General features: G+C 38.3%; 1 protein-coding gene and 2 long non-coding RNA genes across 4 annotated transcripts in view; 1 reads left to right on the top strand and 2 right to left on the bottom strand.

Moving 5' to 3' along the window:
• LOC122986455 overlaps positions 1 to 3,847 on the bottom strand; it is a 6,465-nt gene extending 2,618 nt beyond the window's left edge. The window contains exon 1 of the long non-coding RNA XR_006404301.1: positions 3,646 to 3,847. This is a non-coding gene — a long non-coding RNA (uncharacterized LOC122986455). The remainder of the gene's footprint in view (positions 1 to 3,645) is intronic.
• Positions 3,848 to 52,711: 48,864 nt separating this feature from the next.
• Positions 52,712 to 279,798, top strand: LOC122986452 (NT-3 growth factor receptor-like). Of its 2 annotated transcripts, none has more exons than XM_044357745.1 (17): positions 52,712 to 52,755; positions 58,431 to 58,502; positions 97,848 to 97,919; positions 127,969 to 128,123; positions 128,600 to 128,742; positions 130,357 to 130,501; positions 138,784 to 138,896; positions 139,479 to 139,662; positions 142,158 to 142,175; positions 143,638 to 143,684; positions 146,727 to 146,829; positions 199,479 to 199,667; positions 214,580 to 214,710; positions 231,847 to 232,019; positions 248,995 to 249,238; positions 271,241 to 271,399; positions 277,739 to 279,798. In XM_044357745.1, exons 1-17 carry the CDS (start codon positions 52,727 to 52,729, stop codon positions 277,922 to 277,924), a joined length of 2,163 nt encoding a protein of 720 aa, XP_044213680.1. In that variant the 5' UTR covers positions 52,712 to 52,726; the 3' UTR covers positions 277,925 to 279,798. The 2 variants fall into 2 exon arrangements, with proteins under 2 accessions (XP_044213680.1, XP_044213681.1); XM_044357746.1 differs by lacking the exon at positions 142,158 to 142,175 and adding an exon at positions 141,216 to 141,227.
• LOC122986456 lies at positions 275,427 to 276,222 on the bottom strand. Its single transcript, XR_006404302.1, has 3 exons — positions 276,151 to 276,222; positions 275,937 to 275,991; positions 275,427 to 275,706 (listed from the first exon to the last, which is right to left on the bottom strand). It is a non-coding gene; the product is annotated as an uncharacterized LOC122986456 (long non-coding RNA).
• Positions 279,799 to 288,358: the final 8,560 nt, after the last annotated feature.

Here is a 288,358-nt window from a genome sequence, read left to right as displayed (position 1 = left end):
TGCAGCTTAATTCAAGATACAGTAGGTCTCATTTATAATTTTTTCTGTTTCTGGCATCAGATACCGGAGGTAATGTGAATTTGATGAAGGTTCATAAATACAAAATACTAACCAGCGGCGATTATCAAAATGCCGTGCCGCAGATAGTCATTATTTTATGATCACATCATCTGACAAAACAAATAAAAATCCAGTTTGCCATGATTGTCATATTCAAGTAAAGCCACAAGCATCTAAAGGAGCTGCAAAACATTTAGGAAATATGCTGTAAAACAAGACAAATGTCGGCAAAACAACTCTGAACTATATTATACATGTGGCTGCTGAAGAACAGATGTTCTACTTCTCAAATGTTTCCAGTGGACATTGAAACAGTGACGGAGGTGCGAGTGAGCCATGTTGCAGCCGGAACACCAGACAGGCAGATCCAGTGGACATAAGGAGTTAGAGTTATTGTAATTACAAAAACACTCTGGCCTGCCATCAAGCTACTCAGAGTTAATGTTAATTAACAACAGCTGGTATGATCTGCAGCTGCTGTTGTTTCTCATTTTAACCAGTCAAAGCAACTGCCAGTGACAGCCAAAAACAGAGAAGCTGCTACCTGAATGATTGTACACTGCTCTTTGTGAGTAAAGAAAGGATCCACATTTATTGTGTATATATTAACTAATACAGTCATTTAAAAATGCTCTTTAATAATAGAGCATCTGCATTTTTGTTGACTTATGGTGTCCGAGTGAAGTGATGTATAGAAAAGAAATGAAATCATGAAAAAACTTGTGTGGTTCTTAAAATGGTTTGGTTGAGAGTGTGTATTGAACTCCTTGTGGGGCTTTGCAAACATCAGGTAGCACATTTCATACAAGGATTATAGTTCAATGTGCTTTACATGCAAATGACAAAGTCAGCACCAGGACAAAGTCAAATCAAGGATCAATAAAAGCAAATAAGAAGAGAAAGAAGTAAAAACATTTGAAGACTTGCATCTTGCTGTGTAAAGTTCATTGCAGTGGCAGTTTTTGGTCTTGTGTTTTGGATGGTACAACTACATTTCTTCTTCTTACTGCAAGAATTTCTTGCTTGTTCTGTCTTCCTCACTGTCTCTCCCTCAGATACTGTGTGAAGCCTTTCAGCTGGCAGCAGTCAAGACATCACAGCACATTAGGATCACACAGTACAGCAACGATTGGAAAATAAAATGGAGAAAAACTAAAAAACAGGAGCTGTATCTGTAAAATCACTCCTTGAAGAAGGGGATTAAATGAGACTATCAATAGCTCTTTACAAGGTTGCGGAGAAAAGGCAGAAAGAGAGAACTTAAAAGAGGTTATTGGTGTGATAGACGCTGATTATTTTGTGAGAACAAAACCTCAATTCATTATTGATCCGTTTTGCTTGCGAGAATATTTGGAGAAAAAAAAAGAAGCTGCAGCAGCAGTGATTGAGTCCTGAGTCCTGCATTCCACCCACCACTGTGTGTAGGAGAGTACAACACAGGCCCGCTTTCACGCTGAGCGATTGTTTTTCCCACTAGTCACAGAGAATTTAGTGAAATGAGTGGAAAACCCAGAAAATGAGAGGCACTCTGTGATAAGGAAGCGTTGTGTTTATTTAATGTGTGGAGAAGGAAAAGTGGGAGAGGGGTGTAAAACAGAAAGAGCGACAGAGACTATTCAAGGACAGAAGGAGAGAGAGTGTGTGTGTGTGTGTGCGTGTGTGTGTGTGTGAACAAGTGGGTTGGGTGAAAAAGAGCGAGGAGGTGGCACATCTAAGAGACAAAGAAAGAAAAAGGATCAAATATAACAGCAAAACACACGGCAAGGAAGAAAGTACTGTACCATTTGAAATCAGCACTACATACATGGACAGCTCCCATACACACACACACACACACACACACACACACACACACACACATCCTCCATCACTTCCTGCCTGCTTTTCACAGACTGAAAACAAAAAGCTGGGTTTTATTTTGTGCATCCATTAAGATTTGACATTTGGCAGTCAGATTGTTCAGTGGGGTGCTGCGGTCCCAGGGTTAACACACTTCCATTTGTCAGTGTAACTTCTTTGTAACCATTGCTGCTTAATATAAATAACAAGGTCAGGCTGTTTGTTTACACTGCTGTGGGGACACACAATTGGTAGGCTTCCCAGAATTCTTTGATACAGTTCTCCAGTCATCGAAAAGTCCCTGAACATTGATCCGAATGCTTTTGAGAGATTTTTCTAACTTAAAGGTAGAGTCAGTGATTCTGGAGAACGATTTGTTCAATATACTTTTTGTTAAATTCAGCAAATATCTCTTCATGGTCCACTAGTTGTCCGTTCCCTGCCTGGTGAAGGCAGTTTGTCCAGCCACTGTCCTCTCAGCTCTTGAGGACCGTTGTGCTCACAAGACGAAATGTTTTCTTCGCTCCTGATAAAGTGTGAGAGGAACAGAAGTGACTGTACAGCTGACACATCGCTCTGGATTCTGTCATATTTCTCTTTTGGTCGTTCCCATGGCAATGTGCGTCCATGAATTTGTGGGGCAGAGGTTCTGAGGGAACACGAAGGGAGGGGTGTATTTGTTTGGGTGTTAAGTTCAAATATCAACCATATTTCTCCAGAATGACTGACTCTACCTGTAATGATTCAGTCCATTGTAACACCTACTTTCAGTCATGCCAATCCCCAATTTCCGTGTTGAGTTTGGAGATACAATATATTTCTTGGAACCCAGCTGATACAGTAAATCTGCATGGCTGATATCATTATTACATGACATCACATTCATTTAGCAGACACTGTTATCTACAGTGACTCATGATAAGTGCTTTTGACCTCCATAGAAATAAGCTATTTGTGGTTAAAATTTTCAAATGTATCCCTTACTAATGAAGTTAGACGCTACATGTTAGTGAGTGCCTGCTAGTGAGCATGGCCTCTCTAGGTGTAGTTAGAAAAGGTGAATGTATAAGGGCCGCTATAATATTATATCAGATTTTTGAACTCTCAAATATCAATATTGGTATTCAAAATCCAGTAGCCTCTTCTTTCCAGTTAAAGCAGGAAGTTGAGATTTTTGAAATAAAATTCTCACTTACCTTTAGGCAAGGCGGGACGGGCAAAGTGAGGCAAACTGTCCTGGGGCTCCTGAATCCCGGGGTCTACAACATCTCCAGGTTCAATGTGTGGCAGTTGGTTTTTGATTAATTGTTTGATTATTATTGATATTATTATTATTGATTATGATGGCGGAAAGCTTTGTTTGGGAATATGTATGCACCAATAAAACACAATATCAGCTAACATCACAGGGGCTCTGTCTTGAAGAGGGTTCCTTCATTATGGAACCCTTCATTATGTCATCTGACATTGTGCTTACATGCTGCATATTCCTCAATTCATTTGTGTTTAATCAGATTACTACACTGTAAAACTGGACCATGTTATATTACAGCATAAAAACACTAAACACATTGCACAAGGAGAGTAATTGATCTGGCCAAGACCCCTGGTGGTATCAAGCCATGCAGATAGGTTTGGTTATTTTCCCATGTGTTCAGATTATTGAAATGAGCGTTCAATTTTGACCTTCAAAATCAAAAGAAGGATCGCTGATTCTCCCACTATTGCATCCAAAGAAGAAAAAACCGGTGCAGCTGCATTACTTTTCAAGACACTGTGGCCACTGCTGGAGTGGAAAATCCTCTTGGTTTGCTGAAGTCACCAGTGTGGCAACATTTTGCCTTCCCTGTGAGTTGTGTAAACAACAAATGAGTCGTTGACACAGTAGATAGACTTATTTGAACTTCCAGGATCAATAATTCATAAGCAAAACGTTAAAAAAGAAACATCGCCTCTTTCTGAAGGCAGCAAGTTAGACAACAAGCCACAACCTAATTTTCACCACAATGAGCCGTCCTTCAAGCTGGTCTCAAAACTGGTCTCTATGTACAGCCGACTGTGAGACAAGTGCGCAGGGACCATCCTAAACTGCAACCCTTAAACTTAAGTGTCCTGCAGGTGAGGAACTCAAGCTGTTGTTGTAAAGTATCCTTTAACAGTTTGTTCCCAATTGACTTGTCAAATAAATTATTATTACATTTTAAATAAATTATTTTAATTGGACCGTATGGTGGTTATGTCACACTTGATACCATTTAGCCTTAATACATGTATAGCACCTTTATAGTCTTCTGACCACTCAAAATGTTTTTTACACTACAAGTCACATTCACACATTCATACACTGAATGGGTACAGGTGCTACCATACAAGGTCCCAACCTGCCCATCAGAGGAATCTAATCACTCACTCACATTCAAACACTGCTGGCACAGCCATCAGGAGCAATTTGGGGTTAAGTATCTTGTCCAAGGACACTTTGACATGCAGACTGGAGGAGCCAGGAATCGAACCCCTGATCTTCCGATTAGTGGATGAGCTGCTACCTCCTAAGCCACAGCTGCTCAAGAAGAATTTGAAAATGTAAATGACAGTTGTCAGGGCATAAAATAATGATCAACACAATGGAGCTGAATGGAGTTTGGTTTGTAATGCTTAAAGCATTGCAAAATACATTTTACCTTGTTGAAAACAGTTTTACTGGAACTATTTTCTACTGAGCCACATGCTACATAAACGCATTACTGTTGAGTTGTACAAATGATATTCCTCTAACCTCCTTTGTCTTGGAGTGGAGGCAAAAATCTCAGTCACACAAATCTCAACGTGCTCAAAAGATAAAATATTTACATTCAGCTTTTTTCAGTGTGATGTTTTTGCACTTTTGCGTAATATGCGTTTAAGTTCAAGAGTTTGACATACTTTGTGATGGTGTAAGTCAGTTCAAAAGGATGTTTTAATACACTTTTCACTTGTTCTGCCACATTGTTATGCTATTGTTATTGTGAGAGATTATCAAAATCTATTACAGGTACAAAAGGAAGGCTGTCTTAAAACCACAGCACCCTAGCATTCAGTGCTTGTCACACTATGATAATATTAGCCTCGCAAATTATGGAAGCTTCATAAACTGTTATATCATTCAAGTGGAGTGTGTTCATAACTCATGTTTTTTAATGATTATCAGCAGAATGGTTTGGAATGTCATTAACTTTATGATATTAAACAAGGTGAGCGTTCAGTGTTGTGACCTAGCCAGTCACCTTTTTTTCTTTGCCCTGAGGCCTAAGCAGAATGAATGAGCCACTGCACTTACACTATGTTAAAATATCCAATAACATCAGCAGCCATTATATACCACATCAATGTGACAACCCACATCATGTCAGTGACGGTGCGTGAGTGTGTGTGCGTGTGTGTATGTGTGAGGATGTGAGAAGGATTAGACAGTCTGGGGTTGAGATGCTGTTAAAGCGATAATGTGACACTGAGTTTTAGTTGGCTGTTTTCTTCCTCTGGGCTCATCAGCACTTAGTGGGGAGCAGACTGAAATAATTAAAAAGACATTTTTAGAATTGTGTGAGCCATGTGCGCCACTGTTATTTAACTCTTTATTTAAATAGGGAATAAAGATCAATAAAAAAATCCAAGGAAGCCGCAAACATAACATTCAAGACCAAATGTCACATGATACGTACATCAACAGTCTGGACCTATAGTCTAATATACAAATACACAGGTTAAAATATGTATGTGTTTGTCTATAAGTGTTAGCTATGTGATCTTTCTCACCAAATGCATGCTGTGATAAGCTCCAGCCCCGCTGTGACCCTGAACAGGATAAACAGGGATAGAAAATGGATGGGTAGATGGATGCTCAATTTCCCAAATTCCCCCTATCAGATAGCAAATGATGCCAGGTGCTGCTGCTGCTGTGTCACCGGGTCAATGCATTAATGCTGATTAGCGACATGCAGCTATTGGAGGAGGAGGAGGAGGGAACATTGAGCGTGTGGAAAGGGCCACCAGTGGCTGGATTAAAAGCAGGTGTAGGGTTGGTTTCAGAAACGAAGGGGACACAATACAGACAGGCTTCTTCTTAAAAAAAAAAAAAAAAAAAAAAAAAAAAAAAAAAAAAATTGCTATTGAAAGTGGACACTTCAACTGAAATCAAACTTTAAATCCTTAAGCACAAACCACAATAAAAATAAATAAATAAATAATTACACCATTCAAATACATCTTTAATGCTACATTCTAGTCACAGAGCTAAGTATCTATTTCTGTGAAAGATACTCTGCCAGAAACCCAGAATGTCATATAATATTTAATGCTGTTCTGGAAGTATTTCCAGAATCCTTAAAGATCCCATCCAGACATGTATTAAGACATATAAAAATATTCTACTTGGAACAATAATGTGTGTCTAATATGGGTTTTCCACAAAAAAAAGTACAATTAACTCTTAAAAATCCTTAAAATGACATGTTGAACTGCTGGACACAAGATGTCTTTTACTTCACTGTGAAGTCCATTCTTAGTGTATATGCACTGGAGGCATCAGTTGAATATTAGACCAAAATTGCTTCCAAACAAATTGTGATTTCACAAATCCTGCTCGTAGGCCTGGCCCTTAAAATCAGATTGTCAGTGAACTCAGAGAAACTTTCTACCTTCAGCAGATTAAAACATCCTTCTAGTGTCTCTACATTATCACATACATTATCCTGCACAGTGAAGCTCAAACATCCACCTGAAGGAGCAAGAAGAACATTTTTGAGTGGAGGAGAACTTTGAAGACTCTTCTAAAAATATTTTGTCCGCTGCACAATAAATAAATATTTTTAACTCTTTTCCCAGGATGCAGTTCTGTTTCCTATCTAGGTAGCTACCATTGTTTGGATTAGAAAACTGTTTCAACTTGGAAAAATGGTTAAAAATCTTTTTTGTTTTTACTGTGCAGCAGATGGAATATTTTTTTTATACAGATGGTTAGAAGAGTGTCTGAGGATTCTCAGAACAGCAGTAAATGTGATATGACTTGAGTTTTTCAAACTTCACACAGTATTTAGGTTTTAGAGAAGCAGATGCTTAGCTCTGTGACTTGAATGTAACACTAACACACAAGAGGCACAACCTGGAGCTAGCAAAGACTGAGATATATTAGTCACTAAAAATCAAGGTACTTTACTTCCTTAGCTAGAAAGATTATTTTGCTAAACTACTATTTCCACATTTATAGTGTAATGTTAACAAGTAGTTTTTTCGAGTGCTGAGTCATATCTGCAGAGCTTGTGTTTGCTGTGTTTGGCTCCAACAAGCTCCACAAATCAGAGGATTAGTATAGCCTGTTTGTACCCTGAGATCAGTACGATTTCAGAACAGCAGAAACAAAAAGGTAGACAATAATATTTTGGTCTTTTATTTTGAAAAATGTAAACCTCCAACTATGGCTCATTGTTCAGAACTATTACTGGAACAGTTTATTTGTGCTGCAGTGGAAAAATAACAAGTTTTCTGTTTCTTGCAAGGAGCCAGGACACCTGCTGACAGCTGTTTTATGCTGATTTAAGGTCTAACTGTATATAAAGTAGTGTAAACTAGCTCCACCTCCAGCAGCTACAACAGTAACATGCTGTTTAAACACTGATGCTTCAGTATTAATAATATAATGATGCCATATATAATAATACACATAATGTATGGAAAAATTTAAAGCCATGTTAAAAGTCTATGTAACTGAGAATTGCAACTGTCTTATTTGAGCTGGATTTAGTCTGTTCCTTGTGTGTTTGATGTTTGTATTCCCTATCTGTTGTGTTTTATGTCTATTTAAACTGTAACTGGTTCGTTGTCTTGGCCAGGTCTCCCTCGGAAAAGAGATTTCAATCTCAAGGTACTTCTTGGTTAAATGAAGGGTAAATAAAAAAATATGGACCAAAACCACTACTTTTACTTTAATACTTTTTAATTACATTTTTCTCTCACAGAACTGGTTCTTATGACGTGCTGTCTGACCACGTCAGAAATCAAATGTGTTTATAGTTGTTCTGAATGGCTTCACTCAAAGGCGACCGTTACAGAGAGGGGAGGGGGATGGGAAGATGCGGTATCGTTTCTCTACAGGGATAACGGAGCATATTTTAATAATAGTGTTGCACTCGCTCAGTGTTATGGGTCTCTTGTTTGTCATTCTGATGGCAGTGACACTACAGGGTAACCTGGCTAACTTGCCTAAGCTGACTAGCATACACCCATTAGCATGCTATAGCTAATTGTGTGGTGTCAAAACGTAATGGGTGGAACTCGCACTCTAAAATTATTGTTCCACACATCAGACTAAGTGGATTATTAAACTATTTTGACAGTAATTGTTTGGATCATGAAGCGTATTCTTCGCATGCACCGAACTGTATTGTCCATACCATGACGGTTCAGGATGAAAAACACGTACTGTCACGCCCCTGCATTAAGATGCTTGTGAAGATAGAATGCACAGAAGTCTTAAAGGTTTCTCCTCATTGACGGCTGAGATGCTGTTAGTGGTGTTAGCACTCTGAGTCTTTGAGTGGCCTAACAGTATAATGATGCTTAAAAGCTTAGCTTTAAAGTGTTTAAATCCTTACGAACAATACCAAAAAAGTTTTCTCCCAGTTATTACCTTAAATTGTTGCTTATTGTTACCTGAATGTTTCATTTCATAGATAAATAAGAGCTGAAACCAAGTTTTCAGTTTAAAGTTATGAGAGATCAGGAGGGATCAGACATGATCTTTTTATGTGTCACCTGTTATTCATCTTCCACATTTATTAGACTTCATTTCAGCACCAGTGTGACACAAAATGAGTTTGGCATTCGATGGAAAATACATGTGGATTTCATTTTTGGTTGAAATTCGGCTTTATATTTATATTGTTACATGCCAGATATAATAGATCTCTGAATATACAAATTAATATGAATTATACAAATGAAAGAAGATTCCAAAATTGTGTTTAGTAATGTGTGTAATTTTTTGTGCGTAAACATGTCAGCATTTAAAAAAACCTACAATAACATGTCACACTGTGTGCCGCTATTAAATAACCAAAATAATATTTAGCGTTAATATTCTGCAGTGAAATAAACTCTCTGTCGCTCTGACCTCATTGACTTTCATTGAAAATGTTTCCATCCTGCACCTTTTGAACAAGGCCGTACAATCCTGACAGTGTCATTGCTGAAAACATGAGTGTCCTCCTTTTCATCTTTATGTATCTAACAGAGCTGTTTATGAAACTCATTATGACAGAACATCAATGTCTGAGGATCAATGCTCTGCTGATGTCAATATTAAAATGCTGTCAATTATACTTGCTGCACTTTCTATCATTAAAATGAGAAATGCGTCAATATTTTCTTCAGTAATGCACTAACACTGACTGGGATTGTCAATAATTTCCGGAATTATGGATCACAACCAGGTCAGAGGGATGTCTAATGTTACAGTATTTACAAGGCCAACAGCACAGGCTGCAAAGCAAGGTGGGCTTTTACAGTAATTAGCTGTTTTTATTAGATGATACGTGGTTTAAAGCGGCCTTCTGATAAAGAAAACACAATCACAGTGCTGAGCTGTCTGTAGGGATGTCATGTGTTCTCCACGGAAGCTCTGAGAGGCAAAAAAAAAAAAATTCTGGTGATCCAAGTCTTATCTAAATTGTTTTCAGGTGGAAAAAAAAGTTTTGCCAGGATAATCTTTCTAAGTTACTTTTTTTTCATCTGTGAAATCAGGTGAAAGCCTTGGCAGGTGAATTTTTGTTGTTGTTGTTGTCAGGATCATTTTTCTAAGTATAATCTTATCAATATAATCTTATCAAATGGGGGTCCATGGTCCTTGACACGAAAAGGTTGGAGAACCAATTGTCTAAGTACCAATGGTTTAACTGTCAACTGAAGGACCGTCGAAGAAAAAGCATCACACTATAATTGCAATATTCAATAAACAGCATCCGATTTTATATCATAACTATGAATAATAACAATATTAATTTAAATTGTCAAAATCAAAATGTATCCAAAGTGCTTATTCTGTTGTGTATCGCTATCATTAAATGTACAAAATGATCCTATTCCCTTAGAAAGTGTTCAAGTGTCCCACTCATAAGGTTGTTTTTTTAAAAATCTTTGTTGGTAAAACATCCCATTAATAATGGGTGAAGTGTCCCCGTTACCTAATTAACTAATGTTACAGTAAACTAACGTTAGTTATGCAGTCAACTTAACCTAGGTTGTAGCTGTTGGTTAGCCATGAACAATATGGTCTATACTCACTAGCTAGTGGGCTAGGGGCTAATGTCAGTATATCTAAAGCTAAGGGCAGATTAGCGCCAATTAAAATACATATCTATCCAAAAGAAAGACATGGCAGTAATGTTACAGAACTTGCTAACACACAATATATGTCCATGTGTTTAGAGTGCATGGAAAAATTAAAACTCACCTTGAAGAAAACATGAATGCTTTTAGTTTTATTTAGAACATGGGGTAGTGAGGCACCTCACCCTCTTGTGGCCGAACTGAGTATTACAGTAACAAACACTCAAAAAAATGATCCTGACCAAAAAAATATAATAATCTGCCAAAAAAGTAAAATGATCCTGTCAAAACTTTTTTTCCACCTGTTTCACATATGAAAAAAACAAAAACTCTGGGGGGTGGGGGGGTTATATCTCAGTGATTGCCAGTTACATACTCTGAGTGTGTGTGCAGAGGGTGATGATGTGTGATTTATAGTGTTTCAGTATGCCGCATGAGTCTTAATATTATGTGTGCGTGTGTATGTGTGTGTGTGTGTGTTTGTGCTTGGGAGAGAGAGAGAGAGAGAGAGAGAGAGACAGTGTGTAGGTTACACTGATGTATGAATTCTTGTGGTTCATGGCAATGAATCACTTCCCTCTGCAGCCCACACATAATAAGGTCACACACACACACACACACACACTCACACACACACTGTACTTCTTTGTCGGCGCAGAGGCATTGATTATAGTGTTCCAGTCTGTGCTATCAGTTCGGTGTTAATAATGGAGGATAGTGACAAGGATGTAATGTAAAGTGTACCATAAAGCTTCTATTATCAGCCTGGCCTGTGTGATATGTGTTGTTCCTCAGGATAAATATAGATTATCTTCCTGGATTTGTGAAGGGAAAGTGGCAAACAGAACCCCCTGTTGGTTGTGCATATTCCTGATGTTTGATAGGCTTTCTGACAGACTCATTCTCTAGGTTAAGAGAATGGATTAGTTAAGTAAAGCCAATGCCATCATCATTCTGTAGGATTGGAGTGCGTATTGCTGCTGCTGCTGCTCTTCTACTAATACAACTGTAACTACTGCTGCTGCCGTAAAAGAAGGGAAACTGGAACGCCAGTACAGCTGTAAACTCGAGTCTACTGCTCCTCTTCTCACTGCGACATACATCCAACACATCCTTTTACCACGGTAGTGTACTTAATCCATCAGTGTTCTGCTCACTCTGTGCATGCCTGCTGCTACACCTCTCACTTGAAAGCTATGCTGCTGCTGCTGCTGCTGTTCCTAATGCATTTCAAACATCACCTTCCACCCAGCGTCCACCTGCAGGCTCTGAGTCCATCAACCCCATAGCAAGGAAATTAGTATCATCACTCACACAAGGAAACACCAAGTTCAGCACAGCAGGATGTGGGGAGTGACGCAGTAAGTGGGCTCTTTTCATTTCTCCCGTCTTAGCTTGACCCTACTGGGATGCAAGTGAGGGACGTGATAAAGAGACATGTGAATGGATGAATTGTAGTTACTAAACGTGACATCTTCATGCCAGCCTCATTTTAAGGATACAACAATTATTTTTGACACACAGCATCTTAACTGTCCTATAATGTATAAAATCATGTAATTAAAAAAAACCCTATTGCCTGATGCCTGCTGCTCTAATATCTTTCATAGATCTATTGCAGTATCAGGGTGGCACTGATAGAAATAACTCCAAGAGACTATTCAATAAGTTGTTTGTGAAAGGCCAAAGGTACAGTAAGTCTGTCCCTTCTATGCTCAGGCTGACATTACAGGACTGATAACAATTGTGACTGTGCGGCTACATAGGACACATATTTGAATATGCTGCCTCATTTTTCCTGAAGGAGGTGAGATGAACTTGAAATGACAAATAAAAAAATTAAAAAAGCTGCAAAGAGCATCTTTATGATATATTCATCAACATTCATCTGAATATACACATCTAATAATTCTTTTGTTATGAAAAAGCAATGAAGAACATCAGAGCTGCCATTTCTGTGTTATTCCAGTTTCCACTAGATTGCCTAATATATTGCAATCATGCATGCATTCTGTGATATTGCAGTAATGCAGCTGTTCCCACAGCAGTCTCTCCCAGAAGATCAGCTGAACAATCACAGACAGTCTGATTGTAGAGAGAATCATTGACAGTCTGGTAAAAAACTTCTGCATAGGACACACCTGTGGTTCCTTTGCTCCAAGCTCTTCTGAAGCCTAGTTTCTCCTCATCTCCTCTGAGACACATTTAAGGGACTGGCCGGTCCCCAAGAGACTGGCTGGCAAAGGCTGACAGAGAGTAACAGACATTCATACCTTTTGATCACTGTTAAGCTATTGTCAGTGAAACTCAACTCCTCCCTCAGATGTTTGCCTTCGGAGCCACTTCAAGGCTTTTAATGTGAAACGTGCGCAGGAAGTGCTGCGTTTTATTGATGGTATAACACCAAAATGAAAAAAATGACAAAGCAGAACCAATTGCAATGAATTAAAAAAAAATGAGACTAGAAAGTGGTGAGTTTGATATAACTCTGTTATTGTGATGGTATTAGTGCTGTGGAAATGCATTATATCGTATTTAGAAAGACAACAGGTATTTACAAAGTTGAATTTGCTTCAACAGCATATTACAACAGGAAAAGATCAGAAAACAGGGTGGCGTCTTTCAAACAATGTCTTAAAACATGCTGACAGAAAGGGGAACATTTTGATACATATGTTTCAAATGAAACACGGTTCTGTTGCAGATTCCAGCTTTAGTTTCTGTCAGAGCTGTAACTTATTTCCCACAAAATTCAACAAGGAGTGTGTATTTGCTTTTCTGATAACAGTTGTGTTTGTGTGAGTATTGCAACAGACTTAAATAAGTAGTCAAAGTTCACAGTTCACTGTAATCTGAATGTTTTGGCTATTTGCTACACTAAGCTAGGCCCTCTGTGCATGAACCCCCACCCGTAATAATCAGCAGTACCGACCTGTGTAAACTCTGCTCACACACCCTGGAGGGATTAGTGTCAACCTAACTTCACATTTTCAGAGGTGGGTGTGTTTACTGTACACTACAGCCCCACCCAGGACACTTCACTCTGCTATTACTGTCCAAGCTTAATTGTCACATCTCCACTGGGCTGACTTACAAATTGAAGTGTCTTCACAGGGTACCTACTATCCATGGTGGGTTTAATTCATTTTATTAATACCAGATACTGAGACCCCAGTATTTGTATAGTACTTCATTGATATATGTTCCCTTTTAACAGGAAAAATACCTGAAGGAACCTTGGATTTTTATCATGTGTGTACTTGATTTCAAGCATGAGCCTGTGTTTGCATTCTTAAGATTAACATAAGCACAGACAGAGATACTCAGACGATCTAATAGAACCTCAAAACTGATATAGAATAACATCAAACATGAGAATAATGCCGTTTTGTGTTGCCAGCAAACCTCATTTACAGTGTGACAAGACTGTTATCCTGCGAAAAGAGTGGTACATTTTTATGAAGTCATAATTATAAAATCACAGCAAAACCTTCAACTATATTCATGTATGGCTCATTAGTAAATGACCGTCATTAACCCCAGCTCTGTAGTAGCTACCGCCTTGACAGATAGATGAGAAGCTGTCATGCCTTGTGTTTGGCTGTAAAAACCTCAGAGAAATGGACACAGCAGCACTTCCAGTCTGAAGTCAAAATTGACATTTTCAGCTCAATTCAGAATTGGATATGAGAGCTGATTTGACTGTACTCATAGTCCACATCGTGTTTCTTACAGCCCTATGATGTCACGCATCACCATCTGCCTCCAACTCTCAGAGAAATGGATTGTCTTACTCGTGTCGGAATTCTTTTATTCAAAGTCACACCTGGCTGTCAACTGCAGAAGCACAGAGAAAATGGAGCCCTGACTCATGCATGAATGAGTCAACATGATTTCTGCTGCGACTGTACAGGTTTGTCTGAGGAAAGCTTTTTTCCTCTTAAATTCAAACCTCATCTGATTTGTCATCTTCAGCTGTGCTTCTTATTTTTTTTTATCATTTGTCATAAAATTTTCTTTAAAATAAGAGAAAGGTTAAACTGAGTTAGTTTGGTTGGATTGTTGATGATTCAACAATCAACCAACTATTGCTCTCCTCAGCTCTACAGAGCTTCTTAGACAGTTGTAGCTCATTGTTTTAGTTTTACTGCTCACAAATTACTGGGTTGGTTCAGTCTCAGCACAGTCATGCGCATCATTTTGAGCAACAGGCTCTAAAAACCCACTCTTTCAGCTGTTTCACTCTCCGGATGTCTCTCGTTTTTCATGGTATGAATGTTTTGTCAGTGATTGTTATTTAGAGTGCTTTAACTCCCTCATGCGCCTCTTTTTTTCCTGCCTCTTTCCCAGTTAAGGAAGCTGCAGTTGAAATTATGAATGAAAGTTCTGACAACATTTTAGGTGCAAATTCAGGAGGCTCATCTCCGCCTGGTTACCGCAGTTATAGTCAAATCAAGCACACCTGCAGAGCAGCTGCCCAACACTAACCTGATATAACAGCTACATGTTTAACCTGCAAGACAGCTACATGTTTAACCTGCACGACACGTGTTTTAATGCTGTTCTTCATTGTTTGTGATGTGAAAACATCAGAGAAATAAAAAGTTTGCATCCTGGTATTAGTTCAGTTATAAAATCAAGTGTCTCTCCTGCTGGCTGTCAACAGCGCTGTCAGCCGTAGAGTCGATCATGTTGGACAGTAGAGGATGAGACAGTAGAGATGCTGGTACGTATCTGTTTAAACAGGAGTTTAGCCGACTTCACTGCATTTAACACCAGAGCTGAGAGTGTCAGAGCCCGGAGCAGAAACACTCTGAGTCACACTGCTGTCCTCTGCTTCCATCATCTTGCGCTGATTCATTTTGAAAGAGCAACAGCCAATGAGGAAACTCCAACACCCTGCTGGCCGACTAATGGTGTAACTTCATCACTCACTCAGTCACTCACAGACAAGTGTGGTTATAGGGCTGGCTCCTCTATTGTGATCCAACCAAAAATCAACTAGTGCACCTTTAAGGAAGCATTTAAGTTTAATTTGGGAAACTAAGGGGATAAATTTGGGTAATCTTAGGTTCTCTTATCAGATCTATAGACCCAGAAAACATGACATTTACTTGTGACATATCGATTGGGAATTTGTCACTTAAAAGCTAAGCTATTTTAATTATTAATTGGATCCATTTGGATTGAAACAATCAATTCAATTTAGTTCATTTTGAGTCAGTTTCAGAATTTACAGATACACTGTGTAAGTCAGATTATTTATCAAACTGGCAGGGTTTTATTTCATAATCAGAATATGTTTGTTAGATTAAATGTTATTGAATTACTGGAAATTTTACCAAAATTCTTTCCTGAAAATTGTCAAATGAGATAATGAATATCAGCACCCAATAAAATGAGCACCTTTAAACCCAGATGGCTTCATCAGACTCACATTGTCCCTGCTAATCTTATGTCATCAGGATGCTTTGAAAGAGCACTTGAGGGTTAACTTATCAACTTGTTTACAGCAAGACCCTGAGTAAGACATTGTGTATGCGCACACACACATACACACACACAATGTCCTTGAAGGACCCTTTTCAAGAGAAGAAATGAGGCTGGAAATCTTGTTGCAATTGCTAGTCTCTGATTGCCAACACATCATCTTAAGAGTGACTGTGTGATTGTGTGTGATTGTGTGTGTGGGTGTGTTTGTGTGTGTGTGTTGGTGGCAGTCTAATCACAGTGAACAGAGAAGGCAATTTGTTCAGTCAGAGCCCCTGTTGTGTTGATAAGCTGGTCACACAAACCGCTGTCTGCCACCAGCTCTCCCTCTCTCTCTCTCTCTCTCTCTCTCTCTCTCTCTCTCTCTCTCTCTGTCTGTCTGGCTCTCAGCCCACCTTAGCTTCCAGTGTGTTTAGATCCAGGCTGAACCTGGCTGAAAAACAGCTGAGCTAGCCTCAGTTCACAACCAGCCAGAATCTGGCCCCAAGCTTCCAAATAAATCCAACATTAATGCTCAGTGGTTCTGGAGACAATCCATTTTCTGTATCTCTGCACAGCATTAGTTTTTATTTCATTTTGTTTATATATATATATATTTATATATTAAAAAAAATACAGTAGTTTATATTAACTTATACTGTCTGTCATGATTTTCAAAAAATATTTGCTGCTCCTTACTTGTGCTGTTGTCATGGCAACATAGCCATGGGGTGAAATGTCCTTGGTATTAATGTTCTTCCAACTTAGTTTTAGATGATTAATCCACATAAAGTCACTTTAAGGTCATTTGTTCTCAGCTATTGTCTGTTGAGGATTCCATCCTTTCATTTCTATACCCACTTTATGCTGTGCAGGGTCATGGGCTCATTGAGGATTTATTGTAACTTTACTTTTTGACTCAATTTGTTGTTATTGTTCTGTTGTACTTAACTGACAATAAGCCCTTTCACTTCAACTGATAAAAAGTGCTTGTACTTCAACATTTCTTCAACTCCTTTTAATATTTACTAGACACTTCAACTTCTTTAAGTAGTTAAATTTTGTATGGCACTTAACAAGGTGAAGTAGCTGAGCTACTTCAAGTCCTTTTAGCTTCTTTACTTCAACGGACACTTCAATGTCTTTCATTGGTCACATCTAATCTGCCACTTAATTCTCTGTAAGTGCTTCTGTTTCAGCTGCCACTTCAACTTCTTCCGGTGTTTCAGCTACAGCATCAGCTCCTTGAAGTCCTTCAATGCTGCTTTTTTCTGTCAGTGTAGACAATTGAACTGACTTTTGAACTGACACTGAACTTCTTTCCGCAGACACTTCAACTCATTTCAGTGCTTCCAGTTAAACTATCTCTTGAAGTCCTTTAAGTGCTTTCACTTTAACTGCCACTTCAAACACAACCTGGGTGCTTTTACTTTTAACATTTTATCACACATTTAGAAGTTTTACATGAAAACCAGGCGAGCATGTGGGAGCAATGTTCTCTCTAAGCTGTTGGTTTGGTTAATTTATGGCATTTAATGCTGATATATGATAGTTGCCATATAGTAATAATGCTGTCATTCATTAATGAGACATTTAATATTTGTATAGTGTATATGAAGGTTTGGACATAGTATCAAGTGAAAGATACAGGTCACATGTTTTAGTTTTGAAATGAGTGAATGTCTTTTGCAGTTTGTATACTGTGTGTTCATTGAATGACATATTGAGAATCAAACATTATTACTGGTGATGTTTTTGCTGTCTGTGTTTAATTAACTGTGTTAACCTATTTTAAGCAGGTGAAATTCAGTGGTGGTTTCCTCACATGAAGATATTTCACCAGACTGCTCTGACAGGAATGTTAAAATTTTCTCCTACAGGCACGGACTAAGCATTTTCAGCATCAAACTTTTTCTGTGCCCCTCACAGCTACAAGCGACGGGTTGTAAAATGGTCTTGCAATTTTTTTTCATCTTTATTCAAATTTGTTTTTTAATTTGGTCTCATTAAGGGGTGTCTTCACTTTGCTCCAAGCATTACTGTGATCCAATTAGACTCATTTTGTTCTGTTTTGGCTCTAAGCAGTCTGAGTTGTCCGTGGTTCATCCTAGAGTTTCTCATCTGGGCCAACGCTTAGTGTTTGAGCAGATGAAATTATTCATCATGCACAAATTCCTAGACACACGCACACACGCACACACACACACAGTAAACTGTACAAAACATCTGAAGCAAAATAAAAGATCCAGTACAATATTTTTTTTTAAATGTAGAGGACCACACTGAAAGTCAGAAAGGAAAACATGACACACAGTCATAGTCATGAGCCCCTTTCACACATGCAGTCAATCCCTGGAATATTCAGGAACATTTCCCACATGGGGTCATGTGTGAACCGGGGCAGGGATGAATATTCAGGAAATCTGTAATGCCAATTTCCCACCTCAAGATGTAGTAACATTTCAGGGAAAATGCCGGTACGGCTGTGTTGTGAATGAATGCAGTAACTCTCTGATGAAAGACGAAAGAATTCATGCATTAATTATGACAACATCTCACATAAATGTCTAATTGGATAAAATGATGAAAGGTATCCAAAAGGTCAAAGGTCAACTTCACTGTGACATCATGATGTTCTGCAAAAATACTTTTCTGGCCATTATTCAAAGCTATAACTCAGGAACAGAAGGGGAGATTGTTACCATATTTTACATTTGGTCGGATACTGAATTGGTGACACTAATCTTGGTTCCCACCTTGAAACTGTGGTGATTGTAGATCTTCTGTGCTGCCGGGTTGAAGATGTGTGTGAGGCATCCATGTTTTAGAATTTGTAGCTTCTTTGCAGCAACATCCATATCTGAAGCTTTGTGTTCTGTCAGAATCAGCTTTATTGGCCAAGCATGTGAACACATATAAGGAAAATACACATAATATCTTTCATTAAATTCCTTCAAAGTCTTCACTACAAATATTTTATGAGTCTGGACAGACATGGATGTAAACTGCAACTTGACTGGTTGGTGGAGACATACAACCATGAGACTTATTTCTAGGTAATCTTGTAGCCATGTCATAAAAAGGTTTTAAAAACATATTGTACTACAATACACTATGCACTATATCTCATGGATTTTGGGGGATTCAATTCCACTGTTCTTTGGGTGAACTGAGAGTTAATGCCTAGTTTTACGAGCATGAATTTGAAATTTGAACACTGGTCTATTTGTTTATTCGTATGGTCCAGTGAGACTGTACAGATATACCTAGCCAGCAACAAATGCCTGAGTATGGTTTCTGGATGCAAAACTTTACAAGAAGTCCAGTTATTTATTTTTCCCCTCCATTTTCTTTTCATTTTCTTTTTCCTCTTCCTCTTTATCTCTGCACAATGCTGAGTCACACAGCCTCTGTTACAAGCTTTCTGCTGACACACCCTTGCCTTATTTTATGCCGCCCACCGGAAATTTGCATTTTTTTTCACATCCACTTGCTTCACATTCACTGAGAACACACCTTTACAGCTTTACCAGGAGGGAAGATAAAACTTTAAAAACTTAGGTGGTGGTCAAGGAAGTTTGGCCTGGTGATGAGCTGCAGTTAAAAATCCCTTTGTAACAACTAAAAATACAACTATTGATAATAGACATATCTATAGTTGATAATCAAACCAAAAACCAAATACAAAAGAAAAAAAAATTGTATCACAACCAAAACATATCACTCCTTTACTGTTCAGAAACACAAATCTAAAACTCCATCTCCCAAAGCCTTTTTGCAGAGAAATAACTTCATATTGTCAACTCTTTGATATGAGGCATGTTCAACTCTAAGAGAGTTGCCATCATTCCCTGCAGGACCACTGGCTCCATTGAACCAGCATCCTGAACTATATTCTTGCTGGTTGTCCAGATGGCCAGCTTAGCCCACCCATATAAGCAACTTACTAGCATAAACTTACATGCACATCCTTCTGACAGTACATCTTAGGCAGAAAATAAATAAACTGAATGAAAATCATTTTCCCAAACCCACAAAACATAGCTCCAAAAGTGCATTGATGATGTACTAAAGGAGAGGGCCAGACGTCAACAAAACTTTTCAAAATCATCCAACCATAGATATCCATAGCAATGTTAATTAAGAAACAAGACAAGTTAAATACATTGTATCAGTGTTCACATTTCATAAAGTGAGTCAATGAACTGAGTAAAAAGCTTGCTCTAATTGATTTTCCCATTGCTCTTGATGCATTAATGATGATTCACAGCACGGATGGTAATTTCTCTATGAGTGAGAAACTGTAACATGAGGTTTTCAACAAAGAATGCGTGTACAGTAAATCTTATATGTGGCTGTAAGTAGGTTAGGAAATGGTTGTAGCTACAGAGACATGTTCATATGTGAGTGGATTAATGTCTCAGGACAAGATGAACAGTCTTGGAGCTTCAACTGCTGTGGGTCTCTGCTGAGAGAAATTACACACAGAGCCACATTAAGAATTAAACAGCATGTCCTCCATCATTAACTGAACATCATGTCTGGTGTCTTTTATGGACTCCTTTGAACATTTGTCAACCAGTGAGGATGACTGATGATATGAACTGTAGTGCAGTGCTGGCCCTGCTCTGTGGAAACATCATACACTCACTCAGTACTTTCAACCTGAAACTTGGTCTGACTGTTCTTATTCTCTGTGTCAGGGCCCAAGCAAATCAGGCACAAGAGACACAGTGGAAATGTTTACCTACATTTCAATGTCCATGACAAAAAAATCACTTCAACTCAAATGTGAACAGGGCAAAAGTCATGTGGCTCTTTCTAGTCTCCCATGAACTGAGATCCAAATCAGAAATTGAGCTACAAGCATGAACGATAAACAGACTGAGTAGACTGATAAAGACACAAAAGGGGAAGACGGAAATACTATACATTACAGAAAATTGTGAGAATAATATGGAATTAACTGTGAATAGTTTCTCAGTTTAATTTGTAATATTGCTGTATAATTAAAGAACTTAACCCTTTGAACTCTGTAATAGAAATGGTCTGCCAGTGCCTACATGGGTATTTTTGCTTATTGTGATGTCATTTTTTTGAGTATCTTGAAATGCTTCATATCCCTAGAATCTGTACAACCTAAGCTGAAAGGTTATGTAAGTCAATAAGCCATAATAATTGATAAAGGTATTGCAATTGTGTAATTTACATTGAATAACACATGAAATTATGATTTCCCATGAATCCTGATGAGTTAGTTCAGACTAATTAGAGTTACACACCTACAGTATGTAGATAAGTCAACGCTCTAGTTGTTACCACTGCAGATGGAAAGTAGGTAGTAGCTAGCTAAATCTGGTACTAAATAGAGTTTGACCAATACTGATGTAGATATTTGAGAGTTAACAAACCCAACATCAAGATATCTCCTGATATTTGTTTTATTTTGACGAGGAGATGTACTGAGCGGGATATTTTTCAGTGTACGAATAAACTTGTCAGTGCTCTCTGGTGGACAAACATTGTAATGGAGACACTGTTTCCTAATGAATCCTAATCCAATCCTAATTCTAACCAGCTGACATTCATGCTGATACCTATATATCTGCATATAGCGATTAAAGAGGCGACTAACATTGGCCCACAGATAAATTCATCTGCAGTGAAATCACTGTGTGTAGATAAATAAATAAATGCTTTTTTTTAGTGCAGTTGGGAATATTATAGCAAACACAAGGGAATACACGAGGTTGAAGCATTGAGTGTTTTGGGCACAACAAATCCAAGCAAAACCATTCAGCCTTTTTCAGGGAGAGCATGCTTCTCACAATGTTTCATATAATAGATTTGTTCTGTTAAAATATTACCCCTGTTCACATGGTGACTCTTAACAATTCTATTGTTAGTAATTGTCTCACTTGTCTCAGTTACACACTGCAGTAATCACTATTCAAGATATCAAAATGAAGAACAAGAATCTCGGTGATTATCACCTTATTAATGAATTATTCTATTAACATTTATTCACAGAGCTCATACTCAGACCCTTTACAGAGATAAATACATTTAAAAAGCTAAAAAAATGTTGCTTGCAGTAGAAGTGTGTCCACTCTTATACATAGGAAGAAATTGATAGATGTGTCATAGAAAGGGCAAGAAAGGCCTTTAAAAGAAGGTCAAATTGTACCCACCTCCTATCATGTACTCACGGAACATTACACATTTGTAAATATGCCTCTTGCTCCGTCCTCTGTGTTTGCCTTGCACTCTCAAATACTAATTATGGCAACCTGACAATGCAGTCATATTAAAGGTCCCACATGTACAATTGTGAAGCAATTTACATGTATTAATGGTTTTTTATTGCCAATGAGTGAACGGGTAGTAATGTAACATAAAAAATGCATGACTGACTGACTGACTGACTGACTGGGAGTGAGAGATGCTTTGCTGAAACGTGGCAAAACACAATGTTAGAGATCTTGCAATAGCGTGATCATTAAGGTGTTGACTGCACCTCATTTAACAGCCACAGATGTCACTAATGAGAAGGAATTTCTTATTCCTACATACAAGGTCAGTGGATTTTGAGAGCCAAATAACAACCAAATGAATGGGACTAAATACTATGCCAATACATCCAATAATAGAATTAATATTTTATTGGGTGACAAAGAATGTGAGACAAAACATTTTCTTATCAGTCCTTTAAGCGAGCTTGAACTTGTCTTCTTTTTTTCTTGACTTGTTTTTTCAGAGCTGAATCCGTGAAGGTACTGTAATTTTTATTTAAGTTTTATCCCTCTGCTCCCTCCACCAGCTTCTTCAAGATAAATTAGTTGCACTTAAAAGTCATTTTCTTTGAGATTAAGGTTGTGGGAGCCTACAGTTTTGTAGCTAAAGTCAAATTCATCAGGTTGACTTGGATAGCAGTGCTGTAAGTAGTTAATTTGTAATTATACTAAAGGAAAAACCACAAAACCAAACTTCCTTTAAAGAGTAAGGGACACCAAGTTTTTGTCTGTTGGTGATGAGAAGAAAGAAACCTGGGTCCTTAGTATGATTCTTTCTGGTTCTCCATGTAACCGCAAACATTATAACTATAAATATAATGTGTCACTAGTACTATCCAAGTTTGTAGACAGGCCTTCATTAATGGTATTAACATCTTAAACCCAGATATTCTTCAAGTTATATCAGAAAAAAAAAGATGTCACATACTCTATTTACTCTATTTACTTTACAGCTTTTTAAAAAAAATCTTCAGGAGCTATATTCACTATGTGCCAGTTGGTTTGTGACAACTTGATTAATTGCACATTTGTTTGGTAGTTTTCACCTTGAAAGCACATTATCAAAGGAAATGATTAGGGCTGTAATGTGGGTCTTGGATTATTACTTTTCTCGTCTGCCTGTCATGTATGGAGCCCCAAAACTGACAAAAATTAATGACAGGTTGTCCTGACAGGTTATCCAATGAGTCCAAAATATGACTCAACACGTCAATCAATAATACTGTTAGTTAAATAACCACATTTTGTTATTTGGCAGACTTGGCTTTTATCCAAATCGACGTACGAGGCAAGACAATCAAGTGTGAGAGGACAGAGAATCCGAAAGTCATGATTCAAACTCTCAAGTAGCTGACCAGGTACAAGTACAATGAGAAAGAGTGCTAGACAGAAGTTTGTTTTTTTAATATACTGTATAAAGTAAGAAACAACAGGAAGTACACAAGTGTATAAGAAATACCATAAGCAACAAGAAAGAAGTGCAACAATCAACAAAGTGCTACAAAGGTTAAGGTACTCAAGAGGTGTTCATGGGAGAGCTGAGTTTTCTTAAATGCACCAAAGGAGTCAGCAGACTGTATGGAGCATTGATGTATGTATGATATCATGCTAAAGCAAAGCTTTAAAGAAAGTGTGCAAGCATTACCGGGTTTTTCAAGTCCCACCACTAAATTATCTTTTTGTTTCACTCCTAGTTCATTCTGTTTATGAGAAGCAGGTATGTGTTAGGAATTATTAGACTCATAATAAATTAACAGGTTTCTCACAAAGACTAAACTCCAGATGGCCAATGAGAGTAATTAAAATCACAAGAGTATCACAAAGTCTGCCAGCCAATAAATATGGATGTGTTACTGTTTGAAAGTGCAGTGATATTTATATGACTATATCTCAGTCTCAGTTAGCTTCTCAGTTTGTGTGTTTTGTCCAGCAATAATGTTTCTCCTTATTCTCTGTTTAATACTTGAATGTTAAACATATATTATTACTGTTTTTCATGATGAACTCCTTAAAAAGACAAGTGACCAAACTGAGCCGTATTTGGCCCACAAAAGCCATATCAGATGATCAAATAATGATTTTAATGTTCAGAACTGCCTACAGTACACAATGGGCCAAATCCACAGAAGGATTGCGTGACTTTTCTGGCTGCTAAACCTGTGCAAATGAGACAAAAAGATAGCGTGTAATTCACAAAGCACCCGCAGAGGGTGAAATGCACTGCAACTGGCCCCTTTCTATGCAAATAAGTATTGTTGCAAAAACAGTCTAATTCACAAAGACCAGCGCTAATAATCATACGCAGTTGGGGTGGAGTTATGAGTGTCTTCAGAGATTTGGTGTGAACTGCACGCACACTCACTCCTCCCTCGCTCTCTCTCTCTGTCTCTCTCTCTCTCTTTTCACATCTTCAAGTCTGTGAGGCTTGAATGATACTGACTTGATATTCAATGATGTCAGAGGCAAAAACTTCAGTCAGACATTGGGGGGGATCAAGTTAGTATCGGGTAGCAGGCTGATCTCGGACTTTCAGCTACTAAAAAATAAAAATGTCCTGACAGCTCTGATGGAGCTCAGGATTCATCCAAAAGTAGGGATGCACGATATTGGATTTTTTGCCGATATCCGATATGCCGATATTTCCAACTCACTGTGGCCAATTGCCGATGCCGATACCGATATATGCGCTGATACCGATATATGCACATATTTTTTTCCAGATGGCTGAGGAGACTATTATGCATGCAAGCATAGATTGTACTAAGTATGATCAAGAAAGACAATATATGAAGGAAGAATTTAGGAAGCCTTAAAACTTTAATGAACCTGCCAAGTGGGAGGAGCAGTAGAGTTTTCATTTAGTTTATTAGACAGACAGGATTAATGTGTAGGATCTAATTTCTGGTCCTCACTCCGGACCAGAGGGTGGCAGTAATGCACCAAATACACTGGTTATCACTGCAGTTATCAACCAAAAAGATTTTTTTTCCCCAAACAGAGTGGTACATCCTGTCAGCCGAGGTGTTTCCTATCTGTACATGGAGAGCCGGGGCTAACGGGCTAACGTTAGCTGAGAGGCTAGCAGAGTGTTAGCCGCAGCATGGCCGGAGGGAAGCACAGCCCGCTAGCCTCTGCTAGCCTCCCAGCTAACGTTAGCCCCGGTTCTGCATGTGGATCCAACCAGAGCACCGAGCCCCGGTGGAAGAAGGGAGGGTCTGACGGGCAGCTTGAGTGAAGTGGAGCCTGTGGAGGAAGCACTGGGACCGTCAGGGTGAAGCAGTCCATGAAGGGAAGCACAGCCAGGTGGCGGAGGAGATGGCAACAAATCGGCCTCTCATAATCTCGCAGAAAAGGCCAATGCTGATATTTCATTTTAGCGCCTTTGTTGGCCGATACCGATGACGTGCCGATAATATCGTGCATCCCTATCCAAAAGTTATGCTTTATTACAAACAATTTGACTGTATAAACCTGGAATCTGTGTGTAACAGCTGACCTGTGTAGATGTGTAGCAGAACACAGAACACTAATTATCGTCAGATCGGGACGGATCTGATGTTAATGAAGTTACCACTGCTGTGTGTGCACATAAATGCGCACAGCCTCTTTTTCAGTTTGGAGACACACTTTTCAGCTGCTGTGTGATGCTGCAGCCAGCTGTGACACACAGCCAGCTGTGGGCAACAAAAAGAACATCACTACTGATGTTTCTGCGAAATCCTGGATACATTCAGTGACACCTGAATATTATTGTAAGATTCAGACATTACTCTAACACATTTCAGACCTGACTCACATTAATAGCTGTATTTTGACATTTGACATTTCAGTAGATCATGTTATAGATGCAAAATACTTGAGAACTAAAATAAGCAAAATTCATGAAAGTTGGTTTGTGATGTTGCAGAGCTCTGTGTGTGTCCAACTCTGCTAATTAAAGGTACACAATTTGAGGCTTTTGTGCTCTCTGTAGTTTTCAATAAGGAACAATCTGTGTGCTGAAATGTGAAGAAAAGCCTGAAATACTGGAAACAGCTCCGCTCACTCAATCAGATGCAAAACAAGGGCAAATTGCACTCTGCTTCTAAACATTATAGGCATGTTTTCGCCAGCATATCATTAGCGCAAAATCTTTTGTGAACAGGACCTTAAAATGGGGCAGATTGTGGTGCAAATACGGAGAAATTCATGGTGCTATTAGGGGGCGCAATCCATTCTTTGAGGATTTGGCCCTATGTGTATTAGCAGTGACTGTGAAACCTATGATTAAAACAGACATTTCTAATAGGGAAGATGTTTATTAAATCAATGTTCATTATGCAGTATTGCATGAACATTCGATCTGAATGATTTTGTAAGAATCTTACCATCAGATCCTCTTGAGTTTTAAGGATAACATAATGCTTGTATAGTTTCCACTCATCGTTGTACAAAGGATTCGATGGAAATGTGCTTTTCACACTGATATAAGCAATGATGGCTGTTGTTCCAAACTACTGTAATAAGGTTGAAAGTTTGGCTTTAATCTGTTGTACTGAGGTTTGCAAATAGATTTTACTACATGGGAACTAAACATGATATTGTTTACCTTGCCAACAATGGTCCTGATTAAATGGTGAAATACACAGAAAAAATATATATGTCAGAAAATAAAGTAAAATTGTTATCTTAAGAAAAGACTAGGCCTGGTCTATATTTTTCTTATTGTGAGCAAATCCAATGAAAAGATCCAAACCAAATGGAGCATAGTGTTAGTTGAGGCAGAGCACTGAAGTTGTGCTTTTATTGGATGTTAGTCACACTCATGCTGACTCTGTTTGCTGCTGCAGCTGGCCTGACACATCCCTTCATTACCATGAACACATTTTGACTCAATCACAGGCACACCGTCCTGCTACCAAAAATACTCACTAGAGCACCAAATGTGGATTCGTGTGCTGCCAAAAATAGTACCCAACAAATGCACTGTTTCCTTTTATTTGAGTAACAGTTGTTAAAGCCTACAGTGACCAGCTGTTTTAGGACATTACTGAGCATTTAAAAAAATGAATCTTTATATTTGTGAGCCAAACTATATATTTCTGAGAAAGTAGAGCCAATGGGAAAGACACAGATAGTGTAGGGAGGTCAGAAAGTGTTGAGAGATGGAATAACACATTGCTGGTTTGGGTCTTTCCATGGGATTTGTTGACATTAAGAATTCTTCCTCTCTACTGAAAGCTTTACACAACTTAATCTAATTTGTAGTAAAACCATAAACAGCACTGGCTACAAAGCAGTTTATCAGAAAGCAAATCAACTTAAACAAATAAGTTTCTCCATAAATTAGCTGTGGGGATGACAGACAGCAAGAAAGAGCCAACACTTTAGAACTAAGCCAGTAATTTACTGAAAAATCATTTTCATTATGGCATTGTAGCAGTGTCATTATAACTCCACCCAATGGTTGGCTTGCTGGTCATTCTACAGCCATCATTTCACTCTTATACTGGTAAAGAAAGCCTGAGTGATGGTAATGATGCACAATTTACACTTACCTTTTATGTGGTAATTGATCACATCATAAGGATAATCAAGTAAAATGAAACCTGTCAACCAGCCTTTATGTAGCTACATCTAGAGTTAGTAGACCTCAGTCTATAACTATCATGTGGCTGATCACTGCAGAGTGTATATTTCCTGTTGCTATGCAGTGATTTGGTTACTGCCTCTTTTTAAATCATATATTCAGGAATTCCCTAATTTTCTCTCTAGCAGCAATCGGTAGAGGCTTGTTAATGCAAACCCACAGAGCTTCAGCACTGGACAGCTCCCCTGAGTGTGTTTCCTGCTGCTGAATACAAAATAACTGTGGTGGACAGCTGATGGAATGCTTACGTGGGTGCATAGTGGTTGCCATAGTTACCTTGGCTTTAGCTCTCGCATTTGTGCAGCTCTACTTTACACTAAATAATTCCTGATTGTTATCCTGCTTTTTTGTAAACAGGAGGAGACTTAAGCTGGGCTTTTACCTGGATGTCCTGTACCAGAATAGTTCATAGGTGGCTGTTTGTCCTTTACTCTCATTGCACTGTGAGAAGTAAAGACCCCCCCGAAAATCATTCCCATACAAAGTGAATTTATTTATTTATTAATACAAAGCTGTAATTTGTCCACAAATGGCCAATATACATTTGAAGCTTAAGGATTTGCAACAAGTTGTCAATATCCAACACCTTGTACTCTGCTGGAGTAGAGATTCATGTTCATTTCAGTGTGGTCAGTGCCATCCAAGAAATTCCTCTGAATAGTTTCAGAGTTTCCTCTCCCTACTCCGAGTAGTGTTATCATAACTGACAGAAAAGATTGCCATTATATTCAAATTGCCATTACATTCAATTACATTCAAATCGTAATGAACCAGAATTTCCTTTTGGGTAAAGTCAGAGCAAGCCAGTGTGAAAAAAATCTTCAAATTCATACAAGGTGAGTCCTGGGGACCTGGTGGTTGAGACACATACTATATAACCATAGCTTCCCTGGTTTGATTGCGGCCAGGAACTGTTTCTTGTCTAATTCTTAGTGGATTGTAGTAGATGGATTTAGTCCATAAATCTGTTTCTTCCAGGGCTACATTCACATTACATGCTGAACTGGCCCAAATATGATTTTTTTTGCCTCCAAGTGACGCAGATCTGTTTTTTTCACAGAAGTGTGAACAAACCAAATCAGATTTTTTGATATTAGATCTGGGCCACTTGCATGTGTGGTCCTAGATCTGATTCATATCCAATCTCTGGCTTTGCGACCGCTTTTAGAAAGGTCAGAATGGAATGTGTGTGTTTTTTTTACGTCTCCCCTCTCTCTGCATATTGCTGTCGTCATCATTCAGGGTTAGTGCTAGCACTGAATGCTAGCACCGCCATGTCATCCATGTTTATAATTTCACTTTTGCACAAATTACATTATTATTGTTATTCGTGTACACATTTGCTCACATTTCAGTTAAATCTGTGCATTTGTGGTAGTTTAGAACCTCAACAGTGTTCACACCAGAGCAAGATACATGTCACTTACAAACATGAATGTGAACCATCAACATAAAAAGATTAGATCTGACTAAAAAATGCGAGGTAAGCATCATTGCCTGTAATGTGAAAGTAGCCCAAGAAGCATTACTGACAGAGACAGAACATTACTGAATGTAAGATGCTTGTTATTAACAGTAGTGCAACAGTTCAAACTAAATCAACTGTCGGAAGATACTGCTTTACCAGTTAAGAGCTACAGTGTGTGATTCCACAGATGCATCCAGCCCTGTCAATCAGACTTTGCATTAAAATAGTAATTAGTAATTAATTTGTCCATTCGTCCATCTTTCACTGTTTAGTTTTTAATCATTGATGAAAAATGTAATACATTTCATCATAGTTCTTGTTTTCAAAGGTTGTTAACGTCACAGTATGGAAACATCTGTATTTAGTATGTTTCTACACAATTTATTCAGGTTTTCCTCTCATTTGTTGTCTGTAGAGTGTTCTGAGAGTAAGAAGGGTGTTAATGACTTTACAGTAGGATTTGATCAGTACAGCCAGCACTGATAACTATAATTGGTTTCAAAGTGTCAGTAGTCAATAATTTGTGCCAATATTTAATGTCTTAGTTTGGACAGAAACAAATAAAGAGACAGAGACAGGTACTGTGGAGTTAGTGTATATCCGGTGAGAAAAGAGACAGACTCACACAGCTGCACTGCAGAGATGCTACTGTCCTCATTCTTTCTCTCTCTCTTACATACACACACACACATTTCCCCAAGCTTTCGCCTGTGTTAGGATGCCCTGCAGAAACATCTAACCTCCATGTTGTTACACTCTGTTAAAGGCACAGATCCTGTGTGTGTGTGTGTGTGTGTGTGTGTGTATGTGTGCGTGTGTGTGTATGACTGGGTGCATTAGAGGAATTCATTTGTTCTTTGACAGAATATAAAAGACACAAGGTTTGCCTCTAACCCAATGTCTTCCTCCCACGTCACACACTTTTCATAATTTAAATCTTTTCATTATGAATTAAGATGATTGCTTCAAGCAGTCGATCTAAAGCACTGTTCTATCACACATTATCCCCTCTTCCCTTCCAAATTTTAGATTAATAAATATGTTTTTGAAAAACCAAACTTACTGCAAAAGTCCTCAAAGTACTTATGGAAGGCTAGAAAATCATCAGTCACTGTTCTCCAGTCTGTAAAGGCTTTGAAAAATGAAAGCATGGCTGGATGACTCACTGCCACCAAAATGCTACAAGGTAGTAACTGCATAATGTCAAGGAAAGGTGGAGGGTTGAGAAAGAGGGGATGAGTCAGAAACAAGGCAAGACAAAGTAATTAACTGTCAAAATGTCAGGCAAGTCTTTCACATGTGAACTTGTTTTAATCTGTTTTTCCAGAAACCTTTGTCCTTCAGGTAAGTTCATTAGCTTATCTGCCTTAAAGGTGGTACAGTATAAAATTCAAGAATTCAAGAAAAAATACTTTTTTGTGTAAATGCTTTTTACACATTTTCTGTTATAAATGCAGAAACTTGATTCTACTTGATTGTCAGATGGTAATGATTCTCCTAACTGTTACAAATTAGACCAATGACCCTTAATCATTAGCACTTCTCTAACCTCATTTAACTCATAAAGTGTGTGTGTGTGTGTGTGTGTGCTGTGCTTTGAAATATTTCAGTCTTAAAGTACAAAGACACTGTTGTGTTCCCATTGTGAAGACCCAAACCTTGTTAGACACTATACACCATCCTTGTGTAAAAAGCACACGTTCATACAATCCCTTCTTTTCCAAGCTTATTTACAATTAGGCTAACCAAAACTGTCTCACTCCATTGGTGATATTATGAATGGGGTTACATATATAGTGAAAACTGTTTGCAAATGATGTATTTCTAGTCTGGTCAAAAGAATACAATATTTTAATGAAGCTGTTTACATGCTGGCATTGATCGAATACTTTTTCAGTCTTATTTCTTCTCTCTCTCATGTTGTAAATTGTTACATCATATTGCAAAATGTGATGCAACAGTGTTAGCATTGTAAGGCATTTCAAGAATAAAATATGAACCGCTGAAGTGAATAGAGGCTGCAGATTACTTAACATGTGTCCTGCTGCCTTCAGATGCTGCAGGGATTTAATGACATGAAGGAGAAGCTTTTCATACAGTGTAAAGCAGCTGTGGACAATAGGGGTGTGCCCAAATACAAATACATTATTCGGCAAAGCATAAATAGTGAGTTTTTTTTATGAATATTTGTTTCATACAGATATTTTAAAAATTATTTGTATTCGGGAAGAAGAAAAAAAAAAAAACGTCAAATATCAGTGTGCTGGTCGGTCACATCGCTATCTCAATCTCTCTCCTCTGCTTCGCTGTTACGTCTGTCAGTTGGTTTCAACAAGGGGAGTCACATCCACGTGCTACATGACGCACATTTCTTAATTTGGACATCACTCCTGGAGTTAGGGGTGTTCCCCAGAGACAAAGCTGAGCTACTGACACATGTGAAGTGTTCCCAAGGGACTCTCCATAACCTGTTGTTTCCCTTCTCCTTTCCACAAAGTTAGGTTGTAAAAATAGGCAATAAATGAAAAGTGCAAAGCAAGAATCACCTTTGAAGTTCTTTCCTACTCGTTACATGGCGTGCTGTCTCTGTGTTATAGGTGTATAAATAAGTAGAGGTCTGTCTGTAATTAGGCGATGAGTAAAGTTTTAGCTCAGTAGTCAGTGCTGTCGTCTATGATCTGGGAGATTCCAGTTGGAGACCTGTTGTGGGGACCTCCTTCGTAAGGTAGTTTATCCTTGAACACTTATTGTAACACTTTAATTTTCTGAAATTAAAAGCATAATAAAAACAAAAACAGGATTTTTAAGCTTCTTTCCAGTTTTATTCGAACAAAAATACAAATACAAATAATTTTACTGCATCAAGAAATACAGACACAAATACAAATACTGGGCTCTCTGTATATCCCTATTGGACAACAGATACTGTCAGAATCAATCATACTAATTTATGAATCAAGGTAGACTACTTTACTACTTTAACCACATTAAAGGACCAGTGTGGCATGTAGCGGTGAGGTTGCAGATTGCAACCAACTTAATACCCCTCCCCTCACCCTACCCTTCCAAGCATATAGGAGAACGTATGGTGGCCACGAAACTTGCAAAATTTGTGAAACTCATGAAAAATGTGAAAAACATGAAAGGCCCTCTCTAGAGGCAGTGTTTGGTTTGTCCCTTCTAGGCTACTGTAGAAACATGGTGGTGAAACATGGTAGCCTCCGTGGAAGGGGACCTGCTCCCTATGTAGCTATAAAGAGCTCATTCTAGGGTAACAGAAACACAACAGTTCTAATTTTCAGGTGATTATACACTGATTAAAACACACTTATGAATATTTTATTCCATCTCTGCCAAGTCCATTTCACTAGATGCCACTAAATTCTACAGACTGTGCCTCTAAACTTCATATTATTTTAGGCCGATTTAAACACATCTATTGGCTGGCTAATTGGCTATTAGACTGTTTGATTAAATATACTTTATTTATATTTTATACATTATTCCATTATTTCTGTGCATTTGCTGAAAGAATTTAGTTTGGTCTTGTTGATAAAATCACTGAAGTGCCAAGGGAGTGACATTGCTGAAACAGACGTGGTTCTGAGGCATCTATTCTCAGCACAGCTTTATCTGAATAAATCACTCCACCTGTTTGTTCCTCTCCTCCCACCTGTGTGGAGCGCTGCTTGCGTTGGTCATTATAATCAGTAATGAGAGGCTTCTCTCGCTCCCACTTGGTCTCTCAGCAGCCTCTGTCACTTGCTCGCTCTCTCTCACCAAAATAACCTGTTAGCTGTTGCATCCAAATAGCAATCAGCAAGCCAAGTAATTCACACAAAGCTTCAGCATAATATTTCCATGATCATTTTTTATTAGCATTGCCTATGCTTATAATGAACAATATTTAAAGGATAATTTCATGTTTATTACAACTTGGGACTTATTTTCATAGTTTTGTTCATCGTTTCTATCGGTTATGATAACATTGTACTCAACAAGTTATTTGCTGAGGTCTGAAATACTGTCACATCACTAAAAAGATGATATGTCAAGAGACACATGCTGTTAGACAATGAAAATAAGACTGAGGACTACAGACTGTAATAAACAAGACTAATCCTTTAAATTGCATTGTCATTGATAACATAATGACAGAGAAGGTTCTTTGTTGAATGACCGCATTTGGCTTTTCTGTTTTTAGCCTCTCTTTATTTGTTTCTCCCTTCTCACTTCCTCCATTTATTTATCTACCATTCTCTTGTTGTCTTATCTTAATTTCTGGTCTTTCCGTCCTCTGTTTTTCCTTCTCAGTCCTTTTCACTGCTGTCACACCAATGTATCATCCTGTTTACTTCTCTCTAGGTTCAGTTATTATGGGTTTTATAGGCTGATACAAATACTGATGTTTTGTTAACTTTTCTTTTCTACCCACATACTGTATTCTTATGATAAAACCTCAGAGATAATATATTAAAATAAAAAAATCAAATGCCCATCTAAATCACTCTCATCCTCTATCTATTTACCTCCTCCTCCCATTGTCTCTGTCTCTCTCTATCATGGCAAATTAAATCAGAGTCTAGTTTCACACTGACTTCTGTAACAAGACTTCACTCACTCCTCTTGGCTGGTTTTCTCTCCTACTTATGTGTCTTGGTATTTTTCCTCTCCTCAGCTCTCCACATGACACTTTTTTTCTCTCTCCATGTTCCTCCACTGGCTCAGTCCTGCAGCTAATTGAAAGATCTGTGTCTGGAACTTGAGAGAGCCTTGTACACTTTTTGCACCTACTGTAGGCCTACTGTAAACACTTATGGCATATTCTATATAGGGGGTTGACTGGTCCACTAAATTACAGACCATGGATTTAATGTCTGTGATATCACATGCAAAGGAGACATTTTGTAGCTTGGATTTGGGTTACTGCTGCTATTCTTGGCAGGTATAGTATTAAAGCAACAAAACACAAATGTAGGCAAAGAGTAATAGAGTAGTAGTAGTTTCATGACTGTGTGTGATTAGGACAAGGCCTTACTATCATAAAAATCCCAACAGCAGTGAGTGAGTGAGTGTTTGTACCCTTCTGCACAAAGTGATCAAAGACTTTGCACTTTTGAGGACGTGTGTTTGCTGTATTGATTTTAAAAAGTGATGTATTAAGTGATGCTGAATACTGGTGGTAGCCTGAAATCTGTTTATATATTTAAGGTCTCCCTCCACTTAAAATATGTTTTTCTTCTTGTCCCTGCAGTTGGATGTTTGAACTTTGACACTAGAAGAATGTTTTCACATCAGTCTGCTAAAAGTGGAAAGTTTCTCTGTGTTCACTGAAAATCTAACTTTAAAGGGCAGGACTAAAAGCATGATTTGTGACATCACAATTAGTTTGGGAGCCAATCTTGGACCAATATTTAACTTATATGTGGAAACTTGAAGCCTCTAGTGCACATACAGTACACTGAGAATGGATCATGCAGTTAAGTAGGAGACATCTTATGTCCAGCAGGAAAACTTCCGAAATGAAAAATATTTGGGAATTATCATTTTTAATGAGGGAGAATGAGTAGATGCCATATAAAGAATTTTAACATGGTAATTAACCTTTTTTTGTGGAAAACCCATTCAAGACAAACATTATTGTTCTAAGTAAAGAATATCTAATGTTTGTATATGTCTATGTCTTAATACATATCAGAGGGGGATCTTTAATGTGTAGTGCCACAACTTCATCAATATGACCAAATGCACAGAAAATAAAGTTACCTGCTTCCCATCTCTGATTTGTTAAGTGATTGAAATAGGTCTGGTGTCATCCTTAGGTTTATTAATTTCTTTGCTCTGATGAGACCATCAATGTTGAGTGAGCTAACATTACACCAGTAGTAAGCTCTGTGTAGGCTTAAGCCACTAACAAAGTTATGTATGATCATATAAGAGTACTTCAAAGGAATGATGCTCCAATATTTAAAAGATGTTACCTTTTCTAACAAGATCGGTCACCAGAAAACTTTTTTCCATGTATTTACTGGTAAGAAACCGTGAACCTTTGCATCTGCTCTTGCTACCATATTGCTGCTCCTCAGGTGTGTTGACTGTATTAGAAAAAACAACTAACCAATCCGATACAATTACTAATTACCTGTTAAAAAATGTAATCAGTAACCTAATCCAAGTATCACAATATTAAAGTATTGTAACTTGATTACTTTCCATTACTTTTGGATTACTTCAATACCAAATATGTAAATGAAGTCAAGAGAAAAGACATATCAATAAGATAACTTTTACTTAATCCAGTAAGACAACAGAACAATCAATGGCAGTTTAAATGCAGGTCCAGAGCAAGTGTGTGTTTCGGTGTTCAGCCACCAGATGACAGTTAGAGATTTATTTATTTTAAATTATTGTTTAGCAAATGACAAACTGAACCGAGGGCTGAATACAACTGAGCATGTCTTCTCATGCTGTTACTATAATGTTAGTTACCATCAGCGGGGGGCAGCAGTGTGTGTGCAGTGCTCTGCCTCCACTCCCTGCAGGCATAGTGGGCGTACCAACCGGTGACAGATCAAGAGACATAGCTACAAGCAAGCACAAATGCTCTTGCCAAATTGTAATCCTGCTAATAATCCCCCTTTTGACTAAATGTATCTGTAATCTGATTACATCTTTTTTTTGACTGTAACAGAATACTGTTAATTACGTAATGCTAATACATTCGTTTCATTTCTTTTCTCCCCGAGCCTGCTGGCTGCACACATGAAATAGAATAGTGACAGAGAAATGTCCGCAAAAATGGCGACAAGCAGGACAGATGTTGAGCGGGACTCGCTACTGTTTGTTCAAAACAAAAGAACCCCCTCGTAACGTTACATTTTAAACTAAACACTAGAGGTGAGACTCCAAAAATAGCGTTGTTGTTGTGAGGTGTAATGCAGATTGAAGCCTCAGGGGGGCACTAACAAGACTGCAGACGTATATGTTTTTTTTTTCTTTTCACTACATATTGTATGGAATCTCATATTCAGAGCTCAGAGACAAATACTATGTTATTTTTAAAATTATCATAAGTATTATTTTTTAAGTCAATTGTCATTTCAAAATTGTCAACTCTTAACCAGGCCCCACTGTCACATCACAGCAAGAGGGTCCTGGGTTTGAATCCCGGCTGGGGCAGGGCCTTTCTATGTGGAGTTTGCATGTTCTCCCCGTGTTTTTATGGGTTTCGCCTGGGAGCTCCAGTTTCCCCCACAATCAAAAACGTATATATTAGGTTAATTCTCCGGTCAGTGCCCTGACCAAGGCACTGGCTAGAGATGGAGTGTTTCCCCGGGTGCCGTACAATGGCTGCTCACTGCTTCTCAGGGATGGGTTAAATGCAGAGATCAAATTTCACTACACTTTACTGTCTTACGACGGTATGTGACAATACAAACCTAATTTTTACAATGCTATCAATGTAGAACTAATGGTTGTCAGATTTTGTTTTTGTATGGGTGGGGTGGAAGTAGAGGACATCTTCTCAGGTGTACAGGTGAAACTGTTTCTGTTAATTGGTGATAATATGATGTGTCCTTTATAAAGAGAACAAATCAGCCCCAAACTGTATATTTGCAGTTTTAAGATTACACATTCAGCCCTAGGCTAGCTGCTCTGTGTATCTATGTTAGGGCCATGTAGCAAAAGAGTAAAAGCAGGCTTTATGATGTCTCCAGCTGTATATGTTGTGGGAAATCACTTATTACTTTCAATGATTAGCACTGGTGTCACATACACACACACACACACACACCCCCACACACACATCAAAGATGATTTAGTACTTAAACACACTGTCTGTTTCCATGTCAGCATGTCCTCCGCAATGTTCATCTTAAGCAGTTCTGTGTATCACCCCCACTCTCCCTCCCACACACACACACACACACACACACGCACACACACACATTTGCTGGTCTCTTTAGTAAATGGAGCTTCATGAATGTTTAATGTGTTTGAAACCAAATACGGCAATCAATTCAACGCTCTCACACCTTGCACACACCAGGAAAACAAAGGAGTAATCACAACCTATTCTTTCTAAGCTATCTCACTTTACCCCTTTCTGTTCTTTCTACCCCACTTCTTTGTTCTTCCATCTTTTCTATCTCTTTTTTTACCCTCTACCTCTTTCATCTGACTGAATGTAAATGGTGTGTGATAGCTGGAGATGGTGGAGGCAGCTAGTTGGCCCCAGGAGGCCTTTCTTTCTCTTAATGACAGGTTGGCTTTCAGAAAGCGTGAATATATTTGTGGATAGAGAGAGAGAGAGAGAGAGAGAGAGAGAGAGAGAGAGAGAGAGAGAGAATTGGTAAAGGATTTCTGAAGGACATGTGTGGAACATACACCTATATCTGGAAAAATCAGAACCTGCAGTGGCTGCATAGAACACAAATCTGACCATGACATTTCCATACAATTACAGTGACCAAGGAGAAATGTAGCTTTTCCTGGTATTGTGCTTAGAATTATATGGAAACTCATAAATTTGATGCATGGAGTGTGGCTGTAAGGCAGAATTTAGCTGCACATACACAGTGATGAGTATTGAACCTCAATTATTTCTGAGTATGGACTGAAATGTGTCTGTAGCATCCAAGAATTGAAAATTGCCTAGTGGTTGACATAGAGTGTTTGGTTAGATTCTTCTTTCTGTCTTGTTTTCACATTTTTTAGCCACATTTTGGGTTAGGGTTAGGGTAGGAGTCTGGAAATCAGGAAACGTCTCAATTTTAGACATATTTCTATTTGGAAAAAGTTCTTGTACACCAGACAGTCTTACTGATAGGTGTGTGGAATCAAAAACTTGTGAGGAAACCAAAGAGCCAAAGACAGTGTGTGGGATTCTTTGGTTTCTTCATGATGATGAAATGATCATGAAATGTGGTAAAAAAGCACTGTTTATATTCCTTAAACTAAGGAATGGAGAAATGTATCCTTTTGGCATCACTATTGTATTGGCACCTGTATTAAGAAAATCTAAATAACACCCAGCCCTAGATACATATTGATCAGACAACAGCCTATTGTAGCTCTAACATGTGCCTTAATTGGACTTACGGTACAATGGAGCCCCAGCACTTAGGCACATGTAGTGTAAAAGCAAGGTGAGCTAATAACGAGAAATTACACAGGTCTATCCCAAAGGACTCTCTAAGGCTGTAGTGGAGCGATATTGTTGGTCTCAAATAGTCTTAAAATAGTCTGTTGCAAAGTGGAAGGGGCCACTGGTTCCTGAAGTGTTTTGCCCATTCTGTATTCTCATTTCTAAGTTTTCTGTAAACAATCTCCTTGATGTTACTGAACATAGAAACTCAGGACCGGATAATATAACAATACTGTAGATTTATATTTTATGACCACTAGTTTCAATTATTTCAACGTCATGTCTGAGAAATCACATTTTGTCTGTGATTTTGGCAGATGACTAAGAATACTACAATACCCATGAGCCTTGGCCACTGTTGCTATGGAGAGGAAGCCACAGGTACAAATCAGAGCGTAATGAATTAAAAAGGCTTTGTCACTGAAGTTGTAAACAAGTTACTGAATTCACTCAAAAGTGAATGAAAAGCAGACTGATTCACTCTGCAGATTGTAAAATTAGTTTTCTCAACATTATAATATTCAGCATCTGCCTGCCATTAGCAGCACATGTGACCAAATTTGGATGTTTCTTGCTGAAATGCACAATGGAAGTCGTAGTGAACTCCTGCCCCAAAACTTTGATGTCCAAGGTACTTTTGGCTTTTTACTAAAGAACAAGATATTTTCTAACATAGTTCTTCATCTTTTGTATTGATGATTTAACCGAGAGAGTTTCATGCCAATCCAAGCTGCAGAGGTGCTCAAACTGTGAGTAACATAACATTATCGATGGGGAAAATTAATTGGATTTTTACTTCTGGAACCAGGAGTGCCAGAAATAGTTCTTCCCACTTTGCAACTCTATAATGTTATCTTTAAATAGAAAAGCATAACTTTGATTTAAGACTGGCTGTATTTAGGGAAACCCAAGAGTCAGACAAATAGTGTAGCTGTTGGTCATTACAGTAAACAGATGTGCCCGGAATACTTCCACAGGGAGATGTCTTAATCATATGTTTAAACCAGCCTCAGACTTGATAACAGTTCTCATTTAGTAGTTGTTTGTTAAGTCTTCTAAGATTCTAGTAACCTTACAATGACTGAGCTGAGTTATGTGCAGCATTTCTATGACTATACTGACAAGACAGCAAATAGTAATATCATTTAAGTCTTAGCACATTTAAATGAATCAAGTGTAACAGAAATGCTTCAGTTAGGCGTTACAGACTCTGTGTAATAATGCAGGCATGCCATTTAAAACCACTTGTAAGCTTCTCTCTTGATTCTTTGTTCTGTTTTTCTCTTAGCAGCATCCTCTCTTCACCTCCATCTCTCTGCTGTAATGTTGCAGTTCCTGCTCTGTCCTGGCAGGCAAACATTGTTGGTTTGTATGTGTGAGAGGTCACTGCCAAAATCAGGGGGGAAAGGGAGGAGAGGGGGAGGGTGAGACAGGGAGAGAGAATGGAAAGGGAGGACAACGGCAGAGACAGTAGCAAGGTTAGGTATTGAGAACCAGTCCTGAATTGGAACTGCTTCCTAATTCATAAGAACTGGGCTGACTGGGAAACCTGCTTTTTGATTTTGTTTTGGATTTCTTAATGACTGAATAAAAACAGTGTAGTAGGTACTAGGGATGTGCAGAGGTCCTAGTATTTGTATTTGTATCTGTATTTGTTGAGGCAGCAAAATTATTTGTATTTGTATTTGTATTCGAATTAAAGTGGAAAGAGGCTTAAAAATCCTGTTTTTGTTTTTATTGCACTTTTAATTTTAGAAAATTAAAGTGTTACAATAAGTGATCATGAATAAACTACCTTATGAAGGAGGTCCCCACACCGGGTCTCAAACTGGAGTCTCCTAGATCATAGATGACTGCACTGACAATAGAGCTAAAACTTTACTCATCACCTCATTGCAGACAGACCTCTACCTATTTATACACCCATAACACAGAGACAGAACACCCCGTAATGTGTGGGGAAGAACTTCAAAGGTGATTATTGCTTTACACTTTTCATTTATTGCCTATTTTTTACAACCTAACTTTGTGGAAAGGAGAAGGGGAACAATGGGTTATAGAGAGTCCCTTGGGAACACTTCGCATGTGTCAGTAGTTCAACTTTATCTCTGGGGAACACCCCCAACTCTGGGCGTGTTGTCCAAATTAGGAAAGGTGCATCATGTAGCAGGTGGGTGTGACTCCCCTTGTTGTCAGTGGAGCAGAGGAGAGAGACTGATATAGTGACGTATGAAACAAATATTCGTAAAAACCCACTATTTGTGCTTTGCTGAATAACGTATTTGTATTCGGGCACAGCCCTAGTAGGTATGGACCTATCACACTTGGGTCTATAGCTGAGATTCTGCTGAAATGAAAACTAAGCTTTCCAGTAATCACTAGTGACAGTTTAGATGTTTCTAGTCACAGTCAGGCACCAGCATCAGCTAAAGCTTGTACTTGCAGTCAAACAAGTGTTAAACTGCCAACATTTCATTTAGCAAGATAACATTTATATTTTAGTTTCATGGTTGTCATGTATGACAAATATTATGTCAATTTTTTCCTTTTTCTTTTTTAAGATATTTTAGTCCCTCTTCTTGGTGAAATGAAAAATGCAAACATGATTTTATGAAAAATGAGAATCAATAATTAGAACCAGAATGACAGAGAAATTCTGCTTAGCAACCCTGTCTCCCAAAGATGACGTTAATTTGAATCAGCAGATATGTTTGTAGAAAACATAAAGCCAGTTTATGTTATTTAACAACAGAATGAGGACACGTTAACATTGAACATCTCTGCAAACGGTTCACTGCCAATGTGTTTGGTTTTTCCCCTAAAATAGCTGCTCTAACGTTTTATGGTCATGTTTACACAGCTCAAAGTGATTGTGGTCTTGGTTAAAAATGGAATGAGTGTCTGACACTGACTTGAAGCACAAGACAGTACAGCTTGATGTTTTCTGTTCTAAAACCACAATCTTTTCATATGCTTAAAGCTTCAGTAACTGATTTTTTTGGCCAAATATCAAGTTACAAAATTGTCATAGCTAAGGTGTTAGCAAACAGCAGCTAATTTCCACATCCAGCAGACACAGAGCTACATTAGCATTCATTTCATTTCATATTTGTGCCCACCTGAAGAATGTAAGACCAATATTCACTCTCCTTTGAGCTCTGTTTTGGTCTCCACCAACTCCTGAGAAAAATACCTGGCTCTTTATCTGCAAAATGCTCCTACTATGTTCACCTGCTAGTCTCTGTATCTGTCTGCTGTGTGTTTATCAGAGCTTTTTCACTGAAAATAACTGCCTAACTCTGTCATAAAACCAAAAAGATGAGCTGAAAGACAGTGAAGTGTGAGGAAACTGCAGAATTGGTAATAATTCTATGTAGGTTCATCACTTTAAGAAACAACCCTCACATTGCAATAAATCATTTGATCCATTGTTAATGTAAAAATATCAATTACTGCAGCTTAAACTAGGTGTTTTAGTAGCCTAGCAACAACATGTGGGACTAAGGATATGAACTCCAGTCTTCTGTGTTTGAATCCTTAGGTTAGTACACCATGAACCAACGGTGTAGCCAGAAATATTATGATGGGTGGGCCTTGTACATGTCCTTAAGTCAAATCATCTTGTGTAGTGTCATCAGTGCACAACAACAAGGCTTTATCCTTAATGAGGCAATGAATTTCGTCAAAGTGTCACTATGTTCTCTGTCAAAGGAGCACCAAACAGTTGACACTACTTGTCAAGATGGGTGCCCGGTTTGTATTTTTATCCATTTATGACGGAAAACACTTAATTCTTCTGTGCACCATGTCATGGATTGAATAGAGACCGTCCCCCCAAGAAAAACAGAATTAGTTGTTTCAGCAAGAACCCCAAATATGCTTATGTTCAAGTGACAGAAGCCCTCTAGTGGCCGTAGTAATTATAAGAGGAGCAAAGAAGGAACATTATTATAGAGCAACAAAGTCCGTGTAGAAAGGAGGTCGGGGTGGATGGATCGGGCATCAAAACATCAAGCTTTAACACAAGAGATCGCTGTTCACTTCCTGTTTCCAGCCATGAGTCAACACTGTTTTTTAAACACCATGACTACCATCGTCCCCCAACCTTAACCACGTGGTCGGTATTGTTATCATGATGACAAAGGTCTCCTAAACTTAAGGAAGTAGTCGTTTCAACCGAAATGATTTTTATCTAAACAAAGTGACAAAGTCATCATTTTAATTCAAGCCATGATTTTTCCCTAAACCTAACCAAGTGGTTTTTGTGCCTGAACATAACCTAAACCACATCATTGTCATATTGTAAAACATATTGATTTTTCAACAGTGATTTGTAACGGTATAGAAAGTACAGACAAATGATGTCATCCTGCAGTCAACAGATCAGAAAATGCTTATATATGTTGTTCTAGAGTGCATGGACAAACAAACATATTATGTTGTTTAATTTGGAGAACTTGCTGATTGAAAGCACACACATTTAAAATGACAGATTAGAGGACATGAGGTTTGACTGACTTAATTTGATTATGTATTTCTTATATCATTGATTGCAGTATTAGAAATACTAATGGTTATTCATCAGTTTTTAGAGACCACCCTTCAACCTCACAGTTTTGTTGCTTTCAAGGGGTTGTATTCATCCAGCTTCTCAGAGTAGGAAATCACTCCTAACTGGCCAAAAATTCTCAGTGACGCATATTTGGTCCTACTTTTAGGACTGGCAGTGAAAGCATCTTATCAACTTTATTAATTTATTAAATCACTCCTATCTAGGTTGATTTTTAGGAGTGCTCCAGATGTGTCCTGACCTCTTAGGAGTTTTCAGGGGACGGCATTCAGGCAGAGATATTCAATGAGGTGTGATATTTTAGGAAAACTTGATGAGAATAAGCATATTAAAAGATAATTTTTACCAGAAAAAAAGAAAAAAAATGCTAGAGATAGGCTCTCACAGTGCATTTCCCAACACTGTGTGACATTCACAGAAATGATCATTTTTCCCCTCATATTGGGACCACAAGTTAACAGGAAGTGTGGTTAAATTGGAAATGGACAATGGAAGGGAAGATGCCCCACAGCGGTGCTGCACAGTGCAGTTTGCAACTGCCTGTGCAATGGGTATATGCAAGATGCTGCACTATAATGGGGAATTGTAAAATGCTGTGGTTGAATAGGGCTGATTTCACACAGCTGAGTCACATTAGGACTACCTAGTATTTTTATTTACTTAATAAGCTATATTTATTTTTTATTTATATGAAGGTTGTGTATATATCTATATAAGAGAACTACAACATGTCATCATAGTCTCTACTCTCTAAGAGTATACTTCATAAAGATCTCAAGTCCTAATCTGAGGTAGGACTAATTTTAGTCCTAAATGAACTTTCAGTGTTATTCCTTGAGGTGATTTTGAGAAGCTTGATAAATATGGGCCCAGGTATCTTTTGGGGAAATAAGCACCGCCTGACTCCCCCATAATTCAAACACTGGTTTTATTCATGTCAGAATAAAAATGGAGTTTTATGGCCCAGAGGTAGAAGCTCAGTATTTTAGACCGTGGCTATGATGACAATTCTTGTCAGAATAAATTCATTGTAAATAAAAAGATAAAGTAATGAAAGACTATTTGCATCATTTTCCCACCTTCTCACCTTGTGCACCAAAACCTTTGCACTGTCAATTAACAGTCTAAGACTGTAGGTTATTATTCTTCTCTGTTGCATTTCATCTTCTTTTCCTTTACTTCTCAATCACTCTTCCTCCTTCCTTTACCAGTGACTCTCTCTGCATATCTCTCTGCTCTTTATGCAGCAGCAAATCTAATCTGGAATATCTCCATATTTAGATGCGCAGGTTGCCCGATAGCACAGAGGAGCTGCTTTCCAAGCAGCTTCTTTATTCAAGGTTTGTTTAATGGAGGGGTTTTAATATTTTTCTGCTCTGGGACATTTTCTAGCATAACATTATACAGTTTTGCACTTGAGTTTTTTTCTGGGATGTTTTCAAGAAAAATGGGTTCATTTAAAATACAAGGTTTATACTGTCAGATTTTTGTTTTGCTTGGGATGCTTTTAAACATGAGTGAGGGAGCTAGAAGGCTGAAGCATGGAGGTGTGAGGAAGCTGGTAGGCAGAAGCACAGTGGCGTGTTTCCTGAAGGAGGGGATAATCACGGTACAGGCACGTGTCCTCTAGCGAGGTTTGACCTCGGATGACTAGACACGTCAGCCCTTAGCCAGAAGGTTGACCCTCTGGTTGAGTGGTTAGTATGGTTTCTTTGGTCTGGGAGACTGGGGCTTAAGACCCTCCTTTGCTACATTTACAATATATATTTTTTTATTTTTTACTTTTATTCAAACACTTATTCAGTGCTAGAGAGGTTTTTGCCATAGTGTACGTCATTCTATTTAATTTCAAAAACACTGGGTGGGATTGCAGCTCATTGTTTTATATGTTTTTAAAGGGAAAGGATTTATATTGTGTAGTTTATCACTTTTTTTCTTTTAATGTGAAGACAAAAAGAATAGAGGTGGGATACTAATTAGCCTGAGACATTTGGATGCTTGGTCTTGAAGTCCAGCTTTCTTAGGGGGGTACAGAGTGGCATGTAGCCTATGAATGATTTAAGAGAATTTGTGGTACTTTTTGCACAGCTTGAATTTTCTCTGAGGTATGATCAGAATTCTCAAGCAGTCCAGACCTGTCATATGAGTCAAGAACAGACAGTCTGATTTTCTCCACATAGGTAAAAACCACTCCTTTGATCTGAAATAATAATGCCTTCATCCAAATGAATTTAGAGTCTAATAATTATACTGAAATATCTATATAATAGATATTTCGCTTTAGAAAGACATTATTTAGCATCTAATGTCATGTCAAAGCATTCCCTCTTTATTTCTGTCACAGTACAGTGCTGCTCTAATGGAATCATAATGTCTAATTGTTTCAGCTCCTCTGACTACCGACACTGATAAATGTGTCTGCTGATTTCTGACAGCAGTAACCTCAGATTCTTCTTTTTAATCTTTGGGAACATTTTTGTGAATGAAATTTGCCCACAAACTGATAATGCTAATGATCAAATCTCACAAATGCACACCTCCTCATAAACAGGTGACATTCATCAGGCTGAAATGAGAGATTTACGACAATTTTTTCCAGTTAAGAAAGTTTGTTGGATCCAACTTGGAACAAACCTCAAGCAAACATCATAGAAAAAGTCAGAGATGTTAAGAAGAAGAATACATACTGTAGTAAAGTGCACTATAAAGATATAAAGAGCAGGCAGAACAGCATGTTAAACATGTTAAACCACTATCTGTAATGATGCATGCAATCATCACTCAGACTCATTGTTGTGCAGGTGTCGGCAAAAGCAATGTAATAACATTGTATTTGTCCTCTGCTTTGTCAAAGCATGCTGATGTGTGTGTGTAGCAGTCTCAATCGTTTATCATGCTGTTGGTTCAGGTGGCATTTGGTTTTATTGCCACACAAGGTGTCAGTTCATATCAGTACAAGATACTTTGTATGCCATGCTTGTATGCCATATGTAAATGATGTGAAAACCTCAGCCACTGAGCACAAACCTGCACTATGCTGACCAGAAAGGGAAAAAAAAGAAGTGTCACTGCTTTCAGTACCATTCTATAGAATGTGACAATGATGCCAATGTATTGTAGCTCTGGTCATATACAGACCTATGCATACTTCACTTAGTCATTCTTTGACTTATATTACATAACATCCTGTGATGTCAGATTTTTCAGAACACAGACAATATCCAAATATGCATTTACCTTGTTTTCAACATGAAGTCTCAGAAAAATATTGCAGTATATAGAGTTGGAAGGAGTCTCAACTGCCATTCTGTCCACAGTCTGAGAGGCTGTAGCTGCATTTTCTCTCATAACGGGTGCTATTCAGCTGAAAATAGATGTTGTCCTGTCCATGCTCTTAAAGCACTTTGGAAACCCATAGCAACCCCTTATAAACAATTGCATTTGAATTTGAAGACTTGCTTTCAGTGTAATTACTGGAGCACACACCATGTCTGCTGGTTGAAAATCAGGCCTGTCTTGATTTGATCAGTTACTTTGCTCACTTTAATTGGCACCTTGGGCCTTTTGAATGCTACTTTTTTGAACATGACTCATAGTTTGTTAGATGGAACAAACTATATTGTGGCAGTTAAGCTATTCCCAGAGCTTTATTAGTAGTGGAGTAGAACTACTACTACAGTAGTAGTTCCAACCTGGGGACTGGGGCCCCTAGAGGGGACAAAAAGTAAATCGTAAGGTTCAACAGATGATGAACTACTGGAGAACCTTGGACTGGATCATAACTTACAGAAGATTACTGGTTCCAAACCAAGAAGTTAAATCAGAAGGGTCATGAGTAAATGGAGTTGGAGAAAAGGAAAAATGTTTCTGCTCCACAAAATTGTGTTTATCCTACTAATAACTGCTTTTCACTCGTGAATTGATGAATAATCTGACACCTCAAGGGCTTTAAAATGTGGTTAGACAGACAGTGGGGTTGCAAGTAGACAGATTTGTTTTAAGGGGTCATGAGTCAAAAACTTTTTGGGACCACTCTACTCGAAGAAAGGGCATGGGGGTCATGATAATTCAACATAACAGTCCTCATTATGAAGTTAAGCCTTTTTTCATTCAGCCCACTCACTCTAAACATTTCATTTCCTATGTTGTTGCTACTTTTACTTCTATTGTAAATACTCATGTTAGAGATGATTGGGTGTGCTGAGGTAATAGATAAAATCTGGAATGAGGAACTATTTTGATCACACAGGTGGATTACAAACTGCAGATACATTGTAAACCATAGACTGTATATAAAGCTGGACATAGTGATGTGTGACATCACCTATTGCTTTGCATTGGAGCCAGTTTGAAGCCCAGAGTTGCGGCTTCTGGTCAGTACCATCTTTTCTGTTTGGAGCCAGGACCTTCCAAATAAGGAGTGCGGGGTGTTGCCTTTCATGCTCTGGAAATGTCCCGCTACCTCGGACCCAAGCTAACACTAGCTTACTGTGAACACGGAGCAGTGCACACTTGGGCTAACATTAGCTATTTTAGCTAAATTGTGCTAAAACGGCAGGTATCATAATCAAGTAACATTAAAAGGTATTTTAAACGTATTTGGCATAAACGTATTATGCTTCTCCTTATTTTCAGACAATGATATAATGTCACAATGTCGGATATTCATTTTAAAAGTGGCCGACGTGTCAAATAACGAGGTTAACGTATGTAGTAGTAATCCCTGTGAGCAAAAAGCAGCAGCTTCAGACTGCTCTGAACACTCGGTTTCCAGCGGTTTTTTCTACTTTCTGCCTGAGCTGACATCAGTTTGTGACAGATTTCTTTATTTCTTTATATGGACATCTGCTACATGCACAGCGTGCAAGTTCGCTGCTCCGCTCTAGGAGTAGTTACGCCAAGCCACGACGCCATTACACAGCATAGCAAAGTAAAATAAGTAGTTTACTTGTTGGAGGTGTGCTAGTTGTCTGCAGCTTTTCATAAAACATCTCACTGTGGCTGTTTCTGCTTGTACTACTCCTCCCTGCATCATTTCTAACTGATCCACTGATCAAATAGCTCCAAATAGCTCTATATGTTGTTGTTTTGTCTGGTTTTCAGCGCTGCTAACGAAGCTCTGCTAAGTCAGTGAGGTACATGTTTTTACTTCCTATATATTCTTCACAATAAAAGTCTCCCATTAGTTAGTCATTTAAAAGCTTTTAATTTGAAGCAGTAAAGCAGGAAATGTTTGGTTCGCAATGACAGTAAAGTTACACAACTCTGATACGTAAAGCTGGCCAATCAGAACAGAGTGGGCTCATCGGGAGGGGGGCCTTAAAGAGACAGGAGCTAAAATGGAGTGTAAGAGAAACTGTGTATATTGAGGGGCTGCATAAAGGGCCAGTATAAGATAAATAAGGAGTTTGAACTTTGATGAACTTTCATGAAGACCTACTGTAGTGGAGTCCAAAAATAAAAATTTAGAGCTGAGATGAGCATAACAGGTCCCCTTTAAACTTAGTAAAATATTATGACAAAAGTCTGACTCAGTGCGAGTCCTGGAGCCAGGGAGAGCAGCAGGTGAGCCAACTGTCAATCACAGCTGTCAATCAGCGCCCACATGGCGGATATCCAAGCTTCTATAAGTCTTCAAATCTTATTAACGGAGCAATAATTTGAAAAATGACCACCTTCTTCCCACCAGAAGCGCCACAGTGCGTCTTTGTTTTATTGTTACACTATTGTGTCTTTCCTCTTGACTTGTAAAATGCCTCTTAGATTATGAAATATTTTGTATTTATTACTCACAATTTGGCCTAAGTGTGGTGCCAGAGCAAAGCTTGATGGATGACTACAGGGTTTGTCCTCTGGGCAGCATCAACATGCTCAGTAATTTTCATGTCTATCTGCCCATTTGATATTTCTTGTGTCAAAAGGGACATTTAAGCCTGATGATGGTGTTAGAAGAAAGACCAGGGGGGCAGGGAACTGCAGACCATGAATATACACAGGACATTGCATGTCCTACTGGCTAGTAGTTGTTGAGTCTTTCTTGTCTGAAGAGTTGGCATTACCATTCTTCTCCACTGGCTTGGTAAATATTGTAATTGAGATTGTGATTGGTTTACATAAAAGTAATTTTTCATAGACTTGTTTTTGAATAACTGTTGTAGTTATTTTTCATGTTGGACATGTTTTTTAGGCAGTGGCGTAATTGACTTCACATTGTTTTTTCTTAAAACAGTAGTAGTATTTTTAAAGCACGAGGAGGTTGTCATTTATAAGAAAAATGTCTTCTCTGTATGAGTTTGATTTGCTCCAACAAGCTCGTTTTTTAGTGTGAGTCATGTTTCAAGAAAGCTGCAGTGTGCTTGTTCCAGGCTGTAATCTGTGCAAAAAAGGCAAATTTGTTGCTGCAAGCAACAAGGATTTAATTTATTACCAAGCAAAGCTCCTTTTTTGACACCGGCCGCTCTACAAGTGAATGATTTTATATTCAGAGATGAAAAGCTGCTGCAGTGAGTGTGCAAAAAGCTGCCATGCAGAGAGAACGCAATGCAAATACTTTTAGAAGTTGAATTTAAAATGTGTTTGTGCATGTATCTGCTGTATAATTAAATCTAATGGACTTCTCTGTTTGGCTCTGTCTACTTCTGTGTATGTGTGTGTCGTACCAGTGGGACCAGTAACTGGCGTGTTACAGGCTATTTAGACTTTGAATGGATAATTGATCAGTCATTCAATTAGTTCATCAGCAGGCCCTCGGGGTGAGGCAGGCCCTGTTGTCATAATCACAATTTTGGTCAATATTGAGATCACGATTATTTAACACAACTATTCATTGATTCAAAGAACATAAATGCTTCCATTGTATTAAATGTAAAGCCTAACTTTACTTTTAATGTTATTAAATGAAGACAAATGTCCTTCCCTCTTCCTAGTAATGTTTTTGGTTGTACAGCGTTATAGGTTGTGTTTCTCCAAAAGTTGATTCTTGTTCAACTTACTCGCTGCAGCCCGCTGCAGGGCCCCTAGAGCCCCCACCCCTCCAGCCTAAACGCACAACCCATCTGCTTTGAGCTGGTTACCTGAGGCTGGTGCTGCGTACACAGTGAAATCATGACAGGAAAAAGAAAGTCATTTTCTCTCAATGGAAAACATAGTCTTCTTAAAGCTCCTGACAAAATGCCAAAAACGAGCCAACAAGATGCAGCAGCAAAACAACAAGCGTTTGAAACAGCTGTTCTGTATTTTGAAACAGTCAATAAAATTCAGTAAATAGTGAAGCTGCCTGTTTCATTACTTTATATTCATGAAATAAATATACAAATGTCAATTATGACATTGCATGAAAAATTAAGAAAAAGAAAAAAAATTGGTTATATCATCAGCTATATATAATATATAATACCCCACCATGTTCACCAGCTTTTCTGTATAGTAAACCAAAACTGAGCTGAAAGACACTAAAATGCTCTGTAGAGGAGACTGCAGAGTTGGTGATAATTCTCCGTGGGTTCATCACTACAAGCAACACCTTTTACATTACACATAGCCATCTGACCCATTGTTAATATGAAGATATTTTTGTAGTGCAGCTTTAAATAAAATGTGAGAAACAGTGTGTGGGATTTCTGGCTCCTTCTTGAAGGTGAGCTAACTGACAGTCACCACCTTAATGAACCATTACTTGGTTTGAGATCTCTCATTTAATCTAATGGTATGATAAACCATCACATTTGGGCAGAAGGTGCAGTTTTATGCCATTTTTTCACTTCATGGCATGGGCTTGACTCTACTCTACTCACCTTTTTTGGTTTTTCATCAGGCAAAAGTTGTGGATAGTACCTGGTACCTGGTATCTGGTGCCTACTTTTTTTGGTATCACCTCTGTCGAAGATCCAAACGAGCTGAGCTAATGCTAAAAGGTGATGTGAAAACACTGCAGACCAGTGATTGGTCAGTCATTTATCTCATTCCTCTTCTTTCTACCACTGCTCCTCCTCATTCGACCACTGTCACATTGAGTCGACAACAAAGCCTTCATTTTTATCGTTATCAAACGAAAAGAAATCTCCTCCCCTTGTCCTGAACTGGTCCTAACTCAATACTAGAGTACTTTCTTGTTTTCTGAATGAAGTGGTACACAAGATGAAGCAACTGGAACGGTCATCCCTGAAAACGCCGCCCAACACTGAGGGGCTACTACCTGTAATGAAAGTAAAGCGAGTAGAATAGAGTAGAGTAGAGTTGAGCCAAGCTGGTACCATGTAATGGAAAAACAGCTTTAGTCTATTGGTCTTCAGGCCTCTGAAGCTTCATGGTGGCTCCTAAACTAGGGCACAGCTTTTGTGTATGAAGTGTGTATGCAGTCTTATACAATATATATAAAAATGAATAGTTGTGCACCTTATGTTTTAAGATGTCGGTGGTACTTGTTTAAACGTTGCATGGTACAGTGTTTGCATGTCTATTTTTTTGTGTGTATGGTTATGTGTGAGGATGGCACAGGAACAGGAGTAATGAGTATCAGAGAGAGAGAAAGTAAATATGCAAAGGTGTTTTGGTGATGAATCAATTCCAGGAGGACAGATGGACAAACAGCACCTCTAACTGATCTTTCCACACATACCTCTGTAACCAAACACACAGAGAGGAGCGTACACACACACACATACACACACACACACACAGAATCAGGGCCAGGAGGAGGTCTCTGGGGTAAACAGATGTTCAGTGCGATGTGATTTGTGTGTTTTGATTTGTTGCCATCCGCTGCTGGATCCAAAAGGCCACTATCCTGTTTCTGTTGCTGGACTCCCACAAGGCCATGCGACAGACTTTCATGGCTACCAAAACCACAGCAGCCAGGATATTCAGAACATGTCTACACAACACTAAACCTGTGAAGAGCCACATTAAGTTCTGATTGAACTGTTTAGCTTTTTGCAGTAAACCTGCAGTGTAATGTCACAGAGGAAGCGTGTGTATGCTGAATACTCCCACCTCCGCTGCTATATTCTTATTACTGTACTACAGAAGGCTGTGAGTCTGTTAGTATGATGATGTTATACCAGTTTTCCATATAACAAGCTGCCATGTTTATAAGGCACATTGATCTCCTGCTGGTTTGTGAATCTCATGACATGCGTCTCTTTAGGTTGTAACTTAATTTGTATCATTGTGTAATGCAGATAATGTGTGTATTGCATGCTGCTCTTTTGAATCAGACAGTACACTAGAAAGAAAGTGAAAATTTTAGTAAACAAGGTGTGGGCCTTGGATGGGTTAGTGATCCCAAATGGACGACATACGGAAAAAGTTGGAAAATGTGTGGTGAAAATCAAAACACAGAAAAATGCATGTACATGAATTAACTCGTTAACTTATGATAACCAGTGTTTAAAAAATGTACATGACCAACAGATTGCACTCTGAAGTGCCCCACTTGTATCCCGATTTTGTCCAGTCATTAGCCCATATGGACAAATGGGTGCACATGAGGATGAACGCTCAAATATGTTTCATCCGCAGCTCACCTTGGTCCTTTTAGCCACCTTCACTGGCAGACACACATGGTGCCTATACAGACACAGAACCCTGCATAGGTTAGTGACTAGATATAAAATATATACTTTACTAAATTTAGATCACAGATAAATCTGAAAAAAAAAAAAAAAATCCTAACCCTAATTTACTTACTCAATATTTAACTTCCCTGAATTCTTAAGTAACTCTAAACTCCAATCCATTCCTAGTGGAACCAATGAACCAAACCTTATCCCCACCTAAAACAGTTATGCAGTATAAACACACCTTTGACACACACACTAAATGTGTCTTTTCTGTCCTTCTTTTCAGACACATTGAGAACTGGACTGGTCTGGATATTTTGAGGGATGTGGATATGGAGCTCTACACCGGCTTACAGAGGCTGTAAGTATACATTCCTCTATGTGTGTTTGTACATAGTGCTTAAATGGTTCTACAGTGTATCACATCTATACTGCCTTGTTGGGGATATTTCTCTCCATTCCTGTTCATCAGACTAATGCCGGGAACTCAATTGTTCCAATAGTTAACTTAGATGTATGTTGTATGAAATGTTTCTGGGACAAACATAACATGTAGAGAACTGAAAGTGTTATTACAGCAGTATAAAAATGGATGCATTGCACTGATAACAGAAGTAATCTGAACAACCAAAGTACAACATGAATTATGAGCATCTGCTATGCAAAGAATGAAGCAAGAAAAATGAAAATAAAGGTAGCACCTTTTGGCTCCTTGACCCAAAATGTGACTCCTTGTCTATTATATAGTATGTAGGCTATGAGCATTTTTAAAAAATGATTTGACCCTCATAGTTTCTTGAACCCTTATTGCAGTAATTTACTTTTACCACACAAAGGATAAGAAGAAAAATGAGCTTTTTGCAAATGGTTTTAATTTTTTGGTCCAGAAAAGAAAAATCATAGGCTACAAGTGGAAAAAATATTTTATACTTTACAGTTATTGTCTTAATGAAATGCCACATTAGTAAGCTTTGTAAAATGCAAGGTAAAATATTGCTGATTCACATTAAACATCAAACATTTATTGGAGACATGGTGAAAAATTATTTTGTTGAGTGGTTAATTTGAATCTGTTTTTCCCTTGGCTCTAAACTTGTGTCACAGCTGGACTTTGTCCTGATTAGCTTCTCTCATTTAAGAATTACTGTCCACTTAGCCTCCAATTAGCCCACTTTTCTGCAATTAAACTGAAAAATCACCACTCAGCAGGCTTACTGCTTTAAAATTCCAGTATTTTGAGGACCTGCCACTGAAAGCTTTCAGCTTGCTGCTTTTTATAATAGGCCTACAAGCTATTGGGTGGAAGTCCACTTAAGAAAGTAAACTTTTAGACCTGTATAAGCAAATGGCATGCACACCCTGGAATACAAAGATGTGCAAACTGAAAATGGAGCATCTGGAAAGTGGCATGTCAGCCAGAGGAGAGGAATATATTAGACTATGGGTAAAGATCCTTTACTTTATCAAAAAAGAAAAGGAAAAGAAATCAGAAGCCTACACTGTTCTCTAATCAACATTGATTTGATCATTGCTGCCTGGACGGAGACTGTCTGGAAGGTAACACAATAAGTTGTAACATTAGTCGCCCAAAAACGACATACAGTCACATTTGAGTGACCCTGAGCAGTGGTGCAGTTCAGTTAAAAAAATAAAATACTTTACTGTAATCTTTACTTTACTGTAATCACAACCCTATGGTTATTATAGTTGCCATGACACGAAGATGGTCCAATATTAAGAAAATAGTAACTTGAACCCACACCACATGTCTCTCTAACCTTGACCAAGTGATTACATTAACTCAAACCATCATCTTTCCCTAGACCTAACCAAGTGGTTTTTGTGCCTAAACCTAACCAGACCTTAACCACAGTGTTGTCACACCATAACACATCATTATTTTTAAACAGTGATGTGTAATGGTTTTAGAGAGCACAGACAAATGATGCTTTCCTGCCCATTACTGATGATAGGGGCGCCAGATTAGAAAACGCTCCTCACATGGTCAAAATGAATCACATGGTCAAACCACATATCTGGTTGTTTAATTTGGAGGACTTGTTGTCTGGATGATGGCAGACATAATCATGACAAGAAAAGGCACAGAATGACGATGGTGACAGAAAATGTCAGACATTAATCTGTCAATGAATACACAACAAATAGTCAGTTTAAGCAAATCAACAATTGTTCTTTTTTTTTTCTTGGGCTAGTTTAGTTCACTAAACAGAGGGCAACAGTGGTCATGATAAGAGCACATACTTAAAGATTTTAATGAAACATGTAGTTTTGGTTCCCTCTGCAGCATCTTAAGATACTGTTAAACCTCTACAAGTATGTAGGAAGCACTTGTTAGTCTATGGTCATTTCTAAGAGCACCTACTGTAATTTATGATGCTTTAGGGAAATATCTCTCTCAAAAAAGTTTGTAAAATGGATTTTACAGTTTTCTTAGCCTAAAGATGCTTTTGGGAAAGGGGGTCCTGGTCTTGAAATTAACTCAATTAGAACAACTTTACTTCAGGTATTAACATCATTGTTCTTATACTGAGCCATTACAGCTAAATATGTCTAGTTTAAAGCTTCATTTAATGTATGGAATAGACTTTCTCATTCATAGCAATACTCTTGTACGACCCTAGAACTCAACTCATGACTCATATATGCTTAGCTGTAAGCATAATCCCTAATTGACAGATAATATTATCTAAAAAAGCTAAAAATTATCAGACAAGACGCATCTGTCATTTGTTTTTTTATACTGTCTCATTGGCCACAGTCCAGTCACAGCTAAAGACAGCAAATTAAAAGTGTCGAAGAAGAAACAGAAGCTTTAGGTTGCATTGATTCTCAAAGGGATGCTCCTGCACATCCACGACTCCGTGGAATGAGTCCAGTCCTCCAGCTGGGCACATACACTGGCACATCTCCCACTCACAACTAGCTGATTAAAACCGAGCTGCAAGTTCCTCTGCAGCTTCATTTTCACCTTCATATCCAGAGGAGCTATTGTGGGAGATAACGAGTACACTAATTGACAACAGCTGGTTGACTGTCAGACTAATTTTGGTCTTTTTCCTCAAAGTATTTAAAGTTTATCACAGTGATTCGGTTGCTTACTGCAAATAAATATAGTAAATATCTGCTAAATAAACTTTTATGTACTTGTGTGTAAGTGCATATCTCTGCCTTCAAAATATGTTTTTTTCAGAGCTGTCAACGGCATCTTACAGTCTTACTTATTTACACAACATCCATTACTGACCAATTGTAAATCTACAGGTGGTGTATATGTGTGACAAAGAGACCACACTATTCGCCCCATTTACACTTTGACATATTTTTAACCATGCATGTCATTTTATGTTTAGCCAGTATGAAATATTTACCTGTAGCATTACTAGCGCATACTATCCCAGGTTTGTTTGTGTTTATGTTACATCACATTACATTACAGTTACTGCTTAAATCATGTTCAGTTCAGTTATTTATTGATTTCGTCTACAGTCTCTTGAGTTAAACTCTAGCTCTCTTTGGTCTGTTGCCATACTCACCATGCTTTCTCATGACTTAAGGGTGGGAGATGGGGGGGGTGGGGGTTATTGTGGGTTGAATGTTTTGTTGAATATAATTTGTTTATTTGTGATAAGATTAGTTTCTTGGTAAGTTGGAGGGGAGTATTAAAAGTCATTGTGAGGAAGCCTGACCAGATTGGCTTGGAAGGTGGTAGGAGGCAGAATCAGACTCCTGTTGAATGAGTAAAAAATTATTCATTCTGTCTAGTGTAACAAAAAAATAAATGAATACAAGCAAATCAAACTTAACTGGCTTAACTCAAACTTAGGCATGATCATGTGCAGGCAGCTACACTGTCATCCTCTCATTTCTGCTCTTCTAAACCAACATCTATCCCCTTAAATAGGCCCTCCAATCTACTAAGCAGAACCACATTTCTTACAGGGTTGTCCTTTCCCAACTGGCATATAACAATGCTACTTGTATCAGTCGACACTGTTTACACAAAAGACATCATCCACAACATAATCCTCATTACAAGCTAAAATAAATACAACTCATATAGATACTTAATCAAACATTTAAAGTCTGTATAAAGCAATGACAGTGCTCTAACTCCACAATTCAGTACTAAATAGTTCATAGTCTTTTCACATGTTTTCAGTAATTACTTTCTAACATGTATAATGTGTTTAAAAAGAAATCTCTGATTTCTCTTTACACTTTAACTAAGTAAAATAAATCTCACTAACATCACTCATGGAAAGCATGGTGAGTATGGTAGGAAATACAAACTAATCTATAACTCAGGAAACTCAGGATTTAAATTAATAAACAATAAGTTAACATAAATACTTGTCTGTTTTGATTAAACCATAAATGCTGGTGTAAATATAAATGAAACACAACGGTAAACACAATATGTGAACACAATGCTACATATACTGGCTAAACAAATGACAAGTATGGAAAGAAACACAAACTGTAATGGGGACAAATGGTGTGGGTCTCACCCACTTTGTCACAGTCATGTTTGTAGCTGGATCCTACACTTCCCATGATGCAACCTTTTTGTCAGACCCTCCCTGCCAGTTACTTGGCCACATCTTTCAAATTCCACACTTCCACTGTAACACAGGTTTTCTGTTTGAAATTTGTTGTCTCCATGCCAAGCTGAGATAAGCCTGATGACATGACAATGACACCATCAGGGTAATTTTCTTCTTTTTTACAACCAAGCTTCTCCTGAGCTACAGAAGACATTATACAGCTGGCTCTTGTGTACTGGTACTAATCATGACAACTCTGATTTTATATGTAAAATGGGATCTCTTTTAGAAAAGTATAACAGTTTAACTGAGAGTCTCAGTCTAACAGCTGTCAACTGTGGTTGTCACATTCCCACCCTCAGTTTTCTTTGGCTGAAAATAACTGGTAATAATGACAACAAGTGGAAACACTTAGCTTTATATTGTCTCTGTGGGTGCTGTCACAGGTCTGTCAGTGTTTTTTATAGTCAGTGATTTCAGCCAAAATATTCTCCTCAAAAATCATGTATCTGAGGCAGGCTGTTGTGATAGCACATGTTTAAATCCTTCAATTTCCTTCAGTAGTCCTGACAAAAGTGGTGTGACAAAGGTTACTGAAGTGTTAGTATTTTTATAAGTATAATTATTTTTAATTTTTGTTTTTGATTTCAGTTCATTTCCAGACTGGGCTCGCTTATTCCAGTGTAGTTTGTATTGTTCAAAAATGTTTTAGTTTAGTTTTTATTAGTTTCAGTATTAGTTTTAGTTTTTTAAATTATAATTGTCAGGGGCAAGATTTAAGAAGTTCAGAATAGGTATTACAATACAAACAACACTTTGTGAAGGTAATTGACTCACAGTCATGTAGACATCTGATTCTCAATAAACATATGCACCAATGCCTCCTCATGCTTGTTGTAAATTTGACCAAATTGAAAAAGACTAAAACTAAAGACATTTTCTGTATATTTTTTCTTTATTTTAGTTAGTTTTGTTATGTGCGCAATATTGTTTTAGTTAGTTTTCATTCTTTTCTAAATGAAATGGTCTGGTTTTTATTTTTATTTCAGTTAACTAAAATGTTTTTTCACACCTAGTTTTAGTGTTAAGCTTTTAATTTTTAGTTAACTGTAATAACAATGGTTAGCAACAGGTGTCACACTGAATGCTCTGTAGATTGGATATTAATTTGTTCTGCATTTTCAGCATTGAGAACTAATAACTTGTGATTGCAGAATTGAAAATTGATACAATTTATATATTAAACATGTTTGCTGTTTTTTATTTGTGTTCTGTTTTTTTGTGTGTCTCTCTTCCTCTTCTTCCTCCCATCATTCCTTACTTCACTCTTTTATTGCTTGAATTGTCTTCTTTGGTAATTATTCCTGTATTACTCTTCCTCCACTCTGATTGACTATAATTCCAAGTCATGGACCTGAGATTTACTCATCAAATCTTCTTGTGTGTGTGTGTGTGTGTGTCTTTGCTGTAGAACCATTACGAGGAGCAGCCTGCGTACGATCCAGCCTCGTGTTTTCTCGAAGAATCCCCACTTGCGCTACATGTGAGTACACACACAAAGGCAAACATATAACAACATCCCTGCATACAGAAAAAACATGCTGTCATTAAAGCACAAACAAGGACCTGCATATGTCCTGGAAAAATGTACCATTTGTGGGTCGAGGGCAAAGTGTTTGTTGATGCTTTCAGCCTTGAGGCTTTAATTTCTTCTTCTTTCTTCAAAGTCCCCCTCTACTAAAAAATGTGTTCTTTGTGCGTCTTCAGTTGGATTTTGTTCTCGTCACTGTACAGAATGATGTATGTGCAGAGTTTGTTTCCACATTCATCTGAAGGGGTAACGTTTCTATGTGCTCACCTTAAATCTGAGTTTAAGGCATGTACCTACAAGCATGATTTGTGACACAACTAGTTTGGAGCCAATTGTGACCTCATTGCACATATACAAAGTAGGAAGCGTCTTGTGTCCAACAATATTTGTGTATTTATTCATTCTGGATTTTTCAATGAGGGGGGAAGGAGTACATGTCTTTTTAAGGAAAGAGGTAACTTAACGTTTTTTTTTTTTGTGAAAACCACATTAGACGCATTATTATTCAAAACAGAATATTTTTATATATCTGTATCGTTATAAAACATTGTCTGGAGGGAATCTCCCTCAAACTGCAGTGCCTTTGCCACCAAATCTAACCATAACTATTTGCTATAAATGGTTGATTCTTTAACGTGTCTTCAACTGAACTAATACCGAAAATCAACGGACACTTCAGAGCATTTGCAAAAGGTAAAAACATCATAAGAGGTGTAAAGTAAGATCATGTTTTAGAGGTAGTGAAGAATAGTCAGGATGAAAATATGGTTATTTAAGAGATTGTTCCATGTGCAACCTGGATGCCAAGAAAACTGTGGAGAGGGCGCTTCATTTAGTTGTAAAACGATGCATGTTCATGAGTACAGTTGAGTGTGATAAAACTGTCACTTTTATGTAATACATTTAGTTGTGTAGTGAGGTCACATTCAAACTGGCAGTCACTGGATTAGAGGCACTGACTCGAAGCAGCAAAGGCCGAGATATCCTGACTTTTAGTCCCTGTGATGTCCCAAGCCTAAGGATCAGTATCGGGGCCATTATGTATGTTGCATTATCTGTCTTATGAGGTAACTTTTTGGTGGAGGATGCGGAGGTGAGGTGGGGAGTTGTTGTTTAACCAAACCAATGGGAAGCAGGATGATTGGATGTTTGGATGTGACCAATTTTCCCAGTTTTTCCAGTGAGAGGGAAATGGGTTGTGTTGAGCTCTGTGTAATCGAGAAGCATCATTGTGAAGGAGAGGGGATCAGTCAAATACTAGAAAACCAGCCTTCCCAAACTATAACAATGATTATGATGTCACAATGATGTTAGCTCTGCCAAAGAAACAAAGTCACCTACCATCATTTCATAAGGCTGTTGAAGACACTTTTCCCATGGTGGCCATTTTTCAGTTTATTCTGAAGCCCTATCCTGAAGAGTTCAGTGTATTATGACCTTAGTATTTATTGCTTGGCTACAGTATGGGATTGTAGTAAGCTGTATAGGTGTTCAAAGCATTCATAGCTTTATTTTATATTGGCATCCATCTTCTTACAGTTTTTCTCAGTTGCTTTAGTACATTTCTCAGATCAGAAATAAAATTCTCAAAACTACTTGTTCAGCCTCCACATCATCTAGTCACTTGTGCACATTATAAAAGCAATTTCTCATTCTTTTGAATGATCTGCAAATGCTTTGGTGCATTCATGCAAATGATTATGTTCAATTGCCTGTTGCTTCCTACATTATCAATTGCTTATGTCATGTTGATCAAAATGTATTATACTAAATCTGTGTTGAATAGTCTTGCCCCCCAAAATATCCACAGATGTCACTCACTTCAATTGACATGATTACCTTGGTAATACAGCAGTAATGCCGCGGCGGCAGTAAGGAGGGTTGAAATCATTTATCCAAGAGTACCTGCAGTGCACACCAACAACCACCAGGTGACCCATGTGAGTGGTCCAGATGCAGTGTCTGTCTGTCTCTGTGTAAGGTAGTCAATGCGTCTTGTTTGCTTCAGCCCCTAATGTTTTGAGCATAACCCGTGTATTTCTTCTCCCTAAAACTGGAATTTTAATGTAACAGAGCAGAACTTAATGTGGAGCGTCGGAGGAAGGGGGAGAAATATGGTGCTACACAACAAGATGCATACAGGCCATGGAGGATTTATACGATTAGTTATTTTTACAATGAATGGAGCGGTTCCTGCAGCTGTGTCCGGTGTTTATAATGATAAATGCGTCTATAAATTTAAGTAATGTGAGCATTTATGCATGTGGCACAGCATTAACACCAGATCGGTCGGTATTAATATTCTGTGTTCTGCTACACATCTACATTTAAGAGTTCCAAAAATTTTAAATATGGAAAACCAAAAGTCAAGTTTACTAATTTAATTTGGTTCATGTTTTTTTTAAAAATTATTATTAATAGACACCGATAGTGTTTATTACCCGACAAAACACTTTTTATATGTTACTGAGGTCTTCTGCTAAATTCGTGTTTCACTCAGTAGAACTTAAATGTAATAAATCAGCAGTTATAAAAATGTGTAAACTGCATTGTTAAGGCAGACGAACATTATCTGGGAAACATCATGCTTATTCACTTTACATGGAGCCAAAATTAATAGCAAATTATGTTAAATGTTGGCAGAATGAGTTAGTGTCTATTTATGAGAAATCATAAATGATCTTTTAGAGGGAGTAGATGTTCCGGAGGTTTTCCTCCGACAGTAAGCAACAGTTGAAGACTTCATCTGATGACATTTAAACTACATTTAACTGATAAAAATGTTTACTGTTGCATACATTTTGAATGCAGGACTTTTATCTTTAAAAAATTGTTTCACAACATGACACTTATCGTCACAAACTGAACTGGCCACAGGACATTAATCCTCACTTAGCATGATGCTAGCAACATATTAATACAATGGGAAATCCCATAGAAAAATGGCAAAGCTAGCAGAGTTAGTATTACACTATTTAACTTAAAACAATTACTAGATGTTTACGCAAAATGGTCTTTATGCACCCATGATAACTTCATAACTAAAAAATAAACAATATGATACAATATGGAGCCTTGAATTAAGACATGACAAACATAAAGTGCCACACATAACTATAGCATGCGCTGTGCCAAGCTAGAAGAAAGATAGCTCAATGGAGTCAGTCCGTTTCTTCTGCAGTTGCAGATAACAATAACGGTGGCGTTATTGAGTGGAAATATGGACAGTGCCACTCTGCCATTGCAATTACATTGTAGTCAGACGGGGTTTTCTCCTAAAATCCGGTCAGCAGGATTCAAGCACTAGTGCGTATCTAGTGCAGCCCCCTCTTTTACCACTGCGGCAGCAAATGCCAAATGAAACAAGTAACATCTGTAGGCATTCGTTCATTACATGCAAAATGGTTAAACCAGTTGTCTTAATCTGTCAAGCATATTTTCTATGCATAACTATTAGACTTTTTTTGGTAAATGTGTCCTGAATTGCTCTCAGGTGAATCTCGACTTTCATTAATGAAGGGGAATGTGTGAAGTGTTAGATCAACCAATGATCAACAAGTTCTCTAAAATAGCTCAGAGGTGCATCTCATAAACCTTCAGTTGGCAAGCATATGTATATAGACAGAGCACAGCACAGTGTTACAATTTCTGACAATGGAAGAACAACAAGGAAATTAACAGGGTCAACAGCCGGGAAGAAAAAGAGGAGTAAGGCTGTGTGGAGAATGGTAGAGAGGCAAAACAGAGGAAGAGGTAGAAGAGGCCAAGGACATAGGCACGTTCCTGATGAAATACATAAGGGCCACATTTGTGGACAGTCTTCTTTATCATGGCCTTACAATGGCTGAGGCTAGTCAAAGGGTGCAGCTGAATGTTAGGAGAACAACTCAATCATTTAAACGTTTCATAAACAGAACAGGTATGTAATCCAACAACGTGCATTGTACTGTAATACTGTATACTTACTGTAATGCTTCATATTACAGTAGTTCACTTGCATTTTAATAAATAAAGTTTATACAGATATATACATATATATACACACATATATAAAACATATACTGTAACACACACACACACACACACACACACACACACACACACACACACACACACACACACACACACACATATTGTTTTTAATTCAGACCTTTCTTCATTTTTTTAAAAATGGTAATTGTGTTTTTACTTTATCTTGTGCTATACTGTATGTATAATTCTATTTTATACCTATGGCTAGTCTTCCAAAATTAAAGTTAGTCGTTTTGGATAGAAGATGAAAGATATTAACATAAAGAAGCTTCTTTAGCTGATATATGGAAGCAAGTCATTGATGTACTCCTGTATCCAGTGAATACAGACTCGTTGTCTGCAGACCTTCTGCTGCTCTGCCTCTTCGCCACATACTGATTTTGCAGTGTACTTTAAATTTTTCATCAAACATTTCTTTCTGTGTAACTTAAATCAAATATGGCTCCCATTTGAGAAGGGTTGCCAACCTCAGCTTATGATTGTTTTTCTGTGTTTGAAATATTACCGAGTATATTGTTTATATTAAGCAAGATTTTTGATAAAAGCTTTAAACCCCACCCCCAACCCAGTTTCTTCCCATTGCCCCATCATTCTCCATTTATATGAAGATAAGTCATATGTACTGTGAGTGACAAAAACAAAATGATACAGCTATGTGTGTATTTGCAATTGTGTGCAGTCTCATATTTGCTAACATCTTATCAGTCTTATGTAGCACTGTGTGAAAACTAAAACACTATCTCTGGTAGTAACTGTGGGGGATTGTACCTCAAACTACTATCTTTGGAATCTTGGGAACTTAGTCTGAGTTATCTGAAGTTGTTGTGAGCAGTGAAAGCTCGTAGAGGAGCTACGGGAGAGCATAAATTCCCCATTTGTCTTATGAAGCATCTTTATCTTATAATGCAGGAAAAAACAAACATTGTCTGCAGATGTGCTTGAGGTTCTGTGTTTACTCTCTATTTTAAATGGCCCCTCAAATGGACATGTGTGAATTTTTCAGGGAGTGTGAGAGTGTGTGTCAAATGTATCCAAAGTTGTGTGAAGCATGAGATATACCGTATTTTTAGTGCCTTTTATTTTCTTTTGTTTTTTCAACAACAATTTTATGGATTCCCAATTTCTTGTGTTAGAAACATGAACCAAGACCATGTTCAGACAGACATCAGCACTTCAGTGAAACCACTGTGTTGACACCAAGTGACAATTACCACAGATTGAAGCTGAAGAGAATATAAAAGTACCTAAAAGTGCCCCCGACAGCCACTTGATGCTCCAACTGAATCCAATTCAAAAAAATTCAACTCCTCTCTAGAAATACTAAGTCAATCATTTACTTCAAAGAGTCATCCATTTCGATCTCTAAATTCAGGCCCTCTAATAAGTGTGCTGGTAGTCATTTGTAAATTATTGCCTCATACTTGAAGACTTACAGTAGCTTTGATGTCTAACATGTGGGCATTGATTGACAGCTGTGATTGACAGTTGGCTCTCCTGCTGCTTTCCCTGGCTCCAGGGCTTTTACTGAGTCGCACTATTGTCACAATATTTCACTAAGTTTAATGTTACTTATGCAGCGCTCAGTGTTCCCAGTAAGCTAGCGTTAGCGTTAGCTTGAGTCTGTTTCCAGAGCGTAAAAGGAAACACCTTGCACTCCTTATTTGGAAGGCCCTGACTCCAAACAGAAAAGATGGTGCCGACCTTAAGCTGCAACTGTGGGCTTCAAACCAGCTCCAACCAACGGTTGATGTCACACCTCGCTATATCCAGCTTTATATACTGGCTGTGGTTGATACAGAATGGATGTCAACACAAGGCTTGTGCAAAAAAGTTGAGCGTGGCTCAATTATTGCTACAGTGCAATGTTATATGTCAATGCAGTGCTCTGACCAATCAAATACATGCAATGACATGCTGCTGGTACGTTACATTGTAACATGGACATTTTCCCTTATGGTCATCTAGATGGAGGATAAAATGATGTCACTGTGATAGCTTTAGTGTAAAATCCTTTCTTTAGTATTATAGAAGGCTGTCCAATGTTTTTATTCTGACAAGCCTTCAAAATCTTCCTGACTTGTATTTTATCGTCTCACTGGCTGGAACCTGCAGCAACCAACATATCCCATACCATTTTTAATGCAATACTGTTTTCATTCTGACATCCTGATAACTGTCTTGAAGTTTGGGTTATCTGGATCTGGATCTGCCGACTCTACTCTTTGCCTTCGACTGTCAACAAATGTCAGCTGTTCTGCTGATCAGCTATTAGCAACTGCTTACTACCAGCAGCTTGCAAATGACTAGGGCTTGCCTTAAGCCTGGTGGCTAAGCTCAGCTCATCTCACATCATGGTGGTGCTAGAGGTAATATCAGAGTCAACAGAATCATTAGTAATCAGTCTCTAGGGCCATGAGAATCTATAGCAGATTTAACAGCAAACTGGACAGCAGTTATCAAGATATCTTGCTTTAGACCAATTTCCAGGTCACAGGGCAGAGGACAGGGGAGCAAAGATGGGAAAGCAAACTCCGCACCAGAAATGGAGTCAGCACTATGAAAAACAATTACAGTCTCATTGTCCTCAGAACCAGCTGTCCAATATCCTAAATACCACCAAAACTATTGGTCCTGTTCAATGAACAAACATCTTTAAAGGAAGCTACATTGGAAGTAGTCCACAAAGGCAGAAAATAGCTGTTAAACAGAGCCTGTGAATTAGGGCCTGTATCACGAAGCGGGATTAGTGGGTTAGGAGCTATCTTTGAGCTTAACTCAGGTTTTCTGGTATCACAAAGCTGGCTCACTTTAATAAATCACCATGGTAACTTGTGCTGAACAGTTAACCTACTCTGGAGCAGGTTAACTTTAGGGGATCGGATCACACCTTACCAACACCTGACCACTGATCAATTCCTACAGGACAAAAGTCTTGGGTCTACCATAAAGTGACAAGTAAAAAAGAGAAATATATATTCAGTAGAATCATTTTACTTTTCCTGGTTTTCCATTCCCACTAGTTATAAAACAGAGCTGCTAACAAACAAAGAGACAGTTAACAACACTAAACACATAATGATGATTAGCTGCATTTTAATTGTGCAAAGTTTCTTTTATCCCCAAAGGGAGAACTACCAGTGTCGATGATTTTACACTATGATTCCATCACTGCAGCTCAGAATAACATGAATTGACTTTGTGATGACAACAGAAATAAAACTGAATCCTCTGTTGTCTTTTATTAGAAAGTAATCCACACACTGTGATTAGCTCCATGATTAGAAATGCAAGATTTCAGTCAGATGGACCTCATCAGACATTAACTACCTTTCCTCTCCTCTCTGCTTTGGTAGCAGAAACAATCTGAAATTCCTTTTTACTTTTTGATGTGCATGTGATTATATTGTATACATTTCACCTCAGTGAATATCCCTGTACTGTCATTATAACCGTAATTTTCCGTATCACTGTTTAATCTCATATCATATAAAGTACTTCATTCATGGTTCTGATGATGTTGCTCGTAAATAACAACACCGCCTCATTCACATAAATGCGCTTGTAGCTGGATAGGAAGTTGATTGAGCTGGTTGATGACCAGCTTCATAATACAGGTTATCCAGGACGGCCAGTATTAGGCTCAGTGAAGCCAGCTCACCCAAAGAGAGCCAGCCTAAGCTGAATTTGCTTCATGGTAGAGTTGTGTTTCTGAGTTTATGTGGATTTGTAGATTTGGCTGACAAATGTCCAACACGCTCCAAAAAATTCCCAACTTTCAGTATGGATTGCCTTTTGGTCCTCAGCACAGAAGGGTTAAATGCTGTTTATCACTTGCACATCTGTACTGTAAGTCTGAACACATTACTGAAGCCTCACAGTCATTCTGATGCTGCTGTTTCATACGTTCAGAAGTCATTTACGTTCTGACAGCCAACTAGAATGATTGTTGCACTGCAGTAATTGTTTTCCTCACAGCAGCATGTAATTATAAAGAAGAAAAGAAGATTGTACAGCACAATCTTGATGGTATTTATTCCTATTCACGCATGTATACTAATATGGATGTTTATAGATTTGGTCTTCAATTTTTTCTACCAGCTTCAATAACTGGATATTATTTAATGGAACAATGCTATCAATCTAAAAGGCTGCTAATCTTTCCAGCTTAACTTTTTACAAAACATTTTATTTAAGCCCCAAAGCACTGAACTACAAATTAAATTAAAACATTAACTTCCCCATATCATTGCATAGAGTCAGTTTACAGTAGGGCTGGGCGATATGACCAAAATCTCATATACTGATATAGGTCATTTCATATCCCGATAACAAACTCTATCCCAATATAGCACATTTTAATTCAGTGAATAAATAATTGATCCGTCCCCTCCGTCTCCCCCCATCGGGATAAAGCCGCCTCCGTGTGTGCTTTTACATAGCATGTAGGTGTTCCGGATTCAGACTGATCAGAGAAGTAAACTCTGCCACTCTAGGACAAGGTGAGGACAATTTTCCTCATTTAAAAGTTAAGTTAGACTTTTCTTTTGGCTTCCCGTCTCATTTTCAAAATAAGACATGAGAGAGAGAGAGAGAGAGAGAGAGAGAGAGAGAGAGAGAGAGAGAGAGCAGCTGTGGTCAAGTGAGCTAGAGAGTGAATGAAGAGAGGGAGAACTGGTAGTGAGAAAGCCGGTGAATCAGCTCAATAAAACGTTATTTTCTGTTTGTTTCACAGCGGTTATGTTATAACCCTGCAGCTGTAGCAGAGACTCTCACACACTGAGCTGAAATTAAAATAGTGCACATAAATTTGGTAAATAACATAAATAAAGACAGTCTCTACTGAGTTTTTCTGTCATTTATGGTCACCGTCTCACTGCTTCTCTGCTCTTTCTCAGCGTGGCCAGGGCTGAGCCCTCCGCGTGTGTTCAGCGCAGTAGAGACAGACAGCAGTGGAGAGTTGACAACTAAACTCGTTATGATACTGTAAGTGCAATAAAAGCTTCGCCAGTAAAAAGCCAAGAAGAGTAATTTATCAATGTAATCCGCGCAAAAGATGGACAAACTCCAAATGAAGAAAAACATTGCCATAAAAAGTGTAATGTGTCACAACGATATAAAGGATAGAGCAAATATGAAACGATAGACATTTTGCTCTCGTCGAACGATATATATCGCTATATCGCACAGCCCTAGTTCACAGTAATGAGACGATCTTATAGAAATACTGTGATTTGGCACTAAAGGTTTGTGTTAAATGAGAAGAAAAAAGATGATATGATGGGGAGAAAAGACCAAAATGAGAGAAGATGTATAAGAGGAGGAAGGAAGAAGATATCTGGAGGGGAGAGGATCACGGTAGACAAGGGAGATGGGAGGAAGGACGAGGAGAAGGTGCAATGAGCTAGAGACAATGTGAGTATAGCAGAGGGGGAAATAGGAGTTGAATCTATATGTTGCTGGAATAAATCCCACCAAATCCTACATGTATCTCTGGAGACCTATAGCAGAGCCTTTTCATTCTTTCATCTTCTCTTTTTATCTCATTTCTCTTTTGATGTCCTCTTTTCAATACCTATACACATACCTCAGGTCTACTGTTTTATGTTTTTGTAGATGCACTGCTCGTTGAGAATAGAATTAATGTTATATGGATTTACTATTATACAATAAACAAATTATTGATCACTGAATCTTGTTAATTAGCAGCAGAATTGCAGCTGGTAATCCCACTATTGCTGCTCCTGCTGCTACTACTACTATTGCTACTAATATAATAACAATAGCATCAGTATGACTATTAGTGCTGTTACTCCTCCAGCAGCAGTAATAGCAGAATTAGTCGATGAAGTAGAAGTATTAGTAGTGGAAGGGTTCAGCATTGTTTACACGCGCTGAGGCTGTGTGTGCACAACCATACTGCTATAGTCTTGTCCTTGAGGGAATTACTTTTTAACTAATTATAACTAACTAATTATTGCTTTGTATTTTTCATTTATTGCCTATTTTTTACAACCTAACTTTGTGGAAAGGAGAAGGGGAACAACAGGTTATGGAGAGTCCGTTGGGAGCACTTTACGTGTGTCAGTAGCTCAGCTTTATCTCTGGGGAACACCCCCAACTCCAGGAGTGATGTCCATGTTAGGAAATGTGCGTCATGTAGCAGGTGGATGTGACTCCCCTTGTTGAGACCTGCTGGTAGACATAACAACGGAACAGAGGAGAAAGACTGAGACAGAGATGTAACCGACCGGTGTGCTGATATTTGACATGTTTTCTTTTTCAAAATATTTGTACGAAACAAATATTCATAAAAAAAAAAAATCCAATATTTGTGCTTTGCCGAATAACATCTTCGTATTCAGGCACAACCCTAGTGGAAGTGTGGGGAAATACATATAAAACAAACACTAATCCAATCTTCTTCCTTCAAAAAAGAGCAATAAGAATCATAAACAAAACTACTTACATTGAACCAACAAACCCACTTTTTATTAAATGAAAAGTACTAAAATTTAAAGATCTGGTTGACTTCAACACTGCCCAAATCATGTACAGAGTAAAAAATCAACATTTAGTAAGGACAAATACAAAATATCATTGAGCCATAATCAAGAGAATTAATGTATGTAGTGAAGAAATTAAAATATGTGGAACACTAATAAAATTTAAGACTCTTCAAAAATAATATATTGAATGGATATGGGATGGAATTGTGATGTTTTGTTTGTTTCCAACCTGACTGATTTGTTCTTGTGTTGTTTGAGTGTTTGGTTTGTATTTTTTCTGACTGTTTTGTTTGAATCCTTGGTTTTTGTTTGATTTTATAGAGATGGGTATCATGGACACCGGTTGTGAATAGTTGAGCTTTCATATTAATCATAAAAGTTTATTATTTAAAAAAAAATAGGGGGGTAGGATTAGAAAAGTTTTTAACTTCTTCCTACTCCTTTTTGAATATGGAATTGAAATTGAAAGTCAGAAAAATCACAAGACCTCAACTAAACAAACCTCTTCAGTAATCTCCAGTGTCTTTATATTGAAATGTTTGCTGCAGTTAGCATGGTATTCCCAGAAGTGGGAGAATAAGACTATTTATAAAATGTTACTAGCATACATCTTGACATTTGTTTTGCATATTTCATGTAGTGGAGCTCCACACTAGGAGCTACAAGAAGCCATGCTCAATAGGTGTGACCGTGTATTGTGATGTCTCCAGTGCGCCACTTTGCATGCCAGCCAGACATAGTGTACTTAAATACCGAGTCTTGCAGCTGCACACATGAGAGCATGTAGACCAGAGCACAGACCATGCAGAGACCTGTCCACTGTATATCAATTTGTCAAATTCTGGTTGCGCCACAGTTCTGCTTTGTCTCTGCCACGGTTCAGATGCCCACTGGAAGCATTTCAGATTCTAGAATGTGACACAGCCACATTCAGTTTTATAACATTAGGGGTCAGTGGCAGCAGTATTAGTAGCAGCAATGGTGATAGCTACTGATAGTATTGGCATTTTTATTAGAAACATCTGAAGTAATACTAAGAGTAGTGATTTTTTTTTGTAGCAATAGTGATAGTTTTATTTTTCCTGTAGTGACACATCACCATTGACTGAATAGAAAATCTAAATTGTATCTGTGTTTGTCTCTCTGTGTCTCCCTGCTGTGGTCACACATTCTCCTTTGATTCTAGCTCCATCTGTGTCCCTCCTCTCCTTTCAGCTGGTGATGTAAGAATGTTTATTATTCATAGCTGCTGAGATTATGGCCCTCATCAGTATTCCTCTCAGGACAGAAGGGAAGAGAAGAGAGAGCATGAGACACACATTTCATATATATTTAGGGATCCAAGCAGCAAAGCGGCTGGAACCCTATTGTTTTTTGTTCTTCTCCTCCTCCTCCTCCTCCTCCTCCTCCTTCTTCTTCTCCTTCTTCTCCTTCTTCTTCTTCTTCTACTTCTTCTTCTTCTTCTTCTTCTTCTTCTTCTTCTTCTTCTTCTTCTTCTTCTTTTTCCGCTAAAAATGTTTTTGCAGCAAAATCCGTAATATCTAGAAACACCAAAATTGTCAGGTGGGTGGCAAATTCCACCCACTACCAGGGCACATAAAATGACACTCACTGACCTCAAGGTGGTGCTGTAATAATCAAGTTTACATTCTTGTAATTATCTCAAAAACGGCTTGGCCTAGAATCAAAATTCTTGCATCATTTTATTCTCTCACATCATCTGCATATTTCCTCCTATGGTCTCCTGCTCTAAAAATGTGAAATTTTGTGACTTTTTCTCAATTCTCAATCAGTTCAAATTTGGTATAATTCCTCATAATTACAATTTCTAACTTGTCTCAAAATATTGCTTTGATAACTTAATCAATGTGGCAACCAGCAGCCAATCAAAATTCAACAGCTTGTAATTTCCACTGTGCATGTCCAATCAACCTGAAAATTGGTAGGTAGATTTATGACATCATTAAGGAGTGTACAAAATCTCAGAGCAAACGGCCAAAAAGTGGCGCTACTGCAGAGATCTTTACGTTTTAGCCTGTATCTCAGAAATGTTAAAACTTTAACTGAATAAATTCATGAATAAATACAGATACATGTACATGAATATCATTCTGATAGAAAAATTCATGTATTAGTTAAGTAGATATGGTCATATGTATGTATGTATTTGACGGCAGGGCCTTGAGGGGAACACTATAATAGACATATGGACATCATGGTCATCGTGTGAAAGTGAGAGCTCTGTAAAGTTTTGTCTGGGGCTGTTAGAAGGAATCTGTAAACAACTAGAGGTGCCTCCCAGGGCATCAAGGCCGTCAATATATACTAGTGTCTTTCCTTTGTCTTGTCAGAATTCTCCACGGAGACTCTGCGTACTCTCCGTGTCTACAACATATGTTTGGTTTGAATTAAAGAGACGCTTGACTTCAACCAACCTCAGTCTATTTGGTAATTTTTACCTATCACATTCCATTTGGTTAATATTTAAGACCAGACTCAACGTCACATGAACACAGACAAAACAATTACACACATTTAAAAAAACTAAACTCTATTCATCTCCATTTTAAAATAAATACATCAAATTATGCTAAAAGTATACAACTAACCTAAGTAACTGTAAAATGTATTAAATTCATAATGTATCCAGTGTGTCAAAAACTTTGTGGAATTACACACTTACATATTTTTTGTTCATGCACTCAACACTGACCTTGCCAGTAACTCAGTGAAAAGGAGTTACCCAATCCAAAGGCTGAGGGTTCACACCCTGCCTCTGCCTTACTTCACCTGGTCTCATTGCTAAATCGTTAAGTTCTTGGGCTGACTGTGTCTCATTATTTCTGCTTGCCTTCATGAAAACCACAGTTCATTAATAATTAAATAAGAAGCAAGCATCCAAATTCTCCCAGTCTGCTTGAACCCTGATCATTGACACTAGCAGCTATATTTCCATTTCTTTCTTTGTGATTAGCCTTCAATGCCACCTGAGGAGCACTGGGCACTGAGCTCAAACTGCACTGCCTACATATGTTATATATTATATATTATAGATTCCAACTAACTTAATGTTGTTGCCCTCTGGCCCCCTTTTTGAAAGCCTTTCCCTTTTTGTGATACAGAGAACTCCTTTTAACACAGAAGCATCATGAATATCAGTGATTGTCAAAAAAAATTCAGGTCTCATTTCATATGAACCTTTTGGCTTCCTGTCCCCCTCCCCTACCATGTTGAAATGGATGTCAGCCACCTGCCTATTGCCAATTTGATGCATAAATTTGTGTTGTTACCAAGGACCTGGATGGCATTGCATTTTCTTGTATGTTACTTTGAAGATAACTTTTCAATCAGCACAAAGTAGTTGACAACCACTGCACGAAAACAACATAGGAACCTACATAAACACAACAGAGCACTCATTTTTTTTCCTATCCTTGAAAGAACCACATATACAGTACAAGCTAGCATGCTAGCTTTAAGTGCACCTCTATGCTAACAGCTCTGTGAGGCTGTACTTAGGCACAGTGATGCTTTGAGCTAAATGCTAACATCAGCATTACTAATATCATTGCCATTGTGATGACAATGTTAAGGTATTAGGTAATGTTGACCATATTTACCATCTTAGTTTAGCCTGACCCTGACCTGCATATCTGACTTAAGTATGGAAGGATATATGGCTACCATCATCATCATCACCACTGTCACCATCATTATCATCAGTACCACCATGACTTTTCATACTGGCAGCTCTCTTTTATTTTTGTCTCTCCATTTACTCTTGTTACTGCATAAATTATAGGACTGTCTATGGTTATTATCTGTAATGACTGTTACAGATGGAGCTCTTCACTCAGGACAATACAACACACATATACATACATGCACAGGCACACACACACACACACACACACTCTTGATTAGCATGAGCTATTTTCAGAACTACTGACTGGGCTGTGAAATGACAGGTGTTATCACGGTAATTAAAACTGTCAGTCCTTCTGTCTGTGTCTGTGTGGGTGTGACGCAGTGCAGTCTGTGGTTGTTTCATATGTCAATCAAATGAACACTTGTCATGAGTTGTCCACACCATAAAACTAATTGTGTTCTGGATTTTAACAGAGCACTCTCTCTGTAAACAGTTGTGACTTTGAGGAACTTTCCTAAGGTGACAGGGAAACATTCTTCATTTTCAGATATACAGTACACTCAGTCTATTAGGTAAATCTAGCAAGATAATACAGTCTAATATGACAGCTCTGCACTGATTTACTACTTTCATGACGGTTTCGATGTTTGACTGTTTTGGAGGGGGTAGTTTGTTGAATTGTATTGTTATTCTGAAAGGTGTTTCTAATATTAAGTCTATCCTCATTGATATATTGATAAATAAATGCATATTGAGGGTTTCACCCAATTACTTGATTAGTAAAGTAGTTAGTAGGGGTGTGCCCAAATACAAATACGTTAATTGGCAAAGCACAGATAGTTGGTTTTTTACGAATGTTTGTTTCATACAAATATTTTAAAAATTATTTGTCTTCATGAAGAAAAAAAAAACAAAACATCAAATACCAGCGCACAGGTCAGTTACATCACTATCTCAGTCTCTCTCCTCTGCTCTGCTGTTACATCTATCAGCAGGTCTCAACAAGGGGAGTCACATCCACCTGCTACATGACGCACATTTCCTAACTTAGACATCAGTCCCAGAGTTGGGGGTGTTCCCCAGAGATAAAGCTGAGCTACTGACACATGTGAAGTGCTCCCAAGTACTCCCCAAAACCTGTTCCCCTTCTCCTTTCCACAAAGTTAGGTTGTAAAAAATAGGCAATAAATGAAAAGTGCAAAGCAATAATTTGTAGTTCCTCCCTACATGTTACATACTGTGCTGCCTCTGTGTTATGGGTGTATAAATAGGTAGAGGTCTGTCTGCATTGAGGTGATGAGTAAAGTTTTAGCTCAGTAGTCAGCGCAGTCGTCTATGATCTGGGAGACTCCAGTTCGAGACCCAGTGTAGGGACCTCCTTCATAAGGTAGTTTATTCATGAACACTTATTGTACCACTTTAATTTTCTAAAATTAAAAGTGTAATAAAAACAAAAACAGGATTTTTAAGCTTCTTTCCACTTTTATTCGAATACAAATACAAATACAAATAATTTTGCTGCCTCAACAAATACAGATACAAATACAAATACTGAACCCTCTGCACATCCCTAGTAGTCAGCTACAGTCATTCAAGTGTACTATGGCATTCAACTGTGTGTCTTATTTATCCCCATTGTCTAGCGCATTGACACAACAGGAAGCCCAGTTTCTTTCTTTTCTGTACCATTCATTTGCTGCGGTAAGCTAATGATCACTATAAAGCTAGGCTTTATACTAACAAAAGAACCTGCAATTGTTTCATAATAATAATAATTGTCCATTCAGCATACAGTATGTAACTTCATTTAAAGGATGGTTTCACAGTTTTTCAAGTTTCTCTTAAAACAATAGTCAGGAGCCCAAATTAACATTGAAACTTGTTTTTCTTGCTGTAATCATTCCTCCTGTTCATACTGACCATTAGAAGATCTCTTCATAATGCACCCACAATGTAAGTGATGGGGGACAAAATCCACAGCCCTCCTTCTGTGCAAAAATATATATGTATTATGTATATAAAAGTTTATCTGAAGCTAATAATGAGTCGAATCAAGAAGATATCTTTCAACATTACAGTCTTTTTAGTACAAAGTTCCTCTTTTTGTTACTATACTTCCACCCGCAGCTTAACAGGGACACACTGTCTGAGGAAACACAGAGAGGGAATTTGATGCTAAAAGACTGTAAATGTGGCAGATATCCACTTAATATGACTAACTCAGACTTTTGAAGCCTCATATAAGCTTCAGATCAACTATTAAATGCATTTTTGCACTAAATGACTGTGTGGACACACTGTGGATTTTGGCCCCCATCACTTACGTTGAAAGCACATTTGAAGGGGATCTTTTAATAGCCAGTATGAACAGGAGGAATGATTACAGTGAGGAAAACCTCTTTCACTGTCCATATGGGCACTGGGCTGTTGTTTTTAGACACATTTGAAAAATTGTGAACCTATCCTTTAATATTTTCTGCCTGTATTCAATATCCTCTGACTTTCATTCCATATTTTCCATGTTTCTCTCTATTCTCAAGCATACACTTCATATTCTCAGTTATCCATTCAATGCTATCTTGAATCATGTTTTATGATTTTATATTAAATTCTATTATTACAGTCTTGATGGTTATACAACAAAGACTCAATGATCTTCAAAAATAACCACACATGCATAATACCAATCCATTTTAATGAAGTCATAATTAATTAAATACAAATGTGGAGATGGTGAGAGATGAGACTTTGGTTGGTTGTGCATGATTAGTTAACAGCATTTCAATTAATTTCAGTAAGCAGGGATCTGTTTGAAGAGCAGTGAGGAGGACTGAGAATGTTCAAGTTTCCTAGCAACACACCGAAACACACACACATACAAATCCACATACCCGTACACACAGAGAGAAACAAACACCATCTGCCCACTTCCTGCTGCTCAGGAAGTCTCAGCAGCGGTAAGATGCCCGCCCCCATGTAGAGCCAGCTGAAGCCCTGATTGGCCACAGTTTCCTCCTTGGAGACGGTTACTATGCCAGAAAAAACAAGATGCCAAGTTGCAGGGGAGTGAATAGATGGTACTGATTTTCTCATGAGTTGTGTGTTCACTAACTGTAGTATTTTACATCTGTCATGACTAGAATATTGTAATTATGTTTACTCAAGTATTATGCTCGAGTACAGCTTTAGAATCGCAGTCTTTCAAAGAAAATCCACATATTTTTGTACAACTCTTGTATCTGATGTCAGCATTTAGTTTTGACTTTGAAGCTCTTTACACACAGAGCATAATGCATGAATGTAAATGATTTGCTTCACAGTCAGAGACTGTTTAGTCATTCTAAAGACATTAATATTCAATTGGTCCCAGGCATACAAAGCTATATTATAATTATCTCTGTGTTGGAGACACAGACATGCAAGGCTAAGAGCAATGCATATTATATTAGACATGTAGTGTAGTGGTGGTTATTAGATGTTACAGTGTGTTAAATGGTTAATAATGTCTGGTGTGTCTGTTTGTCTACAGGCTGCGTGTGCAACAGCAGCACTAATGAAAAGTGGCAAATCATTACTGTTCTTGCACTTTTACATTTCTACCACATAGCAGTTTTTTCAGTCGTGCTTCTTCAGTGGCAGTGCTTGGGAGTGACACAAGTGTTGATTGTAGTTTGTTTGTCCTGCCACAGAGCAGAGCTAAACTTTCTTAAAAGTAAATTGACACTACAATAAATCCATATATCCATATATATGTACAGTAAAGTCATTATACCATCAATTGATTCTGATTGCAGTCTAAGGCATTTTCTGTGTGTCACAGTAGTTGATGGTGGTGATGTGCAGATGTCTGCTGCAACATTAAAGCCATGGAGATTCGCATTTCTGGAATACTGCTGGAGAATTTAAAATATTTTATTGATGGAGAGACAAAACTTACATTAGTAATGGTAGTCAGTATGGTTGTAGTAAAGCAGCATGTTGTGGAAAATAGTTTTCCCCAATATTTTGCCTGCACTTTTGGCAATTCACTGAACATTTAAAATCTGCAGTGATGTGCACTGTACTGCACCATATGCATAGCAGGTTAAATCCTGTGGGAGTGCATGTCTGGGTTTTGAATGCATTTTCTAAATATATGAAGGGAGTATGTTCAAACTAAAATAGGGTGTTAAGTTGCTCTTTAAGTGTCAATTGGTTTGGACTGTCAGAAATGCTGGTGTTAGCAGGCATTTAAAACTACATTTAAAATTATTTTTCTTTGTACTTTGTTGGCAATCTGACTCTGACATTGTCAATTAATCAACCACTGAATTTTTGCTCTGGAATGTCCTGAATTCAAGATATGTGATCTCTCTAACATGGATGTCAAATTTTTCTGTACACCTGTTGCCTTGAATATTGTGTATATTTAGGAGCAGATGCATATACACCAGTTCATTATGTACACCTGTGCAATTTAAAGCAATGCAAGACAAATGTTCTGCCATGAATCCTATTTTTAGGAAGCTTATAAAGTCATTATTTGACAGTGTGTCAGAGAGGTGATCTATTCAACCCTCTAGTCATTTTTGAATCTGTAGTTTGCTGTGATATTGTGTTGGACTGCTATATACTAAAGGGTTTTTCTTAAGTTTTGCCCACCCCCATTTTCCTCTCGAGAATAGTGACTGGCAGCACCAATACAACACCACCTGCCCAATAACACTGTTGACTCAGTGTAACCTGCAGCCTTGTAATCACAGTTTTTGCTACGGAATTCAAATCTGAAAAGCGTCTAATGGCAATCAACTGAGTTTGACAAATGATAGGTGATATTTCAGACCAGTCAGTGAACTAAGCAGTGTTTCTCTGTGTCTCAAAACTGTAGACTTTATAAACAAATATGTAAATTTAGCAAATAAAGTGTTGTCAAAGAAGACAACGTACACATGGATTGCCTGGTTTTGATGTACAGTTGAAAAATTTCTGCTTTCTCATGATCATGAAACATATCCTAAACCCAGTTGGTTAAACTCAAAAAGGATGTCGTATTTAGCTAATAGTGATGACATTTTGGACATAATCTGGTGCCTGATCATTGTGGTACACTCATAGATTGTAAAAAAATAATAGACGTAGTCACCATGACGTCACCCATTGGTTTGTTGACTCCCGTTTTAAAGCCTCGAGTTTGGATTTTTGGAGCCAGAATTGACCATATTTGGATGAGAGGATGGGGCTGACCCTAATGCAAATTTTCACTAGCGAAAAACAGGCTTAAAACCATTTTAAAAAAGTGCTTACCAGAAAAATGGAACATCCGACTCCTTAGAGGGTCTTTTAGTACAACCCAATGCTAAAAAAGACTTTTTTAGGTGACCAAAATGTTACAAATAACTTCCATGAACTGAAAACACATTGAAATAGCGATGTCTATGGCTATGCCTATATTCTGTGAATCTAAGGTTACGCCATGGTTACATTACCTAACCAACGTTGTTGCCTGGTCAATAGAGAGAATGCAGGTTTATGTCACTTCCACATTGGCTTCACTTTTCAGAGTGGGTACACTTCATTACTTTACTCTGCCTACATTTGCTCTTTTCTAATCTGTATTCTTGTTTAGGGTCCACTTTTATTCACTGCCAGCTATTGAGAATTACTTCTTCGACCTGCCAATTGCCCAATGAAGATCATGCAAATTTCATGTTATGCCCTAGATAAGGGCTTCAGCATGCTATTCTTGGACAGGGTTACTGCACTAACACAGACCAAGTGAAACCAGAGAAGTGACATAGCAAAACCAACTGTAAGCACTATCTTTCTTTATTTTGCACTGAAAGTGTAACTTTCAGAAGGCTATTAGGGCAGCTCTGAATCAAACCGATACAATACCATAACACTCCCAAATGCAGGCAGTTGTGGGGCTCTGAACAGCATCTTAGTTTGATGAAATGTTGGGTTGGCTGTGCTGGCAGAGAGGCAGAGAGCATGGCGTAGTCTGTAATGCAACTTCACACAAATCTTAAAAAAGAGAGAAAAAAACAACAGTAGATCATTGCATTATCATTCCATAAGATATGGCTGGTAAAGTTGAATCACTGTGGATGAATTTCACATCATACATGTTTGAGTGTTGGTCCCTGCTATTTAGTAGCTGCAGTGCTCCATTAAAGCTCATACACACCACTGAAACAGAAGATTAAGCCCTGGTTTATGGGCCACCTCACCCTGAACAAGGCTTACTTACTTATACACAAGGGCAGCCCTGACAAATGTTACCTCTGCCTGCGGTACAGGTAAGTGGAGGGGAACATAAATCTGTGCAGCATAGAAACACAAAGGAAATGTAATTCCAAGCATATATGTAGGGGCTGCAGGTTAGCCTAGTCGTTAGCAGGGCCATCCTTCACACCATGACCTGGGTTTAAACCCTCATGTCTGCAAATATCCACATTGCTGGAGTGTCCTTGGGCAAGACACTTCATCAACTCTCACTGCAGCATTGTAGTGTAGCTGAACATGACCTCCTCTGACCACATGTATTAATGCAAGACATGCATTACCATAAAAACAGTTAGTGATCAGTGCCATAGCAACAGAACTAATGAACCAATAATATCTGTGATACACAGAGATATAATTATGGCATAGTTAATATACAGAACTCACATGTTCTTTTACCAAAAAATGATCATACCTAGACAACAAGGTTTGGTATGTTTGGTCAGCTACAACTATCTGGTAAAGCTTGAGCTGGAGATGCAGTATCTGGCATATACATGCATATAGTGACACAAATAACAGCCCACCTATAATATGTGTCAAGATAAACTGGGCTTCTGGGTGGCACAGGGTAAAAATCACAAAAAGAGAGAGACTCAGGTTCAGTTTCTGTAACTGGTGTTTATGGATGGGAAGCCATTGAGGGATAAAGTCCATATCACTGACCGGGTGACTTCTACTGTTCAGGGTGCCTACACAGGTGAGTTGGGATCTGCAGGGTTTACCAGCAACTTCTGTGTTCGTTATTCTATCCCAATAAGGCACATTGTCAGATTAAAAAATTTGAGTCCATGTGTATCAGAGTAATCAAATAGCTCTCTGCATCCTCCACTCACCAACGGTCATCATGACCAAAGTGCAACGAGCATTCCATAACTGGGAAAACAGTGGAGAAAAGATAAGAATACATAACTATATAATGTACTGTACATCTTACAATAATAAAAGCCAATTTGAAGACTGTTTCATGTACTGTCTGTCACAGGTGTGTACCGGGCAAATAGGAGGAGGACCCAATTGCAGACACTAAGGTGGACAGGTTGAATGAAGAGATGCTTTAATAAATCAAAATCCAAAAACAGTCTGGTGATGTGAAGGCAGTCCAAACATGCAAACAAATTCCATGGGGGCAAGGCAGGCAGGTTATATACAGGATTGAGGTCAAAAACACAGGTAGCAGATAATCAGGCAGGAATAAATCAGGAACAAAATCAGAACATAGAGAGTTCTTTCAGGTTGAGGGTTATTCAGCTGGATGCATTTTGTCCTCCACCCCATGTGGGGGATAAGGAGACGAAATGACATCTGCTTTTCCCAGCATGTGCATGGGCACGCTATGTTGAATGCATGGCCCACATCAGACGCACAGAGCAGCTGTTCGTGTTCTACAGCTATGGTGTGGTTTGTAAAACCCTATCCAAGAAATGCCTTGCTAGGTGGCTTTGTGAGTGTTGAGGACATATGCACTGCAGCGTCGTCTGGACCGTGTCCGTTCTTACGGCTCTATCTCTTTGACATGTTGGGCTCCTTATCAGGGTCTGTGCTCGCTGGAACGACTCAGGACTGGTGAAAAGGGTGGATGTGTGCCAGTTGTGTTTCACGTGAACCCCCTCTAGGCATGATACACCTGCATTTTTCCGTGCTTCTTGATGACCTGGAGAATGAGGTAGGTAAGGGGGTAAGAGGTCTGTTGCTTTTCGGTGGACCCTTGCAGGGTTAGGCCATGGCTGTATAAAGTTCTGTTGCATACTGTGTGGGTTGGCTGCCCCCCCCTACTTCTCCGCTGAGGTGGCCTAGATTATAAGAAGTGGGTCGGCTGCGGCGACTAACCTTTAGTCGGTCAGGATCAGTGAGGCTGGGTCTGATGTTATGTCTCGGCAGGGCGTTCATTCATCGGGCTCCACCCAGTGTATCCATAGAGTCCAGTGGAGGGCAGAGCCTGTGTGAGATAGAATGAAGGTTACGATATTGTAACCCTAGTTCTATTAGCACAGGTGGAGCCCTCCATCTAGGGATCCTGCCACTCTTACAAAGCTCCCTGAAGTGGTTGTGGGATGGCAGACAGCAGCCGCACTGCCTTATATACTGTGGGCTCCACACATATGCAGGTATGCACATCCCGATTGGCCGGCTACATTTATGCAGATTTGAAAAACTGTGAATCTGCCTTTTAAGTGGTTATGCATCAACTGACCGTTTCACTGCTTTTATCTCCTTTCAACTGGAATTCATCTGATTCAACTTCTTTAAGCCCTTCTTTTTTAACTGCCATTTCAACTTGAATAAAGGGAACTTCAACTTTAAATATTTGAACAATTTCTAATGTTTCATGTGCACATTTTCAGCAGTGAGCACACATACATATTCTTCAGAAAATGTTACCTTTTCTAGTTTGGTTTTATTTTTGTAAGAATTATGAACATGTCCAGTGAATCTCATCATTCATGTCTGTAATCTGTACATAAAATGTTGGTATTTGTTGTGAAGAAGTAGACATGTTTGGTTAATGGTGGCACTAGAGGCAAGGTATGTTACCAAAATCCTTAGGATTCATTATCTGGGGTTAACTGCACAGCTGAGACACTACAAATACTAAATATATATCATTCAAAGGGTGTCATTTCCTTCACATGGATATGATGGTGATACATCGTAACAGATCTGCCTGCTAATAACCCTTACAGCCTGATTGGACCATTGAATATTGTCAGAGCTGAACACTGTTTAACAATAACTCCAGAGTGTGTTTCATAAATTAGTGGAGCTCAGATGATGTAACTTTGCGAGGGTGCATGTGTGTGTATGTTAGTGATGGCCTTTTGAGTAGCTCTCATTAGGTTACAATTTAAGTAATCTTTTTGGCCTTGCACTAATAGCCTGACTGTCACCATGGCAATTCCGAGACAGGTTGATAAGATGGAAAGTGAAAGTGAGGCATGCTGACCATGTAAGTGGGATCATGATCATTTTGTGTTCACCCTTTTTTGTGTGTGTGTTTGAATGTTTATTGTGGATTGCTGCAGGTTTTAGGATGATATATCAATTTGCTTTAGTATTAAGCAACTACTGACGATAGCTGGTGTGTGGACAACTGAGGTCATTAATGCCATTTTATCGATGCTCTCAAAAGCATCACTGCAGTGAATGCTAACACAGAAACCACAGCGCTAGAGGTGAGGAGCAGTCATTTGTAATAATCATTTTTGTGAAGAGTTGGTGATGTTTTAGTTTTAGACCTCTAGTTTCACAATGGCTGTAACAGCTGATAACCATTTGGTAGTGTGTGTGCTCCTATTTGCACTGGTTCACATCACTAGGCTGGATGTGCTGATCATGATGTTGGTGTGTTATACATATCCCTACTACTCTTCCACATTGAAGAACCAGGTGGATGCACAGATCTCATATTATAATACTGATATCAAATGTGGAAAAAAATGATCTAGCAAAATGCAAAAAGAAGAGGCCATGTGCGCACACCTTTATTTAGTCACATTTAGGCATATTGGTTAAAACACCGACTGCTTTCAACCTCACAGAGCCTTCAGCAGGAAACAGTAAAAACAGATTGCTTACACATGGAACTCCACTTAGTAATCTATCACAGTAAAATACTAATATCATGAATAGAAAAAAAAATAACCAGACAAATATATCAATCAGAATTGTGTGTGTGTGTGTGTATCTCTGTGTGTTATTTGTCTGTTTCTCTCTTTGTTTGTATTCGGTCTGTTTCTTTTCTCCCCCTGTGGTGATCATATTTGTAATTGAGTTGTAAGCTTTAATATATAATGCCCTAGAGTGTGTATCCATATCTTGGGGTGCATACACCCTTGACTGTTGAAACCTGGCGTTTCTGTGTGTGTGTGTGTGTGTGTGCGCACATGTTTTCAAAGCTAATTCTGTCCCCACAGATGTACTGGGCCTATTAAATTCTCTGTGTGTGAATAAACGTGTGCTGCGGGAACTGTACAGAATCCTTTTGAAACAAAAAGTCATGAATTTTAATGTGCTCATCTTTTTTTCTAGTTCTGTCAGTCAGAGTTGTTATAAAGAAATATGTGTGTGTGTGTGTGTGTGTGTGTGTGTGTGTGTGTGTTGTATTAAGCAGCAGTGGAAGGAACCCCCTGTAGAGAGTCAGATTGAGAAAAAAAGAGGCGCAGGCGGACTGAAGCAGACAGAAACTGGCGATTTTTGTTTTTTTCTTGTTAGAAATTTCAAATTGTCAATTAAAGTGTGAAAACTTTTTCAACTTGCTGAAAGCTTCAGTGATGCTGGCATGGGAGGCAGAACCACCACACTTCTCCATATCAATTATTTATTCATTATATTTACTTTAGTTTATACAACAGCATTTTGAAACCAGCACTGTAATACTGATATCTTAGATACTGTACACATGTACAATACTGTGTGTGTAGATGGAAACACAAAACACCAGTAAACATTCCGGATGTACCTTCCCATTCACTTGAATGAGAAAGTGTGTCCAAACTTTTGACTGGTACTGTATGCAACTTGTACATAAAAGACAAGTTCATACAGCAGTTGAGGATAAAGTCATATTTTACAGTACTTGGCCTGGATTGCTCGTCAACGTAGAGCCTGACAAGATATTCAGAATCTGTAGTCAAACTATATAAAAACCATAAAATAATCACACAAAAACAATAATGTTTAAAGTCCCTGGACTTCTTGGTTGTTGGAGCTTCACTGTGTAGAATGATGTATGAGCAGAATTTGAAACTAGAAGGTTATTTTCACATTCATTTGAAGAGGGCAGAAAGTTTCTCTGTGCTCATTGAAAATCAGAGTTTAGGGGGTGGGCCTACGAGCATGATATGTGACATCACAACTAGTTTGGAGGCTAATCAGGGTCCAGTATGCAACTTACTAGGGGTGTGCCTGAATACAAATACATTATTCGGCAATGCACAAATAGTGGTTTTTTTTTGACAAAAAATTGTTTCATACAAATATTTTTAAAATTATTTGTTTTCAGGTCGGTTCAGTTCAACTTTTGAAATGAACAATATTTGCATATTCATAGATTCTGCATTTTTTAATGAGGGAAAAGGAATATATGGAATATTAAGGTTTTAATGAGGTAATTGTACTTTTTTTATACATCTTACACTATGTCTGGAGGGAATCTTTAAGATTGAAGTGGAAGTGAAAGAAAACCCCCACAAAAATATATTTGCAACAATTAGCTCATCTTGTGTTCCTGATGAATGACTGGAGTAGTCTTTGGGAATGATGAGCAATAGTTCGATATGTAGGTGCAAGCAGGTCACAGTCCAACCCACACAATCAGAGCATCTGTTCAGGCCATTTCCTTGAAGTCCCAATTAAAGCCAACAGTTTAGTTATCTTACTAGAAAATATACAACAGCTAACAGCAAAAAAACTGTGAGATTTACTATAAAGCAAAGACAGCAGGAAAACAAACCAAACTGAAACTAGGTGTTTGAAGAAGCAGTGTCCATTATCATGGTTCAAATATTTTTACAACTTTTCACAAGCATACAGTAGTACTCACAGTCCTGTGCCTGTCAGACCACGTTCACACAAGCTCTGCAATAGCAGATCAGACATCACACAACTCTACATACAGAACATAGGGGGTCAGAATGTTAAAATACCCTGTCACTAATAAAGTGACAGGGTACTGGCTCTCTCTTCATTTGTGGTAAATAAAGGCCCAGGCACTATTTGTCAATATGTGCTAGCACACAGTGTCAGTAAATTGATCCTTAATTGACTTGCAAATTCTTGTTCTATGTTGCTTTAGTGATTACAGTTCTGACAAAGATGTGGTGTGTTGTACACATCAAGGCATCAGAGCAGAACTCGCAACATAAATGATAATTCATGAGTAAGGTTTGGCCTCATAGAATCCAGATACTGTTGGCTAGTTTTGAAGACACTCTCTAACCTTTCAACAAACACAATTCACGACGATTCGCCATCCACTATAAACCTAGCAACTTAAGGTGTTCTACATAACAAATATTTTAAAGCATTTTTCTCTTTCCTCTGCTAAGACAGACCACGCTCCTCTCCATTAGCCTGGACTACAGTATATGGGTCATTGCATTCACTGCATTCAGGCGTCATACACACTCTGTTCTTTTATTTGGATAGAGGCACACTTGACACTCTGAGCTAAACAGAGCCATACCTAAGATGGGCTGACTGAGATCAGAGCAATTCTTAGTACTTTAGCACAGTTCACCACATCATTTCCTAGAATTTTGAAATGATTTTTTTTTCTCAAACGCACGATCAGTAGGAATGAAAACATCAAGTATGAATGATATGGCTTGTAATGGATATTGCATATGTGGGTACATATTTTGTCACTAATAATAATAATTGTAATAATATGAAATAAGAATATGAAATGTAAAATGACAGAAATGACAGAAATAAAAAGCAGTATTTGAGCAGCACATCTTTTCTTCTTAAAGCTGCTTCTATGAACACATGCTGAGATTCAGCTCCACATTTTTTGTCTCTTTTGTTATATGTCACACCTAACAATCCCCCCCCTCCTACACACACACACACACACACACACACACACACATAAATATGCAAACAAAGTGGAGGATATGATAATAGCATGCTAAGGGTCATGGCATCATCATGCAGATCAGTTAGTGGCTCTGTGATGATGTCTTATTAAGGCCACACTGAGCTGATGTGGTGTGGAGCAAAGGACGGAGCAGAATAAAACATGGAGCTGGGAATTGTTTTAGCTGGATAATGTATTTATACTCACAACAGAAGCAGAGACAGGGACCGATAAGGATGGTCAGTATCTTTGTATTTAAGCAGCTTCAAGACAATAAACCACTCGCTGGTGCTGTGCTGGAGGTCAATTTGACAGACTTGTCAAATGATTGTTTGGATTGTTTAATTTACAGACTGCCTTGTTACTACATAATTACTAGATAATAATAAACTGAGTTTAAAAAATATCAGATTTTCTTTATTAAATTATATATTCTGTCTGTATTCATGTATGCATGTTGTGTTTATTTATACTCGACACAAGGTCCATGTTTGAACACACTTTCTCATTGAAGTGAATGGGAAGATGTATCCAAACTTTTGACTGGTACTGTACTTACAGTGATGTTTTGGACTTAGGGTTGAATTTTCTTTGTTGATATCACCACCACAACAGTAGACAGATGTATCATATATGCTGTATTGTGCTGTAATTATATTTCCCATAGTAACTGTGTTTATAGTCTTGTGGGAAGCTCCACCTTGTCTCATTACTGAATATAAGACTATTCTGTATTTACATTGTTTCATTCACTGTGATAGAGAGTGGGGATCACAGGAAGCAGCAGATAACTAAATCTTTTTACAACTTGCTTCATGTTGTCTTCACTATCAATGATCTCTACAGCCATCAGAGACTTGTAGGAGAAAACACAAGCAGCCCAGCAATGAGACAGTCTTGGAAAATGAAAGGACTTTCAGTGTGTCATTATCCTGTGATTGCCACTGTGACTGCTGTTCAGCAAAAGTAACATGTCTGAAACCAACCATGTTCCAGCTCTATTTTTACACACATGTTAGTAAAGTGTGTGTGTGACAGTGAGACAGAGTTGCTTTTGACCTTGAATGTTACCACTTTGACCTTCACTCGCTGTAGGATTCCAACACACATTTATATCCAACACCCACTCGACACCTTCACATGTACAAATACGCACACACTCCTGTAAACAAGACAAACACACACATACAGAGTTCTCACAAACACACACAGCCCCCCTGACCTTCTCATGGTCATGACTCATTTCCCTCGTTGCTCATTCTAAATTGCAATAACACACACACATGCACACATTCATCACGCTTGTTGTGTGTGTGTGTGTGTGTGTGTGGAGTGTTTTGAATATGAGGCTGTCCTTTTCTGCCTTATTGTAGTCAGTGTGACCTTTCCAAAGGACACCTTCTGCATGTAGAGAGGACTGAGTGTGAGGGAGAAGGCAGGGAGCTCAGCTCTGGGGCTGCTCTTCTACACTACAGTGTGTGTGCCTTTTAGTGGATGCTTTCATCCAAAGTGCCTTCCAGTGCCATGAATGTGTGCATTTATAGCAGAGGACAGAGGGAATTATGGCCCTTCTCTTGGCACAGTTAAAGTCTTGCTCTGCCTGCTGATCAGTCTTTCAATAACTGCATGTGCAAATATTAATATTTCTTATTCTTCACATGCACACTTGAGGCAGGTTCCCAAAACTAAGAAAGGATTTCTTTTTTAAATAATAAGTTTCTATTTTTTGCTACTGGATTTATTCAGTCTAGTTTGTATTGGAAACCTGAGCACCACATGTCACTGGATCATCTTAGAACAAGTGACAGCTGAAACAATCAGTCGATTAGTTGACAGAAAAAAACAACACCACCACCACCAACAACAAGAAAACAACAACAAAAACACATTTTACCACTTTCCTCTGCCATAAAGTACTCTGCAAAATTTTAGGCACTTTAGATGTTTAGATTTTTATCCATAATGCAGTACCATTAGGGAGGTGTCTGATTGGTCCCAAATTTATTCAACAGCATGACAACGAGCCCGAACATTTAGCCAGAGTCATAAAGAACCATCTTCAGCAATAAGAAGAACAAGGAGTCCTGCAACAGATGGTTTGGCCCCCACAGAGCTCTGATCTCAACATCATGGAGTCAGTCTGGGATTAACATGAAGAGACAGAAGCAACTGAGACACTTAAATCCACAGAAGAACTGTGGCAACTTCTCCAAGATGCAGGAACAACTGAAATGCCAAGTACATGAAAAACTGCAGGTGTACCGAGGATTGCTGCTGCTGTTTTAAAAGCAAAGCTGCTCACACCAAATATTGATTTACTTTAGCTTTCTGCTGTTTACTCAAGTTAACTGATAAATAAAAACTATTCATGGAATTATAATTGAAAGCATCCTCACTTTACTTTTAGTGCCTAGCACCTTTGCACAGTACTGTATATGACAGTTAACTGGTTATCTTTGGGTTCTGGACTGTTGATCAGACAAAACATCATTGAGAGCAACATCAACATCAACATCATCATTTGAAAATAACACTTTGGGCTCAGAAAATTATCTGAAGATTGATAATGACAATTTGCAATCTTAAAAAGAGTTTGTTTTCACCTCACAAATCTCATATTCTTTAGATTTCTGCCCAGTGCTGCTGTTCTGCCTAAATCATTGCTATGCTGCATTAATATTAATATCTCATGATGAGATGAAACTTACAAGACAGGCACAATATGGATTGGTGCAAAATTTTGTTGATCCATGTCATTCATGGTCCCACAGGATGAATTATAATAAATTTGGTAATTCTTTGACTTGTCATCTACTTTAGTTTTACAGGTATTTGGCCATCAACCAACAACATTCCCACCAGCCCTAGCTGGTGCTAATTAGCAAATGTTGACATGCTAATACTCTAAACTAAGATGATGAACATGGTGAATGTTATAATTGCTTAATATCTGCATGTTAGAAATGTCATTTTGATGCTGTTAGCATTTAAGTGCAGTGTCACAGAGCAGCTAGTGTGACTGCACACCTGTCACAGTTACTTAAGTGTTGTGTGGTAATGCAGTTGGAAGTGTTTACTCATTTATAGAGCAGCTTCACAGCAGCTGAAAATCTTGTCTTTGCTGACCTCCAGTTAACTATTCACTTTGCTGCAGTGATGCAGAAGTGTCCTCTAGGGTGTGTCAGTACACTGTGACATCACTGATGGGTGTGGTTACAGCTGCAACAGAGCACATGTCTGTCTGTGAAAAACTGCTTTCCAGTCTGGTCTTTAGTTAGTCTTGAACAAGTGATGTTTTACTGTGGAAGGCAACATATAAGGGCTGGCTGATGAACAATGCTGCATTAACAAGCTGTGGTGGAAAAATATGACCAAGCTGGAGAAACACTATATGCAAACAATATGCAGAATATGACCGTGATAGCCCCCTGTATTTTAAGTAGTTTATTCAGGAGCAGCAGTTGTTACACCTGATGAATGTAGTAGGTGATTATAGAAAAAAAAAACTCCTCAGTATTCCAACAACAGCAGTGTAAATGAGTATAAATCATACAAACACACATATAACCGTGATATGTGAGCACTCCTAGCACAGCATCAGCATCCTCATAACATATTAAATTAGCAGTCCTCTAAATTACAAAGCACACCAGTACAAAATAACATGTAAGAGGTCCACTGCAGTCACTCAGTAACTGATGATCAGCACCATGGACAGCAGTCCTCTGAGAAAAATACAGCTCCCATACAGCTTCAACACACCAGCAACACAAATCACATTTCTTACTGTACAAGACAGCTGATGGAGCCCTTGACACTAATAACAAACCCATGAAACAATGACTCACAGGCCCCTCTCTGGGATATACAGGCCTTTTGATGGCCACGGGGCATTTGCTGATATAAGACAAGCTGTAGTTGTGCCACTGTACAGGACTTGTTTTACCCAGGCATCTTCTGAGACTCAGATCAAATCATCAATAATTGCATTCTGTATTTATGTGTGCGTATACGGTATTGTGTGAGTGTGTGTGTGTACATGCTTGAGCAAGTATTACAGTGTGTACACATTATGCAGGAATGGTTCCATCAGAGGAACACTGAGATGACATATGCAGAGTGAGTTACATTTCCATGTTATCATGCAAATGTTGACTGCCATAGTTAAGTGCCAGCATGCATATTCACTGCAGGATTACACTCGAATTATGAGCAAACACATGGGCACAGATCAAACACACACACACACACACACACAGAAATCTTTCTCCCTGAGGGCTGAGAGCAAACATATTTAGATATCAGCTGTGAAGAATGAATCATCAGCTTGTGTTTGGAGTAGTTTGGTCCCAGAGGTTTGGACTCATGCTCATAAATCAAGATCACATGCAAGTTACTCAAGACGCCTACGTATGGCAAGAAACATGCATTGTGACTCATACACACACATATGCACGTAGGGTTTAGGGGCATTGCATGATACGGGATTGGCGGTAATTGTTATCTTTGACTTTTTACAGTTTTTTTACTTTTTTTCCAGATTCTTGAAATAATTACAGTGTGAAGTTTGGTCTTACTTTTTAAAAATTTTTTAGCTTTTAACCACATCTCCAGATACAAGCATCTGAGAAGCTGATGAAAACTGTGAGCTGTGATTCACAACAGAAATCTACAGAAAACTCCAGAAAAAGCATGTAAGTGGACCTTTGAGTTAGATTACTCTCTGAAATAAATATAAATCTTTACAAGATGGACATCTACAGACAAAATGTATTCACACACACATAATGCATTTTAAACTTTTGCTTATTTGTCTGTTTTAGTAATTTTAGTGTCCGACTCTGATGAAGACATCCAACAGGCATATTTGTCAATATGTTTAGTTGTAATCCTTAAGATTTTATATTAAAAAAAATGCTAGTTTTTGCATTTTTCAGCAGTAGTTCTGTGATGACCTCTCTATATAGTAGTTTACACTGGAAGAGTCTGTGTTTCCTACACAGGATTCAAACTGCATGAACATGCAAGAGGGATTAATAGGAAACGATGCATGCATGTACTTGATATGATGCGGAAGGCAAAAGCTGGTGCGTGTGCACATTTCATTGGATCATGAGTTCAGTTGGATGACAGAAGGATGACATTGTTGACTGTCTTCTTCAGTCTTCTTTATTAAAATAATCCTTTCAGCCCCTGGTTTGTATATATTTAGTTTTAGGAGACAGACTCCATCTAGCAGCCATAGTAATCATGACGGGAGCAAAGGAGGAAATCAGGTGATGTTATAGAGAGATAATGTTTGTGTAGGAAGGAGGTCGGGGTGGATGGATGGGTCAACAATATGGGAGATCAAACATCGACTGGCAAGGCAGCGGTCAGGGAGGACGTTTCATCATTAACATCGTACTGGCTGCTATCAGATTTAGAAAGTGATAAAACATTAATAAAGTGTATATGTACAATCCTGATTTTGACTTAGTCAGCTACTCACACATCACACTTAAAGAGCTACTCCAGGGATTTTGGATTCAATATACCATATGCTCTCTGGATCTGTGAGTATATTAAAAAATGGGTGAAGTACAACATGTTGTCCCATTCATTAATAGTGCAAGTTTCTACTACTGCTCTGGTGCCGGTAACACATGAGCTTTCTCTGGCTAAGGCTGCTCTACTACCCACTCACTCACGAATAGCATGGGACTAATACCTCATGCAGCTCTCGCTTGATTTTTATATTCTAAATTGAACCTATAGGTTCAAATTGTTAAGGTTAATTCAACAATGTCTTTTTGGCAATGTGTGATGCTCAGGAGATTTTCCAAGCCATTTATGATGGATGGGTAGGCCTCTGTAAAAAGTCGTAGTAGTAGAAGTGTTTTTTTCATTCCTGCTCCTGCAGAATTGATGATCCCCTGTAGAGATGCTGATCACTCCCACATGAAAATGGAGCTGTTATGCTTTCCTCTTAATCAAGCAAAATGAAAACACACTTACTACTTACCTGTTTAATTAGCCAGCTTAAGAGGATGAGAAGTTTTATTTAAATGAACATTGGATTTTAAACTAAATGACTCTCAACGCAAGTAGTCTGTAAGTAGAGCTCCCTATTTTGGAGCCTCTACAGGAAATAATACATGCACACATACCAAATGCTACATGCTAAAACATGTCCAAAGTGAGATGATCATTCAACTAGTTAGGCTTTTTAAAGTAGTGGCTGGTCTTCTTCTACTGACTGGTCAGCTGCTTATTTAGCTGTAGCTAGCTAGTTTCACTTGTTGTTTCAAACTCTCTTAAAATTGCTGCAGTAATGTTAGCTAGCTAATGGCCACAAAAGTGGACAGCTGTTCTACCTTTCAGGTGATGCTATATTAATTTTGATTTCTATTGAGTATAGAGTACATTGACATTGAAGCTGGAATATAAATAAAGTATGTTTCAAGCTGTTTTGGGTTTGGTGAACTCCACATACTAAAAGACAAACACCTCTTACATTATCACCTTAGGAAGGAATGCTGTGGTATGGCTGGGGCTGTGTGTGTGTGTGTGTGCGTTTCTCAGCGGGTAGGAGCTGTATGTTGTGTTTTAAATGCCTTCGTTTTTCTTAAAGGACATTAAAAGTCAAAAGTCATCTTAGAGATTCTATGTCTAGCGTGTTAGCAATCAGTTGCTTATTCAAACACACAGCAGACAGAGAAATACTGTCATTCATTGGAGTCATATCTCTTTAGCTGCTAAATGCTCCACTGTGCTCACCAGCTAGTTGCTAACTGTATCTATTTGCTGTTTGGTGCTGCAAATTTATATTCATTTTTTTGACTTTTATCTCTGATCTTGGTTTTTTTGTGAAGTAATCAATGATTTGATGTCTTAGGGTTTCCAACCGTTATTGAAACAAAACCATGTGAGAAGTTTAGAGGGGAAATATCTCTTTGTTGGAACTACTAACATCTCATAGACATGACGGCTGTAGGCCAAAGAGCGGGTCATCCACTAATCACAGGGTTAGCGGTTCAATCCCCAGCTTCTGTCTGCATTTCAAAGTGTCCTTGAGTAAGACACTGAACCTCAAATTGCTCGCGATGGTGATGCCAGCTTGCTGCCATCGAAGTGTGAGTGTATGTTTGAATAGGTGAATGAGCGGCAAAAAAACTGTAAAGTGCTTTGGACAATATATAAATGCAGCCATTTACCATTTACAAACATAAGAGACACAACTAGACACTGCTTTTTATAAGGGCACAAGCTGTAATGGTTGGGAGCAACTGGTTAAATCTTTAATAATGTGTGGCAATTTATAAACTCATCCTGTGGTTTTTCATGTAAAATGTTAATATGAAAAGTACATTTATAACTTGTGCTGTTAGATAAATGTGGTGGAGGAAAAAGCACAAGATGTCCCTCTGAAATGTAGTAGAAGTATAAAGTAGTACAAAATTGAAATACTCCAGTACAGTATAAGTACCTCAGAATTGTACAGTCCTTGCCTAAGTGTACTTACCAACTTCCTACCTGCAAGTGCTGGTATATAATATGGATTTGGGACACAGCAGTGTTTCAGGTCTGCTGCACAGTGTCTGAGTCAGATGCAATCAAAGGAATTATTTTGGAGAGCTGCATCGTTCCCCAGACACGGAGGGGACATTCATCCATTTGTCCCCATGATGCACTAATGTTGTGAGACGATTTGTCAGAGTGTGTGTTTTTCTATTATCTGCTCATCTCCTGTTGACCAAGTTTGAAGGTGACTCTGTAAAGAAACCACGTCTCTCTTGGTGATCTCCCGCGAGTCTCTTTCTCATTCTCACCATCAGTCTCACCTTCTCCTCCTCATTTGTCTTCCTCTCCTCCCTCTGTTTTTGTCTTTCTCTCTATTTTTCTATTTCTGTCCCTCCCTGCCTGTCTGCAGTCTATTCTCTAACCTCTCCGCTGAAAAGGACACCAATCAGTATCAACTGCTCTAATTATGTGTCACCAAACAAAAGCGCTGATGAAGAGGAGAAAATATAGCTTTGACTCTGACTGTGCTCTGACTGTGTGAGTGTGTCATTGTGTGTGTGTGCATGTTTTTGCTTGTGTTGCAGCCTGAATGTTGAGTGGTAACTCTTAATAGCAATTCCATTCAGTAATGTGGGAAATTATTTATTTAATCATTTTGATTTTCTAGTCAGTTAAATTTTATTTTTCACCACTTGTAAACTGATGTGTTGACTCAACTGGCACTGTCTTTCTTTTCTGATAGGCTGACAAGTGACTGTACTACCATTAATGGAATACAAATTGCAAACTTACAGAAGCTGAACATCTCCTCGGTTGCTAACTTCATTTTTTTTCCATTTGTTAAACTACTGTAAAATCAGAACTTAATTATCTGATTTTCTCGAGACACCAAGCTGCTATTTTGTAACCACAACTTAATTATCTAATGAAATAGAGATAAAAAAGTCATGATCACAAAATAATGGGCCTTAAAAAGTTACTGGCAATCTTCCAAGTTGCTAATTTAGGGGATTACATTCAAGCAAAGATTAACATTGAAGTGTTTATAGCCCTTGTTCCTTGCAGGTTTTAAGTGCTTGTCACATGTCAATGCGATTTAAAATGCAACATAGTCATCCAAAATAAAGTTGAGACCCTACCAGAAAAACAAAAGCATTCATTGTTTGTTCCAACACTTGAAACAACCGATGGTTTTATGACAAGTGACCTGTTGTGGTCATGCCACAGTAATAATGACTGTCCTCTATAAAAAAGCAAAAACAGGAAGTAGCATACTGTTATAAAGCTGAAAAGAAAGACTGGGGTGGATAGCTGAATGCACAAAGTGTGTGACACTGAAGACAGTTGTTCACATACCATGTCCCAGCATCCCAGCATCAACCTAGCATCATGGCACAAAATTTAATCTAAAGATTTGTGTGCGTGGGCACTAATTTTCCATTTTTTTTGTGATACTCAGCATGACTTTCAAACTAATGTATTTCAATTGGAAGTATCTTTTGTGCGTGCACCATGTTTTTATTTAAAAAGAATGATGTTTTATGGTGTGACAATGCTGTGGTTTAAGGTCTGGTTAGGTTTAGGCACAAAACCACTTGGTTAGGGTTAGAGAAAGATCATGGTTTGGGTTAAAATGATCACCTGAAACATGGTTTGAAGTGGGAAGCGAACAGCAGTCTCCTGCAGCAAAATTTACTAAGTCCACTTTTGCAAGTTTGGATCTAGCCATCCACCCAACCTGCCACCTCAGAATATAGAAATTTGTCACCTTGTATAGACGTCATCCAAACTGCACCATTGATAGGCTCTTTGAAAGTCATGCTGAGTGTTATGAAAAAAATGGAAAATTCGTGTCCATGTACATGAATCTATAGATGAAATGTTGTGATTATTTTATTAACTGCTGTGATACAGGGCTGCCTGAAAAGACCCAAACCAACAATGTGTCTCTCAATACTTTCTGACTTCTCTACTTTATGGCACTCAGCTCCAATCCCATTGATTTGTAAATATTTAAAAACAGCTCACAGATATATAGTTTCATTTTTAAAAAGGCTCAGTAATTTCCTAAAACAGCTGGTCACTGTAGTTTTGAACAAACATGACTCAAACAGAAGGAAATTGTGCATTAGTTGGGGACTATTTTCAGTGGTGGATGAATCCACATTTGTTCTACTGAGTATTTCTGGCAGCAGGACATGGTAATGAAGCAACTTGCCACCCAGTGCAGCAGTGTGGCTCGCTGATGTGTTTTTAATATTTTTTGGACAACAACAGAGGTCTACGGCACAGAGGAATAAGATATATCAGGCTTTGGATACACACACAATACTTGTTCATAGATCAGTACATTGTTGGTTTGGATCCAAACATGAGATTTGTTCACAAGAAGAAAAAAAAGAAATATCTCCAGATTTATCCTTTAAGATTCAACATGAACTCATTCAATATTTTCCTGGAGTCTCAATCTCAATCTAAAGACTCACAAAGAAAGAAAGTTCTTATAAAGAATAATAATTGAAAAATCATCATTTGTGAAATGAGAAGCTCAACAGTGGTGTAACAGTGCAAGATATAATTTTTAATAGCTGTATTACTGACACCACATCGAAGGTATGCTAAAACTGGTGTTATTCTTCTCCCAAAACATGCATAATGTATCTTCCAGCCTACACAGAGAATGGTGTTATCAGTAATTGTAGCTTGCAGAGGCTCACTGAGGAGCTGATGCGCATACCTTCCAAATCTGAGGGAAGTTGATTGGTTGATTCAATTCCTGTCAGGGCCCAAACAGAGACGAGAACAAACGCAGATGTACTACATACAAGTATAAAATAAACAGCACAATCACCTACATGCAGACTGTTGAAGCATAATTTCAGTTTATCTCACACACACACACACACACATTAACATACACATACACAGTGACATCCCTTCACAGGAGGCCTTAATAATCCCATTATTGATAATAATAAGGTGATTTGGATTCCAGTGAGTGTCTCGTTCCTCCAGTCACACCAGCCTGAGCACCTCTTCATGGTCTTCTGTTGCCGTGGAAACAGACACCTGTGTTTGTGTTGTGTGTGTGATTGCGACCCAGAAGAGGTTACAAGGGAAATGAGTCATGACTGTGAAAAGTTCAAACACTGCTATGTGTGTGTGTGTGTGTGTGTGTGTGTGTGTGTGTGTGTGTCAGTGTAAAATCCTCTTAGTCTGTGTGTGGACAGGTATGTGTGGATGTGTTTGTAATGTCAGCAAAATCTTAAATTTCTTGTCTATAAGGCTTCCTGATGTGACATTTACAACATGGTGAGTTGGTGATGTCACTGGAATGGGAACCTTTATAGTTATCACCCAAAATCTGGAGTTTCAGGACTAGACTGGAAAAGAGGAAACATGACAGGTGTTGTGTTCTGAATGCTAACAATTGGATCACTGTTTAAAGCAACTATAACTAACTTTTTTCCTAGGGGGTTAGTTAGACTGTAAGCCACTCCTCACTTCTCCCATACTGTTTCCTAAGCCTACGCCCTCCGATCTGCAGATGACTATATACGACAAACGTTCAAGTTGTGCTTTTGGTGGTTGATTCTTCACAACTTGAAACACCAGAGAATTAGCTTTTAGTAAAACTGGCATATGTTTTGAATATCAAAATAAGCCAAATGACCCAACATTTTATTATGTCCACAAACAAGCAACATTTATCTAACGCCAAATATTGTTTCATATCTGAAGTCACGATCTCCAAGTCCAAACAGCGATCTGCTGCTGCACGAAACACTATTTTCTGAGAATTCAGATTTCTTTAGAAGTGAAGACTATACGTTTTAATACAAATTTTTTCATGCCAATGGAGAAGTTTGCTTGCTAATACTACCCACACAAACAAAACACATTAGCTTTAGATACTTGTGCATCCTGAAGGAAGAACACCACATTGGCATCTACTTTCAGTCTTCTGGCCTCTTTTAATGCTCTTCATCTCCCAAACGCAAAAACCTGCATTTATCCTTGTTTTAGCTCTGTCTTCAGCATACTCTCTTTGTGCAAAGGAATGCCGTCTTTTCGGTTTAACCTGTACTGTTTCAGATTCGGTCTGGCTGGTAATGGCTGCAGGATCATCCATCACTGGCTGAATAGTCTGTCTGGCCGCTGTTTGAATCACACCACTTTATAACCTCAACTAGATGAGTTACAGACTGTACATTGACAACACAGGGCACAAAGGACCAGAATAACAACAGAAGGGCTGCAGGAAGCACAATATGGTTGAGAGTGATAGTACTGCTCAGTGATACCACCTCATATCAGATGTTCATTTGATCATTAGTAAATGTCTAAAAATCTTAATTGATGCACTTTTAACTTTATTTTATAAATGATCGAGGGTACAAATTCTACCAGCAAATGTTATTTTGTATCTTGAGGTGCTTTTCTTAAATGTTGTGTATTGTATTTTACTATGTGGAGTATTCGTACTGTCAGTGTTCTTGTGTGTGGGGTCATGTGGTTTGTGCGTGTGTTCTGATGTTTTAATGAACTGCAGGATGGGCCAAAGACAATTTTCTACTCTCAGAATGACTAATGAAAGAAAGACTCATTGTGGACCAATAACTAGACAGGAAGAGACATCAGGACTTTTGCACTCTTACCATAATAAACACACCAATACATAGTAACTGTAACAATTCTGAGCCCCTGTCATCATTTTGAAGTGAAGTTTCTGACATTTGTCTCTTTCTTATTCTCTCCCTCAGAAACCTGTCCAAGAACCCCATGCTGACCACATTCTCCTGGCAGGTCTTTGAACATCTGCAGCTCCTGGAACTGTGAGTTGACCCCTGTCTTCTAGTATAGTCCTAGAGCTGACACATCATGCTCACACTGTCCTTCATTGTTACCAGCACAATCATAGTAAAGAGTCCTCTCTATAGCTACTAGAAAATGCTCCTTGTGTCCCTTCCATCAGACCTGGGTAAGTCTAGTAACCAAAGGTGGCTGGTTTACTAAATCATTGTACGATGTCTGCCTTCAATCAAAGAGCTTTGTTCAAAAGATGGTTTTAATGAATTTCTGTGGATTTAACTATATGTTCCATTGAAAAATAGAAAAGTAGACTTTCCAGTGTCTTAAAAATCCTGCATGATGGGAAAGTGAATAGAGTTGTGCTGCACAAAATCACACCAGCCATGTTTACTGGATATCTTGACCCGTGCATGGGTGGTTCAAGAAACAGCTCATTTAGTGCACTAACCACACCTCACCTCTGGGCATGGCAGAGAAAAGGAGGGAGTGTTAGTAAAGAGCATTTGTCAGATATAATCAAGAGTTTAAAGAGCAGGTTCAGTTCATGAGAAGATGAAACAAGCTAGTGGAAAACTTACAAGTGTGTTAACATGGGAGCAAACACCATGATTTTGGTGGTATGCAATAGAGATCAATGTTGAGTTTTGTTATCCGTGTCATAGTGGTAAAATGTAGGTTGTCATCACATAAATATATAAATACGAAACTGAAAAATGCAAGAGAAACACCATGATATCTAGTGTGAAAAAATAAACTACTTGGTCCACTTGCTAGCTTTTGAGAACTTTCATCCACATCTCACAGTCTTAATCTGCAAATGGAGTGAGCTCAGGTGTCATCAGGAGACCTCAGGTGGGGATTGTGGTTCTGCATAAATGTCTTTATGGATGATCTACACAGAGAATGGTGTTACGGGTAACCACAGAGGAGCCACCATGCACACCTGACTTGAGTGTCAAGCAAACTGAGTGGTTGATCCAGCTCCTGCCAGGAGATGGGTAAAAAAAAAATCAACATTATACTCAAAAGCTGTACAAGTATAAAAGAAAAAGCCACATAGCCCTGTGCACGTTCACTCGTGAAGCCTGGAGAAACATGTTCTAGTCGTGGGTGTGGAACGCAGTTCAGGTCATAATCAAACCATTTTATTTTTATCAACAGTGTAATTTCTCAGTGCTTTGCTACTCAGAAACAATCTAGACTGAAAACAAGAGTATACAGCTAATAGCTCTGGGAGACAGTAATAAGGCACAGTGGTGCTTTACAACCCGTTGTCATTTCCAGGGCATTAAATACTGATGCTTTGTCACGTCCCTCGTCATCTGATACCAACATACAAGGTGCCCTTTGGCGTCTGTATGAGACGTACCAGACTTTCAACTAACTCGTGGTGACAGCGAGGAAAATATTTCTGGGCAGCGGGTCCTGCGGTCTGCCCACCGGACTGATACTCTCTGCTTCTCATAGTGTCACGGGAGGGTGAATATTGAAGTGAATGGATGGCAGGAGCAGTTGCTCTGAGTGTCTAATAATGACGCAGATGGGTTTACATTGGAGTTAAGTGGCACACAGACGGCCTTTGGCGAGGATGCATTTGTACGCACCACACCACTAAACGTTCTGGCTGGTGGGTGACATGGTGGGTGATGTACTGCGAGGTGGGCGGTGCTTGGTTTTGGCTTGTCCGATTTCAAGCAGGAAAAAATCATCAATGCAATAATAGAATCTTGATTCATATTTGATGAGAACTGCCTAGAGGACAGTTTGATCTGAGTTTCGCAAGCCTGGTGCATTGCACTGGACGGACTCATTTGCATAAAGCTGAGGTTGAGTCGTGTTTATGCAAACGGTCCGTCAACTCGCTGTGCCGTATCCATCATGCACCGCACGGCCACATCTCCTGCTCTCCCTAGAAAATGAATAGAATCCGCTGACTTGACATATGTCATCGCATCCAGTCTGCGCGCACCTTTAGTTGAAAGCGTGGTGCATCTCATACACACACTAAAGGGCACCTTGTGCGTTGGTATGAAATGCCGAGGGGCATGACAAAGCCTCTGTGTTTGATGACCTGACAACGAGAATGGGCTTGTGCTTTAGGCTAAATGCTAATGTGTACATGCTTACATGTTCAAAGTGACAATTCATGGTGATGCGAAGCTAGTATAATATTTACCATTTTCAGCATCTTGGTTGAGCAAGGTAGCATGCTAATATGTGCCAATTAGCACTAAACATAAAGTACATCTGAGGCTGATGGGAATGTTTTAAAGGTATTTAATCATAAACCAAAGCACCCCCAATACACTCATTGCTCATAATGCAATCAAACTAAAAGAACTGAGGCTGTGAGAGAGGGGAGAGACCACCAGGGAGAAATCCTCAAACATCACTTTTCAAGCTTTAAATGTTTTGTTTTGTTTGTTGTTTTTTTTTACTGGCATTATAATATGTTTGTTTCAGTCCTCCTGTTTTTATGTTTTATGCACATAAAATGCTAGAAATGAAAAGGGCCAAAAATCAGGTGAGGTGGAAAATGTGGAAATAAAGTTTGACCAGTTTTGTTTTTTTTTAATAGGCCTTGATGTCACAGTATCTGCTGCTTCTTCTTCTGCGGTGAACATAACCGCAAAGTCCCTGGTTTGAGTCCAAGTGAGAGCCCTTGTTGCATGTCACCTCTGTCTCTGTCAGTACAGCAGCTGATGAAAGCAGATCAGAAAAGACAAACTCATTTCAAGAAATGATGCGTGTACTAATATTGTATCATCCTCTTGAATATTTGATGGGAAATGTGCAGAAAATCATGTTTGGCTTTGGTAAAACTTGACAAAACCAACATTTGATTTCAATGTAAGTAAGAAATAAGTAAACCAAACAGAATCCATCAGTGTTGAACAGTAACACTAGTGAATCAGCATGTCTTTATAATAATCTGACCTATAATAACTACCATTTTATAATAGTGCAAGTCCTTATATCGAAGATTCCGATATGAAGGAGAAGGGTTTCCCTACGTGTCTCTAACATCAGTGCTCATTTCCATTTCAAAGCTTGCAGGGAAATGCTTTGTTTTTCTTTTCCTCTTGTGATTATTGTGACCTTGTTTAGAAATCTTTGACATAATGCTGTTGTTGCTGTTTGAAACTTTTGGTATTGTGGTATTATTGGTAGTGTGAACCATAACTACATTGTGATTCCCACTTTCTCACATTCATTCAGTGTTATTCTCACACATGGCTGCTGTCCAGGGTGCTGAATCCTCTGTTGGTATTTTGTTATCATTGGAAAGTTGTCTGACCACACTGGCTCATGAGTCTCTTTGACCGTTGCTTTTTCACCATTCTATTTCATACAAACCAGAATCAAAAATACTGTCAATGACACCCAGACTAAACTAAAGCAACATGTAAATGCTTTATTCTGTGAATATTATCATAGCAGCTCGTTTAGAGTACTGTCTTTTTTGTGCCTTGCATGATCTAAATCACTGCTCCTTCAGACAGTCAGTGAGGATAGCAGCAGAACATACTGGGCTGAAATGTTTTTTATGTCCCATCATCTGGCCAGATGCCAGGGGAAATGGCATCAGAGGCAGAGCACAGGGAAGGAGAGGAAGGATATGAAAGATAAAGAGTGTGAAAGCTTCACCTTTACTTGGCAGATTAGAGGCTTTGGTTGGAGCAAGGCATAACAAAATGCAAGAAGGAGGGGTCAAAATATCCATTATACACAGTAGTTATATAATTTAGTTAGTCGGGATTAGTGAGGGGTAAAATGCATCAAAGAAAATCTCAGATTCAAAGTGGCAAAATTAAAATGGCCTTTATTTTCAGTGTAACAGCCAAGTTTGATGTTGAAAAATAAAACTGGTCGGAATGTTAACATTATGTCAAATTGTTGTGTTGTCAGGTTGTCATATTATCACTTTGTGTCATATGACATTACATTATATCATATATAATTTCATATCATGTCATGTTGAATGTGATGTCATATAATGCCATCCATCCATCCATCCATCCAGCCATCCATCCATCTGTCCATCCATCCATCCATCCATTCTCTGCTGCTTATCTGGGTCCAGTTACCCAAGTTTGGCAGGAGACTGAGCAAGTTACCCCAGATGTCTTTCTCCCCAGCAACGTCCTCCAGCTCCTCTTGGGGAATCCCAAGGTGTGCCCATGCCAGATTAGATATACGATTCCTCCATTGTGTTCCGGGTCTGACCCTGGGTGTCTGACAATTGGATGTGCCTGGAACACCTCCAAAAGGAGGCATCCAGGAGGCATCATTATGAGATGCCCAAACTACCTTAGCTGGCTCCTTTCAACGTGAAAGATCAGCGGCTCTACTCAGACACTCAGCCCAGACCAGACACCCTACAGAGGAATCACATTTCGGCTGCTTGTATCTATGATCATTTTTAGATCCACATTACTGTTGACACCACACCGTTGAGGTCCTCTCCTCTGCCTTCCGCACATTCAAAGATGCACCCACCTGAAAACACAACAGACCTATGTTGCTTCTTTGAGCTGTCCAGCCACCAGATGCTCGTGCAAACTCCCCTCTCATGCCTGGCTCCAGGAGGATGACTTTGATGAGAGCAGCTACAGTGTCAGTCGAATTAGAAGCTTGATGACTTTATGTCAGTGTAAGCATTTTATATGAATATCATTTAGATTTCTCCTCAATTGCTCCACCTCTTGAAAGACCAGCAAAATAAAAGAAATGTGTCAATGGCAGAGGTGATGAGAGCTGCCATCTACTGAATAATAATGATGCTCCATTCCCTGGTGTTACAGCCTCACATCTTTAAAACTGCAGTGGTTAATATATGTATGTGTATAAAAAAATATATATCCTGTTTTGCCATTTGCTCTTTCATTCACTTGTACATTGAATGAATCAGTTGAGGAATTAAGAAAATTTCTTTTGGGAAATGAATTTACTGTAGCATGCTAATGAAGTAAAGTGATGATTATGCCAATAACTCCAGGTCTCTGGTCACATAGGTCAAAGTACAGGACCACACTGTGAAGGGATAGAGCATATGTAAACACTATAAAAGGCTGAATAATATTCGATAAAGAAACAAAACAAAAACAAAAAAAGAAGAAATATGTTTTTAAAAAGTTTTTAGGATAAAAAAAGCCAGATCCAATGTTTTTGTTATTGTTGTTGTTGTTGTTGTTGTTTGGTTCTGCACAAGAACTGAATAACAGAATTGCAGAGCCAAAGCTTTTAAAAGCTTTCAAGAACTGTGATAACAATATTGACTTACATTAAGTGAATTTAGTAGTACGATAATCTTGTTTAATCTTGTTTTTATACTATCGTGCTTGAAACCTGTACAGTATGAACCCTCAGAGATCCCTTGAACTCCAAAGGACCCCTGGGTTCTAAGTCTGAGACCACTTTCCCATTCACATGAATGGAAAAGAGGTCTCAGACTTTTGGACCCTACTGTATATGTATACATATGCACATATAGGATATATACAAATACATATATATATGATTCGAATAGCCAAGTTGAACACACTACTGAGATCTGAGATCAGGTCTCCTACTGGTTCACGTTGTTTCAGTGACTTTTAGCAGTGGTATTTAAAGCATGCCAGTTTTTGTTGCGACTAAAGTGTCACAGCCCTTGAATCATGTGGAGGTATGCGTGTACGTGTGTGTGTGTGTGTGTGTTACAGCATGTTCTGCCAACATGTAGCTGTGAAGGTACTGTTAGCTACAGTATTCTGGCAGGGATATTTAAAGCAGGGCTGCTGGGATGCTAATAGCATGATATTTCAAGCTATGAGCTGGTTTAGGCTGCTATTTGCAGCACTGAGTGTGGGCCACACATACTCACTGAAACACAGGTTACTAGAGGTCAACAATCAATAACTGGTTTCTGTGAATTGTTTGGGATCTGCTTGTGTTTTTTCAGGTATCATAAATGATATATGATTCATGTTTTCACACCAAGTGATTCACTGCTATAACAGTTATTACAGTGGTTGCAGATATAAATTACTGTATATTATATTGAATAATTTCCCTCCTCCTCCCTGTACTTTCTACCTCTCTCTCCTGATTCTGTGTTTTAGTCTGTGTTTTTAATCTGACTGCCAAACTCAAGCTTTGTCAAGCCTTTTCAAATGTCATAAAAATAAAATGCAAGTTTCCATCAGCAAAGAGTTGAAGCAAATGAGTGAAGCAAATGTCACGAAAAGACCATCCAGCAGAAATGTGGAAGTTGATAAGTCCTGAACCACTTTCTACTGACTTAAAGAGCTGTAGTTTGAGGACAGCAGCGTTAATCTTTGTGAGCAGCCAAATGGGTGTTTCACAGTTTTAACACACAGCAACAGACGTGACTCTTTTCAAAAGCGCCTCATCTCACCATACACACTTAAACACCACTTCTGATCTAAAGAAACATGTATAGTGTAATAGAATGTATTTTAACATTTCAATAATAAACACTTATCTAACACACAACTATACTAAACTTACTAAAAGTAAAATAACGTAAAATAGCCTTACCTAAAACAAAAACAAACAGGTAAGGATGTGTTGCTGTGACAGATAAATATGAGTTCAATAAAATAAAAAGGATGGAGAGACTTTTGCATGGGAAGGAGTGCTGCTCTGGAACTTTGTTGAAATGATGTCCAGATGTATGTAGGCCTATTGTTGTTCTATGTTGTGACTGTTGTTGTTGTGTTAGGGTAGGTATAGACTGGAATAAATGTCTTGTATGTGTGTAAGTGTTTTGACAGCATGTTTCTTGACAGTATAAACTCAAAAGATAAAGAGATATGTTAAAAAGGACATATTATGCACATTTCCAGGTCTATATTTACTGTTCTATTCTGCTGGATATACGCAACAGTTCAAAAAACTCCTCATTTATCTTATACTGGCCTTTTATGCAGCCCCTCAGTTCAGCCTCTGTCTGAAACAGGCTGTTTTAGCTCATGTCTCTTTAAGGCCCCCCTCCTGATGAGCCCACTCTGTTCTGATTGGCCAGCTTCCAGAAGCTGCCTCTCTGCAGACTTGCAGCCACTTGAGAGGCTATATCAACAAACCATGAAACAAACTATAGTAGCAGGATTTCACTACTTTTCTTTGTTCTTTACTTGAAATGTTAGCTTCCCAAATCCATCTGTTCAATCTGAAATATGAGCGTGGACAATGTGAACAACACATGGAAAAACCTTAGCAATAACCTTAGCAACCAAGGCTATGGAACAGATGGCTGATCATTGGCATGCACGATGGTCTGACGTCAGCTCATCAGCAAAGTAGAAAAGAACGTTGCAAACAAAGCATTCTAAGCAAACTGAAACCCTGACTTTTGAGCATTTCTACATACGTATATACCTTGTTTTGGAACTCTGACCATGTTTAGCATCCGACATTATAACAAGATATAAATAACAGAAAACCACAAAAAGCATAATCTGTCCCCTTTGAATAAAAACAATACATATATTAAGTGGTCCAAAATGTATTCATCTCGAATGACTGCATGATCCCTGTGACATTATTGACTCAGTAAACCATAGTAACATTGCAGCACCTGCGAGTCTTCCTCACAGTATGCGGTGCTTGGATTCAAGTCTTTTTGCTAACCTACTAGAATATGGTTCTTCTAGCCTATTCCCGTCATTAGGACCTGTTGCAAGTGAAACTCGAGTTGATGTAAATTTTTGATCTGTTTCATTTCTCTGTGATTAAATATGAATGCATGAGGACACAATAAGGCAGATAGAGGCAGATGTCTTCAGCATCTAGGAAATGCAGAGGCCAATTTAACATGCAGCACCTCCAGGGAACCTTTATGTTGGTTAGACATCCCATAGCATTGAAAAGAGATTATTTACAGTATTGAAAGTTGGTCAATATGCCTGGTTCAACGTAGAGACATTACCTTATTCCACTTATACTTATTTCTTCCCTGATGAAGCCCAGCATTATACAGTAAACCATGTATATGCTTGACTGAAGAAACCTTACTCCACCTAGAGTGCTTGTAGATGAAGTCTCATTTCATCTTAAAAGAAAACTACAGTTTATTACAATCTGGATTTTATGTCATATCTCTGATAAACAGTGCTGTTACAGTATGATAACACTGTGTGCACCAACATAATTGCTGAGACCTCAAAACCTGGGAATATCCCTGTTGGAAAAACAAATAAAAGCACATTGTAATAAGTAGCTATTAGTCATATGAACCATCATTTGAACTATGATTGTTATCTTACTCTGAGTCAGGTGTGGAGGTTGATCAGTTTTCGTCTTGTGTGCCCAGTACAGAGAGAGGTCCAAGGTGTGTGTAGCTTAGCTTAGTGCAAAGGCTAGGAACAGATGAAAACTGCTAACCTAGCTCTGTCAGAACTATAAAAATGAACATGTGTCTGTGTGTATACAAAATGTGACTCCAAACATTTACACAACATATTAGTTGTCATCAGTTCCTGATGATGCTGTATGTAGACATGTGCAAAAACAGCACCACAGTGCACCAGTCAATTAGTCTGGTTCCAGACAGCTGGATCACTGTCCATATCTTTGATTTGTCTCAGCATTTCAAAGAGGTTTGCTGTTTGAAGAAACACACAACCAATCTGCTTAATCTGGTTAAGTTAACTGCTCCTAGCAAGTGTAAACACAGCTTCTATGTCAACTGAAAATTACATCAGCAGGAGAGAAACATCATTTGCTACTGATTGGTTAGGGCTAGAGATGTCTGGAACTGATCCTGAGGATCAAAATCATCATTTAATCATTTAATTTCTGCACTCTGTTCTGTGTTTTGTCCCCTCAGCCTGCTAATGTTGCAGCACTGCTCTCATTTACAACCGCCTACAGTGCAGCATTTCACTCATAGTGCAAGTTAAAAGTAAGGTATGTGAATGTGAAAAATTATTTGTGTGCACTGGAAAGAGTGACTCTGAAAGACATCCAGGTTGATTAAAATACACAGATAAACGCTGACTCTCTTTGTCAATACTGATCACCGCTTTTGCTGGTGATAATGACAATGTGGCCTGTGGCAGATCATATCAGCTAATTAAAGTTAAATCTGTGAGTAACTTGATGACAGGCCAAAATGAAAGTTGGCTGTAGGCGGCTGGTCTGTCTGTACTCAGCCAAAGATAATTTTTGAGGGAAGAAGCATTACTCTGTAACACTGCAGTACAATAAGTGTTTTTGTAGTTCGAACAACTCCAACATAGTGATACATCTCCTCTCTAGTGGATCACATCACAATTTCAGGTGTCACATTCTCCAGTTAAACATTCATTCATATCATATCTATAATTCAAGCTGATCAACTTTATAGTATTGAACCGGGATCTTCAGTATTTACATTAAGTAGTTCATGAAAAATACAGTGTGCCAAATTTAGTAGCTGTTATTTCTATGTGCCACATACTGTTCTTAATCAATAGATGTGTATCATTGGACTTGGCATCAGCAGATAACCAAAGTTAAAGGACACTGATTGAGATAAGGGCCAACGAAACTTGATCGGGACATCCCTACTTAAGGCAAAACAGAACAAAATACAGAAATCTACAAAAGTCAAGGCAGACGGCCACCCACCAAGAGCTGGGGAGGTTTCTTCCCATTAAAGGGGAGTTTTTCCTTACTGCTGTCACCAAGTGCTTGTTCATGGGGGAATTGTTGGGTCTCTGTAAATTACAGAGTACGGTCTAGACCTGCTCTATGTGAAAAGTGCCCTGAGATGACTTTTTGTTGTGATTTGATGCTATATAAATAAAATTGAATTGAATTGAATTGAATTGAAAAGGTCAGACATGAATGATGTGAAACACAATGGAAACTCAGTCTAATTATCAGGCTACCTATTAATGGTTGTAAAACTCTAATGGACATTACTTGGATTCATGTTCAAAGGCATCATCTCAAGTGTTGTGCAGTGAGACTTCATTATGCTGATTATTTATTTAAAATACTATTTTCCATTAATATCTATATTCTTGAACTTCTTCACGGACAACTTTACACCTCAGTCAGACAAAACAAAAGTTTGTTGAAGATCTTTTTGGCACGTTTTGTTGTTTCATTCAGCTTTTTCTAATTCAGTACATTGTGTGTGTGCGTGTGTGTGTGTGTGTGCGTGCGTGTGTGTGTGTATGTGTGTGTGTGTGTGTGTGTGTATTTTAGTCTAGTGGACACAGGGAAGCTCCTTGGAGAAGAGTATGCTATCCTCTACAGAGCAGAGACAGACACAAACACTTGCAAAGATGCAATTCTCACAACAATATACAGACACACACACACACACACACACACACACAAACCCTACATGTATTCTCTCTCTTGTCAAGCAGAGAGGAAAGGAGGATTGAAGGCTGGTGCTGTAGGCTGCTGGGGCTGGACAAGTCTGTGGGTCCTTTAGTTTCCCAGTTATTTCCTAGAAAGGAGTTCATATGGTCATGTGATCTGTGCTAATGTACATGAGTTTCTAAGAAAAAAAGACACAAAATTGTACAGTACTATAACAGTCCATCCATCCGTCTGTCTTTTCCACTTATAAGGCCATGGGATGCTCTAGCTTATCCCAGCATGCACTGGGTGAGAGACAGGTTGAGGTCACAAGGAAACACACACCTACAGGCAATTCCCCTCTCTGCTTTTCTATGTACAGTAAGTGCTATATAATTTCTGCATTTTTAAAAATAGAAACGTCAATAAATCAGGAAGTAAAGTACTTAAATGTGCCACCTGCAGGTGACATTACCATTTTCACTTCAATTACCACAGTCATTACGGTTTTTGTTCAGGAAATGTCTATTAAATATCTATTATTATTATTGTTATTGTTACTATTATTAATACTATTTTTACTTTTATTTAATCTTTTTTTTTTTTTTTACCTACAGACTGTTTTAAATGTAGTTATTATGAAAATAATGTACTCAGTCAGGAAAGTGTATGGCTGCGGTGTAGATCAGCAGCTTAGTTTGGTTTAGTTTTATTGCTGTTTGCATGGTGTTCTACTACATATTAACCATTTCAATGCTATTTGTATTGAGGCACAAAAATGAATCCAACTGTAATAAGAACAAATGGATTGGATACTGCTGGAAGAAAGAAAACAGAGCAAATAGGGTTTTGTCCAGCAAACAACAGCATTGATTTGTGTTTCCCATTACATTATGAGTAGATGTAGAGTGGATGATAGGTTGCTGTGGCAACGAGCAACTTGCAACGGCAGCAGTGTAATACACTCATTGCTACAATACACATTTCTCTACTTTTTAACCAAGATGGAGAATTAGGGTAAGATGAGGATGAAACACAGAAGAACAGAAAGGAAAATAGAGTAGAAGAATTGTAATACTGGATCATATAACATACAAATGTAAGGAGGAAGTATATGGAACACATTCAAGCAGTATATCTACCTCATTTTTTCCTACAAAGATAAACTTTTCATTTATGCGACTATTAGTAAATAGGAATTTTGTAAAGTGATTGGTAAATGCAGCATCAGGCTAATGAGTTGACATAAAATAACAAAAAACTAACTTGACTAGCAAAGAAAGCAAAAGACATCAGTAGCTAATGATGCTAGCCAAGAGCTGCTGACTGACCTGAGAAACTGTGGGCAATCCTCTTTCCTGCCCTTATACAGTCCAGGTTCTGAGCAAAAAGATTGGATAGCATCTGAGTCAGCTGCATTAGACAGACTTAAATTTTCCCATGACTCACAAGATAAGCATACCAGACAGAAAGGATTCTGCATTTAGAGGACACCTGTATGGTCGGGCAGAGGGAAAACAAAAAGCTGATGGAGAAAATAGGTCAGAGGACATAACGGAGGTGTTGATATTCTGCAAAGTAAGGAGAGTATTTCTTTTTGGCGACTTGGCGAACAGCAGAGTTGGACATATAAGAATCTGCATCTGCTATAATATGAAATACCCAGAGTTTTTATTGTGCTTTTACTGTAACAGCAGATCATCTTTAGAAAGCCCATTGCCTACTTTTCACACCATCTGTATCAGAAACATTAAGTCAGCATGAGGTCTCCTAGAAGGGTGAATGGCCCTGTGAAACAGTTGTCGGTAGGATATTCCTCCATCATAAGTATCCGGAAGCAAATGGACTACTTTTGCAAGAAACCAAGCTTCATAAAAAGGCTACATGAGCTTCCAAAAAATATGGTCTAATGCAGTACTACATTGGTTTAAGAGTTCCATTAAGGTGGATGATTCTCAAGAAGAGTGGTCAAAATCTGTGCAGCAGATATTTTGATTTTCAGTCCACAGTATTTCAGCCCTAAAGACCCTATATCCTAAATTTCCCATAATGCAAAAAATAGGATATTTTTTGTTACCGTTTCTTATTCAGGCTTTCTCTTATTAATGTGTAGTCTTCAAGGTCAATCCACAATAACTGTAATGACAACTACTCATATGGTCAAGGTGACTGTGAGTGGCCAAAGTTTGGTGCACACATGTGGCTTGAGACACAGTAGTGGGAAAACATCTTCAACAAATGGCAACAAATTGATGTTAAATCTTACCTAAAGAAATCGAAAGCTTTTGAAGTGACAGATATGGCATCAGAAATAGGGATATCTGAATGACTCGAGAGTGTGGATAGATGGACAAAAAGCCACGAGACCCAGAAAACCCATCCAAGCACATTTGATGAAAATGTAGCCAGAAAACACTATCATTGGCTGATTTAGAGCTGAGGCATTTTCTATTTAATGATAATTGAGGGATAATTTGGGATAAACACTAAGAGACCCGCAGAGACAAGAAGACTAAAGGACAAAAACAGAAGTAGATAAGAATACTCAGTGAGACAGACCAAAAACATTAAACAAGAAACAGTACAAGTTGTACAGTACATCTTTTTTATAGAAAAATAGGCACACAAATGTACGTGGGATTTGAGTCTCTTCTCTAGTAAATCCCCTTGCTTTGTAATTTAAGCTCATAAGAGATCAACATTGAGATGGAATAATAAAACAATTGTTAATTTTTGAATGGGCGCAGTTAACAAAGTGAGATTAATTTACCCAATTTGGGTAAATTCAGTCCTACCTGTCAGATCTGAAGCCTCAGAATGTTAAACATGGGGTGGTGGTGGATCACTAAATCTGACAAACCTTCCATCACTTCCTGTTGTCAGCAATCATTGTAAGCAATTCAGCAGCCCTCTTTCTCTGTTGGTAAAGCAGGGTATTCCTTCCATTCAGCCCACATTGATGCCCGTTGGTCCTGCGATGACTCCTGATAATGGATATCTATTCAGCACTCTTGTCTGCAGCCACATTATGAATGACAGACTCAATAAAGACCACCCACATCCAAAGTGTGCACACTTCCTCACTTGTTACCTGTTCCCATACAAACACTGTCACAAAACACTAGCTTCAGGCTTTACACAGGAGAATTCTGCATTTCAGTGATGTGATGCTAACTCACATAACATAACCCACCGTTATATGGCATTAAACTTGATATTATGATGCAGTGGGAGGCCAGTTACTGTTTCAGTTTTCATGTATGCTTTACAGTATGTTTACAGTATATAACAACATTTTCCAAGCAAGGATCCTAATTTTTCTAGTGGCAGGAATATACTGTTCAGAAATGCAAGAAAAAGACATTTATTGACTTTCAGTCAGGTTATATCCTGATAATATGATTGTGTAATCATTTAACACAATTGTGTTCCTGGCAAATTGTGACTTAAAACTAACAGGTCATTAAAATTTTTATTTTATCATACATAACAGAGAAACAAAGTTCATTGCACTGAACATCAGTTTGATTATTTTATGTGATTTTGGATACCTTTGCCATAGCTCTCTGAATTAGCAGTAAATACAGCCATAAAACACTGAATTATGATTGGTGAATTAACAAATTGTCTTTCGAATGCAATGCAGTCAAATGTCACAAAGTGTGACAGTTTGATGAACTCTGCTATTACAGTATATTATATTAAAGAGTGAGTGAATATTTCAGTTCCACCAATGATGAATTGGTGTCAGTGATTTACCTACTCATAACCTCCAGTGTCAACACAGATGATGTAGGACATGTTGTCAGCAATTTAGAACAGAATAGATTGTAATATTTTGCTAAATGAAAAGCACCCTGCATCATGACATCATGTGAAAAGCATCATGTTTTCTTACATGATTATGGCCCTAAAAAATAAGTTGTTTACTTTGATAACCATACAATATTTGTCTATTAAAGGAATGATCATCATGTAAGAACCTAAGATCCACTATTAACAACTTACTGAAATCAAAATATCATTTGAATATGAACATAACCAACACATATTAAATTAATTAAATTACTTTATTATTATTATTATTATTTATTTTTTAACCCTTAGAAACCCACCATAGACATTTTTGTCTTTTTTTTTGGGGGGGGGGGGATCTTTAGGGAAAGATAGCAGATCAACAGTATATGCTACATAGAAGTAGTATACACCATCTGAAAGCTGAGACTCAAAGGTTAATTTGAGATATTCAACACTGTGTGTCAAGTTTTTCTAGCCATGAATCTGTAATAAACATTGTGTTTTCGTTGTATATAAGGGCTTAGAACATTATAAGTATATGATGGTCATTCCCATACTCAATTATGTCTCAAAAGTTGTTGCAGCAATTTTTGGCTTGATGACATTTGTTACACAGATTTGGTGCAAAATTTAACCATTGTTGACCACACTAGAATTTTAAAAAAATGGTCAAAAATCCCTCCAAAATACCACATTACAACATCAAGACCTTGAGGAACACCAAAGAAAAATTCATACTGTGATTTGGTATCAAAAACTTTTGATTTGAAAATTTCTGAGAATTAGACAGACTTTTTGACAGAATTTCATAAGCAAAGTATGGATCAAATTCAGTTTGTGTTTCCATGTAGACACAGCTGGATATAGAGAAGATGTGTGCTTTTAAACATCAAATGAAAAGACAGCAGCAGTTGACTTTGCAGTTTGCTCTTTTGGCTGTGTTTTCTGTTCTGGGAAACTTGGGCTGGAGAAATGTGTCAATTTAGGTAAGGAGAGAATTGAAAAAATGCTTCAATTAGCAGTTCTGATGACTACAGAGTCAACCTCTGCTTTCATTTTGCCTGTGTGTTTACACAGATTTTCAACATCGGTGCAGGCTATCATATCCGAATCTATGAAATGTCAAAATGTTTGCCAGGCACATCGATCCTTAAGGTCAGGCTTTTCTTGATTCATGTTGTGTATCTACATCTCCTGACACTGATGCGGCACACAGGCTGGCCTGCTGTGTTGTGGCGGATAAAACCTCATGACAAACATCCACAAAAAAGGTCAGACAGTGATTACTTTATGTGTTACACACACACTGCAGCCTACAGCATCTCTTTGTGAATGAGCTATCATTCCATCAAGGATGTATTCAGCCTCAAAATAGGTCTTCACTTCACAGTATGATTTCAGGTGATAGATGTATGGGTGTGTGTCCTCTTGAATTGGTTTAGATGGTATTTTATGCTCCATAGATTTCTTTGAAATTGAAAATGACCTCAGTGAGTCAGCTGCTCTCTTTTATAATATATAATATATTAATAACATGCTAACAAGCTTTTTGTTTAAGGATAGACAACAGTGTTTGACATCAGTGAAATTTAGCACTTCATGTAACTGTAATAAGTGTCTTTGGTAAAACCAGTGAACCAGTGAAAGTTGGTGCTAGATTGGATGGGCTGGAGGGACGATTTGCAAAACTCCCATGAGATTTATACGCTGACCTTAACCTTAAACTTAACCCAAACCCTAACTATAAACGTAACCTTAGTTCCATCCACCTCTACACTGCTCCCGCTTCCCCGCTTCCTCATTTCCTCCCCTCCTCCCTGGCTTTTCTTCTGCCCTCCTCTCCTCTCCTGTCCTCCTTCTTAAATTCCTATTTCCATCCTAATCCCTCTGCGTTCCTCTCTCATCTCTTCTCCATTTCAGCTCCACCATATATCTCGTCCATGTTATGATTCCCAACTTAATTCAGTTTTCTTTCATTTACTGGGCTGATAGCCCTCTGAGCCTGCTCACGTTATTACCCATCTCACTTTTAAAAGACAATCCTACTTACTTCATGTTATGACATTTTGAGAAATGGTTTTGTTGAACCCTATGGATAACATTACCAACAGAGGCCTTTTATTAATTTTATTTAAGATTTTTATATATTCTAACTGTTGTGTTGCAAAGATAAACGATTTGTACCATGATTAAAACATATCACAAAACGAAGATTTATATGAAGATATGATTCTGTAGGCTGTACACACTATTGCTACCCAACAAGCAACAAATCTTAATGGTCTTTTAAATCCTTTGAGATCCTCTGGCAGGAGTTTCTGCAGCTGAGGGCCCTGACAGCAAGGCCCTGGCACCCTTGAACATCTCTCGACATCCAGTATTTGTTGACATGCTAATAGTAGGTGATAATGTTAGAACATTAGCATTCTGCTCAAAGCGTTAGCTTCAGATGAAAGTTGAACCACATCTGTCAATGTACAGCTGAGTGTGACGCTGCATTCATACACACAGATACGCAGCAGTATGCAGTCTCTGGTCTCTCATGAATCTGTAGCTCTGTGGGTGTGTTGTGTTGAGCACAAAATTTATGAGCTCTATTCCAACTGGACAGTTATTTTCTGATGTAGCTGCCACACTACGCACAAGTGAGTAGTTCCTTTCTTGTTGCACAGTTAGCTTCCTGAATACAGGATAGCTTTGTTTGTGGTCTTTTTTTTATTTTTTACCTTGCATATTACATAGAACTGATTCCACAACAATGATGCCTGAGCTTGCAAGACTGACTGCATTGTGGCCCTGTACAATATTGAAAGTGAGTTCTTTCATGTAGCTGAGGGAAGTAGTAGCAAAAGAACCTATGCTTCTGTTTCCACTTGCTTGTTGTCACTCAAATTGTATCAGATGATATTTGCATAAAGTTGAGCCTTTCTCAGCTTTCCCCTGTTGTGTAGCTGGGTGCCTTTTGAGTGCCTGGGTGCCTTTTCAACCTCAGGGGGGCGCTGGGATGCAATGTCTTAGATCACAACTGGTTGTTTCCTTCAGTGACAACTAAGCTAAACTTAGTTGTCACTGTTGCCAGTGACAACTAAGTTGCCACTAACGCTACCTGTAAATATGCTGTAGTAGTTTTGTGTGATAAAAATGGAATGGAAGGTTTATTGCCAAGTAGGCTACATTTGCACATACAAGGAATTTCTCTGAGTGTTATGGTGCACAGCAATCAAAATATTATATATATATATATATATATATATATATATATATATATATATATATATATAATGTAATGTAATGTATAAAATATTGACCAGGAATGTGGAAATGTTCATAGTATATACAGTACATGTAATGTGCAAATTTTGTGTTATTGCACTGCTCAATGTTAGATGTGGTTCAAAGATGCACAATATAAGATTGTAAAATTTTACGTCAACATAATATATAGTGTCCATGGGCAGGTCAAGAGCCCATGAGCGGAGCAGAGGATATGATGAAATGTTAAATTATGGACCACAGTGGGGATTCAAATAATTAAAAAAATTTGAATAATTTCTCACAAGCCATGAGTATTTAAGAGCACCTTTGAAAAAAAATACAAAAATAAAATCGTCCTTGCAAATTCAGAAACTAGAGCTAAACTTATTTACTCAGATGTTTATGGTTAATTTGAGGGATTTATAATTCTAACTTTACTGCTTTTTTGCACTAGTGCTGGGTCAGTGTTAGTCTTTCCTTATTATATTGACATGAATATTCATGGTCCCCTGAGGATGAATCCGTTCCTGTAGTGTCACTGTCAGGCCAAAATGTCCACTTACACACAAAAAAGGCAATATCTAATGGGCAGATAGGAATGAAATAATTTTAGCACAATTCATGCTCCCAAGAGGATGAAATCATTACAGTTTACAGGCTTTATTCTTATACTATTACCATTTATTTACTGTTTCTTATTGTTCTATAACTGTTCTCTATTATAATGCTGGTTTGAAAAGTGCTATATGAAGTTCATTGTTGTTTCCAGCTTGAAATTCTATCAACTGGCTATTTGCAAATCAAATAACACAGATACTCTTAACACCATCAGTTTGTGTTTTAATTTAAATGTTGTAGATGAGCTCCAGTATGAATCACTGAATCCAGTGTTTGATTTAATATAATTTAAAGACCGATAAAAGCCAAGTTACTTGGCCTCCTGGTCACATACATAGTCTCTCCCTACTTCTGACACTCTCTACTGAACAGTGTCCAATAAATGTAAAAGTGGCATAAAACATATTGAGCAGAAGCACTCAAAGTTAGTTGTGAAGTTAAACATCTTTTTTTTTTACTCTGTCTACCCCCACATCTTCCCTCACCCTCTTCTCTCACATCCAGCTTGTCTCTCTGTCTATCTGCCTCTACACTTTAAATGAAAGCTAGAGGTTATCTGTGCTATATTAATGAGAGGCAGGGTATCTCCACTACAAAGTGGAACAACTCATTTACATCTCACTCCCTTACCCAGGTAGATGAGGGAGTTAATTAAGTTGGTTCAGGGGAGCAAAGATTGCATTTGCTACATGTCGTCAGATAAACTTGGATCAACCTAGGGGGTAACATGATGGCTTACAAGGTGCCACATGAAGACAAGTGCACTGCTGGATGAATCACCTGTTGACTGTGTCGAGTGCAATATTAATATGTTGGTGGATCAGCAGTGGTAGTAGTAGTAGTCAGCAGCAATTACCCAGCTACTGTCTTCCACCTTTACAATGACTAATTTTCAGCATAATTTGAAGTCACTTTATCACATCCTGCTAATTTAGATGAGAAATGGTAAAATAAAAAAAAACACACACACAACGCAAGAAAATAAGGTTACCTTTCAACACCGTGTGAGAGTTAGCAGTATGCTACAGCAAGAATTAGCAGTTGTCTTCCTTGACAACTTCCTTGATCTTAAACAAATACGATATAAAATATTGATTAGTGAGGTTCCTGGTGAGTGGATTTTGTTACCTTTGGACCTTCAGCTAGTTTTCCTCCGTCCAGTCTCTCTCTGGTTGCTTGCAGTGGCTTCATATTCACTGTACTGACATGCAACTCTTGGTGTGAAAACTAATGAGTGTATCCCCCAAAATGTCAAACCTTTTCTTTAAACGGGATAATGTGATTAGCTTTGCATTAGCTAAGTGATGTAGCATTTCTTTCTTTGGGTGGAGCTATTACCATGACTTTGCCTTCATTAAGATAAAAATCTAATTACAATGAACATTAGCTCTGTTTGGTTTCCTGGCCATTCTTACATTTTTAGTGAAAGGACAGGTCCATAACAGTCAGGTTCCCAAATGAACAGTGAAACATGTTTTTCTTGCTGTAATCATTCCTCTTGTTCATACTGACCATTAGAAGATCCCTTCATAATGTATTTACAATGTAAGTGATAGGAGACAAAATCCACAGTCCTCCTTCTGTGCAAATATGTATTAAAAAGTTTATCTGCAGCTGATATGAAGGTTCAGCCATTCAAATGAGTCAAATTAAGTAGATATCTGTCAACTCTACAGTGTTTTTAGTGCCAAAGTCCTTCTTTTTGTTACTATACTTCCACCACAGTTCAACAGGGAAACACTGTCTGAGGAAACAATTTGATGCTAAAAAGACTGTAAATGCGGCAGATATCCACTTGATATGACTAATTCAGACTGCTGAAGCCTCATATAAGCTTTTTATAACTTTTAAATGCATTTTTGCACAAAATGAATGTGGATTTTGGCCTCCATCCAGTATGAACAGGAGAAATGATTACAGCGAGGAAAACCTCTTTCACTGTTCATATGGACACCTGACTGTTGTTTTAAGACACACTTAAAAAAATGTGAGCCTGTCCTTTAATCATTTGTATATTTATATATTTCATACCAATCCAGTTCCATCAACAATATTGCACAGACCAAAATCACAGCCATAACATATGTCCCTGTTTGTTTTGAAGAGCAGTCTGACACAAATTCATTACATGCTGTTCTACTCAGGTTAATAGCTGTAAGTTTTGACAACAAAAACAATTTGATACAAGTAGTGAAATTTGTACTGCTAATAAGTCATTGCTTACTTTTTCAATGAGTATTAGTGAATGTATCATTATGTTTGGAGCCTAAGTCTGCCAAGCTGCTGACTAACTTGCTTGAAATTCAGCTCAAACATACGAAAGGTGGAGATCAAACACAAACATGACTTTCAACTCATTCAAATTCATCCAAATATATTTTGGGACACATGGCTGTGCAGATCTTGGCTAACTCCTAGAATCTCCACAGTGTTCAGCAAGAGGCCAAACATGCACTGTGCCAGACCAAAACTGGCCCCAAACAAAATTAATCAATGTCCACTCATTAAATAAGCTTCTATGTGGAAAAAAAACAAAAAAACAAACAAAAAAATACTACAATGGAATTTTTGGTTGTAGTTTTGTGTAGTTGTTAGCATCCAAGTTTGACTTGAGCAAGAACTATATAGTATCACATTCACTTTGGCCTGATGGTGGTCCTAGAGGAAAGGTCAGGGGATCAAACACAGTGGCCCAGTTCCAGTGTCCATCCTTACACCCTCAGACTTTGACTCACATTCCCATTAAAGCAGAAATACATCAATTTCACAAATCAAAGCATGTTTCCAGGTGTTAGGGAGTATTACTACTGTATATGTGAATAAAGTAGTATAAAGTCTTTTGTGTCTCCAGAGGGAGACTTGAGTCGGCTGGGGCTGAAGACTACAAAGAAGTGAGGTTACCAGACCGTAGCCCACTCCTCATCTCTGCTTTTGGCTAGTGCCTCCAGGCTACATTAGCCACTACTAGCATATCACACCTGAATCTCATTCCGAATTGTCAATGGTCGAGTTCTCCTGCATCGGTTTTGATCTTTTTCAATGTTAAACCAGTGCAGTGCTAAATTAGTGGAGTGTTTTCTGAAGAAGACAGTGGACTTCCACCGGGGGGCGGCTGTGGCTCAGGAGGTAGAGCGGGTCGTCCACTAATCGGAAGATCGGTGGTTCGATTCCCGGCTCCTCCAGTCCACATGCCGATGTGTCCTTGGGCAAGACACTTAACCCCAAAATTGCTCCTGATGGCTGTGCCATCAGTGTATGAATGTGTGTGAATGGTTAGCTTTCTCTGATGGGCAGGTTGGGACCTTGCATGGTAGCCCCTGTACCCATGTGTACAGTGTATGTACACATACATTCAGTGTATGAATGTGTGTGAATGGGTGAATGTGATTCGTAGTGTAAAAAGCGCTTTGAGTGGTCGGAAGACTAGAAAGGCGCTGTACAAGTACAGTCCATTTACCATTCCATTGCAGTAAAAAAAGGTACAAAACCAAAATTACATGTCACTAATTAGCATTAATAGGGTGTTTCTGTGGTTTTTAGTGTATAGTCGTGCTGAGCCATGGCACAAGCAGTGAGCCTTGATGATGTGTTGGAGGTGTGCTGTTTGCAGAAAATGCAGTAAGAGTCCGTTGTCTACAGCTCATCATAGCTCCAAATATCGACAGGTCTCCTTGTAGCCTATAGACATATTTTTGTTGAAGATAGCAGGGACGATTCTTTTGTACCAATTCTTTTTCGAGTTTAAGTCATACAGGGTTTACACTAGCACGTACTGCCTCCAGGAAATAGCCATATGCTTACACCGTAAAGCCCTCGCCTTCCCCTGCCTACTCTGCTTTTATATATTACCAATCTAACAGAGAAACTCACTCAGTGTTGTGTGACAAAGGTTAGCTTCAGCTTTAGCAGTGCAGGTGGTGAATTATACATGTTTGTCCTTCTGGGCTTACTGTATCTGTATGCGCTCTCTTCTGAAATCATTCAGCACTACAAACCCATAAACTCAACTGGACTCTGCTGCAGACCAAACTTGGCAGCATTTATTATCTGACACACAGCCTGTACTGTACATTTACCGCCAGACTGACACATTGACGTTCATGTTTCTGCCACTCGTCCTCTGCGCTCGCGCAACTACGCACGGACATTTACACACACATACACACACACACGCACTGCCTTATTCCTTAACGGAGCTACGCTACTCTTGTACCTTTCACGTAGATGTCCTTTGAAGAACGAAGAGAGGGAGGGTGATGAAAAAAAAATCCACAATAACGTAGGGTGTTATTGTGCGAGTGAAAATCATTAGTAGCCCGTTGATATTAATGATCGTCTGAAATTTTAGCAGCGGTGCTCATAATTTTGCAGTGGCAGTGCGCCGCTGCTGAATGAATGTAGGGGAAACACTGGTCTCATAATACAACATGCATATGATTTTGTTGATTTAGTGACTGTAAAACTAATACACATTGCTTTTTTTCCAACTAATACCTGTGCATCCTATTAGTGTGTTGTGTGTTGAGGCTATTGGCACCATCAGTTTGGACACTGAAACAGGGTCATGGACTGATTGTCTCCTCTGCTAGCAGGGCATAAATGACTCATTCAGTTTAAATTAACAGATGACAAAGTCTTATTCAGATAGAGTAACTCTTCATAATTGGTTAAGAGATGCATAACAGATTATTTATCACAGTAACGATATCAGGACAGCGTCATCAGAGCTGATCCCTCTTTTACAGATAACATTGAGGCATCTCTAATTAAAACTCAATCAAATCTATCTCCTTTTGTCATTTTATAATCCCACTGTTCTTTGGCTGGCATGAAATTGTAAAATTGAGTAGTGCCACACCATGCTGTGCCTCAGACATGCTAATGAGAGCTACTGAATACGAGCCAGCAGACTGAGAATAATCAGACACATGGCACTGTGATCCTGAGAAGAGTTTGTTTTAGTTTTTGTCATGGCTGAGATTTCTTTTTTCATCAGCAGCAACACCTCACCTCACAGCTACAGAACCTGTAGGGTTGTACTGTGAAGTATGAAGAGTGCGCGTGTGTGTGTGTGTGTGTGTGAGAGAGAGAGAGTTCCTGGATGGTGCTGCAGGTGCTATCAGAGGAGAGGGCATATCTGGAAATTGATGGCTATCAGACAGTATTATCTCACCCTGCTCCTCTGCAAAATACATTTTCTATAAAAACATATACGGGCAAATAATTTTCTTGCTTTACTGAGGAATTAATGTTTTTGAGGATACCCTTTTGCTTGTTACTTGGGTCTATCTCAGTCTGTGTTTTTATTCAGTGTAATTCAGCCTGTGTGTCAGTCCTTAGGCTTTTATTCTGCAGACAAATCCAGTTTGTTCTATCAAACCTGTGGCTGTGGCTGTAATAATGCACCTATTGATCACAAGATTGGGTATAAGCACGGCACTGTGTCTGTGTATGTTTGTGTATGTGTGTCTATGTGTGTGTGCAATCAGCTTGGGGTTCAGATCAACAAATGTTCATTACTCTTGCCCCTTCCCCTTAGCAAACACACCAACACACTAGATAGCTAGCATTCATCACAGAACGCCTGCAGGGTGGTAAATAACTACTCCATCTCTGCTGTGTGTGTGTGTGTGCATGTGTGTGCGTGTATATATATATATATGTGAGTAGACTCCATAGCCTATGTGTGGAGCCCCACCACTGACAAAATGTTTAAAAAACAAGTCAAAAACATAACTGAATACATCAAGAAGTATTTTTAATTGGACCATTTGAATTGAGTGTAAAAGGTAATATAAAGCTTTTTTCTTAAACCACCAATCAGTACACGAAAAAGAGAAAAGTGTTGTTCTGCCACCAGTCAGTTGATAAAATAAATGAAAACTTAATTTATGTCACTCTTCTATCCATATTTCACAAGCTCATTTCATGTTTCAATTAATTCTTTTTCTTTTTTTTTGGTTCTTGACACACATTAAATAATTTATTCACTCCCTATTTTCCCATGAAAACTCCCATTTTCCTAAACTATCAAAATATGGGAGTGTGCTTTAGTTGCTGTTACAAGAGTTATTATGTTATCAATTCCATATTTTCCCATTTGCCTAATACTTCTATAGATATCCAAGGAAAGGATTGGTTTGTGTGTGAGTGTGTTTTTGTGAGTGTCTGTGCATGTGTGTGTGCTAGTTAGCTTTCCTGAAAATGCTGGTAGCTAAATAAACTGAGCATAGATAAACCGTACATGCACGTACTGTAGATACCGCATTGGGCACTGCTGGTCATTGTATCAATGTACAACACGGCCACCTTATTGGAACGAGGTAGTTGCTCTTATAAATGCATTATGTATATGCAATAAAAAGTATAGAGTATACTGTGTGTCACGAAATACTATACATTTACATTCATGGATTCATACCAAAATACTTGTGTTTAATGCAAAGTAACAGTAGGCTAATACAATAAAATAAAGTGGAGCCTACTTTTTAAAATCATTTTAGAAGTATTTTCTGTTTTCATATTACGTTGTAATATACCTACTATGATGATTTAAAAATATAGACTAGAGACCAGCGTGCAGGTCGGTTACATCGTTATCTCAGTCTCTCTCCTTTGCTCCACTGTTAAGTCTATCAGCAGGTCTCAACAAGGGGAGTCACATCCACCTGCTACATGATGCACATTTCCTAACTTGGACATCACTCCCAGAGTTGGGGGTGTTCCCCAGAGATAAAGCTGAGCTACTGACAGGCCTGAAGTGCTCCCAAGGGACTCTCCATAACCTGTTGTTCTCCTTCTCTTTTCCACAAAATTAGGTTGCAAAAAATAGGTAATAAATGCATGCTGGTATTTGACATGTTTTTTTTTCCTCCCGAAAACAAAAACATTTTAAAATAAATATTTGTACAACGTAATGTACAAATGCTTTTTTGAATAACGTATAACTGATATAATAACGTTCGGGCACACCCCTATCAGCTCAAGTGAAACTACTTGTTTCAATGCAGTAAAAAAGATGCCCTCTTGTTCTAACTCTCTGTCCTTCATGCCTCCATGAATCTTACAGAAGAAGCTGTGTCACAAGTCTCCCTTCAGCCACAAACAGTGACATCATGGAGCGCTGGTAGAGAAATGGCTGTCCACAAATGATGTATGTGACAACACAGAACAGAGATACCTGAAGAAGAATGCTTTGTAGTGCATGTAAATCAATTCAGTAAAATACAAGAGCGATAAGTAAAAGCGAAGAGTCTGATAAGGTAGATCTACCTCCAAATTTATGTGACTGACACAATAATGTCTTGTCTTTGCTCTAAAATAATGCCTCTACACAGAAACTCAGGACAGCATGAGACGAATGAAACCATATTAAAGGGAATTCTGGTATTTGTTATGATGTTTGTCCATCATTACTATCGGTCATGATAACATTTTTCACTTCCTTTTGTACTGTATATGAGCAGAGTGAATTTAAAGTTGAGAGGACCTTTTTCACCATAATAAAGTAAGTTTTGAGAAGTGATCTAGAAGACGACACTGAGTTTGCTAACCTAAGTTCCTCATGTAGGGATTTCCAAAGCTGCAGGGTTCTAATGGAAAACGCCTGGTTACCTTTGTGACGAGGTGGGCTGTGGGAACAGTTAGGAGGGTCCTACCTGATGAGACTGTAGACATCAAACCAACCCTGTATCCAAGAAATTACCTTCATATACAACTAAGCAATTGCATTGTGTTGAGAAATGTAATCGTTGCCTGGATTATGTTCACAGGTAATGTTTTTTTCAAATGAATGAAGCATTATATATGTATATATATATGTATATATATATATATATATATATATATATATATATATATATATATATATATATATAAAGACTGAGAGTGAGTGCAGTCCCGAAATAAGTTTCAAAAACCTACATTTACCAACCAAAGCGTCTAGCACGGAGGCTCCAACACAGACAAGAACACCAACCTGTGGATACAAAAAGATTTTACCAGCCTGCACAGCACCTAGCACCTAGTTAGTATAGCTAGCATCATTAGCAAAGTACTGTGTGTAACCCATAGACTGTATAAAAATAAGGTGTAGCCGCTGTGTTTCCAGTTTAACAGCACCATGCTGGGCAGGTGACAGGTGTTTTGGGTTGTTTAAGTTTTCAGTCAGAATGTAACAGCATAAATAAAAAAGGCTGGCACTCTGTACTGGTGAGTATCAGCCCAATTAAAGCACAAGCAAAACACAGTTGGTGTGTGCAAGTTTCCAAATTACAAAAATAAATGAGAAAGGCAATCTCTAGTTGTGGCAAATTACTGTATAACTGCTATGCATACACAAATATAAGAAAAACAACAAGGTTAACAAACAAGAATTTCCCTTTAGTTAAAAAACATACAAAAAAGTGAGGCAAAGGTTGGTTTATAGTTTGAGGTAGTTTTTAATAGGAACTGCTAGTCCTTTGCTGTCTGAGCTGCACAGATGGTCCGATGCTGATTAGCTTGGTAATCAGTATGAAACCACTGATAAGGCTAGATAAGATAAGCGTACAGTGCTCAGATTACAGTATATTCTGAGCTGCTCTCCAGCTAAAGCAGTATTTGTGCACAGAGCATGGCCAGCTTTTCTACTGAACAAAACATGTAATGAGTTATGACAGCACTGGGACCCAAACAGACAGGCAACCCAGCAGAGAGTGAAGGCAGTCAGAACAGGTAACAAATCAGGGGGGTAATAAACAGCTACAACACTAAGGCCTCCACAGCAAAAATTCGTACCAATTTGAATTAATTTGAATTGAATTGCAGTGATTTCAAAACAACACTGAGTTATATCCTATGTGTTACACTGGATTGTTCCATCCTTCCGCTGTATGTAGGTGAAGCTGAGACCAGAGGAGGAGAGGCAGGTGAGGAAAGTGAGGAGGCATGTTAGGTTCCTGGAAAGAACTTGGACTTATGAGAGAAGCTGGAGGCAGAGGAGTGAGGATGGAGCAGCTGTCACCATGACAAAACTGTCACAGGCTGATCAAGTGGTCCGTATATGGGTATTAGTGGCTGTGGAGCTCATAAAGTTGTCCATCTGGAGGTGAAATTAGTTTATTCCAGACAATAGAAGTAAGGCAACTAAAACACCCTCATCAGATCTGGATCGTATTCTGGGTGCAGTTAGAAAACTACTATCTGATGATCTGAGAGCTCTGACTGGATTATACGCAGTGAGTGAGGCAGAAGTGTACTGAGGATCCAAACCATTAACTCACACTGGGAGCCAGTGAAGTGATTTCAAGTGCTGAGGTACAGCAGTGTGTTTCACATCCCTCCTAACAACAGTTAACTTTGGTTTCTTTTCACCATGACCACAGTCTTTTCCTAACAACAGACCTTACCTGACCATACCCAGCTGCCATGTTAGGTGTGGTCACAGGTTCAAGAAACATACCTTTCAATCCACGTAGTCCAGTGCGGCTATGGTTTTCGTCCTTCTATAATGTAATGTGCAGTTACTCACTAACCAAGTAGACTTAGTTCCCTAACACCAGCCAAACCTTGACACTGACAAAAAATATTCACTGAAAAGGGATCCCAGGCGGTATTTATCAAACTTCTCAGAATCACTCCTAGAAATCCTGCTGAAAGTGAAGCTAGGACTAAAACACTCCTACATCAGAATAGTTACTTATGGAGCTTCTTACACTGACTTTCAGTTCTCTTTTGTAGTTCTCTAACAGTTGCTGTTTGAAAAATGAAACAAAAGAAACATTAGAAATGCACAAAATAGCACCACCTTTTTTATCTATATTAGTATAGGTAAGTTATCATATCAATCTTATGTAACCAGTCATATAATGCCAAAAAATAATATATAGCTTTAATCTTACTATGATTTTTTACCAATAAATCATTTGCATAAGGTTGTTGGAAAACTCTGACAAGACACTCACGTGGAACTAAGATAAAATACTTTTAAACTTGTAGGCTAGATTGTTTGACTCAGCTGGGTGATACATCAGTCAGCCTACTTAGCAATGATTTTGAAAATGGACTGTGTCTCTATTAACTTATGTACCCTTACAGTTGGGAAAATTATTTGTTGTTTGTCACTTTGTTTGGAAATATACACGGTAACAATATTTGTTAAATATAGCCCTGCCATCGCTATTTTTAAAAAAATTTTATAAGCCTCTGAAAGCTTTCTTTGCTGATAAGTTTCCAATAAATATCTGAAATGCCAGCTGATGAGAAGGATGTAAAGTTACCAGGCTGACTCATTCCACCAGAATGAATGTGTTCGCATATCTGTGTGCTTTCATGGATTCCAGGATTTTTAAGGGGTCCAAGCAATGAACTATTCTTCTTCTTCTTCTTCTTCTTCTTCTTCTTCTTCTTCTTCTTCTTCTTCTTCTTCTTCTTCTTCTTCTTCTTCTTCTTCTTCTTTGCTAAAAGTATTTGTGCAGCAAAAACCAAAAGTCACCAAAATTTGCAAGTGGGTTCCAAATTCCACCCACTACTTAGGCACATATAATGATACTCATTGACCTCAAGGTGGTGCTGTAATAATCAAGTTTACGTTTTTGCAATAATCTCAAAAACGGCATGGCCTGGAGTGAAAATTCTTTCATATATATATATATATTTTAATCTCTCAAGTCATCTGCATCTGATCTTCTGCTCTAAAAATGTCACTTTTTTGCGATTTTTTTGTCAATTTTCTCAAAATCCTATTTTCGACATCTCGTTTAGTTGACTTCACTGATCTTAGCAGCTGTTAAAAAAAATTGAGATACATCCATCCATTTCAATTATACAAGCCAAGTCATATGAAACATGTCTTCACTGAAGGTCATAAGCTATATCAAATGTTTCTGAAAGTAGATTTATATACAATACTTCAACAGAGCATCAGCATATAGTAATGACTACAATTTACCAAAATGACCACAAATTATTTAAAAAAAAATCATTTTGCTTCTTGTCACTTAAATAAGAAACAAGCATACAAATGCTTGTAATCTGCTTTGACCCTCATCATTGCCGCTCACACCTATATTCCTTTTTTTTTGTGATGAAGCGCTATAATTGACTGTTTACGTGTCTATCCACTTATTTTCTCTAACTGCCCAATTCTGTAGTTTGTATTTTGGGCTAGAACAGTCCAGGCCCACATCAGACCCACTGGGGAATACTGCACACTCAGGTGTCTTAGTGTGGCAATCCCTGCTGAAGGTATCTCCCATTATTTTACCTAACACAGATTGCTTACAAGGTCTTCATTATATGTAAGCACTGTCATGTTATACCTTCTTAAGGAGGTCTGATGTGAACAAACATGCTTTGTTCCTCTGGAGTGCAGTTTAGTATGTCTAAAGCCCTTTTCACACATGCAGTCTATCCCTGGAATGTTTAGGAACATTTCCTGCATGGGGTCATGTGTGAATGTGATCAGGAATGGATAATCTGGAATCTGTAATGCCAATTTACCAACTCAACACCTAGTAACATTTCAGGGAACATAGCTGTGTTGTGAATGAAAGCAGTAACATTGCAGGGACAAGCACGTAAAGGGTCACGTCTGTCTGACGAAAGACGCTTTCATGTGGAGTGAGCAAACCAATCACAAAACTCGACGTGTATTTGACATTCTGTTTTACAACACGGCGGTCATGTCACAAAATTTCTCATATTACTAAAATATATTTCTAAAAACATTTGAGGTGAGAAATAGGCAATGCAGTAACAGAATCTTGATTCATATTTGATCAGGACTGCCTAGTTTGAAAGTTTGATCTGAGTTTCATGAGTTTCGCCCTTTTCTTCTTCTGAGTTTTATGGCGGTTGGCATCTATAAGTGTTGCATTCCTGCCATCTGCTGGACTGGCCCTTGCCCCATGTATTCTGGTATTGCCATGACATGTGGGAAAAGGCACAATACGGAAATGTTCCTGAATGTAGCTGCATGTTTGAATCGTGAAAATCACTAGTGGTGCCTTAAAGGTTATCTCTGTAATTTACAGGGAACTTCACGTGAAAGAGGCTTTATACATTACTTTTATTGCATTGCTAATGCTGTCAATGCTCTTTCTTTCTTTTTCTCTCCAGTCATTTAGAAGATGTGGTGTTTGAATGTGGCTGTGAGATCCGCTGGCTGCAGCTATGGCAACAGAGGGGAGAGGCGGGGCTAAGCAGCCAGCAGTTATACTGTGCTGTTGGCCTCAGGAAGATACTGCTGCAGGATCTGAACATTAGTAACTGCGGTAGGTTTAGAGTATGCACATTAGAAAACATATACGTACAATACACACTTTGACTATAATGATTGGGAATTCTGACCGCTGATATTGACTTTGTATTAAAGCTGTTATAAGGATATAGCATGTGGTTATTCTATATGTTTCTTATTTTCAAAGACATTCTATGATACTTTCTGACTTCATCCTGTCTATGGCTCTCAGCCACAAGCCCATGAGATCCTACTGAAGATGAATACTGTACAGTACAGTATATACTATTAAGTTCATTATGTAGTAGGAAATTGGGACAAAGCATCAGTGTGCACTGAGTTCTCGGTTCTCTGTAATGCTGAAGAGCAAGTTCACCAACTGGACTATTCTCTGTGGAAAAAACTGTTAGTCCTTAGAGTCTTTTAGTATTTTTTAATGAGTTCTGACAGTATTGAAAGAACTATATTGTATTTCCTCTTACTTTATCTCTCTCTCTCTCTCTCCACCAGACCTGCCAGATATTAGCGTCAGCCACAGCAACCTCACAGTTATCGAGGGTGATCGAGTAACAGCCACTTGCAACGGCTCTGGATCCCCTTTACCTGAGGTGGACTGGCCTGTTAACGGCTTGCGCACCTCTGATTCACAAGACGTAAGTAGGACACACATACACACACACACACACACACACAGGAAAACACACAACATCTAGACTTGTGAGTGTTGCATTTCACACGTGATACAAGCAAGCTGCTTGTAGTTACCTCATAAATAATTGATGTGTGTCTGTTGGCATCCATCAGTGACATAACCTCCAGCAGAAACAAACCATTGTACAGCAGTGGAGTCTTTCTGACAGTGGAAGTGTTGAAATATCATCCACATAGATTACTACTTTATTACTAACAGTAGAGGAGATTAGTTAAAGAACTATTTACAGTATTTTCCTCCTATCAGCTTTGTCAAAGATGTGTTTCAACAACTCCAAAGTCACCAAACTCACAAATTTAAAAAATAGCTTCTCTGTAATGGAAAAATACAACAGTTAGCTTAAGCTCCAGAAGTTCTTTTTTACAGCGAAGCCACAGACTTCTCACAGAACTAAGCTAATTAAGATAACTTTTAAAAGGCATATTTCTTTTCTTCTGGCTAGCTGCCTCCTCTCCTCTAGTTCCCATGTCATCCTAACACACGACTGGTCTTTCCACTAAACGCAACAAGCTAAAATTGATGTGAGTGTCTTCCACTCACCTCCAGATAGATAGCCAAGCCGGTGAAGAAACTGAGCTTCCCAGTGATTACTGTAAAAAGTTACTGAGTAACACATAACTGATGCTGTTTCACTATTACGGTATATATCATACAGATAAAAAACAGTAAATTTTTATGTTTTGTGCACAACTATACATTGATACATATGAGTATATTATGGTGTGGATACTGTCATTGTGTATTGTGCTACTGACATTGCCCCATTTGTGACCTCAGCACTCTGTACCTTACTCCATGCGTCGGCCACATAGCCTTTTGCAAAACTTAGAGGTGAAATCTAAATCTTATAGTATTTTTAATTGTTATCTAGTATTAGGCTACATTTTATTGATACCCGTCTGCCAGAAATGATAAAACACTTGCCCAGGATGGAACCAACATTTACATTCACACTCTGTGCCACTCTTCATTGCTAGATATACATACATTAAGCTGAGTCTGTGGGCTCTGACCAAATCACTGAATAACCAACAGAGTGCCAAAGTCATTAATGGGGCTAAAGCCATGTTCAGATTGTAACTATGAACAACTGAGTCTGACAAACCGTTCATGCCAGCCTCCAAGTTATAACTCCAAGTCATAGATATCAGGAATTCCTGACAGCCTTGGTGAAAAGAACTACAGAAGTGTCACAAATTATTGGTATAAATACCTGCAAATCATCCATCACTGGCAGTTACATAAAATCCAATATTAATACAATTCAGCTATTTTAAAAGGTCCTATACACAATTCGTATCTGGTTTCCCTTGTTAACAAATTGCTTAAAATACACACCTCAAAAAATTTAGGAGATTGGAATAATGTGATTACAAGGCTAGCAGTGGGGGAAACCATCTTGGAATAATGTAATACAAATTAGCTTGCTGGCTGTTACCTAGCTAAAATGTACACTACTTCCTTTTGCTTACATTAGTGAGTGTCTGCTCCCTCACATGTTCAGCCATTATTTGCACATGGAATGTTCACTGACTTCATCCTGCTCTCCCTCTAGGCCAAAGTCTATGGCAACAACACCATTCATTCCATCAACATCACTTTGGTCAATGTGAGCAGAGACGACAACAACTTCCTGTTGACCTGCACCGCCACCAACATCGTGGGTATGACCAACGCTTCCATCCAGCTCACTGTTCACTGTAAGTGCACACACACGCACGCACACACACACACACACACACACACACACACACACACACACACACATACAGTACACACATAAAGTACACACATACTCACACACAATGCTCTTCTATTAGCTGACTGTAACATTTTTCATTTAATGGTCACTCTAGGAGAGTACTTATTAGTGTTTTCATAGTGTTAAACAGGCCCATCCATCATCATTACAGGCTATACACATCTGATCTACAGAGAGTGTGTGTTTGTGAGTGTTGTGTGCGTGCCAATGTTTGTATGTTTATATTCAGGCGACCTACAAAAGGAGGTGTTTGCATGAATGTGTTGTCATGAATAAAGACCACATAAATTATCCTGTCATTTGGTGATTAAAAAGACCAAAAGAGCATTACACCTATAGTATATCATAAAGGAAATTCATTGTCCAGCTGTTCAGCACATAATTAAATCTCATTAAAGTCAATGAGAACCTGTTCACTCATTTTATATATATTTATATGTAAGTATATTGCATGAACATTAATCATATTCCAATATCATTGTATTAATTTTAACTGACCATTTTTATTTTACTTTAATTGTTCTCTAGTGTTACAATTATGGATCATTATGGATCATCTCTTTTGAACATAAGGCCAGATGTTACTGTCTTTTCTTCAATTTTGATGTATTTACCTAATGTCCATCTTTCTAAATAAACTGATGCATCTTGTGCTGGCTGTAGATTAAGCTGAATGACTTGTCAAGTGGCTTTTACAAAATAACTTCAACTAAATATTAGCTTGAGTACTCCAGAAACAGCATGCATGTACACAGCAGCCGGAATTGAATGCCCTCTACTTTGGGTTTTATTCCGATAGAGATACATTAATATGCACAATTCAACAAAATTGCTGGTTAATTCCATGAGACTACAGTACAGCAGTGGAATTATCAATTAATCTCAAATTATGCTGTGATTGTTCCACAGTACACTTGCAGAGACTTTCTAAATAAACAGTAATTTGTGTGGTGATACATCTGCTTATTATGTAATATATGGCCTGAGTCAACTGAGATGGCTCCAACAGAATATAATAATAATGAATTAAATATGATCCTGAATACAATTTAAAAAGTGTGATGTGTTTATGAGCAGATGACTCATACTGTGTGCACAGCACATGTCAAGATATGTAGATGAATGTTGTAAAAATCTATTCACTTTATTCATGAACTCAGTTTAGAGGTGTGTCTAATGTGTACAGATTGAAATATTCTGGAAGAATGCGGCATCTCTGCAAGCCTGTGTATGATAATGTAACACACCCATGGATGCACAATCTATTTTCAGTGTGAGCTCCACCCGAGCATCATGCATATATCTATCTACACCCAGAGGCTTGAATTTAAAAACACAAGTCCACCGTGGAAAGTATTTTAAGTTGCTCTGTCCTGGAACTTAATTTTGCGGGTAAGCAACATGAGCCAAAACTGTGCTCGCTGCCTTCAACTGCATTTATAAACTCACAACATTATTACTGAATTCCCCCATCATGAAGTGCTGACAACTATTTCAAGCCTGGCTGGTTTTAATGGACTGGCAGGATAGATGACTCCGACCACAACATATTTATCAAATTACATCCATGCATCTCTGTGCATCTGGACATAGTTGCATTGTTTATGGATTCATGAAAGGTGTAGTTGATGTCTTTGGTTTGTGGGGGTTATGTTTATGAATGTCAGTTTCAGTTCATTTTGCTTTTGATAGACCGACACCCATTTTAAGAAAAGTTGTGATGTAGCTTTCGTTTGTGATAGCTGTCCAGCAGTAGGTGGTCAGAGCTAGCATGTGTGCTCTGGTTAGCTTGACTTTTAGCTCATCTTTCTTCTCCTTTAAGTGTTTTTTAATGTGTTTAGTCACAGTAGCTCTCGATGGCATAAGATACTCGGGCTCGAGATACAAAACTGGCCCTCTACCACACTGACTGGCAGCATATCGGCACACCAACTGAGTGATGGCGCTCACTTTCTGCTTGTTCATAACGTGGTACAGCACAGTGCTAGTACAGTACTGGCCCGAAGATAAAGCTGTGATTACAAGACGACCCGACCCCCTTTTCCAACAACTGTTTTATATAGTATAGTTACATACTCGACACATTTTTTTCACAATTATTTTCTCCAGCAGTTATCCAGCATTTATAAGACTGCCTGTTTGTCTTTATGAGCTTCTTATCATCTGTGACAGTGGTATTTGGCAGCTTGACATATTCTGTTTCTGCAGTAGAGACGTTGGAAGATGCTTTGGACTCATTTTCACTCGTCATGAATTTATTTCCTCTGTGGTAGAAAACATGTTACATGAGCCTTCAGAAACTCCTGCAGGTTAAATTGGACTAACCAAAAACTTGAAGGGCTGACTGACTCTAAAACACCATAAACAGACTTTAAGACACTTGTTAGCCTAGCAACATCACTGCTACAAACAACCCATAATGCAACACTCCATGCAGGAGTCGGTGTTGAGCTGGTAGTTTAACCATTCAAAAAGAATATCTGATGTTTTGAACACGTAATTGTCTAGCCATTACCGGAGTGTGTATGCAAATGAACCCATAGACTGACATGTGTAACTGGTTAACAGTTAACCGATTAACAGTTAACCATTGACATCCCTAGTTATGATCATGTTATCCTGGCAATAATTTTAGCTAGTGGAGATGCAGTCAATATATGAAAGGGGGTTATAAAGCATAAACATGGTTGCCAGGAAAGCCCAGTGTTGATATGTCTGTTTTTAAAATTGCCCTTTAAATTAGCTCCAACTGTTGGCCTTTATTTCAAGCTGCAAAAACCCAGAAGCATCATTTCTCTTTCTTAAGGGCCATACTGCAGTATGTAAGCCAAACATAAAATAGTGTGCTGTGTCTGGACTGATATGTGAACAGATGCTTCAGCAAATAATGTGGATATAAAATCATAGTTCATTCAGAGACACTTATGTTAGGGTATTGACCACTTATTGCAAGTGGTTATATACAGATTATATACAGCGATTATATAGTGGTTATATACAGATTTGGTAGAAAAGGCTCTGCTGTTTGAAAGATCTCTCTAAGAATTTGAGCAATGAAAATTAATCTTGGTTAGATCACAAATAAAAAAGCACCACATGAGGAAGGGGTTGGGTAGTGGAGGGAGCTGCAACAGTGGAGAACTTTGGCTTGGGCATAACAAGTTATAATGTCCCTGCATAAATATGATTGGATGTTACTAACCATTCAGCTGTGAATGATTGTAAAACATATTGGAAACAGCTGATACTGGTGCTTATGCCTCATTAGTGAAGTAGATTTGTAGCTTGTATCTTGATCATGATTGCGACTTTGGAGTATTCCAGATATATGTATGTGTATGTAAACATCATATCCTGGTTTTGAGAAACTTGAATACACTAGCTGGAATACTGGTTTCTGATCACTGATTGGTAAATGCACAAGTTCATCATTTAATTTGAGTTACATGGTAGCTGGTCAGTAAAGACACGATGATAAAATGATGAGTTTGAAAGTAGAAGTCTGATAGCATCTGTCTTTTACTGGTCAGTTGATGAAGGAGACAGCAGAAATCCAGCAGTTAGAAATAGCCTACAGCAAAGTCCAGCAGCCACAGAGCAAACTGGGTGCATCCTTCACTGCTGAGGTAAGCACAGAAAGGACACAGAGTACCTGGGTGTGGAGGAGTCAAAGACATACTGTACATGCCCGCACACCATCAGAAACCAATGTGTAGTGTATTGGTGAAGTGTATAGATATGAAAAACCAGGACTTCAGTGGTATATGACCATCAGGATCAAACTCAAACCCAAGATACTAGCGTGCATGTAAACAACCCTTTCTCCAAGAAATTACATTTACTAATATGCAACAGCAAATACATTTTGAGAAAAACTTAATGTCACTCGAATTATGTTTTCATCAACATAATGAGGAGGCTTTTTTAAGGATAGTTTCTGCCAGTTGTTAAATGTTCACCGACAACTTGTTTCATTTTCTCCCTACAATTTTATACTCCTGCTTCCAGCTCTCTTCCAGATTGTTTTAAGTGTACCTGAAGGTCTTGTCTGTGTTATCTCATGTAGCTGTGAACCAGCTGAGAAAACATAAATAAAAATGAATTGGCTCTTAATTGGTAACCTCTTCTCTTCGTTGGCAGTCTTAAAGGACAGGTTCCCAATTTTTCAAGTCAGTCAGGAGCCCAAATGAACAATGAAACAGGGTTTTCTTGCCATAATCATTCCACCTGTTCATACTGACCATTAGAATATTCCTTCATAATGCACTTACAATGTAAGTGTTGGGAGACAAAATCCACAGTCCTCCTGTGCAAAAATGTATTTAAAAGTTTATCTGAAGTTAAATGAAGCTTCAGCATTCAAATGAGTCAAATCAAGTAAATATCTTTCAACGTTACAGTCTTTTTACTGCCAAAGTTCCTCTTTCTGTTATTATACTTCCACCACAGCTCAACAGGGAAACACTGTCCGAAGAAACACAAAGAGGGAATTTGATGCTAAAAAGACTATAAATGCGGCAGATATCCACTTGATATGACTAACTCAGACTGCTGAAGCCTCATATAAGCTTCACATCAACTTTTAAAGGACCAGTGTTTAAGATTTAGTGGCATCTAGCAATGAGATTTCAGATTGCAACCAGATGAATACTTCTTCCGTCACCCTCCCCATCCAAGCATGTAGGAGAATCTACAGTGGCCTCCAAAAACGCGAAAGGCCCTCTCAAGAGCCGGTGGTTTGGTTTGTCCATTCTGGGCTACTGTAGAAACGTGGTGATGCAACATGGCGACCTCTGTGGAAAGGGACATGCCCTTTATATACATATAAAGGGCTCACTCTAAGGTTAAAAAAAACAATGATTCTTATTTTCAGGTGATTATATGCTAATTAAAAGATACTCATGAATATTTTATTCAATTTCTGCCAAGCCTGTTCTGCTAGATGCTACTAAATTATAGACACTGCACCTGTAAATGAATGGGAAGCTCTATGCATGCAGTCACAAAATGACTGTGTGGACACATTGTGGATTTTGTCCTCCATCACTTACACTGAAAGCACATTTGAAGGGGATCTTTTAATAGTCAGTATGAACAGGAGCAATGATTACAGCGAGGAAAACCTGTTTCACTGTTCATATGGACACCTGACTGTATCATGTTATGTGATTTAGAAGGGCCCAGTCTAAATTTGGCACAGAGATGTGGACAGAGGTGGATTTAGTATAGCATACACATGTGGTTCTTATATGCAGACATTTAAAAAAATAAGCAAAATTGCCAAAGAAAAAAAATCACTGGTTCCGGCTAACAAAATGTGAATATGTGCTTTTTTCAATGATAGCTGATAACTGAATATCTTTGGGTTTTTGACTGTTTGTGGACAAAACAAGCTATTTGAATATGTCAATTTGTGCTTTGGGAAACTGTGATGTACATTTTTTTAAATGTTGAGATGCTTTATAAACAAATAATTATTCTATTAACTGAGTAAATAATCAATAAATAAAATAATCCATAATCCATAAATAATAATGGAATCCAACCTGGTTAAGTCTTGAACAAATGAGAGCTGAGACTCTCTACAGAGGGAGCCCACAGATAGACAATCCACAGCAGATAATATTTATGGAAGTGTAACACTGATGGCTCTTTCCCATGACGCTGCATGTTTCTATTTGTGCTAAAAATGCAGTGCAGTGTATTGAACTGAAAATGTTTTTGGTTTTATCTTACATAATTAGATTGTCTGTGTTTATATATGTTTCCTTGCTGTTGTATATTGCCTTCATATTATTGTTTATCTGAATTTGTCTATTGCCATTAGCTGTTGTTTAAAGTGGGTTACATTTTTCATTTGGGCCAAATTTTGCACATCACATTTATTCATGTTTACTCTCAGTTTAGGCTAACACACAGCTGTTGATGAGCATCTGATTCGTTGATGTTGTAACTTTCCCTGCTGGAACATCTTCTTGCTATTTTCTTATAGAGTAGCTCTCTCTTGTTACTTCTGTTGGTACTGCTTTTGTCTTTCTGGTTGATTTTGTGTTTGTCATTGCTGTTGTCTTTGTCTTTGTTGTTCATATTCTTCCAAGCACAAAACCACAGGAGCAGCAGAGGAAGGATGCTGTCCCTTAAACAAACATCCTCACTGCCAGTCTGAGTGTACTTCTCCTATATAACCCTACTTAAACACTGAATACACAGTTTTCATGCAGACAGCTAGCTGCGGTAGTTACATCCCATTCATCTATGTTGTGGGCTTGTAGATAATATTGTACTGCATATCGATTCAGTAGAGAACAGCGAGCAGTTCTATAGAAGTCACTTCAACAGAGGTAGACTTTTTCTGGCTAAGGGATAATATTATAACACTGCTTCCTAGAGAATATAATTATGTGTTTACTTTATAGGAAGGTCTCACTGCATGTAGTTGAAAACAGATTGTGATAAACTGTCATCACCTGAATGACTTCATTTGATGTTAAAACATGACAAATACAGAGCAGGGATGCAGTTTCTTAAAATGTATGATTACATGCTGCAAACAGCGTTGAGTGACAATTTTCTTTGTGTTTGTTTTTATATTATTTGGTACAACCAAACAAGGATACAAACATAAAATGCAGTCAAAATGACACTGAAGGGTAGTGCACATCAAACCCACAGGTTTTTGTGTAAAAACCTGTTTAAGTAATGACTTCTTAAGTACAGTGGTTTTATCGCTTTACCATAACAAGCCTTAAATTAACCCTTTCATGCATAGTGGTCACTACAATGGACAGCTATTCAAAAGCCGTTTTCTTATATATGCATGGGTTTTAATGGTATAGTTCAGCCAACACAGTGGACTCTAGTGTGTCATCCCATACACTGCCATCCATTGGCCAGCCTTTGTAAGTGCAACACAAATTTCTCAAAACTGAGATGGCCGCCTGCCGGCTGGAAACACTCAGTAGCTAAGGAATATCTTGCCAATCCTTCTATATTAATACACCCTTGCAGATAAATAAAATTTTGTAGCATCAAGTAACAACTAAGGAGTAATACAATTGTTAAAATTTCCAAGTATTGATTTCATGTTGGGAGAAAATGACAATTAATCATCTGTCCACTAAGTTGGACAAACGCCTTGAAAAATGCATGTTTAAAAAAAAATGAAGTTCAAATATTTTTTCATGCCTAAAGAGGAATAAAAACACTTAGGAAAAAAATCCTGACTTAGGTTATCATAATTCATGCATGAAAGGGTTAAATTCATAAATAGTGAGACCGGTTATTTGTATTATTAGCAATTTAGTCCTCAGGTGTGCAAATATAAAAAATCCAAATTCGGCAATGCCTGTACAGTTGGTACATTGATTACTATGTTGGTGACTAAACAGAGACTGCAAAAACACTTTAGAGGTCAAATTAATGCAAATGACTTGAGGCAAAAATGTGCTTTGTGTTCAATCAGAACTCAGTTTAGGAACCGCAACATGATCAGTTTATTTATTCCATCCAACACTTTTGGACTGCGTGTGTAATGAACACAGCAGCCTCGAGGTGCCACTAGCACGATATCTTATTATTTTTTCTGGATAATTATGAATAAAGGTATTTTCATCCAGAACTCCTTTTACTATCAGACTGTCTGATTCTAATATGTCAGATTGCATTATATGAATAGTTTTGGTTATCTGAAGCTCGGAAACCTCATCCAAGCAGGTCTGCAGATATGTATGTGTGAATGAGTGTGTGTGTATATGAAAGGATACATTCCATGAGCATTTGATATAATGGCTAATAACAACGATCATCTTTCTACGGTGCTGGTATGGGTTTCTCAGAGTGGGCTGCAGTAAGACGATGACACTGTTGCTGCAAATGGTAAATTGTGTTTGCATTCGGGTGCAGTTTTTTCAGTCAACACAGAGAAACATGAGAAGACGCACACTCACACATTCCAAATCGATCTGAACAGATTGTGATGAGACCAGCATATTAAAATGATAATCAAGGTCTCTCTCCTCTGTCTCTTTGTTTCCTCTCTTCCTCTCTTGTCCTTTCATATACTGCAATAATACATCAAGTGTAATGACAGACTGTATAAGCTTCACTGTAGTGCAGGTACATGCAACATTGTAATACAATCAAATCCTTTTATGTCTTTCTCTGTTTCAATTACAAAGTGAACAGTGCTCATCTGTCTTTATTTTGTCTTTTCCTCTTCAGTTCCTCCCTCCATTGTGAAGCTGAACGAGCCAGAGCGCCGCCATGACACATGCATAGAGTTCACCGTCAGAGGTTCACCCCACCCAACCTTACGATGGTTCTACAAGGATAAGGTGCGTTTGTTTACCTGTCAGTGTATGGGTCTTTCTTCCTATCTTTATTCAAGAGTTTGGTCTTTCAATTTGATAGCATGAGTTATTGATTTCACGTTCGGATTTTGTAATTCTTTCCCTCAAACCCTGCCCTCGCACTCACAAAGCCCCCTGCTTGCGTTTAGATTTGTTCTGCTTCTGCTCAAACTATATGCTTGCGCTCAGATATATTGTTGCTTGCACAGATTTCCTGCTCCAGCTTCGGTCCTAGGTTTCTGCTCTGCTCTCAGATTTTTTGTGCAACAACCCTGTCAGAATTCCCCAACCAATAGAAGGCCAGGTGTAGTATTGACCAATGAAATGACCCCTGCCTCCTTGTGGGTGTGTTTGTTTTACTTCTTAGAGCGTCCCATACGGGCAGTTACTCTTCAACCTTATTAAATGTACTTCCCCTGCTTTCTTTACCACTTTTGGAGTAAAAAGACATTTAATGTATACACCAACGCACATACTTTTTACTATAATAGCTACATATAATAGTAGCTGTTTAGCACACCGACATGATGCTACTCTTTATCTCCTATCTATCTATCTCCCATTCAGGAAATTTCACACACTGAGTATGTGCGTCCTGATATGGATATTTACCAGGACTACATAGAGGGCTGCCTTACATTCAAAAACCCAACACACCACAACAATGGCAACTACACTCTGGAGGCCACCAACTACCTGGGTGTGGCCACCAGCACTGTGTATGGACACTTCCTCAACAAGCCCTTTGATGGTAAGTTGGGACATTGAGTTCATGTTGTATGGGGAAGAGTACAACTCAACTGGTACATACAATAGAATGTTTTCTATCAGCAACAGAGAAATATATGTAGTAATTAACTTTCTAATGAAATGATCAGAATGTAATGAACTGACTGTAATGGTGACGTAGTGATTGGTTTCCTCACTAATTCATTGCTCTTCAGCTGTCCTATGCAAGGCTTTCATTTAGTGGCTAGAAGTACCAACCCCCACCACCCCCTCTGACTCTTTCATATTACAAGAAGCAAGACAAACCTCCATTATGTTGGATTTGATACTTAAATAATGACTTATGACTGATCATAAGGGTCTGCTAATGGCCTCTGTAGAGTTGCCATTATTAGCAACAATAGATCATTTGACAATGAATAAACTGTACATAAACATTATATAAATCATTAGTTTGTTTATGCATGTTCATAGACTAAATGTTTGTCAAGGAGAAATATTGATCTTGAAGTGTTGCTGGATGCACAGAACCAACCAACCCTTAACAATTTAATCTTTTTTTTTACTGAAGCACTACAAACTTTGTATTAAAGAATGGCAATAATGAAATATCTCATTTAAAAATCACTAGATTTCCACTTTTTCACACAACAAATATGAAAAAGTCCAACAGGCATTAATCCTATCTAACCCCTCTACATAAGCAATAGTGTGATGGGATAGAATTTTCTTCCCTTCTCTCCTTTTCATCTCTTCACACTGAACTCTTTTTCAATTGTGAGTCAGTGTTTCCCATGTTGAGTATAAATGAACCCAAAGAGCCTGCATACAACTAAACACAACAGGCAACCTAAAGTTTCAAAAGTTAAAGTGACAATGCTGTGATTTTCTGCACTGAAAATAGCCATATATACAGTATAAAGCTCTGTCACACCATTCTCGCTAACTTGGTAGTTCTGGAAGCTTGGTACAAAGTACAGTAGACATATTTGGCCCCCTGATGAAAACTGAACTTGTGAATTTCATTATTTATAAAAGCTTTTACATCAAATCTATAGATTTAAGATTTTTAAGCTAAACTTAACCTTTCCTAACCCTAGACATACTTTTATCTCTGGTGATATTATTCCTCCAGTCCATTCCCAAGGCCTGGTTTAACCGTCAGTTCAACACAATGTAACAGCAATCTGTTGCCACCTGGATGGCGGCTGGATGTTATGTCAGCCGCTAATCAGCAGCAATCTGTCTATGTCTGTGTTGGATGATGTGCTGACATAAAGCTTATATTTAGTTGTAGTGTAAATGAGATGTGGAGAAAAAAATATATTTAGACAAGAGGTGATATCTTACTAACTGATATTTCTGGTGTTTTGCTCTTTTCACACATTACACACATTCTCTGTCTCTAATGTTACACTTGCTCTTCTTTAGTTGCCCTCTACCCTCTAGTCATTTGTGTTTTTGTGTTTCTTGTGACCTGTTTGTACTCTTCTTTACCTCGTCTATACAGAATGCTTTACATTTTCTTTTCATTCTTCCCCACCTCTCTTTCTTCGTTCACAGATCAAGAAACAGATTATGATTATGGTGAGTGCTTTTTTCCCAAAGAATCTCATTATAGCTTTATGCTTTTGTTTTCACTGGGGTGTCAACATTTGTTATGACATATTCTACATAATCAAAAGCCCCCCCTAATGTTTATGCTGTCATACATTTGATTTGATTAGCCAGTATGCTTGTATATTCATCATAGAACATGACTAGTGCTGAAGAATACTAAGCTGAAAAATCACAAAGCTGATTTTTTTGAATGCATTATTCAGAGTCAGAATAAATATCACTTGGATATCTGTCCCTGGGAGAAGTTCAGTTGAAATGTATCAACAATGTATCAATTTGTGCGTTTGTAAAACAGTGTTAAAGTCTATTATGGAAAAGCATAAAAGTGAACAGAAAAGTTACTGATGATTCAGGTTCCATACAAAACTTGAATCCACAAATGAAAAGGCTTTGGATGACCCTGCCTTCACTCTCAATATACAGTAAATGATTGCCTGTCTGCCTGTCTGTTATACTAGACAACAATACTGTATATGTGGATGAGATAAATCATAGCTACATCTTATAATATCAGTGGTGAAAAGTAATTCAGTTACATTTACCCAAGTACTGTACATAAGCATAGTACTGAGTTACTTTAGTTGACTATTTTCCAATTTATTATGCTTTATACTTCTCCTCCTTAACATTTATTTGACAACTATATTTATTTTATTAATTAAGACTTTACATATAAAACTTAATAAAGTACTCATTGTTATAGATAAAACTATCCAACAGTATCTAAAATAATTCCGGTGAGTTCCACCTCCCACCTACAGCATTCTCAACATGCTGCTTACACATTAGCACACCATTTATAACAACCATTAATGTCATATATTATGTAACACTATATATTTATATTTAGTAATAAAATATTATGTAAGGGGTCATTCTGCATGAGTACTTATTTAGCTGATGATATGTCCATGTGTAGTGTTTTCCCCCATATGTAATGCAGTATATATATTTTTTTACATTACACTATTGATACTTTTACTAAAAGCTGGAGTGCGGGACTTATATCTTTTCTTTCTGGCAGTGAGAGTAATGGGGGTTGCTCAGCTGTAATTGTCTAACACAGGCATGCAGCACGCTCACATACCTACCCTGAATAACAGGCATGCAGAGAAGGCCAGTAAAAATGGATATGTTTTGACAGTCCATCGGCCTAAAAACATATTTTTTGATAGTCCATCCGCCCACCGGGATTTGTCCCAAAACAGTATGCCCGATGTTAAGTGCATCATTGGCCATAACCTACTGTTCTGGCTGTAAAACGGTGGATAAATTGTGTTGAATGTCACACAACCCCCGCAAAATGAGAAGAATTTGATTAGAATTTGATCCATTCGGTCATAACATTTGGAAAGTCTAGAAGAGCCGCACAATTAACAGCCAAACGGCCAGCATGGGAATGTCACCCCTGAACCCCGCTTTCTGTGAAATACAGCCAGATTTATCTGGCGGTGATAGGCTTAATCAGCATTGTTTGATCTCATTTAGCAGGGGCTTGAATGTACGTTCATTTATATGTAAAAGTTCTGCACTGCAGGTGTTGAGTACTCTTCCCACCACAGTATAATACATTACAATGCAAACTTAATACAGTACTACAAAAAGTTGAATCACACCCCTCTTAAACTTCAACTAGAGCTCGACTGTGGTATATTGATTACATAATTGTTGTATGGTAAATATGTTTACTTTTTGGACCTCTGTGAATATGATTGAGGTTCATTGAGGATTGATGATTAAGTTCAAGGGTTGTAAGTGGCGCATGTGAACTGAGCTGAGACAAGAAATATGGCCCAGTAAAATGAATGAACACCATTTATTTTATGATTTCATAATTTTCAAATCATTCCCCAGATGTTTCCTGGAAAGAACTGTGTAATTGGGTTGTGGTTGTAGTGTATAATACAACCACATAGAATATGTGGCAAAAATATGAAATTTGTGTACAAGTGTTCAATTAAACGACTAGGAAGAATATAGCCTACACTAATGAATAAATAATGAATTGATATTAACTTATGTTAAAAATGACCTTTTAGTTTGAAGAAAGGTTACAGTATAATCTTCTCTAGGACAGGATTTATTGTAGAGCTGCTTAACTGGATTGTATTTGATTGTATAGTTCTTTATAATATTGCATCCACCCTCTGTCTATTTACTGACCTATAACACTTATAAAATTGTATGATATGTCTTTGACCTCCTATCTGTTGCTCATTGTTGATACTGTATGTTTATTATTGATGTGAGTAGCTCTGTACTTCAGGGTTATATGTCTGCAGACAGTTCCTGTTCGGCTTCCCTGTAGAAGTAGCAGGGCAGTAACTGTTGTGATTTTGAAATCCTGTCTGTATCTGCTTGTGTTTTTTTCTTTAAGTCACCCCGACTGCAGAGACTCACAAACCAGAGGATGAAACTTTTGGGGTGAGTTACTGAAATATTCAACGTGTTGAGTGCTTGGCTGAGACTTTGGATTGTGTGTCTTCCTTTTCCCCTGATTACCCAGGTAGAGAAACAAACTTCAAATGAGCCCAGACTGGAAAACTCATTATCTTGTCTTTTCTCATGGCTGGTTTAACTTGGACTTGGACCCAGTGTCTCCTTTTTCAGTCCTTGGTCTCGATTGAGTCCAGGTAGTTGGCAGCTCTCATAGCAAACTGGCCACTCTGCTGTCATTTCTTCAGTTATTGATTAGCAGATAAAACAAAATTTGCACAGGCTTGTGTTCTTTCCTATCACATTTATAACTCAGCACAGACTTGGAATCGACTTAAATTGTGTTGACTACAGCCCTGTACAGACACCAGCATACAGAGAGCATATTAACCAGAGATTATAGAGTTTGGCCACTATTGGAATTAACCTTGACTAGCTACAGTTGACTGAATATACATGCGACAGTCATCATTTTAGCCAGCAAAAATGAAGGCTACATTTTGACTAATGTTAGTTGTCAAAATCTTTGGGTTCAAATGATAAGTCTGGTGACTATATTGTTTTCTTGCTGTCAACGAATAATGAAAAGACCCAAACCAACAATATATTAGTCTGTCTCTCAATACTTCCTGACTTCTGTGCTCAGTCTGTGACACTCAGCCCCAAGTCCATTGGTTCCTACTGAAATCCTTAAAAACAGCTCACCAATATATATTTTCATTTTTAAAAAGGGCTTGATAATTTCCTGAAACAACTGGCCACTGTAGTTTTTAACAAACGTTACTCAAACAGGAGGAAATAGTGCATTTGTTAGGGACTATTTTCAGCAGCGGATTAATCCACATTTGGTGCTCTAGTGAGTATTTCTGACAGCAGGATGATGTGTGTGGGACTGAGTCAAAATAAACTACATTGTGTGTGTTCATAGTGATGAAGGAACATGTCACTCAGTGCAACAGTGTGACTCATTGATGTGTTTTAATAGTTTTTGGACAACAGTGGAGCTCTACAGCACAGATGAATAAGACATATCAGGCTTTGATCCACATAGAATGTTAGAAGATCAATTGATTGTTGGTTTGGCTCTTCACATGAGATTTGTTGACAATAAGAAAAATATAAAATATTGCCAGCTTTGAAAATGCTTTGAAAACCTATAATCTCAAGTCATAATTTTGATATAAAAAATGATTTACTGTATAGCCGGAATCATAACATTGTGCGTGTCTTTTTCAGCAACTGTCATTAACACAATAATGTGTATAAATATCTAAAATTTCCTTCCAGTTTTCAACAAATACACAATAAAAAATAAATCACAATAAAAAGCATTAAAATGATTTCAATAGTATTACTGAGTTAGATTTTAGAATACAGTTGACAGCAGCAACTGTATGACTGTCTGTATACACAAAGTCATGTCTCTGGGAGAATCCATCAGCCTAATGACCATTATAAGTACCAGTGACGTGCAAAAAATATAAAGAAAAAAAACCACAACACAGAAGAAGAAAAAAAAAAGAAAAAAATGTAGTTTGAGAAATTGGAAGTGTTGAGAACAGAGGGTGTTATTTTAATCCAGCCTTTTCTCCTCCTCTATTCACTCTCAGCCGTTTCATTCTATCTGCTGAAATCCCCTGGTGGTTGGTGAGCCTGAGAGTCGGTTTGAAATGTAATTGAGTTCATCTTTTTCCTGTAATTGACTGGGAAAAGATAACTGTTGAGGCTGTGGTTCTTAAGGAGCAGAGTAGGTTAGTTTGTGTGTGTGCATTCTTCTTTTTATATGCCTGTGTTCAAGCTCTGTTTCTGTCTACATGTATATATGCCTGTATTCATGCATATGTAAATTCAAGTGTATATGTGCATGACACATACTGACAATGTCTTAATGTGATGTTGGATGTATGAAAACAGTTCACATATGGAAAAAAAAGAAAAGAAAGAAGACATTAAGAGCCCCACTAGCAAGACTGCAATGTTTCATTACAGCATATCATTTGAAAATGTTGAACAGAACTAACAACATTCTGAGGATTACTTACCAGCTGTGGGGCTACAAAATATAAAGTTTATCCTAATGGTGGTGCTAAAGAATTCATCCCCTCTGCAGCATAAACATGCCCATACATTGAACTATTTTTAATATAAGTGATGTGAACACTGTACACTAACCTTCCTTTCAGTTAAACTATTGTGTTGACAATTTGACGTGAGAGTGGAGCCACAGAAAAAGCTGAGTGTCCAAAATGGAAAGATTGCAGCCTCTAGACTAGGGATAATGAATTTATTATAGATTTATTTAAGATGATTCAGCATTGCAATCCCAACATTGTCAGACTGACCAGAGATATCATCTTTTTTATTTCATGCATTCTTCCTCCTTGTCAAAACCTGATGCCTTCATTACCCAGAATGCAACTTCACTCAATTCACTCGACTGTACAGATTCAGGTGTGTTATGCTAGTGGCGGCTAATGTAGCCTGGAGCTGCTAGCCTCATATAGAGATGAGGAGTAGGCTATAGACATTTGGTAATTTCACTTCTTTCAGATCATTTTCATTTTTAAACTTGTAGTCTTCAGCCCCAACTGATACTTACTCAAGTGACATCACTTGAGGCAGTTTATAAGGTTTCACACAGCTCCTCTGGAGACATAAAAGCTTGATATTACTTTTTCACATATGCAGTAGTACTCCCCAACACCTGGAAACACACGCTGATATGTACAGTAGGAAGCGCCAGAGGAAAGGTTAGGGAGTCCCTAAATTTTTAGCTTTATTTTGAGGACCATAACCATCCAGAGCAATCTCGTGGAAACCCAGTCCCATAGTTGTAGAAATATCTTACCCTGAACCACATGGGTCCTGACCACCAAATATCCTCAAACCAAAGGCCTGCACAGGTCCCAGCAGGGCAAAAAACAACATCCCTCCTTAAAACTTCAAGGTGGCTGTCCAATACTTCCTGTTACAGAAACTGTAACTGTGATGATTTGGCTAAAAATATTTTCTTCTTTTCCTCCTCTCCAGGTCTCCATAGCGGTTGGACTAGCAGGGTTTGCCTGTGTGATGCTGGTGGTTCTCTTTCTTCTTATCAACAAGTATGGACGACGCTCCAAGTTTGGCATGAAAGGTAGGAATCCCGAATATCTCTCTATCTGTTTGCTCTTTCTTTCTGATGGATTGCCACTTATTCAGTCGGGCTCACAGTGTGTGACTGAGGTTTTGAATGAAGCATTAAGGTGTGACTGTTACAGAGCTTTGTACTGGTGTTCATGGATGAATGTGGCTGAAGTCTGAAACTGTCAGCTATATAACATCTCTGTAGTATATGTGTAATCACTGTATGCAATTCATACATAGTTTGGTGGCCTGAAGTGACAGAAGGATGTTAGAAAGAATGAGCAGTCATGGGCTTTCTGTAACGTTGACCCTCGTGGCTATATGAACATGGGGAGTATAATATGAGGACAGAAGAAGCCGATGAAAGATGAAGGGAAGAGAAGTTGTTGTGCGGAATTGTCTGAAAGGTTGTGTTTGGTAAGGGCGGTGTTTGACTGCTTTTTCTGTATTCATTCTGTCCGTCTGGCTTCCTTCCTTCCCTCTCTCCCTCCCTCCCAGCTGTCTTTCCCCCTCTCTTTCTCTTGATGTGTCTCCCACTTTTTGCCGTAGACATTTTCAGGAGTGATTGGCTTCTAAGTTGCAGCATCCTCACATCTGTCCAAGCTATCAGTGTGGAAGAAAAGAAAAAAAAAAAAAAACTGTTTTAAGGATGTGAGCTGAATGCAAGTCAATGTTGCTTCAATCACAGTGACATTTATTATCTACTGACCAATAACTTACACTCTATCAGAGACAAACACAAACACTGCTCTATACAAGGCTGCATACTAGAGTTTTGAAGCTGTTTTGGTGAGTTGGTGTTAATGTGACCTGAGTTTATTTATGAAGTAGTTGTTGATGTTCCCCTGTAAGAGAAAGCGCTCAGGAAGAGAAATTAAATGACAGGATGAGATAATAATAGCTGCTCATAATTCCATTATTATATCAATACAATGTTATTAAGTTTTGATCTGGTTTTATCAAGGTAAGAAATTAATTTAATCGTTAAGAGTGACTACAGATAATAATTGTTGTTTTGAGAACAGTTTGTAATTTCAAAAATAATTAAATAATTAAATCTTGATCTCAAGATAATGAATTAATGAAAATGACCAACTATGCCCTTGGCTTCCATTTTCACCAATCTAGAGTTTTCTCCTAAAAAAATTGTTTTTGTCTGTACAACACTAACAAACAAGGTCTGTTGACTGATTTGCTGCTTAAGAGCAGATATATTCACCAACATTGCAGTTTATCTATAGGAAAAGTATACTGAGCACCTGGACTTGTAGCAGTACACATTCTCCTGTGAGTGGCTGTAGCACCTCCAGTGGAGGATTAAAGCTGTACTATGCAGTCTCTCACATGCTGGCGGCCCCAGCTGGCAGCAAGAGGTGAGTGTCTGCAGACTTTAAAACTCAGAGATGGTGAAAGTAAACTGCCCACAGCACGCTCGATGTTTACCAACCTGACTCCTCTGTGATGACTCATATTAACGGATACAAAAGGGATGAGGGAGGGAAAAGATCCAGCACTGATGAATCAACTTTACCCTGAAAGGAGCAGACAGTTTGGATTTAGCTCCTCAGTTTGACTTTATTTGAGTGGAAACTATTTCCTGTTATTGTTCATACTGACAAAATTTCATTTGGGGGGAACTGACTACATTTCCAGTGTCTTATTTATTGGGGAGATAGTGCTCTTTTCTGTCACAGGACCTCTAATAAATTTCATTTTACATAAATGAAGTGGCATCTCATATAGACAAGAGTAACTTTATGATTTACACTTTTACTAAGTTCTAGCTTGAAAATGTATTAATTTAAACAGAAGGTGTGCACTCCGATAGAAGAAGGGGTCATTTGTTCTGAGCCTCAACTAGACATATCTATTCATGAATCTATACAGACTGGCTGATATTATAACCTGCATGTTGCAGGAATAATTACTTTTCATGTGTTTTAATTTCCTCGAAGCACCTGAAAGAGATGTTTTTGACCTTTGTGACACCTTTGTGACACCTTTTGTCATATTTGAAGATTAGAATGTCAGCTCTAAAAGCTCCGGGAGAGATTATTTGGAAGAAGATTTTTTTATGTTAGTAAGTAAATAGGACCTCTTATCAATCCAAACCAAAGTCATTTTATCTATGTTGTAAATTCTCAATGATGTCCAGGATGTTATTTAAAACAGGCTTATATAAGAAATAGGACTTTTGTTCTAATTTGTGTCATATTTTAGAAAGAAGCCTCGCTTGCACTCAGAACCTGAAACTAAAACCAAAAGGGCAGGCTTAATAGATGGTGTGGCAGGTATACTGAACATACGGAGAAGCTGATGAGGGGAGCTGGTGTGGAGGTGGGTGTGGAGGTAAGATGATGATAAGAAGTGGGAAACACTGAGGGCCACAGAGTAAAGGAACTGTCACTTTAGCCTTTCATTCAACTAAATTGCCCCACATGCAGCCCTGAAAAAGATTGTGATATCACAGCTCTGATGTGAACAAATACATTTTGATCAAAGCAATCACAAACTGTAAGCATCTTTGAGTGCCTTTTAAAAGCACTGGATAAATAAAATTCATTATTATTATTATTATTATTATGAAACGGTGTGAGTCATTGTATTGTCATTGTACAAAACAAGGTGATGTCATAAACGGAATAATGAGTTTTTTACCCAGCAATTATTTGTTTATGCCAACCTGCTTATTATGTAAATACTGGCTTTCTTGTGATAATTTACTGAGCTAAAAGTTAGAATTTGAGACCTGAACCTGACGCTATTCTTTCATTATATCTTCTTCAAAGACAAAGTTGTATGATTACTTTGGAAAGACTTTCTCCCACATAAAAAATAACTAATCTGACAACGGCAATAGACCAACACAGAATATGGCACAGCAGCACAAACATATAGCTTTATAACTTCTACGAGCTGATTAGCCACAGGTTAGGAGCAATAGACACACTGCAGTCAACTACCAGCATGTAACACTGCAGCATCTTAAAATAATAAATTACCTGGATGACCGGTTAGTAGATCAACTTTGTCTTTACCAATATCGGCCAGATGAACGTGGCTGTGAAACCCAAAACGTGTTTCTCAGCCGAACTTGTCAACAGTCCAAATTATGATCCAGAACAGAAGTTTGTACAGGCATCATCATGATACTCTTTAAGAGTCACGGTTTGTTCAGACAGAATGTGAAGCAAATTGAAGCAAATACACATCCGTGTGAGTTGAAAAAAATTTCATCTTGAGCAAAAAATTCACACCTATCGTATTGTATTTATTGTTCTTCATGAACGTACAGAGATGTGGTGGAAGAAGTATTCAGATCCTTTACTTAAGTAAAAGTACCAGCAAGAAAAATCCTACAACGGTAAAAGTACATAAGTATTATGAGGTTGATCCCTCTGACTGATATATTATTATATATGACATCATTAGATTATTAATAGTGAAGCATCAGTGTTAGAGCAGCATGTTACTGTTGTAGCTGCCGACACGCCCCCTTATTGGATATCAGTCATTGATTGGACGCTGCAGCTGATCTGACTGATCTGATACATCACTGCAGGTTCATACCGAAGTGGAGACAGATTAAAGATAAAATTAAAGTGTATCACTCCCAAGTTTTATGTTTTATTTGTTTTCTGATTCATCATATAGTTAAAAATCTGTTAATTGTCGGTCTGATCAACAAAAGAAACATAAACAACTCTCTTCATTTATTAGATTTTTCTTTTCATGATCTGTTATTTACCCCATTAACTGTTTCTTGATGACAGACAGACTCTTCCTGACTTTTTACCAAATAACTATTTTATCCATCATAACAATTAAACACATTTATGTTTTACATCATTTATCGTCATTTCCATTCAGTCACATGTGACATGTGTCAGATTTGAGTTACATAATTTCCATTTTCTCTGAAACATTTAGCCAAATATATATTTTACAATGTTCAGAAGACACTCTGATCATATTCTGGGTTATTGAATAATGAATTCACTATCAGGATTATCAAAAAAATACAGATACAAATAATCAATAAATAGTATAAACGCATTCTGCGAGTAGAAATGGTTCATGTGCTTCTGAGCAGGAGACAGGACACAGTATAAATGCAGAGTGCAGGTTTTTATTTAGGTGTTTGTTAAACATTTAACAGGCTGCAGAGAGGAAACAGCTGCTGGCAGTGATAACTGTGCACCTTTATTAGCGTCAGCACAGTGCACATGTGTGCAGACACAAACTCCATCAGAAGTTTCTACAGCTGTTAAAGCCGACTGACAGCTGATCCAGCTGTGATCAGCTGCCGCAGTCATCAGAAACCGACGACGCTTCACGTGACGCTTCATAAGAAAGGACATCTCATGTGTCTAAAAAAAAATTTCCTTGTTTCCTCTCTCCTCGCTTGGTTTCCTTGTATCTCTCCATGCATCCACGGTGGGAGGGACTGAGACGCAAGGAAAAGACGCAAGTGAGGGAAACATGGATGCAATTTAAGAGACTTGGGATGCACCCACAGTCAGTGCTTTGCAGCTAATGTACAGCAACTTTTGGCTGTTTGGGGCAAATAAACACAAATGATCTAGAGGTCTGTTTGAACATAGCTTGCAAAATTCCCTGAATCATTGGTTGATTTAAAGAAGCTCTGTTTTGCAGATTTTTGCTCATTTCATCCATTAGTCACTGCTAGCTCACCAGGCTAATGCCAACACATTGGCTACGCTTCCCAGTGGCAGTGTGTATGAACTTGCAACACATGACATGCTTTGACTTAAACGATTGGCAGAAAGAGAGAGAGAATTTTCCTTTGAAAATAATCCAACCTGAGCCTGAAGCTTTACGCCAAAAAAACAGCTTGAGGGTCAGTATGCTGAACCCCAGTTCACATGCTTCAAAATATACTTTAAAGCCTTTTTAGTAGTTCTCTGCTTCACAGCGTGTGTGTGCTAGCAGGTCTAACACATTGACTTGCACAGGATACATATACAGACACACACAGACACACACACACACACACACACACACACACACACACACTCACACATACACCCCATGTCTTAAGGGCACAAACAGAAACACCATATCAACCATCTGTTAATTACATCCATCTGTTCATTTAGTGCTGTCTTACAGCCAACCCGCATTACTGCCTGTAGGGCACACATACACACACACACACACACACACACACACACACATACACACATTACACTGACATTTGACTCAAGGCACACAGAGATGAAGTGTGTTGATATGGAGTCTCAGGCACTCAAAACTGATGCTTTTTAAAGAACAAGGACCCAAGCAACATACTGATGATTCTATTAAGTCTCCTTAAGTCCTCCCCTTCATACACTCTGTCCCTTTGCTTTAGGGGGAAATTACATCTCTGTTTTCTCCTTAGAAGGAATATTGTCATCTTTATCACACTGTAATCTGCTTTTATATCCTTTTAATGTCCAGAAAGGACTGAGTGATATCTATCTGTCTGTCTGCCAGTGTCTGTCTCTCTTTCCATCTTTCTGTCTCTTTGAAGCTTTATTGACATGATAGTATCTGTCTTCTGGCGCTGAAGTGGAAGTGCATAACATGTAAGGCTCTGCCAGTACATCTGCACTCAACAATTTGCAAATATGATCTACCTTAAGTACTGTATATTTTGCATTGTAAAAATATGTATATATATATATATATATATATATAAAAATATGTGTGTGTGTCTGATACCTGAGCTTCAGTTACAAGCAATCCTCGTTAGAAAAATGGTCAGTAACTTATTAATTGGGTGGCAGCATGAGGAGGGGTTGTCCATTAATCACATTGTTGACAGTTCTTTGTGCAAGACGTTGCACCCCAACATGGCTCCTGATGTTTCAGCCAATGCCTTGCATGGTAGCTTGCTGCCATCAGTACATGGGTGAATGGGTGAATGAGAGGCATAATGCTGGGAGCTCTGAATAGAAGCAATATATATAAATGCATTCTAGAAGAGCACTTTTCTCTTTGAGTTCATGGGGGATGATGGTATTGTTCCACTGCGCTCCACTTTTTCAAACTGGCTGGTCAATGGCCCTTTGGCCACTGCTGTCTTTACTAGAGCTCTTCACAGGTCCACTTGGTTTCCAGGTTTCTGAGACTTGATGAGAGTCGGTTCAGTCCAGTCAAGGCAAGTGGGTCTGTTCTATGGCCGCAGGTGTGAAAGTGAAAGAACAATGACATGAAGCTGCTGGATAATTGGTGGTGCATCGTGTTGCCTAAGTCTATTAAGTTTGGGTCTGATTGTCCCCAGGTCCCTTTCCAATCAGGCCTCCCTTTTTTGAAAATTAATTCCTGCACATCAGGCCATTCTTGACTTCTCGTCAATGCTGGTTTAAGGCTACTAAAGTTGTATTCAGACCAAATCAGGCAGAGTGGCAAAAATGCCAATCTTCCTATTCATTTGAATGAGGGTAGTGCGTTTTGGCTGCGGGTGTTTTGGCCGCAGCGGCGCTGCAAAAGACTGTAGCCGGAAAGTTGAGCCAGAGTCAACTTTTGGAGAAACACAACCCAACATCACTGCGGCTGGAGGCTGTGGTGGCCAATCACAGCCGGAGATCAGACTGATCAGAGCTGTAAACTCAGCCCCGAGAGAGGACAAAGACGTTACTAAGTGAGGGGAGGACATTGCTCTTTGTTTGATAACGTTAAAAGTAAAGTTAGACTTTGCTGACTGCTTCCCGACTCATTATAAAAAAGAGCAGCGAGTAAGAGAGCTGTGGTGTGGAGTGTGAATAAAGAGAGGGAGCGCTGGTAGTGAGAAAGCCAGTGAATCAGATCAATAAAAACTTTATTTTCTGATTGTTTCACAGCGTTTACATTCTAGAGCACAAATAAACACACCCACAACCCCACACACCTCCACTCAACCCTGCAGTGGTGCGCCGCACTGCCTGATTTGGTCCGAATACGGTTTTACTCTCTTCTCCCCAACCACAACAGAGGCTGCATGACTGATTTGTGACTCCATGATTAGATTTGTAGAAATGACTATTGTCTTTTTGATGCCAAATCTTTGAACATGGTCCAGTTTTCATATGAAATCATTAATATCCAACTGCACACACACACAGTCTTCATCCACAAAAGTACAAGTGATAACAGATGCAAATAATCAAACTCCAGCATTACATTCAGCTTGTTGCTATGACAACTCAAAGTCTCTTCAGAGTAGTCTGGCCAAATCTGGTGAAAAGGATGTGAAGGTTTTAGCCATCTTTTTAGATTCAACCAATGGCTGTGGGTCCAGTGCTCTACCACCAGTTAGAATTCTTCTTCTTCTTCTGCATTCTTCCCACTTTTGGTGCACTGTGAACAGTATTCATATGCTGAACAATTCTATGGCACCAGGTTTCCTGTTTGGTCATTTGATTAAACAAAACATTTAGGAATATGGTCCATGTAAGCACAGTATCAGCTGACATTATAAAGGTCTCAAAACTGGATTTTGACACAGGGCCCCTTTTCAAGACATATCCTCAAACAAAAGCTCAACATTTGAGGGAATATGCTCATCAACTTTTGACGGTGGAATGAAAAGATGTAAATCACATGAACTGTGTGTTGAATACAAAGCTGCAGTCAAGAATTGGTTAGCTTAGCTTAGCTTAGCATAAAGACTGGAAGCAGGGGGCAGAAGCTAGTCTTGAAAAAATTAACAAAATTCACCAACGTAGCACTTCTAAAGTTCACTAATGGAAATGTATTGTGTGTTTAATCTGTGAATACAAAAAAAGCAACAACAGTGAATCCATCCATACAGTGCTTCTGTGCAGCGTCGACAATAACAGTGATGGTTTCCAGATGAAGTCAATGAGCGCAGGCTTTGGTTTTCATCTCTTTATAGGCATGATGATACTAAACCTGGCAGCCTCACTGCCTCAACTGCCCGTTGTTGAAATAGTTCCAGCATGTAACTCAGCATTTTTACATTTCTATATACATATGGGTTAAACTAACATCATGTTAATAAAGATACAACACATTAATCAGTGAGCCTCAGAGGTGCTAAACTAGACTAACTGTGACTCCAGCTCTGCACTCAACCCAAACCCACCAGACTGATATTGATCCTCTCATTTGGCTCCCAAACTGTTCCTTTAATCATATGAACAAAAAACAACATGGGGCTTTGGGCTCTGGTGGGGGTCTTGGGCCCTGTGGCAGTTGCTCACTTTATGTTGTTGATAATCTAGCCTTGTTAAGATCAAACCTAAGACATAAATTGTAGGATGACTCTCCATTCAAGGGTTTTCTCTGATAATATAAAGCTGTGGAAAAGGCAGGAGAGGTGAGGTGATACTGAACCATCTGCTGCTGCTCCATTGACCCTATATACATTTACTGTGATACTGCAGTGTGCATTAGGTTTGACAGTGACACAAATTGATCCAGAAGTGACAGATGTTGTGTTTAAGCCACAGTATCCTGACACTGATGAGATGTTTAACTTGCATTATGATGTGTTTCTGTTTGTATCTATAAAGGGAGCAGAGGAGATATGAGAGACAGAGACACAGTTGTTGAATAGTTTCTGTGAGAAAAGGATTCATTTTGATACATTCGTTTACATCACAGCGCCATGCTATTAAAGCACCCTCTGAACTGAGTAGAGTTGAGTGGACTGAAGTGAATTGAATTACAGTTGTAGAAAGAGAAGAGGCATTAAAAGGTATAGGGGAAGGTGAAGAAAAGAATTCACAAAAAAAAGAATTTTGTGGTTGCTCAAGGATGCAAGACGTGCCTTTAGAGCGCACCTGCAGATCGTCTTACGGCTTGATGTGAATTACACAAACTGTCCTTTTTTTACATATTTATTCAAGTGTAACAGCACTTCAGCTTGAGTTACATAGTTTGGTCTTTTCTTGCAGAGACAGAGAGGTTTTGACCCTCACTGCCAGCCAGTGAAAGGTTGAAATGTTACAACTATTTTTCTTTCCTGTAGCAACTGTGTGAGCAGCTGGCCCGAGGCAAAACAGACTAGCTAAGGTTATAGCTAAAGGCAAGTTGGACTGGAAGAATACACCAGCGGCACTGAGGAGTCCATCATTAAAAAACATTCAAAAACTCTAAAAATCATCTAATGTGCAACCTGATTGGCTTTGTAGCCTTATAGATCTTGATTTTCTAACAAAAGCCTCTAATTAGCCCTGTCTCTAATTAACACCAGGTCAGAAGCTTCTGTAAAGTATTAAAAGGATCATCAGACAACCTGATATGTATCCTGCAGGCAGAAGTGTTATTCAAACAGGCAACACACATAATGCAGAATAACCTCATATTAAGAGGTTAGGGAAGTATGCAAACATTGATACACATGATCATTTTACAATGTGAATAACTAGTATTAGATCAAACTTTCAGCAGACTTCTATGAAACATGGCTCTTTTGTCACAGAATCCACATTCTATAGATGCAATTTATCATTCTGATGTATGACCAGGGCCAGCACCAGTCTTTTTCAGGTTTTAAGTAGAATCTAATCAATCTTCCGGGCCATGTTTTTTTCCCCAAAATTGTTCTTTGCACAGTGCAAGTGTAAGTCATCCACACTGAAACACTGTCGTTTAGTTCAAAGAAGCAAAAAAAAAAAAAAATCTTATTTCTTAATACGCTTACTTTGAGAATAAATACAGGAACTAAAAGGTAAAAGAAACACACAGAGACTTGGCCAAGTATCTACTCAGAATTGCAATGTTTCAACTTTGAAATGCAAGCAGGGACGCCACTTGAATAAAGGTTGACTTACAGTTGTGAGGTCAGGTGTTGTGGCAGCTACAGCAACCATCTGTGTAGACTCCAAAGCTGCAGCCTCATCAAAAATGTCTACAGGGCTACAGCAGCTATAGAGATACCACGTGGCAATCACAACAACTGTGATTGGCTGTTTTGGTTATTGTTGATAGTGAAGGCAACGCTAAGGAACTTGAGCCTCATGTTCCCCTTTTCAGTAATACACATCTAGCACAGCCATCTCCACTGCACAACTTCTGCACAACACATTCACCCCTCTCTATCATAGTGAATGAAATCATAAACACGATGTGCAGGAGTGTGTGTGAACCTCTCCTGCTGGCTCGCTATATTTCCCAATCACACACCTGCTTCAAACCATCCACCACATTCCCACACTGATAGAAACGTTGGTATCACCGTGTTCACCGTTGCCTGAGGTTTACATTTGCAGTCTTCAAAATATGAAGCGGTATCATCAGATATAGCGGTAAACCCCACATCTTGCTACTAATTTATGAAAGCAATGTTGGAGAAAGGAACCGTCAGTACCGTTAGCAGGTGATGCTACTTGCAACTGACCTCTAGCTTCCCCTGTTTGAAGGCAGAACTGTTACTGAAGCCACAAGCTGTTTTATTTACAGGGACCATAGAGCGTTACTGAAAATGCCAAATTCAGACGATGACACTAACCCAGACACAGAGGTAAATAATACACAGTCAGCACATTCTAGAGGCTAAAAATGTATCCACAGTATCACTGCCCATGTTTACTACTGTTGGTGTGGCAGAAGACATACTTTCTGATGTATTACTATAATTTAGTATTTGAAATAAGAAACCAAGCAGTAATGTTTTGTTTATTTTCTAGTCATACTTATTGAAAAGGTAAAAATATCTATTCGTAATCGCAGCTGAATCAAATCGGCTTTGGATCACAGCGTATCATATATTTACAAATGTATCTGTATATTTTTTGTTTTTTTTATCACTGTGGAATATGTATCTAGATACGTATCAAATCACCTGAGAGATAGACACACCACTAATTACAGTATGAACAAAAAAGAGAAATCTTGTCGGCCCTGGAGCAGAGGTCTTTGAAGAGAACCAAGTCAGGCCTGGTCTAAATGTGTGTACAGTCTTGTGGTATTCCACTTTATATTTGTTTAAATTAGTTGATGAACTATAAATAATAAATAACCTATGCAATTAGTTTATTTAATAGGTTTTAAACTTGTCAGTGTCAGATCAGGTCCAAACTTTTGGATGTGTGTGACCTCTACCCTGTGGCCTTTAACCGCTTAGGTTACCTATTATTCTTTCTATTAGGTGATTCCTTGACACACACCTTCACAAGACCTCTGTCATTTATGGAATATACATAGTATTTTTGTGATGTGTCTTGTTGCAATGCGTAATATTTGTTTCTTTTGTTTCTTTTACAAATTTTATTTTCAGGAACATTTACATTTTCTATAAGGCTTTTCTCCTGCAGCACTACCCTCAGACCCCAGGGCCATAGCTACAGACCCACTAAGGTCTGTAGCTATGGTTTCGTGGGAATTTGGGGTTCTAGCAACATGGACGAATTAGTAGCTAGAGCCTTACATATTGGATATTCACATTTATTATGTATTCACAATTATATTTGACTACTGTATCTTTTGTAGCGCAATAAAGACAAAATAATATATTAAAAAAACATATTTCATCCCCAGAATTATATTTCACCAGTGTGCATACAGCTTTGAAACCACATTTAGATAATTTCTCTTGTGCAGCAAAATGTAGTTAAAATATAGCTGAAGAGGTGAGTAAATAAATAAAATCACGCAAATGGACAGTTGTTTACAGGGTAGGAGGAGACTCTCCTGAACAAAAGTGGTGTAAACAGAAAAGAGGAGAAAGTGAATGCCTCTGAGCATTATTCCCTGTATGTCTCTCCTCACTCCTTCACTTTGTTATTTCTGACTCTCTCTTTCCCTCTCTGTCCCAGATCATACTGCCATCTGCTCTGGTGTTTTATTAAAAACCAAACAGCCTCCTCAGGGCCTGCTTTACTTATTCACATACAAAAACACTGACACACACACACTCACAAACACTGGCTCAGGCTGCATCTCCAATTTTTGAGTTCTTTGTCTGACAGCTCGGAGATTTGTTATTTTGTGTGTTGTGACTGTGTGAAGAAAACATCAGCATTTTATTCATTGTTTGTCTTCTTTCTGTCTTTAGATTCCCATATTTGATCATTGTTCAATATTAGAACGAGAAAATCTATACGTGCAATAACATGGAGTCTCTACACTGCATTGTACTACATTATAAATGTCTCAAAAAACTTCAGTACAAAGTCAAGAGGTTGTGATATGTAGCACAACAAGCTAGTGAAGCTTGTAAGTAACTTGTAAGTATATCAGTTCATTGTCGGTTTGGCTCCAAATATGAGATTTGTTTACAGTAAGAAAAATATAGAACATTACCATACATATCCTTTAATCAAAGTGGTGTGAGTGCCTAAAAAGAACCATAACAATTTTGTCATGTGCTAGTTGCTACAAGTGGATGTTGTAGGAAAACAAATAAAATGTGGTGTCTGTGAACATTTAGCATTTACATTCAGTATGAACATTTTGCAACTCTGAAGATACAAAGGAAAGTGATAGTGAGTGATGCATAAAAATAAGAAAGTGTTTCCTTATTATGTTGATAAAAACATCACCCTGGCAGCATTAAACTTCCCTCAAATCATGAAGAAGAGCAGAAAATAAAAAATCCAGCTCCAGGCACTCAAGCTAGGTTTGAACTCAAGGTAGGTTTTAAAAATCAATGGGCTAGAGTCATTAAAAAAGAATTTTTTAATGACTCTAGCCCATTGAAATAAAGGCCTTTTATTTTTCAAACCTACCTTAAATGCCTGGACCTGGATTTGGTCATAATTCTCCTACTCTTCTTTAGTATTATTCCCTGCCATGAGCACCGGTGGTTTGAGAGACACCAGCAGCGTTCCTGGTTCGTCTCTCTTTTCCTACAAATCATATTTGCTAATACAATTTAGCAGTATATCAATGTAATTTTAGGAGACAGGTTTGTAAACCATTACATATATATATATATATATAGAGAGAGAGACAACAGTATTAGTACAGCCTTTACAGAAAAAAACAAGTGTTAATTAGAGAATTATACAGCAAGAAGGACAGAACATTAGCTCCAGTTAAAGACTGAATAAAGTAGATTTTATTCTAAAGAATGCAACAATTACCTTTATTTGGCTGTAAAAATGTTCTGTTAACTATAACAAGTTTAAAAAAAAATATTCACAAAATTAAAAAAAAAAAAAATGTCAAATCATTTCTTAATAAGTGTAAATTATTGTTTGATTGGTCTGGGATTGTATTATTATTATTATTATTATTATTATTATTATTATTATTAGTAGTAGTAGTAGTAGTAGTAGTAGAGGTAGTAGTAATAATAATAGTAATAATGATAATAATAATAAAAACTGGACTGTATATATTTAAATAGATGACATATGAACATATTTATGCTGTTTTGGCTATGCTGTTTCTGTTTAAGAGACACAGAAATTAAGGAAGTGAAATCGATACCAAAGAGGAGAACAAAAAACAAATAGAAATGAAGAGAGGACAAGAAGCTGCTCCTCCACATAAGTCGCAGCGGATGAATGAAGGTATTTATCCTGTACACATTCCCTTAAGGAAGACTCTCCATGCTCTCTGTTCATTACCATTTAAATGGGACCATCAAACATATACATAATTACACTCTTAGCCTCTTTCCTTCTCTAATGTAGATTTAAATATTGCTTTGTTACACTATGGCAATGTAGCCCCTACACACACACACACACATACACATCCAGTATCTCCCAGTTCTCATTGGTTAACGCTCTCAGCAGTGAAAGCCTATGGGAAAAGGAACTGACTCATTACAATTAGAATAAAGAGTTATCATCTTTCCTCATGACTGGCTCATGAGAACATTAGCAGAGTTCAGAGAAAGGGAATATGGAATCATTTTGTCTTCAGTCTGGCTTTCTGGCACATACCACAGCCTTATAGAAATCCCACAGGGATTCTGTCCTTTTGATATAGGCCTCTGGCTAATAACTTTTGTAAATGAAAGGCAGCAAACACTGGATGTGACAGAGAATTTCTTGGCTTGGATCTACAGTGGAAGGCCTCTGGGAACGGTGCCTCCTTCAAAACAAATTACACAGTTTTGTTCCATGAAATATGGGCTATGGGACCAATCTGTATGTTAACAGTTTACATAGTTAAATGGCTACCTTCACTTTTGTAATTGTACTAAGTTAATAGCATCCCCAGATATTTTTGCAATTTTTTTAAACAGTAGCTCAGTGTGGGACTATTTGGTTTCATCTGGTGACTCGTCCTTGTATTGTAATTTCTTCAGTAGCACCGGTGCCAGAGGAAGTCAGATCTCTTTTTTCCCTCAATTTAAAATGCTCTTTGAAAAACATTCTCAAGCTATTACTGAATAAAGCCTGTTTGTTTTATTTATGACTGGCTCAAACCAGAGTAAATGTTAATCAGAATCAGAAACAGGTTTATTGCTAAGTAGGTTTGCACATACAAGGAATTATGGTCAAAGTTACATCGACACTAAGTGAGTTTAAAAGATGTCTTGGAAAAATGTCTTTGGTCCTTTCAGAAATGTAACTAGCTACCTCCAGCTGATACGAGGGCCCCCATTCTGGAGCATTGCCTAATTCACAGATACATAATAATGTCATGCAATCCCCTCTTCTGTGCACTATTATATAATAAAATCTGAACCACTTAAAGCAGAATATGTATGTGAATGATATCTGCAGACAGACTCTTTCTTTGTGGCCATTTCCTTCTATTGGTGCAGTTCTGAATGAAAAATGTATCTGCACACTCAAATCTGTGCAAGAATCTTTTTAATTAGAGCTTTCGGTCAGAGACCTTCTTCAAAGCATAAACATGTAGCAAGTGAATGCAGCAGTATAAAGGGCTGAGAGAACATCACTTGATTAGCCTTAATGCTGAACATTTGTGTTGAACTTGTGTGGCTAAATATCAAGGGAACTGTAGTCCTTTATACAGTGGACTACAAATTAGTCACAGTGTCTATAGAGACGGTCAAGACACAATAAGCACATCGAATTTACAAAATTTACAATATACACAACACAATAAAATAAGCAACAATAGAGATAAATGCTATGTAAACATCAGGCTACAACCATCATATAACATAGAACATACTGAATCTATTATATTTTATTCATAGCAAAACACTCATGTCAAAATCCTCATTTACACCCATTTATGTCAATCAGTTGAACTTGTGTTGCTAAACATCAAGGGAATTGTAGAAAACATTCCCCCTCATGTAAGATTCTGGACCCCAAGCAGATTATCCCAAGCGGAGTTCTGGATTTCTTTGAACAGACAGCTGAGAGCACAGATGCAGTCATAAGACAACCTACAACAGAAGCTAACAAAACAAAAACTCAGCATTCATAATGTCTTGGCCTTCTCGGGTAACAATGCACCTGGCAAAAAGCGCTTCCTTTACCATAACCTGAGACAACACAACAGCAAGATCTTGCCCGTAAACTGCTCTGCCCACATAATCCATAATGCAGTAAAACATGCCCAGCAATGCAAAAACACTCATGTTGACATGTTGGTTGAGTCTGCTTCCCGTAATAAACAGACTTTTCAACACCCGGCCAGTGTAGATTATCAGGACCAAAAATCAAGACTTCAATTTTATCTGCATCTAACCACAGAAAATTATTTGCCATCCAATTTCTAATTCCATTTAAAACAGTTGTTCAGAACAGAGAGTTTGTGAAGCTCATTAGGTTTAAATGAAAAATACAACTGGATGCAACAGTCTGTAAATGATTATCCATAACATAAAATTCAGAACAGTAAAACACATGAAAGCCAACACTCAAAACTCTACTCATTTCATCAGTGTGGTACCTATCACATCCGTCTGCGTGATGCGTATGTCAGATCACTCCTTCTCCGTGGCTGCCTACAGCTACGCTTCCGCTGTCCTCACAACTGCTATCTTCATCTGCACTAGAAAACAAAAAGTGGAAGAGAGCATGCATGTGTGTGACTTTGTGGCTATAACAATGCTGTTAATGTTCTTTTTTAATATGGAAACTGACATTTTTGCCTACAATGTTACTTCCACCAAGATGATCTCTCCTTTTTCACAATTTTGGTTCAGTATGTTCTATGTTATATGATGGTTGTAGCCTGATGTTTACATAGCATTTATCTCTATTGTTGCTTATTTTATTGTGTTGTGTATATTGTAAATTTTGTCTATAGACACTGTGACTAATTTGTAGTCCACTATATAAAGGACTACAGTTCCCTTGATATTTAGCCACACAAGTTCAACAGAAGTGTTCAGCATTAAGGCTAATCAAGTGATGTTCTCTCAGCCCTTTATACTGCTGCATTCACTTGCTACATGTTTATGCTTTGAAGAAGGTCTCTGACTGAAAGCTCTAATTAAAAAGATTCTTGCACAGATTTGAGCGTGCAGATGCTTTTTTTCATTCAGGTTGATTTTTTAGGTCCAGCACCTCAGCTAAGTCGGGTGAGCGGTGTATTTTTCTCTATTTTTGATTTCATCCATGCTATGCTGAAAAATTAAAACTCTCACTCATCAAACATTCACTGCACTTCCTCTCATTACTGGCCTGGCCTAGATGGAGAGAGAGGCAGCGCTGGACTGGTAATCTGGCATACCTGGCATTTTCCAGGTGGACCAATGTACCTTGCGGCGATATATTTTGAATTTTGAATTTTTAATATAAAAAAAATGTTTTTTCTTATTGCTTATAATAATGCCCATAATGCAGAGGCAGCAGTTCATTGGTTCATTTTCTATAATATTCTATTGCTGGCTATATCACATCTCTTACTGTGCTGGCCTCACCACTTCCCCTCTGTCCTTTTTCCTCTGTCTTGTTTCTCGTGTCAGATATGTAGATGGGAGGGCATCTGTAAAAATGGATGAGCATAAACAAAAAAATGAATTGCGGAGAACTTGCAGGCCAAAAAAAAAAATGAAGAATCTAAAGGTGGATGCTGCCACATGTAAAAAAAAAAAAAACACAGATATGTTTGCTGCAGGAGCTGCAGCATTATCTTCAACCCACCATTATGCAGCAACAGGTGGAAGGAGGAGAGGAGGCTGGCCATTGCCACTTCCAGGCAGAGGAGCAGGAAGAGGAGCGGGCAAGTGACAGGGAAGCCGAGGAACAGGAGTGTAGTTAAAGCAGAAAGCAGTGAGTAGCATGCAGGGAAACAGACTCTCAGAGAGGTAGAGCGTTTGCCATGCCATGATGACGATGATGAATGATGATTAATTCAATTAATGAAGATGATAATAAGACAACATAACATAATTGTGAAGCTTTCAAAAAGTGAGACCATCAGCTACTGCTGGTGCTCACTCAATCAGTCAATGCCAAATAGCGTAGCATTAGCTATTTGGCATTGTTTTTGCAGCCTAATGACGTTACCTAATGCTATTATTGAACTGTTCAATTACATGAGTGAAAGAAGATGAAGAATCTATGTTTAAATTAATTTTGATGGGAATAAGTTATTCTAGCTTTAAGGTGTCCTGTAGACAACTTAAATATAGATGGTTGCACTCTAATATTGATTAGTATTTAAGTTAGCTATGTTCCCTTTATTAATATAGAAATGATATTTATGATTCAATATATTTTATTGCACTAGTGTTACCATGATAATGCAAGTATGTAAGAAACCATTTAATAATAGATAATATTGGTATTTGACTTGAAACTTTCTTAAATGGACCCATAGTTCAGTGTTGTTCCAGCTCATTTGAAATTTTATTTTGAAAAAGGTCCAATAGGTGGCAATATTGTCTTAAAATGAATGAAAAAAAAAAGAATGAATGAATGAAAATGAAAGAAATTAAATGTGTGTGTGTAAGCTGCAGTTTCCATGACTTTCTGTCATTGTGAAGGGTTAGAAAATGGTTAAAGGTTTGTCCAAAGTACTAGTATAATAAAAGAAGATTCCCTAGCATCCATTTGTGGACAAATGGACAAAATATTCCAGATGTACAGGATGAGTTACATATGTTCATAACTGACTGTGAATATTTGATAGAATTATAGCAACAACGTGTCTGGATTTGTCCATATTGACATTAGTTACATAACTGCAGCTGTAACATACAATGAACAGAACTCACCTGCTTCAGGCTGTGTTTCACTGCAGGTAGCTGGAGTGTTTGATATGATGTTAGATGTTGCTTGACCTGCAGCTGTATTCAAACATACAGAACATCCAGACTGTTACACCACTGAGCTAAGTCCTTTGTGTTATTCTACTGCATATAAAGTAGCACTGTACAAATAAACTTTATTTAATTTGACTAAGGCCTACATTTAATCAGTAACAAGGTGTAACTGTAACATATATAATAATAATAATGTCATAATAACAGTGTATCATCAGTTACACAGAGACCCCAAATAACAGGTTGAACTAATCTGCTTCAGAGAGTGGTGTAGATGGGAGATCAGATGTAACTTCTCCAGAAGCAGGGGGCTACTGCAAATATTTCCTGAGTGCATCTGGACAGTTATAGAGTAGATATTAAGCCGTATTCAGACCAAATCAGGCGGTGCGGGGAAAACGCCAGCTCTCCCATTCATTTGAATGGCGGTAGTGCGTTTCATCTGCGGGTGTTTTGGCTGCTGCGGTGCCACACCAGACTGCAGCCGGAAAGTTAAGCCAGAGTCAACTTTTGGAGAAACGCAACCCGACATCACTGGCTGTGGCCAATCACAGCTGGAGATCAGACTGATCAGAGCCGTAAACTCTGCCATGAGGGAGTAAAAAGATGTTACTAGTGGGAGGGGAGGCCATTTCTCTGCGTTTGATAACGTTAGAAATAAAATTAGACTTTGCTGTCGGCTTCCCAACTCGTTTTAAAAAAGACGAGAGAAAGCGAGCGAGAGCGTGAGAGATAGAGCAGCAGTGGTCGAGCAAGCTAGAGAGTGAATGAAGAGAGAGAGCGCTGGTAGCGAGAAAGCCGGTGAATCAGATCGATAAAACGTTATTTTCTGATTGTGCGGTTACGTTCCAGAGCACAAATAAACACACCCACAACCCCCACACAACTCCACTCGACCCTGCAGCTGAATGCCACACCGCCTGATTTTGGTCTGAATACGGCCTGCAGAGTAGGACAAATAACTGCTGCAGCCTGTTGCACCAGCTGTGTGTAAGTTCAAATTTAGTTATAACATAAAACATTACTACGTTGTGATTTATGCATTAGTAAAACAAACGCTTGCACCACGGAGATAAGTTACTACATAACTTTAACAACTAAATATTTACACACATGTCTCTAGGGCGGGTGTCAATCATAAAATGTCAAAGAACTCACCGATGATAAAACAGCAGTTTTTCAGTCACACAAACATCATTTTTTCATTAATTGCTGCCATGTTACAACACAATAATCCAGTAGAGACCTAATTTATTATATGATATTTCAATATCAATCTAACGTTAGCTTACTACGATGTGCTATGATGCCAAGTGGCTCGTGCCATGGTACACATACTTGGTGCAAATCAGTGCAGAAATCTATTTTTTTATGGATATAGCATTAGCCATTATCACTGATGTTGGTCAGTGAAATTTCAGCACAATGTTTTATGTTCTAGGAAGGAACAGTTATCCAGAAAGTTTTCTTCCTTTCGCACTTGAAGGTTTGGACCTTTTACATTATGAAATAAAATGTGAATATCTGCCTCTTGACATCTCCTCACAGACGTTGTCTGTCTGTGATGCATCATCCCTGTTTTTCAGTGCTCACAGTGCAGGCGCAGAGCAGATGAAACACTGTGAGGAACAGGTGTGCAAAATATTTTTCTGTCTTTATTTGTTCATTTTTTATCTCAAGGCAGAAAATGGGGAAACACCCCCACCAGCGATTTTTTTAAAAAAAAATGTATTTTATTATTTTATAATATATTATTTTTTTCTTTGAGGGTGACCAGTGCCCATCAGACAAGGTGGCACCCTAGCCAAACGCCTATATGGCCTTGTGCTTTAGCCAGCCCCACCCAAATTGTAATCATCTCTCCCTCTCTCCTTATGTAATAGTTTAGTCAAGCCTGGTTGTTGAGGTAACAGTGGAGGAGAGAGACAGGGAGGAACAAGAAGCTGTAGAGTACTTTGCCTGTCCTAAGCCTGCTATGATGCAGGTGTTTCTAAATCACTACCCCCCAAACAAGATGCTAAAAACCCTGCGGTGAAGAAGATGTTCACCGATAGAGATGGCAGAAGTGGAAAGTGGCTGACATATTGTAATGTTTTCAGCAAGGCTCCAGTATTATCATGACTGGAATGTCAGACTTGAGAAATGTGCACCAGAGAAGAGAATGAAAAAAGTGCAGCACACAGAAATTGTGCGGAAGCTTATTTTTAAAAAAAATTTTTTAAAACCCTCTGCACATAAAACGGTCATTTCAACACACGATGCCTTCGAACAGAACGAGAGAAAAAGGAAGAGGAAATGAAAATCGTCAACAAAAACTGTGCCTCCTGCAAATAACGCCCACTGAGATTCAACATGCTCACTGATACATATCACCTGCATGGACTTGTGTGCAAGTTCTTGGAAGTGGACTACTGCGGAAACTGCTGTTATAATAAGGTGAGATGAAATTATTGATATTATTATAATATCAGAATAATATTATAATATTATATATATATATACATTCATAATAATGTAGCTAATGTGATTATGTGACACCCCACCCTCCTTCGCTCTCTTGCTCTCTCTCTCTCCCTCCCTCTATCATTCTCACCTTTCTCTCTCTGTCTCCCCCCACCCTCCACTCTTATGAATGGGGGAAATGAGTCCTTTGCACCAGATGTCAGGAAAACATCCTGACTGTAATAAAATATTGAACAACTTCAGTCTTCTCATCTCTCTCTCTCTCTCTCCATCTTTCAGAATCCCCTCACTTTTGTGGTTCATTGTTGTTCAAGGGATTGACAGGGCAAGGCAGCCTTTTGACTGCGTTGAGTATACAATCTATACAACAGCTTTTCCTTCTGACGCTGTATTATGTCTCACGTCTCTCTCTCTCTCTCCCTCCTACAGGCTACTTCGTCTACTGTACTTATGAATTATCTGTATTAAAATGATACTTCAACTTTTAGCAGAGCTTATTTTATTTATTTTATGTAAGACTTTTACTCTTTGCATTTTAATGGAAAAACTTTGTACAGTGAATTTAAGATTGTACACTTGTAAACTTACATTTTATTAAATAATTTGAAATGATACTTCAACTTCTACCAGAGCTTTTTCTTTGACAATTACTTGTACTCCTACTTGAGTATGGATATTGTGTACTCTACAGCCACCTCTGATCACCAGGGAGTCAGCCAAGAGTGAGTGAGCACACTGGTGCACTTGCACTGGTATCATTTGTCCACGACACTTAATACTTAGCTTTGTAGTGGTTTGGCGGAATAGTAGAGTGAGTATATTTAAGGGTTTGAGTGGATTGTGGAGGCCAGTCTGGGGCAAAAATGGGGAGGGATGGGCAGAAAAAGGAGGGATAGTAAATACTGTGAGGATGAAAGCTGTTTCCTCTGTGCATTTGGCAAGGAATTATTCAAAGCATTTATCAAACAGAGTTACAATGAGCTTCACAAGTCAAGATAAAAATGTGAAGAGTGCTAACTACAGATGAAAAGAGAACTGAAATCAAAAGGAGAAAATGAACAGAACGACTAACAAAACAGATTACACAGTAAAATCACATCAGTAGAGTGTGTTTTGACAGAGAACACCGAGCAGTAGCAGCTTTTAAGTTTCATCAGTGTGTGTACAAATCACAACACTAATTATAGACAGCAGGGCTTTAAGGTTAGACTTTGGAAGGATGGAGGTGATGCCTCAGGATGCAGGGCTACTCTTAGCCTGTTAAGGGGATAAAGTTACCAAGTACAGTCTCGACCTGCTCTATGTGAAAAATGCCCTCAGATAACTTGGTTATAATTTGACACTATATAAATGAAATTGAATATAAAAAAAAAGAAAATTGCACAACACTTGCAATAAGTCGTCCGCCATTGTTTGCCATTGTTTTCCTCCACATTCCTGCCATCATCTGTTTTGTCAGCAATACGAAAGCATTTCCACAAAACTCTGTGTTCCCTGTACACACTACAACGCCAAGCCAGCATTTTACTTTTACACACTCTGGAGGCCATTTTGGAAATGCCCCATTTTTGAGGGAGAAAAAAAAAACTTGTTAAGTCTGGATGTAGGGCCAAAACGTAGAGAAAAAGATCTGTTTATGAATTAGCCATCTTAGGACATGGCCTTAAGTAACTCTAATAACCAGGAGGATGCCTTTGACAGCGTCAAAGGTGGTGTAGAATTTGTAGAATGAGAACATTAGCAAGACCTGAAGGAAAATCACAATGGCAACATATACTAGTAAGGTGTTACTCCACCATGATGCTTAAGAGAAGCTTCAGGTCTCCTTGTCATAGATTCTCCATGTGTGTGGAACTGTTCTGAAGGCATTCTTCTAAAACATATTCCCTCATCTGCTGTTTAGATGATGGTGGTGGTGAGCGCTTGCTCCAAAATCTCCCGTAGGTGTTCAGTTGAGTTGAGATCTGGTGACTACATCAAAGGACTCATATCATTTTCATACTTAACAAACCATTCAGTGAGACCTGTGACCTGCATGGAACCGACATTCTTTCTACACACATTTATTCAGGTTTTCAGTATGGTGATGTCATTGAAACTAGTTTGGGTTAGCTTAAAGTCAAACTTCCACAGATCACACTTCAGTGTGTTGGATTGTATGGGTTTTCCTTGTAGATGTTGAAAAGTATATGCTTTAATGTGCCAAAAAACAACTATGATGAAGACTTCCTCATGTTGGAAATTTCATATACAATGTGTCTTGGAGGAAGGGTGGACAGGTATCTAATATAGTTTTTGTTGCACTTTGCCATTACTTATTCCACTAATGCATGTCTTTTACTATTTATCTCATTATTTCTTTATCAGCAAAAAAAAAAAAAAAAAAGCTCTTGTCTCAGTGGAGTGAGAAAGGCTTTTTGGGGCAATATTAAGGAAATAAAGTAAGGAAATCTGAACTAGAGAACAAAATGGCTGCAAACAACCTTGGCTCAGTCTGGTCTTGCATGAAAACTACAGCAGGCCTCCGGAATCCAAAGAACAGCAGTCATGTCATGGTGTAAAGAGTCCTATCTTCAATTAAACATATCTAAAACTAAAGCCATGATAATTCATAAGTCATATCCATTAAAGGTCAGACACTGGAATGTGTGCAGTCTTACAAATATCTTAGGACAATTATTGACTCAAAACTGAACTTTGAAGCAAATTGTGAAACTGTGTGCAAAAAGGAGCACAGGAAACTGTCCTATGTCCACATTGACAAAAACTATGATGACTTTATTAATCTTTTTACTGAACTGATTTTTCTTTGGTGTCATGGTTTGGAAAGCTATCTTTAAACAACAGAAACTCTCTGAATCAAATAGTTAAATGGTCTAGTAGGCTGATTGGTGAGTCACAGCTTAACCCAGCATCCCTGTGCACCACACAGTTACAGTGGATAACCAACTCGATTTTAAATGATGACTCCCACCCTTCGCACAGTGAATTTCAGCTTCTTCCTTCTGGACAGAGGTTTATAGTCCCAAGGTGTAGAACAAAGCAGTATAAAAATAGCTTTGTTCCGCCAGCCATCACCCAGATGAACAAGACGCAGCAACATTGCACAGATGCTATAGAAACAATGTTTTAGTAGTTTTTATTGTTATTTTTTCTCTTCAAGTCCTGATTATTGGAGCTTTGAGCAGTTTTATCATATGTGTCTATTGTCTGTGTCGTTTTTAAAATGTGTGTCAAGATGGATGCCTTGTCCACTGCAATCTAAATCTATCTATATGTACAAATAAAGTAACCTGGACCTGAACCTAAATCAAAATTTGGCATTCCCATTCTGCCTTTTCAATCCAATACACCATGATTCATTTAAAAATAATGGGATGGAAATACATAAGTCATTTCTGGTTTTATGACTGAACACTGGGATCTTTGCTGTTCACTGCTGGGAGATAAGAGGAGGAGAAGATATACTCCTGGGACCTCACACTTTGCTTTCTCTTGACCTCATTTCAATTTATATCAGTAGATTTCACTTCTCTTTATTATACTTCAAACCACTTACAGCAATCTGGACTCAATTCAGATTCAATTATCTAATAATCTGGATTCAATAAACTAGATAGATAGATAGATAGATAGATAGATAGATCACATGGGACAAGAATCATTTGATAGCAAGTGACTGTTCATATAATTTACTAACTGTATTTAACTGTAAAAAGTGTATTTAGTGTTACTCTTTTCATTTTTTGTGACTGTCAGCACGACTTTCAAACTAATGTATTTCAATTGAGAGTAGATTTCTTTTTTTCATGTTTTTTTTTCTGTCAATCAGGATTTGGGAGTACAGGAGCTGTATTGTTTTTTCTCATTTGTTTTTCTTTTTGTTTTTTTAACTATAACCGTTACATTACTCAACATTTAATCACAAGATCTTGTCCTTTTGTCTTTTTATTTCTTTATTTTAATTTTACCAGTCTGGTGCATGGACCATAGAGGATGTGCTGCATATTGAGTATTTTCCTCACTGTCAATTTTAATGTCTTTAACATTTCTCAACACAAAAACACAAAAGTGTCCTTGGTAATTCAACAATACGATAGGTTCATGTTGAGGCCATCAATCTTAATTATTTCTCCTTCGATTCTAAGAAACTGAGAAGTTTTGAGCGGAAGGCTAAGTAAGGGCATTGTGTTGTGGGCAGATGTTGCATGTCTGACTACTGTTTTGGGTTGTCTGCCGTCAGTTGGCTTCGTTCCATTTCAAACTGCTGCTGTCTGCCGCAACCCAAATCCAAACGCCACAATCTCTATTAAGAAAAGGCATTTTATGGCCTGTGATTGTAAAATGTGAAGTTGCTCATTTAATTTTATATTTCCAAGAATATGTGGCTGAGGATATTTAATATAAAATCATCTTTCTTAAAACATACTCCTCCTCAGTTAATATTGAGCCACGTCATCCAATAAAGCAATCCAATGTTCTATGTGTGTGTGTGTGTGCATGTGCATGTGTGTGTGTGTGTCTAAATGGGATGAAGACAAGGTTATCAAACTGGACTTTACATTTTACATCCCTCCTTTACTCACTGCACTTGTCACTTTTGTATATTTCATCAAAGTGGACTTGAGATTATGCATTGCATTCAACCTAGATAATTTAATAATTTATGCACGTCACATTTAATCTTTCTCAGTATTTCTCTTCTCACCGTCATATATTTCATACACTTCATTTCTTTGTTCATAGCGCAGTCCATATTTCCTTTGTACAGTTAATATTTCATTTCAAGTTTCATATCCCATTTCAAAATATTAGGCTACTATTTCATATTCATTCGTATGCTTGCATTGGCTAATAAAACAGATTCTGATTGCATAGGTTATGTCATGATGATATAGAATCCCAAAACCAAGAATCATAAAGATACAAAAAATCTCCAGGGCTGTGTGAATAGTAGCCTATGCATGGATCAGAACAGGTTGGTCTTTTCAGCCCTAACCCTAACCCTAACCCAAGCACTTCAGGCCTTCCTACAAGCTTTAATGCCCTAGATTGCTTCATTTTATAAATTGGGTCTTCAAAATGCTCTCTGAAACTAGGCCTAGGTTGTAAATAGGGTCGTAAAAAGATTACCTACGGAATATATCAAATATCTAGTACAGCCAAATTAGTATTTACACTGCATCTGTACATGGTATATGTTTAGAAAAAGTAAAGATGTTGGTTTGTTAAGATACTTCAGCTAGTACTCCAGAAATGGGGTTCTGGGTTGGTGTTCAGTGATGGCGGGGGTTATGCAGCGCTTCAAATTGTTTGTTATGAATTCAAAATGTTCAGCCAAATCATGCATGTATTAAACTGCCTCCTGAATGCTTACCAATATGTTAAAAATTGCTGTAGATTAACAGCTACCTTTCTTGCAATTAGAACTGATCTCAGAGCGGTTTCTATGGTAACATACTTTGAAAAGTCTACGTTTTGTCAGCCAATCACAAAGCTTCAAATTCAGGATTTTAAATTCAATTCATCCCTTGGGCGCTCTAAAATTTACATTTTTTATTGAAAGATCATCAGTTACATCAAATAACACAAATAACATGACAGCTCAGATAACTACACAATGCAAAGGCAATGATTCAAACATGCAACTTCGTTGTTTCAGAGATAGCAGCATCCATAACAACCACCATAGCAATGATAGAAAGCCTGCAATATATCTTTCTGAAGAATTGTGTCCCTCAGTCTTGGCATAGATTCTATAGTCTCTGGAACTCTTCTGGAGGGATGAACACCATTCTTCATAAAGGTATTTCCTCATTTGGTGTTTTGATGATGGTGTTGGAGAGCGCTGTCAAACACATCAGTCCAAAATCTCCCCTAGGTGTTCAATTAGGTTGAGATCTGGTGACTGTGAAGGCCATAGCAAATGATTCACATCATTCTCATACTGATCAAACCATTCAGTGACCCCTTGTGCCCTGTGAATTGGGGCATTGTCATCCTGGAAGAGACCACTCCCATCAGGATAGAAATGTTTCATCATAGGATAAAGCTGATCACTCACAACAACTCTGTATTGATCAGCAGTGACTATTCCCTCTAAGGGGACAAGTGGACCCAAACCATGCCAGCAAAATGCCCCCCAAAGCATAACAGAGCCACCAGATCCCCTCACTGTAGGGGTCAAGCATTCAGACTTGTACCAGTTTTTCCTTTAATTTGTCACCCGTCTGTATGTTGTTTGGGACACTTGTTGAAACCGTTTTTATTGAGTGGACAATCTCAAACTCGCTATACCTTGCCATGACACCAACTGATGTCTCAGTTTTGGCTCTGTCCAAGCTGTCTGAATCAACACATTGATTTGAATTGGTAAATCAGTACACGGCAGGTACAAAGTGCCACAACCACCTGTTTTCATCACCATGAAACAGAGTGATGAGATGAATCAGAGTGAAAGCTTTCATCTTCCATTGATTTCACCTCTTAAATCCACATCACTCAGGAAGGGAAGATGGAGATGAAAGGTAGAATGAAGGTAAAAAAAAAGATTGTTGAGGCAATTGTTACCATTTGTGCAATGCGCTGTGTAAATCTGTGTGTGTGTGTGTGTGTGTGTGTGTATGTGTGTGTGTGTGTGTTTGTGTGCATGTGTGTGTGTGTACTTTGCCTCTCCATATTTCCAGCCCCCATGGATTCACATTAAACCTTCAAAGCACAGATACAAAGCATTACACATACTATGCATCCACATGTATGTATAGCTTTGCTATTGAACATACATAGAGACCTATATATAGAGACCTGCATTCACAAGACCATTAAATATGTGTAACCTTTCCTATGACTGTAGAAATCCTTGATAGAGTCTGTTCTATACATACTCAAACATAAAGTAAAAGAAATACATCTTTGTGCTGAAAAGTCAATTTTCCACTGATGCACTGTTACAGACACGAACTGCGCCCAAACGTTCTGATCCACCATAGAGGTCCATAGTAGTTTGCTGTTAGTAATTTATACATGTTCACATGAAAGCTTTCACCTTTTTCTGTCACTTTCATCTCCGAAGTACAGGAGGCCAGAAAGGACATAGATTAAGACAGTGGTAGGCAAATAGCGGCCTGTGGGCCAAATCTGGCCCATGAGAAAATGTATTTGGCCTCCTGACATAAGCTGAAGCTTTGACTTAAATAATTTGCATCAAAACTTTTAATTAATTCCTCTCAAATCTATTGTAGGTAACAAATTAAACACAAGGCTCAAGTAAATCCCAGTCAATATGTTACATCTACACTGTCCCCACAGGAGGAGAGGCATTAAAACCATGGTTGCACCATGCTATTTGAACAGTGCATGGTGCTGATATTACATCTAATAAACCTCCAAGAAATTCATTTTAATGTGTGAATTCCAATACTGTCTTAATTCCACAACTATAGCCTGTTCAACCATAACAAATTTATTTTTCATGCACACAAATAGTTGGCAGTTGAACAGAAATAGTGTGTTGATGCCAATTTTTAATCGAAGTCAACCACAACAACAATACTTTCAGCCAACCATGAATGAAGCAGTGAATAACAATAAAGTACATCCCTAGTCTCAAACTACAACACAGAACATAACACAGTATTTGTGTATACGTATTTGTGTGTTTGTGTGTGTGTCATTTTTAGCCAAATGACTATTAAAATAAGCTGTAACTGTTAGCCATCACTTATTAATGGATTAAAAGAAAGAAAACTGGAAGAAGTGGAATTACAGACTTGGCCAAGAATATCGGTACTCTTCCACCTTTTTTTTAAAAAAACTAAATTTTCTCCGTATTAAGTTGAAACTGACAGAAGTATATGGTATCCATCATTCTTTATTTGACATTGAATATAACTGAAACTTTGCTTTTGATTTACAACATAACATATTATTTAATACAATAAAACAAATGAAAATGGCATGGCTAAAAATATTGGTACCCTTAACTTAATATTTTGTAGCACAGAATTTGGAGGCAATAACTGTAGTTAAGCGCTTTCTGTAACTCTGAATAAGATTTCTACACTTCTCTACGGGTAGTTTGACCCACTCTTCTTGAGCAAACTGCTCCAGTTCTCTCAGGTTTGATGGGTGCCGTCTCACACCTGCAAGTTTTAGCTCTTTCCACAGAAGTTCAATGGGATTCAGATCAGGACTCATAGCAGACCAACGGTTCAACGTTTTCTTCTCATCCACTCTTGGCTGCTTTTTGATGTATGTCTGAGGTCATTATCCTGCTGGAAGACCCATGACCTGCGGCTAAGATACATCTTTCTGACACTGGGCTGTATGTTTTGCTCCAAAATGCCTTGATGGTCTTCTGATTTCATTTTGCCCTGCACTGATTCAAGGTACCCAGCACCTGAAGCAGCAAATCAACCCCAAAACATCACTGAGCCTCCTCCATGTTTCATGGTAGGCATGGTGTTCTTTTCTTTGAGGTCTTCATTTTTTTCTTCTGTAAACATAGGGTTGGTGTGATTTACCAAAAAACTCTAATTTTGTTTCATCTGTTCAAGCCACAGTCTCCCAGAAGGACTGTGGCTTGTCAACATACATTTTGGCAATATCCAATCTGGCTTTTTTGTATCTCCCTCTTAGAAATGGGGTCTTCCTGGGTCTTCTACCATGGAGGCCATTTTCATTCAGACAACAACCGATGGTGCGGCTTGAAACTATTGTGCCTTGAACCTGAAGCTCATCTTGGATCTGTATTGAAGTTTTCCTTGGTTCTTTCTCAACCATTTGAGCAATCCTTCTGTTCAATCTTGGGCCAATTTTCCTCTTGTGACCACATCCAGAGATGTTGTCTACAGTTCCACGGGCCTCAAACTTCTTAATAATATTGGCAACAGTGGTCACAGGAACATCAAGTTCTTTGGAGATGGCCTTGTAACCTTTATGTTGACCATGCTGTTGCATTTTTTTCCTATTTTTTTTCTATTCTAATTTTCTAATTTTCTCCTTTTAAACTGGCTGCATGAGTGATTATAAGATTGAAAACACCTGTGATACTAATTAAAACACAATAGTCTGCTTAAAGTATCTCTACAAATAAATTATTTCTTGCAACTTCTAAAGGGTTCCAATAATTTTGTCCAGGCTATTTTAGATTATCTTTGTAGAATAAGCATGAATTCAGTTATTTTCACAACTTTTTTAATTTGTTCCACTGCAAACGAAACATAGACATGCACTAATAATAAAATATCTTTAAATTTCAACACTGTTCAGGGAGAATGGTGCACTGTTTTAATAAAATGCAAGGGTACCAATAATTTCAGCCACATGTGTCACTTTTGTCAGCTTTCTCCAAAAAGTCTACTTGCTGAATTTATACAATTTAGTACAATTTTATACAATTTTATGTGCAAAGAGAGTTAAGAAGTGCAAGACACCATTACAAAAAGCTATTTTCTTGGGAGGACATTCTCAATGAAAGTCAGCTGTTCTTTCATCAAAAATCCAGATTTGTCACATTTGAGTCATTGAAGTAAGACAATGTCTTCAACCATTATTCTGGAATACCCCAGGTCTCATTGTGAGCATTACATAGTCTAACTGCTAATCTTTTAAATTAGAAACATATTGGTTTCTGAGTACTTAAGAATATCTGGAATGAGATTTGTTGTGAGTGTGAACCCAGAGTAGAGCTAACATCAGTCGGACTAATATTCTGACCAACCTCAACCTCAGCACAGTTTATCAGATTTCACATAGCTCCCTCTGGAGACACAAAAGGCTTTATACTACTTTTTTCACATATGAATTAATATTCCTCAACACCTGGAAACATGCTGATGTGTGCTGATCAGTGGAGTTCCCCTTTAAAATAAAGTGCACAATTTCAAATCCCCTCCCTCCACTCCTTCCCGACATCAGAAGTGAGGGGGCTACATCCAACCTGAACATATAATCAAACAATCATGCCTACTTTATGCTGATTGGCCAGGTGTGTGGAGGTGTAAAAAGGGTGAGGTTTGAACTTTTCTCTCAAGCTGTATTTTTTCATTCTAAACACAACTGCACCTGACATCACTGATTGAAACAATGCGTCAGAATACTCATATTGATTTAAAGTAGACCAATCTGGGAAGTAAAACACAGTATTGTTCGGCAACAAAGTTGACCCTTGCTCAACTTTTACTGCAATACAACATCACCCAGCAATGTTCTACCTTGGCCAATAAAATGCATGCAAGCGTGCATTACTGGTAGATGTGTTTCTCAGGGGTATAAGGTAATTCTACCGTTGACCTCACAATCATCAATAGGACAATAAAATGATTATCACTGTGATAACTTCAAAAAACTTCCTCATACTATCATAAACCACTGTTAAGTATTGAGGAGCATGCCCTCACCAATGCAGCCCCTTGCATTTTTTAAACTCAGTGCTGTTTCCAGTAGCAGTCAATCATCAAGCCAGTGTGTTGGCCAGCACCACCCAGCCAGTGTAATTGTTTCTTGTTTGTTGTTTTCTCGTGTCTGTCGACATGGCATCGTTTTGTTGTCAGCCTCTGTGACATCCTCCTTCTGCCTCCAACACCCCCACCCCCAAAGCCCCGAGCAGCAAACCAATTACCAGAGAGAGAGACAAAAGGAGAGAGAGAAAGGAGGGTTGGGTGGGGGGAGCAGGTTGGCGCTCAAGGCTCTCAGATAAGAATGCTCTGTCTGCCTCGATCGTTTAACATCACAGAGACAGAGCAACACACGGAGTAGACGTGTGGCATAGGGAGAAGGAAGAGGGGAAATAGCACGAGTGCAGACAGGGAGAGAGAAGTGAGCAAAGTAGAGTCAGTGAAGAGGGGTTAGAGGGAGCGTGGGTACTGAGGCAAGAAGGGTAAGGGAGGCTGTGAGCTTGCTGAGAGAGGGAGTCTGCTGGGAGCTCAGGCCTCTTAGCTCCAGGGACACTGGGAGGTGTTAAAGGTGAAGTAATTATAAGCCATCATTTAGCAACACTGCACAGAGCTCCACACTGGATAAATGATGTGCTATCAATTTACACACTCCCCCATCCCCTGTGTATGTGTCTGTATCCCTGCACTTCTATCTTTGTGGGTACCACTTTGAGTTTTAGACCTGCAGAGTGAGGACATGTTTTTGAAGTGAGTGGACCAGCTGGACACTTGATGATGTAGTGACTACTTCCTGATCATGTAGTGGCTGTTGCTTGTGTGATCTTCTGTTTGTGGCAAAATACGAAGAGTGAAGCTCTATCAGCTTGAAAACATTTTCCAGCACAGCTATTATGATGGCTTCCTCCATCTTTGATGACGTGAGACTATGTTCCCTCAAATATCTGCACTGCAAAGACAGTTGGCGACTGGTCAACGGCAGAAGCAGAAGCATGTGACTCCATAAGTGAAAATGTCACAGAGCACTTGGGCTTTGGGCTTACCCCCAAGTAGCCAAAGGGACCTGATTCATGCTAGACTAATGACAAATGACAGTAGTACAATGTACAGTGGTGTGTTTCCAGGTGCTGATACTGGCCCAGAGCCAGTACTCGTATTGCTAACTGAAGCAGATTCTGAGCACAAAGGCACCCACAATCTAGCCATTGTAGGGGTTACTACACTTAGAAATGAATACTATGCACTTGTAAAATTATAGGGGGCACCACCTCCATTATGTAATGAATTAATTGGGAGGAAAATGAATTACATCAAATGAATGAGTCTTCATTTGTGAAAGTCGTGAACTCTGGGTGCAGGGATCTTCATCTCTGTTGTGAAGGAATACACAAATACGGCGACTTGGCAATAAATCAAGGTATTTACTGAACTACCAAGGGATAGGGATGAATAAGGAACAACTAAGTATATAGACATACTATATACAGCTAGCATGAATGAATGAATGAATAAATGGGGCAAATTAAATTAATAAGTTATTGACAACAGAATGAATTCTGCTAATTCAGAATGAAATTGATAGTTGTCAAAAGCACAATGAGGGGCTAACACCCTAACTAAAGCCAATGAAGATAAAATTAATTAATTAAATTTAATTTAGAATATAGTTCTTTCATCAACTGTCTGACAGAATGCATGGCAGATGGTTTTCCTACTGTTTCTGTGGTGATGAATGGCTGATAATGAGTTGAACTTCCCAGAAAGTGCCAAGCATGGTGAAGCTGACTCTGTGATCCTCAAGTCACCAAGATGACAACCAGATGAGAACCACTGCAGGTTCAATTAAGCACTCTGGCTCAGCATCTCCCAGGGCAAATCCAGTCTCAGAATAGCTGGCCACACAGCAAACACACAGCAGGGGTGTGTGTTCCAGTCTTGGTGCGTTAAAATGGCAGTCTGGAAATGTCTTTCAAAAAATAAGCTACATGATAAAAAAAAAAAAAAATAGGAGATTACAAAAATAATAAATATTCAAATGGCAAACATGGTGTGATGGCTAAACTGGTACTTGCTTTGTGGCTTTAGGCATCTCTGCAGTCTTTCTTCTTAAAAAAAAACTGGCCTCCAATTAAAAGGGAAATAATTATATTCCTATAGCATATTTGAAGACTACGTGCTTGCAATTGGATACTCACTATACAGGCATTTTCTATTGTCAATGTTGACATATCATAAAAACAAGTGGGAAAATACTTTTGCAAAATTGATTAACCCAACTAAAAATGGAATACAATCATACCTTCATTCCTTCTAACTCTGTAAGAAAGGTTAACAGCAATCAAACCATAGCTAAATAATACACTTTGGTGGATATAATAATGTGTGACTTATATCATCTAAATTAATAAAATTGTGAAACAGAGTTTGAATTTTATTATGATGTTAAAATAATTAGATGACACATACCTGAGGTTAGTACTGGTTAGACAAGTCCAGATACATATTTTTTACACATTTTAGCAGACATTTTGACAATTTCAGACACTCACTGTGAATAGAAACGGAGATGAAGAGTGAGAGAGAGACATACAAGAATATGTTTTTTTCACAAATGTATGACTCTATGGATAGTTTGCGCAAGCAGAAGAAGGGAGGATAGTCCATCAGTTCCTCTGTGGGGTGAGGGGAAAGGCTGGCCTTTTTAGCTCTGTTCAATGTTTTCTTCTGACATCCATCATGCCTTGAGGTCAGAGGTCATTGTGTCTTTACACAGATAAACTGTTAGATTACATCATAATGTTTCTGAAAGACTTTAACTTCTTCTTATATCCCTGGGTTCATCCACTACACCATATTTGACAAACCAGGGCAGGCTTGCATTTAGCCCCATAGTACCAGGATTCAGCCAATAGTGTCGGGTCAAAAAGGGCAAGTCACACCAGCAAAAGTTTTCAGTTTTTCTGGAGCATTCCCTAATTTATCTGTCTTACAGAGCAGTTATGCTTATATTTTGACAAAGGTATTAATCCACAGTGACTCTGAGAAATGACGTTGCAAAGTCAATAAACAACCCCCTCTATTTTACATTCCCTTTACTTGTGTGCCTAATGAACCATAATCCCCATAAGCAGTAAATCAGATCACACTAATCTCCAGTTGTAAAGTTATGAACTACTTGTCTACAATGATCAATCGAGACTTCCAGATTCACTGTAGGCATATGGAGCTTTGGTGAGGTGAAATAACATGAATCATAATCAAAATATATCAATAAAAACAATGCCCATTTACTCTCTATGTACTTCTTGTGTAGTCTACTTGAAAATGATGTTTGTGCATTGAACAGACCGATGTTCTTAATGGTATTTCTGATATCAGTACCTGAACCAAAGATATCGACTTTTTAATTCCATGCATTCTTCTTCCTTGTCAAAACCCAGCACTTACATTGCCCACGATGCAACTAGACTGCTGACAGTTTGGTCAGAGATTTAAATGTGTTATGCTTATCGAGGCTAATGTAGCTTGGAGCTGCTAGCCTCATACAGAGATGAGGAGCAGCTACAGAGGTCTGGTAACCTCACTTCTTTCAGATTCTTTTCATTTTCAAACTTGTAGTCTTCAGCCCCAACCGATTATCAGATTTCACACAGCTCCCTCTAGAGACACAAAAGGCTTTATACCACTTTTTTTCATATATGCAGTGGTAGACCCCAACACCTGGAAATACACACTGATGTGTGCTGATCGGTGGAGTTCCCCTTTAAAATAAAGTGCACCATCTGAAACCCCCTCCCTCCACTCCTTCCCAGCATCAGAAGTGAGTGGGCTGCATCCAACCTGAAACATATAATCAAAGAATCACGCCTACTTTACGCTGTGATTGGCCAGGTGTGTGGAGGTGTGAAAAAAGGGCAGGGTTTGAACTTCTCCCTCAAGCTGTATTTTTTCATTCTAAACACAACTGCACCTGACACCATTGAGTGAAACAGCATGATTGTCTTTAAGGAGAGCCTGTCTGAAAGTGTGTGCTGTTATCTCCACTTATATGATTCATGGCATTGAGAAAGAGACTCAAAGGTCAGAGTTGTTGGAGAGAGGTCAGAGAGGCAGTGGGATGCAACCAAGAAGAGGCTATGATGGCAGGCTTTTCACCCTGCTTTCAAGTGTGGACACTCAGAACTGGTAGTTCATGGTTTCCCAACAAATCACATGATTTTGAGTTTTTAGTTTTGAGTATACAGACCCCTTTAGCCAGCTGGTGTCTGTAGTTATGAAAGGACAGCTGGTTGTGTGTCCTTGTTGGGGGCCGAACAGTAAGGCACGGGTGCAGGTTTTTGTGGTTTCAGAAAAAACCTGAACACAAAACAGAACTGAACTCAAAATACAGCAAACTGAACTGCATAACTTAAGTGACCTCAACAGAAACAAAACTGACCACACTAATGACACATGAAGGGAACACATATACTGGCTGACCAAACCATTTAAAAATATGAGGGTGGACAAACACAATAACTAAATTACCTACAAATAAACACTACATAGACAGTTCTCAATAGAATCTAAGCAGAATCTAAATACAATAACTCTAAATTAGTTTTACAAAATTAACTGCAAAATACACAAACAAATCCTCCTTGCTATTGCAGGAGGGCCCAGGTGCAGTTATTTAACAGTGCTTAATGCATCAGACAATCTTTTATATGATGGAGGCCAGACGTCTCCAGCACCACGGTAACTCAAAAGATAGAAAATATTAGTACAACTTAAGGTAGCAGAACTTCTGTGTTGACAATAAAAACAAAAATACATGCTTCATCTAGAAATTATGTATGTCAAAAATAGTAATAAACTTCACAGTCCTGATGCTGTACAGTACATATTCATGAATCAGTATCTCTGAACTTCATAATGGGGACATATGTACCATAACCTCTTGTTTGTATAAGTACACAAAATTTGTCGGATTACAGTAGGCACTTGACTGGGAAGACCGCCAAATCCAGAATATGTACGTGTACACACTAGGTTGAAATTCAGAGCCCCTCCTCCTTTATTTCTTCTTCTGTGGTTCCCACTATAAATCCATTTGGCCCCCTTTACCTCTCCCTGTTGTAATTCTCCTGTAGGAGAGGTGGCTGTCATTTTTTTGCCCAGTCATTTTTTTTTTCATTGTAATCCATCCCATTATTTCTTGTACTTTGTTGTGTATATTTTTGTTTCCAGCAATGTTATAATGTCTGTCTTCACCTGTAAGAATACAGATTACAGACATAAAAGTAGTTGGTTATAACTGTTGAGTGCAGCTATCTTAAAGTTGCGGCAAACTAAGCTAACTCCCATTTTGCCTGTATGTTTTATTTGTGTAGGCGCTGGAGCAGGCAGTAGCATTTACATGGAGGTGCTGTTTTACTGTTTGTCTCTGTCAGAGTAAATAGAAGTCAAACACAAAAAGATCCCGATGTCAGAGCATCCTCCTTTCTAACCAACACAACACAGGAGCCCACCGTTTACATACAGATGAAACTGATTTCAATTTTCACATTGGCAAGCAAGCAGATTTTTTCCATTGTTTTTGGGTAATTGCGCTGAGACATGTAGCGAGCAGTCAGCAAGGTAAAAGAAGTTGTTTACCTGTTGGAGGTGTGCTGTTTGCAGAACATGCAGTAAGAGCCTGTTGTCTGCAGCTCTTCATCATCTCACTGTGGCTGTTTCTACTTGTACTTTTCCTCCCTGCATTATTTCAAACTGATCCGCTGAACAAATAGCTCCAAATATCTCCAGATCTTGTCGTGTTGTGTGTTGTGTTTTTATTGTAAAATAACACGACTAAGAAAGCTCTGCTAATTCAGTTATAAACACATTTAATTTCCTATAAATTCTTCACAATAAAAGCCTCCCGTTATTTTATTTAAAAGCTTTTAATATGAAGCAGCAATCGCAGGAAATGTTGGGTTTTCATCAGCAGTAGCTTAACATGACTATGATACAGCTGAAAGCGATCAGGAAACAGTAAAATAAAGCAGATATCTGAAACAAACAGAAACACGGGAGAGAAACTAAACTTCAGTTAGAACCTACAAGTTCTGAGAGCTGAACACAGAGACTTTAAAAACAGCTTTTTCTCTGGTCTCCTGCACAGACAGAGTTGAGTCTTGAGACATGTTTGAGGGGGAAGAGGGGGGTCATCACGGGTTGGTTGTGGTCGGCCCTGCCAGCAAGCAGGATGCAGCAGTGCGGTTTGCCATAACTATCCCCTGCTGTGAGGCTGTAGTGGAGACACATTTCATCATGGGTTGGCTTGGCTTAGCATGGCTAAAGCAGACCAACCTGGGCCCCCTAATAAATGAAAAACATTATTGTTAATAATGTATTGTAAAGTTATGTTACACTTCACATCACCACATTTGCATTTATCAGTGCATTCATTTTTTAGTGAGATGTAAGTCTATAATACGTAACTTTTGCTGAATGGCAACCATTGTTGGTCAAAGTGGCAATTAAAGAATAATGATAAATTGAATTTGTCTTAATTTCCTAACAGTAACATCAGAACTAAATGTATGATTAGAACAATGGAATCTTAAAATGAACTACATCAACAAAATATGCACATAATATATATATTTTGAATATATATAAGAGCAATAAATAAATGCAAATTATGTGCCTTTACAGCAGTGTCTTTTTCATTTCAGCCGTAAATAATACAAATGAATCATCTTCTTCCCTTTGGTTTGCATATTTTTACTATACATATATATATATATATATATATATATATATATATATATATATATATATATATATATATATATATATATATATATATATATATATATATATATATATATATATATATATATATATATATATATATATATATATATAATATAAATATATATATTTTATCTGTTTTGTTTTGTGACTTTTGCTTCTCACACATGTTGGCATGTACTACACTACTGTATGCACACACATACACAGGTAACACACATCAAGGCTGAAACTCATGTAAAAAGTGACATCATGTAGTTTACAGGCCAGTTTACTCGTATCACTCATTTAAATATTATCGCCCCAATTAAAACTTTTACAAAACTTTTACATTTCCTCGTATTGTGCTTCATCAGAGCTTATAGGCATGTTTCAGAAATATGATGTACATATGATAATATAAAGAGACATTTAAATCCTGGTGCAAATTATATTTACTATCTATTTGTTGATATCCTCATGTGGAGAGCCAACTATACACCATAAGGTTTACTGTAGGTCATACTGTTGATAGCTCTCAGTGCTGAAATGAGGTCTAATAAACGTACCAGATGAATGAGAGATAACAAATAAAACCACTTAATTTCCCTTTTAACATTTTTATAACATTTTTAACAATATTTTTCAAATTTAATTCACAGCATTTAACCAAAACAGATACACCTCTCACAACCATTAACACTGATGAGATTATAGTATTTCCAGCTAACACTTCTGTAATGAAGAAGACGGAACACTGGTTGATACAAGATAAAAAGATAAAAAAACATGTAACAACATGTATCTGTCGACTGTATTAGTTTACTGTACCTGTAAACCACATACAGTACTGAAAAAGGTCCCTTTGCCAAACCTTGCTGCTGACCCCGGGTATAAGAATGATTGTGTGATCAGCTGTACCACAGCACAAAATATGACTCACGCCTGATGCCAGGAAACATTGCATCTGAATTTATTTAACTTGATGTATACACATGATGTATAAACAGTTCATGAAAGAAGGCAAACAGGCATCAGTTTTCTTGATGTGGCAGCTGGTTAACAGTAACACTCACTTTGTCATAGGCAGAATGTTTTTAAAAAGTCTTCCAAAAGTGCCTTGATGTTTTGCCTCATCCCAGAATGTTACCTGCTCTTTTGATTACTCATTCTACATTTTTAGTCAAAATCTGTGAAATGTACCAAAAAAAGACACCCGATCCTCTGCTGCTAATGTAGATTAGCTCCTGGAATATCCATAGTGCAGATGTTGATGTGTCATCTATCCCCATGCTCTGCAGCATTAACACAGGCAGGGAGACTGTTAAGAATGTTGATGAGAGGCCATTTAGTTTGGTATAAAAAGACTTACAGAGAAACATCTTGCATGCTCCAGTGGCCAGAGCTGGCAGAGTGACGCTAACAGCTGATCAGGTGATTTATTGAGGTAATAAAGTCTGACTGACTGCTCTGTGAGCCAGTGAGAAGCAGGTATTGATACTGCAGGCCTATTAGATTAATGTGAGTAATAAAGTGTGATTGAAAGACTGTGGTGCCAATTGGGCACTAAGGAAAATGGAGGAGGTGGTCGTGTTGTAAACTGCAGCATAAATCACGATGACCTAAGGACATTTTCTTTATTCTACAAGTGGATTCCCTGGTAGTTCCAATAAGCCATTAGAGTCTCTGTGTTCCAGAAAAAAAGCAAGTCATTGGATACAGATGCCCTTGAAGAGTTCAATTTTGAATGCTTACTGCATCCATGCAGCGTGGTTGCATTCTCTCTGACACGACGGCCTGTGTAAGAAATATATATATACATATATATATATATATATATATATATATGTGTGTGTGTGTGTGTGTGTGTATGTATATGTGTGTGTGTGTATATATATATATATGTATATATGTGTATATGTATATATATATATATATATATATATATATATCATCATTCAAGGGAATGGGAAAGTGTGTCCAAACTTTTGACTGGTACTGTATTGTAAAGTAATGTCACGCTTAAGTTATTCATTGCAAATGCTCTGTTCTGAGCCTTGGACTTTATGGGGCCAGAACAGTGACATTTATATTTTGGCATTGAAAATAAACTTGGCAGTCAAAACAAAACCTGAACTGAAAAAGAAAACATTGACATTGAAACACTTGTATTGGAAAAAGTTGTATTGGCACTGAAACAAGTATTGGCATTGAAAAAAGTTCCACTGAAAAATAAAACACGGACATTAAAAAATTACAATCTTGCAATTTTATTATCTTATTTTATTTTGATACTTTTTTGCATGAAGATGTGTTTTTCAGTGTCACTCTTCAGATTTTTTCTTCGTGTCTGTCTTTCTTCAGTGACAGATTTTTTTTACACTGTCAGTATTTTTTCACTTTCAACTTTCTGTCACCGTTTTGGCATAGGGAGGAGCCCCTTGTTGGGCCTACATTTCCCAGTGTGCCTTGCGATACGACAGTGTTATTTGGATAAACTGACCACATATTTAGAATCTACATGGTTACTTTCTCACCTGGAAAAATATCTTAATAAAGTGAGATATTAACAGTCCTAGAGTGGAAATTACAACAAAGCTCAAAATCTCCACCATGACACCTCGCTCTGGGATATCCAATCTGTGTCACATCGGACTTGCCCTCCAGAATGACACATATAAGCATTTTATGATCCAATGCCACAATCAGCAGGTTAATATTGTTTCAGTTCCAAAATGTTACAAATCACTGTTGAAAAAATAAAACTGTTTTATTATCTGTTGTTATTGTGAAGGTTTGGCTTAGGCACAAATCAGTTTGGTTAGGGTTATGGAAAGATCACAGCGTTAGGTGGTCATGGTTAACAGAAACCAGCGTTAACAGTTGGTAGGAAGTGGGAAACAAACAGTGAGTGATGACTTTCTTTTCACTGTAGTGATTCAGACATAATGAAAACACACATGATACAAATGCTGTTCAATGAGAATTCCACCGATTTCCCATATCAGCGTGTGTTTCCATGTGTTGGGAGGTACAACTACTGATAAATTGCCTCAAGTGATGTCACTTGAGTCAGCATCAGTTGGGGTGGAATACTACAAGTTTGAGCAACAGCTTCTAGCTGTTGCCTGCAGCAGGATCAGAACCTTGGTGAGCTGATCAAGTCCTGATAACTGTGTTGATGATTCTCTACATGATTAAAATTAATGATTTAATTTCCGAACAATATTTAACAAATATTCTTTAACATTTTTGAGAGTACAGTGGTCAGGTTTCTATACTTTGAACAATTAAAACCCTGCTGATTTGACCTGTTACTCCATGACTGAACAAAACGATTTTAAAGAAACCAAAACTGTCATTAAAAAATAAACCTTTTCAGAAACGAAACAAAGATACATTTGCAACAAATTAATGAACAGGACCTTCAACTGGTGGTCTGTGGCTGACCACAGGAGGATCCAGGAGCAGCAGGGGCCAGTGTGCTCGTTATGGATCATGCGCTTTCACTTTGCTCACCAGCAGATCAGTTTCCTCTGCAGAGAAGCATTCCTTCTTACTACTTGGCAAATGCGCCATCATAATAGCAATCCGCCAAGGTGCAAGCGCACCTGGCTCTTAAAGGGAATGGGAGATGACACTGTGATTGGTTTATTGCATGTTACGCCCAAAACACACCCATGATTGATTAGGAGACTTGAACGCAGCGACCATTTTTCCGCCGTTAAAATAGCAAAAGTGGATTTGGACACGTTGTGCGCTTTTGATCATTGAAATAGGGCCCAATATCTCTGGTTCTCATGCTGATATCAGACATGCCATTAAGACCATTGATCTGGTCAATGCACATACATTTTACTTCTAGCATTCTATTTTGTTACCTTTAGCCATGATGGCTATTGTATCTGTGTGACAGTACAGAGTTTGGGTGTGTGGAACAATATATTGGATATAGGCTGAGTCAAGACTATGTTACATTTGTCTGTACAGGACAGAAATAAGTGTGCCACTTTAAAATTATGCATTTTCATGAATTGTAACTTTACAGAGAGAGGTGGTGTGTTATCATTGTTACCACAACCTCCTTTGTATCATTACACCTGAAATCACGTCAGGTCATTTTTACTGATGCACTCTTCGGCACTCACAGATGAGTGCCGAAGAGTGGATCTGTGAGATGCACTCTTTAGTGGCTGTGGCTCAGGAGGTAGAGCGGGTCGTCCACTAATTGGAGAATCAGCGGTTCGATTCCCAGCTCCTCCAGTCCACATGTCGAAGTGTCCTTGGGTAAGATACTGAGCCCCAAATTGCTCCTGATGGCTGTGTCATCAGTGTGTGAGTGTGTGAATGATTAGATTTCCTCTGATGGGCAGGTTGGGACCTTGTGTGATAGCCCCTATACCCACTCAGCGTGTGAATGTGGCTTGTAGTGTAAAAGTGCTTTGAGTGGTCGGAAGACTAGAAAGGTGCTATACAAGTACAGTCCATTTACCATCTTTTTTCTCCCATTAAATGTCCAACAAATATTGCTTTAGCTTCTAGTACTATATGGACTGAAATACATGTATTTGGCCATTTCCAGGCTGTTCTCTCTGTGTGTATACTGTGTGTATATGTTCTTTTGTCTATTTATTTTGACAAAATCATCCCTTCCCATGAATGAAAATCCACCAAAGTGAACACATTGGTCCAGCCAAAATCTTAAAGATAACATTTTTAGAACTGTTTTCTTGATGGGGTCACTATAGCAAACATCTGAATGTTAAAACATGAACTGACAATAACAGGAATAAACTAAATGTGATGATTAATTATTCTAGATTGAACTAACAATAAATTCTGAACAAAGTAAAAGCTTTTTTTACTCAATTATTTTCCTTCTTTCTAATTTCCTCAAAAACATTGAAAGCATAATTGTCATATCTAGCCTAGTTAATGTGGTCAATATTATTTGAAAATTCATCCATTTCAGTCACCAAGTGCTGCTCATGGTGGAATTGTTGTGTCTCTGTAAATTAAAGAGTACGGTCTAGACCTGCTCTATGTGATGCCCTGAGTGAGATGACTTTTGTTGTGATTTGGCGCTATATAAATGAATTGAATTGAGTTGAATATCAATAACTGAGTAGGGTATTGTGCTCTTGCTCTGTTCTTTGAATAGGTGGAGACAGTTGTTAACTGTATTATATTGGTACATTAAAAGATATAGTTTGCTGTGTTATTGCTTCTTTCTTTTTGAAGGTGGAGAGAGTAGCGTTGGTGCCACAGTAGTACAGAAGCCCACTACTTCAGAGCAACCTGCAGGTACAAGGCATGTCAGAAAAATCACATATATAAAGTTTAGTTTTATGGAAAAAAAATTGTTTTAAACAGGTGTACTCAAACTTCTGATGGGTGTATATCAGTAAAATAAATATTGTATTGTGCTCTTGTTCTGTTCTTTGAATAGGTGGAGGGAGTGGTTAACTATTATAATGGTACATTAAAAATATGGAGTGTTCTTGCTTTTTTTCTTTTTGGAGGTGGAGAGAGTAGCATTGGTGCCACAGCAGTAGTAGTTGTGTCGTCTCCCTCCTTAATGATATGTAACTTTGGTTTTATTTGAGGTTCATAACAGTACATTGTACTAAGCAGTTGTTGGCTCATTAGTTTGTTATTCACATGCACTAAAATTCAACAGAATTGAGGAAATCAAGTCTTTGTAACTAAAATTTTCCTAAGGGGGACCTCCAGACCCCCACTTAAAAAGTGGCCTGACTGGGGCTGTATTTCACACTATATTTCCAGGCCTAAATGATTGAATGATTTTCCTAGTCCGTGCCTATTTTCATATAAATCTCCTGTAATATGTGATGCTTTAGAGAATATGTCCTCAACATGCATGGTGTGTAAATAGGTCATGAGATGTAGGAAACCAGCAGTTACATGTCTGCTAGCTGTCAAAGTGCAGTAAGCTCTATCCCCACTTCCTCAGTCTGTCTGCCCATTGCTCCACTAACGTCCTTCAACCTCTGACCTCCGTACTCCATGGAAACTGTCTACTTCGCAGTTTCTCTCACCATTTATCTTTCTGTCCCTCTCTTTTCCCCTCCTTTCCTTCTCCATTATTCCCCTGTGCCTCTCTGTCAGTCACTCTGTGTCCTTGTTTATCCATTACCAGCTGACCGTTCAGCCTACATGTCAGCCTGTCTGACACATGGCCTAAATATTAGCATAGGTTGTCCAGTAACTGACAAAGGTCACAGGTCTGATCCCTGCAGCAGCCAATGTGCCCATCAATCCTCACATGTTCTCTTTGAGTGTCCTTCAGCTAAAGCCCAAATCCTCACCCTGTTCACTGATAGTCCTGCTGGATACAATATCAGCCACAAACCTGGGCTGGAATGTATGTGCACAAAATCATGGAAACAATGAAGTTGGAAAAACTCATGTTAAACATACTGTATGTTCATTTGTAAAAACAAACTGTGGTTAAGCTTTCAGTGTCAGCTCTTCTGTTGAACACACAATTAAAAATATAAAATGGTATATTTTTGCTTTTTGTTTTTGCCTCTGGTCATAATAAGTCTGTATAAAATATATAGTTTCTCTTGACATTCTGACCAGTCAGCCAATTACACCATGTTCTGTTCAAATTCAATTATACTGACATGAACCATGAACTGTTCTCCTTCCTGCTTTAAATTAGCAGTTGTAGTACCACTAATGCAAGAATATAATGATGAAAATGATCATTTTAATACAGTGTAACCAAAAGTAAAAGTAAGAAGAAACTCTGAACAGACTGAATTTTTCAAACTCGTGGTGAGTGCACAAATGAAATCGCTGTTATTTACATATTTAGTTGTATGCTTTTGTATTGTATTGTTTCTTATGATGGTTACAAATGTGGTTGCACAAAAAAATTTGTAATTTTTACTCTCACTGGAACTAAGGATCATTAGTGATTTCTTGAGACAATCATATTATCATTTACAGGTGATCTACAGTGTTAAACTTCAGCACAATATTGCAAAATCATGCAAAAATGGTAGCATATCTGTGCAGAGTGGTACAATGTTTCCATCCCACAGTAAACAGTCTTAACCTTTATTTAAAATAAATCTTGTATCTTAACCAGCTTTCTCTTAATCAGAGTATGAGGTCAGTTATTACATTAACATGCATATTGCCATCTCTGTGATGTGTCCTCACCGTCAAGACAAACTTTACATCTTTAGATACACTACCACCGACAGCTTTTACACATTTTTATATATATAATACCAAAACAAAATACTTACAATAATATGACTATAGTGTTCACTGTGCTTTTGTTGATGACGAGTTCCTGAAGGAATCACTTTTTCAGAGTTAACCCACAGTTTTAAACTTGATTACAATATGGGGTTAGGGTTAGGGGTTAGGGTTACGGTTAGGGTTAGGATTAGGGTTAGGATTAGGGTTAGAGTTAGAGTTAGAGTAGAGTAGTGGCTTCCATCCAGCAGTATATACATAATGTTACTCAGTTGACATGTACATGCAGATTGCCATGACATGTTTTAGCACATTCATATTACTCTGGTGGATAAACTCAACATTTTGGGAATTTCTTTTTTTTTTTTACTTTCTTTCTGAGAGTGAGTTGAGATGATATCAGTGTATGTTAACTACAGATTTGGAGTCAGGACTTGGTTAGCCTAGCTGGAAGCAGGGGGAAACAGCTAGCCTGGCTCTGCCCAAAGTAAAAGAAAAGAATAAAAAAAACGTATCTACCAACACCTCTAAAGCTCACTAATTAACACATTGTATCTCTTTTGATTAATCTGTACACAAAAATATAAAAATAGCCAAAAAATTCTTTTTTTATATAGATATAAGTGCATTTCCCAAAATGATAAATTATTCCTTCAGTGACTAGCACCAATTTTCTGTTCCATCCAAAACTTTTGTATTATAGTGTGTAACAAGTTTTTTAACCTCTAGGGGTATGCTCATGGGGCTTTTAGTCAGTTAAATTAAATTGCACATCTTTGTGAAAAAGGTGGTGTGGGAAGTTTGGTAATGTAGTAACCACTTGCACTTTAGGTCGCTAACTGGACAGTAAACACAGCTAATTCTAGGACACATTTTTGGACTATTCACTCCTGTCCCGTGACTGATGGCAAACGAATGTGTGTCCATGTTGGACTCTCTGCCCCTGTGTTTCCTTAAAGGTTAGCACTGTCAAGACAGTTTTTAGTTTGTCAAATGTGCAAATTCATTGGTCAAACTTTCCCAAAATTTGCCTCTATGTGAACACTCAGCATGTATTTCCTTGATTCCATGAGTGAATCTACTGATCTGAGAAATTCCATTTAACTGACTTTGGTGTGAAATCTTGCTGTTATAAATGCTTCTATGATTGACCTCTTGTTATTTCTGTATTCAAGTTGAGAAGGGAATTCTCTCTACATTCCAGTCATTGGTCGAAAGTCTGTAACATAAATCAGTGGCCATATACCTGAGAGGTGCTGTGGTCCAACCCTGTAATTAGTCACCCTCCCTCATTCTGTCCTCCACACCTCATTCCCCTTTCTATCCTTTTATTCATGCTCTTATAGGTCGATGTCTTTCATTATCTTTCTTCCTCTCCTATTTCATTCTCCTGTCGTTCCCGTTTCCATCAACAGCCTCCCTCCCCCTCCATCCCACAGCCCAAATGCCTCCTCGCTTTCTGTCAGCTGTGAAGGTTGACTGTGTCAGTTGTATTAACAGCAGGCTGATGTGTTCTGTTCCACCAGAGAATACTGAGGACTCCACATCAGTAGTTCTCAGCTGGTGTGTCTATACACAACACCAGACTCCCTTGTCCCTGGGGGGGAAGCCTATACGTAAACAATACTCGGTCTATGGAGTCCAACAATGATAAAACTGTAATGATTCCCATGGGGAGAATTCAATTACTGCAGCAGAGCACCATAACAGATTACAGCCAGAGAGAAAACTGAACAGGGGATAGAACAATGTATATTTATATATACCGACTAGAACAAGTTAATGAGTTCTACTATACATAAAGCATAGTTGAACAGGTGAATAGATAAGACAGGGAAAAGTAGGCTCAAGGTTGGTTTAGTAATTATTTTTGCATTACAGTCAGAAATGCACTGCATGCCTGAGTTGTTTTCAGTACCATCAAAAAGGCATGAATAAAACCAATGCAAGAAAGATTTCAAATGGCAAACATTCAACATTTCTAGATGTAGAATTCAGAACGGGAAATATAAGGAGTATTTTTCTTTAATTTGGTTAAGAATTGTGTCCCACAGACATTTTACAGTTGATCTAATCTTTCTTTCATCAGGGTGTCATCAGGGTGGTAGTTTCTAGTTTTGTAATATACCTTCCATTAATTACATGACTTTTGAATCACCATAGATGCCAAGTAGAGAAAATAACATAACCATCATCTTTTGAGAATGAATTTTACAAAATACCATGTATATTGAATGAATAGACATTACTAAGAAGAATATTAAATGACTATAAATACAAACACACAAAAAAGTAGTGGCAAATATAACAGTATTTTGAATTTTTTTTTTTTTAATTTATTTGTGTTACTTTTATTACAGTGCAAATTAAATAAGCATCAGTAAAATAAATCGATATCTATAAACAATGAAAACACAACAGAAGTATATGACTGTGGATAGGTCATGAGACTGGACTGGACATGTGGACTGTGGAAATAATAGACACATATTTAAAAATAAAGCCTAAAAAATCAAATTAACTACACTGAAATTTGAACATTCAATGAAAATAGAAGTGTGGGAAAGCCATTATGAACAATGAATTAATTGTTGATACTTGTATCTGTGATAAGCTAATTTCTGCTGATTATATCGACCCTGCTTTTGCATTCGCTTTGTAAGTGTGTAGCAATGTTATTATTGTACAGCAGTTATCATATTAACTATATATTTTGTATACAGTGGCAAAGAGGTGAGAAATGGCAGTTTCCCTTTGCAAAGTTTAAACCATAACCCTCTTTTATTATTTAGGTCAAAAATTGTTGATCATCACTGAAACCAAAAGCTTTATTTATTTATTTAAATTTCACCAACATATTTAACCATATTTAACAAAGCTGTAATGGTACCATATGTGTGTGCAAAATAATGAAATGCTGCTGTTCTGGGATCAAATATGGTCCAATCATTCCAGAATGACAGCGGATCTTTCTACAGCAGTTTTGACTCATCATAGCAGGTGAAGCAGAGGTGGAACTAACATTAATGATGGCTCTGTTCCAGAAACCCATACTGTTAGCCAGCATGGACAACAGACCTTTTTCATGGAGGACATTTTAACATGTCACACCAGGAAAAGCACAGGTGTAAATAATAACTTGAACCAGTTCATGTGTAGGTTTCAGGGCCCTTGTGTGTGGCTCACTGGCATGGCTTACTGAAGCCATGATTAATGTTATTAGTCACACCTGTCTTTTATAACTGCTATGACAAATCAAAAAGTCTACCATGGATAAGGTCTTTACTAGGTTCCTGGAAATGGTAACGTAAAGAACATTTGAGGTTTATGTTGTAGGCTGACAAGTTTGGTATAAAACAATAAATAACATCTATACAGACTGTAAAGCACAACAATGAGAAATATCATGATTAGATGGCCAACTAGGTGATAATATGAACAAAGTAGAGTCCCTGCTCTGCTTTATACACATCTACTTCATACTGCTGCTCCTGCTGACCTGCTGCTGATACTGATACTATGCAGGATTTTCCTAAAAAACAATGTATAGACTCATTTATGATCCACTAGAAGTATGTGGCAGTGTATCAATATGCAGAGACTCTGCTCTCTGCCTGTATTTTCTGGTTATTTTGTTGTTGACGTTTCTGGATGTCAACCTTTGAGCAGTGGGTGCCTAACCCCCGTGCAGGGTTTGAGTTTGGGAAGAATAGCGTAGTGACCAGTGTACATTGCTGTCTCTGTCTCTCTCTGCTCCTCTGTCTCTGTATCATGGATGTATAAAAAGCTGCAGGTCTGTTTGTCTGGTTGGCAATGTGTCACCTTCCCGCAGGGTTGTGCGAAGGTGTGCGTAGGTGTGGGCATGTTTATTTGTGCTTTAGAACATAACATGGCATGAAACAATCAGAAAATAATGTTTTATTTATCCTATTCATGGTTTTGTTCTTGCTACCACCCTCTCTTCATTCACTCTCTAGCTCGCTCGACCACCAACTCTTAGGGAGGAGGGTCCAACTTTTAAGAAACCTTTAAGCAAATTATCAAATAGATAATTAATCTATGTATCATTATAATAATTATATATCTCTCAAGCAAATCACACATTATAGTGAAACTGTTTGTCATTCTGTAAATCGCTGTAGTATTAACGTAATTATTAAACACTTCTTAAACACTAATTGGTACTTCCATATTTACAACAAAGATTGCTGTCTTTTACTGTGGACGACCACAAGGGTCCCAGAAATAGTAATAAAGCATTTCAGTAATTAATAACTAATTGTACAATAAAAACAGGGATTAATAAATTAGTTTACAAATCAATAATTAATCCACAAATAAATAAACTAAATTACAAAGTAATTCATTATTTGATATTTTAATGGGCAATAAAAAAGGGAATTATAAAAAGACTTTACAAATCTGACACAGAGGAGTGGAAACGTTAGCTAGCTATCACTAGCTCTCCTGAATCTGACGGTTAGTCTCAGTAAGTTACAGAACAGACACTAATGTGATGTCAAATACCGACACCATATTTACTGCCTTATCTTTGATTAATGTTCAATTCTATCGTCTTTCAGTAGAAAAGTAGCTGCAAATTAATATAATATGATATATAGATTAAATCTAGAAAGACATTTTTTCATCCATAAACATCAATACAAAAAAAGTGACATGATATTTTTAGGTGGCAAGTGTTTGGGTATGACTGTGTGCTTTGATAAAAATTGCAGTGGTGTGTTTTACAGTTGATCCAGCTGTTTTGTAAATAGGTGTGAGTGCTTTTATGCAGTCCAAGTGCTGTGATTTGTCAAAATTGCATGCTGTATTTTACACACAGTTATTTAGTGTGTGTGTGTGTGTGTGTGTGTGTGTGTGTGTGTGTGTGTGTGTGTGTGTGTATGTGTGTGTGAATGTGTGTGTTTAGAGGAGAGTGTTTGAAACCACAGCGCCCTGTCTCTGTTGAATCAGATTTTCAAAAACCCTCCAACACACACACACTCCTCTAAACTACTGCTCCGCTTCCAAAGCTCCTTCATTGCTTTTAAACTACCTTGTCTATCCCTATTCCTCCCCTGCATCTCAAACCACACAGCAAAATCACCAGTGTTAAATTAACTCAGAGACTGTTAAATTTAACACTAGAAAAGTGTCCACATGTGTCCACTCTTTTAAGTGTTAAATGAACACCTTTGAAAGTCTTAACTTTTTAACACCCACCTTGAGTTATTTCAACTCTGTAAGGAGTTGAAAATTAACACTGGCTAACACTGAGTAGTGTTGATAGTAGTTAGAAAATTAACACTGCCAGACTACACCTGACTCCAATATAATAACACTAACGGGTGTAACACAGTTAATGTAGGTGTAGAATGCCATATATCTATCAATTACAAAAAATACAAGACAACAACTTGCACAAAAATATTGTGTATTAAAAGGCAGGTACAAACATAATTCATGAACTGAAAACAGTTCAGCATGGAGTCATACAAAATTACATTTTTTTACATTTTGTTACAGTATTTAACAATGTACATTTGCCTATCATAACGTCTGTAGTATACATTGTTGAGACTTTAAAGGATAAGCATTGAGAAGTTAGAAGATAAGCATTGAGATCTCTAACAATTATACCAATAATCCTGTTGAACAAAGGCATCTCATTTTCAACACTGGAATATACATACATTCCAACTTGATACTCCATGCTACAAGCTTAGCTTTTGACCCAGGAAGTTGTGGAAACATTACAAGACACATGAAAAGTTTCATTCACTGCCTCACTGCCCTTTAAACTATTGACCAAGACTGCATGAATGGGGCCAAATTCTCAAAATTAAAAGCCAACTGATTCTGATGTTTATTTACTAGTGTTTTTGTGATGTTTTTGAAGTTCTTTACTTTACTTTCTTCAACTTTTTCAAACCTCATGAACCACATGTGAATGAGTGGCCCAATTTTTCTAATACAGCTTGGGTAATGGATCATTAGGTGGTGCTCTGGAATCAAATTTTGCTCTGGAAAGAGATTTAAAAAGCTTGGGCTGATCAAATATCAGATGTTTCAAATAGCAAGTCATACCATAGGTTACAATAGCTGAAAACACAATGCTTGTGATTTGAATTAGGGGAGTAGCAAGTTCCAACAGCCATGTCATTCCTGCAAACTAAATCTCCAAAAATCAATGGGGTATTGAGTAAAAGGCATCATGACTGAACAGAATTAAGAGCTTTGCTATTGTCATCCAGTTTTTGCCCACTTGGCCAGTTTTTTTTTTCTCTGTGTATATCCATAATTAAAGCTCATAATTCTCTCTGACAATGAACTCAAGGATATGGAGTTCTTAATCATGTACTGAAACACAAGCTTGAACTCATACTGCACCCCTCCTCCCAGTAGATTGTGCATTATATCTACTGCATAGCTGTCTGAAGTATGGAACAGCTGGAGGGAGTTGAGCAGACAGATTCTTTGGACACCAAATGTTGATGTCACAGCAGGATTTTGTTGAATGGCACCACAGTGTTCTGAATGATGGTCTTTCGAAAGTAGAATTAAACCTGGATGATCTTCACTAAAAACTGATTTTCAAGCTGATAAGAACAATCTTCAACTTTCTCAAGGTTTCTCTAGATGCATCAGATGACAAACATTCAACAACAGCTTCATTTGCATGAGCATGGATGTCATTAACCAGTTCCTCCATTGAACCAACTAGACATTGCACAGTACTTTCAGGAACTCGTGAGGCTTGCAATTGAGCAATAACAGCGCTGAACATGTCTAATATTTATTTTTTCAATTGGAATGTATATAGTGACAGTCATGGGATGGGATGATTTACTGGCTGTAAAACAGAAGCTCCAGGCTGAAACTCAAAATTGCTGACAAGATCTGAATCAACACAGTCTCCATGTGCTTGAGATAAGTGCCGCTTATAACCAGTGTATGTGCAAAAACAAATGAACATCCAGGCTTCTTTCTCCTGCCTGCACCACTTATTCTTCTTTTCTTCAGCTTGGTTTAAGCTTCTTTTCAAATGATCTGTAACCCTCCCACAACTAATCATTTCTCACCTTTCTATGCCTGTACATCATTGAGTCATCTCTTGCATTTAATGATTAATCCACTTGCATTAATTGAGTGTCTTATTCAATGCCTTACTTGGTTTTCAATAAGCTAAATGGATCATTTTAGATACACATTATTACTCTATAGATGAATTTGTGGGAATGTTGTAATTGTATTTTGCATCTGGTGTTGCATTTTTATTACAATCTCCTTTGTAACCATAATAATATCTGGGATCTAAATATTATCCTGACTAAGTGCCTGACTGATGGAATTGATGACTGACTATGCGGCAGCCTCGCTGACTCACAGACTGAGTAATTGACTGCATTAGTGAAAGCATGATTTACTGACTGGGTGACTGAGAGTCTGGCTGTTTAGATGATTGGTTGACCAGCTGATTAACTAGCTGCTTGGATGTTGGTTTGCTGACTGATGAAGTTGCATTTGATTGATTGGTGTCAGAAGATGCACTTCTGTTTACCAGTCTTAAAAGAGAGCAAACTCTCTTTTACATTTCTTTAAGTGCTGATATTTGTTTCACCTACAGGTAATTAGCCTGCAACTCTGAACTGAGGGTAAAGAGATATTAATCCAATCCATATTCTCTCTGTATCTTTCCAGGTCCAGTAGCAGTGATAAGTGGCGAGGAAGACTCTGCTAGCCCCCTTCATCATGTGAACCATGGGATTATCAGCCCCTGCACACTGGACACTGGGCCGGATGCTGTGGTAATTGGAATGACCAGAATCCCCGTCATAGAGAACCCACAGTACTTTAGACATGGACACAACTGTAACAAACCCACCACCTGTAAGTACCGATACCAAAATGGAACCCCACATTGTGCACGTGTTCTAATATTCAGTATATGGATCATTGTTTTCAGTTTCCACTGATTTTCATTGAAAAATACCCAGTTTTAGATTGATAGAACTGATTACAGTGCACACAATGCATCAAAAGTGGTATTTCCTACTGTGAGACGACACTAGCCGTGTTTCCATTAGATCCACAAGATAATTTTAAGCAAGCTTTTGAAATGTCGCTAAAAGAAAAATGCGAGGAAGGACCAAGGGAGTTTTTTCAAATTTTGGTGTTTCCCTTAAGCTTTTTTAGTGTGATACTTCAAAATTCGCATAACAATAGTTTATTGGAAACATGGCTACTAAGAACATCCGCCATAGGTTGAGAGCACCTTCACACAGTCACACGCTATTTTTCATTCCACAGCCACTGGGTTGTTAGAATGAGCAATATTCCTAGCTATTAAAGGGAAAGTATCTGTGTCATCCACAAACAAGGCTTTTCAGAAGAGTCGATACATCCAGTCTGCTGCACCTTTCCTTCTACATTAGCACAATAAAATTTACAGTAAGTGCAAACACACAGGTATCTTTCACACCTGTTTGGTTCAATTCAATCAAATTTTGTTTTGACTGGTGTAAACATTCAAATTCAGGTGGGTCTCCATATGCTTCCAACTAAACCCTAAGGTTTTTTGTTTGTGGTTCAGGTCACTAGGTACACTACCAGTGAAAAGTAAAATACAGAATTACAATTGCATGTATGTGAATCTTCTATGGTTTGTGGTAATTGCCATGGAGGTGAACATGAGTCATGGTTTTCCTTAAAAGCCCAGTCACACCTATATTTTAAATGGGGAAATTTTGCAGTGGAATCAATTCCTTGTTGTTGCTTGTAGAGAGGAAAATTTGTGCAGATTTTTCACGTTGAGTCCAACTTTGATGAACTTTGACACACAAATGCACCTCGTTAACGAAAAGCAAACTATCTTGATAGTGTTGACCTTTCATTAAACAGAGAGCCAGAGAGTGTAAATTAAAGAATGCTGGCACAGCTAATTAGGTGCGTGTCACCATTCAGTTTTATTTAACCTCCTTGCTGGAGTATAAACTGCTCCATAAAACAAGAATGGTCCACAGATAATTATGACACCGGGCTAACTAGCTTGCTTATTTCTCCCTTCAATAACTCTTCATTGAACAAAATGGTGTACAGTCCTCAGAACAAAATGCCAGGAGGGAATGAGTGGCACAGTAGACAGACAACAGGAACAATCTACTGTATTGACAGTGACTAGAACTAGCTTGTTCCCGGCTTGGTCACATGTTACCAACCAGCACTGCAAGTCACCGAGTCATGCACATTAATTACAGTGTGCCACTTTCGGGTATTACAGAGCCTTAAAGAAATAGATCAACATTTTTGGTATATACGCTTCTGCACTTTCTTGCTGAGAGTCAGATTAGATGTTTTATACCACTCTTATATCTGTCCATTAAATATAAGGCTACAGCCAGCAGCAAGTTAGCTTGGCTTAGCACAAAAAGAGAGTGAAACAGAAAGTCTACTCTGTCCAAAGGTAACAGTGCATACCTTGTCTTTGCCTTGTTTCTGTCAGTTTGTCATTATTTTTGTGTCATAAGCCAGCATGTATACCAACCCAAATAAACATAAAAAATAATCACTTAATTGAATTGTAAGGGGGAAATGTATATACCACCTACTCCCTTGTCTGTTGTTTCCTGCATCCATAGCCTTGATCCTCTAGATTTTAAAAATTTTAGAGCAAAGGAGAAGGTTGTTTATTTGAAGTTGTTTTTTTTTCCTTTATGAATAATCATAACATCTTTGTTAATTTCAGTCAGGTTTCCAGTCACGTCATAATACAGAAACTGCCCCCATAAACAAGTTAATCTTACTTTCAGTCGATGCTGGAAATTGTTTGATTTTAATTATAATAATAATTTATTATTATTCTCAATCTCAGCTCAGCTTTTACTTTTAACAGTTGATCCTTCTATTCTATTGGACCACCTTGAAAAATAAGTTGGCACCAGGAACACTGCCCTAAACTGGTTCAAATCTTACTTAGCAAACAGAACTCTTTGGCAGCCCTGCTGCCCTGTGGTGTTCCCCAGGGCTCTATCCATGGCATGCTCCTGTCATGTATATAAATACTGCCACTGGGACATATCATGTATAAACACAATATTCAATACCATTTTTACACATATGACACACACATTATATCTCTTACAACTTTCATCATATTACCTTGTGTATCAGAGATAAAGTGCTGGATGTCTCAAAACCTTCTCCACCTAAATGAAAATCATTATTTTTGGTCCTCCAAAGTCCTCACAAATTTTACAGAAAGATCTTGACTTCCTGTCTACAAATGTCAAACCTACAGCCAGAAACCTGGGTGTAATATATAACAATGACCTTACATTTGAAAAACAAATTACAGAATCATTCAGTCATGTTTTATCAACTGAGGAGCATCTCCAAAAAAAGTTTCTCTCTCAACATGATCTTGAGAAGGTCATACATGCTTATTTAATCTCGGTTGGATTATTGTAATTCACTGTATCCAGGGTTAAGCCGAAAAACGCCTTCAGCTGATACAAAACGCAACTGCACAGCTTCTAACAAATACTAGAAGACAAGATCATATCATTCCTGTTTTAGCCTCTCTTCACTGGTTACCACTCAGTTTTAGAATTGATTTTCAGATTTTACTGATTACTTTTTGGCACTTAATGGTTTAGCTCCCAGTTACACTGCTGAGTTATTACTCCCCTGTTAGTTGGAGCACAGCCTCAGCTCTTCATGCAGGACCCTTCTGGCTGTTCCTGAATCACAGATCAAGTCTAAAGGTGACGCTGCTTTTGCAATCAAGGCCCCTCAGCTCTAAAACTTCCTGCCTGAGGATCTGAAGCTGCAGAATCAGTGACATCTTTTAAATCACTTCTCAAAAGTTATCTTTTTAAAATGTCTTTCTTTAATTGATAGCCCACTGTTTCATTTTCAACACATCTCATCTGTTTTATTACTACTGTTGTTTTTATTTTATTTTATTTTATATGAAGGATATTTTATTTTAATTTTCCGCAAAATATTTTAATCCTGGTTCCACCATGTAAAGCACTTTGTAACTATGTTTTGAAAAGTCCTTTGTAAACAGTTTACTATTATTATTATTATTATTATTATTATTATTATTATTATTATTTTTATTATTATTATTATTATTATTAGCCTCAACAACTCTGCTACCAGAAAAACAAATTAAGAGGAAAGGCACAGGAAGAGTAGGTCAAAGCAAGGCAGTATGACTTGTACAGTACAGTAAATCCAGGGATCAACACAGCATAGTACTTGAAGCTCGTGACAGCGCACATTGTCTGTTCCTTTAATATGATGAATGTCAGACTCATTGGCTTGCAAAAACTAAGACCATCTCTTGATTGTCTCTGATCTAGGCATCGAAGAGAATGTATCACAGAGTTGTCGTCTGTATAGACGTTGTTGCAGGGGCCATACTGACTTCTGTCTCAACTAATAATCACTTATTTCTACATGAGCTCTCACCAGATACAGACACCAGATAACATAAATAAACACATAAGCTACAGTAAAGTGCAGCATGAACTGCTGTCAGCCTCTGGAATAAACTGTGTTTTGATTTCTCTCATGAGATCATGTAGTGCTGATGATGCTGATGACAGTCAACAGAACTGTGCAACAAATGACAGTTTAGTTCAGCAGCAACATGTGATTTTGTGCTTACAGCTCTTGGTTCATTTATAATAAGTCAGCGCTGACATGAAAAAGTCCAATGTATAATCCTCACTGGTCCAGACTAGATCAACCAAACTACAGGTGTGAATGTGCATACCAACATATCAAAAACCTATGTACACTAACTTGTTTTTCAGCAGAAAAAGCAGCACTGTTCACCAATATACTGTCAAAATAGACCACATCATTTTAAAATTCAAATAACTTTCTGTCTGCAGAAAAGGTCAAAGAAATGTGCGTCTTGCCACAGAAGATAGACACAACTAGAAACAGGCCAAAGGTTCATATTTATATAGTGAGGTGTGAAGTAGAAGTGTACAAATCAGGCAAGTGGATGTGGTGGCATATTTACCTTCAACCATGATAATGGGGTTAAATTCTCACTTTTACTCTGAGTGACGTATTTACCATGAATGGAAAAAGGCAAGACAAGTTTATTTGTACAGCACAAGGTGATTCAAAGTGCTTTACATGAAACATAAAAGGCATCAAGACAATGTAAAAGCAACAAAAGGCAATATAAAAAGACATTTAAATATAATTAAAAAGTGTTAAAAACAAAAACAAAAACACTTTAAATATAAGTTCAACCTTATTGGTTTTGTTACCTGAAACTCTTTGCTAAGCTTCTGACATGAAGAACACTGCAGTCCCATAATGCACTTTGCAGTAGAGGAAGGTAATCCTCTTTTTATTCACAACTCCAGCACATAATTTGCATTTTACAGCCCATGCTCTTTCACAAAAAAAAGAGACAAATTGGCTGTATGGTACAGTGGTTCAGTTTCAGCTCCTCAGAATATCATTTATGACAGTGAAATACTGCACTGAATTTAGTTAATTTGAATGGAGTGCTTATAATCAGTGGATTTGTTCAAAGTGACAAATTAAAGGCCGGGTCACGCCAGCATCATGACAGCAGAATTCTACATTTTAAATCAATTCATTCATGGATTCTGGGTGAGTCAGTGATGAACTCATCAACAATGGCACAGTGTTCTGTTGGAACAGCTGGTACTTAATGTGTCCACACACTGAATTGTAGCTCTCAATGTCTTTTTATTACTGACTGAAAAAGACAACATTTCAGTCTCACTGGGTCTTCATAAGGCAAATGTGTTCCATTCTCAAATGCCTCCGTCTTCTCCACAGCATCCCAACGTAACCAAACAGAACATGATATTTCTGAAACAACTTGAAATAAGTCAAACTGTTGATCATGACATAAACTCATTGTTAAAAAATCCCAGAGACATCCCAAAGGTGAGGAAAAAAATCCTTCTCGTACAACAGCCTCCCAGAGTTGCTGTGATTAGGCAGTTGTTGTGGTCAAGCCACAGTAGCTCCCTGAGCTTCTTTCTATTTTCTTTTAACAGTTCTGTTTACTTCCCTCTGGCATTTTGTTCACCATTTCACACCATTTCAGTCAATAAAAATTTACTGAAGATGGAAAACAAAGCTCACCAAGCTAACAAGCTTGCTAATGGTCAGTCAGCAAACTCAGTTATAACAGTGTACTCATCAAAGTCATTGCTGAGAACTGATAATGCAGCAACATGACTAAAAGAAGTCAGACAGGACAAGAAACATGAGCAGTCAGGATGGAAACAAACCTCCAGGTCAGATAAACTTATTTTGAGCAGAAAACAAAAGTGAATGGTAGATTTCTTACCCAAACTGTTGGTTACAATAAGGATTATTACAACAACAACATTTCAAGCGCACTAACAGTTTACCTTCCAAATAAAGTGGTTTAGATAACTTTTGGTTTGTTTCCATCCTGTCTGATGGTCTGGCTGCTCATAGTTGTTGACATGTCAACTGATTGGCTGGAGCATGGCTCTGTGAGATAGACACTGATGTGGACTTCTGGCTGCTTTTAGGTTAACATGGTAAAAATCTGACAATGTATTTTCTCATAGAAGCTTTCTTTCATCTGCTAAATGGGCATCTACAGCTCTTATAAATTAAAATAAAATTATATTTTTGTTAGCATTCACCTTCTCCTTCTCTCTTATGTCACTCTTCTTGTAACTTCTGCATGTCTCTGTTTCTCTCTTTCTCTTCCTGTTTCTCCCTCTTCTCTCTTCTCTTCTATCTCTCTTTCTGTCTTTTATTCCAGTAGTCTCTACACCCTCTGTGTGTCTCCATTGAACATAGTATTCTGCCATAGCAGCAGAGCAAATCGCTTCTCGCCTTTACAGCCACATAAATGTCAGCACATCCCCTGGGAGACAACACACACACACACACACACACACACACACAGGTGCATACACAAACACAGACCAACACCCCTTCCCCACAGCATACACACACACACACATACACCCACACACTTCTGATACCATTACCAGTGGTGATGCTGATCAATCACAAGAGTCACCTTGCGTTATTATCACTAGCTATATATTTCCACTGGTGCACTGTGTGTGTGCCTGCATGCATGTGTGCATGCGTGCGTGTGCATGTGTGTGTGTGTGTGTGTGAATGTGTGTGTGTCTATGTCTCTACTCAATGTTTTCCTCTTATGTGCTTAGGATCATTAATCCATCTTCATCCATCTTCAAGATAGAAAAATAATGAATACCTGATGTACAATGTAATGTTTTCTTATTTAAGAAAGCACAGACCAGTGTGACAGACATAACAATTTTACCATCACTACCATCATTGCCAATCCGGTGTCAACATTCAAACCCTGCAATGCTGATATTGGACGATTTAGCAAAATCCTGGATTAGGCTCAAGGGCAGGGTTTTATTGAGTGTGTGATGTCAACAATTTAAAGCATGGCAAATGAACCATGACAGAGGTTAATTATGGCAACTAAAATGCATCATTAAAGTCAGAGAAAGATTGTGGTTACCGTTGATGATGACAGGTTGTTGTTGCTCTGGGTCAAGATGCAAAAGTCAGTCTCAAGTTTGAAACACTGGCACTACACTCCATCCACCACCCGAACCTCCAACACCCTGACTTTCTTCTTTCTACATAAAGTGCACTCTACTTCCTGTGTTGGCACTGGATCAGCATTGGTTGTAAATTGTGTGCAGCAGATATTATCCAATATGCAATAGACGCCAAGAGATGATGGAATTAATAGACCTAATCCCACAACCTCTGAACTGATGGACACAGCTGGTACTTAATGTAAAGGCTGCTTGGACTTCAGTAAACTTTCACAAAAGGACTGCACTAGAATATGCATTTATTTTGGAAAGGGAAAATGGTGCAGTGGCATAGTTCCGTTCTTTAGATAAAGTCCTGAAATATCTATTAGAGCTTTTGTAACATTCCAAAATGGATGTATTAAACTGTCTTTATGTTGCTGTACAGGTTTTTCAATTATCTGCTTTTCTTCACACAAAGTATAAGATAAAGAAAGAAAGAAAAATAATTTACCAGTATTTTTTATGCCAACAAATAAATTCAGAGCTGCTAGACTAATTGGCTTTTCATAAGCACAACATTAGAGAAAGCTATACATTAAATTCACTAAAGTGTTACCTTTACATTACAATAATATCAGGCCATTAACTATATTGTTGTGCTATTATGGTAAAAGTCTCTGCACATTGTTTCTTCTATTATGATGTGATTTAAATAATCCCCATTCACCCGCGATGTGCTTACAATGCACCAAAATCACCACTTCAAGTAAAGTATTGAAATGATTGAAAGGTCCTTTTCTAGTGCAGTTTTCTCTGCTCCTCCCTCCCAGCCTCTATAGCAGCTATATGCATGGTGCTGGATGATATGAGTCCCAGAGCTCATTACAGTCTTGCTAATTGCAACCCAGTGGCGGAACGGTCAACTCATTCAGCTAACCCTTGTGTGTGTGTGTGTGTGTGTGTGTGTGTGTGTGTGTGTGTGTGTGTGTGGGTGGGTGTTTGTGGGTGAGTGTAAAGTGAAAGATGTGTGTTCGTTTGTGTGTCTTTGCTCATTTATTGTACATACATACATGTTACTTTAGTGTATGAGTGCAGGCATGTGTGCCCACCCCACACTGTACTAAAGCCATTCAACCATGCACACTTCACTGCCAGCTAGAATAGTAGTAGTACAAGTTAAAGCTGAAAAGACTTTGACAGACTGTTCAAAGTTAGAAGTCACAGCACAACATTTTTAAACTGGAGCTGGTTTCAGGCTAGGTTTCATGCATGTTGTGACAGGGCTCAGCACATGCCCTCCATCCAGTGAGTTATACTCTCTCAACACACTAACCCAGATACAGTATACAGACCATCACACACACATTTCTTTGGAATATAAACTCGCCAACCCTCCTTGCTGTGAGAAATAAATCAAGAGAACAGGGATGAAAACATGCAAACTCCACACAGGAGAGACTATATTGCACCTATTGTTTGAGCCTCTGCCTGTGAGGTGCATATAACAGTGCACTGCTAAGACACTATGGAACTCATTGATAGAATAAATCATAAAACTAACAGATATTCTGCTTGAATTGCATATTTCGATCTGCAACCAACAGGGCCTAAGCATTGTGACAATGGTTGACCCGGCCATTTGAAATTTTATATGTTACTCTTGGTTGCTCAAGGATGAATCGTCATAATTACGGTAACACCCTAACCTTTCATCTAGCACCACCATACAGTACATTTTTGGTTGTACACAAGAAATATCAAAATCTAATCAGAGGATTGTGATTAAGCACATTCATTCTTCCCAGAGGATGTACCCTTTCCATTCTGGGCACTGCATGAGTTTTTTCTCCAGTGCAACCAACAGGGCAACATTTTCATTTTGTACACACAATATCATAATCTTACTTATCCAAGAGCATAGGTATGGTTTTAACTTTGGTAGGGATATTTTTGGGGTAAATAAGTTGGACAGGCTGTGACTAATTTATCCTCTAAATAATGTTCTTGTCATAATGACCCATATACAATAATAACTTTGACTAATAGCTCATGATACAAAGGAAAGGGGAGAGGAAGGGATGATGTTAATTTTGTTTTTTCCTAATAAGGTGATACATGTTTTGGTTGAATACAGATCATTCTTATTGCTAAACTTTACTTAACTTTGATTATTCTGTAGAAAGCTTGTGATGTCTTCATTTGCTTTTGGGAGATATTTTCGCCTACAGTAAGAAAGTTGTTTAAAATTGTGACATTGTGATTATTGAGAGGGAGAGGTTTTTAGGGTGGCCCTTCATATTGGGGCAGTGACATGCAGTTCACTAAGGAGGAGAATGGGGGAAAGCATCATTTCTGGTAAGGCATGTCCTTGACAAAATGTAAGGGGCAATGGCTGTTCTCACCGCAATTCAAGCAACTACCGTGCATTTAGAAATCCCAAGACTTTGGTAGGTGGAGATTTCTGATTGTCTGGTATAATGACACTATGAGCGACTTATCCATCCCATCAACACTAGTTTCAGTCGACACAGAAGTTGTGGTAATGGTTGCTCGGGGCAATAAACGTTTGTCATGATAATCGAAGAAATATGTTGATTTACAGCTGATATATAGCTGCACTTATCATCACTTATCATACAGTTCAACATCATATAATTTGTATTGTGTACTAAACCCAGAGCACAGTAACATTACTGTTTATTACTGAGCTTAAAAAGGGCTCAGATGGTTGTAGCTGTTGCAGTTAGCCTATGAGAGCTCACTCTCTGCACCCACTAGCCTAAAATCACCTGTTTATGTGATATTCTCCTGTTAGCTTTGAAGTGGACTTCAGATGAAGAGGGACAGCTTCTTCCCCGTGGCTGTTGGACAGGAACTTATGGCTGCTGCTACAAACCCCCCTGGACAACTTTTGGTATTTAATTTACCAATTAAATACAATTAAAGGACCCCTTTGGATTCCTACTAAAGACTGTTAGTAGGAATTCAACCAAAGACTGTTTTGGTTTTACAAGTCCATGGACTCAGAAAGGACTCTTCAAGTTTTAAGGGCAACATTTCCAGGTTGAACTTGTAATTGTTAATGTTATTAAGCCAATTATTTGGAGATACTGATTTGTTATCAGGGTTGAATTTGTTTTGCATCTATAACTATCCATTTCATTTTAATGGAGGTGTAAGTTTCCTTTAATTTCATGTCTATAAGGTATGTAAGGAAGTAGAATAAGGATACTCTGTGGTTATCTGAAGTATAATACCCATGGCTATGCTCCAACTGGATGTAAGTAGTAAATTGCTACCAGACTCTAAATAAATTCTCCTGAGTTGTTACACTCATGATCTCAGTAATTATTTTATGGAAAGCTGAAGCAGTGGTTACAACTATTGTAGTAGAAAAAAATGTATAAATGCATGGCATTCATTTTGATTTGGCATATTGTGAAGACTGGAACAGGGGTCGAAGGTGGGGGGTTACGGTGCTCATGTCCCACCCCTAGAGCCCCCACACTTTTAAAATCGCTGCTCTACCCCGGTGTCTTGAAGCGTCATTCCAATTTGATAGAATCTATGTTCACTTCATAACATGCATGTTTCTCTGGGATTTAAGGAACAGTTAACCACTAACACAGACTCTCTACAGACCAATAGTCACCACCAGTGAGTGTCTGTTTGAAAATCAAGCATTAGAATTTTAGTTGTAAGACATACAGCAAAGTAGGTGAGGATACATATTAAAGCATTATGCATTCAGGGTCCCACTTTTTCATCAGCAATTATTCATATAGAGTTCTGAGAGCTGTGAAGCCTGAATGCCAGGGGTGACAGCACCTCCCAAGGCAATTATTTCATTACATAAGCCATGTTGGTAAAGTGCAGTAATTAACCCACTCGCCTGTCCTTTTCCCTGTCCTCCATCCACCCTGCAATATAATTTTCAGTGTTTACATGCTTAGAGATCTTGCTCCAAATGCAACTAGGACTAACTGGTTTGTGTCTTTAAATTGTTGTACAAAAGTGACAAATGCCCCTAATGAGATGTCCCTCTAGGTCCCTGACTCATGAAACACACTCCTGCTGTTGTCCTGTGGGGAGCTGAACTGAATACAGTTTGTTGTTCATGATGAGATTAATGATCAGACTAATTAATACATTTATCATTTTGGGGCTTAGCGGCAATATGTTTCACTCAAAGCACAGTCCTAACCTGATTATGAAATATTAACAGTGTTTTGGATTAGTTTGGGCCTCTCCAGACCACTGGAGGCTTGTTTTCTGCTTTTTATTTTCCGGCAGGCAAAATAAAAGAGAAATAAACATGATTTCCAAGTCTGATAACTGTGTAAAAGTCATTAGACATAAAGCAGTCAAAAGGTATGTGTTTAATAATTTTGCTGAATTATTTGCATTTTATTTGAAATGAATACACACTGCAATATATAAATGCTAAAACAGCACTATGACGATTAGCATGTAGCACATACCGTATAGAATAAGTATGTAGTATGGATTTTAGACACAGCTTGAGATTTTCACCACAGAGTTTCCCTTACTTTAATGTGAAAATAATGCCCTCATGGTGCAAAATTTCTCATGCATATGTAACCAAAAGGTGGCATTTACAAATGTCCAATGAGATATGACTCAGTATTGTCGCAATTATGATTTTTGTTTAAATGCAATGTGGAAATCAGGACAAAGGAATACTGTTCATAACTAAATCAACCCAGCCCAGGCTGAAAACTACAAAACGGTTTCACTCCTGCCCTTACTATTAAAAATACTTGAGCGCACAGTCTTTAACCAAGTCTGAGAACAACATGTACAACATATCAACATATCGGCATGGATGAAAGAATGCCACCTTCAACTTAAACTGTCCAAAACCGAACTCCTTGTCATCCCAGCCAGTCCCTCTGTACGACAAAAGATCAGTATCCAGCTGAACCCAACTCATCACCAACCCAAAGGCTGCCCAAAACTTGGGTGTCATGATTGATGACCAACTAACCCTTAAGGTTCACGTGGCCTCAATTACTTGGTTGTGTCAATTTGCCCTGTACAATATCAGGAAGATACCTGTCTGAGCATGCATACAACTCCTGGTCCAAGCTCTTGTAATATCACGCATTGATTACTGCAACTCCTGACTAGATCCTTGTGTTGTACCAGCTCTCAGATGTGCGTTGCTTTGGATAAAAATGTCTGCTAAATGAAAATGTAAATAAATGATCTGGTGAAAAGACAGAAATAAACATAATAAACTGTTTTATACTTACAGGGAATTATGCACAGTAATATGTGCAATGTTGATGTCGGTCAAACTGTGACTTTGTCACTATCAGTTAAAGTTCACATGTAGACATTAAAACATTTTTTCTAAGATTTAATACTTTTTTTTTGTTTTGTCTCACCACCATCCACTATTTATCTTATTTGGACACAAAGGCAGTCAACCAGAGAGTGAAACAAAGCCTTTTCAATAAAGCAACAATCACCCAGAGACCATCAGTCAATGCTGCAGACATATGCTTTTGTCTTTATGAAGCTGTCAAATATGTTTGTGCAAAAGGTGTTCTGTAGTGGTTCAGCAGCTCTGTGAAGAGTAGACATAATGGATGGTGTTGATTCATGAACTTGATCTGAGATGAGGGAGGGAAGCTCAGGAAACTCAGATCAGCAGTATGAAGTCTGTTGAGCTAATCCAGTGATGAAGAGGCTGATGAGCACATCCTGTTTGAGCTAAGGTGGCTGTATACTCCTTCAGACATGGTTGTTGGATGGTGGAAATGCCCATTAAAACCCCTCCCCTTGCACCTTTCTGACAGCAGGCACAGCCATTTCTGTAACTTTCTGAAAAGCACAAGCCGACATTCACACTTACTTCACGCAGTGATCGGCCATCTGTGTGGAGGAGAGAAAGGAGTCAGGGTTTCAACTTCTCTCTCAGCTCTCATTTTTTTGTCACAACACAACTATTTCTGTAACTTTTCATGTGCAACACTATGCTCAGCACTATGAATCTCTTCCAGGAGAGACTGTCTGAAAATATGCGCCATTATCCCTGTATTTAAACGATATCGCATCTCCCCCGTCCCCCTCTACTCTCTGTGGTGGTCAGCTTTTCTCTCTGCCTTTGAGTGAAGCTATTTGGAACAACTATAGACATATCTGATTTCCTACGTGGTCGGACAACATGTTGTGAGAACCAATTCTGAGTTACCATAAATCAAGCTTTAGTCTGCTGATGGAGTTCATGGTGAGAGCGGTCCTTTCTCCTTTCTTTGGGGGGGGGTTAAACAAATTGTTGGTTGTCCTCAGGTTCAGAGCTGGGTTGGATTTGGAAGCAGAAAACACATCTACCTAATAGGGGGGTGCCCGAATACAAATACATCATTCGGCAAAGCACAAATAGTGTTTTTTTGTTTTTTGTTTTTTTTTTACGGATATTTGTTTCATACAAATATTTTTTTTTAAATTTGTATTTGGGAAGAAAAAAAAAACAAAAACGTCAAATATCAGTGCACAGGTCGGTCACATCACTATCTCAGTCTCTCTCCTCTGCTCCACTGTTACGTCTATCAGTAGGTTTCAAAAAGTAAAGTTTTAGCTCAGCAGTCAGCGCAGTCGTCTATGATCTGGGAGACTCCAGTTCAAGACCCAGTGTGGGGAACTCCTTCATAATATAATAAAACATAAACAGGATTTTTAAGCCTTTTTCCAGTTTTAATCGAATACAAATACAAATACAAATAATTTTACTGCCTCAACAAATACAGATACAAATACAAATACTGGGCCCTCTGCACATCCCTACTATCCCTACTGACATTCTTTTACAGTAATGGTTATATGTGTTCCATACATCATATCCATCATTGAACCTAAAAAGTTGTGAAAAAAGCTGACAATGTTTAATCCTTTTAGGTTTGGTTGAAATTTGGCTCACCCATTTTCTCACCAAAAACCCAGACAGTTTTACACAAGATTAAATCTTCTTTGTGAAAAGATCCCAGATTATATGCACTTCAGTAAACTGTTAAATAAGCCCCTCATACTCCTTAAATTATCAGTTTTTTACAAATGAGAAATGTGTTTGTTTGTTTTTTAAATAAACTGCTGTATATCAGACAAATGATTATCTAATATAAATCATCTTTTCAAAGACATTTTTGTTGAGTGGCGACCCATCAGTCTCTCTAGAAATTACATCATATTGTAAGATTCTTCAGCACAAATGCCAAGATTATGGCCAGTGCAGAAAGTGGAATGCTGTAGTATGAAGCGTGGAGGTACCACATTCAACTTTAATGCTAGAGGGCAATTTAATCTCATCTTAACCAGTATTTTTTTTTCTTTTGTGTATTTTATTATTAATATTATATACCAGAAGTATGTTTTAAATGACACCAGGTGAATTAGTTTCCTAACCTTATCCATATCCTATAACCAGATGCCATGAATGGAAACCATCTTTATGATGCAGAGTTTTTGCAGAGTTGGTTGTCTCACTTAGACCAAAACAATAGACAATCACATAACTAGTTATGTTTGTCTCTGACACACAAAGACGTACAGTATTTAATACTTAAAGGCATTCCAATATAAATGAAAATGCTCACTCAAAATTTGTTGTATTTTTTCACAATTTTATGATTGTCTTATATATTGTGTCTGTAGTTATTCATATGGTCTTATTTATTTATGTATTCAATTATGTTATTAAGACATCCGTCATACTCTTGTTTTATTTGCATAAAAGTCTTGTCTTCAAATAGACAAATGAAAGACTGGAAGGGTGGTTGTCATGGAAACATAACATAGACACACTTCACACACACTTAAAGTAATTCACCCATATTCAAGATGGTGTGCAACTTAGGATATTCGCACTGTGCAATGTTTGCACACACACACTAGACACACCACAGTGTGTGGTGAGGTGTATATGTTTGTGTGTGTGTGTGTGAGTGGGTGTATACATACCATACAGGCTGATTAGTGCAGTTACAAATAGCCAGGATTAATGTTGTCATTAACACTTAGAAACAGAGGGCAGTCACCTGTTGGCAGTAACACACACACACAGAAATTGGAAATTGGGGGGGGTCAACAAGTTCTGAACATTCTGTTCTAGTCTCCAAAAAACTGTAGACTTGCTGTGTGAGATTTTAAGCATTGTGATATTGTGAAGTTAACTCAGTCTCTCTCTGTCTCTTTCAGATGTTCAGCATATTAAACGGAGGGACATTATTTTGAAGAGGGAGCTTGGAGAGGGAGCCTTTGGCAAGGTCTTCCTGGCTGAATGTTACAATCTGAGCCCCACCAAGGACAAGATGCTTGTGGCTGTAAAGGTAAAAGAGAGAAGCAGTGTTTGTTTGTGTGTGTGTGTTTGTGTGTGTGTGTGTGTGTGCACGTCCGCGTGTAAACAACGGCAGCTGTCTGTCTGAGGAGTGGGGTTGTGAGAAGAGGTGCATACCGAAATTGTTCCAGCTGATGGAACAAGTGTGCTCCAGCCAGCAGCAACAGTCAGCTGCATCTCAGACAGAGATGCTGACAAGCTGTTTGATTGCTCTCACACACAGGCTGACACACACACATATACACACAGCTGCTGTGTGTTTTTGTGAATTTAAAGGCTCCGCAATTACAGACTGAACAGACTGTAACAGACTGATGCTTTTTGTTTTCATAAACACTCTCTCCTGGTTCTCTGAAATGAATCTGCCGTGTAATGGTTTTAAGTTTTGTCTTGATGATCTGTCAGTCAGTCTGGCCTGACTTTTATACAAAGCAAAGGAAATTGCTTAATTCAACCTAAGGTACAAACTTGTCACTAATCAACTAATATTTCCATACACTCACTGACACAAACATTACTTTTCACCTGAAAGCACAGATAAAAACAAAAGTGGAACATCCTGTCTGTCTGTCTTAAATGCCAGCATCAAGCTCTTTGAGCTATAGTAACATATATTTATCCTTGTCTCTATGTCCAAGCCAAGATACAAAAACTGTGATGACAGCACTATGACATCATCAAGGTTACTTATCCAAAGCCACAGAAGAGATTATACAACTGTTTTCACATACTGAGTAGAGCTAACCATGAGTAATAATCTTCATGTGTAAAATCAATATAGTGCCCCGTTAAAATCTATATTTTCGAACTTTGAACATTATCTAGATCTGTTGTTCTCAAATTCTGAGTCTGGGCTCTCCTGGGGGTCATAAAAGCATTTCAAGTGTTTGTGTGAAACGAGAGTGCTGTGATACTAGCAAGGGTATCAAGATTGAGGTTAGCAGCATTTATTCAGACGCCAAAATGAACGTACAATGGAGCAATTTTTTATTTATTTTTTTGTTTTTTACAAAAAATAGATGAATCTCATTAAGAAAACACTTCAGTCAAAACTGAAGATAAGAAAATATGAGGAAGTCTGTCTTGCTCTTGCGACCTAATGTAGGCAAAGGCCTTATATTTTCAAAAAACTATGGCTCTTTTTGTTGCTAATTTCCCCAATATTGTTATTCATATGGCACCTTTAGTATTGGAAGATGATATGAATATATATAATTATGGTGATTTTCAGTCATACTGTCAGCTGTGCCACATCCGTACCTCTAAAAATAATCTTCAATTAGACACTTTCCCTGAGCAAAATATTTTATTGAATGCAACGATGTCACAAAGCTACTGTTGCAGACCTACTACCTAAACTGAGTATTTATACTACATTAATGCACATGCATTAATGTAGTATAAATACTCAGTACATACTTCATGTAGAAAGCTAATTTTAAGTGCAGTTCATCACATTAATATAAAATGTGACTCATGGGTGGCTGGCTGGGCTTAATATTCGATTCAAGTTTTTTAACCCTAATTTGGCATAAGGATGAGGCAATGCTGACACGCTGCTGGCATCACCTCAGTTCATCCTGCTTTTGAGCTGTCTTAGCAGCATACATGATTTCATCTGAAATACAGTTAATATTGAAATGCTCATCTGCTATCTGCTTATCTGTATCATATCAAGGTAAAGACTGTGTGGTGTCAATGGACACCAATGCAGCTAAATGGAATTCAGCCATCATTCAAGTTATAATTTGTGCTTTCCCTACTGTGACATGTCAGAATATCTGCAGTGAAATAACCCTACTGACAGGTTATACCGACCATACACATGTGTGAACATGATTGGGTGTTATTAGACAAGCAGCTGATGAGGGAACTAGTGATTGGGAAGCATGACTGCTGATACCAGTCAGCTAATGGAGGCACAGGTTCAGTGCTGTGTCTGAACTGATGCTACATGTATGCTTCATATGGTTTCCTGCTTCCTTCTTAGGAAGGAAGCAGTTACATTATGTTACCCTGCCAGCCAGGTTTTGTTTTTAGCCTGGCAGCTAGGCTAGCCAGTGTCAATTTTACTGAGGGTTTTAAGCTATTTTTTATTCTTGGACTTTACAATCATGCCAACTTTACACCCTGAGGACAGTGTGCTACTCCAGAAAGAAAAACAAAAAGATCACCGACCTTAAGGATGATATTCAACAGCTTTCTGATGAACTGCAGAAGGACTCCCTCCTGTGCAGCTTCATGGTTGTGGCTACCGGGCAGTCCAAATGGATCACCAATCTCAGTGCAGCCATCCAATGTTCTGTGGGACCCCTCCACTTGTCTGCAGCCTTGGTGATGGCCTGCAGCTGTAAGAAGCACTCGGACAGGGCTGCCTCACCACCCTGCCTAACTCTCTCCAACCACTACGTGATCCTGTCAGAAGACATTCTGGCTCACCCTGCCGATTCTCCAGTGGTTCCGACTGATCCCGGTATGGACCCCTCTCCAAAAGCAGCGCCTAGTGACACTGCACTCTCTTCTCCACCAGTAGCTAACAGTGTTCACACACATTACCATTCCTCTGTGAAGTCAAATTGGCCATCATCTTGGGGAAGAGTATCCTCTGCCCATTGCAAGATAAAGATGTTGAAAGAGGCACTGGCCAGACGCTCTGGAGGTCCTCCTTGCCTTGGGCCAGCGGAGAGGTCCTCTCTCAGGTCTGATGTCGCTGTCTTGCAACAACGCTCGCCCATCTGGACACCCCATCCTCAGTCAGCAGTCTTTATCTCTGGTCCAATCATTACATTTGCCGGTGGATCAGGGCGCTTCAGCAGACTCCTCAGTCTCTCCACACCTGGCTGCAGTCCACCTGTGCAGCTCACAATATTGGCTTTATTGGCAATTTTAATCTGTTCTGGAATCATTTCCCCCCTCTTCAAAACTGATAGAGTCCACCTAAACAGGCTGGGCACCAGAATGCTAGCGGCTAATTTACAGCACGCTGTACAGTCCTCTCCACGTGACTATTTACATTCCACACTCCCTCACTGGAACCTCCATTTCTGTCTCCTTATTCACCTCAGAGTACTGACCCCCCTGCTAGCTCCCCCCATAAGCCTTCTTTGTCATTGCCACCCTCACCAGTCATTTTCCCTGTACAGACCATTATTACAGACAGAGCCTACCATCCACACAGTATATTTAAAGGTGGTGCATGCACTGGGAACCTCTGCCAGCTGCCCCATGCATCTCCTTGCTCTGATGCTGTTCATCCTTTCCCAGTCAAGATGGCCCTGATCAATGCATGGTCTATTGGAAATAAGTCATTTATCCTGAATGACTTATTTTGTAGTGAAAGTTTAGACTTTATGTTCTTGATTGAAACATGGCAGCAGAATATGGATTATTCCCATCTGATTGAGCTTTGCCCTGCAGACTGCTCTTTTATCAGTACACCAAGGCTGATGAGCCATGGTGGTGGTCTTGCCGTTGTTTTTGAAGACAAGTTTAAATGCCAAATGGTAAGCACAGAGCCTCATTGTTCTTTTGAGCTGCAAATATCCAGTCGGTCAGCTAAATTGTATCTATTGTATTTTAATTTACCGACGACCAATCTTAATCGGCTCCTTTTTATCAGATTTTACAGATTTTTTTTCATCTATCATAAAGTTGGACAAGGTCCTAAGGGTCGGAGATTTTAATCTTCATATTGATAACATTACGTGAAATGCTTTTTTAATCTCACTGAGTCCTTCGATTTTAACCAACATGTATCTGGCTCAACACACACTGGTGGGCACATTCTGGACATTGTTTTCACACATGGTACAGATATTGAATTTGTTGGCTCTGAGGACCTATGTCAGTGACCATAAATGTATTTTCTCTGACATTCTTCTTGCCATATGAGAAGCACCCGTATCATAAATGAGGCTGTGGCTGTCAATTTTTCTATGGTTTCTATGTGCTGTCTCTCTCTCCCGAGCAAGAGAGAGAGAAACAGCGCAGTGGTTGAGTGAGGAGAGGGAACAATGGTAGAGTGAATGAGAGAAATAAGAGAGAAATAATTATTTTCTGATTGTTTCATGGTGGTTATGTTCTAAAGAATGTAAGTCTTTTGTAAGTTTTGTAAATTTTTCCCCAACCAACATTACAAAATTGTTAGAAGACTCCTTTAAAAAGTGTGATTAGATTCTTTCCACTTCTCTAAAGTTACTGCTCTGTGATCAAAATCCTATTAGAGCACACCTGAGTGCAGGTTATTGTTCAACCTTTGTTGAAGAAATCAAACCTGGACCCCTACCTGTCAGAGACCTACAGGTACATTTCAAAACTCCCTTTCTTTTCCAAAATTTTAGAAAAGGCTGTTCAGAAGCAACTTGTTCATACACTGGAATTGCACAGGGTGTTTGATAAATTTCAATCTGGATTCCGAAAACTGTACTCCACTGACACCACTCTCCTTAAGGTCTGAAATGATATTTTAATGGCTGCAGATGCTGGAGATTGTTCCATTTTAGTTTTATTGGACCTTAGCGCAGCGTTTGATACTGTGGACCACCACTTTCTAATCCACAGGCTAAATCACCTGGTGGACATTTCTGGGACTGCATTGGAGTGGTTCTCCTCGTATCTCACAGATAGGTCTTTGTCATTCTCTGTAGGTGAATCTGTGTCGGACACTGCAGCTTTGTCATGTGGTGTCCCCCAGGGATCAGTCTTGGGACCCATTTTATTCTTCATATACATGCTGCCACTAAGACAGATTATCAGCAGTTTCAGCAACATCTCCTACCATTTGTACACTGATGACATCCAGTTGTATTTTTCACTTAAACCTAATGAGCTTCACAAACTCTCTGTACTGAACAACTGTTTAAACACAATTAGAAATTGGATGGCAAATTTTTTTCTGCAGTTAAATGCAGATAAAACTGAAGTCCTGATTACTGGTCCTTCACTCATCAATCAGGCAGAACCTTGATACCTTATCGTCATCTTCTCGGTCTTCTCTGTGTAATCTTGGTGTAATTTTTGACGAATCCATGAGTTTTGAACCTCACATTAAGACACTGACTCGATCATGTTTCTTTCACCTGAGAAACATAGCCAAACTCTGGTCTGTTGTGACAAGAAATTAAATGGAGATGCTAATACATGCTTTTATTTCATCATATTTGAACTACTGTAATTCTCTTTTTACCTGCCTTAATAAATCTTCCTTGCACCAATTACAAACTGTCCAAAATGCTACTGCAAGGTTGCTACTTAACATGATCCAACAGATGGTCACATATAACTCCTATGTTAACCTCACTGCCCTGGCTTCCAGTTAATTTTAGAATTCATTTTACAATTTTAGTGCTCACTTGTAGTGCCCTAGATGGCCAGGCCCCACAGTATATTACGGACCTTCTGCACCCGTACACCACAGGCGTTTCTAAGTGTACCGTGGACACATTTTAAGACTCAGGGAGATGCTTACCATTCGGCAGCCCCTAAGCTTTGGAATAGTCTCCCAATAAGCTTAAGGTCCTTGGATACTGTGGACTCTTCTAAAAAGTAGCTAAAAACCCATCTGTCCAAACAGGCATTTGTGTAGCATGTGGTATTTTATGTTTTAATTTGTCTCTTATGTCTGTTCTTCTTGTACATTTTTTCTGGTGTCTGTTTTTTATTTATTTTGATTGTATTTGATTTTATTTCTTTGACTGCAAAGCATTTTATGACTGGTGTCTGTGAAAGGTGCTATATAAATAAACTTTGCTTGCCTGCTTGCTTGCTGTCTTGGCCATGGCTCCCTTGAAAAAGAGATCTTGTAATCTGAACAGGATTCACCTGGTTAAATAAAAGTTTAATCATAATAATAAAAAAACTCCACCTTACAAATGGATGATAACGCCCTTCTGAACCTACTAGTAAGTGTAGCAGGCCCCTTCTAACCCATATCTATGAGGCTGATAACCACTGATAATGCCAATTCAATCAAGTGATAACATTCAAAGCGGGTGATTTGGTTTGATGTATAACTGATGTATTAATTGACATTTGCAGAGGAAATGTACCAGAAAGAAAATATCAGGATCTGAAAAACCATCAACCCAGTACATGACACTAACACTCTCAGTAAAGCTAATATTTGGCTAATATGGCTTATTACCATGACATATGTTGAAGATAGAAGATCTCTTGTCAGTACAGCAGGAGTTATTAATGGAAACATGACCGACACGTTGACCTGCAGCAGACAGGTGTTAGTCTTAGTGAGGATATCGAGGGATTACAGCTGCAGCCTTTTTAATCCTGCAGGATTTATTGCCCTTTGCTGCATTATGCTATTTCTTCACCATCCTCACAACCAGACACGACACACACACACTGTCTAATTCTCTCTCACACACGCTTATTGTATTTGTTAGGATCTGTTTTCATCACGCAAGTGTCCTCGCATAGACAGTTAACTTCTGCTGAGTCACACAATGCAGTACAGGACAACAGGCAGTGTGTGTGGGTGTTTGTACTGCATTATCAATAGTGATGTCAGTATATTTCCAATATGCAACACATAAGTAACATTAACAGAGAGAACTCTCTTTAGCTTGTTTAAAATCTGGTTTTTAGATATTGCACATGGATGTAGCACATTTTGGTAAAAGTCTTGCATCTACAAGTCAACCACTGACATTTGGCAGATTGCTGATATTGGTTTTATGGTAAAAATATACAAAAAAACCCCAGTGTGATTCATAAGACAGGCCACTCAACATCTATAATTTTGTGAAATTAATTCAAGGTTCTCAAATCAAAGGTACATAAACAGATAAAATCTGTAACAGTATGTGTAATTTTATATTACAAGAGCGATATATTTAGCGCCTTTTCTAAAAATCTAATTGAGAAACCTTGAGCATGGAAACTTATTCTTAACCTTGAGAACACTGTGTATGACAAAATGGTCATAAACATTATTTACAAATTGCCTTTATGACCAAAACACACAGCAAAAGCACATATGAATAATCGATGCATTTTTAAATTAAAACATTAAAAAATACAATGGAAAAGGAAAAGAAAGAAGATAAAGGAAAAGAAAAGGAGATCATTAAAACCAAGATTGCTAAATGATAAAAGATGGTGAAAGACAACATCACATAAAAACACATCTTTAAAAGTATGTTTTACAAGAGATTTAATAGTGTGTACTGACTCCCTGCATCATCTCCAGTCCATCAACATCAGCTTCGCCTTTATCTGTGAGAGTCTTCTCCACATCGATGCAGTGTTTGCGCAGGTCCTCCTTGCACATCCCATGTACCTTCTGGAAATCAATGCAATCGTCAAAGGACGAGTTCCCTCAACTTTTCCAGAACAACATTCGACAGGTTGAGGCCTGTCATTTCCATCATGTTTATGTATCCAAGGAAGTACTCTTTTATGTCTGGCTTAGGCAACAATTCAACAATGTGCACAACAAGAGACATTTACTCCTTGTGGCTGATGTCAGGGGTGCAGTGAAGGATGATGGCATAATATTTAACTTCTTGGATTTTTGCCACAATGGTTTGGACTGTTTGGGAGAAGACAACCTCTATTATTTCATTTTGAGTCTGTTGTCCAAGATAGTGCGTTCTGGAAGCCTCATCTTTAATTTTGGCCACATGGTTCTCTGTAACTGAATCAAATTGAGCTAGCAGCTCCACCTCTTTCAAAAATTTGCCATTGTCTGGTTCATATAGACATTGCAAAGAGCCCCTAAAAGGCAAATTTCTGGTGGCTAGAGACAGGGTTATTGAGAAAAAGCATTTCAGGACATCTCGCCATCTTTTCTTCTCTGTCTCCATGAAGGCAAGCTCCTGCTGGTCTATGGCTAGAGTGTTCCTCAGGTGCATATCTAGTTCCCTCCATTTCAACATGCACTGGGTATGGTCTGGGCTACCTTCATGGCTCCTCAAGCAGATGTTAATGTTGGACCAGTCGCTGTAGCCTGTTTCTGTCAGCTTTATACTCTTTGACCCAAACAGCTTGCATGCAAAACAGAACACAGCATTGCTCTTTGGAGAGTAGATGAATCAGCTTCTTCGGATTTTCTCTCCATTAGGAAGGGATTTGAATTGAAGGTTTATGTGAAATGCCCTTCCATCTGGGCCCCTTGGAAAAGAAAATTCTGTCAGAACTTTGACTGGTCCTCTTCTCACAATCTCTACCCGCTCCTCTGTGAACAATCTCCTCGAACTTCAGGCGGTGCTCTTGGTTCTCCAGAACTTTCTGATTTGAGTGCAGGGGAGTCATGTTGGTGAGAACAGATAACCACACCACCGTTGCCTACATCAGCAAGCAGGGAGGAGTCTGATCCGCAGGCCTGTTGAAGATGGCGGAGACTCTGTTGTTGTGGGCTTCAGAACACCTGTCCCTGAGAGCCCCCCACATTCTGGGTCCAGAAAACAGGGGTACCAACCTCATGTCAAGAGGCAGCTCTCTGGCAGATGAGTGGGGGTTGCACCCCAAGGTGGTGCAGCAGACTTGGACAAGAAAGCAGAGGTGGACCTGTTCGCCAGTTGGAACAACACCCACTGTCTGCTCTGGTTCTCCCTGACGCCACAAGATGATCCACCCCTGGTGGTGGACACATTTGCAAATGTGCCTTTCCTCTTCTTTGTCTCATTCCCCCTCTACTGGAGAGAGTGAGACAAGAGCGGCAGTCAGTCATCGTGATAGCCCCAGATCGCCCTTTGGTGCAGTGGCATGCAGAGATGACCCACATGTTGGCAGCCCAGCCCTGGTCCATCCCCCAAGTCTGGGGGGCCCTGTCCCAGGAGGCGGGCTCGATAGGCATGTAGTTGAGGTCACAGTGAGTTATTCCTATGAGCTTCTGGAGTGCTACTCTCTGAAGGTGTTGTCATTCAAGCAGCTTTACTGCTTGTGCTGACTTAAGCTAAGAGAGTGAATGAACTGTGTGCCCTGTTAGTTCACCTCAGCTGTTTGCTGCTTCATAGTGACTGCAGCAGTGTTACTCTCTGACTGAACCCATCCTTTGTTCCCAAGAACATAAGGAGTTCATTTAGGTCGAGAACTATTCAGCTAGAGGCATTTATTGTGCCCAGTATGTGCATTGGCATGTTATGTTGAACGCATGGCCCCCATTTGGTGCATTGAAGCGCTGGACCCTACCGCTCTGCTGAAGCTGCTTAGGTTAGAGGAAGTAATAGGTGGGCAGCGGTGACTAACCTATAGCCGGTCGGGCTCAATGAGGCAGTCTGATGATGATGATGATGTCACAGCAGGGTGAACATTCACTGGGCTCCACCTACTGTACCCATAGAGTCCAGTAGAGGGAAGAGACTGTGTGAGATAGAACAAAGATTATGATATTGTAACCCTAGTTCTATAAGCACAGGCAGAATCCTCTACCTATGGACCCTGCTGCTACTGCACCATCTCCTGAAGCGGTTTTAGCATGAGAGCGGCAGTGAAGCGCTGCCTTATATACTGTGTGAGACACATGTAATTGGTGTGCTTAACTAGGGTTACAGTATCATAACCTTCAATTGTTCAGATGACATGACCATTTCAAAGACCCTAAACTCTGCAGCAATCGTCTCTTCAATGGACTTTATGTTTTGGGTTCTCTTGGCTTGAACTGATTATGGTAGGCAGTTCCCCCCTTGTGACAGATGACAATGATGGAAAGACGTCTAGGCTTGCCAATATCTATTCAAACTGGGCAAAATTTCATTGAAAAGATAGAGGTAGAAGTATTAAGGTCTAGATTACATATATCCTTTGTTTCAACAGCATTTTGTGAACTATATGCTAACATGTAGGAGGTTTTACATGATCACCTGCACTAGGGGTGTGCCCGAATATAAATATGTTATTCAGCAAAATACAAATAGTGTGTTTTTCATAAATATTTGTTTCATACAAATATTTTAACAATGATTTGTTTCGGGGGCAAAAAAGAGCCAGTTTCTTGATGAATGTGATGAAGGTTTGTACACATTGATATCTGGACAAATTATTGCCTTAGTGTGATGATGCATGACAGATGAATTAGTATTTCTAATACTTGTGTGACATGTAATTTCCTTTTTAGGATCACTGAAGTGTGGTTTGATCCCATCTCTAATTCAATCAGTAATTACTGTCACCAGCGATAGGTCCATGTTGTAGAGCATAGGGGAAACCAGAGTCCTTCTACTTCCTCAGCAGTTACCATGGTGCGTAGACCTCAGTAATGCTCAGATTGAATGTATTGTACCTTAGCAATGATCATAATTAACTCCTTCTGACTGGGTCCAGACTGCATGTTTCCTCCGATGGTACCTTGGCTGGTAGCTATTACTCAATTGAGATGGAGGTAATATTTCTGTAGCCTTCATGTTTTACCAGTTTGAAAACCTGATGCAACCCTAAAGACAGTCTGAAAGTGTGCGTTCATGCAGTCAGCTGCAGGAAGGCCTCATGATGGTGTTTCAGTGACAGCTCATCAGAGGGTTGGTTAAGGACTGATTCAGTCACCTGCTAAGTCATTTTCATCCAGGCTCACTGCCCACTCAAGCACATATGTTAAGCTCTCCAATCCTTTGTGAGTGAAGGGATTTATGGTCTGGCAGTGTAAAGCTTTAAATGGCACTCAAAATGGTGAAATAATTTTTAAAATCTAAATAACAGACATTAATAAGGGCTAATTCTGATCTTTCACTATATATTGGTAGTTCTGAGGAATAATTGATCTGTAATAATAGCATTATACTCAGAATCACAAGAAGACAGGGCAAGAAACACTCAGCAGTCAGACAATCTGGGTTTTTACTCCCTTTATTTACAGTCTTATGGCATGGTCACGACATGGCTTAGCTTGGCATGCCATATATTGTTATTTCCAGGATAGGTTGGGCTACAAATCAGTTTGGTACAACGCATACATTGGGACTGTTTCAATGGATACGATTTGAGTTTTCTGCCTCTATGCTCGCATGTTTTCAACACACTACAAATATCTGTATTAGAGGTGGTGCAGAATCCAAATATGTTATTTGGCAAGCATAAATAGTGGGTTTTTTACAAACATTTATTTTGTACAAAACTTTTTTTAAATTATTTGTTTTCGGGAAGAAAAAAAAGGTCAAATACCAGCATGCAGGTCAGTTACATCACTATTTCAGTCTCTCTCCTCTGCTCCGCTGTTACGTCTATCATTAGGTCTCAACTAGGGGAGTCACATCCACCTGCTACATGACGCACATTTCCTAATTTGGACATCATTCCCAGAGTTGGGGTTGTTCCCTAGAGATAAAGCTGAGCTACTGACACACACAAAGTGCTCTCAAGAGACTCTCCATAACCTGTTGTTCCCCTTTTCCTTTCCACAAAGTTAGGCTGTAAAAAATAGGCAAAAAATGAAAAGTGCAAAGCATAAAATTGCCTTTGAAGTTCTTCCCTACACGTTACACGCTGTGTTGTCTCCGTGTTATGGGTGTATAAATACTTGCAGGTCCGTCTGTGCATTTGCTATGAACTAAGCTTTAGCTCAGTAGTTAGCACAATCGTCTATGATCTGGTAGATTTGAGATCGAGACCCAGTGTGGGTAAGATAGTTTATTCATAAACACTTATTACTTTTATTACACTTATTATTTTAACTGTTAACATCCTACAATTAAAATCATGATTTTTACGCCTATTTCCACTTTTATTCAAATAGAAATACAAATACAAATAATTTTGCTGCCTCAACAAATATGGATACAAATACACATACTGTGAGTATTTGTATTTGTATACAAATACTGTGAGTATTTGTATTTGTACTCAGTGAGTGGTGTAGACCTTGTCTAGAGCCTTGGTTTATGTGTATGTGTGTGTTTGTTTTTCTTTATTTCATATATATGTTAACAAAATATATGTTTTACTGCATCTTTAACATATGCACACAGGTACATACTGCACTAATTCATGCACAGGTACCTACTGCGCATTACTGCATAGAGTAAGGCCGTATTCAGACCAAATCAGGCAATGCTGCCCACCGCCACTGGATGAAATGGAGGTGTGTGGGGGTGTGGGCATGTTTATTTGTGCTCTAGAACATAACCACTGTGAAACAATTAGAAAATAACGTTTTATTGATCTGATTCACTGGCTTTCTCACTACCAGGGCTTCCCCTCTTCATTCACTCTCCTGTTCACACACACACAGTGCTGCTGCCAGAAGAATCGCTGCACTGTGCTGCTCTGTCTTATCTGTCTGTGCCCTATCAGTGTCCTTCTTTTGCTCCCCTATGTTGTATGAACTATCAGTGTCCTCACAGGAAACATATTTCCCTGCCCCCCATGGTGCGGGAAATATCAAAGTTCTCTTAGGAAGTTTTCCCCTCTCCCATGTCGTGCGAACTATCAGTGGTTCTTGCACTACTACCATACCTGCCAACATTCCCAATTTACACAGGAGTCTCCCTATTTTTAACCCTCTCTCCCACTGCCTCCTTAATACTATATATGCTGATCACTGGAGAGCCAGTGGAGCAGCAATCTTATTCCTTGACCCACAGAAGGCTTTCCACCAAGTTTAGTGGCCATGTATGTTTGAGTTACTGTATAGATTTGTGTTTGATGAATCATTTATATCCTGGATAAAACTGATATATGATATGTTCTATTTTTACTAATGGCGACAAGTCAACCATATTTCCTTTACACTGCTCAGTCCAGCAGGGCTGTCAAAATCTCCCCATTTTTCTCACATCAGCCCTCTTTAAAGAATTGGCCTCCATAATCTTGTTTTACCTCTGGAATTTTAAGAACCACAGGTTTTCGAAATCCATTTGCAAAAGCTCAAGTCTGAAGGAAGATTGGGTTTATCTGTATTCAGACACTACTATTGGAAGAAAGCACAGCAGCAGCTTTACTTCATCAGACTGCTGAAGAAGGCCGGACTCAGATGTCAGCCCCTCACCCAGGCCTACAGAGGACTCACTGAAAGCATTCTCATCAACAGCATCACTGTGTGGGATGGAAACACCACCCAGTCTGAGAAGACATGTCTTCAATGAGTCTCAGAACTGCAGAGAGAATCATAGGTTCTGACCTCCCCTCCATGGACACGCTCTACACACAGTGCTGCAGGAGAAAAGCACAGAGCATTCTCAGTGATCGACACCACCCAGATCACTCTCTGTTAAGGTGGAAGGACTCAGGATACAGCCTTAGATCCCACAGGCCAGAGAGCATCACCATTTACAAGGCACATTTCCACAACAGCTTTTTTCCAGCCACTGTCACAATGATTGCAAAGGAGATACCGTATTCAGACCAAGTCAGGTGTGGTGGCATTTTCCTCCCATTTCCTCCCATTGAAGTAGTGTGTTTAGGCTGCAGGGGTTTTGGCTGTAGTGGTGCCATACTGGCCTTCGGCGAGAAAGTTGATCCAGAGTCAACTTTTGGAGAAACACAACCCAACGTCACACTGCAGTGGCCAATCACAGCTGACGATCAGACTGATCAGACCTGTACAACCCTGCCATGAGGGAGGACAAAGAAGTTACTAGGAGGAGGGAGGACATTTCTCTTTGTTTGATAACATGAAAAGTAAAGTCAGACTTTGCTGTCGGCTTTCCGACTCATTTCTATTCAATTTCAATTCTAAACCAGTTTAGTAGTGTTCTGAGTCTGCAAGAGACATCTGTACAAACACTTTTTTCAACCACCCCTTTTTACCTTACTTTTTTCTTGTGGTAGGACAAAACCTACCTGTAGGGAGAAGGTTCTAATTTATATTGAAGACCTCTATGTAGATAGACAATTTATATCATTCAGTCTGCTGAGAGAGAAATTTCAGCTGCCTCCCTCAAATTACGTCCAATCCAAGATAACTTTGTAACTTTGAATCCCTTCCAGGGACGCATACATTTTTTGACTATCTTTTATCTTAAAGAACCCTCCTGACTCCATGCATCTTGTCTCTAAGTTTGAATGTTTGTTTGATGGTTGTACTTTGTGCATTGAGTTATCTGAAGTTGTATGGGATAAGAGTCTGTCTCTAATACAGTCTGGCTCCATTAACAGTTGACACCAGCTAATCCAGTTCAAAGTTTTTGACCATCTTCACTATTCTAAATCCAGGTTGCACAAGATTTACCCTTCTGTCTCATCACTGTGTGAAAGATGTGTGTGGAAGAAGTGATAGAGGGTGCACTGTCTCACATTTTCTGGCTCTGCCCTTCACTTACTGGATTCTGGCCCAAAATATTCAATTGGTACTCAAAGGCCTATAAACGAACTGGACTTGCCATCTTCAGCTGCTCACAATTCACTCTGTGCATGCAACAGTACTTGATGCTGGGGATGAGTGTCGCCAAAAGACTCATTTTGAGGGAATGGAAATTATCCTCTCCCCCTTCCTTGGCTTGGATGGTTGGTGGACATAATTTCAGTCATACAGACGGAAAGACTCAGGTTCTTGAGAACCAATTCAATTAAAAAATTCTCAGCTTTCCGGGACCCATTTCTTGCTTACCTAGATGAGGCATGGGGGAGGATGAGTAACTCACCCAGCTAATTTCTCATGGCCCTTGTTTGAGATTTAATGCATAGCACTGTTAAGCACTCTGTACAACTAGTAGCCTTTACTATTTTATTTTATTTTTTTGCACATCTGAGTTTACTTGTTACTTGACTGTTGATTTGTCTCATTGTGAAAGTACATTATACAAGGCAGTTGGAGCAGCTTACAATATGAATATTATATCAGCAGAAGACCTCTCAGCATTAACAAGGGGTGAGATGAAAGGGAAAAAAGAGCTCTGAGAGAGAAAGAGAAGATATCTTTTGGAGATAAACAAGAGGGTAACCATGGCAGCAGTACTGCTATTAAAGCTATTAACAGTAATCGGAGCATTTCAACCAATTATTGTCATTCACGGAAGATTGTTCATCCTCTCTGTCTCATGACTGGATGTTGTTTTTCTGAGTTAGATTTGTCTCACTCTGCTCTGATCTCACAGAACCTTTTTGTCTATTTAAAGAAAGCAGAACATGCTGTAGTGTTAAGGGCAAGAAATAAGGAGGATGATGAAAGACAAAAACAAATGTTGAGTGGGTATGCAAGTGGAAGGGATGAGAGAAAATGAAGGAGAAGGATTAGAAGGCAGCAGTAAACATATATTTGCTTGTACTGTCTGTATTTACAGGTTGTTCCTCTACTGGGGCCAGTCTATATCCACTAACCGATTGAATACTTAAGATTGAGCTATTTTACACTGCATTGTGGCATTTTAAAGTGCATGTTTGCATATAAAATGTATAGAAGACATAGGACATAGGACAGCAATAAACCACCTCAACTGAGCAAACAAGTTCGCTTTTGACCTTTGGAAAAGCATGTGTGGCAAAGAAATCTCAACTCAAAGGTCCACTCACTAGCTTTTCTGGAGGAGTTGGTTCAGGGTTTCATTGTTGTAGTGTTCCCTACAGTTGTCGCATGTGATGTCATAATGATGTCATACAACATTTTCTGTCAGGGGTGTCATGTCTTTGGGGTGTACCAGCAGAGATCTTAAGGTGTTGAATAGTTTGTGGTAAGCAGTGATTCCTCATGACTTTAAAGCAGCATTCAGATGGGAGATTCAGCCGGAGAGTTGAAAGTGAGGCAAAGATACTGCAAGAGGTGAAGAAGAGTCATAAACTGTCCTCCTTCTTGGAGTCATAACAAATCTGAACACACAGACATGAAACACATATTGATATAATTCAATGTGACTTACACTTCCCAAGGATATGATTATATCTGATGTCCATTACCAATAAACTTCCATAAATCCACTTAGAAACCAGAGAAGAGAGAGAGAAGAAAGTTTTTCTTTTGTATCAAAGTAATCCAGTGATAGTTTTCTGTATATCCATGGGTACACTGCAAACAGGAACTGCTAATAGCTAATTCAGTGTACTCTTAATGGCACCTGTTTGCCAAAATGTAAACAAATACGGTGTAAAAACATGTCTGAAAGACAACAGCAGTACCTACCTGTAGCTGACATTACAATAGCCTAGTTGATGAGCGTTTATGGGGTCTTGCTCTCCTGATGCTTTTATTTTTTCATCATATTGGTTCCCACATAGGCCTATATGTTGGTGTTAGAACGTTTCCATCTGTCTGATTAGCAGAAACATTTTGACTTACACTCCTTTTTCACACACACACACACACACACAAAAATAGATGGACAAAAAGTTCCTCACATAGAAAAAACTCAAAGATCTACTTTAAAATAAAAGGGCATCGCTATGGACATGATTTAAATTATAGAAGGACCAGTGTGTTTGCTGAAAATCAGTAGGTAATTGAATCATTTTACTGCCACCAATTCCTCCTGTCTATTTGGCACGCCAGTGTATTCAACAACATCTCTGGTTCACATCTTGCCAGGGACCTTAGTTGCATTTCGTTTCCCATCTTTTTCTGCCCAAATCTGCTTTCATGTCTTTAATTACAACTATCAATTATAGGCATTAAAATGTCCAAAAATAATGAAAAACAAAGCTATAAACTGCTTACGTACCTTTTTGTTTGTAAATCAGTGGTGTACTGTATTATGTATAACAGCTGGATGAAAACTGACTCATATAGATCTCTCCAAAATTATTTGAAGAAAAGATCTTGTGAAGGAAACATGAGAGTAAGAGTTTGTGTCTATTCTATGTGTTCCTATAGTGTAATTTACTGACATTTCTAAAGGATCATTGTTTTCTTTTTTTTTTTCAGTGGTTTATCTTTAAAGTATCAGTTATTCAACAGTCCTGTTTTCCAGTCTGCACACTCCTCTTCATTCTGTTGTTTTTTTTCATTTGTCCCACACTAAATTGCACCTTTTACTGTTACAAGAATATACTTGTGTCTTTACTGCAGATGTTTGCTACAGTAAACTACAGCGGTGGTCCAAGTGAGAGGAATGGAATATAACAATAGGAGAGATACAGGAGGGAGGGATGTTACCATGGCTACTGCAGGGGTACCACTGCAGGATAGATACAGGATGGAGGACTATCACTATGGCTACCAAAGCATAACACTTGATTTGGTCATGATTTGGTCATGATTTGGTCATGATTTGGTCATACGAAATCTCTCTCTCTCTTTCTCACTCTCCAGACTCTGAAGGACCCCACTCTTGCAGCCAGGAAGGATTTCCAGCGTGAGGCTGAGTTGCTGACCAACCTCCAGCACGAGCACATAGTGAAGTTTTATGGCGTGTGTGTGGACGGAGACCCTCTCATCATGGTCTTTGAGTACATGAAACACGGCGATCTCAATAAGTTTCTCAGGTGAGCTCAGCAGACATACAACAGGTGGTGGAGGAGGCTGTGAGTTATGACTGCGACAGCCCTTCCTGTCCAGAGGCTGTGGACTTCATGTTGAGTAGATCTGAAGGGCTGAAAGTGCAACTATCCAAAGTAATCTAGTATTTCCTCACAGTACTGCAGTTTCATAAACAATAATGTAATATACAAGGTCATAAACACCAATCAGCCACAACACTGCCTGCCTAATATTGTGTAGGTCTCCCTCATGCCACCAAAACAGTTCTGACCCCTCAAGGCATGGACTAAACAAGACCTCTGAAGGTGTCCTCTGGTATCTGGCACTAAGACATTAGCAGCAGATCCTTTAAGTCCTGTAGGTTGCGAGGTGGGGCCTCCATGGATCGGACTTGTTTTTCCAGAACATCCCACAGATGCTCAATCGGATTAAGATGTGGGGAATTTGGAGGCCAGTGTTCCTCAAACCATTCCTGAACAGTTTTTGCAGTGTGGCAGGGTGCATAATCCCACTGAAAGAGGCCACTGCCATCATGGAATACCGTTGCCATGAAGGGGTGTACTTGCTCAGCAACAATGTTTAGGTAGGTGGTATGTTTTAAAGTAACGTCCACATGAATGCCAGGACCCAAGGTTTCCCAGCAGAACATTGCCCAGAGCACTGCCTCTGCTAGCTTGCCTTTTCCTATACTGCATCCTGGTGCCTTCTCTTCCCCAGGTAAATGATGCATACGCACCTGGCTGTAAACATGATGTAAAAGAAAACATGATTCATCAGACCAGGCCACCTTCTTCCATTGCTCCATGGTTCAGTTCTGATGCTCATGTGCCCATTAGGCACTTTTGTTGGTGGACAGGGGTCAGCATGGGCACTCTGACCAGTCTGTGGCTAGCCAACATTAACTTTTTCAGAAATTAGTAGCTCTCCTGTGGGATCAGACCAGATGGCCTAGCCTTCGCTCTCCATGCACATCATTGAGCCCTGGGCGCCCATGACCCTGTCACCAGTTCACCGGCTGTCCTTCCTTGGACCACTTTTTGTAGGTACTGACCACTGCAGATACTGAACACCCCACAAGACCTGTCGTTTTGGAGATGCTCTGACCCAATCGTCTAGCCATCACAGTTTGGCTTTTGTCAAAGTCACTCAGATCCTTACTCTTGCCCATTTTTCCTGCTTCCAACACATCAACTTGAAGAACTGTCTGTTCACGTGGTGCCTAATATATCCCACCCCTTGACAGGTGCCATAGTAACAAAATAATGAATGTTGTTCACTTCATCTGTTAGTGGTTTTAATGTTGTGGCTGATCAGTATATAATTCATTCTGTCTTATTTATATGCAACATTTTGCAGCAATGTATTCAAAGACAAAACATTATCTTGTCCATAGAGAGTTGAAGTGAAGGTGTACAGTTCTGTACCAGAAGCAAGAAAACCTTATTCAAAATGCTATTGACATATGTAATAATGACAATAACTTAAAATCCACCTTTGGAACACAGGCTTACTCAAAGGTATGTCATGTTGTTCACTGCATTTTTTAAGATAAGGATGGTAATTTGAAAAAAAAAATCTAATAGTTTTTTATTTAATATTTATGTTTTTAACAGCCTTTAACAAACCCCATTTCCCATAAGCCTTAGGTCATCACAGGTTAAACATCATGGCTTGACAGATGGACAGAGACCATGATGGGCAAGTTGAGGGGTCACAGTTAGTTTAGACATGTCTGTAATAACAGCATGACAGCAAGGACTGAACAGTGTAAATGACAGCAGAGATTATAGCTGAAAAGTTGAAAAATGACATTTGAATCATCATTTTGGTGAATTTTTTGGATATGAATGAAGCCAAGTTACGATAATGTGAGTACCCACGCTGCTGCACTAGTAAATTTTCATGGGAGTTTTTTCTCTGCTCACAAACTAATTGTTGTTTAACTTTGTTAAATCCATAAAGGTTTCAGCTTCTAATAGTAGCTGCTGTAGCGGAGCTAATTTGGCTTAGAATATGGAAAGCAAACTCAGGACAGGGGGGAGAAAAACGTTTTACTCTGGATGGAGGGCCAAAACAAAGAGAAGAAGATGCATTTATGAATTAAGATGGCTTAGTGTGGACATGGTTTGAATTACAGAAGCTAGAGAGGACATGATATCAGGACTTCGCCTCTCTATATAAGGGACTTCACAGGGAGGATAAGTGTGAAGTGCCTGTCATCTGTTTTTCATGATTTATTGCAAAAAAATAGACAGAGCTATCATAACAACAAAATGTGTGAGAATAGTTGCTGAAGGCCAGACATTTTGCTAGTAAATGATATGAAAGAGTGAAAATACATATGATCAAGTGTTGCAATGACTTAACCAACAGTAGAGAGGAAGGATCCATCACAAATAAAGCAGATAATAGCTCGATAGCGATAGTCATGCACTGGGTCTTTGTTATATATGTCTTTGTATATATTGTGTATAACAGTTGAGTTAGTATAAACTGTGTCATCAGTGTCAGCAGCTGTGTTGGTAAGAAACCATTGGGCCCAAATTACTTCTTGACAGCTTGACATTTAGGATTATATAATTTGTATAATGTTGACAAATTATTGATTTGTATAATATAGAAATGTATTTCATTAATAACAGCTTGGACAAGCAATGTCAAACACACAGTGCAGATAAAAACAGTCTGTCTCAAATGTTCTAATTTCAGCAGACACTGAGGCACATTTAGCCGGACTCTAGCTCCCATTATTACTTCCATTCTGCTGTGCCGTTACCCTGTTGAATCTAAGCTATGAACATAGACTTGCTGTTGAATGTTTGTGGAGTCTAAAGCTAAAAAAGGAATGCCTCTGTAAATACACATTACATGTAAACCACTGTGTTATCAGCCATGTTAACACAGTGAAGGTAGTATCCTCTCATTCTGCTCTTGCAATGTGTACTTACATTTTCTCAGTGACATAAATTGCCTTTTTTATTTTATTTCTCAGAGGTAATGTCTATTAACAAAGACCGTGCATGTGCTTGCCAGAAATTCATTTGGAATATCCTTAAAATCAAATCCCAGTAGAGAAGTGTCCGGGAACTGTCAGTCATTACTGCGTTAAAATACTTAATAGGGCTTGGAAGTTGTTGTAGCTAATATTTAGAAGTTGGGACTTTGCTATAGCTGTGTACTTGGCAGTGTGACTCATGAACCCCGGAGACCTGCCTGTATATTGCTGCCTGTCTTTCTGCTTGTGAACATTTCAAGGCTAATAAGCATGCTTCTACCATGGTCTGGGTGAATACTCTGTTCTGATTGGCCGGCAGATGTATATCAAAACGGTTTAATGCACACGTAGTTTGGCTCACGTTTAATCACCATTTAAATTCATCCAACTTATAACCATAGCAACATTAAAGAGCTGTCAAAGCTTACTCATTATGAAGTTTTGAAGAATGGGACATCGTGGAGGAAAAAGAAATGGAGAAGAAATGAAAGAAACCAAGCGAAAAATGGCACAAGGAACTGACACTTGAAGAGCTTAAAATGATAGAAGAAGAGAAGGATGAGATTAATATAAAAAAGGCAAGGCAAATTTGGCAGTTAATATACTACCAAAAACAAAACTACACTGATTCGGGGACATACTCTGCGGTTATGCTTAATGACACCTTATGTGAATTTTATGCCCCAGTTCAGGCTGGCGGCGAGTACAGTGTGGCAAGTTCTCACGACAATAGTAAGCTCTTGCTTCATAACCTATTGATTTTGAGTGCAAAATTTTCATTCAAAATTTGAAAAAATGCTTTTATTTTATATTGTTGGCAAATGACCATGGTATAAGTGGAATAATCAATTTGTAGGTGTGCATTAAATGGTTTTAAGGCACTTCGCATCGGGTGGTCCTTTGCCTCTACGTCGTGCTTTAAAACTGTTTAACACACACCTACTCGTTGTTAATTATCCCTTACACATTTGTAGCAGTATGTGTGCACTGAGTGCTACATGTAAAAATATTTCTGAAGCAGGGTAGCTCTGCAGGGTAGCTCAGTATACAGGGAGTTCTGTTGAACACATACCTACATATCAGCTGTTCATTTATAGTTTGACCTCCAGATAAAGTGGTTTACATAATCTGGATAAACTGTTGGTTGTTTATAACTGATACAATGATGGCTAATATTAAGAAAAAGACCCAAATTGTAATAACCTGGAATTTAAATAAACATAGTAACACCACAATGTAAAACAAATAATTTTGACTGGTACTGTATGTTTTAAGATGTATGTAAAATACTCTTTGAACAATAATGTGTGTCTGATATGGTTTTTCCACACAAAAAAAGTTCAATTATGTTGTTGAAATCCTTAAAATTATATCTACCCCTTCTCCCTCATTAACTATTCCAGAATCTATGAATATGCAAATATATTTAATTTCAGGAGTTGAACTGCTGGACACAAGATGTCTCATACTTCACTGTACAGTCCATTCTCAATGAATGTGTACTGCAGGCTTCAAGTTTCCACATCACACTTGTGTAAGTTGCATACTGGACCATGATTGGCTCCAAACTAGTTGTGATGTCACAAATCCTGCTCATAGGCCTGCCCCTTTAAACCTCTTAAAAGTTCAATGAGCACAGAGAAACTTTCCACTTTCAGCAGATCATTGTGAAAACAGCCTTCTAGTGTCAAACTCTGCACACACATCATTCTGCATAGTGAAGCTCAAACATCCAACTGAAGGAACAAGAAGAAAAACATATTTTTGAGTGAAGGGGGATTTTAAATATTAAAAGTAGTAAAATGATTTATTATGCAGAGTGGCTGTTAGTATCACAGCCATTGATGGAGGAAGTATTCTGATGTTTCATTTAAGTAAATGTAGACATACCGTTGTTATATTATATGGATGGATTATTATTACTGATGCATTACTGTGCATGCAGCATTTCATGTGGGTGTTGCAGAAGTAAAGCTGATTTTTACTACTGTATAAACTGTTGGGTAAGTTATTCTGTAACAATGCATACAGTACAGTACAGTTCTTGTGTGTGTAAAACCTTAATTTTCAAAGTGACCAGTAGTTATAACTGTCATATAAATATAGTGTAAAAAAAAAGCAACATTCCCCTTACATAGTGGAGTATAAAGTAACAATAAAAAGGGAAATACTAAAGTAGGTACCTCAAAATTATACTTAAGAGTGTAAAGTCTTAGTGTGTGTAAGTTAGTCCCCTGTTGTGTCCTACTCATCTTTTTGACTTGACTTCCTTTGACTTTGTTGAGTTTACTGTGATATTAAAGCTCTTAATCGGTCCTGTCCAGCAATTGAAATACTGCAAAAAAGTCACTTTCAACCTGACCTCATTAGTACATGAAGAAAGACTGCAGAGGTTGACCACAGCTGCCAGGTCTGTGAATGGCACAAAGAGCAATGTGTTAGCTTGTAGACACTGAGTGATGGATGGCCCTGTCTGCAGGTTGATACCTTATTTTGAACCTTGTCAGCAGACCATGACCACCTACTTGTTAAGTACCATTCCCTCACTTTGCTTCTCTAAAGGTGAAATCCCCGCTGATTCCTGCCAGCCTGTATATGAAAAATGTTTTTAGTGAGCTGCCTGTTACAAAGTTATAAAGTGGTGCTGTCTGTTAGAAAGTTATGAATATAATTGACAGACTGTACTCTGGCTTCAAATATTGTCACTACAGTCAATGTGCCTCACTGTGGGAGCCTTGTTAGAGCTCTGTCATGTGCCATGCAAGTGTGTTATACAGTGATTGATAAATGAGCCTGTCTGGTAGAGTGACAGACTGACATGGGGAACTGTTACACCCAGAGCATTATGTAAAATGCAGTCAGCCTTAAGTAAAAATATTACCCATACTGTGTCCTCCAGTGTATAACTGCTTAAGCTACCCCTTGCATGGTTATTGATGGCTGAGACAAAGAAAATAAATAGACATAGAAGTGTCCCATATTTGTAAATTAGTGTGTTCACAGAACTGGTGACACCATCAGGTTAAAAATGTATCTTCACCAACAGTTCGGTTCATCGAAAAGATTCCTTAAAATGAATGAATGGAAAACTTACCCAAAAATTTGCAGTGGATAGTTATGGTCCCCAGAGGATAAATCCTATAATTTTGGTGACCCTGTCACCTTTCATCTGGAAACACAGTGGGAGGATATTTACACTATTACTAGTTTGGTTTTTGCCTCCGCTGTTAAGACAGATTCACTGTGTGTTTGGTCATGTGACTAAGCGTGACACGAGAATCAAAACAGTCTCCAGCAACAGCCCTGCACTTTGGCTCAACAGCAAAGTCTTATCATTTTCTTTTAGGTAAAAAGCGTTACATCATTGGCAAAATGAAAGAAACGGATCAGCCCAGAGTTCCACGGTAAAGGACTATATTGGAATTGGGTCCTGCGGGACCCAACACAAATCTTGTGGGAGCAGGCGGTTTTAACTTTGGTGCAGGTGGGAGTGGGCGGTCAAAAAATAAACCGGAGGTCCCGAGATTTAGCCTGTGCTGCAACTCTCACAGAGCCAGGCTGAGTGCTCAGTCAGCGCTCCTACTGGTGCACTCTGACACCGTTACTTGCTGCTGCTCCTCCTCATACACCTCGCCACCTGCTGCTGCAACCTGCCAACTTCACCTGAACGAGCAAAGAACAGAAACACAAAAGAATGCATGCATATTGCATTATGTGAACCTGCAGGTATTTACTGCTTTTGTGCTCTTTTAGGAAGTAATGGAGGAGTTAAGCTTGCATCAAGTTGCATGCCATCATCATTAGGAGAGCTAGACCTGATCAGTCTGTTAAAAGACACAGGGGAATGAAACAAAATAAAACAACCTCAGCAAAACAAACAACTACAGCCAAAAACACATGTTCTAAAATAAGAAGTAGGCTAAAATAAATAAGTAGTTTACTGAGTCAATTATAGCTCAGGGTTTGATTAATTTCTCTCACACCTTAGATGGATACAAGTTTAAATAGTATTGCAGTGGTGACTTTGAATGTAAATAGCATTTAGAACCCCATTAAAGGATATAAAATCTTGCATGCATCTCAAATCCCTTATATGTGATGGCTTTGTTACTTAAATTTTGAACAGTTGGAAAGCTTAAAACAACAATGGTCTACAGGTAACCAAGGTAGTAGAGGTGTAAGCATCTTAATTTCCGAAAATATAGCATTTAAACTGTCTAATGTACACACAGACCATGAGGGGAGATATACAACCCCAAACCAGAAAAAGTTGGGACGGCATGTTAAAAAAAAAAAATGTCATCTTGAAGGCAGCATATGTTGCTCCAAAATTTCTATGTACTTTTCAGCATTAATGGTGCCATTGCAGAAGTGTAAGTTACCGTTGCCAAGGGCACTGACACAACCCCATACCATGACAGACCCTGGCTTTTGGACTTGTTGCTGGTAACAGTCTGGATGGTTCTTTTCTTATTTGGTCCAGAGCACATGGCATCCATTTATCCCAAAAAAGAGCTGAAATACTGATTTGTCTGACCGCAATACACGTTTCCACTGTGTGATGGTCCATTCCATTTGATAGAATCGAATGGCCTTATCTGTATTATACTTTTAAAAAGTTTGGCTTTCAAGGTTCATTAGTTGGGTTAAGGCCCTTTAGTGTGCCTAACATTCATCACTCAGGACCGATGACCTAATTTCAGTCTTTTCCTCTTCAACGTGGAATAAGGCAAGGATGTCCTGTCAGTCCCTTATTTTTCATTGTTGCTCTTGAGCCTTTAGCCTGTGTGATCTGCGGTAGAATAGGTATACATGGCATGAACCTACAGAACATGGATATAATTATAAATTAACATGTATGCGGATGACATATTACTCATCTTAGTAGACCAGTATCTTCCTAACAAGCAGTTCTCAAATTAATCAATACCTCTGGAAGATTTTCAGGGTATAATATTAACTAGAATTAAATTGAGGCAATGGCTCTCAATTTCCATACATATAGGTCTGATTTTTGGGATAAAAATGAATGGGATGAAATATTTAGGAGTAAACATTACATCCCCTGTAACAAAAATATTCAGTCTGAATGGTCCTATCATCCTCTGTTCAGTGAAGGATGACATTAATAGATTGACAGCTTTTCTACTATCTCTATGGGACAGAGCTGAAATTTTGAAAATGAACATGTTATATATTATATTCTATTCCTCTTAAATTTACCCTTCACTCAATTCATTTGGAATAAAAATGCATACATCAGAAATACATACAAAAAAATAATTATCCCAAGAACTAAAGGGGGCCTAGGAACTCCGGATGTGTTTAACTACTAGGTCTCGTATAATGCAAGGTATCCATTATGAACATTATCAAGTGGGCAGTTGGCACTTGGCCAACACACTTGCAATGTAACAGTTTTTAATGTGTTATTTGAAAAAGAGGAGGAGGAAGGAGAAATTCCTCTGCCTCCGACTGAGTCTACCAGACTCATCAGCCCACGAGGTCAGCCTGGCCGCTCTCTCCCTGGCTGTACAGCGCTTTCTCCCGGTCAGCCTTAGGCGGATTCACCCATATCCGCGGCATGTAAGGGTGCTGGGATTTGCTGCAGCCTACAGGTTGCTGGCAGCCTATAGGCCCATTTGTGTTGTTGCAATAATTATTTTTTTATGTCGTGTGTGAGCCGGTCCAGCAAAAATAGACGCTGCGTGTAAAGATAGCGGAGTGGGGAAAAGAACCAGGTGTGAGGTGTGCGGCTCACAGACCTGGTTAATACATACCTATTAAAATTGTCTCCAGCAAGCCTGACTACTAAAACCTGTAGTTATCAACTTGGCAGGACAAAGGAAACCCTCCAGAGGAAACAGAATTGAACTTCTAGCTTCTGAAATACATTTTTTAGACAGCTCTGATGGAGCTGAGGTTCAGGAGGACGGCTGCTTTACTTGAAACATTTTCACTGTATGAACGTGGACAGTGTGTGTGACCTTTTGGATGTGTAGAAGAACACAGAACATTAATTAACATTAGATCCTGACTGATCCTGTCAGCATGTCGAGAGATTTAACTATTCAAAATAGTTAGGCTTCTGTGTCTTGTGCGTAAATGCATCTCTCTCAATGGGGAGATACACTTATTGTTTCTGCTGTGGTGGGATCACTGCAAGTATTTAATAAACTCAAACATTTTTTTTGGAGGGGGTATTTCATAGTCAGTACCCCCACACCTCGCTGGCTGTGGGTTCACCAGCTGATTTATGTGTTTATTTATGAACCACATTCACAGCCAAATTTGTATGTATTTCCCTGCACAGCCAGGAATGGAAAAACAATCATCACAGTGGTATCGATTGTTTTGTTCTTAGAATAGAGTGTAAGAACGCAAAATGTGCACATTTGTGTTTTCATGAGCTGACCGGTACTGAAGCATGGCTGTATAATGAATGCAACAGGGAAATGTTACATGCAGTGGTGGACAAAGTACACAACTCCATTACTTGAGTAAAGTATAGAAATTCCTGGTCAAATATTACTCCAATACAAGTGAAAGTTGTTTTTTCCATATGCACATTTGCATAGCTCTGAACATGTGACAAGTACACAAGATGTCATGTACCCACCCACCCATCATCTCCATACCCCAACCCTCCCCCACCACCCCACAGTTTTTTGTTGTATACTATATTTTCCAGCAGACAGTTGCACAGACAGCACAGAAGCAGAGCACACAATTGACAACAAATTAAAGATATTTTGGAAATGTATGATGACTAGTTGATAGAAACTAGATTTATTCCAAAACCCACAATAATGGGTAACTCAGAGTAAACACAATTTATCTGAATGCATATATTGACCACGCACAATATATATATATATATATATATATATATATATATATATATATATATATATATATATATATATATATATATATATATATATATATATATATATATATATATATATATATATATACACATTATAAAAAGTGTTCCTAATTGGATTAAGTAAATCTTATATTAGACAAGCTCAGGAATACATGTATTGAGTTTGAAAGTGTAACACAGATGACAAATGGATTTTAATCTAAACATATAAACCTGCCAGTATAAAACTGAGTTCTGTGTTTCAGAGAACCAGAACTTAACACTGGACCAGCTTAAAACTTCTTGGTATATATTTGTACATTCTGTAGGTTGAGGAGTGAGTAAAGCATTTTGCCTATGCATCATCAGGCTCATTTGTCATAAGAATGTACACTGTTATTTCCACTCCCATCTGAGTAGATGAAAGTTGACCTTTTTTTTAATTTGCTGTCATGGCTCACTGTGTGAAACCATGCAGCAGCTAATTTTACGTCAGTGTTTGTGGCCTGCTTCAGTGCAGTGCAGGCTGTGAGTGTGTGTGAGCTGCTCTGTGATCGATAGATGAGGCTGCTTGAAAGAGCAAAGCTCTAGACAAATAGACAAACAGAGAATCAGGAGGGAGACATTACATCCACTGTGTTCTCTGCTGCAGCTGAGGATGTCTGAGGAAACTCATTCAGTTTACACTACTTTGTTGGATCTGCGGTCCAAACACACAGGGAACAAAGCTGTCAGCTCTGCTAGCACTCCCATCTTACACACTGAAGTGAAACTAGGGTTCAAGCAACAAGCTGACCATGCCATTGATGTGTTAGTGGAAACAGGGAGTTACACAACAGGCCAGCTGGCTTCGCTACAAACATAAATTCTTCAAGTTATGGTTTTGTATAAAATGTGAAGCATTGTTTCTTGACTAGCAAAGATCATGATACAGTACAAATTGATTTCATTCAAAAAACAAAAGCAATTTTATTGTTTTATGATCATTTTAAATTAACAATTTGTATGAAAAAAACTCCCCCTCTCAGGGTGATAAGTCAGTCAAGCATATAATACACATATTTCTGGATCAGCAGAACTTTCTCATGTGGTATCATTATCTCCATACAGTAAGTCTGCACTTTGACGATTAACATCCATAAATTTACCTAGAACTATGGAAAATTCCATTTAACTTTATTTCAGACACCTAGGTCCATATCAGTGTAAAAATAATAAAATTCAATATGAGGACAACAACACAGAGATATAATTGTTGTAGTTCACAAGTCCACAGTTCCAGTGTTTTTAAAAACAAGAATACCTTGTATCACTTTGTGTAGGCTCAGTTAAGGCAATTATGATTACATTTTTTGAATCAATTAATTAACCCATACATTTGTACATAAAATTCCTCAACACATCATGAAAGATTGGAACATTACTAGTCACAAACATATGACTTGCACTTGTCCATCTTGGGGGTTTGAGCAAAATTGTGAACGCATCATTAAATGCCACCTGAAGCTTTTTCATTTTTGCTTTATAACTGCACCAAAAGTGGGCTCTATAGAGTGGAGTACAGTAGGTTGTAAAAAGGGGTGTTTTAACATCATCTCTACATATATAAAATTTGCATGCCAGCATATTGGCTTGTGCATAAAGTTTGCAACACTGGCGCTGCAAATATCTTACTTTGTTCACCACATTCAGCACTTAGTCTGCCGTAAAGAATGAAGGAAAATTTTGCTTCTGATCCTCCTTGGTTTTAGCAATCATGAGAACACTCGTTTTAGAGTTAAATTTAATGTTATACTGTACATCATAACTTGAGCAGACTGAGCAGCTGCTGTAAGCCACCACTATAAGAAGACAGGACGATTAACTGTGCACTCACACCCAAAGATTCATAAGCAACAAAAGCAGCCGGCAGTTATTCATTGTCAATGAAAGCTTGCAAAGAAGGGCTTCAGACACCTTGGCAGCAGTGAGCAGCACAATGCCAGAGCCAAGACCGACAAGTTGAAGTTGAGCAGAGTGTAACTTTATGCAAATTATCAGTGACACCGCTGACGCAGCAACCGATTGTAGGTAAGGATTTGATTTTCTTCCCACAGCGACCGCTGTACTTAAGTTCCTAGCAAACATCTGTTCCATTCCATATTGAAAATGGAAGAGAAATTGATCATTACAGTCTCTGGGTTCCTGGAGCTGTATGATTCATCATTCATCATTGTTTGTTTGTTGTCCATAGGCTACTCGGCCAACAACGTGATTTTAAAAGAAAAATGGCATTTTTATTTTTTAAATGACAGAAAAATAGACCAGGCATATTTTTCTTTCTAAATAATACAGAGTGGAAACATGAAAAATTGTATATTTTATCATCCTTGTCCAGTTCACGGCTGGCGTGCTGAATAGTTCTACTACAAAGTTGATATTGGCCACAACCGAACATGATGTCTGCAGTGCTGCTTGAATGACCCGCCCCATGCCAATGACAGCTGGAGGGCTGCCAGCGAGCAGCCAGCAACCAGAACGCCCAAGTCATCAGTGTACATCAGATGATTAATAAGACTATACCCACCATACATCCAGCCTTACACTTTATTAACTTTTTAGAAAGATCATCGATATAGAGATTGAAGAGAAAAGGTGACAATATTCCACATGATCAGACACCTTTGGTCACTAGGAAAGGTGCCAATATACTCTTACCCCATCCAGCTTGCACAGTTTGACACAAATACCAAAACTTGGTGCAGTCTGTTATTTCGGCCACTCCTTTTCCAGTGATTCTATATGTGAAAAGAACTTTTGCAATTGACCAGTGTGGCCACTACACCACAATTGCTTCACAGCCCAACACCATTCCTGGGGGCTTGGGTGTAGCCCATACAAAGCATGATAGTAATAAGTTTAGGGGAAGATAGTGGCCTTGGTTCAATATTGAAAAATTGAACAGTGACATGAGTAAGAACATCTAAACTTTTCAATATTTAACCAAACCTTAAATCTTTCCCTTAACTTAAAAGTTTTTTTTGTTGCCTAAACCTAACTAAATGCAGGTCGCAGGAAAAGACCAGTGTCAAAGTCCTATACTTCGTAATCCCAGCACACACCATTCTCCCTATCATTGTTGTGAGGTTGGAGAATGCAGCACTTCATGGAGTGGAAAAGATGTAGACAATCATAATAACATAATTTCTAGGAGACATTCCATTCACATACAGATATTTGAAGTGTGTTGAAAACCTGTGGACACACAAGAAAAAAGCTGGCACAATTTCTGAGTAGCCTATCCTGTCCTAAAGATAAAAATATATGACGTACAGTGACTATCACATAAGCCTTTAAATAAAGAGACTTCAAACGTTTAACTAAAAAACACCAACCAAAAGTGTTTTGGTTGGTAAGTTGGGCCATCATGAGATGTGCAGTAATATTGAAACATAAGTGAATAGTTATTAAAAACAGGACTTTCATTACAATCTAATATATAATGGATTATTTTCTGTAATGAAGTGTCCCACTAGTGAAAGCACTGGGTAAAATCATGTGTTGACAGCCATAGAGAGTAAATGAATGAACATACAACCACTTGGCAGTACATGAGCTGTGAATTTGGAACCCATTACATGTTTTTTTTTTCTTTTCCCATGGTCCTTACCTCACTTATCTCTTCACAAGAAGGTCCCAGGTTGAGATGAACTCTGCAGCCCTACTTGCTCCTACTGCCAGTTGCTCTGGATGAGAGCGCAAGCTAAATGCCTAAATTGTAAATTGCGGTTGGTAAGCTAATGAGCTGCATTATGTCTGCTGTGATTAGATGTTATTTGCTCCCAGGATGCTTTGCCCTGCAGAATAGAACATTGGTACTTAGTCTGCCGTCAGGAAGTGAAGTCTGCCAGTGCTTATGTATGACTCTGTGTGTGTGTGTGTGTGTGTGTATGTGTGCGTGTGTGTGTATGTGTGTGCATGCTTGTATGGGACAGTGTTTCAGTGAGTCTCTCTGTGCCTTGGATGCTAATTTCAGCTCAGTAATTGTGTTTCCATTAAAGTGCTGGCATCAATTCATCCAGGACACACTGCTAATTTAGCCAGCACCCGTTGCCCTCCAACCACCATGCTCACACACACACACAGAGTCACTAACAGACACACACCGACACACACACACACACACACTGCCACTTCACTGGCATCACTTCCTCTATTAGCGACTTAAAAGTCTGTGAAGCTGAAAAGACACATACACACACACACACACACACACACACACACACACACACACACACACACACACATACACACACACGCACAGGTTGACTACAAGGTTCACTTTGCACAGTCAGTGGGTATTTAACTACTCAAGTCATCACAGCTCAGCTGACACCCTGTCCTTCCTCCTCACTCACTCTCTACTCCATCCCTCCCTCCAAAACAGCACTGACACTATTTCAATATAAGCCCTTTTCACACATACAGTCTATCCCTGAAATGTTCAGGAACATTTCGCGCATGGGGTCATGTGTGAATGGGAGCAGGGAAATCTGCCAATTTCCCACCTCAAGACCTAGTAACATTTCAGGGAAAATGCCAGCACAGGTGTGTTGTGAATGAAAGCAGTAACAGTGCAGGGACAAGCACGTGAAGGGTTACATCCGTCTGATGAAAGACGCTTTCACGTGGAGCAAGTGAATCAATCACAAGACTTGACGTGTTGGGTGATGTACTGCGAGTTGGGCGGTGCTTGTTTTAGCTCGTCAGTTTTCAAATTGCGGCCCTGCCTCAAACTTTCTCATATTACAGCTAAACAGTACACTTAGATATATTTCTGAAAACATTTAAGGTGAGAAATAGGCAATGCAGCAACAGATTCTTGATTCATATTTGATCAGGACTGCCTAGCTTGAAAGTTTCAATCTGATCCATATATTCTGGCATTACCATGACATGTGTGAAAAGGCACAAGACGGAAATGCTCCTGAATGTAGCTGCATAGTGAAAATCACCAGTGGTGCCTGAAAGATTATCCCAGTAAAAAAAAGTAAAAAGAGGCTATAATGACCACCACTGAGATACGTCACTATAACTGAATCACAACTAGGAGTCTGTCAGAAGTGTAACTGACACTTTATGATACATCATTATATAGCAGGCATTTTGTGAGTGTATGTAGATTATACACTCATGCTGCATGGGAAATAAAATATGGAAGTATGCCAGCAGTTCCACATGCTGAATATCAGTATGGTCCTGCTCTCTCTCTCTCCCTCTCTCTGTCACACACACACACACACACACACACACACACACACACACACACACACACACACACACACACACACACATACACACACACACATACACACAGGAAGCTACTTCATTTACTTCACTTCTTTTACAGACCTAATGGGCTATAGTGGTGATTTTGCATATTTCAGCTATTAAGCTACAAATGACATATACTTCAAACAGCTGACTGTAGCCCGTCTAATAATTGGTATTTGAAGGTGATAGCAATATCAATATTTAAGAATTAAAGATATTTGATAAAAACATATTGGCCAACATTGGTAACATTATCACATAATATAAACAAACATACTTGATGAGGATCGTTTGGTTTTGGTTGTTAAGGAATTGTGGCCAAGCTATTTAAGGATTAGGAGATTTAAGTCAAGTCAAGTCCATTTTATTTGTATAGCCCAATATCACAAATCACAAATTTGCCTCAGGGGGCTTTACAGTCTGTACAGCTATACAACATCCTCTATCCTTAGACCCTCAATTTAGATGAGGAAAACTCTTAAAATTCTTTAACAGGGAAAAAAATGGAGGTAGAAAATGGAGAGGTAGAATCCCTCTCCCAGGATGGACAGACATGCAATAGATGTTGTGTGTACAGAATAGAGCAAGATTATACAGTTGAAAAATAAACTTGTGTCGCACTTTTTTATAGTACACTAATAAGACGTAATAAGCCGTACTTTGTATCAAATTAGACAAAAACTAGGAATAACATATTCTTTATTAGACAGTAAACAAACACAGTTATACCCTAATTAGACACCATACATCTAAATTATGCTGTAATTAGAAACTGCATACCACGCTTTTTACGCCCTGAAGTTAGCATTAGCATTAGCATTAGCCTGCTTTAGCACCTCTGTGGAAACTGGAGAAAAGTGCATCAGATGGAATTAAAAGAGTTAAGAATTCAAATTGTCAGACTATCTACAAGAAGCTGTACTTTTGATGATCATTCTTTTCTCTGTGGTTTATGCAAATAAAATACTGTCGCATGTCAATATTGACCCTGTGTTTCTGTAAAAATGATGCATATGTCTTGTATGAACTAACATACTTCATGTGTTTGCTGTGTGTTTTGTTATATATCATTTATTATCAGGATTATCTTGAAAGTGACATGTTTTTAAGATGTATAACAGACAACCAGATCTGACAGGACGTTGGTTAGACAATTTCAGAACATAAAGCATATTAACTTGTTAAGGTTTGTCTCAAGTAGCAGATATGTGATTTCACTGTAGTTTACGGTACAGTTCTTTTGTAATGTGTCACAAATTACCCTCTTTGCAATTTAAAGAGCAAATTTAAATTAAATTAGTATCAATTACAGCTAGGAATGCAAGATCAGAATTGCATCTTAGCCAGGTGTAAATATAATCTGTACAGTGTGACCACATTCTTAAGAAAAAAATCCACCCAGCATAGATGCACTCTGTCTCTTCCTGCCAGCTCACAATGTGGGCAGAATAGAGATGTGAGAACCCTTATTAATAGCAGGTGTAAATGCAAAGGCTGATGGATCGAATTTCATTTCCCAGATACAGATCACATGTTGACACCAGATGGAAATGTGGTCTAAAGGTTCACTTATAAGTGTTAATTCATGCAAAGTATTTGTACATTAATACATTACTATATATCAATATGTACTGTATGTTACATCATAGTGTGTTATAAACTATGCATTAACTGTTTGTAATCTGTGTATAGATGCTAAGTTGCTATGTCAAGCAACATCACACTGACTGAAGGTGGAGTTGTGTCACACCAGTGGATTTTCTTTGATTTGAGCTTCTAACAGAATCTGTACCTCCCTCCTCAGAGCCCACGGGCCAGACGCCATGATCCTGGTTGATGGACAGCCTCTGCAGACCAATGGGGAGCTGGGTCTGTCCCAGATGCTTCATATAGCCAGTCAGATTGCGGCTGGGATGATCTACTTGGCATCTCAACATTTTGTTCACCGTGATCTGGCTACCAGGAACTGCCTAGTGGGGAATGGCCTCCTGGTGAAAATAGGAGACTTTGGCATGTCACGTGACATATACAGCACGGATTATTACAGGGTAAGAACACATGTTTGTTTCTTACATGACAAACCTTTTTTTTTGTTACTTTTTTTGTTTGTTTGTTTAGTAGCCTACTTTTTCTATCTTCACAGCTCATATATACATTCAGTATATTAGATATGTATACATTTACAGAACTGAAATGATTATAACTGAATTTGATTTAAGAAGATAGTAAGTAAAGGGAATGATCAAACACATCCACAGGACCTATTCTATTTCAAAATGAATTTACAGAATACAGTATGTATGTCTCATATACACAAGGATCTATATGCATTAACATTTGTTCATTTTTTTCATTGTGTGCCTTATGGATGCCATTATGGATAGGTCTTTGTTTTATATAACACTTTAATCTGGATGATCCCTAATTATTTGATGATCCCTGGATCTTTGCTTTCGGCTTACGGTAGGAATAACACAACACTTGAAAATTAATGTTATGCACTTGTAAAATTATTTAATTAATTAATTAATAACTAATGATAAATTAATATATTAATTATAAGGAAAAATAATTAAATTCAAATAATCAGTCTTATACCTGAAAGTCATGAACTCTGAATATAGCGACCTCCATCTCTGGTATAAAGGAACAGACAAACATAAGACTTAGGCTATAAGGCTATAATTCAAGATATTTATTTAACTACCAAGGGATAGCAATGAATTAGAAACACTAAGCATATATACATATATACAACTAAAATGAATGAATGGATGCATGAATGAATGGGTAAATAAAATTAACAAGTTACTGCTGACAGAATGAAGTGTTATCAAAAATGAGTCAAAAATGCAATCAGGTGCTTCTAATTACAACCAATAAAAATTACAATTTTTAATAGCTCTTCCATCAACTCTGAGACAGAAGCATGGTAAATGGTTTTCCTACTGTTTCCTTGGTGATGAAGAACTGATGTTGAGGAGCTTCCTGGTAAGTGCCAAGCAAGGCGAAGCAGACCTGGTGATCCTCAGGTTGCCAGAGGAACAGCCAGATGAGAAGTTGCAGTAGGTGCAGTGAAACAGCTTTGGTTCACTGCTTCTCAGGAGGATGAATCCAGTCTCAGACTAGCTGAGGCCGCATAGTCGACACACACCACACACAGCAGGGAGGTGTCCCAGTCTTGGTGCATTCAGTGGCAGGCTCCAGAGTTGGATGTCCTCGGAAAAGTCTTTTAAAAAAAGGTTTAACTACATGATAAAAACAGATGATTACAAAAAATAACAGGTTATTCAAATGTCAAACGGCATAGCTTGGGTTGTGGCTTAGGCATCTTTGCAGTCTTTTGCTTCTTAGTTGAGTCACTTTCTGGAGTTCTCAGTTCTCAAAAAAAGGACGATGGCCAAAATGCATGGACGGCTATCATGGCTGATAAGGCTGAGAGAAAACAGAAGCAGCAGCAGTGGTAGGCAAGCCAACAAGGCAGAAGAAGAGCAACAGCCACCTAACGAAGAGTTTTGAGGGACTGCACTGAATGCAAAATACAGAATAAAATCAATAAATCTTAATTTCCTAATCTGTAATTAAATCTATTAAGAAAGCATTATCCTAGCAATCGAACCATAACTAAATAACAGGCTTACACTTATTAATATCAAATAAATCAAATGCAATAACATGTGTGACTTATAATTAACAAATTTTGAAACAGAGTTAAAATTTCCATAATATCAACCTAATTGATAGTTATAAGGGTAAACCCTAACCCCTAAACCAAAGTAAAAGTGAACCTTGGTTAGATATGTCCAGAAACATATTTTTGCACATTTTCAGTTTCATTTCTGACCAATTCAGACATTATTGTGTATAAAAGAAAAAGAGAGGAGGAGAGGGACACTCTCCGAGAGGAATGAGGCTCTTCCCTTAAATTAATGACTTAAGAGATAGTTGGTTAGCAAAAGAAGGGAGGATTGTCTATCCAGGCAGAAACCAGCAGAGTTTGCTGGGCACATCCAAAAGTAATGAACCTTCTTGATTTTAATAACTCTACTGCAACTTTTAAGGACAAGTGAAAATGAGAAATCTGTAAGATTAGAAATTTTTTTGTTTGTCCCACTTTGGGGACAGGTTGTAAAGGACAGTGAACCCTCAGGGAACTTCTAGTGGGCTTTAAATTTTACACATTTTCACAACCTTCCCCAAACCCATGCCTAAAGAGTAACCCTTCATTCCTAGACTAAAGGCCTGGTCATACCAGCATTTAAAACAGCTAAATTTTGTGGTGAATTCAGGTCATTACAATGGAACTGCCACCATCACTTGATTCACTTGTGGGGACAAAATGAATCCATGTATCAATGCATTTTGTTGCATGGAGGTCAACTTTGGTGAACTTTGACCCACACATTCACACCATTGAGCAATAGCAAGCTGTCTTCACAGTGCTGACCTTTGAGGGGACAGAGAGCCAGAGAGTCCAAAGTGGAGGAAGCATTTGTAGCTTATTAGCTGTGTTGCACACTTTTTTTTCACTTTTATTGAACCACTCTGTCGGAGTAAAAACTGCTTCACAACAGAGCAATGATTTGCAAACAGTTATGAGAGAGGCATTAATGCTGCATCTTTTGAATAAAATGTGTGAACTGTCTCATTAGCAACCAAGCTAAGCTAACAAGTTTGCTGACTGAGCTTTATTTTCCCTCCTCAACGACTTTTTATTGAAAAAAATGGTGTACAATGGTGAACAAAATGCCATTAAACAGAACATTTGAGAGAAAATAGAGAGAAGCTCCACAAGCTATTGTGACTGACTAGCGCTGCTGGCTAGCAAATTGCCCTGCATATGTAGGTATTAAAATAATCTAACATTGTGGGCAGATCAGGGTTATTTTGCTTGTGTTGCACTATCCAGTCAGTGGCACAAGGTTAAAGCTTAAGTCGAGTAAACATAGTTATTCCTGTAAATTGACTTACAACAACCAGCATGAACTATGTGTGGATCTCTTTCCCACTTCTCACCATTTTAGGTCAATTTCTTTCTGTAGCTATTTTTCATGGATGTAGCTAGGTAGATATGAAAGGAGATGACATCCAAATTTTTAGTCTTGTTTGCAAAGCTTTCATTGGTAGTCAGTAAGCACAACACCAGACCTATTTGAATCACTGAACAAATCAGAGATGATTCAGAGGTTTGGAACCAGGCTGTGACTAAACACCTTTGACCAATCACATGAGTTTAGCCACAGACAAAGTGATAAACCCTTCTAGTTTGCTTCACTGCTCATTCTGGTTGTGAAAAGGCAGTATTAAGAAAGTGTAAAATATGTACTTAAATTAACATGGTATTTCCTCCTCCATCCAGCACCTGTGCTTCCATTGAGTATAGTGGAGAATGACAAGTCAACACAACATGCGGAATCGCTGTTGATTGATTTTGTTATTCACTTCCATGCCAACTAGTTTGAGATGTCCCTCAAAATGGTGAACCCTCCATGTGAACATGTAAATGCAGGTGGAGTACACAAACAAACAAAGCATCAGTGTGGACAAAATCCTGACAGGTAGAGGATGGATAAGTTATTGTGTTCTACTAGTGTATAAAAGCTGCAGGACATGAGATTGCTACCTTGACTGATCATCACATTATGATTCACTGTATAGCCTCTCTAAATGATTAAATTTTAAAGATTTGTTATGTTTTAATTAGCCCTGGACCTTGGATGAGATGTTGGGATTCTCATGTGGGTCCCAGATGCAGAAAATGAAGAAGCCCAGCTGTACATTTCCAGCCTATGTAGAAGAGGTTTGTCTTCATAGATGATGGCAACAGCAGCTCAGAGGGATTTTCAGGAGACTCTCTCAGAACTGTAATTGGCATGGTGGGAAATAATTTGTGTTTGGCAGTAAATGTCAATGACTCCACTGAGTCCCATCATCCTAAGTAGCTTCTGTGGACTGTTTTGTTTTTAATGGCCGGTCCGAAGTCCCAGCAGGGTGGCATTTAAACAGCAGCAGAAAAGGCTGACTGACTCTCTTTTAATTTAACCCTTATCAGCAGTGCACTGGTTCAGTGGTTTGGTTTTAGAGACACAGTTATACATTTTTTCTCCCTTATTTATATTTCTCATGTGCTCACACCCCCATCTCAATGCAGCATAATGTTGAGCCGTTATGGAATAAATATGTTGTATATTTACTGTGTGAGGCTGAAGATGTCTTCTCAGAGTCTGAAAAATAGATTGTAGTTGGCAGGGGAAGAAAGGCACACAGAGACATCATCCAGACAGTCTAGCCCAAATGGAATAGTTTTGGGGTCTTTTTTGTGTGTTTGTATCTTTTCATATGTGTCATCACCTCACTGTCATAGGTTAAAAAGGATAGTATGTGCATCTTCAAAACACATGACACATGAATATGACAACAAAATCTTTAGCTTGCAGTAAAGAAATTTAAAAACTTGAATGTTAAAGATCCCCTCCAGACATTCACTAAGACATACAAAAAAACTCTGCTTGTAATGTGTGTCTGATATGGTTTTTCCAGAAAAAAAGTACCAGTATACAATCTTTAAAATGGCATCTCCTCCTTCTACCTCATTAAAAATTCCAGAATCTATGAGTATGTAAATATATTTCATCTCAGAAGTTTAACTGCTGGACACAAGATGTCTCCTACTTCACTGTAAAGACAATTGCCCTATATTCAATTAGCAGCAGCGCACCGCCGCTGCAAAATTGTGAGCACAGCTGCTAAAATTTCACATAATCATTAATATCAATGGGCTGTGATTGATGATTTTAAATGATTTTTACTTGCACTCTGTACGAGAACAATAACACCCTATGTTATTGTGGAATTGTTTTGAGTCATCCTCCTTCTCCTTATTCTTCAAAGGACATATACGTGAAAGGTACTGTTGTAAGAGTAGTGTAGCTCTGTTAAGGAATAAGGCAGTGCGTAATGTGTGTGTGTGTAGTGAGTGTTTGAATGAGTGTGTGTAGTTGAGCGAGTGCAGAGAGTGAGCAGCAGAAAAGTGATGATAAATGCAGTGGAGAAGTGGGGAAAAGGTTAGCAGTAAGTTGTCAATGTGGCAGTAAATGTACAGTACAGACTACAGTGTGTCAATCAATAAATGTTGCAGCTTAAGACAGCCAATAAATACTCGTCTATCAGTGAGTAACATCAACATGCTAACATGCTCACAGTTATAATTATAATATGCTGATCTTAAGGGGGTATGATGTTACCATGTTCACCATCTTAGTGTAGCATGATGTAGCATGCTAACATTTGCTAATTAGCATTAAACACAAAGTACAGTTGAGGCTGATGAGAAAATCATAAGTTTTGATGGTATTCATAAACCAAATAAATTTCAACCTGATGAAGGAAGTAGAGAAAACATTGAGGGATCACCAGAGTCATTAGGATTTATCCTGTGGACACCATGAACATATGTATAAAATGTAATGCCAATCCATCCAATAGCTGTCAAGACATTTCACTAAAAGCCAGAAATGTCAACCTACTGGTAGCGTTAGAGAAAGAGTCAGGTGGTCACCAAAGTCAGGATTCATCTTCTAGAAATCATAAATGTCTGTGCAAAATTTTATGTTTCGTTCTGTGTTTTAAGAAAACCTATGGTCAGAAAACCAAAAGTGCATAACATGACATCACTGCTACCAACTGGGCCAGTCTTGGGAACTTTGGCATACTGTATCTCATGCAAATAAGCACATATACAAGTTATGAAATACAAGAAGCAGTGGTCAATGATTATGTAAAAATGTGTGTCAGTAGTGTCAATAAGTCAATATCTTCGTGTTCCTCCCTTGACAGGTGAGACAAAAACGTCCTTTCCGGACACTGCACAGGCACAGATATCGTACCAGCTACTTCTGAGAGGACAGAATAACTTGCTGATTAACATGCATCCACTGTCTCCAATTCAGGCTCAGACACCCAAACTGACAGAGGATATCATTTTCCTACAGTGATTCTCCTCCTTGTGCAGACTGTTGGCCTGCAGTCAAACAGAACTCTGGGAACTCTGTCTGCAGGTCAGACTGAGCAGATTTCACTTCAGCCATATGTCTGAATTATCCGAGTCATTCAGGACTTGAGGGTGAAACAGGGTGCACATCTCTGTCCTACACACTCATAGCTGTTCCGGATCAGGGTTCCCAGACTTTATCATGTCAGAAAACTAAGGCTGCAGTGTATCCACGGAGCTTAGGACTAATAAATAAAACACTTTAAACAGTTTCAAGCAGTTTTTTGCATTTAACAGAATTTTGACACTTTGCTTACTACATAAATAGTAAAAAGTGACATCTCCACATTCTTTGTTTTGTCCAAATCCCAAAGATATTAAATTTACAGTTGTATAAAACAAAGAAAAGCATCAAATCTTCACATTTAAAAAGCTGGAACCAGAGACTGATTGACATTTTACTCGATAAACTCTTGACAATGAAAAAGAAATGTCTTGAAGTAAATAAGTAAGCAAATATTGTCAGTATGAGTTATCCCCTAAGATATAAAATTCTGTGTTTTAAGTCTATTTTTTATCTTTTTTTTGTCCATGAGTGAACCAGCAGCAGTCAGGCCAGAACCAGCAAGCGATGTGACATAATTCTGTGATCATTCTACATCATTTCTGAGGAACAGTATAGATGTAAAGAAGACGAGAAGAAGGTGTGATTGTCTTTTGTCAAGAGAGAACTGCTGAAATTGTTGAGCATCTAATCATTTAAAGGGGTATTCCAGTTATTCACTATTGCACTTCTCTAAAGTTAGGGGACTCACAATAGACAGACTGAGAAAGAATGTTTAAAATCAAAGCAGCAGAGGAAGAGATGTCCTGACTTTAGTCCCTAATATCAGTCAAGCTCCAAAAACAGTGGAATTCCCATTATCCAACGGATAGCATTTCCTCCCTAAACCCTTTTTGCCTCTCAAAGACCTAATTCCACACTTTGTCACAGAGGTTTTCTGTGACTGGAAATTCATGAGTAAAATTAGTGGAGTCTTTTAGTTCTATAAAGAAAAGTTGAACTATTATATCCAACCAGAGGACCTAGCGAGTTGTAGCAGCAGTCAAGCTGGGAGTATAAAGTTGACTACCTTTAACAGAAACAGGAGCTTCACTGAGCATCAGCTGAGTTGTTCTTGCTAATATTTTCCCTCCATGAACACTGTCCCATAGCTGTGAGCTAACTGCTGCACTGTGGAAGGTGGTCTAGATTAGCCCCAGGCCAGCTGTTAGCCTAAGGCTACAGGTAACCCTGAGCTTCAAACATGAAGTTTGAGAATAATAGAGAAATATGCAGAGCTTTGGAAATCTACAAAAAAGGATCATCTTCTTCAAAGACAGGTAGAATTCTGCCATAAAAATCTGCTCATTAAGAGCTAATATACAGAAAGCTGATTCACTGAGTCACTTTCCACCTGTAGTGATCAGAGTGGAACTAAATTAAGCCAAAGTCTTTCGGTCACATATAAACACTGTGGATTGATCCAAGCAGGAGCAGTTAGTTATTGACTATAAAGCCCAGAAGATTTTAGTTAGCTCCTAACCTTTCGCCAAAGCATAAATTGAAATTGACCCTTTCATTTCTGTCGAGTGACCAAGAGCCAAGAGTCTGAAACAGATAGAAGGCCCCTGCTGAGGATCTCAAAATGTAAGCAGGGTCAAACTGAGATAAAAGGTTTTCAGATATAATAAGGAGTCAGATGATTTAGTGCCTTGAAGGTAATTAATAGAACCTTGAAATCAATTATAAAACGTAATGGAAGTCAGTGTAAAGAGACTAAAATGGGGGTGAAATGTTCAAACTTGTTTACTCTCTAGTTTACTCCCACACCAGATTCAGATTGCTTTCACATAAAGGGGAATTTACAGGAAGAGATGCATGCATGTAGTACAATTTATCTCATTGATAACAGCCTGAATGTCTACTGTTTTTCATTGTATTGTGAAGCAGCCACAGGACACACAATATGTTTGTCAGTGTGAGTTTTTGAAACATGGTGAGCATATGGATGGACAGCAGGAAGAAGTGATTTATGCTGTAGAAGAAGGTGGATGTTTTGATACTTTTTGACCAAGAAAACTTGTTATATGTTGTCACAATGTCCTCATGCAAGGAAGAAACACTTATTTGACTTTGAATAGTGTCTTAATCTGAATGAATTTGGAGTGTAATATGATCCTGTAATTCAAGTAAAATACTACAAAAAATTAATGCAAAAATAAGGCTCTGTTCAACATATTATCATCATCATGGCTGCCAGTTTACAGAGATGGTTTTTAGATTTTAGGATTTTTATCAGGATATTTTGGTGCAGCAACTACATGTCAGTAGTTGCTACGAAACATCTCTCAGCAGCTCTCTGTCCAGCATCATGTTGTGTTGCAGCTGACAGTGTAACATCACACACTGTAGCCTATAATATTCTCTTCTCTAACACCTCTGTGACTGTCACGTGACACTTCTCATATTAGTCATGGAGCGCTTTGCTTTAGAGAGACGTTTTATAGCATCTAACTTCATGTCAAAGCGTTCCCTCTTTATTTCTGTCACAGTGCAGAGCTGCTCCGATGACATGTCGTTACATTACTATCTTCAAATGTTTCAGCTCCCTGACTACTGACACTCTTAAACTTATTATTTTTGTCTGCTGATTTCTGACAACAGGACTTGAAGCTCTGCAGTGTGAAATTCTTGTTTTTACTTTTTGGTAACATTTTTGTGAATGAAACTTGCCCAGGAACGGAACAGAACATGGAGCCTTATATGGACATTTTAGTGGTGCTGATTATGCCGATGATCAGATCTCACCTACGCGCACCTCTCTATGAACAGGTTTACGACAAGTTTGGGCAGTTAAGAGAGTTTGTTGAATCTGACTTGGAACACTCGCATGAGCAAACTCCACAGTAAAGAGTAATGAAAGAAAGAACAAAGAGACTTTTAGGATAAGAATATGAAAAGTTCTTGCATGAGGCCCATTGACTCCCATGCAAATTACAAACCATTTTTACACAATTGGAAAAATTGTATTGCCATGTGTTGATATATTGACAAAAATGAAATACTGTGAAAACTTTATCACATGAATGAATGAGCCCTAAATAACTGAGCAACCACTCAAAAATAAATTAATGTTTTTGAATGTATAGCATTTTAGTTTTACCTTCATTTTTTATGGCAGCTTTCATTGAATTCTTGTTGCCTGGAGCAATTTTAAAGGAAGTGTATGGTAATAATTCGAGAGAAGAAGCTAGGAGAGGTTAAAATACTAATTATCACTAATAAGCAATTAAATTAAAGCTTTAATAGTGATTATTTAATATTGAAGAAATTAGTAATTCATAGTGGGTAATGGGTAAAGGAAGACAGGACCTGAGAAAGAAGAGGTGATGGGAAATTAGAGGAGGGATAGAGCAGGAAGGACGATTTGTGAGCAGCACACTGGAGGTCATTCATTATGTGAGTCTTGATTAGGAGGCACATATTTGACTAAATTAGTCAAGCTGCTTCATGATTTCACAGCAGTCAGAGAGCAGGCAAGAGCAAATGAATGAAGATTCACTCACTGTATGATCTACATGGTGTCCTATAATAGAGAAACATTCTGGGCTCTATGTCTTCTCATGTCCTCACCATTAGTCATCTAAGATTAAAGGGATAATCCACCAATCAATCAGAGACTCCACAGACAGTGGGTGGTGAACAAAAGTGAAAACATTACAACCATCCCTGTATCATTACACTGGCTTCCTACATTTTAGAATTGGTTTTAAAATTGTATTACTTATGTTTAAAGCACATCTTGGACTGGTCCAGAATATATAACAGATCTCCTAACATCCCATGACTCTGAAAGTAAATAGCCTTAGATCATCTAATCATCCACTTCTTGCTGTTTCTGATTTGGTGACCAGAGGGGATCTGGCTTTTGCTGGAATGCTTCATATAGAGATTTGGCTATTGACTGACTCTGTGTCAGCTTTTAAAAAGCATTTAAAAGCTTACTTTTTTTAGGATGGGATTTTTATGTTGTGTTTTTGTATGATTACGTCTATGTGCAAATAGCATGTGAAGGAAGATACTGTATATGTATGCCCTTATTTATGTGTGCATCTTTGCTATATATGTATATACAGTATGTTTCTGTAAATGTATCCGTGTGTACATATTTGTTTATATCACCTTGTTTTACCACTTTCATATTTTATTTTTATACTGTATTTATTCTTGATCCTTTTTAGCACAGCTCTGTCTTAATAGTTCATTTTATTTTATTTACGTCTGCTTCATTTATCTTGTTTTTATTACCTTGTGAAGTACTTTGTAACAAGTTTGTTATAAAAAAATATTATTATCACAGAGATTTAAACAAATACAGTATTTGGATATGAATTGATGTACTCTGAACAGCTATAAATCCAAATTTTTGTAGCAGTATTTGTCCCCAACCACTCCAACCTTACTGTCAACCAACTGATGCAATTTGCCATTTGTCATAATTCCAAACACACACATTTTACTTCCACTGCTAAAATCAACATAATACACTCTTCTCCAATGTCGACCAGGATAAATGTCCATGAATCTGTTTGGAAATCATGTAAAAAGGCACTCCTTATAACTTGATCACTCCCTGTGTCATGTCAGGCTCTATTTCTCTCTTTCAGTACCAAGGTACTGGCCGGAGTTGGAATTCTGAATAAGAGACATCATGCTTGAATCAAAACTTACAGACAGACTTGTAAAGACAGATATATTCATAAACACTCTTTTTTGTCAGCTTATAAAGCTATGCATAAACATGGCTCTGTTTTATAAATCTCTGTCATTGTGGAAGTGTACACACATGCCTCATTTCCACTCCCAAAGTTAGCCGTAGATGGATGTGGACATGCCCTTAATCAGCTTTTAATCAATCAATTAATACTTACACCTGCTCCACCAATCTGTAGACCTGTCAATGAAACAGTTAAGAGAGTGCAATTTCACCAATGTGTATTGGAGAAGTCGAATGGAGCAGCTAGTATGGATGAGCAAAGGTAATCAGTGTTTCATTTTATATTGCTGTTGCAGCCATGTAATAACTATCATTAATGTAATAACTGCCAATAACATAAGTATTTTTCTGTTCTTAATGTAATAAAAGTTGATTATGTAACAATTTACCAATAATATAATAAAATTTCTAAACTAATAACCTAATAACTTTTTGCACATAATGAAATAAGTTATTACGTTATTGACTGGTTATGACATTATTAGCTAAGTTAAAAAAAATCATTAAAAATGTAATAATTGGAGCCAATAATGTAATAATATACTTATATCACTGTTTAAGTTTTATTTATTATCATGTGTCTCTATCTAAAACTATTCATTTAAGCGGCTGTGGCTAATGAGGTAGAGCGGGTCGTCCACTAATCAGAAGATCAGCGGTTTGATTCCCAGCTCCTCCAGTCCGCATGTCAATGTCCTAATTGCTCCTGATGTCTGTGCCATCAGTGTGTGAATGTGTGTGAATGATTAGCTTTTCTCTGTCCTCTGATGGTCAGATTGGGACCTTGCATGGTAGCCCCTGTACCCATTCAGCGTATGAACGTGTGTGAATGGGTGAATGTGATTCGTAGTGTAAAAAGTGCTTTGAGTGGTCAGAAGACTAGAAAGGCGATCCTTTTTTCTAGTTTTTGAATAGCAATAATCCAGACTAGAAGTAACAAATTCATGGACTAGTTTTTCTGCATCTTTTTGAGACAGGATGTGCCTGATTCTTGCAATGTTATGTAAGTGAAAAAAGGCAGTCCTTGAGATTTGTTTTATATGGGAGCTAAAGGACATATCTTGATCAAAGATAACTCCCAGATTCCTTATGGTGGTGCTGGAGGCCAGGGTAATGCCATGTAGAGTAGCTATATCATTAGATAATGTGTTTCTAAGGTGTTCAGGGCCAAGCACAATAACTTCAGTTTTGTCTAAGTTTATTAGCAGAAAATTGCAGGTCGTCCAGGTCTTTATATCCTTAAGGCATGCTTGGAGTTTAGTTAAGTGATTGGTTTCATCTGGTTTCATTGATGAATATAATTGGGTGTCATCTGCATAACAATTAAATATATATATTATATATTACCTAAAGGAAGCATACGGTACATAAGGTGAATAGTATTGGTCCAAGCACAGAACCTTGTGGAACTCTGTGTCTAACTTTTACATGCATGGAAGATTCATTGTTAACGTGTTCCAGTCTCTGTAATAGGATGTGATGGTCAATTGTGTCAAATGCAGCACTAAGATCTAACAAGACAAGTACAGAGAGAAGTCCTTTGTCCGATGCAATTAGTTAATTTGTAACTTTCACCAGTGCTATGATGCAGTATAAACCCTGACTGAAACTCCTTAAATAAACTATTGTTATGTAGAAAGTCACACAACTGATTGGTGACTGCTTTCTCAAGGATCTTAGAGAGAAAATGAAGGTTAAATATAGGTCTCTAGTTGGCTAAAATGCCTGAATCAAGAGTAGGCTTTTTAAGGAAGAGGTTTAATTACAACTACTTGAAAGGACTGTGGTAGACAGAGACAGGTTGATGGTTTAGATAAAGAAACCATTGAAGTTAGTCCAGGAAGGTCAATTGGAGAAAAACAGTGTAAAAACATGTATATCAGGTTTCACAGCTGTTTCTAAGGTTCCTGTGTTTAGAGATAAATCGGTGCCTGTTGAGGACAGGAGGTGATGAATTTTGTCTCTAATAGTTAGAAATTTATCATCAGAGGAGCTCATGAAGTCATTACTACTGAGAGCTATAGCAATCATGGATCAATAGAGTTATGACTCTTTGTCAACCTGACCAAAGTGCTGAAAGGGAAACTTGGGCTGTTTTTATTCTCCTCTATTAATGATGAGTGTGGCATTCTGGCATTACAGAATTCTATATGTTTTCAGACTATCTTGACAGACAAAGCAAGATTCCTCCAGTTTAGTGGAACGCCATATCCTTTCAACTTTTTTTGATGTTTGCTTTAATAGTTTGGGAGCTAACCTCTTTTGTTTTATAATCTTCTTTTTTAAAGTCGAGTGTCATTCACAATGAACCTAATGATAGTGCCGTTGTGTAATATGAAATCTATTCCTTTTTGAAAATGCTGTGTTCCCAAATAAAAAATACTGCCACTTCTTTCCATGAAAAATTTAATCTTTTATCAAGTGTATTTAAACAACTTCTTCAACCAAACTAGCACTATTATCCCTCGTGCTCAACTTTCAACCTCTAAATGTTCTAAACTCTAAACCTCTAAACTGTAAAATACAGTATATAACACGACTTAACTTTGGTTACACATCTTTCAGTTTTTTAATGATAATAAAGGACGTTTTATGGTGTCTTTTTAAAGAACTAAACATTGTGTTGATAATGTGCTTTTGACAAAGTGGAGGTAAGGCGGTAGAGATAAAGTTCAATCGCAATTAACTTCCATTCATTTACAGATATAAAAAAAGAACTCAAAGAATCTAGATGAAATTATCTGATGAAAAAAAAAAAAACACCAACAAAAAATGGCCATTAATTCCTCTGGTAGATGTCCTTAAATTTGTACTGTCCAAAGGCTATGTGAGTGAATAGAATCCAGGCTTTCATCCACCATTTGTCCTTACCAAATAACTCTTTTATACACGTGCTGAGACCACTGCTGTGTCCAGCAGCCTCATATAGCTTCATAACACTAATGAAACAGTCATTCTCTTTTTCTAGTTCCAAATGCTCTGCAAGTGCCTCCCTTATGTACAGGTTAGGATGATATAGTCTAGATAATTCACAGAATATGAATGAGACTTTATTGTATGTCCCCTGCACTGACATATCTAGACTGAGAGATAATTGAATAATTTTTGATAAGATTTCTGATGGTAGGTATTGAGTTCCAGGCTCACTGCTAGGATCCACTACCATGTCAACCAAAGGGTTGGCCATAGACTGAACTTCAAGTTGAGCCAGAAGGCCAGGTTCAAGGTCAACCAGAAGTCCAGGTTCAGGGTCAGTGAGAAGGCTAAATTCAGTGTCAGCCAGAATGCCAGGCTCAGGGTCAGCCAGAGGGCCAGATAGGGGGTCAACTCATTGAATTACTTGGTGTGTTACCACCAAATATTTTAATGTTTGTTTACATTTTGACAAACAGTCTCCATTAAAAATCTGCTGAATTAGCTTTTAGCAAGTCCTGTTTTTAATGTAGCCATGGATGTCCGGACAACTATCACTGGATTACTTTCATACTGAAGAAACCTTTAAAATGTGACAATTCTCAGGCAAGTTCTGCAGCCTCTTTTTTCCATGATTTCAAAACATTTTCAAAACATTAAACACATATTCTTAAAATCACTTTGGCACATTTTGAACAGAATTTTCACTGAAAGCAACATCCTCAAAACATTCTCACAATGTAAACCTTTGTAAACATGCAACATTGCAGGAACGTTTTATAAAATTATGAAAAGCAGTGACGCATTCTTTCAAATCCAATGTTTTCCCAAAATCACAAAATTCATATAAGTCCTTTCAAATGCAAATAAGGATCAATATTTTATATTTAGGGACCGAGCCCAAAAGGCAGAGGACTACTGTAAAACAATGGGGTCAACACTTAAGGGCGAGGACCATATTGTTTTTCGTGTGTTTGTTTATTTGTTTGTTTATTTGTTTGTTTCTTTCTTTCTTTCTTTCTTTCTTTCTTTCTTTCTTTCTTTCTTTCTTATTACGGGACTTCACACCTAAATTTGATCCCCTAAACATGTTCAAAAACTCACCAAATTTGGCACGCACATCAGGTCTGGTGAAAAATTTGATAAAATGTAAAAAGAAACCCCTAAAGTGCCAAAATGTGCTCTCTAGCGCTACCTATGTAACTGAAATGGCCGCCACGGCCCGTAGGAATGTCAAAAGAGAAGAAATCAAACCAAAATTCAATTATTCATCTCATCAAGACCTACAAATCATACACTGACACCCCTGACGTCTAAACTATAAGTCTGACAACTTTCAAACCTGTATCAATGGATTCGCCACAAAATTTCCTACCAAAAGATATGATTTTTAATGTAAGATTTGACCAAAGTCATGGGATTTATGAGGAGATTTCACAAGAAGCGTACTCTAAAATCCTCCTCTCCAACTGCTCCTGGTGATGCCACTCCCTCAGTGCTGTGAAAAATTCCGCAATACACACTCATTATAAAATCACAGGAGGAGCAAGACAAGTCTGTATCTAAAACTATGTGGAAGCAGTAAATGTTCAAAAAGATGTGGGTTCTCTCACACTCTCCATTCAAATATATGACTATTTTTCTGTGTCCAGCTACACTTACTTATTGTCTCTATACACCTTACAGTACACATTTCAGTCAAACTTTGACCAGGTCATGTAGGTTAAAAATCTTTCCTTTTCTAAAAATAGACTTGATGAAAATTAGGAAAATAATTTGTTTTACACACAAACTCATCAAGAGTTTTCAATTTACTAATTGAAATTCAAGTGAATGGGCCCAAAACTTGCAGGATTTTGATGACACAGGTGTGAGCAAGACAGACATGTCTCACCCTGCAGAAAATTCTCATCCTGTCAATCAAACTTTCAAAATAAAAGCACACCACACTTGTAAGAAATATCCCTCATTTTTAAAAAGCAAAATGATCTGATCCTGATGGGCCAGAGTGCGAGGTCCTGACCAACGCTGCTTGCAGCTTTAATTCAATTTGTTCTTTATATTAATCACTGCATTAGTTGGATGTAATGAAGGAATGAAAAAGAGAAATGCAGAGGAGGAAAATGAAACTGAAACTAAGAACGTAGTAGTAGTAAATCATCTATTGACTGATGGTTATTTATTTGTGTTGTAAAACGTGACTGCCATGAAATAATCAGAATATTTTATTTCTCTCATTCAGAGACTTGACCACCGCCACGCTGTCTCACTCTCTCTCGCTCTCCGGTGCTTAGCTGGCTTGAGTTCTCCATCTTTTTCGGTTGCAGAGAAAACAGGTTTGGTCGCTTCCAAAATCAAAACATGGTTGGAAATGGGGCGTCAGGACAATTGCCTCATAACGCTTTTGGTGTGTGTTTGGCCCTTAAAAACAATAGGTGTACTTCAAAACACGCACGTCAGATGCTTTCAGGGCATTTGGGCCTCAACTCCCCATTAAGGGCAGCTGTGGTTCAGGAGGTAGAGCAGGTCATCAACTAATCGGAAGATCAGTGGTTCGATCCCCAGCTCCTCCAGTCCGCATGTTGATTTGTCTCTGGGCAAGATACTGAACCCCAAATTGCTCCCAATGGCTGTGCCAGTGGTGTGTGAATGTGCATTAGACTAGATCCTGTTGAGCAGGTTGGCACCTTGCACGGCAGCGTCTGTCATCAGTGTATGAATGTGTGTGTGAATGGGTGAATGTTAACATATACTGTAAGGTGCTTTGAGTGGTTAGAAGACTAGAAGGGTGCTATATAAGTGCATTCCTTTTATCATTTACCATTTCAAGAAGGTCAATCTAGTGATGATCTTGAATTGTTTTGGCTTTAATGGATTTTGGAATGGGTTTGTTCCTTAATGTCATCTTATGCAGTTGGTAGCGTCTTAACCTGTCCAATATGTCTTGCATACTAGCTCAACTGATGCCAGAGTATTCTTCTCTAATGTGCATGTTCACCTGTCTTGTACCAGAGCCTTTTGTTTCATCAAGAACCTTGTTCACAAGTGCTGGGATGGTTGACTTCTTAGCGACCAATTTTCCAGCAAATGTAATTGCCTGGCCATCCTCACTGAGGGCGTAAAGTTGTATATTCTGCCACAGCCAAACAAGAGCAGCACGCTGGGTCCTGGGTCTCTGTGCTACAGGGACATTAAATTCCCCCTTGAGTGCCTTGAGTATCAAATCATAGGTCTCATATGACATTGCTCTCTGTTCATGTCCTGTATATACCCAAATGATACAGGACAGGAGAATGATTGTTTGCAGTATTCTCATTGTTCCAGAAATGTAAAATACATGAAATGGTGTTAAATTGCTTCATCTTTTTTATCATTACTGTAGTGATGTGGTCCTGAAAAACTACAGAGGGTGCAGGCCCTTAGTCTAATCAGATGTGAGTACTATGGGTTTTGAGAGGCATTCAAGTTTGTATGGAATTGATGTGTGTTAATTCAGTTTTACTACGAAACTGGAAAGTGGCACAAGGCATTCTACGACCCTTTGAGGTACATTATTCCCTTCTTTAAACTCTAAACTCTCTCTCTAATTCTCTCTAAGTATTGGACAAAACATACAGTATAAGCCTACGTATAACAGAGGGTTGCAATTAAGGGGCAATACACAGGTATCTTACATAAATATATTACCAATCTCTCTCCATGTAGCATTTCCCCATAATGTTATTGATGTGTAGAAATTACATATAAAAAACAAACAACAATATTTCCAACACTTGGCTCTTAAACAACGGTTTACAAAATACTGTTAATTGGGATTTTCATTAATCGGTTGGTGAGAACTAAGTCTTCCGCACAAGCTCTGAAGGACCAGGTGTCACTGGTATTATAAAATTGCTGTCATAGATAGCAAATAATTAGCCTACAGCTAGCCGGAGTCAGTTAACTTAAACCCTTAAGACCCACCATAGACCCATTTTTGTCTTTTTTAGGGGAGGACAGGGGATTGTTAGGGGGCAATAGCATTATATGCTAGATAGAAGTGGTGCCTATTTAAATTTGGAAAGTTTACAGTGTATAAGGGCTTAGAACATTATGATGTAAGTATGTGATGGTCATTCCCATGCTCAATTAAGTCTCATATGTTGTTGCAGAAATTTTTGGCTTGATACCATACATCTTCTGAATGCCCTCCGTCTCTAGTTTGTGGATGTTAAGTTTCATGATGCTGTGATTATCCTAGTTGTCACAATAGGTCATTTTATACAGTGAGATCAAATTTCAAAAAATGGTCTCATTGTAATGAAATGGCTACAATGGGGACTAACATCATAACACGTGAATACAATGGGGCTCATGGAATCCACAAGAGTCTCAGCTTTCCAGTCTTACTCAATTATGCAATTCTTAGACTGGCACTCTAGTATGCAGAAATATTCAAATACACTATTTTTAGAATTTGCGAAAATAAAAAAATTATACTGAATGCAAAACTGCATGGTTTTTGCCAAACTATTTGCCTTTGGAGTGTTATTTAGAGAGAGAGTGCTGAATAGCTATAATAGTGTGGTTGAAACAGCTTGCTTGAAAAAGTGATTTAAATATGTTGAATAAAAGATGACTTTGTATTCGAGGACAAAGCATCTTTAAAGAGGAATAGATGTGACACTTTATAGCCAAACAATAAAACTTGTGATGTAGTGTGTTATGACCCAGCTCTTAGGCCATGACAAATAATGGGAAATACAAACGGTTGCACTCAAAATCAAGCAATTATATCTATTTTTTAAGAAGTTGCAACAAAATATTAATCTGATGCGGGGAATGGTCAGTCAGTAGATCAGTAGAGTTGGTGAGTGGATGTGTGAATGTGTCGTGATGTATGGTGTAAACTAAAGTGAAGTGCAACACAACCAAACAAAAGAAAATGTGGTGCAGGGGGGAGAGCCAGCGATGAAGTGAGAGACCAAGGAATGGGGATGGCTGATCCTAAATGCATTGTGGATGGACTGGCCAGGTGCACCCAGTTGCACTGATACAGTCTGCGCCTACCTGGACCTGAAGGGAGAAATAAACAAACACAGCAGCCCAGGGCAAGATTGATATTACTTCATTGATCCCCGAAGGGAAATTTAATAAGTATATTATTACATTAACCCAGCTAATAATGTAATAACCAGTCAATAAAGTAAAAACTTAATACATTATGCACAAAAAGTTATTATGTTATTGATTCAGAAAATGTATTACTTTATTGACTATTACTACATTAAGAATCGAAAAATGATTACAGTAGTTATTACATTATTGGCTGCAAAAAGTGCAAAACTGAATTTATAAATGGTGAAATAAAAACAACATAAACACAGTAACATGATGTTTTGACTTTAATAAAAGTGTAAATTTGATCACTCTAGAGTAAATAATTACATTTATAAATGCACCTGAGATTGGCATATTATAGTTTTCTGTGTAGACTGTAAAACATTATACAAATCAGAGAAATTAACTGCAACATCAACAACAACTTAAACGAAAAATGTTTTATTATTAGATTCCATCTCTCATATACATTTCATTTCCTTTTGACTATCACATCTGGCTCACTCTAGAAAACCAAGGTCTGAAGAAGTACAGTATATGTGAGGTGTCCACATTCTGACTGCAGGTTTTTCTTTTATAAATACCAGTTTGTGCATCATTTATATGTCTGGGCCCCACAGTAGTTGGAGAAGGTTCTATGGACTCAAGCTGACCACAGCTGCTGTTCTCTGTGGATACAGTGAGGTACAGAACTAACTTTTTAAAGCCTTTTAAATGTGTTTTACTGTTTGAATCAGCCAAAAAAGTATAGACCTGTATAGACCTCTCTGACTATATGCTTTGATCTTTTTTTTTTTACTACTACTGTATATCAGTGTGTTTTAAGGCTGAAGTGACAAACACATGGGAATGCGTTTAAACTTGGTGAGAAGCTGCAGCAAAGTTTTATCTTAAAATTTATGATATTGGTGGTTTTGAGGTGCATTCTGGGTTGAAAAAACAGTGAAGTTAAATATCTTTAATATGCTTTTACGCACCTGGGCATGAACTTTTCTACTTTTTGGTGTTGTAAAGTAAGCAGAATCTGATGTATGGCAGCAAAAACAGTAATTTGAAACTGTACTACTAGTGTAACAGGTTTTAGTACAAGATTGGATAAAATGAGTGACCTTTTTTGTCCACACATACTATAGGGACTAACTACTGTGCTTCATATATACCATCCATTCCAAACCTCCAGCAGTCACTGATGACACATGTCGCAGTCACATGATGAACACTGTGATTGATATACATGATGTGCTATAATAGGAAGCACCAGCTGATCTCCCATCTATCATATGACTTCTGTCAGAGGAAAGAATCCTTGCTCCAAAAGGGCACTAGATACCTTTGCCTTTAAACAATTTCACAATGTGTTTCATAGTTAATGAATTCACTGGCTTCTTCAGGGGTCATGGAAGTTATCTGCAGTCAAAGGTTCTACTCAGGTAGAAAACACCAAAACTTCCGAAATGTGTGTTTTGGTGTAAATGGTCTGCATTTATGTAACGTATTTCTATTCTTCCGACTGCCAACCTGTTTATCAGGATCTAATCTAATGCACATAACACACACACTCACACACCAGACTGATCGGTTATAACTCGATATTCTTTATTTTTTATGAAGGAGATGTTGGGTTAACAGGGCTTATCATAGCATCTTTTCCAACTTTCTTTTTAGCAAAAGTAGCCTGTCATGTTTTATCCTTGAAACACATTGCAGAGCAAATACTGTTGTGTAACATTAATTACTAAACTCTACAACCATGTACATGGTGAGCTACATTATGATTATTGCTATAATATCGTCAGTCCAATATAATCATATAAACGGCGTCACCAAATTAATTTCTTTATTTTTTATTTCTATCATTATTATCATAACTAACTGATGAAAAAAACTACTCCATCTGTCTTTGCCTGCAGATTTGTGGTGATGTGTGTTCATATTGTGACACTCTGACATTTCCTGAAGAAAAGCTTTATGTTTGTTGAGCTGTCGTCATCACGTTTAACCGTGTTTGGCTCAGCTGTTTCAGAGCTATGAGACCAGTGATGTGATGTGGCTGACAGAGTATTTAATAATCACCACACCCTCTGATCTATATTCACCTTCACTTAGCCCTTTTGCACGTTGTGCTGCTGCACAAACATGAACCAAAATAGTAGGTGCGCATGGAGACACCCACAAAATCAGTGCGCCTTAGACCAACCACCTTGCACTTGTCGTTGCAATTACATGGTTAAAATAGGGCCCTAAATGTACACAACAATCTAAGCTCAAAGGTTTACTTACAGACAAAATGGACTGATTTTCAGTGTCTTCCTACTACTGATTTACAACAGAAAATGTCTTTTGAGAGAAATGTAATCCCACTTGAAATACATTTTTTTATAAACATATTGTGGACTTGTTTTTAAGAAATGTATCTGGCAACTTGCAATTGTTCATTCAGGATGTATCGTTCATTGTATCAGCAAGCTTCTTTTTCTGACAATATCTTGTAATACAAAATCTGCTTGGAACAAAAGAATATTTCAAGTATTTCATGGTTCTGTTTAGGAACTCGCAGCTTTTGGTTAAGATTAGGGAAAGATAGTGGTCTTGGTTAGATATTGAAAAAGTCAACTGACTTGAAGCATAAGAAAGTTCTATGAGAGGGAGTAGCTGCACCAAAATGAGCTCCTGAATATATCTATATATCTATATAATTTGGTAACTGTGAACTATCCGAACAACATCGTCTGAACAGGATAGTGAAGACAGCTAGCAAGATCATTGGTGTGCCACTCCCCTTCCTGCTGGAGATTTACCATCAACGCTGTGTTTGCAGAGCCTCCAGCATCATAAAGGATCCCCACCACCCTCCTCATAGTCTGTTTTCCCTCCTGCAGTCTGGGAAGAGGTACAGGAGCATCTGTGCCAAATCCAGAAGAATACCCCCCCCCCCCCATCAGTGCTGGTCACTCGTTGACATGCATCAGCTTTCAACATTGAAAATGAGACATGTACTTTCTCTCCAAGTGCACTTTAATGTTTTTTTATTTTTCTCTTTGGGATTTACATGTTTTTATCGTTTTTAAGGGATTTTTAGATATATATCTTTATCCTTTCTGTTTCTGTGTGTATGCAAGTACACAGGGAAATGACAATAAACTAAATCTTAAAAGAGACAAGCTGACTTTTTATATTTAACCGTTGTGTCTCTCCTGTGTGTGTGTGTGTGTGTGTGTTGTGGTCAGGTGGGAGGTCACACCATGCTGCCTATCCGCTGGATGCCCCCAGAGAGCATCATGTACAGGAAGTTCACCACAGAGAGCGACGTGTGGAGCTTCGGAGTCATTCTATGGGAGATCTTCACTTACGGCAAACAGCCATGGTTCCAGCTGGCCAATAATGAGGTACACAATCACCTATATGTGTTCATGTATTCTTATTTTCATGGCATTGTCCATCATTTCTGTTAGTTACCATGCACAAACTGAGATCAGGGAATGTGGCAACATCCCTAAAATGAAGTCAGACGGGTCAAGAGACACAGCAGTCAGATGATCATCCATTTGTAAACAAACAGTTTATCCAAATTATTTATAACCACTTATTATTATTATTTATTATCCGGACACCATTTAGAGGTCAAATTGAAATGTTGGACTGCTTTGATAACAATTTTATCCCATGTTTTCTATTCCAAATAAGTTTGTCTGACTGGGAGGTTTGTTTACAACCTGTAAATAAGGCCCAAGTCGTAATAAATACGGTATATCCTTCGAGGCTGATTGAACGTGTCTCCTCCTTCATTGCAGGGCTCCCACACAGTGGTGAATATGTGTAACTGACAAAAACAAAATAATAACAGATAAGAAGGATGGCTAGGTAGAGAATAAAGACTACTCTCTGTAACCAAGGTTTTCTTCTTCAAGAGCATCTTAAGTAGGGTGCAACGGACCACAAAACTCACGGTTCGCCTAGTATCATGGTTTTGAGTCACGGATCAGGTCAGCAAAAAAAAGGGAGACAAATATAACTTTGCTGTCCATTTATTCTGTAAAACACTTACAGCAGGAACTTTTGTCCATGGTCTTAAATGAAAACAACATTCAAGATGTCCAATGTTTAAATGAAATCTTAAAATATATAAAATATTCAATACTCAATTGTTAAATTAAAGTGCAATATGAGGCCTGATACCTTCCTCCTTTAAACATGTTAGTGAATGAAACAACAGTCTGTGTCCACATCATCAAAACTTGATAACTTACAAACATGAAAACACGTCTTGTCCTGCAGCTTAGTTTGTTGAACGAGTCACTAAACAAACATTCACTGGTGAAAAGTGCACTGCTAACCTCAGTTGGCAGCTAGATAGCTAATTAGCTGCTCAGCTGCAGCACATTAAACAGCGTGTAAATATACCTACAGCTGTCACTTTGGACCTGTTGGATGCTGGTTTGGTCGTTGCTCTTCAAAATCCCTGTTAGCGACACGCTGTCTGTCCATGACTTGTAGCTACAGCGGTTTGTTTACTTTGTCTTAAATGAGACATTAAATTTTGCAGCTAATCCATAGTTCACATGCATGCCAAACTGTGGGGGCGATCTGTACGGATCACAGATCAACTACGTTCCATTACACCACTTATCTTAAGATTCCTGGATCTGCTTGTCTGTATGTGAAACACTTGGCCTCTGCATTCTTTCAGAGATGTTCAAGCATTAGTGGATTTATTACAATGCCAAATTAGGAATACTGCTGGAGAAATACAGTTGGCATTCACATTTGGCCTCAAGAACAAGGCTTTTTAGTCTTTAGTGTGGAGACAGACACACTGACATTTCAGTGAGTGGGCAATTTTTAGTTCAAACAGAGTATGGACCAGAAAGGGGCGTTTGAAAGGCAGCAAATTCAGCACCTGGTGAAGTAATAGTCGAGTAAGTAGGTATTGATCAAAAGCATAACTCCCTGCAGATTTATTATGGTCTGTTTGTGCTCTGGGGAAATAAAAAAAATGACTTTAGGTAGTCATTTTGGCAAAAGTGAATCATGGGTCATGGGTAAATCTCAAGGTGATCAGTCTGACAAACATCTATTTTTAGGTGTATGTGTCATAGAATTGCACATTTTATGAGGTGCCTTTCCATTGCAGACATCACAAGGTCTGTTCTGATATTCATGCACACCCTGGCTTGTGGTGGTATTATGTGAAAAATGTGAATGAGATGTCAGTGGAGTGTGGAGACCTTGACAATTGGGCTGGGTTATATGCATGTAGCAAAACAATCAAATAACAGAAAAGCTCTCTCCTCACCTGCACAGAAAACTGAAGAAGCAGAATATTACAGACAGTCTTGATATTGTGTCGTGGCCTCTTGAATCCCCTTCTCATTGGTCTGCCTCTATTTGTCTAAATACACTGTTTTGTCAGTTGTATAGATTTTATGAGGAAGATCAGTAAAGATAGCCTGCCTGGATTCACCTCATTCACTCACTGATGGCTGCAAAGAGCACATGTCTATGTGTCTAGAATGTTAAGTATAAGTGCAGAGTGGCACTTTTAAACGGCATGATTGCAGTAGCTGTCATACCCCCTTTTAACCCTGGAGAGGCTTTTATAAGACAGGACATGCCTTATCCAACTTTCAAAGCAGACATGGTATGCATGTTGGTGGTTTGTTCCATCTAACCACGCTGAGTTACCATAAATTCTCAAATGAAAACTAGTATTTGAATAATAGCCAGGGGTGTGGCAGGTATGAACAAATAAATGAGAGTTGCTATTAAAGTCACCGGCCAGGGAGGTGAGGTAAAATTACCAACACTTCCTGCAGATGTTTCACATTAAAACCTACAAGGAAACAGAATACAGGAAGTGTGGCCTTTCAGCTGCTGAAATGTATTTAATGATACCCATCTATGCAAGAAAATAAAGTTTCATTGACAGTAGCTTAATAGTGACTCAAAAAAACCCATTAAAGTATAACCAAATTGAGCTGATTATAGTGAGTGTATCTGTCAAAAAGAGAAAATAAGAGCAGCAGAGTGGTGAGTATGACATTACTCTGCTGTTGCACTGATTGAATTAGTGCTGTGGAAATGAACATCATACTGAATTTATCTAAACAACAAGTTGACTATTTTGACTATTATGATGAAAATTCATATAATCAGTTCCTTGGTCAAATAGCCAGAGGGAGGGCATTCTCAAGTGGAAAGTGTCAGTGGGGCTGTTTTAAATAACTACACAGAGGAAAACAAAGGGGAAATGAAGCCCCCCCCCCCCCCCCCCCCCCCCCCTCCGACAGCAGAGAGCAACAGAAATGACTAAATGATCTTCTCAGAATAACACCACATGTTAAAAGTCCAGCCAGGAATACAGGGAGTACCACACTGTAAAATGTTACTTGTTTCAACTTACTAATATGAGTGAATGGGCTGCCTTCAAATTTTAGGTTAAGTCAACAAATACAAATAGTTCCTCTAACACCATGCAAAATAAATAATTTTAAAAGTCAGTACAGCCAACTTCACAGCACAGCTGCTGTCACTGACCTGGATTTTGTTTATTTTGTCTGACAATGTCCTGATCACAATAGTAATGACTTTATCTGAGCAGCAGCAGCAGCTTGGTAATGACTGTTGGTCAACATTTCCTATAGTGTAAACAAGCCAAGATCAAATTTCACACTCTAAAACAGAAAGATATGCAAATATGTTGCACATTATGTATAATATTTGCACATACAGTATGTATATGAGAACAACTATATTGTGAGTTTGGCTTCACTACAACACAGTATATGAGATAACAGAACAGGATGGGCAAAAATGAAGGTGTAATAGGTTGTGGCAGCCATGGTACGGGCATTATTTGCCAGTCCATGCACACAGATTTCCACTCTTATTTCTACCACATGACCCCTGGGGGCTCCATACTGCTTTAGAAATACAAAAAGATGTGTGTAGCATTAATCACATGAATATACATAGGAGACATTCATTGTCATATACAGCACAATAAAAATGTAGGAACCTCAGATTATTCATCGAGCCTGAATTGTCACTGTTTAAAATTATAAATGCAAAATGAACATTTAGGCTATGAGGACTTAATTAAATGAATTAATATCAAAATGACCTTTTTGCTCAGTAGAACACATATTGAATGATCTAATCTTCTCAGTCCCAGTGAATACCAATCATGATACTGCATCATAACAACAGTTGGGTTAATGCTCACTAAGTATACCTGTAGTCTGCACCTTTTTAGGTATGTGATCCTTTCTTTGTGTCCTTTTATAGACCTTTTTGAGCAAAGACATCAAACTCAGAGATGTATTGGCAAGGAATTGAAAAGTTCAGAGAACACTTAACATAGCCTCACTGTTATGCCCCACCCTTGGTCAACCCTGTGGGGTGAACAACAATCCCCATTTACCCAAATTTAAAATTCCGACACCTTTATAAAAAAAAAAAAAAAAAACCCAAGCCATGGGATTTATTAACGTAAAAGATACAAAACAACAAGGACACTAAATAAGTGCGATAAACAATCAAAATACAACAGAAAAACTAAAATAACAAAATCCCATGACGAGGCAAGACCAGCAGTCCACAATCAAAAAGCCTCTCACTGCCACAGGAACATGGAAAATTGAAGCTCTTCCTCCCTGGGCCAGGTACACCTCATTGTGGGCTGATTGTTGATGACCTGGGCGGAGCAACAGACAGCATAGAAAGGAGACAAAAAACACGCAGGCAACACATACAGACATAACACCCCCACCCTTAAAACAATGAATAAACAGCTTGTCCCACAATCACAAGTACGAAAACATTTAAAACTCACTGCAGCACTAATATAGCACATCACAGTTAACTGTGAGTTACCACTTTACCACATTTATTCATTGCCTTTTATTTGAAATGAGTGCTACTTACCAAGGCTGTATGTTAAGAGGTAAAACAAATTCACACCTGCTAAACACCTCACTACCTGTGAGCATATAACAATCCATATTGTACTTGGAACCCTTGCACAAGATAGTTTTGCCAGTTATTACTAAAAGTTCCTCAGCATGGACACAGGAAGTGCAATTAAGGCACAAGATTATTGGGACTATTGCTGACAAAAAAAAAAAAAAAAAGTGGTAACCTGGGTCAAAGGTGGATCAAACAAAACTGCTGGGACAGCAGAAACAAGATCTTGAGACACAAAAGGGCCAACAAAGTTACTGCCACCAAGTTTGATAATGAGCAGCACTCTAGCAGGTAGCCATGCAAGTGGGTGCCACTCCCACTAAATACAAAATGGCTACCACTTTGAGGTGAACATCACAAAAAACAAAGTTACTGCATTTGCCTACAACGCGCACGCACGCACACACACACACGTGACCAATTATTATTATACAAAAGTGGAGTGCAATAGCCACAAACCAAAAGGTTCACAACAAGTACACCAGCTACAAAGTTGCTGCCATGCACCAACACCATGTTGTCTAAAACCACACACAAGTTACTGTGATGGATGATGGTAACCAGCAACACACAAAGTGACCTGACGAACTGGGAGGCCACCCCCACACATCAAGATCCACGGATCTGTGGGGTGACATCCCATACACAAAAAGATCACAACTACAAAGCAGCTACAGTTAATTACACAAAAGTAGTAACATCCAAAATGATCAAACCAAAGTGGACTGCAACAACCACAACATAAATTGGTCACAGTGTGGTCAGTCATGACCTGACTGACCACCATGACTGTATTCCAGACACTTGACCATTTCTCACAAATTCTATAAAAATATACTTCCAGGTCATGGCCAATATATACTGTATATATGTATCTGAAAGGTATATCCACCATACACTGAAATCAAGCTAAAAGCAGCACATCAGACCAAAACATCAGACAAAAACTTATGTAGTGCATGCTTATGTAGTGTTTCTGCCATCGGAATGACAATCGAGACACCCAAGCTGAGTGCAATACTATTATTTACATATGTGCCATTATCTCCGTATTTAAAGAATGTCACGTCTCCTCCATACCCCTCCCCTCTCTTCAGTGGTCAGTTTTTCACTCAACATTTGAGTGAAGCCGTTCAGAACGACTATAAACCATACACCCATACAATTAACACATTTGATTTCTGACGTAGTCAGACAGCACGTTGTTAGAACCAGTTCTGTACAACCATAAATCAGCATAAAACAGCTGTCAGCAGGTGTCCTGACTCTTTGCAAGAAACAGAAAGGATGTTTTTTCCTTTTCCACTGCAGCAATACTTAACTGTTTCAATAATAGTTTCGACTGCAGTAAAACTAAACTGTTTCACTAAAAGTTTTGGCCAATGAGCTATTGTTGGATGTTAACATTTTTCAAAATAAAGGACCAAAATGTTTTTGTAATGTTTTCTACCTTTCCTGTTTTTTTTTTCTGCTGTAAAAAACGTACTGAACTGTGACCCCAAAACCGAGGTACATACCAAACCGTGACTTCTGTGTATTGTTACATCCCTAATTCCAACTACTGTGCTGTGCTGTATCCTGACTACTTTATCTGTCTGTATGACGGTCCAGTGTGTGCTACAGGAGTCAAACAACGTGTATCAAATTATGCAGCACACTTGAACAGAACTTCAGATGTGACAAATCCCTGCATAACCATAGCTTTTCCTTAATAGTGTGAGATGTTATTACTTGTTTAATCATGTGTCTCTCTGTATTCCCAGGTGATAGAGTGTATAACTCAGGGTAGGGTACTGGAGCGCCCCAGGCTCTGTCCCAAGGAAGTATATGATATGATGCTGGGCTGCTGGCAGAGAGAGCCACAACAGCGCCTCAATATAAAGGACATTCAGAAGATGTTGTTTACTTTGATGAAAGCCACGCCAGTCTATCTGGACATACTGGGATAGAAACTTTACAGAATGGAGAGGAATGGGATGTGTTTTAGGTTGGACTAAATCATCACTGAAAGGGATTGCCTTGGAGTGGAAGTCTAGCCTGGATTTACATGGTCTGGAATGGAATATGAGCATTGGGATTAGGAATGGACCATACCTTGCATCCAACTGCCTGACAAATAAGGATTGGATTGAACATTGTAGTGGTGTGATGCTTGTTTAACAGGATTGGAATGAACTGGATTACATTGCATTGTATCGCATTATAATCAAAGCAATTGTCTTGGACCTTACCTACATAAATGGTCTGATCTGTGGTCTTGTCTTGCTCCTTTTCAAATGAACTCATGATGAAAAAGACTTGACCATGAAGTATGGATTACGACTGGATTTACCTGTTTGTACTGGTAGGGTTTGGGTTAGTTTGGTTTTCTTACCCCAGTAATTAAGGTACCATCATTCACTTTCCTATGCATACTCATTTCACCTTGTCTAGAATGGTGCAGCTTTGGTTCTATCCAGGTATTGAAGAAGCCTGATGTAGCCTGGTAGAGTCTGTCTTGGTTTGGCCACATAGACAAATATCCTGTCTTAGATAATATTGTTCAACCCAAAAGTGTTTTTTTATTCGGTGTCCTGTGGTAAATCAGAGTAACCAAAAGAAATCTTTTTTTTTTTTTTTTTTTTTTTATTCAGGCTTGTCTGTTTGCCTGTAATTTGCCAGTAATTTCAGATCCTGGGAATTGCCTGATAACTCACAATCTCACCCGACTGTACTGAATGCCTCACATGTAAAACCTGAACATGTTTATGGCAAATTTTCAAGAACATCATTATAGTATCATCATGATGATATGACTCCCCTAAATATGTCTCTTAATTAAATCAGATAGGATTTATTTCTATTGCTATTTAATGACCTACTGTTCTGGTGTGAAACATTGATTGCTTCTGATGGAGTTTTTCATTCCAAACAGATGATCGTAAGCTTTTATGGGTTTTCCTTAGTAAAACCATGAAGAGAGGAATTGAACTGCTGCATCATTTTTGGGGGGACCTTTCTTTGGCCATGACTAGTGCTGAAATCAGCAGCATTATTGTGGCTGCAACCAGAATTGCCCTGACACAAACATCATGTTGAGCGTAAACTGCTGCATTCTAGATATCAACAAGAGGACCAGGCAAAAGGACCAGGATCATCTTTCAACACTGTTCCTCATTGAAAGGAAGCAGGTTACCAAGAAAGGACAGCATGCACGAATGAATCATGTCATGTACAGCAGCCACTGTGTTCCTAAGTGCTAGTCCAATGTCAGCATGCTTCAATGTTTTCATCTGCAAAGCCATCATAGATACACCTTTTAGTCCTGGCTCATGTTAGCCCACTGAGATGTTCACTTCTGCAAGATCCTGATCAGACCTTCCAATCCTGAGCCTGGAAGTGTGCCCTGAATGACTGTCTGTCGCCATAGAGATGGACCTAAGTGCCTCCTACTTCTTTCTAAACACTGGGAACTCAAAAAAATAGTCTTTCAAAATAAGAGCACTTTTACATTTTGTTTACCTGCTTAAAAATGTACACTAGCTGTAAATTTTCCTCTTCTTTCTTACAAACAAACCTACTTTCAGCACTATATATTGCAAAAAACCCTCACAAACAGGAATAAAATTACGAAAATCATATACAAAAAAAAAAATTACCCCCTAGGGCAAAAAGCAAAAATAAATAAATAAATAAAAAAGAGCTTTTTTTGTATCCTTTGCAGCGTGACAAGAATGTTGAACTACCCAAGGTGAAGTTACATTTTCTGTTTTTTTTTAAAGACATATTCAATATATTTTTATTTATTTTTATTTTAAATCAAAGAGTGGACCTCTGCCATGCTCCAAAGCCATTGGAATATTCTGACACTGGGTAGGAAATAAATGGTCATCATTAATAGACAAACAATTGGCTGAGAGGAAGCCTTTAAGGATGACTTAAAAGAAGCCTTTTTGTGTAGTTTGATTCATCAAGATCCACTCAGACGTCAGATCCTGGGAGATGATCAAGCAAAAACAGCTTTGTGGCAACAGAAAGTCTGAACTGAGAAGATAACGACTGACTTACCAGTCAATGAACAAAATCTTGTTACTTTTAAAAAGAATGTATATACTGTAAATCTCTACATCTTCAGACAGGCTATGTTAACTTATTTCCTTTTCCGAAATTTGATTATTTTTAGCTTCTTGATGTGTTGTTATATGGTTAAGTGAAAGCCAATAGATATTTTGATAATCTTTCCAGTTGTAAGTACTGTTATTTACTTTATCTAGTCATAGACTGTCTTTTCAACATTTTAACATGTTAATCACATTTAAATAATTTAAATTCATCCTACTTTTCATTAACCATTGAATGGTAATGTATGAGCCAGGACGGTAGAGAAAGCGTTAATTAACCTGCTCAGAGTGCAAGCACTGTTTTAGGATCAGAAATGTTCTTCAATCTTAAAGGAACAGTTCAATATTTTGAGATTTACTTTTGTTTGCCATCATACCCAAAGAAGATTGATATCAATTAAGCTCTGTGTGTAGCCTAGCTTACCATAAAGAGTGTGGGCAGGGTGAAAATGCTAGCCTAGATCCCACAAAAGTGAAAAACATACATCTACAAACAATTCCAAATCCGTCCTCTCAACAGAGCATCGGTTTTACCACAAGCTTGCAAAATTTCTCAAAATGTCGGACTGTTCCATAAATAATAATCAACATGTAACTTATTTTGGTCACTTTGGGATCCTTTTTTTGCAACGTTTCATTTTATTACACTATACATTGTTTGTTTTTTTTCCACTTAACACAGCTTTACTCTGAGAGGCCTGATAAAATGATCTTACAGTTTTGCCAGAAAATGCTAACATACATATATAGTTAGCCTCACTAACTCAACTGAGCACTCAGATATCTGTCTCCATCCTTACATACTTGTCAGATTTGCTGATGAAGTTGATCGCAAATCATTAAATGTACACATTTAGGGACAATACCGTTGATCCAGATCTCACCAGGAATGACAAATCAGCGTATTGGGTAGTTAGCTAGACATGCTATACATGTTTGATAGACCTGATATATTGTCAAAGGCAAAACATTGGGTGAGTGAGCAAAGGCTGGGTTTAGCATTGGGTCACTGTGCCCATAACTCAAAATTTTCAGCTGACATCTTGAAAAAATGAGTAAGAATGATGTCTTTGTCATTTTACTCAACACAACTAACAATCAAAATGCAGCAGCTGTCCGTTAGCTTAACACAAGAACCCCACGCAAAATCATAGATGAGTCAGCTTAACCACAAAATGATGAACCTTTGCTCAGTTTTTGTCCTAAATGATAGATGATAGCCATAACAGTATTAATGTGTTATCTGTCTAAAGGTAAAGAAAGGACCACAGTTTTCGTCTGTCCCTCAGGGCGAAAAGACTGAGAAAGGTTTAGCGTGGTCTGATAGCTGTGAGATGTAAGCCATGTAAGCAACTGTCATATTATTCAGTGTACTGATGTTTGAATGTCATGTATCTGATGTTGTTGTCTAAGAACCAGTTTCTCAAAAGCACTGTTTTGCAAAATAATTAAACTCCAAATTTCTACCTGGCATTAAGTTGTAATGCTGACAGACAATATATCCAGATAGAACAGATGTAATCTCATTTCAATGCTTTTCAAACTTGGGAAAAGCAGCCTTGAGTCTTTATTAAATGATATGTTCATATGTACAGCAAATAATTATTACAACGCCAGGATAAAATAGGGCCAAAGTATCTTACAGCAAAGGTGCTTGTGTGAAACCTTGCCCAGAGTGTGAACTTTTCCAGCCTTTCTCTCTAACACTGTGTCTACACAGAAAGCATAGCATGAGCAGTGAGTGTCCTATTTGTGTGTCTACACTGGAGGCATTCGGGTACAGTGTTGAGTGTAGGTCAACCACATTTTGGAAGCGCTAGGAGCCCAATACACAATCCCTGTATGTATGTAAAATGGAGGAAAATAGACTTGAAGCCTAAAATATGCTTCGGGTCATGGTTAAGCGTGTGGATTGTGAGCAGCTATGTGGCCTGTGTAGACACGCTGTAAGCCCAAGAACTACTGTATGATACCATTACTACTGTAATTATTAGTGTCTGTTTTCTGATTTAACTGTAACCACATTAAACAGTTATATTTCACAAGTATACATATTTATGAAGATGGAGTTTTCGCAGGCACAGTAACTCATTTCAGCTACAGCAGCTCTTCAGTGAGTACTTACAGCAAATTGTCTTTCACACTGAAAAAGTGTCTGTTACAAAGTGTAAAAGACAGAGTGTACAAAAACTGGTGGATCAATACTTTATACTGTACATTACATCTTTCTCTCACTATGAATTTTTTTGTTTTTTTTGTTTGTTTGTTTATAAATGTCCTCCAGGAAGTCTTGTTTTACTAATAAGGTCTATTAGGTGTTTGGGAGGAACTTAAGAAGTTCAGTCATTTGTTTATATGCTCATGTGTAGCACTTTCCATGCACACGGCGTACAAAAATTGGATACACTGCACTGTTTAGCAGCGGAGTAGTAGCACGGAGCTGTGCATAAGTAGTTCAGAGTGTGCTCACACCCCTGGGATTGGTTTCACAAAGATATGTTAGACTGCTCTTAGTTTTTAAAGTTAATCAGCTCTGGGGCGCCCTGGTAACCTGCTGTTAAGATGCATACCACACAAATTGCAACATACAGACCTTTGTTGCATGTCATACCCCTCTTTCAACCCATTTCTCTTGCCTTTCTGCAGTTTCGCCTATAAAAAAGGCCAAAATGCCAAAAAAAAAAGAAATTGTTACAAAAGGACAAGTTCCAAAATTAAAGACTGATTTCTTAGAGGAAGTATGTCAAAGTAAACTGGACCTGCTGTTTGGTCTTGAAGATGTGTGAGTACTCATCCAAATAAGAACTGATGAAGCCCCCTCAATGACCAACCAAACATCTTCACATGTCCTAAAGACCAGAGGCTCAAGATATCACTTGTTGAATGAAGCCTCTTGGATAAATGGTGAAAGAGGTGAAAAGGTTGGAGCATTATAACAATCTTGCAGGTACAGAAAAAGGTGGTTGTAAGCACATCCAATCCAGGTGTAGGATAGCATTCAGTGGAAGGAAAAGCAGTATTCTTACAGTGGATTATAATTCCTGAATTTTTGCCTGATGTTGGCTGAAGACCCAGTAAAGTTGAAAAGTTGCTTTTTAGTTGAACTAAAAGTTCTTGAGCTACACTCAAGTGTGCATATTATATATATATATATATATATATATATATATATATATATATATATATATATAATATGCACATATATATATATATATATATATATATATATATATATATATATATATATATATATATATATCCTTTACTCATGGCCCTTCTCTCTTAAAACATAATAATTTACCACTACCATAATGTCTTTAAAGAATAACATAACAACAGACTGAACAGTATTTCTCTGCCCTTTCTGGTTGAAAGTTTCAACTGTTTCACCTTGGTTGGGTATGGTCAGGAGTGTGCTTTCTTTTACCTCTAACAACCCCTAACAGTGATGTCACACCAAGATGAGAAATTAAACCCCTGGAGGTCAGCAAAAACAAGCGTTTCAGAGGATGTTATGTCACTTTTTAATCTTTTTCATTGGTCGCCTTCCTAAGTTATCTTTTCTGACATTTGTGTGTTGTTCCCACTGATTCTGTGCTAGTGGTACACTCAATTTTGTTGGTAAAACAGTCTTTTAAATGTTAATGATGTGAGCAGTGCTGAGCAACTAGCTCATCAGCCAGAGTAAATAGTAAATTTTCTCCTACGTATCATAGTCAATAGCTTCATGTGCCTGATGACTTAGACGTCTATAACTGTTTGTTGAATCTAATCAACTTCTTAGTGCAACAAGCCCAATGCATTGGGTGGCATAGTCTTTCTAATGCTAGCCAAAAAAGACAAAAAGTTAACACAGTACCCCATGGTGATCTTTCCTGCATTTAGTCAATTCAATGATGTGGCAGAGGTATATTTACAGGAAATCTCACAGCGGTTACCTTGAAGATTCTCATTTTATTTCTCACAGACTCCAGACTTATTAAAACTGCACACGGCAAGACAGCAATATAAAATCACATATGTTTTATCAGTCTCAGTCACAAAGTGACTGCAACAAAGAGGAGCATCTCAGTGTAACATCCCTTTGGATTGTCAAATTAATTTTTGCTGTCAGTCTCATCAGACAGGAAGTTAGAAATGAGAAATTCAGACTGGAGTTCATTCATCCCTGTGATATTCAGAAAAGCATCGCAGAAATCAGGGTTAGTAAACATGACTTGCTGGATGCCGGTCTGTGAGCTCACCCAACAGGATTTCTAGGCACTGAAGTTGACCAGTGTAACTTTGAACAATGCTTGAGAATTTTGGGCCCACTCACACTTCTCAAGGACAAGGTTTGTAGACTTAGAAATACCAGGCCCACTGCTGTGATTTCAGAGGTAGAATCCTTTCAGTCAGTCAATCAGGTGGCTTAGCTGGTGATATCCTCACCAGAAATCCTCACCATCCATTTTAGTTACAACACTTAAAACATGCTGCTTTTTATTGATCACAGCTGTTTCCCAATTCATGGGAAGTTCTAGCTCTTCTTTTTAGACCAATTACGCATAAATGTATGGATGATGGCATCCTAGTCTAAAAGTCCCCCTAAATGCCCAGCAGAGTAACCGAGGACTTCAGTCATGATTTACATCCAAAGCTAATGCAGGAGTGTGTTCAGCCTTGTAGCTCACCCAACTTTCTAGCTAGGACCAGACTTTGTGTCATGTCACAGATCTGCCATATTGTAGAAAATGTATTTTGAAACATGGGGAAAACAAACATACACTAAATTATGAAACACTGGCATTAAACACTACAAATATTCTCTAATATGTAGAATAGAATTGGTGTATAACTATTCCAAAATGTACTATGTGCTGGTACGTTGTTAGGGTTTGATCTCAGTGAGGCTAGAAGCTGTAACAGATGTGGACACAGCGGTGAATCCTCTCTAGACCACCATTTCAGGAGGTGACACAGGTTTAGCTAGCCCCACTTGTGATCTTTGTACATTATTCCGTGATTCAGTCACAAAGCATTTCCTGTGCCTGTATTCCCCCTTCTTTACCAGTTATCCAGAAGAAGGGTATATCTTCAAAAGGTACTTAAGTGATCCCACAGATGTCTACTGTCAGCCTGTCTGGGAAGAAAATGCAAAAGAAATGTTTAAATCCCATATTTCCAAATACTGCACCATTCACTGCTGTGGGGAATCACTAAGTGATGTACGTGCTGAGGTCACAAATGAGGGAAGGTTCAGCCTGCTTGCCTTCAGGGCTCTGAAGGACACACCCATGTAGACAGATTCCTTTGAGTCAGGCAGCCAGGGCAGCTACAAGCTCTAACTTTGGCTTTTTTACAGTAGACCTGACACATTTTTAGCACCTCAGGACACTTTTCTGGAACGCTGGAAACATCTAGGCCTGCACTAGTGCATGAAAGCTTCCTGGAGGACAAAATCAGTGCACTTCAAACTCACTGACAAATATTAGAAACAGACACACATGCTGCTAAAATGTGTCTTGTGTAATCACAGCTTTATGCTTTCATGGACTGAGTCTTTGTTGTATACTTGAGTTTAGCGAAATGATTCTTTTTTCTCTCTGTTGGCTTTTGACATGACATTTATACTTCTGTACTTCTGTTGTTGTTTTTTTTCTTTTTGTTCTTTTTCAACATGTTCTTTTTTCTTTCTATACTCACTTGGAATATTTCTCTCTCTTTTTTCCCTCATGATATTTATTCGATCTGACTTGCTCATGTACTCCGTCACTCTCTCCCTTTCTCTCGAGTGTTTTCCTGCATCATGTTTCCCATATAAAGTATTAAAGCTGAATATGTTAAAGCCATCATTACTCAATAATAAGTCATTGTCTTTCTCTTCTGCTCTCTCTCGCTCTCTCTCTGGGTAAAGTGTTGTATATCTGTCTCCATACTATCATTTATAACTCTATGTATTAGAATAATTTGACAACTTATATAATGTCTTTTTAAAAAGCTCAGATGTGGTGAACTTTTAAGGTGGCGCTGTGTATGATTCAGACTCATTAAAAGTTACTCCATCTTTGAATAGCTGTGTCCTCATGTCTTTCTTTGTCTTTATTTCGGCCAGCACCTCTCCAGGAAAAGTTGTGAAACTTATTTAGAGAATGTATTTATTACTGAATACAGATCACCCATTTCAAGTTTCCATTAGATCCATATATTATTGATTAATGAGTCATGTGAATACTTACTTTTGCACTGTTGCCAGTAGAAAGCATTTTTCTTCTTCATGTTTCTCAGTAATTAGCAATTAATCACTGACACGTTTTTTACTGTAATTTAACATTTACATGTACAAGCAAAGCGTGTCACTGCAGTCATGACTACAAGGTCATCATACTGCTGTCATGCACAAAATGTGTGAAAACTGGAAGGGTTCATATGCATGTTACAAAGCCAAAACCTTCATATGCTGTAAAAAAAAAAAAAAAAAGTCATTACCAATTTATTATCACATTTTAAATCATTTATAGAACCATTCTTATAGCCAAGAAGAAAATGAAATGCCATAATAACAAATATTGAATGCATTTCCATTATTTTTTATAGATATTCATGGTCCCATAGAATTAATCTTAAAGGACAGGTTCACAGTTTTTCAAGTGTGTCTTAAAACAACAGTCAGGTGTCCATATGAACACTGAAAGAGGTTTTCCTCGCTGTAATCATTCCTCCTGCTCATACTGGTTATTAAAAGATCTCCTTCAAATGTTCTTTCAATGTAAATGATGGAGGCCAAAATCCACATTGTCATTTTGTGCAAAATGCATTTAAAAGTTGATGTGAAGCTTATATGAGGCTTTAGCAGCCTTAGTTAGTCATATCAAGTGGATATCTGCCACATTTACAGTCATTTTAGCATCAAATTCCCTCTTTGTTTATCCTGACAGTGTTTCCCTGTTGAGCTGCGTTGGAAGTATAGTAACAAAAAGAGGAACTTTGACACTAAAAAGACTGTAACGTTGAAAGATATCTACTTGATTTGACTCATTTGGATGACTGAAGTTTCATTTTAGCTTCAGATAAACTTTTAAATACAGTTTTGCACAGAAGGACATCATACAACTCTTCTCTAGTCTACTATGCTTTTATTGTTAGATTATTCAATTCTATTCACGTAACATTTCTACAAAATAAGATATTTACCCTTGAGTAAATATTTACTCTAAAGTAAATATATATGGTGAATATTATTCTGAAAAGTAATGGTAATGTTCTGTATACTATACATTCCTGACCAATTAACTGTATATAAGAAAACCTGAAACAACCTCAGACACCACCCTGATTAAGTTAAGATAGATGAAAATGTATGGTGAATTAAGCATAAGGGACTGGAAAAGAATTGTGGGATGTGTTTCGTTTAGATGGATACAAATGTAATTCCATTTTAAATTAGAGAGAGAATCTGATCTTATTCCTCAAATGTAGGTACAAATCCAAAGCTTGATAAGCATCAGCCAGAAGATGCAACTGTGACTCCACCATCAGAATGTTTCAGATGTTGTAGATGCCTGTGTCACACGGCACTGTTGATCAAAATGTGCAGTTACTCCGAATCCACTGTGCATTAGCTCTTTCCACTGGGGAAATGCAGTCATCAGTTGTGTAGAGTTCTGGGAACATGTACATGACTCTGGGTCAACCGCTGGGTACTCTGTCATTCTTTGATGGTCTGATGACATGTGAATCAACTTCAGTATAAAATATACTTAAGTTGTGATATGTTGTGATGACCTGTAATGCTGCTTTGTTTTTTGACCACACACACAGACCGGCCATCAATTACTTGTTCTGTTGCATGCCATCGAATGAAGCACAGGATCTGTGAGCTTATTTCACAGCAGCTGACTTTGTATAGCCTACAGAATTTACTTTATGTAGGCCTATTCACAACAGACCATCACACAATTATTAATTGTTGGATGATTATAAATCATGGATAATCAATATCAACTTCTGCCAAACAGCTCAGTAGTAATCTTTGGCCTAGTAATTATTGTGAGCGCATTCAGCCATATTCATCTAAAAACAGCCATGCAGTGTCTGCTAATTAGAGAATATAAACACCCAGTGATTTGTGACTTATTGTGGAGATCACAATTTAAGATAGAAGTACCATCTAATCTCTTGACTGCCTCCATGTAGTAGCCTCCCAACAATTTTTGGGTCACTGCTTAAATGCATTCATCCAGATGATTTTCCATGAAAACCTGTCAATGGAGCCATTGATACAGATAACAAATGGCTTCAATT

This window comes from Thunnus albacares, chromosome 7 (genome assembly GCF_914725855.1).
Source record: "Thunnus albacares chromosome 7, fThuAlb1.1, whole genome shotgun sequence".
Classification (NCBI taxonomy): domain Eukaryota; kingdom Metazoa; phylum Chordata; class Actinopteri; order Scombriformes; family Scombridae; genus Thunnus; species Thunnus albacares.
The sequence above is the reverse complement of the archived record's forward strand: the minus strand, read 5'-3'. Positions and strand labels throughout refer to the sequence as shown.

Bases quoted from the DNA above. Each gene is read 5' to 3' on its own strand.
- LOC122986452 (XM_044357745.1), top strand. From the start codon at position 52,727: ATGGAGCTCTACACCGGCTTACAGAGGCT. The intron at 97,920-127,968 runs GTGAGTTGACCC...TTTTCTCTCCAG, and splicing joins CATCTGCAGCTCCTGGAACT to TCATTTAGAAGATGTGGTGT. The intron at 199,668-214,579 runs GTAAGTACCGAT...TGTCTCTTTCAG, and splicing joins CTGTAACAAACCCACCACCT to ATGTTCAGCATATTAAACGG.